This window comes from Dermacentor andersoni, chromosome 5 (genome assembly GCF_023375885.2).
Source record: "Dermacentor andersoni chromosome 5, qqDerAnde1_hic_scaffold, whole genome shotgun sequence".
Classification (NCBI taxonomy): Eukaryota; Metazoa; Arthropoda; class Arachnida; order Ixodida; family Ixodidae; genus Dermacentor; species Dermacentor andersoni.
The window spans coordinates 190,995,336-191,283,062 of NC_092818.1; the positions used below are offsets into that span (position 1 = coordinate 190,995,336).

The window sequence follows — 287,727 nt, forward strand, 5'->3', positions numbered from 1 at the left end:
ACTAGCGCACAAACTAGCGCAGTTTGTGAAAATTTGTCCATAACCATTTCGTCATGTTTACCAGCAACATGTGTAGTGCAACTTACTCACATGTGAAAGACCATCTACAAGCCTTATTTAGCTATCAGAGGAAAATGCGTAGAAACCTAATCACCAATAGGTGGGTGACATCATCTGGTGGCAGAGGAAGTAGTTTTACTTAATCTTTATTTCTGGTAACTGAATATGAAAAGGAAGTAACACTGCAGCTGATGCTACCATATGGCGTTTTTTGCATCGTGGAAATGTTTCTTTTACATAGCAAGGTGCGGGCACTAGAACCCATCTGGGGTTGTTGAAAACTATAATTTTGAAAGCCCTCTGAAAGATTTTTGTGACGCTGTTTTCCATTTCCAGGAAGATGCAGCTTTTTTGGCGCTTAAGCTAATGCGAATGACAGTTGTGAAAAGAAACTACATACATTTATGGCTGTGCATCAATAACTTATGGATTTTCTTGCAAATATTCCTGCCAGAACAACCTCGGGTTGATGTATTTGTAAGCGATAGCTTGCCCATTACAAGAAACGTCCTGCAGATTTCAGTGACGAACACGTCCCTCAGCCATCATGGTGGACCTTGCAGAGAAAGCGTTACCTTTATTCAACATTAAATCATGTTGAATCACAAGACGTGCTTGACCTTGTAGAAACACTCCACATGGCCACGGTATGATGAGAGATGCGTAGCGAAATTCAAGAACGAACACGTCCCGCAACATTTAGAGCACGGTTTACACCCGTTCCTGCGGCAAGCATCGGCGTAACCGAGCGAACGAGCATAGCAAAAGATGAGAGCAAATGTGGAGCAGGGGATTAAAGACACGAGGAGGGTGCAGCGGAACCACGAGGTGGAAAGAGAAGAGTTTGGTGAAAGTGCGAGAAGAAATCCCTAGTGCGACAACTAATGGCTACAAGATGGTGCCAGAGCACATCGTCAGGGAGGCCTGGTGGCGGCGGCGGCTTCTGTGAATCATGCTCATGTGTCCCCCACATGCTGGCTCTTGCGATTTCCAGATTAGCGAGGGCGTCAAGCCATACTTCACTCCATTTGCAATGTGCCGCACGAGACAGATTGTCTGCGGCAGCCAATATATCGTGAAATAAAATTCGTCAGCAAATTTTTTCCTCCATTCTCAGCTAGAAGCAGCTTGCACTCACTTTTTGTAAGCAAATTTTTCCTATGCAACGTGCGTAACAGACAAAGCATCTCAAGTGCTGGCTTGAACGAGGGAACATCTTAAGGGCGTTTCATTCTCTTTCAGGTATGCATCCATGATCTGATGGTTAGCGTATCAGGCTTCTGTGCTAGGAGACCCAGGTTTCAAACTGACCATTGGACATATATATATATATAATACACACTCACATCAGGTGCACACCTAGTGTATGAAGTTGGCTACAAACAGCCAGAAACATATGAACTGCAATGTGGGGATATAGAGCCAAAGAAAACTATTGCTTTAAAAAGCAAAAGCCTTCGGCATCATTTATTTTCTTTCTTTCTTTTTGTTTGTATATACTGCCTGGTACACGGTTGCAGGTTATGTCAAATAAGCTGCGGGGAGGCACTGCATGAGAGGTTGCAAGATAGTTGCAAGACATGATGCTAAACAGTGATAGCACTGTTAGCGCTCACCAATTAAACAAGTTTTCTATGTAAGGCTTTACTGCAGATCCATCTGTTTTCATTGGCTTATATGCCTGGCGACATGTTCAATGCTATGCTACCACTGCACTGAGCACCACGTGACTTGTGGCATGGTACAGTGGGAAACCATTACAATGCTTAGCATGTGATACGAAACTTCAACAATCTGCTCTCTGGTACATCTTGAGAGTCAATGTCACACTGTGGAGGCGAAAAGCAGAGGCTCGAAGATGCAATCAATCCCACAAAAGATCAAACACTCAAGGGGAAAAACAAGGTGCTCAACAGTGCAAAAGTCACTTTATTTTGTGGAAGCATAAAAGGTTTAAGCAATTCGTGACTGTAAGCAAATCAGTTTTGTTCAGTTTTGCAGAAATTTCATCAGTGAGTCACCCATAAGTAGAACTAGAGTATACTAGAATACGACTAATAGTACAGAGCCACAAAGCTGACCATATAGATGTCGACACGTGACAGCGGTAGAAAAACGGCTTCTTTTTCATACGTAGCTCATGTCACTAAGTTTGCTTTTGTAACAATGTAATGGTGCTCTTTCAATTGTATTGCAGGTCCACATTGTGGACGGTGCAAATTTATCAGTTTTATTTATTTACAGATACTGCCAGCCCGTACACAGGGCTATAGCAGGAGGGGAATACGAACATTTACAAATCAAATATTTTGTACATGGAAAATGTCCAGTCATAGTCACGCTTCTGGTGTTTGGTGTGATTACCCTGACCTTCAGGTTGCACGAACCTGAAGGACGCTATGTGCCTGGCTTGGAAGTCGTTGAACATGACAGCGCTAGTCCTGGCAACAAGACTGCCATTGCCTCTGCAAGAAGCCACCGCAAGGCCCAGCAGCCTGCAGAGACTGGCCATAGCGATGCTTTGAGCAAGACTGAAAATGCCAGCCGCATGAGAGAGGAGATAAGCGGCCCCACCGCAGATGCACAGTTGTAGATCAAAGCCAATGGAGAGCAGGGCTTTGGAAGTCCATGACAAGGATGACAAGAAAACAAGATGACAAGAAAACAGGAACTGTGAAGCAGTTTGCTTCGACCTGACGGCAAGATGCCACAAGCTGCAACAAAGAGTGTAAAAGTCCAGAAGTTCTCAAGGCCTGAAAGCAATGGCAGGGGGACAGAAACTGTCAAGAATTCGAGGAGCCTCGTCTGGTTGAAGAGGACAGCTTGGATCAAGACCCAAGATCTGCAGTTGCTCCTGAATGGTTGACACGATGTGACAACATCCATTGCACTGTCAAAAATGACCAGTGTGCAGATGTATGAGCTTAGTGCCATTGCTGCACCACAAAAACAATAATTATATTTTTACAATGCAATATATTTTGGTTTAGCATGTTTTTCTTTAATACTGCTGAACCTAAGTGTACATAGAGATGCGCTTGTAACTCAATTTCATATTTTTTATCACTTCAACCAGGTGTGCATGTACGAACGCAAAATTCTCAGCAATCGTTTTTTGCATTTGTATGCACCATAGTGACACCATTGTTGAACCTTTGAATGCATGAATTTTTCTCACTCCTAAACCTAACTGCTTTCTCATTATCATGGACTCCCTGCCTGGTAACCAACCATTTGGAAGTATCAGAAGTACTTAGTATACCCACTGCTACAGTCTGGCCAAAATATCCTTGCAGGAGCAGGCAGGAGTGACAAGCATGTTTTAAATAAGGATTACATATAATGTGGGCACAAAATATTTTTTGTACATCTACACAATCTGTGTACCTACAGCAAGAACAGCTTAAGCTACTCCAAAAGAGTGAAAACTTGGGCTGGTTGGCCCATGCTATACAACTGTAGTATAGGGTAACAGCATATGGGTCATGACAAAGAGAAGGAATGTAACAGCAAAGATTCCTTTCACTCATCCTATACGATGCACTGTTACTCTGTTTAGCTGTAAGCTGCTTACAGCTCTGCTTATATAACACATCAACCCACATTAAGCAAGCAATGCATTATAAAACACATCATATGCAGATCAATATTGCACTACATTTACCCAGCTGTCACACACCTTAGTGGGCTCTCTTCCTCAAGCTTGCAAGTCTCAGTAACCAGCTTCTTAGTGCCAGTGCAACAGGGTTCGTATAGCACGTATGACTTAAAATTCAAGAACAATCCAGGATTTCGAGGATGCTAAAGGCCAAAATTAAAGAAGGGGGAAACACACGCCATTCGTACACATACACTGAAACATAGTAAATCGCATTCTTAGTTGCAATTTCTTGCAGCCAAACAGCTGCCGAGTTCGACACACACTACGAGCTGTTCAGGTCACTTTCCTAAGTTGACTTTCCTATTGTAATGTTGTCACAACCACCTTGTGGCTTGATGGTAAATAGTGTCCGACTTCAGCCAAATTAAGGCACTTATCTTGCTAAAGCTAAAAGGCTGTAATTTATTTTTCACCAGGCATTTCTAGAGCCTAGGGCTCGAAAATCAAGCCACGATGGTGCGGTGTGAACCAACTAGCAAAACAACAATATGGGGGGGGGGGGGGGGGCATGGCTTGGACGCTTGATCTGGCTTGGTCTAACTCTACAATGGCAGCGGTGATTTAAACAAGCCTGTTGTTGGTGTTAGGGAAATTTCACACTGCAATAATTTAATGACACTCTCAAAAGAAGATATCTATGGTTGTTTTCCAAGAGAGAGTGTCCATGGCATAGCCCCTATGCAGAGCTTGCTACTTTGAATGTTTACAAATCACTCCAATCCCAGTTTTCAAGGAATTCAAGAAGCCTACTTATTTTCAAAATGTTTTAAGAGCCCTTGAATCTGTCTATGCAAATTCCAGGGTTTTCAAGGATTTCAAGGCGTACGAACCCTGGTTGCAGTAACACGCAATAACACGCAAGAAGTAATGTGCCCTGAATGAGGAGCTCTCTGATGTCAATGGATATTTAAATGCAACCAGCATTAGAGGAGTTGAAAGAGGCAAGCTCGCTTTCCGAGCCATTTGTTTGGGGTACCCAATGTCTCCTTGGAGGTGAAGATGTGATGGACTATGCGGCTGCCAGGTGGCGCTAAAGGCCCTCCATCCATGCGCCACTGCCGCTTTCTTAAGTAGCGACAACCTTTGTTGTGCTCTGCCTTTTCCCCTCACACCAAATCCGGTTCCGACATTTCCGTTTCAAAATTTTCGGTTCCAGCACTTCCGCTTCCTGGAGTTGAGCTGCGGGAATTTCCGCTTTGACTGCCAATGGTGAGACGCCCACGCGTGCTTAGCAGAGCTGTGGCAGTCACCATGAGAAGAATGCAAAGAGGACAAGCTGTTGTATTCCGTTGTAGTAGTAGTTCGCGGTTGCTGTTTTCCAAATGCACGAAAAACGGCAGTGGTCTCCAAACGGCCAGGCACTACATTCCACTGTACGTTGCCTCTCGTGGCACAACCCGTCGCAGGTTGACGCGAAGCAGCGAACACGATCAGATCACTGATTACAATAGGCGGCGGTGGTTCTTGGATGGAATTGCATTCACAGCTCAAACCGCAGCTGGTGCAATTAAAGCCTCTCCATCGAGGCGAAAGTAAACAACGCCAAAAAAACATAGCATCACTTCCACTCGGAACAGGAAGCTGCAGCTACAGAAGTTCCGCTTGACGCCAAAAGCTAAGGGGGTGAGTAGGAGAGGAGCGTGGAGGAGGAGGGTAGGTTGGCAGTACTTAACCGGGTCGGCGGAAACGTGTATGGAGGGCTTTAGGAGGCGCAACACATGCGCAGTGTGAAGCCATCTCCTCCGGCGCCCTCTCTCCCATCTCATCGTGGCTCTCCATGTTGCAGCCTGCTCGCCCTTTCCACCAGCGGCCAACGACCTGCATGTGCAAGCCAGCTTCCCCCCTCTACCTTCCACTGCTGCAGGCAAAGTAGTGTGAGCCATCGCTCCTAGATGGCGCCGCCATCCCGCAGCCGAGTGTTAACTATTTGGCAAGAACACACGATCAGCAGCAGCTGTGGTCAGCAAGAGAAGCGCAGGGAGATATGCAAAGAAATCTTCGATTTAAAGGAAGGGTTTGTCTGAAGAAGGGGCTCTATTGATCAACTGATATACTCTTCTAAATTATCAGCATTGTTTCTGTAAGGTTGTTATTTATTTTTATTTATCTTCAAATTTTGATTAATTCTGATGTCATGCAGAAAAGTATTTCTTTTTAGTGTTAGTTCCTAGACTGCTAGTATTGTATTTTACATGTATAGTTGTGCCATTTCGTGTTGCCCTTGTCAAAGTGCAATAATAGGGTACAGACCTTGACAAGCCTCTTGCAGCTTTTAGTCTATGCCCCCTAGTACTTTGTGCTGCAGATGTACCAGAATGCCGAAATAAATATGAATGAATGAATGAACTGTGTATCAGTATTTGGACATTTGTGATTATATCATGATATCAGCTAATAAAGCCAAGTGAACTCTAATCCTTGCAAAGAAGCATGCAATAGTTGATTAAACAAAGATGTAAAAGCTGTTCAGCATTATACACTTTATTGTCTTCTACTTAACCCAGTGCTATCTACATGATTAACCCTTGAGAGATGGCAACCGACTAAACCCGCTGGTGTAGAATGCAAGAAAGTGTTGGAAGACGGCTGGATTGTGTCCCACCACGCCTTCCCTGTGGTTGCAGCTCTCAAAGAGCTTGTGTGGCTCCCCTTCCACCCACACCTGATTTTTGATGCCTTCATCAGTGGAGAGGTCGAGTGTATTCAGCTGGTATGCCAGAAAGCCAAATGTTTCAGCATCGCTGTACGTGCATTGCAGAGCCACAGGCTCTGGTAGGGTCAGCGTGTCTGCCTGCAAAAAGAGGAGGGCACAGTTTTCAAAACTGTCACGGCACATCTCCACAGGTGCAGTCGCGCAGTTCTCATCAAGAGAACTACAGGTGAGCATCAAATTAGCCTGTCATAAACACGAAAGTGATACAAGTATTCATTACTGCAACAGCAACAGATGCTTAAGGCGTGTTTGCGCCACTGACAGTGGTGCTGCTACTGTGCTGTCCTAGTGCCAACAGCAAATGTGCAGCTTGATGTGGAGCGTTTGAAGACCTCTAGAGAGGTGTGCATTTGGCTGCAAAAACGACAAAGCCAAGTAAATGCACCATCATGCTCTACTAAATAGGCTCAGCTAAAGACAAGGTAGTGTTCTGGCTTGTGCTGCTGGCGTGACCATTGCAGCTGTGTGCATAAGACACCATGGTGCATACACTGGTCTGAGCATAATACAGAGTAAATGCCAAGCTAAACTACCCATGGCAGAGCTGGAACACACAGTGCTTGCTTTGCAGTGCGGTTGCATTCTATGCAATCCTTCATTGGGAGGTGACCAATACCAATGGTCTTCCGTTGCTCTAACTGTTCCTGCTGCACAGCAGCAGTTGTCTCATTGGCAGCATCATGCCATTTCACAATTGCTTTAAATGCTTTACATGTGGGCAAAACTGGTAAATTTTAATCATTATTATTCCCTGAGCTTTAAATCACAGCCTATGCTTCTAAAAACACAAAAAGAATTGGGGAATACTTAAAAAGAACATCACAGTTCTTACTATTGGACACCTTGACGATAATGACACAGTTTATGACTCAACCAACCTTGCTGAGAAGTAGCTAGTCTCAAATACCGTATTTATTCGAGTACAGGTTGACCCTCTTCATTTTCTTCTTTTCTTTCTTTTCCTAAATGTTACCCAAAGTGAGCTATCGACCTATTGGAACATGGCTATAACGGCGGGTTTTGAGGACAGGACACAGAAAGAATGCATGGAGGACAATTGCTGCACTTCAACTGAGCTTTAGGCTATGTTTGCACTTGGTTTCAGAGCAGGTGGATGCGGAAAAAACTTGACAAAATCCGCTCGCCTAGGTAGCGAAACGGGCAGAAAACCAGGAGGTGAGCCTGATCGGTCTCGAACCGATTTTTTCGCCAGGGTGAAGCGGAAAATCGTTCCACATTACCAGAAGCTACACTAGCATGTAAACATCCGTTTGTAAAATTTAACATCTTCCCTTGTTCATTGTCCATTTTTAGGTAGAACAACTAGCTTAAAGTTTCAAAACTATGCCTTCTTCCTCATCCATGGCAGACGAAAGTTAAAGGCGACATGTGAAATGATAGCTTTTGACAACCGATGGGTCAATGAATGAATATACCACTTGAAATGGTGTGATGAACAGCGCCACCATGTGGACAAACGCACACAGATTAGATGGATGTGGACAAAAGTGGCAGTGGTTTCCGCTGCAGTGGCGAAACAAATGTGAACTTCTTGGACTTGTGCGGAAAAGATTTTCCGCCTGCTTTGGCCTTTCCGTCCACCTGCCACTTCCCAAGTGTGATCGTAGCCTTACTGCGGAAAAATTACAGGAGCAGCAATTGCTGCGCAGGAACATTAGAAGCAACATTGCCAGAGCGCACTTTGACAGCACAAAAGCAGATTATCATGTCTCACTTCACTACTGAAAGTCCTGATCTGCGCAAGAGTTGTGGAGATTGAGGTGCCTCCCCGTGCCTCATCCCCCAGCTCATGCATTGTGCCTAGCGCAATCTCTGGGAACCGCCGCCGTAACGGCAATGTGGCGGACACAGCTAGCGCACCGGAGCAAATTTTCCGCGTAAACCATGCTTTTCTCTCCCTGGCTCGAATCACCGCGTGAGCGAGTGTCACCAGGACACGGCCTAACTGGCCTCCCGAGTAGCGGCCACAGGCGCCCTCACCACCAGAGCTCTCTTTCGCTGAGCTCTTCATTGCCAGGGTTGCCAGATTGGGCTATTAATAGCCAATCTGGCCTACTTTTTATGCAAGTTGGTGGTGAAAATCTTGAGTTGGCTACATGGCTATATTTGAGCTGTTTTTGTCTTTAGGGCTTCCAAGTGTTGAGGACCACATCAAGACTGCCTAAATTCGGGAATGCTTGTTTATGAAAACTCAAAGTTCATTGCTGCTACAACAAAGATATGTAGGCAATACCAAAGGCTGCATTTTCAGGCAGTGTCGGCTCTGGGAGGATGGCGTTAAGTCATGGCTGCCATGTTTATACATCCTTCCAGCACCAAGCTCTCATCTTTTTGGCATATTTTCCAACTGCGGTGAGAGAAAAAAAATAATAAAACTGTGTTCTATATACATAATAGGTGCTTGTGGTACTGTTACGTCCATATTTTATTATTTTTTCACATATTGCACTGGTAGTTGCGAAAGACTTCGTGCCATTCTGTAAAGGTATATACGAGGGACGTTCCAAAAATAAGTTTCGTCATTTTTTTTAAAGGTGGTATACCAGGTGAAACAATCGCCATAAGAATATAAGCTTGTTGCTGGTTTAATGACGGAAGGAGCGTCAGCGGAGGATGAATGACGCATGCGCAGAGCACCGAAGAAAAGAGAGTAGCAGCAGACCTCCGTGCCCGAGGCTATTTGAGTACAAATCACAATGGCAGACCGACGTGTGCTGACAGCGTGGTCTCCAGTGAAAGTGTGTGCTGTTATCCGGTATGAAAGAGCACCTGTTCCCTGCATTGAAAGTCTCACTCTCTGGATGTCACTTCCAAAACAATGCTGAGGTGGAGCAGGCTGTGCGATAATCCCTTGCATCGCAGGGCGCTGGGTTTTACCAGAGTGGTGTCTTCAAACTGATTGCATGCTACGACAAATGTCTGAATGTTGATGGCGATTATGTGGAAAAATAGTGTATAATTTATGATGCCATGGTTTTTTTTTTTTTGCAATAAAGTTTTCATGTGAAAATAAATGACAAAGCTTACTTTCAGAACGTCCCTCATATAGTGTTCTACTGACTTCCTATTCTCATGCGTAATCCTTGATTTTGTTACACACAAGGGTTTACTTTGTAGTTCACTTCCCCACAGCCATGTGTGGCCCATAAAGTCGATTTTGTGTGTTCCCTAGTGGAATAGAATTTTTTTTCATGTTGTACTGAAAGTAAAGGTGCACAGCCCCCCTCGGAAATTTGGCAACACACACATTTGTACCTGCATTCACACAGCATGAATCTTGCCAGCAAATTGCTCTTTAGAAAATTTGGAGGAAGCCCACGCTTGGCCTTTAACAGTGGAACGCCATAGCATACCATGATCCCCGAGTGCTTCTCCCGCTTCCCTATAAGCGCTATGTTTACCAGGAAACGCTGGTAGTGAATGCTATGCACGAAGGCGACCTTTGTGGTTCTTTCTTTTTTTGATAGTGTACAAGGAACCAAGGGGTTCGCGCCGTTCCTACTAAGACAGACCTCAAACAGCAGCTGGAAAACAATATGGCATTAAAAGGGGTTTGTGTTTGAGTTTCCGCGTAACTGAATTATGTTTTCTCATATATTCAAATTACAATCCAACGCTATCATGTCTGTAGGTTGCGTGTAAGTGGTAGTTTACTATCTTTCTATGTATTTTACCTTGAGAAATTCAATTAGTTCAGTAACTGCCTTGGGCCACATGGAGGGCCTGCGTGGTTGGGTATGCGTGGTTCGAAATTATTTTTCCCGAAGCGACGTCCGATGAAGACCTGGGACACCCGGCGCTGGACGCAGGACGCAGGACGGCAGACGTCGGTGCCGGATTTTCTGCAACACTGTGGCGATTAAAACTGTATACTTTTATTCACCTATTCTATTATGGGCCAGCAGGTCGTCCTGTTTGTTCCCATTCAAAGGCGAATTGCAGTCACAACTGCCGCTTGTTCGCATGAAGAAAATGAGAGAAAGTTTCAAGCTTTCTCCAGAGTCCAAGCGGTAGCATTTGCTAACTCAGCATTGAGCTGTTTTCCAGTAACACATAGAAAAATTTGAGAGAAAGTGAGAGAGCAGGAGACCAATAACATGTTTATTTTATGAATCAAGCTTAGGAAAGGCATCCCTATCCCAAAATGCCTTGAGCTCGGGCTGCTTCTGGGGCACTCGATCGTGACCAGCCGAAGCTGATCCTCGATGTAAGAGCTGGCAGTATTTCCCCGACTGATATTGAAAAATGCCTCGGGTAAAGCGAGGCATGAGCTAAAGTTAGCTCAGAACGTAGCTCAGCAAATAGCAACAACGTCATGAGTAAATTGGAAACAAAGTCCTTCGGTTCATTCTCACAATGAGTGGTGTATAAATCCACGTCTGAGTGGCACGTCTCACTGTAATTGTTTACGCAGATCTTGAGGCCAGTTGGTGGCATACAGTGGAATTTTGGAGCCAGAAATACATCATCTACACCACCTATAAGACACATGCAGAACATCATCACACGTTTTGGCTATGTTTTTGGCTACTTTTCGCTCACGAAAAATCTCAGGCTGGCTATTTTTGGGCCACATTTTGAGATCATTTGGCTATCTTTTGTTGGGGCCATCTCGCAACCCTGTTCATCGCCATGGCAGATGCTCAAAGGCCTAAAACGAGTTGGTTGCATTGGACCTTTGCTACCGCAACTTCTCGTTCTCGCGCTTGGTGGACTGCTTACCGGTTAGCCGTAGCGCAGTGATCGAGCTTACTCGATCGGTCTTGAGGTGAGCCTTTGCCCATAAGCACCGTGACTGTTGCACTGCGCTGTATCTTAAGTGAATAAACCCTGGTTTGTTGGCAATCTGACTCTGGAACTTTCTCTGTGCCGTGTCGGACAGTCGACGAACCCTGTCGTGGCGTCTTTGTGCGTTGTGGAGTGGAGGGGCGTTGTGCCCTCTCCTGACTGTCGCTCGTAGGGTAAGCCTTGTGCAAACCCATCTCCACATAACTGGCGTCTGACTCGGTTTCAGCATGACATCAGAGCAGGCCCCTTCATGGTCCTCGTTCCTGCTTGATCTCCTTGGCTATGGACTTAATGTCCTTCGATGCAGACGACATCGACAGCATGAGGTACGTTTGCCCTAGCGACCCTCTGCTCTCGGCCACCGGGAGCGATCCCTTCTTTGAACAGCCCTTTGGTGATGTTAACCACTCAGACCTGTACCCTAGTCCTAGCCTTGCCAGTTTTCGATTTCCTCAACTGTTTGAGATGCATGCAGAGCAGGTGCATACTAGCCCCTCCGATGTGCTGTTCCCACTCGCTGGCCCCTTTTCGTCCCGAGCACAGTTGAGTACCCCACGTGCTGTATCGGAGCCACCCTGCTTAGGTGCTGGCACCAACTCGCTGGCTGGCCTCTCTTTCTGCCAAGTGCCTTTCTCAGACGAATTCGCTGCGGAGCAAACTACCTGCTCTGCCGTAGGTGCGAGCTCACTCGCTGGCCTCTCTTTGTCCTAAGAGTGCAGTTCGATGTCCGGCGCACTGCGGTGGAGCCTCCCTGCCTCGCTGTTGGTGCGAAACCGCTCGCTGGCCTCTCCTTGTCCCGAGCGCAGCTGGTAGGAAAGGTTGAGTGCGAGTCGGCGCACTTTCCGACAGCTGCTTGCCTCATGCGCAGCTGAGTGACATTTTCGACGCACGTGAGCCACCCCGCTCCGCCGTCAACCCGTTCGCCGGTCGTGTGAGGCCTTGTGTACCTGTCGGAGCGGCAACCCAGCTCTCATCTATGCCGTTTACTGGCCCCTCAGGGCCGGACGTGCATTTGGGAGAACAGGCGCAGGTTGGCCCTTCTCAGACTGCCCCGCCTGGCCCGGAGTGAATGCCGCTGCACACCACAGCCACACAGCTTCTTCAAGTGCTGATGGAAGCACCGCGCTCGCAGCCTAGTGTTCTAAACGGAGACTTCCAGTCTCCTCAGCCAGGCATGGCAAGCGGCCTACAAATACTTCTCCTGGAGTACACCGGTTATTCGGACTGCATGAGTGCTACGGAGTACCTTGAGGCACTGCACTGCGATCAACAGGCAATGTGGTTGGACGACAGCACGATGCTAGGCACTGTATTGCCCGTCTCGTGAACAGCCCATGAGGGATGATGGTGTCGACTTGTCGGCCACCAAGCTTGTTCGATGGAGGAGTTTAGGATGCTCCTCCGCAGCGAATTCCTCCCTCCTGACTACGAGCGCCGCATGCTTTGCGAGCTAGAGCTTCGCACCTAACAGCCCGACAAATCTCTGTTCGAATATGTCAGGGCTACACAGGAGCTCTAGCTTCTTGCCGACCCTTTTGCATCTGACGCCGAGAAGGAAGAGCGGGCCATTTGTCAAGCCCATCCAACCTTTGCCGCTTACCTTCGGAGCACCCGTTATCGTGATCTAAATGAGTTGGCCTCTGATGCGAAGCGGATTCAGGGCGACATACTGGTAGCGAGAGCCTATCACCCGAACCGCCTCTCTCGAACCTTGCTGTGCGTGGGCTGGTGGTGACAAGTCACCTCGTAACTCCCCCTTGATATGAGGCGGCCTCAGCAAAGAGAGAACACTGAGATGCATGTGACCTTTCTCACCACGCTTTCGACCCATACTCGTATGCCCGGGTGCGCTGTTCCATCCCGCACGGTCAGCGAGAACGTGAAAATGTGAACCCTATGCCCTGGCGCAGGGAAGGAAATCCGATCGCAGTGCCCTTTTGGCTAGCGAATGGAAGCTACCTAGCTCCCGAGACGCACCCACGCCCCCTCAATCAGACAAGGTGTTTTCTGCTACCATTGTCCTGAACATGGCCATATTGCTTGAACATGCAAAGTGCATCGCCAAACGCAAGAGCCTCCTTGCCTGTCAGGAAACAGCATGAGCTGCCAGTGAATTCCTCCTTGCCGGCGGTGACAGCAGGAGCCCATGGTGGTGAAACACAACCTCTGGCTCCAATGGCGTGTCGTGCTGAGACTGACTCTTCCCCAATGCTGGCGCCTTTCATCGCCCTTACAATTGCTGGTCGGTAGTTCGTGGTGCTGCTGGATAGTGGGGCTTCGGTATCACTTTTCGGCGAAGAGGTTATGGCTCATTTGCGCTGGCGTTCTGTCTGCATTAGAGCCTGCAACACCGGCTTTCACCTCGCGAGCGGCACGGCTACCTCGTGCGGCTCTGTGCGGTTCGAGAATCTTGGAGAACTTGGAGAATTGCGTGCACCCTCAGCACTTTGTGCATCTCCCAGACCTTTCCGTGCCCGTGATTCTTGGATGCGACTTCCTCGCGCGAACAGGTATCGTGATTGACGTCGCAAGCGGAGCCTGCAGGGCAAGCCCTTCTGACCCCCTTCAACCCTTTGCTACACTCCCGTTGACCATGGCAGCCCCTTACATGCCAGACGCCACGCGAGAGCAGGAGGAGAGGAGACATAGCGCTGCCCCCTTGGCTCGTGTCCCTCACTTCACCACCAATACGGGCCCATTGGCCGGCACGACGGAAAACGGTTGGTGCAAACCGCTTTCTCACGAGCACTGCACTTCTATGGCAGTGCTCGTGTACCCAAGGCGACCACCCCGTTAAGCAGCAGCTCAGTCTGCTCGCTGCCACCGTTGTCTGACAGCTTGTCGGTGCACGAGAAGGCACGCCTGTCGTTTCGGCACGATGTTCACTGAACAACTGGGTTGCACCTCCCTTGTGCAACATAGGATTGACACAGGCAACGCATTGCCGTGGAAATGCAATCCTCGCCCCGTTAGTGTATTGTCCAATGGTCAAACAGTTCCCGAGGTTTACCGGTGGTAATGGTCCCCAAAAGAGACGGCTCTTATTGACTCTGTGTGGATTACCGCCCGATGAACAAGGTAATGAGGAAGGATGCTTATCCTATGCCTAACGTGGACTCAATCGTGGCTAATCTAAGCGATGCATGCTACTTCACCATCCTGGATGCTAGCCATGACTGCCTGCAGCTTCAGATGGAGCCTGCTGATGTGGAGAAAACTGCATTTACCTCTCACCAAGGCCTTTACCAGTTCACCTATGTGCCATTTGGCTGCTCTGGCGCTGCAGCTACATTCCAGAGATTCATTGACCGCATTCTGGGGGATGCTAAGCGGCACTATGCGCTGGCGTACCTCGATAACATTGCCATGTTCTCTCGAACCCTCGAGGAGTGCTCCGCCACCTGGAGGACGTCCTTAAAAGGTTGCGTGCCGCCGGGTTGACTCTAAACCCGAAGAAAGCCCAAATAGCTGAGACTCGTATTTGCCTATTGGGCTTTACCACCGACAGGGGCCGTGTTCTGCCGTGCAATGAGAAGCTGCGAGCCATCCTCGAATACCCAACGCCGGTGAACATTCAGGGCCTTAGGCGCTTTTTGGGAATGGTGAACTACTACACACAGTTCATCCCGAATTTTGCCGCTCTCCAAGTGCCCTTGGCTGCACGGTTGAAAAAGTCGGCATGATAGAGCAGGGGTCCTGAGCAGGAGGTTGCCTTTCATGCACTATCGCGAGCTCTGGTGGCCACAGCCGAACTGAAGCTGCCCGACCTCAACAGGGAGTACGTTGTCCAAGCTGACGCGAGCTACGTGGTACTTGGGGCTGTGCTGCTTCAGGAGCATGACGGCGTGCTCCGACCAGTCACCTTTTCCAGCCGGTCACTTAACGCTGCCGAGCGCAACTACAGCGTGACCGAAAGGGAGTGTTCGCACCAAGTAGAGACCAGAGCCTGTGTCTCCAATGGCTCGAACGGCGCGACCCCCAATGGCAAAGCAATCCCCAGATTGCCAGCCTCGGGAGAGGACGTTTACTTGGTGTACCCATTACTTTCTTTGGTATCGTCTTCAGCAGGCAAGAACTACTAAAGGCACAGCAGAGCAATCCATTTTGTCGACAAATTGTTGACGCGCTCACAGAGCCGAGCTCCCAAGAGGAGCGAGGCGGCAAGGCCGTTGGGCATGCACAGACAGCTGGTATTGCTGTTGGTGCCGAGTGCGATGCAGCTGGTACTGTTGCGGGCACATTGTATACGTATCTGCTTGACCCCCCCCCAATGGAGTTCTCCTGCACTATATCCCGTCTGAGGAGGCTCCCCAAGAGTCTTTTAAGGTGGTGATACCCCGCAGTCTAAGGAAAGCCACCTTGAGCTATTTCCACGACTCACGGTTGACCAGACATGCGAGTGGCCTTAAGACTTTCCAAAAGTTGTGCAGCTCCACTACCTGGCCAGGCATGAAGCGTGATGCTCTTCACTATGCCCGCTCATGCTATGTGTGCCAATGCGTGAAGCCTCAAGTGGGCGAACACCCCTGGGCTCATGCAGCCAATTGACAGCCAGCTATCCTGGCAAGTCGCGGTCTGTGACATTATGGGGCCCTTTCCCAGAAGCCAGCGAGGCTACGTTTTGCTCCTGGCTGTCACAGATCACTTCACGAAATGGGTTGTACTTTTTCCCTTTCGGAAGTTAACGGCACGCACAATCTGGGACAAGTTGACCGAGGTCTTTAACCGCTTCGGCTTTCTGGCGGAGCTGATATTGGACAATACGTCCTACTTCACGGCCGAGGTGTTCATGGATGAGTGTGCTGCCTTTGCCCAGCAACACAGGGATATGGATGTCTGTCTTAACGAGATAGGCTTCTTGCTGCGGTCCATGGTAAACCATTCGACTGGGTACACGCCCGCTTTTCTCAACTTCGGGACAGAGCTGCCAAACCCCATGGACCACGTTTTGCAGACCGGCAGCAGGGCATGCGCCACGAAAGCCGGCCTTTCCGGCTATGTGGCGGAACTATGCTCACGGATGGACGCGGCTCTTGACCTGCCCATTCCAGCCTGGCAAAAGCGCGAGCTGGACAAGAAGGCCCAATACAACCGGTCACATAGGGATGTGCACTATGGTGTAGGCGATCTTGTCCTCAGAGGCAACTAAAGGCATCTCTGCCTCCCTGTCGGCCAAATGGTCGGGCCCGTTCCGAGCAGAGACCAAAATGTCCCTTCTAGTATACAAGCTGGCTGACTCCCAAGGGAGACCAGTTGGTGGTCCAGTTCATGTCTTGGACCTCAAACCTTTCGTTGCCAGAAGCAGCAACTGGGGAGAGGGGGAAGCAGTCAAAGAAGCACAGGCAAACCATGACACAGGTGGCTCCAAGCCATGCCACAGGTACAACCTGTGGAAACGCACCTAGACAGCTTTTCTTCGACCATCTCGTAGCTGGACTTTGATTCACATAGCACGTCGCTATGATGAGCCTTTCCTGGTTAGCCACTAGGGGGAAGTCATTGATTTTTTTGTGAAACAGGACGCCATGCTGACCATGCCTGTGTACGCTTTTTCAATACATGCAGAAAATTTGCTTTATTCTATTCCCCAATCAGATCTGCTCCTCGGTGTACATTCCTTTATCCAAGACAAAGGTCCTGTGGCTTTGAATAATTCGGCTTGTTTGTCTATCGACACTTATTTAGAGATTTTAACGTTTAACCTATCGTCTATACTGATTAAATTTGGTGACAAATCCTTCACCCAAGGAGAACGGATCTGCATTGAGTCATGCATTGTGCCTTTCTTAAGTAATTTATACCTTGCGTATTGTGACTATCAAATTGATGCAAGCATTGACAAAGCCTCAGTGATAAAAGTGTATAGATATGTCGATGATTATCTTGTTATCAAGAGGGCATGGAAAGCCTTAAGATTAGACACATGCTTGATAAGTTTGAAGGGCCTCTCACCAGGTCTGGCTATTCTGAACTGATAAGTACAGAGCATACAATGCGTGCTAACGATCATGTTTGCAAAGAAGTACATCGCTACATGCAATGAAAAGGTATGAAATTTCAATCCGAATGCTGTTTTCCCTTTCCCTCGCGGTGAGCGCACTCCAAGCGGGACGGTGACGTACACGTGTTCCTGCGCCTACGTACTCCAGTTCATAGTGTGACGTCAATCATCGAGGCACGTGACTTCGAGAATTATTCAAGACAACATCTGTTATTTGTGGGATCTGTTGCTTGGATTGACGAATTGAAGTTTAGAGAAATAATAAAACACACAAATGGGATGTCTGCATTTCTTGTTTTACTTCGCACTAAAGCAAGAGAGATGTACTTCCGCTTTGTCTGCTTGTTTCCACGGTCGTGCAATCACATGCGCATGATCATGCTCCGAGATCCAGTTGTGTCTGCCTTAGTATTTGTGCAGTACTGAATTATACCCGCTAGTCATGTGACCTCGTGCACAGCGCACAAAATCGTGCGCTGCGCGAAATGAGACCATCTTAACAGCTCACGCACGATGCCGTCAGCGGAAGTTCGCAGCGCCGAAAAAAGAAAAATGATAAATAAATAAATATTTAAAAAAATTATAAAAAAGAAGTGAGGAGAGAAAAAAAAATGAAGGTGGGGCCTGAGACGTATGCATCATGTGATCTTCGAGGTCCGGTATGGGAGAACGCAGGGAAGGAATTTCGCTTGCAGAGGCTAGACGGGGTTAGTAGAGAGAGTGCCTTGCTTGGCAGTGAAGCTTGCCTGCTGAAATCATCGGTTTGCGGCACTGAAATATATATATCTCGGCTTTTAATGAGCAGATTTGAAAAATGTTTGCGGCAGAACACTCCCTAGAGGACACGTAACAACTTTGAGCCTATAACCAAAATTTACTATGGGGCCTGGTGAGGGGCCCTTTAAGACTAGTTGCGGCGGGCTGAAGCTAATGCATGGACTTCCATTGAACGGGAAGTTGCAGTTTCTGGACTTGCGCTTGCTTGATCCTTGGAAATGATGGTGTATGCTGGAGATATCAGCCAAGATGAAAAAATGGTTTGTTGAATAATGATAGAGCCCATTCAAAACTTGTTAAAAGAGGTATAGCGTTGAGTTGTATCAGATTCACCCTCAAACAGTCATGCGAGCACCAAAAAGCTCCGAGCGTGAACAGCCAAGTTGTGAGGCTCCAGCAGGCGGGCTTTCCTGGTGAAACCATCGCTTCTGTTACTGAAATTGGTGCACGGAGCAGAGGAGCTGATAAAGAATGGCCAAGAGGCAGGGGTGGTGCCTTATTTACGCAACCTCTCCCACTGCTTGAAGAAAGTAGCCGGAAAGTGCGGCGTTCCCACAGTCTTCTCCGTCCCTGAGAAACTGGCGCATGTGTGCCATGCAGTGAATTATGCACACACTTCACAAAAGTGCGCAAAAAAGCATGTTGCACCCCTCGTAAGCTGCCAGAAGGAGGTGGTTTACCACATTCCACTTTCTTGTGGCAAATGTTACGTCGGCCAGATTGGTCTATGTGTTAATGACTGTTGGCGGGAGCATCGAGTAAATGTGCGTCGAGGGGGCATCACTTGGCTGACCATTGCAAATGGTGGCTGTGTACTCCAGCGTACAGAGGCACTTGTATACTTGGAAGTTTCAAGGCTCAAAAAGAGGGGACGGTTGCATTAGCGTCGCATCAATTAATTTATCAAGAAATGAAGATATATATTTGCACAATAACTTTCGAAGTTCGCAGATATGAAGAGCATAAAATGTGTTATAACATGGTTAGAAATGTGCCTTTAATCTTGCGCAGATCAGGACTTTCAGTAGTGAAGTGAGAGTTGATAACCTGCTTTTGTGCTGACAAAGTACGCTGTGGCAACATTGTTTTTACCGTTTCTGTACAGCAACTGCTGCTCGTGTAATTTTTCTGCAGTAAAGCTCAGCTGAAGTTCGGCAACAGTCCTCCATACATTCTTTCTGTGTCTTGTCCTCAAAATGTGCCGTTATAACGATGTTCCATCAAGCCAGCAACCAACTAGCACATCTAATGGCATCTTCGGCTGGCCTTTTCGGAGCGCTTTAGGCCACTCTCATGAGCAGTGTTGTCTTTGGCTGGCCTAAAGTGGGTGCACGCCTTGCGTTCAGCTGGTTCTTTTCGATCGCTCTCCTCCATCTTTGTGCTCTCTGAGGCAGTCTGAGCCCTGTCGTCAAAGCAGTCGTCGAGATTGAGAGCGTTTCCAGCAATGTCATCATAACACAGCATCGCTGCTGTTGCTGACAGTCCGCCGTAACCTAGGCAACCCAGGCCTGTGCATGCTAGGAATGCTCGTTCCACTGGTGTGTCTGTGGGTTTTCCCGGCAGCGCCGGGAGCTTTGGACAGGTGAAACGGCGGCTGTTGGCAGTAGTCGCATAGTTTCACATCTGCCACTTCCTCCTCCAAGAGCGAGTCACACGTTCAGCTTGCACGTTTGTCTACCTCTGAGCTTGGGGAAAGCCAGATCTGTCCGACTCTGCTTTGGGGGATGGAGGCAACCAGTCATGGATACCATAAGTCTCTCTATCGACCTACATTCGTGAACAAGGCTGACAAAAGTGCCATGCTAACAGAGTTCCCCCTTTGAGCCCGTCATAAAGCCAGCCTGGAGATTATCCAGCCTGGATTTAAGAAATGCTGCATATCCAATGCACTCAATGGCACAGAGGTCATTTGGGGCACCAAGGACGCGTGCGAGGCATCCAACAAGGACATCTAAGGCAGTCACAATGAGGATGCAGCTTGTGGCATCAAGTAGCTAGATTTAATAGCCGAGCTTACTGTAAATAAAAGTGTGTCATGTTCAATGTTTCTCATTCTTCTAAAAGATATGGGTTGACCTTTATACAAATTATAATTTTTTATTCCTTTGCAAGTTCAATATAGTGGGTCGACCAATACTCCCGTTCAACCTATCTTCATGTAAATAAGCTAAATGGATGGAGAATAAGTGACCAGAGATAAACACTAGCGCCAATACCACTGAGTTATGCGTTGACTTCTGGCTTACAAATATTTCACGCCTGTGGTAGAAAGACTCCATTCAGGCACTTCTTTAACTTTTTACCTCCTGTTGAAGAGTATAGTCCTCATGAAATTTTGTACTAATATAACCAATGATGACTACAGTCATAAACAAAAATTTGTCACACAGTGAACCTATGACGACTATACTCATCCTATTGCATCTAGTTGCAATTCCTGACACTAGACGGTGTGGGGATGCGCGACTCATACGCGTCCCCTGATATGTTGTTTTTCCGCATAGCTCCCGTATCCTGTAATCCGGCTTTGCCGCGTGGCCTGGGGCCCGCGGCAGTCGGTGTGGTTGAAGCGCAGTACGAGAGATGGCGTGTGTGTTGCTCTGCTAACGCCGCCTTATAGCTGGGTTGCTTGGGCGTGGAAAGGAGAACGCTCTTTTTGGTTCGAGCTCGGCAAGTTGTACGGACGTTCTGCGAGTGCGCTGATCCATGCTTCTGCGAGACCGTCTCGTGAGGCCTCGTTCGAACGCGCCACCGTTCGCGTGACCATACGCGCGAACGACCAGGCGTTGGGATCCAGCATGGGGCGAACATATTCGCTCGTTATCCGGTCGCAGTGAGTCGGACTTCTTAGATTTGTCGCGCACCCATCGGCATGTTTTGTGGATAGCAACTCAGCAAGCAGGCATTGATCTATGAAAGGTGCAATAAGTGCCCTTGTGATTGTTTGAACGACTTTGTCGTTCCTCTGTCCCAAGAGCACGGATGAGAATCCCACAACGGTCACACTTCTCCATGTTGTGCCATTTCTGTCTTGGCATTATACTGCTGCCTCTAATACCCCCGCATAACCTGGTAGATAGCCTGGTAAAAAAAAACCTGGTAGATATAATTGAAAAACTTAAAAGAAGAGTGGCAAGGTTCATCTTGTCAAAATATTGTTCAACCGACTCCGTAACTAAAATGCTCAGGAAGCTCAACCTACTTCCACTTTCAGAATGCAGAAGGATAGCTAGACTAAAATTTCTTTATCTGATTTGCCATAACTGGTTTAACCTTAATACACAGCAGTACATAAAACGGCGTCTGTCTCGAACAGTACGAAGCAGGAATCTAGAGCAAATTCAACCCATTTCAGCACGAATAGATGCACGTAAGTACTCATTTCCCCCAAAACAATAGATGAATGGAACGCGCTGCCACATGAATTACTAACAGTAGACAGTCTAAATAAATTTGAAATCACACTAAGAATTTCTTTTACCTCAGCTAGAAGTACATAGCTACTACTTTAATAATGGTAATTTGTCTAACTTATATTCCTGGTTATAACACAGATGATTAATCCAGCGGCTGTGGTACATTTAATACCACCCTATTGTAATTTGTCTTCTGCTTCTTCTTGTTTTGCGTTGTGCCTTTTCCTGTAACTTGCCTTCGGCCAACGGTATTGATAAATAAATAAAATAAAAGCAAAGCATGGCTGCCTTCTTGAAGCGAGGCAATGAAAGCATGCGTAAAGGAAAGTATTTTTATGACTCCTCATTAGATCACAGCTCTGTATAGTTTTGCTCGGAAACGGAAAGTGATGTGTTCTCATCTGAGGAGTCTGATGACGACTATTCTATGGATGGCCCCGGAGGACCTTGCGGTTGCCTGTTAGTCTACCATACGAAGACGGCCTACTAATTGCTTTAGGAGCTACGTAAAAGTAGCCACTATTCATGTGCATGTTTTTGCAATGGTTAGGTTATTTTTTCTTCATATTCTCTTTTTTCATAGTGTATCAAGCCCTGAAAAGCGCTTTTTTGCAAGACACCATGGCCATGCTGTGAAACCTCCAACCCATCTTTTTACACAATTTGTGAAATAATGGAACCCCACTGAATCTAAATAATAGTGCCATTTTATCCAGAAAAAAAAAAAGGAAAAAGAGCTCTACAGAATGAGTGAAAAAATATTTCCGGTAAATTTGTTACAATTTTCTTTTTTCACAGTAGGGAAAGGGTTAAAGGGATACTGTTGTGCCTGGCAGTCCCTCAGAGTGGGGGATGCCCCACCAGCGACATGCAGCTGTCACGGGTGCTGTTTTGCTTGGTGATTCCCCAGAACAAAGGATGCCCCACCAGCGACACGCAGCTGTGACGGGTGCTGTTTCGCTTGGCGATTCCCCAGAACAAAGGATGCTCCACCAGTGACATGCAGCTGTCATGGTTGATGTTCACGCCTCATCATTCACTTCAAGGCAGCTATGACAGGGCCACTGTCCAGAACTCCCGGGGAAAGTGTCAACGGCAGCTTCAGTTGCCACGTGCCATGTTGGAGACAGGTGCACCAAGTTGGAGATACGAGCAGCGCATTGGAGACCAGTGAGGGGCGATAGAGGTGGTGAAGGATTCAGCATTTGTGATTGGCCAGTGAATTCCCCGAACGAGGGAAAGAGGGAAGAAAAGGACATAAAAAGCGGATCCGGACGGCTGTGAAAGGAGGGGGAGACGCTCAGGCATGTAAACACGCTAGCATGTAGTACACAACGATAGTTGGAGCTGTGTTGTAAAACTGAACCAAGCACCTTTCTTGAATATAATCGCTCTTTTTTCATTCTTTTCAACCTCGCTCAGAACTTTACTTTCCCTGGCACCTAACACAGCACCATCCATGGAACCTTCATGGGCCGCATGGACCCCCCAACTTTCACAATACTAAAGGCAAATACTAAGTCAAAGTGGACTGTTTAAATACCATTCCAGAAATGTTGCAATGCTTGTTTCATGCCAAGAAAATACTTAGTTTACGAAAAAATTGTATCTGAAGGGTCTGAATACCTTATTAAAATTTAATTCTCCCCCCACCCGACCGGGCAGTGCTGACGTTGCATGCTCCATCACCGCCCTTTGCTGCCATCAGTGAGTGAAATTGCGCCCAACAGATGGTGGTGTGGTTTCTTGCACCAAACGCAAATGCGCGACTATGGAGAAACCGAGCCAAGACAGAGCGGCAGATTAGCCGCCACATCTGCTTTTGGTCAAGTGGCGTTGACTGTTCGAGCATTCCGCAACACCACATGGAAGTGGAATTCTCTGCTACTTGCAGTTTCTGCTAGTTTTATGAGCCAGCAAAACCAGTGCAGCACTACACGATAATGAAATTAGTGGAACGTGAGAGTGTGGGCAGTGCAAATTCGAGCGAAAACGAAACCTTTTGACCACCCGCATCGTTGTCAAGGGTAATAATGCCTGTTTTAGGCTTGTAGCGCAGCTCAGGAAGAGCAAAAAAGGAAGGAGGTAGGGGTAATCAAAGGGAACGGAAAACAGAGTGAGCGCTAATAATGCCAATTACTTCTTTTTTCTAAATATGAAATAGAACTGGACAATTAGCATTTTCTTTCATCTTATAATGCAACACAATGATGTTCTTATATTGAGTGGTTGAGTACCAGTGACATAATTTAAATGAGGAGTGCCTTCGTCATTGAACAAGTACTTGAATGTCCCTGGGGAGTCTCTAATTGTGTCCTGCATTTACCTCAATTTCTCGATTACTAAGGCTCTGTTCGCAACAATACTGACGCCTTAGAGATTCTGAAACACCAATCTATAACTTTAGCTTGACTTAATATTTGCCTTTAGTGTCCCTTTAACACACCCATGACATATTTTACACCTCAGTCATTATTGTCAGTTACCATTAATAAAGCAAATACTAGTGACTCAGAGATACAACTAGTTGCAAGACACAGTTACTTCCATTTGCAAAGAGCCCTCTGTTATTTTTCATAGAATAGGCATTTATAGCTGGCACACGCCGTGAGCAGGAAACTCCTGCATCAAGAAGGCCCTTTCCAGAAGAAAAAGATAAGCACCTTGGGGCTCAGTGGCTATGGCATTTTGCTGCTGAACAAATATTCATGGTGGCTCAATGGCTGCATTCAAATGGGGATGGAATGCAATCATCTCTGCCATGCTGCCCAGCTGGCAGCCAGCTGAATGCTTCAGCAGAAATATTGCTTGAACTCTCTCTCTCTCTCTCTCTCTCTCTTTTTTTTTTTCGACAGGAAAAACTTGCCACTGTGCAGGAAAACTGACATTTGGCAGCAGCAAGCATCCAGAAAACCGTGGACAGCAAGGTGCTGTGCCAGTGTGTTTGTAGTATGATTGTTGTGTAAACCAATATATGTTATTTTAAATTTTTTTCAGTGTTTTTATGATCATTCTTGAGTTCCAATAATCAAACACTAGATGGTGCTACATATATGCACAGCTTTGACATTTCACAACACACCACAATCACAATTTTGGTTAGAATATACTTTAGATATAAAACATTTTTCTCGCTGGATGATTACATGTTGTAACGAGCATCAACTTGATAGATATAACTTAACACAAGTGCCGCAGCTCCCCATTCAACTTCGCTGTCGGGAAAATTTATTTTAACAACTTTTTTACAAACTGGTCCTCGTTTTCCAAGAGGTGCATGGGTCGTGACACAGAAAGTGGTCTCATGGGAGCAAGAGCACTGTAGCTATTTGTAAACTGTGCTGGCTCGCTCGGTCGTCTCCTATGCTGCTACACCTGGCTGCACAAGTACTAGCATAGCAGACAACTGAGTGAGCCAAAGCATCATGATGAACACACCCCCTTGGAAACTAAACCAAAACTGATTTGCAGAGAAGCTATAACAGTAAACTATTCAGCGCGCTCTGAGGTTTGCCAGTATTTCTGCTAGGGCTTCGAGGTCAAAGACCTTTACTAAATGCAAAACATGAAAAGTAGAAAACATGTCAGTACTTCTTAAGATACATCAATCAAGATAGGAAGGCATACATACCCCATACAGTTGCCTGGCTCTGGCTGCTGCGAAAGTGAAGCATGCAAGAATGGCACGGGCCAGCTTTTCTTTGGGAAACCAGAAATAGTGGTGGGGGTGTGTCACGTGAAGAGTGTGTGGATGCTGGTTGAGTGCCACCCTTGGAACGGCTGCAAGTGAGACAGAACACAATATGGCGCACACACTTCCGATGTTGACCTGTAACACAAAGACAAACAGATCTGCCTATAAATGTTCTCTTGCAGGCTTTTAACCTACTGAATGTGCTAATTCCGAAGCCACCTTCTCTTGTTGATAGCATATTTAGCGCCAGCAAACAAGGGCGGAACGGAGGCAACACCACAATGCGCTAACTTCAACAAATTGATTTTCAGGAAATACACCTATATAACCCATGCACAGTAGCGCCACCTCATCCAAATCTTAACCATTTAAAAAAGCCGTCTCCTTATCTAACAAGTCGACCGAAGGGGCACTAACACACGTATCACTATTCCGCCTGATAGCCTGAGCCTCAATAATCTCTCGCACGTCTTTATCTTTGTGCTTCGCAAGAACACGGCAGGATCCATACACCGGTGCACAGCCGCATTCCTGACAGTGGGTTGACAGATGACCGTATTGCTTATTTTTCACATTTAGGCTATGTTCCCGTAATCGGTCATTAAGACATCTCCCTGTCTGTCTGATGTATTTTTTCCCACAGGACAGCGGAAGCTACTATACAAATGCTTCTACGCAACCCACTGGTGCTTTTCGATGATTCGTAGAGCATCCGGCAGCTGGCTTACGGTACGGGTCCGTTAATCGACATATTTTTGCCAGCTTTTCTGATGCTGAAAAGATCACTTTTGTGTCCACCCGACTAGCCATTTTCTTAAGATTATGTGCCGTTCTATGCAGGTAGGTCACTACCGATACCTTCCTTCTGCGTTCCGTCCGTTGATTTGCCGCGTCGCGAATTGTGCTATCTGACCTGCACCTTTTTAGCAGCCCTTCTACGACCGAAACTTGCACTGATTCCGGAAACCCTGCTGCTGATAACCTTCCAGACTGATCCATAAGACTCGTATAGATCTTATGGTGGCAAGACTTCTTTAAAGCATTTCCAAAGCAGAAGTTGGCAATGCTCCTCTTGACGAGCTTCGAGTGGGCTGACCGATACGATAACAGGGGCTTATTAGCTCTAGGTTTATATTCCCAACACGTGTGCCGTTCCATGAACTCGAGCTGAATATCTAGGAAATGCAGCACGTTATCGGTGGGCTCTTCAATCGTGAGAGTAAGTGGGCTAAGGCCTGCAGAAAAAACTTCGTAAAGCTTGCCTACTGTAAAACGTGCGTCTGGTTCAAAAAGGACGAGATAGTCATCAATGTATCTGACAACTTTACCCACCCTGTGCTCCGACAACGTACGGGACAGGTTTTTGTTATGGTGAGCTAGAATAATGTCAATTAGTATGGGCGCCAAACATGAACCGATGCAAACCCCTTGCTTTTGAATGAATATGTTGTCATTCCATGCTGCATATGTAGAGGGAAGGTAGCAACTAAGCATATCTAAAAAGCCCTGAACAGACAACCTGGCTGAATTTTGGAACGAAACCACGCCATACTCGTCTGTGCACTCTTCTACGCAAGTTATTAGTTTCTTTTGAGGCAAGGAGTTCCGCAATGAGCTTCCGCTGTCCTGTGGGAAAAAATATATCGGACAGACAGGGAGATGTCTTAATGACCGATTACGGGAACATAGCCTAAATGTGAAAAATAAGCAATATGGTCATCTGTCAACCCACTGTCAGGAATGCGGCTGTGCACCGGGTGTATGGATCCTGCCGCGTTCTTGCGAAGCACAAAGATAAAGATGTGCGAGATATTATTGAGGCTCAGGCTACCAGGCGGAATAGTGATACGTGTGTTAGTGCCCCTTCGGTCGACTTGTTAGATAAGGAGACTGCTTTTTTTGGATGGTTAAGATTTGAATGAGGTGGCGCTACTGTGCATGGGTTATATAGGTGTATTTCCTGAAAATTAATTTGTTGAAGTTAGCGCATTGTGGTGTCGTCTCCATTCCATCCTTGTTTGCTGGCGCTAAATATGCTTTCAGTTTACTAACACGCCCAACAAATGGCAATGCTCTTGTTGATATTTGCTAAATGGGCATGCTTTTCATAGAAAAACAGCCCCATGCATTTAGCACAGAGCATCAAGACAAAGGACAAAGTTACATACCATATTTGTGCAGAGACACATGGCCATAAATACACGGGGCCAGGATTTTCAACCAGAAGAAATAAATATCCATACCCTTTAGGTAGGAGCGTGCGAATAGCGAGTTTTGAGCATGAAACGAATATGACTCAAATAGTGCCAGAAGCAAAATGAATCGAATATTGAATACTTTTGGAATAGTTTTCGATTATCGAACAGCCGTTATTGCAATATAAGACTATTCACATCACAGCATTCTTAAAGTTAGCACGTTTCTGTCTTACATAGCATGTTACGAAGCGTTGTTAAAAGCACAATTGGAGCATTAGAAGCAAACAAGTAGTTTCTTCACTTGCACAGGGCTCTTCAAAGCGTGCGAATGATCACTGCACAGCCTTTAAAGTATGGCTACTTAAGTGACGTAGTCTGCTCCACTACAACAAATTCTCATGTGTTATGTCTACACTTTGCTCAAGGGGGGGGGGGGGGGGGGGGAGGGATGATGTATGATACTTTTGCTCCAATTTTATGTTCATTTGGGCGCAGTTCATGTTTGGGAATATTTTAGAAGTATTTGAAAGATATCCGTATTTACGAAAAGTGACCGAATCAAACAGGATACTACTCAATTCGTTATTCAATAGCTTTGAATATTCGCATAGTCCTACTTTTAAGGCGTGACTTGTGAAGAAATGCCAGTGATATTTGTATCATTATTGCAGAAAGGAAGTGCAATGTTTTCATGTTAACGTTCGCTATATGAAACTAAGGTGTTCCAAGTTGAAGTGCGCAACGAACTGATTTTTCCTTCAGGTTGTAGTGTAATTTTGTTTTTTCTAGAAGTGGTGTTCAAATCACTGTTCCAGCAGTCTATTCTTCCCTTTACATTTAGAAACAGTGTTCATCCAGACCAATGTGCCAATGGTTTTAACAAGCCAAAGAGTTGGCTGTAATTTCTAGCAGTAACAAGTAGCATTACAATATTGACAAGGCACTGCCACTAGCTTTATTGTTTGGCATACAAAGACCTAGTGTTTGCAGCATCAGCAATGGTTAAAATGCTAGCATTCTTACATGCAGGACTTGAGCTCAAGCCCAATGGTTGCTGTGAAATTTATTTTATTTTTAATGGCGGCCACGTGCTATACACTACTCTTTACGACTACACCAAGAACACTACAAAGCATACATTTGTCAAGGTGCTTTCCGCTTTCTTGTGCATTACTTCTGTATTGCTGTTTTTATTGACCATCCACCTTCTCTCAATGTCAAGAGACAATTTGGTTTTCACCTTTTGTGCTTTGTTTGCCTTTTCTTATGACCAGCGGCCTTGAGCTACAGTTGACTTCCATTAATTCGACAGTGATGGGACTAATGAAAACGATCATATTATCTGGTGGGTCAAATTAAACAACATGAAGAAAAAAAAACATCAGAACAACTGCTGATTCATTTGGCAGTATTTGCTTGATTTAAGAGGAAGCTTTAGCTCGGGCCCAACTCCAATGCGGCCTATTCAAATACATGTAAAACGCAAAAATGCTTTTCTGAGATAACCCCTGTACCAATTTTAATGAACTTTGTTGCATTTAAACGAGAAAGCTAAATTCTAGTGACTGTTAGAATCACAATTTTGATTTAAGCCCTGCATTTCGTTACAAGAATTTTAAAAAATATGAAAGTTTGAAAAAAATAGAAGCACGAAGTTTACAAATTTATAGCTCTGCATCAAGAAAAGATATCGCGGTTCTCTAACGGCATCCACTAGATCATTGAAAGCGGACAAATTCGATATGTCATTTTATATCTTACGTGGTTTTTTTACGTTGTTTACAAGGCTTCTGCAAAAGCTGTATTTCCATATTACTAAATTTTTCGAGATTCATGTGTAATATATCAATTTTGTCCGCTTTAGATGTACTATTATATGCAATACACATATTTTTATTATCGTTTTTCGTTGCCGAGTTACCCCCTGATTTGTACACTTGATAGTTTCGTTTTCTGAAAATGTTATATTTTTGCCAATTTTTAATAAAAATTGACTACCTAAATCAAAAATTCGAAACCAAAAGTCACTAAATTTTAAGTTTTTCTTTTAAATGCAACAAACTTCGCCAAATTTGGTGCAGTGGTGCCAAGAAAAATGAATTCTCCTTTTACATGCATTTAGATAGAAGCACCCGAGCTAAAGCTTCCTCTTAAACAAAGTCTCTAAACAAATTCACTCATGCTTTTTATGCATCGAACGTAGAATAACTGATGTAGAGATAACATTAAAGCTCCTAAACAAAGTAGAAACTGAACAGGAATTTATGCTCTTGGAGCAGATAATTTTGCTGTTTGGAGCAAGGAAATAATGCTTTGGAGCCATAACTTACTGCTCTGGTGCAAAGAGTAAGCTCTGCATGCAGTTAACAAAAAAACACGCTGCCTGATTTGGTACTTTCACAAATATTGCATTCATTATGTATTATACTAAGATGCAAGTCTTTTGCTTCAACTTGCGTCATTTTTTAATTGTATATAAGATGATGACGATAAACGAAGATTTAACCCAACTTCAAAGTTAATTCTTTATTTTCATAAATAGTTCATTCCCCCAAGCAGTCCTTGGCTTCGTCAGCCATTTCAACTGCTAAACTCATGTACACAAGTTGAATACGTACAGCTGCCGGATTCTTTTAATAAAATGGTGCGAGCGGGATTATCCTTGTGCATCACTTGAGCCTTGCCTGAGACATGCTCGCATACTTCAGTGCCAAAATAGTTGAATGTACAGCTGCTCGTCTACAGCACACGGATGGCACACACTGCTGTGGACATGTCAGCCAAATTTTGCAGTCGTGCGTGTTGTGTGGAGCTTGCAAGTGATGTGCAAAGTCACCTTTTTCTCAAACACTCTCTCTTCAACAAAAGCCTTCTCCTCAGTCTTTTCCGGCTGCTATAATTCGCTATATAGCAGATTCCCATATGGCTGCTAGTGGCCAATATCCAACCTCAACCAAGAAGAGTGTTAGGATAGGTGCGCCTTCCTACTGCTACTGAATATATTTATTGATACAGTTTAATAAACAAGCTGAATTAAGTGAAAATCTGTGTTTTGAATGTCACTTGGAATTATGTACTTCCGGACGCACAATTATCGTACTTATTGCCGACCATAGTCTGCTAACACTCAACCGCGCCGACCCGCGTAGGTGTGAAATTTTGGCCACACTGCTTTAAGTGTTGTAACTGTTGGGTCTCGCTAACTTCTATTAGTTTTGAAAGCTCAACTAGCCTCAAACCACACAAAATTTAAGGTTTGACCACATGTATGCTTGTCGGCGCATGTTCACTCCTGGTCGCTGCTGGCAAACTTGGCAGGCTTTGCTTCGCATTGAGCTCTTGCACAAAATACGCAATTCGAATGTCACTACTATCTATCCATTGGTCAAGCTGGTGCAGGACATAGCTGGTCTGCCCCACATAGCATGGCCAGTGGTGTACATGAGCGTGAATGCGCACTCCAGCCCCGTCGTGCACACAGATATTACAGTCGCATCTAGCTGCGTCTTCGGCATAGCATACATACTGCAGCTGCCACAGAGTGCCCCGACGAGCACGCTCGCTGAGCTCACTGCAGCTTGCTGATGACAACAGCATGCTCTAATTGGTATCTGTGGGAGACTTCACTCAAGGCCCAAGTGCCAACGTCTGACAAACAGAGAACAGGTTGTCTGCTTCCCAAGTTGCACACCCTCAAAGTGTGTTGCCATCATGGTTGACATTCTTTATGTTGGGAATCCTTTCAATGAGAGTCCGGAATGCTGCATCTGTAGCCATAGCCTTTCCAGTGCAAGGCATTGAAGGACCGGGAGCACCGCAAAGGGGATCACAGATGATCTTTGATTGCCAATAACTCCACTTCTGCTGAACGCACTGAAGTACTTTTTGTGGCAAAGTATTTCTGAAATAGTCTGTTTTAACGTCAAATGCATTTCTCAACTTCAATAAAAAGTGGCTGAGGAGTCAGGTTCGCCGCAATACAAACATGCTATGCGGCAAAGTATATGAATGAGTGTTTACGCTTAATTTTCTCAGGGTAAAAAAGAAGACATGTTAGAGGCCGACAAATACCATAATGAGACATTGTGTAGTTTAGTTACTGTGCGCTATAGTTAGGTGCAAAATATGCGTTTTCGAGGGGAGATGAAGTGTCACTATGTGTTCACCACATGCATTCACCGTCTCCAGCTCTGCCGAGACAGATGCTGTCGCTAAAGGGGTCGCTATTGGGATCACCATGGTCAAGTGGGACAAGTTCAAGTGTCCCAACAAAGACCAATTGAAGGATAGAAATAATGAAAGTTTATACCCATAGAAATGCATGAGCGCCAGCCCGGCCTTCCGGTCGGGATCGAATTAACCAAAGTTGAATTAATGAACGTCTGCTGTACTGCATACTGACCCCCCCCCCCCTCCTGATGTAGTACACTGACAGGGGCCCTTAAGAGTAAAATAAGTTATGAAGGTGAACACATCATGTATGCCAAAGAAACATAACAACATTAATGTGGTTTGGCACATTATTAAATTATTATTATGGCACACAAGCTTGGTCACTGGCGTACTGTCTGCTCTATTCATCGTCCCTGCTTAGCTCCTTTTTACTACTTCTGAGCAAGGCAACATTAAAAGGAAGTTCAACATTCATAAACCTTGCCTTGCTGCCACCTGACCTAACACAGTGCATTGTTTTACGTCCTAAAACTGCTGTCCCATCTTCATGCTTTTTAATGTGTTAGCATTCTTAGGATGCCTCACGCACTTTCTGGCATCCATCCATCCAGCCATCCATCCAGTGGTGGTGAAACGGGTAGGCATCGGGCTGCTGTGCAGAGGTAATAGGGTTCAATACCAATTGTTGGACCAACTCGGGTCATGACAAAGAAAGAAGTACACCGACCAAATAAAACTTTAAAAGCGAGGCGTTTCGTTTTCCATATGATCACCGAGTATGTGGCAATGTGTACATAGGTGTCGCTCTTCAACAAACTTCTTGCATGCCGACTTGGGTCACCGTAGATGCGGGACTGGGTAAGCACAGCTGTTCAAGGAAACTCTTTGACCCCGACTTGGAGTACTGGGTATGTGCTACCCGGTCTGTGCTAGTCTCCAATTAACCTCTTTCATGACAACTTGGGTTACTAGGCATATGCCAGTATGTGTGCCACTCTTCGACATTTCTGATGCCAACTTATGTAACCAAGTATGTGCCACTGGGAATGTGCTGCTCTGCAATGACGAAACGTTCCTTTAAATTTCTCCGATGCTGAACAGAATCTAACTCACCTCAGAAGGGATCCTCAAAGGTAGCAACCTGACGCATTAGCGAGCTGTGCCATGAATGCACTAGGTATGGGCTGCTCTTCAATGAACGTCTTGCCAACTTGGGTTACTGAGTATGTGCCACTGAGTGTGCAGCAAGTGTGGGGAACAATTCTCAGTGTTTACAGGCACCGATCTCAGAGGCCATGCACAGACTTGACAGCAGTGCTAGATGGTGTCAAGATCTTTTTATGGAAGTGCGAAAGAGGAGTCCCGCTGCAATACACGCCTCATACATACCTCGTTTCGACGATGGCAATACGTTGCATTACCATCAACAGTCATCATGAGATGGGTTCTGCTTAAGTTTTTTCTTTGCTATGATCAGTCGTTAGCTAGCTCACATGTGCACTTTATTTTGCCGTCATGGCACTGTCTGTACTAGTTTGTTTGCAAGGTCCATGGGGAAGTTCCCTAATATGATAACTTGTGCAGTCTGGGCTTGCCTTTATTCCGCTTTGCAGATGCTTATCAGCAAAGACTTGTGTATCGCCATAACATACCGAGTCATAAGCCATCACTAAAAAATTGCCTACTTCCATTTCCAAGTGCACATGTTCCAGTGACACTAGCTATCAAAATGCAGACATCTTCCAGTGTATGCTTGCCTATGAGGATGTGTAGAGGGAAAGAGAGAAGCCTAAAAAGAAACGAGAGCAGAAACTTTTTAAAAAAAGAATATGGTGCTGGAATAACATGCATGTCATCTTGCGCATAGTCATTTCTTTGGCACATTAACTTACGATAAACGTCGTCCATGAGGTAAATGTGGCCCTTGTCCAAGTCAAGCGTATACTTGGCAGGGTACAGGTCAGGCAGGACCACATCAGCCGTAGCCTTGACCTCCTCAGGAGTGTTAAAAGCACCCAGTGGCACCTTGCTTGTGGTCAGGGTGTCAACCTCGGTTTTGAACACCAATGTGTTCCCATCTGCCAAGCATGAATAAAGAGAGGCAGCTGAGGGTTATAGTGAAGGGTCACAAAAGCTTAAAGGAATACTGACACAAAATTTTGAAGTTGAGGTAATTAGTGAGATTGATTTCTCTATGGACACACGCACACAGCATCTACAAAATATCAACAGCGAATGTAGCTTAAAACATATTTAAAATCAGGTTTAAAGTATTCGCGCACAGAAAACCCCAAAGTGCAGCACTTCAAGAGATTGACATCAACAAGATAGGTTTGTAAACATCCCAGGGCATAACAACAGCGCTATGTCACGAGTTTGCATTGGCTATCGTGCTCCCTGTATGTGCTCTTGCCTGTCCCATGGCCTAGTCCTTCAATGCGACCCTCCCAGCCTTGCTTGCTTGTCAGTTGTAGCCAGTTGCTTGTCAGTTTTGTCGTGCCCATCGAGATTTGCCACACTATCTGCATTGACTATGCTGCACTGACCATGCAAATAGTAAAACTGAATATTGTGTGCATACTGCGTCATTGACTTCTGCCCAACACATTCAGTGCTCGGTATAGTCATGCATAGGGTTTTCCGCTATGGCCCTCAGCGGCAGGAGTGCACTGTGCTGAGGTGCAGCTGCATTTGCTCACCTCATTTCGATCATACAAAAAAAAAAATGTATTTTACGCTTACTTCTGCTTTGCCTTACTGAAAATTTGCACAAATATTGTACGGTAAACCCTCGTTATAAAAAAGGCGAATATCGTTTTTGACTTGAACTGTCATTTCATTTGAAAATGTTCGCAGTCCTGACCCAAATGCATGCATTTTCAACCAGATTACTAGAAGTGTACCGATAAGCTGCTCCAGTTGGAGCCGACTGTCAAAGGACGTGTACGCAATCACTGTAGCGCTTTGGGCCTTTCGCGCTGGGCAAGCGAGCAACCCCCTAAGTTGCCAGCTATGCCATCGTGCCACCTGTGCAATTTTTTTCCCTCCATGCAGCACCTGTGTGTTATCAGAGAGTGCACCAACAGATTGGCTGAGGCAAAATCCAGTAGCAGCCATTGCGCGGCGCTACTGCCACCTTTTTCTAGGTACTGGCACGCATTCGGTCGGGCTTTCCAGATGTGAAGTTCACACCTGTTGCGAGTGTTGGTAGCTTTCCCAGATGCCGAGTGAATTTTGACTAACATTGTTTCGGTCCAAGTTGTCAAGCAGCTATCCGGGAACTCACAAGATGTCTTTGTTTGTGCACCAACCGATGCCAACTTCGCAAGAAATGGGAGCGAAATCCGCGGCAAATGGATAGTTTCTGTCCAAATTATCTTCCAGTGTCCTGGTGTGCTACCTATCTTGTATTTTAAAGGGGCCCTAAACCACATTACAAACTTGTATTTCGTCAAATACAAGAATGCCATGCTGTTGGTACAGATATCTTGTAGCTATTTCTTTCTTGAATGCTGCAAGGAACCTTTTGTCCAATTTACAAATTTTGTCAAATTTTCAGTCCAGTTTTAATATGCTCATCTATTTCCTAGCTACTGACATGCTTTGGAGGGGAAGAATGTCTCTAATGAATTCATAGGTAGATGTACGACATATATGAAAGGAGAAGGAATAAGAAAAGTCATGATTATGTGTAGTGTTCGTTCGTTTTTGCAGTTGCTTTGATAGTAGCTGACAAGCTTTCCTGGATTAGTATACGCTGAGCTGGAGGCAACTCTAGCGTGCCCAATCTTTCTGCAATACTAGTTGCCTCGGAGAGGGCTTTGACCTTCTCTTGTTCTTGCTTCAGCTTTTCGTGCAGAGGCTTCATGCGCTGGATCAAATGGTTCCTCGACTATTTAAGCGCATAGTTTGGTTCATGGCAGTCATCTGGCTAGGACTTGAAGGAACAGGGAATCGCTTATAAGATGTGTGCTGTTTTTTTCTTTGAAACAGCCTTCTCTAGTGTATGCAAAGTGTGTCCTCCAAAGTAGCGCAGTGACTGAGAGTTTTCTCGCCATCCTTAAATCCTTAAAGGCCACACAGCAAATTTCGGTTACATGCTGGAAGTTGTTATGTGCCCTCTGGGGAGCATTCTCCCGTAAAGAATTTTTCAAATTCGTTCTTTAATAGCTGAGACAGAAGTATTTCAGTGTCGTGAACCGATGATTTCAGGACCAATGATTTCTCTGCTCAGCGTTGATGCTTGAAAACTTTAATCAACCAGTTGCTTTCTCGCAGGGGGTTCTGATAATCCTCTGTCTTCAGGTCGTATGTTGCGTTGGCCACACTGCAGTCCTCAGTCATTCGCAGACGTAGCATTCTGGTCTACTTTTGACGCCATTTTGCTGCTTATTTCGACTGATTCCTCCTGGCACTTGATCCTTGCGACGGAGCTCCCATTTCCTCATTTTGCACTCTTTCTCCTTTTCGTTTTTGTACTCTGCCCCTTGCTTTTCTTTTGCCATGCTTGGAAGGGAGTGCAATGCTTGGAGGTCTGGCTCTGGCTTGAGTGGACGCAGATGACTGGCACGGCAATGTGAGGAGCCAAGAAATAAACTTGGCACTGCATCCTTGCATACCACCCCTTGTCAAGTGGTGCTGGTCAGCACAATGCCTTCGTGCACAGCTGTGCAGTTCTTGCTCATGAAAGCAGGATCAAGATGCCTTTTACAGATGTAGTCGGCTGTGGGGTGTGATCGCTTCACGTTATGGCATTCTGCAAGGCTTGAACTCGGGCACTCTCTTTTCGCACACTAAACATTGCATACTCAACTTTGCAGGTAGCATAGCCCCTGTTGCATTCTGGTACAAAATTAGAACTAGAACTAGTTCTAGAAATCGGACTGCTGCTTCACCACCTCGTCGAGCAAGGACACGACATCACGTAAGAGTGGATTCCAAGCCACTGTGGCATAACGGGCAATAAATATGCCGATGCAGCAGCACGATCTGCACATGAGGAGGGCTTGCAAGACTCCATTCCATTGTCAAGAACAGACTCTGCAATGAAAATTTGTGTGCTTGCAAATGAAGCCATCAGGACTTTATGGAACACACCAAGCTTGAAGCACACACGTCTACACCGACTGGACCTGTTCCTTCGACTTCAACCCCCATCTGGACTCTCTCGACTCGAGACAGCAGTACTTTGCCGAGTGTGGCTTGGTGTCGCTTACACAAGATCTTTCGCTTTCTGAGCCGGTATGGAAGAGAGCGCGGCTTGCAGTCACTGCGGCGGTGAGGAGACTATAGAACATGTACTTTGCCACTGTCCTTGATACAGCGCGCACCGGCTGTCACTAGTAACCACGTTGGCAGACCTTGACGACAGGCCATTTTCATAACAGTCAGTCTTGGAATGCCGACATGAACTGTTGTCGCATCGAAAGTCGGTCAAGGCTTTGTTGACCTTTTTATGTGGCAGTGGCCTATTAGAAAGACTATAACCCTTTCGCTGTCACGGACGTACCGGTACGTCATCGCGCTTCCCCCCCACGGTGTCACTGACGTACCGGTACGTTCTCTATCGTGCGTTCAAAATTTCGCGCCTGAGCGCAAAGCTGGCGCTCCTGAATTGGCCACGCCATCTGTTGACTCTTTCTACAAGTTCGTATATTCTCCCCGACCTGTGTTAACCCATGTATTGAAGAGTACGGTGCGACTGCCACTCTCCACTTTCTCTTTGCTGAGTGGCGCGGTGGCTCCGCGTTCGCTGGATCACGCGTCGCGCGCGTGTGGTTATGGGTTCAAGGGTTGTTCTGCCATCTCCGCTGGTTTGAAGGTTTTTATTTTTCTTCTGTTGGTGTGTCTGCTACGCCGCGTTAAGTTCAGGCGCACGTGCCATTGCCTCTCCGAAAAGAGTGACTCGATTGCTGCTTTCGCTCTCTCGCCGAACCCTCGCTTCCGACTTGCAGCAGTAAACGTAAAGCCCTTCGAACTTTGTTTAGCGTTTTTCCATCTCCCTCTGTCTTCTTGATCACGCAACGTCCCATTTCTCTCCGTTGTGCAGGCGACTCAAAGCGCATCCTCCCAGCGCGCGGTTACTTTCGGATGGCTGAGAGCGCGGGACCTTCGTCTGCTCATTGGTGCGGTGGCTCAATTCCGATTTAGAATACGAGCCGAGCTCGGATTCGGACTCGGACAGAGTCGCATGCGAGGAAGAGGGTTCCGCATCGTCAGATTCGGATGTTGAACGGATTTTATAGTCAGGCTGATGATGATGATGATGTTTACTAACAGCAGCTGCAGAACACTGAAATGTGCATATAGCATTGACTACGTTATTTGTCTACCAATCATAATCAAAAATAAATTACTATGTTCATTCCCTGTTATGCTCGTTCCCTGAAACCAAGCCGACACTGGGGGTGCGTCACGGCCAGAAAGGTCCGACAGCAAAAGGGATAATGATCCCATTTCATCCCTTTTCATTCTTTTTTCCCGCTTTTATTTTTGTCACCACTCTTCTTTCCGTCTTTACTTCCCATTTTCCTTCTCCTAGTGCAGGGTAGCAAACCGGAGGTTTTAACTTTGGTTAACCTCCCTGCCTTTCTCTCATTTGCATCTCTCTCTCCCTCTGGTACAAAACACTTCTTGCCCATATCTGTGAGGTGTTGTCACTGTTGTTTGCTACAAGGCACAACAGCTAATTTAGTGCTGCCTTTTCACCATCAAGTGTGCCGCATGCAACGTGTTGAGCAAATGCAGTTGTCTGCTGCTCATGCTACACGCGACGCATCTTCTTGCATGTGGCACAATACGCATGAAGAAACATTAAACAAAGCATTTTTTTTTACCGAGAACAAAAGAATCTGGCTACAATATGTTGAAAAACAAGAGAGAAACAAGTAGCAGATGTCATCTTTTTGCTTGCTGTCAGCCGCTTAGCACAGAGACAGATGACCTGCCATGGTTTTAGAATGTGCTGAGGACCAAAACAGCATGCTATTCATAGGTAAATTCATTAAGTGCCTTCACATAGCAGTAAACACAAGCCATGACTCGTTTTTATTTTGTATGATGCTTAAACGGTCTCCCAGATGTCTCTATGCCATTGAAATTTCCCGGCTTTCAGCCTCACTTCCATATGCTGCTGCGCAGCTACTCCAACAAGCAACTTGATCAATTGCAGGACGCACCATCTCCACTGTCATGATGCACCGTCGAAGCACCTATTCTTCTTACACCGTGGCAAGGACATCGAACAGCATGTATGTATGTAGATTGAGAAATAACTACTAGCAACAATGAATCTTGTGCGCCAGCGTTTGCATCACAGTTTTGTGTGACCAGCTGTGTTTACAAACATACCGTGCCGTCTTGTTGCTCTCTGAAATCGAAACTTGGACTGGTCGCAATAGACAAGACTTAAAATAATTAATTAACTGTTGCGTTCTTATTACATTAGAAAAGACAAGATCCACATTTTTTGTGTCAGTGCTCCATTAAGCATACCAAAATAATACCTGCACTAAGGCTGCAAATGCTAGTTAGTAAAGAACAAACTGAGTATGCAAATCAACAATAGAGAAGTGCAATCACGCACCTTCCTTTTGGAAGCAAGCATTGCTGATCACATCAGAAAGGCGGGTACGATCCATAGCCTCTGGAACTTGGCTGGTCAACTTCTCACACAAATGATGGAAGCTGGCAAGCATATGAGAACTGCAGGCCACACAAGAATGAGCAGTCAGCTCTGTACAGGTAAGAAGCCATGGCTGACTGAACTAAAACAGGGAAATAAGTTATTTTAAAAAAGCACAACACAGAACAAAAGCTTGCAAATGAATTTTCCATGGTACTGGCACTGTAAAAAAAAAAGGTGAATTGACCTTCATGCTGTCCCTCGCTTCAACGCGAACTAAACGTCGAAAGCACAGCACATATGAAGTTACCAGCACTGGGCACACATTTTCCACATCGCAGATCGCTTTCGAGATACGGCCTATGCGAGCGTGCACTTTGTCCACATCGCAGATCGCTTTTAAGGTACGGCGCCCGCACGGGCGAGGACTTCGTCCACATCGCAGATCGCTTTCAAGATACAGCGGCCGCGTCCTGAAGCAGCAGCCGTCAGAGTAGAACCCCCTCTCTCACCTCCCCCCAGCCCCATGCCTCATGCACGAAAGCAGACGGTGCGTTTCCACCCTGCTTTCCTCCCTCGCGTGAGCACAATATTGAACCACGATTGTCGGCTGACCCTCACCAGTCAGCTGTCAGCCTGTGTCAACACGGCAAACCTATGTTTTATGTGCCCGATTTCGAAAAAGATTGAGGATAATATTGTCCGCTGTAGCGCAGTCCATTAAAAGCGAACTTCTTTGCATTAATAAAATGTGTAGAACAAACCAATGCTGAAATACAGTCCATTATATTCGAAAGCCTGCTGTATGCGGGTCCGTTGTAATGAGTGTAGACTGTATCAAAATTCCATCTTTTATGCAAATGAGTACAGTTGCTGATGGGCTTTCCTCACATGAAAGGGCTTGAAAATGAATTATCGCGCAATTGGAAAAAGCAAATTTGAATGAGATAAAAGAAATTGATGGATTTGAGAGTCAGCAATGAAAAATACAATTTAATGCCATGTCGTCAATATTTTTACACTGGCGGTACAAGGCAAAGCCAGCCACACTTTCGCATCCACTCTGCCCCTGTGGCTAACACTGTTGTCCGCAGTGGGACGATGCTGTCATGAAAAGCGCCGGCAGTGGGGTGCGAATGCTTCGCCTGCCTCTCACTTCAATGTGTCTCCGAAACCCAAGATTACGCAACCTCCAGCCCAAAAGGTATGGGAAGACAGTGCACCTTGCCACACCATCTCCACTCGCCCAGTCTTTGCACATGCGGCAGACTATCTCTAAAATAAGGCGTGTGACCTGCGTATGCGCTCAGCCACGTTGACAAGCCAGCCATGCATAGTCATGGATACGTTAGAAAAAGAGACGCCCCCCCCCATCTTAGAACAATAGAACACACAAAAAAGTCCATAGTGCCAGAGATGGTCATTGTTAGATCCGAGTATTGCTAAATCTGGTAATGCTATAAGCGGATTTGACTGTACTTCTTTCTGTCTAAAGAAACTGTTTCTCTGTTTGTCCCCTCCGCTTTCTTCATGCAGCCCAGCTATAACAATTGTCAGTTAAAACAATGGGATTTTTCTGGCACTTGAATGTTGTTACGAGTGGGTTCGACTACTGATGCAAAAACCAGCACAGAGTGACTGCATACGAGTACGGGTACAGCCCATCACAAAAAGGCTGAGTGCTGTTAACTCCGCTCATACGAGACATACTCACAGAATACTTGATGCAACAGGTTTGCATCGTGATGATCCCTAATAGCAGACAGATTGCAACATTGCACATCTTTCTCCAAAGTGATGTAATGCCCGTGCAAAGGGCTAAGATGGAGGCTGAGACAGAAACTTACACCTTGCGCTTGATGGGCACTCCATACTCTCGAGGAAATGTCCAGTGGGGCTTGTTCAGGTCGATCTTTTTGGGAAGTTTCACCTGGGTGCTGTCATACAGGTGCACTTGCGCAAGGGCTTCCTTGGCAGCCTTTTGGTGTGCTTCCCCAAGGGCGTGCCGCCTGACATGCTCTGAAAGTGCCACGGGAAGGCTGTCATATCGGACTGTCTTGGTCAGCAGGCACATGTGCTTGTCCCCTGGTGGTGCAAGAGGGCAAAAGGATCGATCAGTGCACTGCATGCTTGCTGGCCATGAACCTTGCTATAGTCAGACCACATACACAAAACATGGTTAGTAGGCAAACATGAACTTGGAAGCAACCTTTTCTAAGTGAGGCTTTCTTTGCCTATCCCACCAGAGTTTGACATGCGTGTGTGTGTGCGTGCATGTGTGTGCATGCATAAGCATGTGCATGTGTGTGTGTGTAGATGTTGGATGCAATGGCCAGCAAGCCAGCTTATATTATCTCTGAATGATGGCTGACAATGTAATGCAAGTGAGCATAACTGTGCTCTGTGCAGCCAAACACTAAATCATCACATAAAACCTATACATATGTAATGTCGGCTCACAGGTACCTCACAGCCAAGCATCCTTATGGCTTTTCAAGACATTAAAGAGGGGAGTCGGTTACGGGGCATATCAGAGGTTACAAAACGAAACAAAGACCCGAACAAAATCTGGAGTACAAGTTAAAAAAAATAATACTGTGGCAGGAACACACTGAATACAAAAAGTATTAGTAAAATATAATGACATTATCATAATCTACTTAGTATGTCCACTGGAGGACGAAGGCCTATTCAAACAATCTTTCATTACTCCCGTCTTGTGCCAGCAGACCCCATCCTAGGCCTGAAAATTCCCAAATTTCTTAAAACATCTATATTCTTTTATAAATTTCCTACCTGAAACAATTCTCATGTCGGGATGTCAACCTCTAAAAATTATTTTGAAGCAAATTGCCATATGAATGTTATTGTTTTAGTTCAATCAATAGCCCACATTGTGAACATATATTTGAGAGGGCTTTCAATGCTCTATAACTGCATCAGTTATCTTTTAAATGTTCCTTTACCAGAGTACAAAGACATAAAATCTTACAATTAAAACAATTCTCAATATGTTAAAATTAAACCTGGAATGAATAATGTGGAATGTCTTCACTACACATGTGCATACTTCAAGAAGTTTTCATGCAAAGAAAATTGAGAAAATATAAAAAATCTCCGACATCACATATGTGCCTACTACCCCGAAAATTAGATAATGGTCAAAATGAAAATAGTGTGTTTTATATTGATGAAATCGAACAGTGTGTTAGCGATTGAAAGAGCCAGTATAATCTTAGATTGGCAAAGAAAATTATGTAAAACTGCATGCTCTGACATTACTGTGAAACGTTGGTGCTAAAGTTGAAGCTGCCCCACATGATCACAAACTGGTGCACATAAGTTAGCTGTCATCAAGGGGGGAGGCTCCACTTGAAGACAGAAAATTCATATGTTCTGGTTGGTCATTTTCGCTTTTTGAGACCCTACATTTTCCATAAGATTTTATAACCTTTGTCCTAATAAAGATGCTTTCAAATGTTTTTCCTTGATTTCTCAATAACTACAATTTTGAAACACTTGCAATTTTGGACAGAAAATAGCTTGTGTTATATTTTAGCTGCCATAATAATTTTGTTTTTAGCATGGAGTGTGCACTATGGTTTAATTTTAGTGCAATATTTTTTCAGATTTTTTTTTACAAGTGACATGTTTGACATGTCAAGATGGCACATTTTTAGGCAACTTCAATGGGCTCTAGTTCAAATGAATGTGGAATGAATGTCTATTTATTTTTACCATTAATACAATTTCATGAAAGGTGCAGGAGCAAAAAGCACGCAGTGCTCAACAGGGGCCCCTGTTCTCGCAACATATATTGTACATCATTTAATGGCAGTTCATTGGCAGTGAAAGAACACACATGATGTTATATATTTTCAAACACTGTACATCAGTTACACAGAAACTTACAATATGATTTGACAAATTATTGTGTTACAGGTTGTTCTTAAAATAGATGGTGAGATAATAAAGGTTGATAGGTTGCAAACAAAAAAAAAATTGCAAAGAAAAAAATCTGTCCACAAATAGTAGAATACAGGTTGTACATGTAAACTACAATAGTACACTTAAATGCAGCATGTGAGCATGAACATATATGAATTCATGTAAGAAAGAAAAAAAAATACAATTGTGATATGCAAATTTATGTTACAACAATCACTCTCTCAAGCACTGTGTTAGTAACAATTTCTTCACATGATTTTTGAATGCATTTCTAGTAAACCAATATGTATTATGTTCTAGCTTATTTAGGATTGTCAGTACTTGGTAGCTGGTTGCTTGTTTACCCTAACTGGTCCTTATTTTTAGTGTCCATTTTCTGTTAAGTCTTATATCCTAAGGAACTTCATTAATATTTTCGTGTATATATACTGTGTTATGTATTTACTGCAGTAGTTTAAAATCATAAACATTGTTTGCTTGCAGCTTTCTGTATTCAAAAAATAATGGTAAGGTGCTTAGTTCATGACGTGGTTCCCGAGAGTTTCATAAATGCGCAATATCCTCTTTTGTAGAATAATTAGCCTGTTGCAGTTAGTTTTTGTTGTGGTGCCCCATAGCAGTATTCCGTACGATAATCTGGAATAGAACAGTGAATTATATATGTTTTGCTTCAGCCAAATGGGTATTAAGTGTGCAATTTTATACAAGCATCCAACAGATCTGGAGAGTTCGGTGGCTAAATTAACATCTACATTCCATGAGAGGTGCTCTTAGAACCATACACCAAGAAACTCTTGCTCTTTAACCCTGGTTATCCATTGCTCTCCAAAAGTTAAAACTATTTCCCTACTTAGTGGTTTGTTAAGTGCATGAAATACTATTACATACTTTGTTTTCACTATGTTAAGCTGCAGCCTATTTTGCCTGAGCCAGGTTGAGAGGGAAACAAAGTAGGTATTGGCTCTTGTTTTCATATCTGTTAAATCTGTACACTTAAAGAAGATGTTAGTATCACTGGCATAGATAATAAGTACAAGAGTGTGCGAGCGTGAGCCAACAATGGCGGCTCAATCTCGCACCATGCAAGGGAAGAAGCGCACTGTCTTCCGTCGCGTGCAACACATCAGGGAGACGAGCGGGTGGGCGTTTTGCTCTGGTGGCTGCTGCGTGTGATGCAGCTAGCGCAGCCACACGGGCCCCATCTTGAAATCAATCTGCTATGAGGACAGAGTGCAAGTGCCAAGTGCTGATAGCTTCGTGTATGCTGTGTTTTTGCCACTTAGTTCGCGTTGAGGCGAGAGGCAGCACGTAAGTCAATTTTCCCACTGCTGCTACCGTGCTTCACCACCCAGCGTTTTGACAGCGAGTGCGCACATGACACCGTGCTTGTTAATTTAGTTAGTAAGCTAATGATTACTAGTTTATACAACTGAGAAAACTACTATCCTAACTTCATATAGGTGTCTACTAATTTGCTATCGCAATCAATGCTTCACCTTTTGGGCAAAAGTACTTTTTTTGAAAGGCATTTTTACATAATAGAACAAGGCAATTTCAAAGCACCTAATGCTTAACTTTCGGGTACAAGATAAAATTATTCCATCCTGAAAAGATTTTGTGCCAAAAACAACACACACAAAACAGAGGACGCCGCCACTTGTGTGTGTTGTTTTTGGCGCAAAATCCTTTCTGTATGCAAGATCACCAACTAGCCCAGCAGTTAACTCTTATAAAATTATTCCAATGTGTTCTTATTCTAAATTTGCCATTAGCCCTTTGTGATAAGTCAAAATGGCTCAGCACTCGCCCATATGGGCATAAACAAAAACTGGAACAGCTTCACGTCATACTGGCCCTGAAGGCAGAGACGTCCGCCTGTTGGACCTGCTGCAGCGTGCGCCTTCATAATATCTAGTTTGTTCGTAGCATCCTCCGCCTACTTTTCGTTGTTTTGCATCTCAGCTATAGGGAGCACTGCGCCACTCGGCCCACTCAACCGTATTCTAATGCACTATAAGTACAGCCGCCCTGGCCATTCCAACAGCAGTGTAACAACAGCCGGGAGTGGTTGCGTGCGCGCCGGTCACTCCCTGGAAGCGCCAAAATGTGTTAAAAGCGCAAAAATTATGAGAAACTGTGCAGAAGGCAGCGTCATGCGGTGTGTGGAATGTGAACGACTGCACTATTTTTCGGAGAACGAATCCGCTCGCTGTTCGCACGCAGCCGCTTCAGGAGCATACATGTTGAAGCCATCCTGGCGCAGCATGGTGCAATTTCAGTCTATTTTCTGTGTTTGGCACAGTTTGGCGGAGGAATCCCACACCTGCATAAATGTAAACAAAAAATAAAAACAGTCCCAGTATTGACCCCTGTGGAACTCCTTGTGTTAACTTCAGTTTTGATGAGGTGATGTTTTTTATTTGCACAATTTGATAGCGGTGACTCAAGTAGTTTTAATGAGCTCTTCTAGTGCAACTCCCCACACCCGACACCAAGACAGTTTTTCCAGTAGGATATCATACTTTATTGAGTCAAAAGCTTTCTTCAAGTCTAGAAATAAACCAAGAGTGAACTATCTATGTTTGTAAGTGTGCCATATTTAATGCAGCATAATGCTTTTTCAGTTGATCTGTTGTTTTTTTTTTAACTGTACTGGCTGCTAGACAAGGTTTCGTTTGTAAAAAAAAAAAAAATGAGCCTTTGGTTAATCACAACTCGACCTGGCACATTGGTTTATACCTTAGGCATACCTGACACTCTAGATTATTTCTATGTCCTCACCACTGTGCGTGCCTCTTTTTCTGTCTGGATGCCAATTTTTCTCCAAGCAAAATAACCCAGTTTCTATGGTATATCAGGTACTACTTGTGCCAGGACATAAAAATACACAAGATGTGCAAATTTGGTTAAGATCTATTGATAAATAAGAAAGCTGGCTTTCAAGTGTGGCATCCCCCCTTGCATAAACAATTTTATTGTCGACTCTCGTTACAATGAACCATGATAATACAACAAAAAATGTCCGTTTTATCCGAAGTCCGTAATATCCGAAACACATCGCAGATTGCTTTGAAGATGAGGCCCATGCGGGCATGCACTTTGTTCACATAGCAAATAACTTTCAAGATACGGCGCTCGCGTGGGCGAGCACTTCGCCCACACCGCAGATCGCTTTCAAGATACGGCGGCCGCGCCGTAAGCAGCAGCCGCCGGAGTAGAACCCTCCCTCTCTATCCCCCCCCCCCCCCCCCGGTATCACGCGCGAAAGACGGCGCATTTCCGACCCACCTTCCTCCCTCGCACGCGGTATATTGAGCCGTGATTGCCGGCTGGCGCTCGCAAGTCAGTCGTCAGCCCATGCTGACACAGCAAAATTATGTTTTATACGTCCAATTTTGAAAAACCTTGCCGCTAATTTCGTCCGTTGTAGCCGATAGTCCATTTTAGCGCTGTCCATTAAAGGCGAACTTTGTTGCATTAATAAAATAGGTAGAACAAACTAAGGCTGAAATATGGTCCGTTATATCAGGAAGTATGTTGTAGATAGAAGTACTTAGTAGATTTGTTTAAAGTTTCTGTTATACGGGTGTCACACGGCGCACTTTTTATCGCGATCAAGCCCAATCCGGATTGAATTTTTTGGTCGTGTTGGCTTCTTTGCCCAATATGCGCGAGAGCCAATCACAGTCAAGAATTTCGATCCCTATTGGTGCCGATCACGATCAGAAGTGTATGCGTGACACCGGTATTACACTTCTTATGTGCTTGGCGACTTTTCATAATGCATTATAATGCAAAGAAAGTTTGTTTAGAAATGGCAATGTCGTGACAGCAACGAATGGAACAGTAGAACAGCAGCATTCTGCGGCATGCATAAGTGGTTTTGTAATCGTGCAAATTTGCAAGTCCATTTGTTTTCTATAACATTCTACCGTCTACCCATGAGGCCCATCGCACGGCTTGTGCCTTAAAGGTTACATGTGCAAAGTGGTGTCAGCACCACCAGATGAAAACATGTGGTAGGTAGGACTTGGCTTGGAAATTACAGGAGCATAAAAGAGAGTTCATGAGGCAATAGAAAAAAAATGCATGTAACTAGCATAAAATTATTCAACAGTATTGAAAACATTAACAGAATGACCATTGTCATGGTAAACAAAATTCCTTACAGCGAGATAACACTTGTTGGATCTTCTTTCATGCTGGCATACAATCCCTTTCACACTCAGTTATCACTGTTTCCAGCATTCGGGATGTTTTCTTTTTGAACTATACAGAATTTTTTAAAAATCACCTGTGACAGACGGCACAATTCCAGTCTTTGCACTGGACTACCAAGATGAGGGGGACATTAGTTGCACAAGAAATCGAAATGTGTAATTCACTAATGGACAAAAATTCATTTGCGAGAGCAAGACACTGCAACAACCGCTGCGGTAGCCCAGTAGCCATGGTGCTGCGCTTCTGGGCTTGAGGTTGTGGGTTCCATCCCAGCGGTAGTGGCCATGTGAGGGCAGAATGAGAAAATGCTCCTTAATTTTAGGTTTTAACTAATAACTTTATGATAGATATTGAATTTACGAATTGAAGACGCTGAATTGACAAGGCATATGCACTTGGAACAAATTCTGGGAATGGTACCAGTCGAGACATGCACCATCAGACTTGAGGTAAAATAGCACTGCTGTTACACTTATTTTTCAAACAAAATACCGTTTTATGCATCAAAACACAAAAGTAACGGACACGCCCATGTATTTGTCGTACACTTTACAAATGAATATATATTGAAACTGGTATGATCGTGAAAGATCATTCCAAGTGGATACGTCTCGTGAACTCGCTGGCTACAATGTGTAAATTGTAATAGGTGCCATGAAGTAATCAGCTGGAAAATTAATTAGTGAATTTTTGCTAATTCGTCAATCCTGCTTTTTGATTTCTCATGCAAGTAATGTCTGCTCCTTTGAGTAATCCTGCTGCAGGACTAAAATTATGCTATCTGCTACAGGCAATTTTTAAAATTTTCATATAAGCTGAAAAAAATGAGAAAGAAAAGAAAGCTGTAGAACTAAATAAACACGTTCATCACTGCACATCAACAATTTATTTTTAAAACATATTCCTAGGTGTTTTTCATGTAACAGCTTCTGGGGGAGATTTGGCACCAAGTATGATATGCTTTCCAGTTCAATGAAAAGTTAAGCAGGCTTGGGCTAGTTGGTGTGTTCCATTTTGTTGTTTGTGTTGTTGAAAGTGTGGTTGTCAAATGTGCCTTTCTGCTATCCCTGTCGTTCAAGCTTGCGCTACAACAAAATGAGAGGATGCCATACCAACAAACCCATATAGCCAAACTCATCTAGTTGGTGTGATATTATTAAAGGTAGAACTTGTGCAACAGAAAGGCAAGAAAGCACAATACTGTGTATTTGTTGCTTACTTTGTTTTGTCCAAGTTCAACCTTTGTGTTAAGCGGAGAAAAATAAAATAGGTAGCCTAAAATCAGTCGTCTCTAAGTATCACTATGGCAAATAGTTTTGAGAGTAACTTGACATGTTGATCTCGGAATGACATAACACGAATATAAATATTTTCTGCCAGAAACTTCATGTTTGCTGTGTTACTTGTAAGTCATGTCTTTCTTCAAGTAGCAACCTGAGAATAAATAAAGCCCCTTTGCTAGGTTGCAAAATGTTATTTGGTGCCAGTATCAGCAGCAATGCTCAAGAAAACCATAAGCAAGCTCTCGCACACAAATTTAGAAAAAGGGCACTTTGGTTAGGAGCAAATAAGATGCTAATATTGTAACTTCTTTATATATATACTATATAGACAAAATAGTAGCCTAAAAATGCATTGAACTTTCTTTTTTTTTGGGGGGGGGGGGGGGGGGGAGTACTACGAACTTTCTCTCGAATTTTTCTCCAAACCTTTGGAGGCAAGGAAATGAAAAAAATTCTTCTGTGGAGCCCTCAGAGCAGTGAGAACATGGAAATGATAACAGGGCAAAGGAGGTTAAAAAATGAAGACCCTCTACAGAGCTTCTTAACTATCCATCCTGATCGGCTATCGCAGCAGTAGCAAAGCTGATATGCATTATCAATTCATTGCAGTTCTAATCTGCCAATGACTGCCTAATTTGTCAATGTCAAAGCAGAGGCAGACATCACTTGCAAGAAAATTACAAATACGTAACTAATTACTTCAGGGCACATGTTGCAATTTACAAAGCGTAGCCAGCAAGCTCACGAGAAATCCACTAGTTCACAAATATCATACTAGTCTTGAGATATGCATTCCCAAAGTGTGTGACGAAATGCGTTGGTGTTCCAGTTCTTTTTGTCTTCCAGTGCATAAAAGGGCACTTTGTTAAAAGAAAAGTGGAACCATTAATTTTACTGCAAATTTTGTGTCGGATATCTCAATACTATTGTCATCCTCAGAATTTGTTCCAAGTGAAATAGTCTTGCAAACTCACTGATCACAATTCGTAAATTGCAATATGTGCCCAAAAGTAAATAGTTAAAAAGTTGACCAGTGAAAATTTGTTAATTAGTCAATAATTTATTTATATTTTTTGCATTTATTTTTCTGCCTCTGAAAATGTTAGCTCAATTGTAGTATGTGCCAAAGGCAATTTTAAAAATTCTGTACACCTAGAAGATATCGAGCCTTTTCCTTTCATGGTTTCTTCCCAATTTTCACACACAAGGAAGTATTACAGCAATCACGTGAAGCCAGCTTTCTCCCTAAATGTCCACTTTCCCAGAAATGCTTCCACACTGTTTCATATCTACCTCATTTGCGATCAAGATATATGCTACATTTACTTTATTAGATCGGTCACAGGATGGCCTAAGAATGTAAGAAAACTGCAAACATTGAAGACCTGTAAGTGGTTATTTTGTGAACTCTGTATCCTCTGCTGAGCCTACTTAAATGCTCTGACAGTAAAGACAGGTCTAAATGCATAATACTTCTTTTTTTTTTTAATATTTTTTCAGGTGCTGCAGATGTGAATCAACGTTCCTGGTAACTCGATCGTAACCCAATTAAATGACAATTAATTCAACCACAATTTCCCAGCACCCGCCTGTCCTAGTTTCCACTGATGTGGCAAGTGAAGTTATAGTTACTGGTCACAACATCAGCTCAATGTTACTTAGCAATGCTGCAAGTTTAACAGGAATATACATATTGCACATTCTATACCACACCTATGCACATCATATGAATTCCCCCTCTCACACACCCAGAAGCAAGCGTAAAGCTTTACACCACTGACACTGGAGTGCCTTTCACAGTTACATAACAGTACTGACCTTCAAGGAGTCGAGACTTCTTGTGCACAATATAGGCCACCTGGTCATGCCAGTTGGGGTTTCTGCTATCGTTGCACTTTTCATATGGAGTGCCATAGGGCTCAGGAAGCTCAAACCTGCAACAGCACAAGGTCAGCATTGTCATTATTACCCTGTCAGCGCAGCGCTCCGAAACTGACAAACCCCTCCCATATTGTTTCTCCTTTCTGGAGTGGCTGCTGATGATTGCAGTGTTTGTCACAGACACTATATCAATGTACCTTTATTTTATGTTGTCGAAAAATCAAGGCACTGATGCTAAGTACACTACCATTAACAAGCCATTTTCGCAAGCACTGTAAAGGAAGTAATGTCAAGCACTGCACTGTAGAATGGTCATGAAGCAGGCAAGTTGGAAGTGATCCATTGTAAGCAGTGTGCAAGCAGAGAAGGACAACTAAGAAATAACCCAAGACAAACAATCTCTCTCTCTCGCTCCCTCACTCTCGCTCGCTCAATATTTTATTTCTAACCATTTCTTGCTGAAACTGATATAATTTTGTGAAAGAGATATGAGGAAGTAATAATGCACTCTGCATTGAATGACCCCTAAAAATCTAATCTGTAGCACTGGGCACAGCATCACAGTGTTTGTTTGCCCCGTAATCTCAAAAGATATTTTAAATACGTGCCCACATGGGCATGCTTGCATAATGTGCACCACTAGTTGTCCATTTTGTTAAAGTGACATTCAACGGGATAACAAAGAGCAACATTTAACCAGCTTAGACTGTTAGTAAAGTGATTGTTCAAGACCTTTTGTGCCTACTCAGTGAGAAAATGTTGATGAATAATGAGAAAAATGCAGTAAAGAGTTTGACAAAAGTTCGCCTGGTCAGGTAACGTGATGAAGTTGTGGTTACTGACCAAATCAAAGTGAAAAAACACATTGAGAGGTTTCAGAACCCCCCCCCCCCCCCCACACACACACACTAAAGCATCCTTTTCAATTTTTATGCCCACGCTGTAGTGCAGTCATACCACGTTATATCACAAATTTCGAAGTATATTTGTGCTAATTTCAAGGACTTTTTTGTGTTATCAAATGTCCTCTAAACCCTCTAAACTTTCTACATTGTCTTCAGTTCCTTTAGAATGACGTGTAAGCCTTGCTTAACAATAAAAAAATTAAAACGCCACTAAAACCTGACTTTGCCAAAAGGTTGGGTGGAAACTTCAAGTTGCCACAGTCATGTGTCTTCTATTTTTGCTTTTTTGTCTCTTCCCTGGCTCACCAAGTCTTCACTAACAGCAGGACTAAGCGTGTATTTCAATCCAGCCCTTAGTCACCTCACCACCCCTTAGTCACATCTAATATGTCAAGCACAAATCAAAAACTTAACTTTCCCTGCAGAGAAATGCAAGAGTTCGCACAGGAATTTTTTCAGGAACAGGAGTTTTTTCTATAAGAAAGCTTAGTATTATTAATAATGATAAGGAGCAAGAAAAACTAAGAAAGCATTGCTGCAAAAGAAAAAGCCAAATAAGACATTTTGATAAAAATTTACAAGATATGAGATGGTGAACACATTTTACCATCATAACCATCATTCTGAATGGTTACGTGAACAGCCCGTGAAGCTTTGCTAGATGGTTATGTTCCCTCAAACAGAGAGCAACACTGTAACTTATGTACACTAATGCTGCATTTGATAACCATTCTTTCTCACCCACCATGATAGCTGAACTGCTATGGTAATCTTAATTTAATTTTAACTATTCTTTCTGTCCAACTCCCCCACCACCCAGCCACACACACACGTACACTTCTTACACACCAACAGGACATTCAGATACACGAGAGATTTGCAGGTTTTTGTTGAGCGAGCAAAAATTCTAACCACATGCAACAGGTCAGAGCTACAAAGTCACTGCTATCTGGAATTAAGGGCACTAAGCCAATAAAATAGTGAAGACTTATTTAGGACAAGTAACAAAAGGCACTGTAGAGCAGAGAAAATTTCATGACATAATGGCTACCAGTTGCTGACAATCATGCTTAAAATAATTAATGCATGATGCCTTTTCTCTCTTAAATGACTGTACTTCAGTCTGTTAACAAAATAACTTGTCACCAATACAGAAAATTAACAAGTCTGGAGGTTTACATTTAGGCCGAGCAACAAGACCCTGTAATGACTACGTAACACTGAGCTACTCAGTGTTACCAGAACATCGAACCAAAACTTCTTTCACTCCCGTTCATTGAAAGCAGTTCATTTCAGGTTCAACTTCAGATAAAAAGAATAATGGTTCAAACTGGTCAATGTTTATTTGTACAACCTAAGAATAATTACAGAAAAAGTGCATACATTTATTTTGTACAAAAACTCGATGGTGGTCCTAAACTGCAAGGAAAGACTGGGGAAAGAAAAAAAGGTATGTGTGCGGTTCATTCCACCCCTAAGCAGATAAAAAAAAAAAAGACTAAATCACATTGTATACGTATACCTCAAAAGCAGTACATAGTTTCTATCGCACCTGCTTCTGTTTATATACCAGTGCAATCAAAAGTGACTGCCTAGCTAAGAAGTGCCTTCTTGATTTCAGCACTTATATATAGGTCTCCTACCAGCTGAGAGCTGTTTGACAGTGTTACAGTTCACTTTGTGTGGTAGTGAACGGAACAGCTGCCAAACGCCCAAGGCAAGACGTGCCTAATCATCACGCTCGTCAATATGAAAAGACTTGTCCACTGGGTATGTGTGACGGGATTATGCAGCAGTGCAAATCTTACTCTCCTCTGTCCTCCACTCATCTCCACTACACCAGAGAGTGGTTTTTCTCCGTATTCCTCTGTGTGGGCTGACCAGTGTGCTGACAAGGCCTTCTACCAGGAAACAAAAGAGAATGAAGTTGCCTGGATGATGGAGGGTATAAGGCCAGCAAGATGCCACGTAAAAAGGAGATCTCTGCCCTTACGTGCAGGAGCATGCATGCCGAACGTTTCTCTACTTTTTGTCTTGAAGTGCGCCACTCACCCGTAATAGTGCAATACCAGGCTAAACCACGGTGGAGGCGAAGCAGGCTTTAAGCATTCCCCATACGAGGGCGGATCCCAAAGGTAGTGCAATAACGGGCCGACCCGTGGGGGAGGTGCAGTTTGCCATTAAGGGGCCCACATACACAGCTTCGCTGGTCATCCTTCTTCACAGAGTGGAAGGGCACTGAGTTTTTTCTTCTTGGTTTCATACCAGAGCTTAGCCTTAACATTCGGGTTCACTTCTGGTTTGTTCAAAAATACAGTTTTCCTCTGGTTTTTGGCTCAGTTCCAGTTCTATACTTTGGGCATTGCATACTTGCAAAAATGTTTCAGCACTCATGAGAGAGACATAGCCACAGACAACGCTGCATGCGGCCACTTCTCTGTCCATGTTCAACGGTGCGACATTTGACCATATATACAATATTATGTTGAGTTATGCAAATATCTGTTCCACTACTACACAGGATGATTGCGCAAAAGTGAAAGAATGTTCGTCCCTGCACTAACCAGCACCTGCATATGAAAATTATGTGCAAGTGCTTTTCATACTCTTCTTTCGTACAGGAAAGGCAAGCCTTACTCAAGTGGTGTACCTACTTTGGCCTCCTGTCATTTGTTTGTAACCAATGAACTGGAATAAACTTGATTTAAGTGCTTGCTGATATAATAGGTCTCTTTGATCTGGGTGCCTTTTCTGCACTGATTCACGAAGTGTACCACTGTTGTCCCAGATTTGACAGTGCAGCGTGCACCAACTGCTCCATGTTTTCAATTTGATGTTGTTCAAAGATGCAGTGTGAACGCATTCAGAGCACTCTTGTACTCAAATAGCAAAAGGCGCAAAAATGGGCACACCTTTAAAAATGAATTCATTCAGGGTTGCCCAGCTTTAGTCTTCCTACTTTTGCATTCAATGGGGCTCTTCGATTTGTCGTCCCGGACTGCCCAGAACTAACACAGGCGGTGCTTTCCGCCAATGAGCATTGCATATTCAGCGTCCTGGGCAGCCCGGGACGACAAATCGAAGAGAACCACTGATTTGCAAGTGTAGAAATACCTTTTCTTGTGGGACAAGGAGTCTTGTGTTCGCCCTGACGAGGACAATTCCCCTTGTCGAAAGGCTGGCTTCAGTGACATTCTTGCTCTATCACTGTTAATCACTCCAAAACCTCCATCTTTCTGTGAACTCTCTCTCGTTTTGCGAGCTATTTGCAGCGGATGACACGGTGCTGCGCTTGTTGATTAGTGGTGCGAGGTCAGCAGCGTTTGCAGCATGTTAACGTGCACATAGGAGAGAACTTACGGTTCCGGCACAAATTCGTTCGCGGCGATGTCAAGAGCGTCGTGAATTTGGACCCCCTTGTCCAGCAGAGGCTGCGGCGTGAGGTACTTCCGCACCTTACGTAACGTTCTTCTGTCCTTCCACAGCCTTTTGCGGAAGTAGACTTCGTTTTGCAACCGCCAAAACCTCATGGCGTAGGACCTGCGGTGGAAACTGTTCCCTCTCCTTCAGAGCGAGTAGCTCAACTCGATAGTCCTTTGAAAAAAAAAAAAATGTTTCAGTCACGTTACGGTCTTGAAGGTGCAGGGCGACGAGTTAAATGCAACGCGCACAGAAGAGGATTACAGTGCCAAGAGAAGCAAGAAAATCCAGCTCGGGCACAAAATGAAACTACTGAATCAAGAAACCAATATCGTGGTTTTTGCAGCAACAACGTTACCTACTAAAAATCCATTTCCCCTAACGCTCAGCAAGGAAAGTTTAAAGAATCGCTGCAAAAAGTGATCGGTAAAAAGCTGCTCACATTTCAGCACGCTGCCCATTTAAACGCTCATGTGCGCTGCCATGTTGGTTCTGGGCAGCGCTGTTTCACGCTTCCGTGTCCCTGCACGACATCAACCGTTGATTTGATAGCTACGCAATATTTATTTTTAAAAATGTACCATGTCATAGTGTTGTTATTGTGTGGCTAAAGAAGTATACTGCGTGAAAAGAAATTATAAATTTACGTCTACTCAGTAGCTGGTCTTGGTCTGCAAAAATTGCAGGTGGCGCAAGTGGCGATTTTTCCCAGCATACACTGTGCGCCTACACACGTTTCGTTCCTTTCCCTTCGCAAGCGCCGACAAGGTATGGCTAGGCCTAGTATAGATTGCCGTCTTTTAGCATTTTGACGCGAGGAAAAGGCTGCAGTAGCGTAAACGCCATAATTTTGCGTGATTTTTGATTATTATTTTTCGCTAGCGAGCGGATGTAGCGAGTTATGACAGCGTCGTTGACGTTAGCGCGGGTGCAACTACCATGTGACGTGCGATACTGTTGTGTATGGGTAATGTCTGTAAATGTTGACCGCATGTTCTCGATTCTGCTTTTTAGATGCCGTCTGTCGGAGTCAAAGACGTTGATCAGCAAGCGTTTGTGCGGGCTTTGTCCGCCTTCCTCAAAAAGTAAGCGTTTACGCCGTTCTGGCATGTTCGTCAGTTGTCTAGGAAGGCCTAGCAATTTACTATCTTCATTGCTGTGCAGGTCCGGCAAGCTTAAGGTTCCAGACTGGGTCGATGTCGTAAAGACCGCCATCTACAAGGAGCTGGCCCCATATGACGAGGACTGGTTCTACACACGATGCGGTAAGTTCCGTTGACGAGTGTATTGCAGCAGGCCCCTCGTCGCACCTAAAATAGCTGAACATTCACCACGCTTGCGCATATTGTCATCTATTCGTTTTTCAATCGCAAACATTTACACTGCAGACCACGCCAAAGTTGTGTAGGCAACGTGTGGTGGCAGGCGTGACGTCACGCCCTCATTCCTGGTTCTGTCGATTCCTTACAGAACTGTTCACGCTATCGCTAATCCTAGTTTCAGTATCGGTCAAAGATTTCACGTCACGTAAAACACAACTTTGGTTTAATTCTATGCTCAGTGAGAGCAGCTGTAGTGATTGAATGTAGCGTTGATCTGCATTGGCTCCAATTTTCGCCCTCACAACTGTTGATAATCAAAGTAATCTTGAATGATACAAGTCCATCTAATTTGTCAAGTACTGAATGTTGGGCGTGTTGGTATTATATACTCAAAAGGGAGTGCGAAAGAACAGGGACGAGATAAAAACACGGACGAGCTTCTCCGTGTTTAAATTCTCCCATTTTTAATAATGCTATGCACACTACGGACTGTGCCCCTGCCAGTAATGGCTGGGTGCACGACGATGCAGTGCCATAAGCTCCCGGATTAGGTGCGCGGATTATAAAGGTCTAAACCAGACTTGGAATTCCCAGCGAGTGTACGTTTAGCTTGGCGAACTACTGTATGGCTGAAATGACAAACCTTACTTAAGATGTGGCAGCAGCACCTGTGCATCGTGCACCCAGCCATTACCGGCAGGGGCGCACTCTGTCCCTGTTCTTTTGTGCCATCCTTTCATTTGTCATGAAGAGTGACTGGTGTAGAAAAGCTGATCTCAGTTGCACCCCAAATCCTGTGGCATAGTGTTGCAGATTACACAGTCTTTACTCATTGTTGTCCTTTTATTGCATAGAATTGACAAGAGTTTCAAAGCTTGAAAATAAGCATATTACTTTCCAATTAATTTCAGCTGGTTGCTTGTGGAATTTGTTTAGATACTGTGTGGCCGCCATTCGGGCAGGATTACCAGAAACCAGAAGCTTTATAGCGGCATCTGAAGCAGTCTGTTGAGAAGCGATGACAAATAATGAATGCCGAATGCCACAGTCACAATTTTAAGAAATTTAGTCATATCAACTTCTATGTGTGATGCCAAATTCGGAAAAATAATTTCTGAGAGAGGAGTAACAGTACGGATTATTACCCTTATGCTAATTTTTATTTATATCAATGTTAACAAATATGGGTATTGTGCCAGCGAATTTAGCTCTCCATATATATTTGTGGCAGTCATGTCTAATGAACCAAAACTAATGAAATCTGAGGGATCCTGCAAGCGTAATGAAGTAACGTAATGTTCTGCTCGTAGGTATGCCTTGCTATAAATTGAGGCATATCAAAAGTTGTGGGCAGCACCATGGAAGACTGATTGTTTCGTGACATCAAAATTTCTCCTCTGCACTGTCATCGTCGCATGCCACAGATGAAATTCCTGCCACTGGTAGCACCTTGGCCATTGTATGCTTGCAAAAGGGTCGTAGTGCCACTTGACCATATGTGCCTAATAGTTTCGTTCACTACTGCAGCATCTGTAGCGCGGCACCTGTACATGCGGTCTCCATCTGGTGTCAAGTCTATGCGCAAGATCTATGGTGGCCGGTACCGCCGGGGCGTGCGCCCATCCCACTTCTGCCCTGCCTCTGCCAGTGTGGCACGCAAGGCCCTTCAAGCCCTGGAACAGCTGAAGCTGGTTGAGCAGGACCCTAGCGGGTGAGCATTTTCAGTTGCGCCAAACTGTCACCGATCTCGGGCATGTGCGTTCCCGAGATGGGAATGAGGGGCACATAACTGTACCTAGATATGATATAACCACATGGAAAACTCCCCAGAAGAAAAATCTTAACACTCGATAACCATGAAAACAAACCTAATGATTAATTGTACAGTTTTTCTTGCCAACAACATTAATTCCAGTCCTCGCTTGTCACTGCAATGTGACCACCTTAGCCTCTCTGGCTGCACCGCTACACGAATAAAATGTTCTTACTTTCTGTCACAGGCTTGTGTTGCGTCAAAGTCCGAGCTTGGTAGCATCCCGCCCATGGTCAGTACTCCCGACGATCCTGTAGGTGTGGTTCAGCCAGCCAGTTTGTAATGCCTATTTCCCAGTTGTTGATGAGGTGGCAGCAAGGCCTGCCAATTAGGCCTAGCGGCAGCCCCTAGTAACAGGTTCGGCCGCCACTTCCATCCAGTGCCTTGTTCAAGTGACGATGAGGCACTCTGGGGACTGTCTTACATTGCATTGCTGACCTGCCTTTGAAGGGAGATCGCTGTTCGAGTGCCCAAAACTACCATGGGAGGCTGCACTAAGTCCAAGGACTCGTCATGTCGAGGTCGACAGCCATGCCTCGGAATGCTAGCATCACGGCCTCCAAAACCGAACACCCGCTGTTCCTGTTGCCAGTACGGTGCTGGCGAGACGACCTTCTTCAGCCAGAGCCATGCAGACTATGCTAGCTCAGCGCTGTCAATGCGATGTTGTTAAGGAATCCGTGTTGCAAAAAATTTGGCGGCGTCCCGTGTCTGGTGTCAAACGTTGCATTGTCAAAAAGATTTTTCAACCACTCATACCCAGGCCGTTCATGTGACGGAAGGAATTCACTGAAGTAATTGAATTTCTCAAGCTAAACTATGTGGGAAAATCTTAAACTACGACTTACACACAACCTACAGACATGATAGCTCTCAGATTGTAATTTCAATATTCAGGAAAACATAATTCTGTTACGCAAAAACTCAAGCAAACCCCTCTAGCGTTTTTACAAAGCAGACTGGAGACTGTGCACGCCAGTACGTAAGTATCTCGAAGTCACGGAGCAGCGCACCCGCTTCCTTGAAAGACTTCCAGATGGCGCTCGCCTCCGTTGCATCGCGGCTACTACAAGAGGCCACATTTTGACCAGAAAGCCAGCCTTCGTGTATAGTGCTCGCCATGAGCGTTTCCCGGTAAACATTACGGTTACACATTCTGCAGTTGCCGGGAGGCGTGAGGAGCAGTCGGGGATCTTTGAATGCCATCGCGTTCCAACTCTGGTAACATGCCTCGGGCCTCCGGATCTTTCCCCTCAGACATTTGCGTCGTTTCGAACACTTTCCTCTCGTCGTTTCGCACTGCATGTCTCATACACATGGCACGAACCCCTTTTCTTTAGTGCGCGAGTGCTGAAAACTTGTGCATGGTATTGGACCACATAAACACGATGAAAATCGTGGCAGCACCCCTTGCCTACTCCGAAACATTCCACTGTGGCCTTGACATGTTGCACATTGAAGTTACTGTGCTTTGCATTCTTGAGTCCACCAAGTTCTGCAATGTGTATGCACTTGTATTTCTTATTTTCCCCCTCCCCCCTTGATAAGCAGTCTTTGCAACATCGTTTGCTCCAGGTGCCTGATCTTGATTTGTTTTATAGTGGCCGCAAGCTGACCAGCCAAGGCAGGAAAGATTTGGATCGGATTGCTGCCCAAATCAAGATGAAGACTTCTGCGTCTGCATCTACTAAGTAGATGCACCCTTTCAGTAAATGTTTTGACCACATTTCCAGCCTGCTGTTTGTCTTTGAGACATCTCTTGTTAGTGCTGCAAGTGGGTGTGATGGGGCAGTAGAACGCCAGCAGTGTTGTGTGTTGTGCTTACAAAAGCACTTCACAGAAACACGTTTTCCTGGCCAGTTCGAATGTTGCCACCACTGTAGTCACTACTGTGAAATCTGTAGTCAAAGTAGCATATGCTATACTTGCATAAAACCTTTCTTGGCTATGAAGTGAAAGCTATGGGGGCAGAGCTTCTGCACATGACTATTCGTATGGCATGTAGTCCGGGCACACTCAGCACCACTTTCGGTTTCGCCAGCCTCACACAACCTCTTCACTTTAGCTAAGGCAGATAAAATTATCTTGGCGTCAATCAATGTTTATTTGCATCCGATATGTACCAAGTTCTGAACAACGAGCATCACAGCCTAAGACTTGGACATGCAACCGATGCCGGCACAGCAGTCAGCTCGCTCACTTGTTTGTACATGTTGGTTGCGGCTTCCAGATGGATTCATTTGGAGTGGTTGGGTATATACAACAACTATAAAGAACATGCCGCTGCAGTTCTGATATCGCAAAGAGAAAGGCTGAGCTCTACGACCCAGGGCCGCTCTATTCTCCGAAGACTTCGATACAACGCTTGATCCCTGTTCTGCGGACACAAAACAGACTTGTCACGAGATTTGAGGAAGCACGTCCATGTCTCGCCCATACCAAGAAATATGAGTGCCAGGTACCATACAGGCCGCAGACAGGACTAGGACTCTGCAGATACGATTTGGCAAAGATCCAGCCGCCTACCTATACGGACACGAGTGCAACCACTCGCAGGGACTTTACATGATGGCCGCAACCAACAGTCGCTACGGTAACTGCTACAGTTATCCTCGGTATGCACAGCAGAGGCAGCGGCAATAGTGCTGGCGATACGAGACGCCGACTTCAAGGGTTAGTCGGCTCATGTGCTTACAGACTCGCAGGCAGCGTGTCTACTCTTCATGCGGGGAATGCTACTGCGCAGCGCCCAAAAAATACTCTGCTCACGACTGGACCTGGACCGCGACATTACGTGGTGCCCCGCGCACAACGGACTCGACGGGAATGAAAGGGCAGACCGCATAGCTCGAGGACGCAACGACCGAGCAGCAGCCAGAACCCTAGAGGAACCACCGTCCGCAGTGCACGACATATTAGAGAATCAGACCTACGGCCCTCCGCACTCCAAACTAAATAGAAGACAAGCCCAAGACTGGCATCGCATACAAACCAATTCATACCCACACCTAAACCACTTGCACAAGAAGCACCCGACATATTACACGGACACTTGCCCGTGGTGTGGCACAAAACCCACGCTGGCCCACATAACATGGGAATGTATGGCTCGGCCAAGCAACGTCAACTCTCCTTTTCTAAGTGTCACGGACTTCGTACGGCAGTGGGAGGCACTGCTCGCAAGTGAGGATCAGGGGAGTCAATTGGCCCTCCTGGACCAAGCTCAGCGAGCTGCAAGAGCCAGTGGAGCCCTGGACTGAGGGCCCCACCCAGACCTGCCGTAGCTCCGATTACCGTAAAAACCGGAATATAGGTCGAACTTTTTTTCAAAAACCCATCGCGAAAAGTCGACCCTCGACTTATATACCGGACATTGGCGGAAAAACTACGGAAGTCTTGCAACAATGGGCGGATAAAGTAAACAGCCGCCTTCGCCATCGCCATCAGCAGCATGGCGGCGTGGCGACGCTGTGGCACACCGGCATTTTGCGTTTCCATTGTCGCAAAGTTATATTAATTAAAGGCTGCACTTTCATTTTGTTTCAAAATGAGCGGAAGCCGACGTCAATTCACCGTCGCCTTCAAGAAAAAGGCGATTGAGTACGCGGAAGCCCACGGCAACCTGGCGGCACAGCGCGAACTTGAAGTATCCGAAAAGAGCATTCGGTAGTGGCGGAGGCAAAAGCAACGTATTACAACTTGCAGCAACCAAAAGAAAACGTCATTTCGTGCCGGATCGCAGTGGACTGCAGAACTGGAAGGCAAGGTTGCGGAGTCCGTCCGCGAGCTGCCTGTAAGATCGCTGCCTGTGACTGCCGAATGCATCCGTTTGAAAGCGGTAGAGATCGCACGCGCCTATGGACTGGGCAGCGAGAAGCACTCGTCATCCGACTCTGATCAAAGGCGTTGCTCTGATTCGGAGTAGCGCTTGCGCACTTCGTGCCCTTCTGTGTACTGTACACCCGACGAACTTTTAACAGTATCGCGCGACCATCGACCCGCGTGTTTGTCAGCACCTTATCATCACGGCACGGAGCGGCGAAATAGCGAAAGTAAGGGCATGTGTACACATGCGCGTATCTCGTTTGTTTCGCTGCTCAGCGCCATTAATAAGGTGTTGACAAGCACGCGTGTCGATGATCGCGCGAAACCGCTAAAAACTTGGCCGGGTGCACATGCGAGCAGCATTTAAATAAATACTGTCACCATTGTGCAACCCCCCGAGTCCGCATTTGTTTCAAGGTAAGGGTGTCATGTCTTTCGGTACTTTTGCCATTGAAAAGGATTTTTTTTTTTTTTCATTTTGAGGATTCGTTAGTTGGGGGATCGACCTATATTCCGGTCCGACCTATAGTCCGGTTTTTACGGTAACTGATCAATAACGTTTTTTTTTTTCTTTATAGCTAAAGTTGGTCAACAGCCTCTCGGGTGAGTTGATTGGCGGGACAGCAAGCAACGAACACTCGCCAGAATACACTGGTGTCAATATGAAACTCTGACGGGCATCATTTTGCGCTTGATGAATGTGCAAAGCGTGTGACGATCTCGGGTGTGCGAAACCTATGAACAGCAAACTAAATATACAACAAAATACTAATAGCTGACTGGTGAATGTTGCGTATTGTTTCAAATTAGGTGCTGTAAAAAACACAAAAGTATCGTTTTCTATTTTCCACGTAAGAAAACGTGAGCAGAAACTGCGGGACTACTTCCAGTAGTGGTGGAAGAGTACAATTTTTAGTTTACGTAGCCTTTGCTTCATAGCCAAGAAAAGTCCGCGAGTATAGCCTTAGTGCTGCTAGATGGTGTGCACATATACAAAGTTGTCCATTTGGCTTATTTTCTGGCTGTTGGAGTTCAGCCAAATTGCAACCAACCTGGAACGCATACTGTGCATTGCTGGATACTTCGAACTTGTAGTGGTCAAGGAAGGAGATGCAGCTTTCCCTTTGTCAAAGTCCCATCAAGAAGAAAATGTCCTGCTACACCTTGATAGAAGACTTGTTCACCTATAAAGACGGGAAGCCAGCTGCGGACAGTTTTTCTTTTAAAATAGCAGTCATGCTGCTTGTGAAAATGAGAACCTTGGGGCACAGCAACCTTACTTCAGGCAAAATAAACTTGCACCAGGTTGTTTTGCTGCTGTTGTGAAAAATATGCAGGAAGAGCCACCTAAAGTACGAGGATGCAAGTACATGAACCTTGCCATTATCCATTATGTTCACTCAGCCACTTGAAGACTGCTGAGGCAGTTCCATATACACCCACTGCCTCCAAACATAAAAGGATACCGGGAATGTACGGAATGGCCCAAATATATGCAAGCCTTCTCTCACCTAGTTGTGAGTGCTATTCCCCATGACTCCTTTGTTCTGGCTGTCAATTATTTAGTGAATGAGCGCGTGATACTACACCTTTCAAGTGCAACATTTTGTAAAACTTTTATCAAGGGATCTTTCATCAATCGAACTTCCCGCCAGAAGACTGCGAGCGTCGGTTACCACTAGGTTGTAGGAACGAAGTGTTTTCGTTCAGGGTTTTAGTTTCGTTCCACTGAAAAAAGTTGCGGCTCTGCTCCAGAACGGGGAAAAATAATCTCATCGGTTTTAGTTCGAATGCAAAAATTTTCGAGGCTAAGCAACGATAAATACAGTATTTATTTTTATAAATACGTGAATAATGAATTCTGAGATCATCCCCAGTGCCATGAATAAAGGCACTGAGCATGATTGGCATGATCTCGGAAGCAGCGAGTCGTCAGTGTGCTCGCCGAAATGCGAGACCACTGTTCAGATAAAACGAACAATAGAACCTGAGTAACAAAGCGCTATGCCCGTAGAAAGCGAAATGACAAGCTTTCGAGCGCGGAGGCCCCGAGTTTTGCTACGATGACAACCTGCTAGTGCACCGCGCGGAGACCAAGCACTCGGCCGGCTGTCGCTCGCACCATAGAGACCGAAATTTCAACAAGAGCGGACACTCCCATAGAGCCCAGCGGCCGAATTGACTGTAGCACACCAAGCGGATGGTATTAACTCCTTCCGGTTTCGGGCGCGCGCGTTTTAAACACCAGTTGGTACACGCCGCGCCGGCTCCGCTGTTCGGCGCAGCATTTATTTTTTCGCTTCTGCTGAACCCCGCGTGGCCTTGTCGAGGAATCGTTTCATTATTTAGTGAAAATGATTGCGAACGACCTTTAAAAGACTCCGCCGAATCCGTCAGGTGCAATTTCATAAAGAAAACGCAAGACGTCTTCTGAAATGATGAAATGTTTATTTTGCTCTATATAAATACTCGTTCCGGGCTTCTACATTCATCCAAAGTTGGCGCACCTGGCAAGCAGCAGTCGTTGCCGTACGAAGCTCCACCGGATGCCATCAGCTGAAAGAAAGTAAATTACAAGCATGCATCATTTTGGTATATTGACCTAACAGGAGTATTGCGTGTAGAGGCGAAACGTGCATAAGTGGTGAATGAGCGGCATTACAGGTAAATTCACTTTTACGTACATTTCGCAGCAAAGACTCCTCCCAAACAATGCCATAAAATCTGAACAAAACATCCGATTTTCAAGCACCCCTCCCTTCCCGGGCATTATTTCCTGCACTTTAAGTGCACAAATACACTGGTGACTGCGCGTTTCCAAAACAACTTGGTCTCAGTCGACGCGATGGTACGCAAAGTACTGAGGTTGCTACAACACAGGCTCAGCCAGACCATGTTACACGCTCGCAGAATGCCTTCTAATCGCACTCAAGTCAGACTCGTGGGTGCAAAGCCCGTTTTCAGTCGCTCAGAATACATAAATGTCAAGTTCTTGAGCTCCTCCGTGTTATATTTTACGCGTCCTGCCGGGGCAAGCAGGACTCGTGTTATCATTCTCGGCAATCGCTCGTCACGTTTTCGACAAGCGTGAGTACCGAAATAAGGTATATGTTGTTGCAGGGCTATAAAATGCGTCACAAACTTGTCCCACTAAAATTCAGTACACGCAAAACTAACTCACTATGGCCGGCTTGCTTTTTTGCTAACAGCTTCACAACCCCAGGCGCGCCGAGCATGCCTCAAGATATCCAAAAAAGTTACCAAATAAATTACAATACTTTTTCGGGTCAGAGAATGCGTCACGAACTTCAACCAGTAAGATTCCATACACGCGAAACTAACTGCGGCACACAGCCGAGCTGCTTTTCGCTAACTGCGCCTCTACGCCGAGCGCGGCCACTGTGCTTGAAAAGTACCCCAAAAAGTAGTGAAATTAGTTACAATAAAGTCTGGGGTCAGAGAAAGCGCCAAAACTTGTCCCGGTAAGATTCAGTACACGCGAAACTGCGTCACACGGCCAAGGTGCTTTTCGTCAGAAAGCCAGGTGCGGCGAGATAATTATGCTTGGGCTCATAGAAAGCGTCGCAAACATCTCCCAGTACGAGTAATTAACTCATATTAACTAGGCTTGGACTGCGGAGCTGTTTTTCGATAACTGCGTGACTATATAGGTTAAGTTTTGTGCAGTAAGCCTAAATGTGCTTGAAGTGCGTCGCAGACTGTCATACAGAATTCCTCACCTTGCTGTAGTCCAGTAGTGCAGCGGTGCCGTGTCGAAATGCAGACGGATCACAAGAGGACGCCGGGAGCCCAAAAAAACGGGCTACATCCAAAAGAGACGGGTCGCCGAGCACGCGAACTCCACATGCGCAGCCGGCCTCGCTCACTACTGCGGCTTGTCTGGCGCATGACGTATGCACGCGCGTCTGGCGTTCCGCTAGCTTGTTGCTCGGCAACGCAACAAAGATAAGTTGCAAAGTATAAGTTCATTTACACGCAAAACTTTTTCACCTTTAGTGGCAAAGATTAAAAAAAAGAATAAAACGTTGTCTGGAAGTTTATTTCACATTCTTTTTTTCTGATGCTCGCGTCAATTAACGGATGGAGTTCAAACTAGGCGTGACGTGTTTTCTGTTGCCAGTTTTTGAAGAGTGTCCCCATGTGTCCCCTCAGCCTCTTGTTGAATTTCTTTCTCTATGCTCGCACTATCCCGCTATCCCGGCCCGAGGTACGCGTTAATTTTGACTTTGTCTGACGTCGGTTATTTCGGATTGCCGGCTTTAACCTTGAAGCGAAAACCGATCACAAATATTGCAGTTTCACTCCGAAACAAATAAAAAAAAACGTTTCGGCGATAGTTTTGTTTCGTTTTCGTTCCGACACACTGGTTACCACGGCAACAATGTTTGTCGACCATAAGCATGGCTGGTCCACGCGTGTTCGACGTTGGCATCGGCGTTTTTATTCTCGCTGTGCTGTGGGCAACATGTTGTTTGCTGTGCATCTTCCTGTCCAAAACACAAGGAATTTCCCGGTGAGCCGATCAAATAGTATTTGTGTGGGGGTAGCCCACTCCTAGTGTCCCTACGCCGCCCTACGCCAAACGCTGCGATTGCACTGTGGAAATGCAGCCAAAGCTACGGAGCCGAAGCAAATTTTTTTACTGCGCAACAGCATGTAGCCAGCGAATGCAAGCAACGGGAAACTACGCAGCGTAAAGAAATCGTATCAATTATTTTAGCTTTTTGTTTAAGATTTATTTCATAAGAAATAAAAAGCTTCCTTCGGAAATGAATTTCCGCTACTTGGTCTGGTTTCTTCTGGTCCTGTAAGCCATAAAGCTTCATACAATAACTACTAGAAGGTACTCTACGCCGGTGACATGCGCCGGGACGACGGCGCGTCGCCGCCGATGTTGCCGGCGAGATCGGCACGCCTTTTAAATGGGAATAAAGATCTCTTTTTTTAAGTCAATCCAGTTTCGTTTGAGATTTTCGTTTGATCGTGTTTCTTTTGCCTGTCTCAAGCATAGAGTCATGTCAAGCAGGGGAGCTATAAAGCAACATAATACAAACAAAAGAAACCCATGGTCTCCACGCGTCGGCGCATGCGTGTCGTCACAAGTAAGCGCAACGTGAGATTCCGAAACTTCTTAAAAAGCGCAATATGGCGCAACGAGAATAAACAGCGGCCTCGGAACGTCGGAATCACGCCTTGAGGGTCCTGGGCACTGTAGTTGAGGGTAAAATCAGCGATATGTCTGAAAGCGGCATCAACGCGAGAGATGCAACTCGTAGCAAGACAAATTTCTGGCCCCGATGTGTTCAAGAAGCTGGTTGGAAGCTTTCGCGTTATTCCGGCCGTTGCATTCGAAGTAATTTTTCTAATCGCTACATGTAAAAACAAATATTTTTACACGTCTACATCATGGTGCTGTTTCTTTGTAGCATTCATATAAAAAATTAGGTGCAGCTGACACCGATAGCTGCACTGAACTATAAAACAGTTTTGACGTTCAGGTTAAATTTTTTTTTTCCTGAGAAATAATTAAGCATTAGACTACGCCTGCATTTCTACTAATCCGCATTTCATTCAATCAACCTGGTGACGATGAGTTAAAAAATTGAGCAAATTTGGTTTCTACCGCACCATATCTCAGCTGAAAAAAAAAAAAATTCACTTGCTGCAGAAAAAAAAAGAGTATTTTGGTTCTGTTTTCTTCAGGAAGAAACGTTATAAGAGAAGTTACATAAGCAAGGGGTGATTAATATTCAGAACAAGTGATTTCACTTCCAGTCGGGAACGTGCGTTATAACATCTGCTGATTGGTTGACAGCTTAAGGGCTGAACCCAGCAAAAGTTGGTCACACGTGTTTTCTTTTTCTTTTTTACGTAAAGCATATTGTATAAATACAATCTCTTTCAGAACAAGTGGAAACAAGGTCAACGTATCTAGAGAGTGTCACGTGCGTCGGTGCTGGCTGAGCAATTCTAGACGAATTCACTGACTCTTTGCTCAATGGAAAAATCTCGTATAAACCGAGGCATAGCAAAATAACAAGCAATAGCAATTCGTGGAGGAAGGAATATATAAACACACTCAACATAGGCGCTTTTAGATATGTGCCCAATTTTTTTGTTTTTAATATGTCGGCCGAAAAGCAAGAATTGCCAAACGTTTTATATTTCTCACTTTCAACACCTCTGTATTCGGTCCTCTCAGCCGTTAGTATGAAAAGGCCAGAATTTCAACTAGTTTAGCAAATAAAGATGTAGCGAAACATCTTTTTTAGATTTCTGGTTTCGGTTTTTCACGCTGGCGGCTGCACTGGACGAAACCGACCTATGCGCACGCCTCTAGCTACGATCGGGGAGGTTTCGTAAAACAAGGCAGTTCAGCCAACGTGGGAATTACGGGAAATACATGGATTTGCCTAAAGTTTGCCATTCTGGCTTCAGACGCTTCGTGACTTTGTAAACACGTCATTTTCAACAAAGTACTGTGTAATAAATAATTAAGCCTTAATAAAACTGTCTGACGGTGGGATTCGAACACAAGACCTGTAAATACCGAGGCCTGCCATTGAAACCATTACGCCACGGTCCCTTGCATTGACAAGCGGCATAGAATATGCCCTTATGAATTTCTCACGGGCTAGTCAGCGTGTTGAGACACTTGGCGCCTTTCGATTTGGCTACCTCGACAGCCTGAACCACTGCAATTAGTAGCAATCGTGTGTGTTCCCAGAGTATTCTGCACTTGGAAATGTATACATTGCTCTAAAATTTAGGACAGTGAAGGCAGATAAAGCATATAATAAAGCCACAGGAGCGTCTGAATCCATAAGCACGAAGATCAGAAATGCATGTACTTCCCTTCATTCCCATGGTGGCTGATTGCGGCACCACTGTTCCCTGTGGTAATTATTGTACAAAACTATGCTGTAAGGCACTGTAAACTGCCAGCAAAACGCACTACACACGTGCGACTTTAGGTGCCACTGGCGCGCACCGAGTGCAGTACCAAAAATTACCATCTAGTTTTTATTTTTGTTTCACCTGAGCGCTGTCGAAGCGCTCTCGTAGAATAAAATGAAGAGACAACTGTTGAAACAAAAAAAAAAAATGCACATCCAGCTCTTAATGGCCCCATGGCCCGTTCTTACGGCGAGTTCCGGTGACGGCATAACCGAGCAAACGACACAAGAGCGAAAGATGAAAGAAAGAACGTGGAGGCGGAAGATGACAGACTAGTGCCGCGAACGGCAGAGGCCAACGAGAGCGGCCCCTTCAGTGACGTGCGCGAGGGAAACATGCGGACCCTCCCGACCGCTCGATGCGTACTTGTATCTGGTCTCAGCCGGACCGCTCATTTCGCCATCTGCTCGCGACAGCTTTCGCTCGCGCTTGTTTTGATTGCCATGCTTTGAGATTGTTTTGTAATGTGATTTTTAAAAAATTAAATTATGGAGTTTTACGTGCCAAAACCACTTTCTGGTTATGAGGCACGCCGTAGTGGAGGGCTCCGGAAATTTTGACCACCTGGTGTTCTTTAACGTGCGCCTAAATCTAGTACACGGGTGTTTTCGCATTTTGCCCCCATCGAAATGCGGCCGCCGTGGCCGGGATTCGATCCCGCGACCTCGTGTTCAGCAGCCCAACACCATAGCCACTGAGCAACCACGGCGGGTTTGTAATTTGATTGTATGCACGACGCTAGTTGTGTAGTACTTTCTGGAAGCCAAGCGGCACCAGCGATTACACTGGAACTTTCAACGAGTCGTGCGTAAAAGCCAACACCCTTGACCCGCAGATCAAATCTTCGACAATTGCCGACTCTGCTACATGTCTCTCAAATTCATTGCCTCAATATATCGCAAAATGAAAGCACGTATAGAGCTGCGCTCAAATTTCACATTAGGGAGTATTGTAATTGTCGGTGAACCTTTTGTCCACACGTACGCAAATACATATTAATACGCACTGTAAATAATAAGAAAATTTTTGCAAGTTATCTGGTCCCTCTAGTGGCTGTGGCTGCCCGAGCCGTGCCTGCGGCCGCCGCGACCATTCTAAACAAATGAGCAAACGCTGAACGGAAGGCTGGCGGTCACTGTCATGTGACAAATTTATGGTGATGTAAAAGGTCTACAATCGACTAGTTTTAAAATCACTAATGACCTGTTTAATTACTTTATAGCACATATTGAAATTCACGAATTGCAGCAGTAAGTTCGCAAGGCTTGGAACGGCTTGGAAGTTTCGAGATATTCATCCCCAAAGTATGCGATTAAATACATGGACCAAATTCACCAGATATTAAGCTCGACTATCTCAGATTTCTTTTTAAAAAATTGTGCCTGATCTCCCCCGCTGCATACTTTCGACCGAAGAAAAACTTTGTCGGGCTTCTGGCCACCATTTCGTTTTCGCGGATGCAGTGAAATTGCCACTTTGGAAAGCAAATGTAAGAACATCTACGTTTTTATATATTGTTCTCAAACTTTTTTGGAATGGTTTAAGAAGCATTCTTTTGAGAGGACAATTGTTGTGCAAGTCTTGTGTAGTTTTCTGTAAAAGTTTGCATCGGCAAGGAAAATTAAGAAATCAACAAAGTTGAGAATTTTAAATACATGTTTTATTGTCTACAAAATCAATTTTGTTACATTTTTCTATTACGTCAAATCCAAACAAGCGACCAAAAATATTTTGTTGCTTGAGAACAAAGAGAGGTGCTACAATAATCTTTAACATCTCAAAAAATAGCGCAGTACCTCATGTTCTGCCGTAAATTTCATAGAGAGATGGTCTCAGTAAAAATATAAGATTTAGCGCATTTGTCAGCCACATTAATCAACAATTATTACAGCAAGTTAAAAGGTCCCTGAAAAGATATTGTTGATTTTGTACAAATGTACAGAGTCGTTAGGGTAGGTCCTTCTGATCATTAAGTGACGCATTTAAGCGCTCTGTGTAAAGCGTGTAACTTTTTAGTACAAGGTTTTAAGAATGTGCATTGCTACCAATCTCAGCAGCACCTCCTCATTGGCATAGTTCGCCCAATTGACGTGGACAAGCTATCCGGTTGGCTACCCAGGTCGCATAATGGATAATTTTTCCAACAAATGTTGTTTGTAATTGTTGGAATGTTGGCTAATTTGTTTCTAAAAAGATGTAACAGAAAGAAGATACACAACAATTTGTCACTACACTCAAGCATATGGACGAGGTTTTCGTAGGCTCCATTTGCTGCACTTGATCCTTGCAACTCGCACAATTCTTTTTGGTTCTCTCAGAAAATGGAACAACTGTCAAATATTCCCGGAGTGGTTTGAACACAGTAGCACACAGCAGCCAGGCATTTTGCACGACAACGCTCAGCGAACTGACACCCGCAACAAATTCCTGCCAAAGTGCCAGCATGTCCCGAAACGCGAGCTGGGCGTGGCAATGGTGGACAGTGCTATGAAAACTGGTTGTGACGGCGAGAGCCCCATCAAAGAATTTTCTTACTCTGTACAGAGCGGCGGGTGAGGAGGTCACTAGAATGCTTCTATGTACTCCTCGCCCGGAGGTGCGCATTGAGGCAACCCAGAGGGCACACTGCGCATGTCCCCCCTCCCCCTCGAAATTTTTCTGTACCAGGATGCTGCCTGTCCAGCCTTCTCTTCTGTCCATGGTCAGGTGGGGACAGGTAAGGGGAGGGAGGCTTAAATAACAATAGTCTATGGTTTCTGCGCTATCTATATACACCGTGATTTTGATGCGAACATCCCTAATGGCATGTTTAGCATAGTGTTCCTGCATAGAGTCGCCTATCAATAATTCAGACTCGACAGGGACCACCAAACAGTTGGCAATTGTAAATTTGCCTTTTGCGTGCTATGACCAGCCCAGCTGTGGCAGTGCTTCAGCAGCTGACCAAAATTTGTTAAAATCAACTACATCTTTCAGTGACAGTTCTTTGCAACTGACATGAAAGATAAATGTATTGGGGAAAAAAAAATACACAAGTTCTGTGGAGAGAGCCCTTATAACCAGTCGGTTGACTTGTGCAGCCAAAAAGTGAAGCTGTAATTAGTGCCAGAATGCCTTATACTGGTGGCTCTCAATGATTAAGACATCGGGAAAATCTCAAACGCTAGTTATACAGGAGATGATGTTGCAGCATTGCAGCAGTACAATGAAAGGTGCTGCAAATGTTAACTCACTTGAACAGTACTTGCTTTGCAGAAAATATAATCCCCCTCAACTTGCACCATTTTTCTTTTGTAGTTCACTGTTGCACAATATACTAGAAAAACATTTATCGCAAATCAACCCTAGTTGCTATTCAAGAATGTGTTTAGCATGCTTTGGGAGGTGGTTGTGTTATGTTGCACTACGTGTTATGGGTGGTGTTTGCCTTGCCACCGTGCCGTACGCCGAACCCAAAGTACTTCGAGAACCTTACGTAGTTTGGAAGAATCACTACTTCAGCAAAGAATTCAGGGTTGCCGTAAAAAAGAATGTGACGTTGCGACAAACTGAGAGGTACGTGAAACCACGTGTCTACACTCACTATGGAAAAAGAACCTGGAACTACTATGTCCCTTCAGTATTTAATCAATTGAGTGATGAATTATGTACAATAAACACGAAACGAAAAATGAATAATGCGATCAGAAAATGGTGTGCAAGCTTAATAAACATTTAGTAGGTAAAGCCAGTTGACTCATACGGAATTGTTTACTGGCTTTGTTTTGAACTTTTGTTTATGTTCTTGCTTCGATACCTGTGTATAATTTTGAATTCAGCAGTTTAAAGAATTGAGTTGTAGTCCTGTAAGTGACTGGTGTATTTATGTATCGCTTTGATGTTTTGACTTTGTTTTGACTTTGATGTTTTTCTTGACAACATTGTGTAATGAAAAAAAAAAAAAAAAACAGGAACTCAAAATGCTTGTTGTTATTATTATTTTTTGTTTACTGCATTGGACGGTGTTCAGTGTATATATGCGAGAGAATGTATTAATTGTGGTAATATGAATTTAATATGTTGTTTCACCAACTGCCTGGTCATTTTACAAGCACTGCGTGCTTAGATCGACCAGCAAATTCACCTTGTACAAAGAAATTTGGATAAATAAATGAATGAATGAATGAATGAATGAATGAATGAATGAATGAATGAATGAATGAATGAATGAATGAATGAATGAATGAACGACTTCCTCAGAGACCAGTACTGTGCGTACAACCATAATTTCATAAAACAATTGCTAGAGGAAACTCTGGCACTATGATCATTCAGCCATCATGGGAATGATGGGAAATACATAGATTTGTACTTAGCAAGTACATAGATCTTCATACTTGTGGGTTCAGACGTTCTTGTGGCTTTGTTTATTACACTTGATTGACCTAAATTTCAAAGCGATCTATACTTTTCTAAGTGCACGATGATCTGGAAACATGAACAATCGCTACTAATTGCAGTGGCTCAACCTGTCCAGGTGGCCAAATTCAAATGCGCCAAGCTTCTCACCATGCTGGCTTGCCCACAAGAAATTCACAACGGTGTTCTGTGTCGCTTGTTGATGCATGCGTCCGTGGTGTAATAGTTTCAAAGTGTGTGCTAGAGGTCCTGCATTCAAATCCCGCTGTTGGACAATTTTACTAATGCTTATTTAATTGTTTAATACACAGTATTTTCTTGAAAATAACGAGTTCACAAGGTCGAGAAGCCATTTAAAACCAGAAGGAGGAAGTTTAGGCAAATCCATCTTCCCATAATTCCTATGCTGGCAGAACCGCGCCTGTTGCAGCTACCCTAGACACTAGCACCACAGTTCCCTCTAGTAATAATTTATGAAACTATGTATACAAACACCTCTGGTATCAGCGTCTGCGACCAGAGGTGCAGCTTCTCAACAACAGTGTCGCAAAACGCTAGCTGTCACGAGAAAAGAAGGTGAGAATGCTCGCCTTACTACCGTGCCACTCTGTCGTACCGCACAGTACCACCATGTGGTCTTTATTGCTGTTAGACTGCGCTATCCTTGGGGCCGGCCCACGTAAACAGTTATGCAGTCACAAAAAATCATGGCTAGTTCCCAAAGAATGCTAAACGCATTAAAAGGAACATCCATTATGAAAGAAGTGGGCCTTATTACAGGTAGTTTTCTTATACTAAAGAAGCAACTGAGAACAGTTTTGAACACCGTCTGCAAGCGTGCCCTCATGCACACAGTTTCCATCATTCCGCATCATTTGCAGGGCTGCTGGCGTCTTTGCTGGAGCAGTTCTGGCAACTGTGCTGCTGCTCATCTTGCCACAGGGCGAAGGTCGGAAACCCAAGGACAGCAACGTCACCGACCCACTCTTCATCTGGCGGAGTGCACTTACTGTCCTTCTGGGCATATGCGCGTTAGCATCACCCATGATCATGATAAAGGTACACTGGAGTGTACCTGTGCAAGCAAGAAGCCTCAACAGACTGAACAACATTATTAGGCACCGTACTGTCAGCACTGAAGCCCCTGGAGAACAGTTATAGCACTTTGGCAATGATGTCAGGTTAGTTATAATCCATAGGCCCCAAATGGTGCCAGTTCCATTGAAGCGGTAATGGCTTGTGCAACCCTACATCTGAGGCTACAAATGAACCAGTTCAGTTTCACCTTTTCGGTGTTGCAACCTTGAACAGGAGCACTTCAGGTGATGCCCATGTGTCATGAGCCAATAAAAGAAGAAAGATGAAGAAAAAGCAGAAGATAAGAAGAAAACAAGAAGACAGAAAATAAGAGCGTACGTATAAAAAGAATACAATATGAAAGCAGAAGAAGAAGCGCTAAAGTGTGCACGCAGCTACATGGTCAATGGGAGAGGGGACGCGTAGCCGAAGGGAGCAGCCCAGCTGCGCTCTGGGACGAAGGCGAGGAGAAGGGGCTGGAGGCCGAACAGGACGGGTGGATAGCGGAGACATCGGCAACCCAGTGGAAGCAGTTCTTCAGCTGCCGCGGCCACGACCCGCAAGCTGAGTGGACCTCCCACCGGAAGCCACAGTCTCCGCGATTCACCCGTCCTGTTCGGCCTCCAGCCCCTTCTCCCCGCCTTCATCGCAGAGCATAGCTGGGCCGCTCCCTTCGGCTACGTGTCCCTTCTCCCATTGGCCACGTAGCTGCGTGTGCGCTTCTTCTGCTTTCATATTGCATTTTATTTATTCGTACGCTCTTATTTTCTATCTTATTTTTCTTTATTTCTGCCATAGACTTCTTGTGTCTTCTTGTTTTCTTCTTTATTTCTTCCTTTATTGGCTCATGACACCATGGACAGCTTGCTTGAACTAGTTTCACCACAAAGAACAGCAGTGAGTAGTTTGCGATAGAGACCAGTACATTTTGTGTTTTTGTCACAATAACAACTTCCTGTCGTGACCTGGTGTCAGAAGGATGCTACAAGGTGCACCATTCTACAGTGACTGCACACACTCTGACAGTCAAACAAACTTTAACTATTGTTTTGGTGACCCTGCGGCTGACGTGATCAAGCGCACGCTAGAGGGGCAGTTGAGCTTGCTTCTTCTCCTCTAGCCGGCTATAGCTGCGCATAGCTTTCCGTGTGGCTGAGTGCATAGGCGGCCCATGCAACGCATTCTGGAGGTACGTTACGGTGAGTGCAAAAACAATTGGTGAGCAGAGATGGCTGGTGACTTCACACATACCGTGTTCCCACGCGCCTAGTGTTGGAGGTTGTGCAACATCAAGTTTCCGTAATACAGTCTACGCTCGTTACAACGGACCCACGTACAACAGGCTTTCGGATATCACGGACCACATTTTAACCGTAGTTTGGTCTGCCTATTTTATTAATGCAACGAAGTTCGCTTTTAACGGACCGCACTAAAACAGACTATCGGCTACAGCAGACGAAATTAGCGGCAATTTTTGTCAAGATCGGGCATATAAAACTTACTTTTGCTGTGTTGACACAGGCTGGCAACTGACTTGTGAGGGTCAGCCAACGATTGCGGCTCAATATCTTGCACACGAGGAAAGGAGGAAAGAGGGGCAGAAGTGCGCCATCTTTCGCGCGCAAGGCATAGGGGGAGGCAAGGGAAAGAGGGGGGTTCTACTCCAGTAACTGCTGTTAACGGCGCAGCCGCGACGGCACCGTTTTTTGAAAGCGATCTACAATGTGAACAAAGTGTGCACCTACGTGGGCCTCATCTTCCAAAGCAATCTGCGATGGGGACACAGTGCGCCTAGTGCCGGTAGCTTCGTATGTGCTATGCTTTTGACGTTTAGTTCACGCTGAACTGAGAGACAGCACAAAGGTCAATTTGCTCGCTGCTGCTGCCACGCTTATCTTGCTTAATTTACTATTGCAATTGATGCTTCACCTTTCGGGCGAAACTGCAACTTTTTTTGTTTGTTTACTTTGGACGTCTGTCCTCACTCTTTGCAATAAAGTTGTTAGACATCACAATGAAAGTTTCGGAAGTGAGGCGTCTCGGATATTACAGACTTCGGATAAGACAGACATTTTTTCTTGGATTATCAGGGTCCGCTGTAACGAGAATCAACTGTATCATTGCTGCCGGTCTTTATCGCACCAGCATTGTGACAGTGAGTGCCCACGGCCATCCAGTGAGATGCTTATGTTTGCTGTGTGTGCATGGCAGCATGCTAGTTAATTTAATTACTTGGCTAAAACATGTTGGCATGCTAGTTAGTTTGGATTCATGATACAGTGTGCAAGCTCCACCGCATGAGGACAGAGATAGAAACAGACACACACACAGTGCTACTTTCAACTACAGATTTTTGCACGTAAAAAACATACACACACACACACACATATCGACGAATGGAAACAAAAGTAACAAAATCAACATCCCGGCATTGGGCATTCCGTGAATTGCGGAGCAGCCCCTGCAGAATGATGCGGAGACGTTGAACCCAAGTCAAGACATGCAAGGGGTGAAGACGCCAGTTTGTTCCTTGGAGGAAAACCCTAGAATGCAAGCTAACATGCCAGGACGAATTTTTCTTCAATTGCGACGCTTTTCTTTCGAGGAACCCGTATGGTTTTCCTTTGTAACAATTGCTATGATTGGGTGGATGTCTCATTTTCCCTTACTTTAGTATGCAAATGTTTACTGCAATTTATATGGCCAATAAAAATTAAATCTTATATTGTTTATATGTCTAATACTTTGCTATTGCTATCAATTCTTCACCTGTCGGCAGAAACTGCAACCTTCTTTTCTTTTTTTTTTCAGATTTGTTTCACAGAACAGGAAATATCACAGAAAGCATATGTACTGCAATTTGAAGATCTATGAAGTCAAGGAAGAGTGCACCACAGTGCGTCAGTGTGAATGTTACAGCAAATATGTACATCTTGATCAACACTATGTTATGATGCACGAGAGGAGCCTGATAGAAAACTGTCAGCAACCAATCCAAGTATTGCTAGTTTGGTTGCGCAAAGCAGCCATGGCATAGACTGTAGTTACAATGCTCAGCTTGCGAACATACCATTGTTGGTTTGATCATAGGTCGATATCTCCTTTCTCGCCACATTGTGCCATGTCTCATTCAAAGGATAACAAACACGACCAATCCATTCTCTAGGTCACAACTGCTTTTCACAGTAAAAGTCAGAGCCCCATCCAGGTGCCAATTAATTCTGTCTGCCGAAAATTTAGTTTTGCCGTATTTCTTGCATCTGCAGAATTGTTAAAAGCATACAGCTGCAGAACAGATTAAGAATTTTCGTTTCTTCAGTGAGTGCTTGTCCAGCTTACAGAATATAGATTCCATGCGAGAACTCTCCACAGGGAAAATCAGATATGAAACGTGAATTATTTCATGATTAGCATACTTGGAAAGCACCAATCCAGCCTCTTGAAAATCCTGCCTGGCATAAAGCTCAGTGAAAAACAACGAAAGAAGGGAAACGTCATTTTACTAAAACATGTTATACATATTACTCCTTTTGTGCTACAGTTGGGTGGGTGAAAGTTCTTCCCTTTCATTATAAGAGCTTGCAGCACAGGTCGAATCAGAAGTGCTTAAAGATGTATGTGACAGGTTTTAACTATGATTAAATTCTTCAGTGCCTTTGCCTTTGATGCACTATCTCGACTACAATTCTGCACGCAATACCTGAAGGGGATATATATCAGACCAGCAAAGTAGAATCTTGGGGTCACCATTGACAGCAGTGGTTGCCCTCCTCTGAGCTTTTGAAACTTCTTTTCATGGCTCGCTGCCATGACTTGTTCTTATGATTATGTTGTTGCTATGGTAACATTTGTAGCTCAAAGCAAGGCCGAGGAACAGCTTCTGCTGTTTATGCATGCACATTTTTCAATGTTTGTCATCACTTTTTGCTGCACACATTTAATGCTTCAAGGGGTTTAGAAAAGTGTGCATGGACAGCATGAGACATAACTTCGGCGAGTAAAGATAGAGTAAGCTTCACTTAGATGCACAGCTGTCGCAGATTTTTTATTAACAATCACAGATACCCTGACCCAGCATACCAAGAGAGTGTTGTACCTTTTTTTCCTGTCTATGCAAACCCCTAAAGAAAGGACTCTGCATGACAGTGGGCAGGCTTGCCACCTTGACCTGAGGCACTGCAGGCAAGGTGTAGGGTGGTCTACTTGAAGGCCAACACTGCTGCCGTCACAAGACTGAGACCAAGCACAAAAAAGCCTGTCGTGTAGAGTTCCTTGAGGCCATAGCCAAGGCCCAAATCCCAGGCCTGAAAGCACAAGTTTCATGTTCTGCAACCTGGCCTGTTATACATGGCTATATACACTTACTAGTAGGTATTGCATTAGAGTAAGTAGTGCACAGAGTCTTGATTTTAATTGCATAGCAGTGTAGCTCTGCTTTTCTTTTCCTGCTCGAGTCAACAATAATGCCAGTGGTAGCACTAACTTTAACTAGACAACCAACGAAGACAACCAACTATAGCGTGCACAAAACTGCCAGTGAATTTTTCTGTCTTTTCTTGGCACTACAGCTTATAGTACAGTGCAGTCCACTTATAAAGATACCACATGTAACAATATATCGCTTATAAAAATGAGTTGAGTTCAGAGTATCAATTTATGCATTAGGTCTATGAGAAAAAAACAAACATATATAATGATATGTTATTCACCGCATATCGGATATAATGATCGAAATTCTGCCTTTTTGGCGACGTTTTCCATGCAGAATAAACGTGAAATTTGCTTTGCTAAGTTCAGCTTAACCCGAAACGGGGCAAAAAGTTTGCCTACGTGAGTTCTTATCTGCCGCCATTACCGCACAGCGCGTCCTGGCAGCGTGCCGATTCAGAGCATCGCAAGTAGGCGCTGCATGCCACAAGATGGTGCCAGCTGCTTCACGTCCGCAAACACAAAGAACACGCTATGTGCGGTGTGGTGTCCACGCTGTCAGCGCGATGGTTTTGTGCAACTACTTCGGTGTAATTGGCAGTCACGTCATGGAGAGTCAGTGAGTCAGCGCAATTTCTGCGCCCATCGATACGCCGTCAACGAGTGGTACAGTGGAACGGGTGTGACTGCTAGGCCTCATGCGGCTCACACGCCTGTCCATGCTTGATGGTGGTTGAGGTGGTGAGCACGAGGTGGCATTGGTGTTGTGCCGTGAAGTTCAAACTGCTCCAAACGCTATGGCGAAGGATAACAGATGGGGGCAGCGAGCAGATGAGTCACTGGTGCACTGCGACAGGTACGATAGGTGGCTCTACCTCGATGAAACAAGTTTCGAGGATGAGGAAGCTACAAACACAGCGGACGGTTTCGGGTGCAAGCTGTGCATTTGGGTGGACAGCTTACACGAGAGCATACAGGCTGCGAAATTAGAAGTGGTCATGCTTAGAGTAAGGGTGGAAAGCCTACAGGTGAAACTGCACGGCACAGAAACAGAAGTGGTGGCACTCTGCGATACACTGCAGCTGGTGCGAGCCAAAGTTCCATGAATTGCAGAGCAGCCCCTGCAGAATGATGCGGAGACGTTGAACCCAAGTCAAGACATGCAAGGGGTGAAGATGCCAGTTTGTTCCTTGGAGGAAACCCCTAGAACGCAAGCTAGCATGCCAGGATCAACCAAAGGCACAACGTCTAGTTCGCCAAAACAAACAGAGGATGGTCCTCATGGGCATACCAAAGACATCCAAGTGCAACTGCCACCAAAAGAGACACCTAGGGATGTCGAGATAATGAAGCGAACGAGTTTTTCTTCGTGTGTAAGTCAGCAAGTGAGCCTGTATTCGCAGAAAGACCTCACTGAATTGACATGTGGTAAACAGGCCAGGAACAACATCTCCACCTCTGGGGCCTATGTAACAACTGATGACAGCAGTGATGTATGGAAGGAAGGCAATAGCAAGCAACGCAAGGACACCATCCAGTTGGACTTACCGCATGAGGTATTGCTGCTGGGCGACGGCAATGTTCCCCGAGTGGCGGAGGCACTTCAATGTATACTGGTCGTGAAGGTGAGCGTGAAGACCTGCTCGGCAAGACACGCTACAGGCAAGTATGCGCACTGGTTGCTGCTTCGCCACCACGGCCAATCAAGTCAGAAACCCCCTTTATTGGTCCTGCACCTAGGCACGGTTGATGTGCTTAAGAGAGCCCAACCTCATGTTGTTGCTGCAGCCATAAAGAAATGGTGACCGCGTACGCACCAGCACTGATTGTTTGCTCGGTGCTGGAGGTGGTCGCGTCGGATGAGGCAAAAGCGCGAGCAGTCATGCTGAACGCGGAAATGAGGAAGCTGTGTGCCTCTGTTAGTGCAAAGTTCCTGGACAACACACAAGTGGAGGAAGGAGAGGGACATCTTGCACGGGACGGAGTTCACTACCTTGCCAACACAGCACATCAAGTGGCCGGTCACATTGGGAAAGCAGCATGCCATATTTTAGGACTTGTGGAAGAAGAAAGTGCAGCTCTCAACCTCACCGTCCCACGAAAAGAAAATGTTCAACTGGGAAAGTACCTGTCACAGTGCCTCGATCCCCAGGCTCCCAGATTGGTTCCCTCAAGCCTGCAGCAGAGTTCTCTCTGCGTGGGGAACACGCGACTTGCTCCTCCAACAACAGAACAACGGGACAAATCAGGCCACAGTTTCCAGTGCTTCCCAGTGCCAACCACCGGCACCGATACAATGGGCTCAGCTACTGAGCTGGGACAAACCAGTGCATGCTGCTTCCTTGAACCAACCCTCCCGGAGCTCATCGATGGTGTGCCCGGCAGATCAGGCCATGCTGCCTCAGCCAGTACCCCACAGCTACCTTTGACAACGCCACAGTCACTTCCCCCATCTCGTGCAGTGCCGCCGCCCAACATGGGATTCGACCTAGCCCGCATGGTTGGTCGCCTTGTGCGCCAACACATGACCCAGCAGTGGTACCAGGCAACGCAATAAGACCCAGATGGCAAGCCTCAGAGCACATGCTTTATAACTATTGCACAGCTCCCAACGTAAATGTCACGGAAATACAGGGCGATACAGCATACCAACAATGAGCCCGGTGTTCAGCCAAGCACACAGGGCCGGTCAGGCAACACATCCACAAAAGGAAACGCCAGTCAAAGTGGCAATGCTTCAGATTGGGGTTCTTAAACCTCAACGTGGCTTGCCAGCAGCAAAAGTGGGTGCAATTATACCATACTCTCAGTGTAGAGAAGTTTTCTCTACGCAGTGGCAGAAACTCACCTGCGGGACCTTGAAGAGTCCCCAATACATTCAGAGTGGTGCTGGGTGGGCCAGAACAGATCTGCCCAAAGTCACAAAGGGGGAGGGGTCGGTTTGTTGTGGCGTCGTGGGCTTCAGTGGCAACGTCTTGATGGGGACTGCTGAGACCACCTTTGGGTAGCTTGGGATGTGCTTGGCGTGACCACTGCAGTGTGTGTTGTGTACATGTCAGTGCAAGGTCTCAATAAAGAAAATGTGCAGCTTATGGAGTGTGTCCGCAATGACGCACAAATGCTGCGGGGCGGCAAGGAGCTCATCATTTTTGGCTACTTTAACGCCCATCTCAGTGAACTAGACGGCCATACTGATGCAAACGACAAGCTCCTTCTGCAGTTGACAGATGATTTGGACCTTGTGATTGTGAATCTTGAACCACACTGTGAAGGACAGTTCACATGGTGTGCTCGTGGCAGTAGCACAACCATCGACTATGCCCTTCTCTCACACCGCCTTGGAATCTGTCTTCATAGATGCATGATAGACGAGGAAGGCGCAAATAGCCTCAGTAGTGACCACAATTGCCTAAGGATCAACTTTAGTAATTCAGGCCGACCTGGCCCTAACAGCAAAAGACGGCAGAAATCCAGCATATACTTGCCAAGCCGGGCCATAGAGGTGGCCGCCACGAACTTTGAGGCCAGTGAAAAAAAGCTGCACGGCCACTACCTATAAGGAATACTTGTCTGCCCTGTCATCTGTTATGCAAGGCCATATGGTTCGTGACATACGGTCAACACGTGCAACGACAAATCCATGGTGGGACGGTGAGTTTGAGGAGGCACGGCAGGCAAAACGGCAGCCCCTCCACTCGCTAGCAGTTGTGGGTTCACAGAGTGACGCTGGCAGGTCAGCAAGCGCATGGTGGATCATAGTCTGGTGCATCTTAGCACATGCACAGCTGCTGGACCAGACTGTATGCCAGCATGTTTAATGAAGAGCCTGGGACCTGATGCACGGGAACAACTGGCCACTCGGCTGACTAGCATCCTTAGAGGCGTACAGATCCCAATGGACTGGCGGCAGGGTTGCATAACGTTTATTCTCAAGCAAGGAGGCAAGACAGAGTTTCTCCAGAGCTACCGACCGATCACAGTCACAAGCGTTCCTTACTGGTTGTTCGCCCGAGTACTAAAGGAGTGGATCAGTGCCTGGGCAGAGGCTAAGCACATGCTGACAGAAATACAAAACGGCTTTCGTTCGGGTCGCCAACTGGAGGATAATATCTTAATCCTCACTCGGTGCACGAAAATAGCTAGGTGCGAGGAACGGTCTCTGCTATGCTGCTTCCTTGATGTCGAGAAGGCATACAACAATGTACCACATGCACCTCCGTTTGACTGCCTTGCCGCTTTGGGTAGGCTGGAAGCGTTGTTGTCAATAGTCTGACCTTTGTGTACAGGGAACAGTGTCACGGCGCACTTTGGAGCTGTTGAGTCCGAGCCTGTCACAGTGGTCAGGGGTCTTTGTCAGGGTTACCCGCTGTCGCCACTGCTGTACATCATTTATGTCTCCAGCACTGAGCGAAAGCTTTTGAACTCTGGCCTCGGCATCCGCCTCAGGTACACTACCACGGGGATAGACGAGAACAACAAACTGCCGGCCTTGGCTTTTGTGGATGACACAGTGGTGATGGCAGAGTGTGCACGGGACCTTGCCAGATATCTGCCAGTTGGAGATCTCTGATCTAGGGTTTCACTTCAGCGCCAAAAAGGCTGCGGTGGTCCAACTTGTGGGTGACTCGACAGGTGACATCTCGGTGGCCTTGGATGGAGAGCAGCTGATCCGCCAATCTGTGTACAAATATCTTGGTGTGCAGCTGTCCACGGCAGCAGGTGTGTACGACATCCATGATGAAAAACTTCCTCACTGGACTCGGGACACAGTGCATATTGCGTTTCCGTTGTTTGTGGAGATGTAATCAATACGTCATGGTACGAGAGTTAGGGAAACTCGTGCACGTACCAAGCCTGTCGTTTGCCAACGCTGTTGTTTGTCTGCCAGCACCCGTGGATGGCTTAAGCAGCGGCAAGGGGGGGTGGGACGTGTTGCGCTCGGCTGTCATGAGAAAGTGGCTAATGAAGCAGTGCAAGGGGACATGGGGTAGTCAGCTTTGAAGCGCGGGAGGTGGCCAGTGAGCTGACATTTTGCGGCCGCCTGCTCTTCATGCAGCGAGATCGATGGGCACGATGTATTCGGATATTACATGGTCACATGCCTTCGTACGGTGTGGGAGAGGAGTGTCAATCGATTGGAGAAGCTGTTTGGTTTTTTAAAGGAACCGCTGAATGCAGAGGGCGGACAGGCTTACGCAGACGAGGTACGCCAAAGGGATGAGGAGAGACGCAGGTGCAAGAATGACAAGAGGACAAGTCAACACTCACCCTACATCGTCAACACAAACGCAACATTGCCACTGTGCACTTGCACGACACCACCTTCGGAAGCATGCTGCTGTTCGAGGCGAGGGTGGGAGCCCTTCGGACACTTGTGCGCGTGAAAATGTATAACAGTGCTGTGACTAATGTGTTGTGCCACGCATGCAGAAGTGCAGATGAAACGATCGAAACAAGTGGTGTTGAACTGCAACCAACTAGGCGGCCCCATAATGGGAAACACAAGCCTCGACGTTGCACTGGGTTTTAAACATGAATGGGAGTAGTTGACAACTGTGCTGTAATGCTGACCAAGCAGCACCTTGAGTGTTGGAGAGGAGCAACGCTCAAGTGTTGATAGTTGTGTGCACTACTGCGCCCCTTGCTTTTCCTCCGCCCTGCACTTGTGTGTTGTGTAGTTGCGTGCACCACTGTGGCCCTTCATTTCTCTCCCCCATTACTTGCAGGTCATTTGTTTACAGTTCTGTTTATTTATTTATGTTGTTTTTTGTTTTGTTTTTTTCCTTCTTTTTTTAGTAGCTAGGGCGTGCAATTGACATGCCTGCCCGTTGCAAACGGTGAAGCCGCATTGCATCATCATCATCACAGCGTCGCCGGGAAGCGTGCAGAGAAAGAAAAAAAACATCGAGAAGCGAATTGCGCCTGTGCTCCCTTACTACAATCTCCCTCCTCTTGCTCAGGGAGCGCGGAAATGCACCACGGAAGCAGCGGTCGGTGCACCGACAAAGTGCAAAGCTGTATCACTTGCAACGAAGCTGCAAATTTTGCAAGACTCGCACAGTCAATGATATCGACGATTCTGAAAACCACAAGTGCCATGATCATGAAGGCTGTAATTAGTGACCGTGCCGAAGAACGAAAACAGCGGGCTTGGTGCGCTAGGGCGAAACCCCCATGTGTGAAAACAACACGGTGGCAGCCGCTGACATTGCCGAACTGTGGGAGCACTTCGCTAATGGCGATAAAATAGGTGGTGCTTCGACGGAGGAGTTTCTGAGTGCAGGTAGCACTGCCTCGTTTTGCGTCGGGGTGATCGTTGTCGCAACAGATGGTGGCGTTGTGAGGCGGAGGCGACGAGGTTGACAGTGGCCCATCTTCAAAACCGACCCCAATGTTCACGCAAAGTGCACTGTCGTCGATAGAGTTGCACATTTATTTCATGCACTCTAAATTATAGCTGCCACTGTTTGCGCCGCTGCTGGATGCGATGCACACCGCGGTTGTGAACCTGAAACTTCCGCGAAAGCAAGTACAGATTTCGGACTATTTCAGCGCGCCTAACGCTTGACATGCTGTTTAGAGGTATACATAAACATCTTATTTTTCACAGCCTTCTTTCTACAATGTCAATTCTTTATCGTATGTGGCAAATTTGGTTTTGGAGCTACGAAGGTATGTTCAGCAGCTTTTTCTTTCTTTTTGTACGGCAGTCCAGATCTAGCGATGATCGGTTATAATGATCGGACCTTTCGTTCTTCTTGATATCGTTATAAATGGACTGCACTGTAGTTTACATTTTGCTCTCAACACTCCCTTTTCTGTCAAGGATGTTACATTAAGGTTTTAAATGTGCAAATGATACTAGACATTCAGTGCAAGTTCTATTTCTGTTCCGACTAACAGCTGACGTATGAGCCACTAAACTCAACCGCAAGTATGGCAGTGCTGAATGCAAAATGCTGAATATATAGAAAGTCTCATCCCACAACAAGATATTAAAGGAAGTGTGCCAGCAGTCTCTCAAGAAATAGCATAGGGTTAGGCACCAAATTGCGACAAGAAGATTCCTGCATATTATGGTCTTCCTTTAAGCTGGATGGTCTCAGAGGAAACCCTGACGTTCACACACAACTCACCAGGTGGCGCATGCCATTGAAAGTGTGGTAGCAGAGAGCAAAGGCCAGGCCAAGCTTCACTGGGAAAGTGAGGATGGGTGAGATGTGCATGGCCTGCAGGGCCTCCACATAGTGCGGGAACTGGTGCGAGCAGACAAATGGCATCACACCCATTCCATACAGGCCTGGGCACGAGAAACAAATATGTCGTGGTCATAAAGTGAAGCTATTCACACTTATAGCAAGTTCATACGTTAAAGGGGCCCCGACATACTTTTTGAGCATGATAAACGAACTTGGTTATACTGTACTGTCATGAAAATCTGAGCCAAATGTTAATTCTATACATGCAGCTGGGATTTTATAATTTCGCTCTTAAAGGCTGCTGATCTTCCACAACTTTTCAAAACCTTCGCTACTATGTTTTGTTACTTCTATGCAGAATTCTGATAGACAACAAGGCTATACTGCACCAACGAAAGAAAGAAAGCAGAAATCTGATCCTTTTTAGGGTAGTTGAACCACCCTGCAAGTGATATGTATGATGCTACAGCCTATGACATTAGTCGCACAAGGAAGAGTCGTGTCACATAACCTCCACGTCATACCAATAAAGCTCAGTGTGATAATGAGCGGATAAGGTGGGTGTTTCCACGTTAGATCGCAGTGACGTACAGGCACTGGGGTTTTATAGTGAAATTCAAGAAATGGAAGTTTGGCTCTTATGTTACTTTCCAATAATCACAAGATTAATTAAAATAGAGCTTTTAAGGAATACTTTATCTGTCTAAAGAGTTTTGGTGTTCTCTTTAGTGTCCTTACAATTTAATGTGGCTCTTTTCTTTAGATGAGAACAGTTGTGAAACCCAAATGTGCTTGTAATGCATAAGATGTCAGTAACAGTTGTTGCCGCTGATTTATATTCCTCTAGCATTTCATAAACAGCAAGACACATACAGACAGACTGGAATTCACTAATCTCTTCGGACTCTGTGTCTTCCCTCGTGGAAAACGGTTTCATCATTTGCAAAGCTTAAAGGGACACTAAAGGCAAATTATAAGTCAATGTGGACTGTTTGAATACCATTCCAGAAACATTGCGACACTTGTTTCGTGACAAGAAAGGGCTTAGTTTATGAGAAAATTGCATCTGAAAGGTCTGAATACCTTTCTTGAAATTCAAGTCTCCCACCACCCAACCGGGGGTGTGGTGACATTGCATACGCCATTACCATCCTTTGCTGTTGTGAGTGAGTAAAACGGCACCTGACAGATGGCAGCAGCGAGCCAAGACAGAGCAGTGGATTCGCCGCTGCAGCTGGTTTTTGGTCAAGTGATGTAGACCGTTTGGGCATCCTACAACATAAAACTGAAGTTGAATTTCCTGCTACTTGCAGTTTGTGAGAGTTTCGCGAGCCAGCAAACCCAGTGCAGCACTACGTGATAACGAAACTGCTGAAAAGCAAAAGCGTGGGCGGCGCAGAGTCGAGCGAAAACAAAACCTTTCGACCACCTGCGTCGTCATCAAGGGTAATGTCAATGACTTCTTTTTTCTAAAAATGAAATAGAACTGGATAAGTTGCATTTTACTTCGTTTTATAATACAATACAATGATGGTTTTTTGCAACGAGTGGTTGGGTAATAGTGACAGAATTTAACTGAGGAGTGCTTTCGTCATCGGGCAAGTGCTTGAATGCCCCGGGGGAGTCTCTAATCATTTCCCGCATTTACCTCAGTTTCTCGAATATTATGGCTCTGTTTGCGATCATATTGATGCCTTAGAGATTCTTGAGCACTAATCTGATAGAACATCTATCACTTTAGCTTAATTTAACATTTGCCATTAGTGTCCCTTTAATAAGGAATGATAAGCTAAAATAATCTGGTGCAACATAAAGCTAAATGCAGGTGACACCATACAGGTCAAAAGCGTGGCAGTTTGGGCGAGTTGGTATGTCATGACTTTTTTAGGCTTGTAGCGCAGCTCAGAAAGATCAAAAAAGGAAGGAGGTAGGGATAATGAAAGGGAACAGAAAACAGAGTGAGTGCTCACTCTGTTTTCCGTTCCCTTTCATTACCCCTACCTCCTTCCTTTTTTGCTCTTTCTGAGCTGCGCTACAAGCCTAAAAAAGTCGTAATAGCGCTCACTCTGTTTTCCGTTCCCTTTCATTACCCTTACCTCCTTCCTTTTTTGCTCTTTCTGAGCTGCGCTACAAGCCTAAAAAAGTCGTAATAGTGCTCACTCTGTTTTCCGTTCCCTTTCATTACCCTTACCTCCTTCCTTTTTTGCTCTTTCTGAGCTGCGCTACAAGCCTAAAAAAAAAACCATACAGGATTTGTGGGTAAAGTAATGAGACCACCCGCCGTGCGGTGCAGCAGTTGCCAGTAGCGTGCTATACGGAGGTGGGATTCATGGTGGAGCTTCTAAGCCAAGTAACACACTAGGCAGCAGTTACATCCAAGCTCTGATGTAGTGAGGATCTGAAGTGGAGCAAAAGCTGTTTTTGAGTTTTTGTCACGACAGAAAATGTCAAAAATGGAGCGTTCGCTGTAGCAGCGGTGTGTGATTAAATTTTGCTTTCACCTGGGCAAAACTGCTTCCGAAACGCTTGGCTTGGTTAAGGAGGCTTACAAAGATGATGCCTTGTCAAGGGCCCAGAATTTCCGGTGGTTCAGCGAGTTCAATAACGGACGGGAGACCATTGAAGAAATGGAGCGATCTGGATGCCCTTCAACGAACGTTTCGATGAAAATGTGGCCAAAGTAAAAAATGTCCTGGACTCCGACTGTTGTTTAAGTATCAGATTAATCACTGAAGACCTCAATGTGTGCAAAATAATGATTAACAAAATTTCTGAAAATTTGAACACGTGGAAGGTTTGTTCGAAATTGGTGGCAAAAGTGTTGAGCAATGAACAAAAACAGCGACGAGTTGACGTTTCCCGCGAAATGTTGGTGCATTTAGAAGTTGAACGGGACTTTTTAGAAGGTGTAATAACAGATGACGAATCATGGGTGTTCCGGTACGACCCCGAAACCAAGCACCAAAGTTCGGAGTGGCACACCGTGAACTCCACGCGCCCCAAGAAAGCGAGAATGTCGAAGTCCAACGTAAAAACAATGTTCATTGTCTTTTTTGAGAAGTGTGGGGTGGTCCACAAGGAATTTGTTTCTCTGGGACGAACTGTTGATGCCTTGTTCTACAAAGAAGTCCTTCAGCACCTTCACAGACACGTCAAACAGGAACGACTGGATATTGCCTATCTCTGGAAGCTCCACCATGACAATGCTCCAGCCCACACAGCTTTCGTTGTGACCGGCTAAGTGGTCCAGATAGGAGTCGCAACCTTGCTGCAGCCACCGTACAGTCCTGGTTGTTGTGACCGGCTACATGGCCCAGACAGGTGTTGCAACCTTGCCGCAGCCACCGCACAGTCCTAGTGTCAGCCCGGAAGACTTATCCTGTTCCCAAACCTCAAGAGAAGCCTGACAGGCCACTGCTTTGACGATGTTCCTGCCATCCAACAGGCTGTCACAGAGTCTCTGAAAAAGGTTGCGGCAGCTGACTTCGAGGGAGCCTTTGCAGCAAGGGAATTGTATTAGCAATGGTGAAATCGATGCCCAAGGAGACTACTTTGAAGAATTTTATTAACATGTACCGATTGGATCAACAAATTCCTTTTACCAGATCCAGTCTCGTTATTTCACAGACGAATCGTATATGTTAAGTCTGTAACAATTCTGCGGCACCTGGTTTTCGAAAAAATTTATACCTTGGGTTAGACATACTGCTGCACTGTCACTGACAACAAAAAATGAACGTGTTGTACATTTCAAAATAAAAACAGATGATGCGTCAATCCAGAATGAAAAGTGAAGGCGATGAAACACCATGTGATGTTAAACCTGTATCTATGTGTTTAGAAAAGCCAAGGAAGCTTTTATCCGAACAAACAGCAGAAATAGATTCTATGTGTCCATGTGCTATCTGATCAAACAAATACTTTTTTCAGAATTTTTTAGAGAACAGGTGACAATAAGAATTGACTTTAAGGGCATTGGATTGCTAGAGTTTTGTTGGGTATGAGGAGGCTAATAATAAAGGTATTTATGTTGCATTTCTACTTGAAAAAGCAAAAATGAGTTTGTTCAATATTAACGCATACTTTCCCAAAGAAATAACTTACTCATGCTGCCCATTCAAGCCACTCCATTGGCACTTTGTGGTGCCCTCTATGCGCAGGCCCCAATGTAACCAATAGAGCCTAGCAGGGTTCGACACTTGAGATTGTTCATACAGTTACACAAAAATGCCTATACATCAGTGTTTGTCTGAATTGGCAAAAAATCGTACAATGCCTTCAGCTGTCACCTTTTGGCATGCAACAGATGTTGTGATGTTTTAAGAATGGTAATCTCAAATCTAGGATTCATTGTTTCTATCTTGCATCCCTTTAACAAGATTAGAAAGCAATTCTCTAGAAAATATGAATGCTTTGAAAAACAGCACTCACACACTGCCATGCCACAGCCAGTTGCCCTGTGTGTCAGTGAAAGCATTGATGTCATTTGCGGTCTGCAAAAATAACAAAGCCAAAAAAGATTGCATGTCAGATTTGCTAGCATTGCATATTAAATTTAAAATTGAAGTATACATTCGCCACACATCAGTTTGGTATAAGCACCTTAAGCCATCTCAATTAACCCTTTATTGATGAGTGCCGCCTACAGGCAACATACCCGCCAAAAAATTTTTTCGTGCCGGGTTTCAGTATCGAATAAGAAGTTTCTGGCTAAATGTCTTTGGCCAACACTAAATGACAGGCAGCAAGCGTCATTTGTTTGTTTAAAGCAGGAACACTGGAAGAGGAAGAAGTTTGGCATGCGACTCACTGTCTTTCAAAAGCAAGGTCAGAGGAGGAAAACGGGCCGGTGCAAGATATCCAGCTACAGTGGTGTCACACGAGATGTAAAACAAATGAAATGTACACTTATGGTTCACATATGATGAGAGCTGTCTTTACAAATTAAATAAGAAGCCTTAGGTGGCTTGGAGTGAAGCCCACTTCCAGTTTCCTGCTAGGGGTTATCCCCCTATTACTAAAAATTTAAAAAAAATCTTTTCTTTTTTGTTTATTATGCTTATTCTTGATGTGTTTTGCACATTTAGATAAAAAACATTTTTTGGGGGGGAATTTATGTCTCGTCCTTAAAGGGTTAAGAGTATCATACATCAGTATGATTATGCAGGAATGCAGAGGGCCATATAGATCTCAGAGTCATCAGGAAACTCTTTATAACTGTTGCATTTCAAAGAAATGAACACTCTTTGTCATTCAGCATTTACCCCTAGCGCCACACCAATTCTGTATTATGAACTTTTTAAGCCGTTAAGTAGACTTTTGTTCATATCTAGGTGCCCAAGACATGGTGAAATTTGTGAGGAGGGTCTATTAGTTTGGAAGCCACACGTAAAAAGAACACAGTGCTGTTTGCTTTGAGACTTGTACAAACAGCATACACAACGTTAAGTCTGCTTATGTTCAAATTATTCTAACACAGATGCACCACGTAGGGAGAGCTCTGTTAAAGGGACACTGAAGGCAGATATTAAGTCAACATCGACTGTTAAAATACCATTCCAGAAACCTTGCAGCACTTGTTTCGTGCCAAGAAAAGACTTCGTTTAAGAGAAAATCGCATCTGAAAAGTACGCATAACTTTAGCGCAGTTCAAATCGCCCACCTTCGAGCAGGAGAGTGGTGTCGTTGCACACACCATCATCACCTTTACTGGCGTCGGTGAGTAACATGGCGCCCCTACAGACGGCAGCTATGGTAGCGAGGCCATGGAGAAACTGAGCCAGGACAGAGTGTTGGATTCACCGCTGCGGTTGCTTTCGGTCAAGTCACATGGACTGTTTGGGCATCCCGCAACACAACATGTATGTGGAATTCTATGCTACTTGTAGTTTGAGCCAGTTTAGCAAGCCAGCAAAACCAGCGCAGCGCATGATAATGAAACTACTGAAACATGAAAGCATGAGCAGCGCAAAGCTGAGCAAAAACGAAACCTTTCAACTGCTCGCGTCGTTGTCAAGCGTAATGTCAATGCGTTCCTTTTCTATACATCGAATGGAACTGGACAAGTAGCATTGTTTCCCATCTTATAATGCAATGATCTTTTTAATGCGAGAAATTGAGTATCAGTGACATAATTAAAGAGGAGTACCTATGCGCTAGTACCTGAATGTTCTGGGTGAGTCACAAATTGTGTCCTGCATTTATCTCAATTACTAAAGGTCTGTTAGCGATATTGACGCCTTAGATGCTCTCGAGCTTTAACATATCACTTGAGCTCAACTTAACATTTGCCTTTAATGTCCCTTTAAAGGTTCTGAATGTGTTCCAGAAACCAAGTTGATACTATACTATTTCACCATTTCGTTCATGGCCCTGGGTCCATATTAGCTATACAAGTAATAGAACAGTTCTAGCTAACCTAGAAGAACCTGTCGCATGACATTTCACCTATATCCAGCTTTCTTATCTGAAATAATACTTGGCTCAAGTATTTCTTGGGGTATTACATCAGTACGTCATACTCTAATAACAATGCACACCAAATAAGTTGCTACACAAGGCTGTCAACTTGCGGAACTACTTTAGAATTGTGAAAATGAGTATGCCAGTGACTTTCTTCTGCTTATACACATTACAGTCAATGCAATAAGTTTACACACATCCAAGGCGTCACCACACGTTGATTAACGTTACTGAAATAAGACATGGCTGGAGAAAGAATCTGAACATTTCCTCACGCATAAATGCTCAGGTGAGGTGACAAAGGCCTCTTGAGCGACTTGTTCTTTTTGAAGAAGTGTTCTGTCACTTGTGCCTGCTTGGGGCTCATTGCTGACATTGGTGCAAAGCTGGCAAAGAAAAAGGAGGTATGTACAACACAACCAGTCAATTTCTCTCAGTAGGCTGTAAATACAGGATCAGTGGCATGACCTATCAAGTGACACTGCTGGCACATGAAAGGCACAAGCTACAAGTATTCCTAATCCTAAGTGCTCCATTGCACCTGTTTTTGTTCATCCCCTTTTGGGGCTAGGGACAGAATGCACGAGTGGTACAGTGCTAGTTATAACCCATTTGCCGTTATCTGCCTCCACGCCCTGCTTCAGCACCCACACTGCTATTTCAGCAGGCACAAAGTGCTTTTAGTATGTGTGTGAACGCACACACTCATGAAAATAAGCAATAAAAGGAAATTTGCCAATATTTTGCACTTAGATAGGGAGCTGAAGTAGGAGCAGTGCAAGAAAAGAAAATGAGTAGAGCTGGAAGACGGTAATGTTCCTCTCCTTGCCTCTGCAGAAGAAGAGAAAAACTTGATCATAAAAAGATTCATAGGCTAAAATATAGTACAATGGAACAATAATGAGATATACTAATAAAAAAACTGGTATATTTACTATGAATGAGAAAAAAAGAATCATGCAGACGATATGAATACACATACATACTGCAAGAATCTGAAGTTGGCAGGCAGCTTTAGCCTGGGCATCATGCAACTTCTTTGAGTCCATTACAGATAGCCTAATATCAGAGATATCATTGTGGTATACGGCTGTACACTGTTATGCAAGTCTGAGCAAGGCAAAGGATGCTGCATAACTTTTCACAAGTTTCCTGAGACTGACGTGTGCAAGAAATAGATTCAGGCTGTTTCAAGGAATGGTGAATGGAGTAGAAGGTTTGCAACAGGTATCCCAGTAAAATTATGCACCGCCTTGTGTCACATAAATGGTCACTATAGGTGATGGAAGCGTTTCCAAAATGCTAAGGTTGCTTATTCGCATGGCATGGCAGTAGCATAATGCTGGTGCAAAAGAAACAAACACAGTGATGACTTATGCCCAATTCATTTCTTGAGCTGGTGGGTAACTTATAGGTCTTAAAATAAAAGTGGTCATCGTTCTTTCCCTTGAACCCATTGTGGTGGTTTCAAGGCTTAAACGAGGAGAAGTGAACTTTACAAGTTGGCAAAGGAAACGGTGGTGATTTTTACTAAGATTGTAAACACTGCAACTTAATATGACAAAACTGCACGGTTTATTAATGCATTAAAGAACGCAAAACGAGCAGTTATAAAGCTATTTTAAAAAGCAGCAAAGTTATGTGCATACATTTTTCAGGCTGGGGAAGTCAACTTGTGGAACCAAGTGATCGATAACAGCCCTGTGACATTACGGCAATTGTGTTTGCAAAAAATAATCAAATACGCAAGGAATTCGTTACAGCAGAACAGCTGGCATTCTCATGCAAATATAGCCCGAGCCGCCCGCAGGGTAGCAAACGAATAGGTCATAAATGCGACACCAATGGCCAACAGTTGAACGAGAATTGGCGCAGGTGGCTTCCATGGAAGCCAGTTATCTGTGCAGGTCTGGAGCTACAGTAGGTCGTAGTTAATACAACCATGGTAGGACCCACAAAATTGGTTTGAATAATTGATGTTTGAATTAAAAGGAGCACTATCTGAATGACTGTCCCTACAGAAACTCTCATTAACCGGTACAGTGAGGACACGTAACCTATCCACCGAGTGCTTTTAATGCCTCTGCTTTCCAATGAAAGACTCCTCACACGTGAAACATATCAACTGCACATACCACTCACGTTCAAAGCACATTTGATATAGCATTGACAGGAATACACAAATAATAATAATGCGTAATTCGCTCGGGTAATTAACCATATGATGAAAAATTGGGCATACCATGCAGCGGGCGAGGCTGTCACTGGTCTTAGAAGCGACAGAGCACTTGCCCTGTTGGCAAACCTGAAATAAAAAAAACAAAAAACACCACACAGTTGATGTGCGCACTTGTAGGCCAGCTGTTTGCACCACAAACCACGACTGCTCTTCAATGCAGCTGTGCTGACTTAAGTGCTTACGCATAAATAGAGAGAAAATAGAAGTCTGGAGTGTCCTCACTACAATGTCAGGTGCTTAACAAGCTCCCCGGCACGCTGTACGTTTCTTCCAATCCAATCTCTAAAAACAGTTTGGTAACTTCCGTATACACATTGAAGCATTGCAGAGAAGCGCGGAGCGGGGCTGGACTGGCTTAGACAGACCAAAGCACGGGCGCCCTAACCCGGCACGAGCAGCCTTCGAGTCCAACGCATCGCCACCACAGGATCATCGCCTTCATTGCAAAACAATAGTACAAAGGCAATTTCTGTGACATTCATCAATGACTACTTACCTCATTGCGTACGCCATAATAAAACGGCACAGATCAGAAATAAATGAGGTACCCTTGAAGACACGCGAGGACGAGAGAAACCAAACGCCCGGCGCCCGTAGACTACATGTAACGAGTTACGAGTAGATGTCAGATCATTGGATCGGATTGGCCCATAGATTGGCCGAACTGGATGGATGGATGGATGGATGTTATGAGCGTCCCCTTTGGAACGGGGCGGTGGGTTGCGCCACCAAGCTCTTGCTACTATGCTGCCTAATATCCTACCTAGGTTAACCAATGAAAAAAAAAAAAAAAAGAAGGCACTATGAACTACCACGTCCAAACTTTCTGATCCCCTATTGCGAATTGTGCTTTTGTACGTCTCCGTCTTTTGTCGTTTACCTACTTTTCTTCCACCAATCCTCCAATCGACCCTTACTAATGTCTATTGCGGACCTGTTTGCTTTACCACTGCTCCCGCTGAACCCAAGGGCTTCAAGGAGGCCAGTGGTGCCTAAATCGACCGCTGGGTAGACGTTTTCACATTCTAATAAAATATGCTCCGTCGTTTCCCTAGCTTTACCGCAGCAAGCACATGCTTCTTCTTCCTTCTTATATCTCGCTTTATAGGTGCGTGTAAGGCATCCCGATCTCGCTTCGAAAAGTAATGAGCTTCCCTTTGAGTTATCATAAATAGTTTCTTTCCTGATTTCGTTTTTTCCTCTTAAGTAGTTACTCATGGCAGGTTTCTTTTCCACTGCCGCCACCCATGAGATTAATTCAGCCTCTCTGACTTTCCGCTTGACCTTCCTTGTTGCTGTGTTGCCCACCCCACAGGCCGCATACTTGCTGGTAAGCTTCCTAGTTCTTTTCCTCCACTGTGAATCAATGTTTTGCCTGTACAGATACCTGAACACTTTCCCAGCCCATTTACTTTCTTCCATATTCCTCAGCCGTTCTTCATACTCAATTTTACTGCGAGCTTCCCTCACTTCAAAACTAGTTCAGCCCATATCCCCCTGCACAGCTTCATTTGTAGTCTTCCCGTGAGCGCCCAATGCGAGGCGACCCACTGACCTTTGGTTCCCGTCGAGTCCTGATTGTACCCCTGATTTAAAGCAAACAACCGCATTTCCAAAAGTAAGTCCTGGAACCATTACCCCTTTCCACATACCTCGGAGGACCCCGTACCTATTGTATCCCCATAGCGCTCTGTGCTTCATTATGGCTGCATTTCTCTTCCCCTTGACTGTTATGGTTTTTTCCTGTGTTTCCATATATCCATTGCCTTCGTTTATCCATATACCAAGGTATTTATGTTCTCTTACCCATATAGTTGTAGGAAACTCTATGCTCTTACCCATATGCTCTTACCCGAGGTATTTCTTGGCCCTGTATCTCCACTGTCTGTTCACTGTTTTCATTGAATACCATAACACCTGATTTTCTAACACTAAATTTCAAACCTAAATTGTTGCCTTCCTGTCCACAGATGAACTCAATGCTTGAACCAGAACTCAATGCTTGAACCAACGCCTCCTTTACTATAGATGCCTGCCGCGTCCGGAGGTCCCTGTGGTTCAGGGTAGTCGCGGACAGACGGCGCTCGCTGCCTTTCTGTTGCGGACACAGAGTTTTATATTAGTATATTTAGAAACTCTATGGTTGCGGAACACAGAGTTTCATATTAGTATATTTATTTAGAAAATCTATGTTGCGGAGGAAGCGACGATTACTAGACCAATGGCTTGACGAGAAACCGCGGGTCCTGCCTCCGGGATTACAGTGTACTAGAATCTCGAAGGCATGGGAACGTAATTTAAATTTGAAGCGGCCGCCGCAAATAGCGCTCGCAGCCGGCCCTGGTTAAAACCCCTTAAACTTCGTAAAGTACTGCCACGCTTTGAAGAACGCCGCCTCTCCCTCGCTCGCTCTGGCCTAGGCCGACGCCGCGTCGCTATTGGCCTAATAGCCATGCCTAATAGCATCACGTGGGCCCTCGCGCCGTGCATCAGCGCCATTTTTGCTCGAGAAGCGTCTACGGAGGAGGCAAGGAGCGCATGTTGGAGTCGTTGCTACGCTCGAGCGGCGCCAAGGTCGAGGAGGGAGCGTGAAAGAGAGGAGAAACGAGGATAAAAGGCGGAGGAGAGTGTCGCTACTTTAAAAGTAGCGACACTCTCCTCCTCACGGCGCGCTTTTCCTCCTGGGCTCCCGCGGACGGGCCGCAGGATTCTATGGAGGCGTGTTATTTTGGGCCAGTTGCGCGCCCCAGTGGCGTTGAAAATTTTAAGAAATGCTAATAACAGCACCGATAATGCTGGAGGCAACGTTTATGAGGAGGTTGGTTTTTTCTTAAAGCCGTATGAACGGGGTATACTGATGTAAAGGGAGCTTTGAGGCGAGTTCTATACTCCAGACAATTTTTCTGCCACATGATCAGATGCTTTACTTCGTGCGTCTGATCTAGTATTGCTTGACACATCCCTTTGTGTGTGGCTTATTAAGCGAAAGCCTTACCCCCGTATTCAGAAATGTAATTTAAGTTGAAACTCATGCTTGACTTGATTTAAATGACGCCTGGCGTTAACGGGTCCAAAGACGCTCACTGTTTCCTTCGGCGCGTTCACGGGGGTTGAAATACGGGGGTTAGACCTGTTTCAAGGTCCCGTTGTAAGCTGCAGAAAATATCACGTGACCGAAGGAAGGCGGGAAGCTAACCAAAGCATGTGCAGCCGCATATAAGAGATCATTAATGATTAGCAAAGTAATGATTGATTAGTGATTGGATTAAGATGAATTCGGGTGTACTAAGGAGGATTAAGGTGTATTAAGGTGTATGTGGACGTGCTCAGCAAGGTGCGCTGCAGTGACCATAGGATGGTAAGAACTCGAATTAGCCTAGACCTGAGGAGGGAACGGAAGAAACTGGTACATAAGAAGCCGATCAATGAGTTAGCGGTAAGAGGGAAAATAGAGGAATTCCAGATCAAGCTACAGAACAGGTATTCGGCTTTAACTCAGGAAGGACATTAGTGTTGAAGCAATGAACGACAATCTTGTGGGCATCATTAAGGAGTGTGCAATAGAAGTCGGTGGTAACTCGGTTAGACAGGATACCAGTAAGCTATCGCTCGAGACGAAAGATCTGATCAAGAAACGCCAATGTATGAAAGCCTCTAACCCTACAGCTAGAATAGAACTGGCAGAACTTTCGAAGTTAATCAACAAGCGTAAGACAGCTGACATAAGGAAGTATAATATGGATAGAATTGAACATGCTCTCAGGAACGGAGGAAGCCTAAAAGCAGTGAAGAAGAAACTAGGAATTGGCAAGAATCAGATGTATGCGTTAAGAGACAAAGCCGGTAATATCATTACTAATATGGATGAGATAGTTCAAGTGGCCGAGGAGTTCTATAGAGATTTATACAGTACTAGTGGCACCCACGGCGATAATGGAAGAGAGAATAGTCTAGAGGAATTAGAAATCCCACAGGTAACGCCAAAAGAAGTAAAGAAAGCCTTGGGAGCTATGCAAAGGGGGGAAAGGAGCTGGTGAGGATCAGGTAACAGCAGATTTGTTGAAGGATGGTGGGCAGATTGTTCTAGAGAAGCTGGCCACCCTGTATACGCAATGCCTCATGACCTCGAGCGTACCGGAATCTTGGAAGAACGCTAACATAATCCTAATCCATAAGAAAGGGGACGCCAAAGACTTGAAAAATTATAGACCGATCAGCTTACTGTCAGTTGCCTACAAAGTATTTACTAAGGTGATCGCAAATAGAATCAGGAACACCTTAGACTTCTGTCAAGCAAAGGACCAGGCAGGATTCCGTAAAGGCTACTCAACAATTGACCATATTCACACTATCAATCAGGTGATAGAGAAATGTGCGGAATATAACCAACCCTTATATATAGCTTTCATTGATTACGAGAAAGGGTTTGATTCTGTCGAAACCTCAGCAGTCATGGAGGCATTACGGAATCACGGTGTAGACGAGCCGTATGTAAAAATACTGAAAGATATCTATAGTGGCTCCACACCCACCGTAGTCCTCCATAAAGCAAGCAACAAAATCCCAATAAAGAAAGGCGTTAGGCAGGGAGATACGATCTCTTCAATGCTATTCACAGCGTGTTTACAGGGGGTATTCAGAGACCTGGATTGGGAAGAATTGGGGATAAAAGTTAATGGAGAATACCTTAGTAACTTGCGATTCGCTGATGATATTGCCTTGCTTAGTAACTCAGGGGAACAATTGCAATGCATGCTCACTGACCTGGAGAGGCAAAGCAGAAGGGTGGGTCTGAAAATAATCTGCACAAAACTAAAGTAATGTTTAACAGTCTCGGAAGAGAACAGCAATTTACAATAGGCAGCGAGGCACTGGAAGTAGTAAGGGAGTACATATACTTAGGGCAGGTATTGACGGCGGATCCGTATCATGAGACGGAAATAATCAGAAGAATAAGAATGGGCTGGGGTGCGTTTGGTAGGCATTCTCAGATCATGAACAGCAGGTTGCCATTATCCCTCAAGAGAAAAGTGTATAATAGCTGTGTCTTATTAGCACTCACCTACGGGGCAGAAACCTGGAGGCTTACGAAAAGGGTTCTACTTAAATTGAGGACGACGCAACGAGCTATGGAAAGAAGAATGATGGGTGTAACGTTGAGGGATAAGAAAAGAGCAGATTGGGTGAGAGGGAACAAACGCGAGTTAATGACATCTTAGTTGAAATCAAGACAAAGAAATAGGCATGGGCAGGACATGTAATGAGGAGGGAAGATAACCGATGGTCATTAAGGGTTACGGACTGGATTCCAAGGAAAGGGAAGCGTAGCAGGGGGCGGCAGAAAGTTAGGTGGGCGGATGAGATTAAGAAGTTTGCAGGGACAACATGGCCACAATTAGTATATGACCGGTGTTGTTGGAGAAGTATGGGAGAGGCCATTGCCCTGCAGTGGGCGTAACCAGGCTGATGATGATGAAGGTGTATTAAAGTCGATGAAGGTGCATTAGGGTGAATGAAGGTGATTAAGGTGCATCAAGGAGGACTAGGTTGGATTAAGGTCGATGAAGGTGGATTAGGGTGGATGAAGGTGCGTTGAGGTGCATTAAGCACGATTATAGTGGATTAAAGTGCATGAAGAAGGATAAGGGTGGATTAAGAAGGATTGAGGTGCATTAAGGAGGATTATGGTGGCCTAGGGTGAATTAAATTGAATGGAGGAGGATTAGGGTGGACTAAGGTAGATGAATGTGGATTCGGGTGGATTAAGGACGATTATAGTGGATTAGGGTGGATTGAAGTGAATGAGGAAGCATTAGGGTTGTTTAAGGAGAATTAAAGTGCATTAAGGAGGGTTAGACTAGATTAAGGTCGATGAAGGTGGATTAGGGTGCATTAAGGACATCCGTGGATTATGGTGGATTAAAGTGAATGAAGGAGGATTTTAAGGTCGATGAATGTGGATTCGGTGGATTAATGTGCATTAGGAGGATTATGGTAGACTAATCGGTCTTAATACTCAATGCCCTAATTCCCCTTAGTCCACCCTAATCCACCTTAATGCTCCTTCATCCACTTTAATACTCCCAATCCACCTTAATACAACCTAATCAACCTACATCGCCCCTAATGCACCTTAGCCTTCCTTATACGGTCTTAATCCCCCTTTACCAACCCTAATCCATCATAATCCTCCTTAATAGTCACAGTCTACCCTAATCCACCTCTATCAAACCTAATCTACCTGCATGGTCCCTCATCCACCGTAACCTGTCTTAATCCTCCTGTATTAACCCTAATTCACATTAATCTTCCATTATCCACCTTAATCCTTGTTCATGCACCCTAATCGGTCTTAATACCGTTTCATCAACCTTTCACCTTAATCCGCCTTGATCGTCCTCCACCCACCTTAATCTTTATTCATGCATCTTAATCCTTCTTAATGCACTCTAATCCACCTTAATATTGTTTAATACACCCTAATGAACCTTAATCCTCCCTAATCCACCTTATGTCAATCACTAATGATTCATTAATTAACTTGGGTAATCATTCTCTTATACAGGGGTGGACATGCTTTGGGTCACCTCTGGCCTTCCTTAATACTTCCAGTTTACAACGCGACCTTGAAACATAGAGATCTAAGGGCTTTCGCCTTAAAAGTAAAAAAAAAAAAGCTCAATGTTGACTAGCTAACGCTCATCACCTGCAATACCACGGGTATACTTGGCACTAATTTTTTCAGGGCGCAAAACAGAATCTATAATGCTGCACTTCCGACTGAATAACAACAGTTAGCGACGTGCGAGGTGATGGAGACGCCCCAGAATATTAAGCATACTGAAGGCAACCGCAACAAAAACGCTGGTGAGCAGGCCGGAAGAACGAAAAAAAAAATGCAGCATTACGGGATGCTATGCTACGAGCTATAAGAAAGACACATCAGCTCGCAAACAACGCTGTTCTTTGTCGGAACTAAGTTCTTTTGGCCAATGTCATGCAGCCACTGCTTCCTGCGCAAGCCGTCACGCTTTACTTGTATCATAAGAACGGCATAACCATCTTCAGGCTTCTTGCTGCAGTTATATGCAGAACAGCCCGGCATAGCGCTAGCACATAGAGCAGGAAACACAGCGTATAACTTTCGCTACGCCGAGCCAGCTGTGGCTGAGCTCAGGAGGAAAATGGTGCGAACGAAAAAGAAAAACACAAGCAAAACTCAAGATCCGCGCGTTTCCAAGGACAATGGCAGGGAGACCAATCGTCGTGCAGAAAAACGGGAGCAAAACTGGTTGCCACGGGGGAACGCGCAAGGGGCGAGGAGGTCGCGCGGCGGCGGCAGAGTTCAGAGTGTCGCTACTCTCAAATTATCAAGGGATTTTAGCCCTGGTGGGCATGGTGGCAACTGCCATCACCCCGTTTCGAAGGGGACGCTCCTACCTTCCATCCATCCACCTGGTGGAGAGGAGGAAAGATGAGATGGGCCAGAACGTAAAGCCCGTCAGTCTCCCAAAGTAGCGCCATTCACTTCCCTCCTCCTCCGCTCGGCGCGGCCTCGACGGTGGCGCCGTCGGTGGTGGGCCTGCCGTAGCAGACGACGGCTAACACGCTACGGGAGGAAATCCGCAGAAAAGTTCGTTCGAGCCCTGCGGAGCAGTTTTTTCAATCGAGATCTTTCTTTGTCAGTCGGTAACTGGCCTTTAGAATTGCGGAAGAAATAGAGAAAAGGACCATTATTCAAGGCGTATTTAAGGCGTAAAACGCGCGACGTTGAGAGTTCGTGTTGCTGAAACACGACGCAAGCACGCGGTGTACTCAAACACGCGCGTAATTACCAAAAGTTTCAGGTGTTGGCAGCGTGAAAGTATGTGTACGTGGTTTCGTAGGTTCATTTACGTACCTGCAGGATACTTTTGTTCGGCCGGCGCGTGAGAAATTGCTGACCGCACACAACTGGAATGGCTGTGTGCGGTCAGCAACGCCTGGCAACAGGGCCGTTTTTTTCATTGCGCGGTGCTTTGGTAATCGTGACGATATATTTTTTTTTGTCACAAGTACTGCTCCAGGAGGGCACATGTAATGGCTAACGGAGGCCTCTGAAGAGCACGTGACATTACAATAATGCAGGCGTCGCAGGGAGTGTTCGCATACAAAATTGGCTGTCCACGATCTTATACCCCCTTCGGCGAGCCCCATCCAGCCCTGGTTCTAGCTTTGGTGTTCCCGTTTCCGCTTAGGTGCCCTGGAGGCGCCGTCAGTAATACGAAATAATGACAAGGTGTTACAACTAGTAAATAAAATTTATTGAAGAAATACAATCGCGCCGAGGCGCCAACTTCTAAAGCAGCGCTAGCGCGCCCGCGCGAGTATTATGAAACGCCAACGAGGAATTTACCGGCCCACGTACGACTCTACGATTAAAGTTCACGTTAAACATCCCCAGGCGAGCTGATAAAGTTATCCGGAACCATCCACTACGACCTGCATCCTAGCTTTAGTCGCTTCGGAATGTTAAAAACGTTAATCACCACAAATCAAATCAATACATGCGGGCGTACATTCGAAGCTAAAAGACTGCATCGTAAGTCATATTGAGCCTTGCAAAAGCGTCGAGAATGTGCTAACTTCTGGTGGAGCTCAAAACACACCCTGAATAAAGTCGCTTTTATGTCACAGGCCAGCTGCAGATGCGTGCATTTCACCGCAAGACGAAACTACATGAAATAAAGAGAGCACATTCGAAAAAAAAAAAGAAGTCAAACAACGCGCTAAAGACCACGCAGAGCATGAACAAACACTTTTTCGAAGCGGAAGGCGTGAACTAGGCTCGAAATAAGAGGTTGTGAGTAGCCGTGGCCCTTACTTCACTAAGCCGTGCGTTCTTTAACTTCCTTGAAGTCTGCCCGCCCGATCCTGCGAATCCACACTTCTTTTTGCGTTGCGCCCGCCGGACGGCAAAGCAAAAAGCTTTTTGCCCTCGCTGTGTCTGTTGCGGCAACCGAAGGTGCAGCAGCATGGCGTCGCAATTAAGTTCTCGGCCCTACACATTCTAACGCTAACGCACTCCATCAGTCCGCCTGCCGTACTTTCGTCGCGCAGGCCCAGCAATGGAAGTAGGCGCGCGCTAGAAAGAAAAAAATATACAAAGGCGCGGCGCCTGCTCCGCGCTGGAAAGAAAAAATATACAAAAGCGCGGCGCCTGCTTCCACGTGACACAAGTTGGCCAATGGGGAAGCGGAGGAGGCTGAGGCGACAGGAGGCGTGGAGAAGGACGCGCCAGGGTGAGCGGGGTGGCGGAAAGATCTAAGAATGGCGCTACTTTTGAAAAATTGAGGGGCTTTACCAGAACGAGCTTCTCAGCTCACGCCACCGCAGGCATCTTCTGCGAGTCACGTCACTCTATCGTCCAGATCGTTCGATTTAACACTTGGCAATGTTACTGGCCTGGTTTGTTTCAAGAAAAAGAAGCGCAAATCTACGGGTAATGTTCACGCAGCATCCATTCCTTCGTCGTGCCGAAAGCTATGGCCGAAAGCTATGGCCGAAAGCGACTAAGTGATGTCTATGCTGATGTCTTGGCGGGGAATTCAGAAGCGGACCGCGGACACGGAGGTACCACGTTGAACACGAACACCCGTGTCCAAAGGCAATGTCATATGTTGACGGCACATGGGGGGGGGGGGGGGGGGGGGCGGGGCTTTATTTACGCGAAGCTGGCCGGGCACATTTACCGCGCCCCACGTCCCGATGCACCTTCATTTACGCTTGCTTGTCATAATGAACATACTTTGCCCAAAGTTAAGGTCATGTACTAGGCAAGTACAACCTGCGGCGCAACTCGGAGTGCTAGGCGCGCGTTTTTTTAAAGATGTTCTATTCTCAGGGATTTGGTGAACTACCACTGGGTTCGTAACCCGCCTCCCCCGCGGTCGTGTGCGTGAACACGCGCATGCGGCAAGATTATCGTGCCTTGTTCCGGTGGCTAATCGGTCCCGTCTTCGCACATGATATCGCGCTTTCCACACGCGCTGCTTTCGTTGCCGTAGCATAGTGTTTCGATCAGTGTTGCCGACCCTGACGAGCCTTGCACGGACACATACCGAGTGCTGACGAAGGGCAGTGTGTAAGTCACCGACCTCGGCTGGGTGTTTCACTGAATATTCGAAAAGCTTAATAGTATAGACGATCAATTCGCGAATAATTTGAACGTTTAATAAATTCGATCTGTATTCGTACATTTTCAGTATTTGCGCATCCGCATTGAAAGCGTTCCAGTGCTGTGCAAACAGGAGAAAATAGCTCACGTTGGCACAGTTAGCACTTGAGAAGGCGCAGACATGTAGAAATGTAGCAGAATGGCGCAGTTGGACCACCACTTCCAGAAACAGCATGGCGGGCATACACTGCCTCACCACACAACGCAAATTCAGTCAGCCTGGTCCATTGGTTGGCGACTTGACTACCGAGCTGTCTTACCTTGGCCATAAAGATTGCAGCGTCTTCGTCAAGACCAACTATTTAAAAGACAGGTTCCCATAAACAGTCTTCTGAAGTGCCCTGGCAAAACCTTGATTCTCGCCCTCAGCAAGTGGCGGGTCATTCACCTTGCAGTGCAACCAGAACATCAGTAATTAAGCTGCTCTACCTGCTGGCATGAAAGCAGTAACATTGGTGCAAAAGTGTGCATAAAAGGCAGCCAGGTGTATGGCCCACAGCCACATGAAAAATGTTGGCAAACCCACATGCAGCCTACCTAGCTGCCTCTAAACCTGGGGCACCATCAAGCTAGACTGCATGGTGGGGCACTGTACCATTGCTGTATTTCCTTGCGAGTTAGTACCACTGGGTGGGGCCTCAGTGCAAAGTGCTACAAGAGCGGACAGTCCCAGAGCTATGGGGCATGGATAAAAACTAGAAACTCCACCTGTGGTTGGGGCCATCTGGCTGAGACTTCAGGACCTTCCCTTCCCCACAGTATGCATGTAAGCTTCCATCAGCCAAGAAATCGACAGCACAGCCAGCGGTCATTTGTACAGAATGCCACTTATCCGACTGCTTCAGAACTGTAAAGTACCCTGCGCAGGTGCCTATGAACCGCTTGGCCACGGCAGTGAGCTTTCCCTAGTTATCCACCCGCTATTACATTGGCTGCTTCAGTGGAGGCTACAGAAGTGCCTGTGCAATGCAAGGCTTTAAAGCTGCAGTGTTAATTTCACTAAAAGCTTAGAAATCTGTCTTTCACAAAAACATTTAAGGGATCAAAAATTCATTTATCAATAAGTTTGTTAAATCGAAGCAAATGGAGGTGCAACACTTCCATCTAGTATTCCTGAGGTGTTCTCTTTTCAAAAGTGTGACAATTCATAAAGTGATCTAGCACTGGCAGGAAAATGCTAAAAAACAAACAAATGCAGAATTTTTACTGCTCTAAAGTTTCAAACGGCAGTATTGTCACGAACAGTAGTGAAGACAAAGACGTTGTAGTGGGGTTGGGTCAGAGTCTCTCCTGTCGGACTGAAAGGGCTGCTAAAGCTTCTGCGCCCTGTACAGCCTTGATTAGCCAAATCGTACCCGCAGCTCCGGCAACCGTGGTCCTTTTGCATCCCCTTGATCCCGGCACATTTTGCGGTATGGACAACAATGACGTTGACGATTGGCTCCTATTGTATGAGCGCATCAGCAAGCACCACAGGTGGGATGAGATACTAATGCTCGCCAACATCATTTTCTACCTACGGGGCACAGCTCGTGTGTGGTTTAACAAGCACGAAGAGGAACTGACGAGTTGGGACATATGCAAGGAGAAGATGCACAAAATGCTTGGCTGATCGGTCGTATGACAAATGACAGCCTGGCACGAACTCACAGCCAGCGCTCAGACGTCGACAAAATCGTACGTCGCATATATCGAAGACGTGCTCGCCTTGTGCCGCACCATTGACAAAGATATACCAGAGGCGGACAAGATTGGCCACGTGTTGAAAAGCATTGCTGACGATGCCTTCAACATACTCGTGTGTAAGCACTGCAGCACGATTGCCTCCATCATAACAGAATGCCTTTGGTTCGAACAAGTGAAAAGCAGGCACATTACTCACCGCTTTACCAGACTCACTGAACGCCTCAACCGTACACTGACCGACATGCTTTCCATGTACATTTCTGATGCACCACGATTGGGACGTTGCCCTTATGGTCGTCACATTTGCATACAACTCATCATGTCGTGACACTGCCCGCTACTCACCCTTCTATCTTCTCTTTGGCCGCCATTCCTTATTACCCTTTGACACCTTGCTCCCTTTTGATCCAGTGTCCACAACCACGACTTCCAATGTGCAAGGTGCCATCACGCATGCGCTTGTCGCGCGCACAGTAGCCGCACAAAAGTCCATTTATGATTGTCGACACCGGGATACTGCTTTTCCAATGTGCTCTCTCATCATTCTCTGGCTCCCATCTCGTCGTGTCGGCCTCTGTGAAAAGTTAATGTCATGGTACATCTGGCCCTGCCGCGTGATGCGCCAGGTGACTCCTGTCACCTATGAGATAATTCCCATGGCATCCAGTTCATCGACAGCCACACCATGACGCGACATAGTACATGTTTCCTGCCTCAAGCGTTACAACTGTGACAACCCATTTTAAACACAACTAGCACCGGGACGGTGCTTCACCGGCCGGGGATAATGTCATGAACAGTGGCGAAGACAAAGATGTTGTAGTGGGGCTGGGTCAGAGTCTCTCCTGTTGGAATGAAAGGGCTGCTAAAACCTGTGTGTCCTGTACAGTCTTGACTAGCCAAGTGCTAGCCGTTTACTGTCGAGTGAATACTCTCCGTAACAATATTCATAAAAATAGTCAAAATTGCAAGTATTCATGCAGCGCTTGTACCAACAAATCACGGTTAATCAATGCTATGGCAACGGCTGCAAACCAACAGCCAGGAGCTGCTGGGGTTCACCTTTGATAATCATCCTGAGGGCCTTTCATTAAGAGCTAAACCAGCAAACACTTAGACTGAGTGCAGCAGTTAATAGACAGTTTTAGTTTAGCGTTTGCTACACCATTGTGTGCGCTATAATATAGCGGGTTGTTACTGTGCATGCGCAGAATGCTAAACGACTCACAGCGTATAGCCTACGCATGCTATTTATCAGATTTAGCGTCTTTGCGTGGTTTGCATAGTTTGCGGGAAACATGGTGGTGGTTCCGGCTACCTGCTTCGAATAGAATTTGGTGTTGCTTTTGTAAAATTCACTTCGTTCGTAGCAAATGACTGTGTAGACGGCCTTCGCTTAGTCTCAGGCTGCTTCGGCGACAGAGTATTATATATAACCTTGTGGAGTTTTCGAGATCGCTTCTCGTTTCGAACGAGTCGAAGCCTAACGAAAGAAACATTCGAGATGTCAGCGCCACCTATCGCTCAAGTCGGGAGATAGCCCCACCCCAACGACATATGGCATATGGCCTCTGAGATCGGAAGATATCGCAGGGTGACTAAAACTAACAAACACGTGCTGCTTAGCGTACGCTGTACTATACCGTATGCTATAGTTGCATACGCTATACTATAACTGTCTAATAGGACCCAAGAATGCAGAAGTGGCGAGCCAACATGTCATAGCTGGCAGAAACCGATGTGTGAAATCCCCCTTAATTAGAAGTGCACTTGAACATGGTACTGCCGAGCGGATGGCAGCGGTGTTCCTCGGATGAACTATAGTCCCTACACTTTATTAACGATGCTCAGCTATTCCTGCAATGAGGAGTTGCTTAAAGAACACCCCTTGGCTACAGCAACTTGAAGGTAGATGCCGAGTGTCTGATAAAGGAATGAAATCTCAGGAAGCATTCCAGAGAAAAGTGACTAATACATACTCATACTCAGCAGGCTATGCTGCAGAGGCTACTCAAGTAGTGTGGTCGTAAAAGTCTCACTCTAAGCATTTAGCAGTGCAGTTGTTTTCAATCCGCAACACTTTCCACAGAATAACTGCACTTCACTTATTACAACTAAAACTTGTAGACATAAAACTAACTACATCAAATCACATATTACTTATGCACATTTGTGCTGCGAGTATTCGACAGTGTATTTTGACAACAAGTGTAAGCGGTGCGCCATGGCAGCTGGTTACAGAAATGCATCATTAAGTTCACTCAGTGGTAAATAGTTTCAAATCTGCCATGCCTTCCGTGTCATAATTGTCATATTTTGCAAACTAAAGGCTTCAGACATCACCTTACACCAAATTGCATGGCATATACCTGTAAATCTTATATGTGACACACTATTTTTGGGCTGTGAATGCAAGCAGTGAGAGAAGTCTCCCTAGCCTTTGTAGCATTGCCTGCTATGTAGAAAATGGAGTATATTTCAGTCATAGGGAATTGCTGACCTCCATAAAGGGGGCCACTGAGTTGAGGATCGTCGGCGAATATATGGGAGTAACTTGTGTAGTTCAAATTGCAACACCATTTGCCCAGCCGTAAATTTGCACATCATTATATCTTTATTTATAAGTGCTACACAATTCGCGCTTTAATACAAGCCACCAAAATGAGCAACACCTCCCATACGTATGCACACAAAACAGGTTTACAACAAGGAATGGGATAGACACTAGGACCTTAATGCTGCCGCATGTTGTTTTAATTAACTCTCTCTATAAAAATGTTGCTGACTTTGCATATGTCTACACACGTAGGCTCTGTCGCTTCTTCCCACATTTCGTTCAGCTGCACTAGCAACAAATAACAACGGTAACATAACTTTGTGTTAACTTCGTCCACAACATCCACAGACTTCTCAAACTACAGCATTGCATGCAATAGCATACATGAGCTACACAGCAGTGTGGTTGGTGGTTGCTGGAGGTGTCCTTGCACGAGCGAAACTCAATCAGGCAGAAGGGGAAAGTGGTGAGGATGACAGGATGACAACACAGCCACTGTTTGATGGAATTGACAGCAGCAACAGTAATGGAAGCGATGGTAACACTGGCCCTTAGCGGTTCAGAGCTTGACGGTGCCTATTTGTTTGAACTGGTAATGGCTTTGAGCACAGAGTAAGAATGACAAAAGCAACAACTCCATACCTGCCGGCCCACCCAGAGTTTTCATAATGTTTACAAATCTGCGTGCATTTCACGATTTTACAGAGGCTGCATGAAGTTTTATAAAAAATAAATTCTGTTGAAAATATTTTGCTCATTGCTCTTTGAACTTTCCATTGAAAGTCTTATAGTGAAAGGACACCAAGGAGTACTTGCTTCGTGAATGATTATACAGACAAGTTCCTAAAGCAACAGCAAAAACATCAGATTCACTGAAAAAGTTACCATGATCTAAAAGCAATGTTTTCCTAGTTAGTATCTGCTGTTGCAAGTTTGCTGCTGCTTGTTATCTGTGTCTATAGGTAAATGATTGTTAATAAAGTGTGTATGTGTACCTCGGACAGCATGAGTTTAGAGTAAGCTTTCTACAAAAAACAAAAATCATGCTTCAACAACAATGAAAAAACAGATTCTGTGAAAAGGCACCTTTCAGCTCTATATAGTTGTAGTTAAATTTATATGAGCCACAGATATGCAGAAATATCCATGATATTTATTGATAAGGTAATCATGTAACGTTGACAGACTGACTGCACTATTCTCATTCCTATGAAGTGAGTGGCTATGGTGCCGGCAGGTATGAACAATAAGGGTCAGAAAAATCTGTGGGCAACCGCATTTCATTCTTTCGAAGTTAGTTTTGCCCTAAACTGTATGCAAATCAAAATTAGTAAAATTATTGGTGTCGTTACAACTGATAACAGCCTAAAAATTGGGCATCTTACAATAAACTGATAACAGTTGGGAGATGTGCAAGATATTTTAAAAATTTTTCAATGAAGGCTTGTCTCTAAAGCATATTGTCTGATAGGTGTTATACGTTCTCTGTAAGACCTGTGTTGTTCATGAAGTCCATGAATTTAAGGAAGTGTTTTGTGGTATCTGCTTTTGTACATCCAGACATCGTAGCTAGACATAGCGCTGCAGCAGAGGCCAACGTGCAGGAGATGGGAGCATTCCGGTTGTAAAGGTGGACAATTTCATACTAAGTGGCAGGCGTCTGCTTTCATCACTGGAAAGGGACAGTTTGTGCATGCTGCATCTTGTGGAAGGTGTGGCCAATTCCCAATAGATATGGTAGCCGGTGTAGAGGCCACCTTGGCATGCAGCCTCATGAACACAATTTCCTCCACCTTAGTAAATTGACAAAAGATGGTACAGACACACTAGGAGAAAACATAGATGCACATCAAGGCACTTCCTTTTACTGTGCATGGCTAAAGTAAACAACAAAGCTTGGGTCAGTAAAGGCATGATACAGTTCAATAATACCCCTGCCACACAAGAAAATGTAATGCATTTGCACCAAATGACAACTGTATATGTCACTAGTTTGTTGCTACGTGGGAATATTTAATGTCGATAGATGAAAGTGACATATGTGATCGCTTGCAATCATTTGCAATGAGTTCAGGAAACTCATTCAAATATGTTGCAGAACATGTGAATGCTCACCACCAAAAAGCGCCAAGAAACGTACAGGATCAGCAAAAACAGCACAACAGAATTAATATTTACGAATTTAATAGCAATGGTCTATATTTTGTAAGATACAAAATTGTGATGCATTTGATCTCATAAGCAAGAGACAGTGTACCTGTGCATTCATTGTGCTACCAGATGTGCCCCATGGTTTCAGTGATAAATTAACTAATTTGATTCATACCTGGCTCTAGTCTTGACCTGATTATGAGGCATGCCGTACATGAGCATTTTTGCATTCCACTCCCATCAAAATGCGGCCGCTGCGGCCAAAATCAAACTTGTGACCTTGCGCTAAGCAGCACAACACCACAGCCACTGAGGTACTACAGCGAGTAACATAAATACCTAAATTAATTTTAATAAAGAGGAACCTTTTGCACACACATGGGGGCATTTTTCCAGCATTTTATTCTTTCATGCATTGCTCTCACCATATTAAGCAACTGGTATTAAATCTTGCCACGTGACGTTCCAGGAGCTCAATGTTATTTGATTGCCAAACAAGACAGAGGATCACATGGAGACTATTATTTATCTATAATGGTCGAAGAACGATGTTGCTGGAGCCAACACTTTGACAGGGGAACATTTTGACATCCCTTGCTTGTCTACAATTGATTACTAAAGTTACTATTTCTATAGCAAATATGGACACTCTAGGGGAACTTTTGCCATTGCCACAATGTTCTATAGAAAGTCCAAGAGCGATAAAATCCTACCGCGCCCTGTGTGCCGTATGCTGTGAGTGCAAGGAAAAGCATGCGAGGGTGAGCCAAGAAACATGGTGGCTTAATGCACGCTGTCTTCCCACACTCCCAATGATGGAGGCCACGCGATCATGCATGCATTAGAAGAGGAGGGCGTGCATCTCCTCTTTTAGGCAGGCTGTGCATGGCTCTTTGCACAGTTGAGTGCATATGCAGCCCATGCACCTTATCTTGAAAGTAGCGTATTTACTCGAATCTAACGCAAGCAGGAGAAGCTTTATACTCCGACGGCTCCTACGTCCCTATCTTGAAAGCGATCTGTGATGGAGACAGAGTCTACTCATCTAGGCGCACTGTGCTGTGTTCTCATCGGTTAGTTCGCGTTGAAGGGAGAGACCGCACAAAGGTCAATTCGCTAGCTCCCGCTACCACACTTCCCCACTCTAGCGCTTTGATAGAGTTCCCGCAATCATTGCGTGAGACGTGTTCATGTTTGCTTGTGTGCACGTGACACCATGCTTGGCAATTTAGTTCGTAAGCAAATGTTTAAAAGTTTATATGGCAGATAAAACTACTATCCTTACTTTTTGTATAACTGTCTACTAATTTGCTATCGTAATCGATGCTTTGCATTTTGGCCGAAACTGCGACTTTCTTTAATTATCGCAACTTTAGTGTACTGGGAGTAAATCTTTGTTTTTTCAAATGAGAGGAAGTTGTTTTCCTGTATGAAAGAATTAGGTGCACAATACTGTAAAGGACTTTTCTTCTTTTTTATTTTTTTAGGTCATGGCAAGCGGCAGGTGCCATTTACAATCGAGGGCATTGAGTAAGAGAATTGAGTAAATACGGTAATCTGCGGCAGCTGCAAAAACTAAATATGAGCCGAGATGCTGGTGGCTTCATGCGCACTGTCTTTCCATGTGCCTAATGTTGGAGGTCCCGTAATCTCAAGGTTTAGAGGTGCAGTGAAGCAAGTGTTTTCATTACTGTAGCATTGCGATAGCGACTGCTCATGGTCATTGAGTGAGATCTGTTCATGTTTGCCTGTGCATGCATGACACCATGCTTGTTAATTTAATTAGTTGAGTGAATGTTTACTGCAATTTATATGGCCAATAAAAATATGAACCTTACTTTGTGTAGCTGTCTAATCACTTTACCAATCACTAATAATGCTACACCTTTTGAGCAAAATTGCAACGTTTTTATGTATTGAATGCCATTAAATTTTCCAATCTGACAGGGGTATTAGAAACACATATGTCATAGATATTGTACTAACACTCCCAGAGATCCTGACCAAGCACATTAAGAGTGTTAAAGTGTGCATGTCACTGGGCAAATTCATCACCTTGACCCTAGGTGCTCCAGTCCAGGCATAAGGCAGGTCTACTTGAGGGCCAAAACCACTGCTGCCACCAAACTGACGCCTATGATAAGATAGCCTGTTGCGTAGAGCTCCTTGAGGCTGAAGCCAAGACCCAAATCCCAGGCCTGAAAGCATGTATCAGCAGAAGTTTCAAGTTCTGCATGTGGATGGTTATACACAACTGTACATAGTAATTTCATATGTGAGAGCATAGCACACACAGTCCCTTTCTTTGCAGTATAGCTTATACTGGTTTACATTCTGCTCTTAACATTCCCTTTTCTGTTAAGGATGTTAAAGCTTTAAATGTGCAAATCATACTAGACATTCAGTGTAACTTCTGTTTCTGGTCCGACTAAGAGCACACATATGAGCCACTAAACTAGACGGGCCTAGCTGCAAGTATGGCAGTTGTGAATACAAAATTCTGAACATATAAAAAGTCCCATCTTACGGCAAGATTTTAAAGGAAGTGTGCCATCAGTCTTTCAAAGAAACAGCATAGGGTTATGCACCAAATCGCGACACAAGAAGGTTTCTGCATTTTAAGGTCTTCCTTTAAGCTGGATGGTCTCAGAGAAAATCCCGACATTACACCATGACACACAACTCACCAGGTGGCGTATGCCATTGAAAGTGTGGTAGCAGAGGGCAAAGGCCAGGCCAAGCTTCACTGGGAAAGTGAGGATGGGTGAGATGTGCATGGCCTGCAGGGCCTCCACATAGTGTGGGAACTGGTGTGAGCATACAAATGGCATCGCACCTATTCCATACAGGCCTGGGCAAGAGAAACAAAGACGTCGTAGTCATAAAGTGAAGCTATTCACACTTATAAGCCCCATAAGCCCCCCCCACCCCCACAGAGAGGGTGTGGCACCCTCTCTGTGTAGGTCTCCAACTCAAAGCTGGCACTGGTGCTAAGGACAGTATAACATTAGAGATAGTCCCCACAGCTATGCAACAACTCCCATTAATTGTGGGCAGTTTGAAATACAGAAGGATTGTGCAACATCTTAAGCCTTCAATTTTCTCAGTGATTAAAACATTGCGAAACAATAAAGAATTCACCATCTCCTTTAGAGCTGCTCAACAGAGATCAGATAGCCCTGCTCTGGCTTTGAAAAAGTACTCACACATTGTCATGCCAATGCCAGTTGTCCTGTGTATCAGTGAAGGCACCCATGACATTTGCGGCCTGCAAATCAAATAAAGTTGTATTTCATATTTGCTGGATCACCCCGCCTATAATTAAAAAAAAAGAAGCATACAAATACTCCTCCAAATATCAAGGGCAGAATCCCAAAGCCTTTCATTCCTAAACCCTGTTTGTCATTGGCCGGTCACCTTCGCTAATAATATGTCCATCATCAGGATTGACCATAAATTTTTGTTGCAAAGAATTCTAGCATAAGAAACTTTTGTGAATATGGCCTCAGTTCTGCAAAAGTGCTTTAAGCCATCCAAATTTGGCTCTACAAGCACATTTCAGGAATAGCATGCAGGTGAGCAACCACATAAATCTGAAAGCCTTAAAAAGACCTTAAAGAATTTCACTTTTATACAGGGTACCTAATTATAAACATCCAAGAGTCATTTTCATAAGCAATTTATCGTAATCTCACAATGTTCAGATGATTATTAATAAAGCACTAAAAGAAAATGTCAGATATGTAAGACTAACAATTCCAACTGCTCCAAAAATACTAAGCTGTATAAGAAAAATTGCTAATTCAATCCATACTAGAATATGCATCAGCGCATTGCCTTCTTACTGACAGTACAGCATCAACTTTTTTTACAGGGTTGCATAGATGACAAGGACATCAGAAATGTCCTTGTCATCTATGCAGCACTATGAAAAAAATGTTGATGCTGTACTGTCAGTAAGAAGGCAATGCGCTTTATATGCCTTGTGTACAACATACTTTTGACTTTCCCTTGCTGTTCTATCCTTCAACTTAGCACCTCTCTCAGCCTGTCATGAAATTGGTTCTTTGAAGTTTATGCAAGATATCACTACCTCTTGATGTTGGCTTTTACGTAACAAATAGTTATCTTTTGCTAAGCAGTCTTCGACCTGCATCTATCATGAACTTTACCTGAAAACGATTTTATGCGCAAAGTATTAAAATGTTTAATACAGTTTCTTCTAGCACACTACTATTGACCTTTAGAATTAGCTGGCAATATCCGTTCAATTCCATGAAATTAGTTTCTCACCACACTTGATGCCAATGTAGCTTTGCAACCTTTTTTCTACTTTATACAAGTCCCAATTTTGAAAGCTTGAAAGATGCCTACAATTTTCTAAACATACCTTTGTAATCCTGCACTTTGTGCCCACTTCTGCAATAGTCCCTTCTGGGTTGAACTTATTATGTGTGTATATGTTAAAGCTATTGTAACAGATATGTGCCACCTTGGGAGAACTGTTTAGCTTTCTAAACCACCAAAACAATTCCAGAAAAAACGTACCAAGCTTTCTCATCTTTTTTTGATGTAGCCATAGAATTTCCTGTCATTCTGTAAATATATTACTAGATTACTGATACTTCATAACGTGCTTTTTCCAGACTTCTACCGCCTTCTAGTGTTGAAAATTGAACCAAAAGGCAATTACCGACCGTAACTTGTCTTTGGCGGTGGCAGCAGCAAAACATCAGGCTGAACGAGTGACTTGTGATTGGCTACATTGGTACAACCTTCCATGATGAGCACAGATCAGGACTGGGGGTTGAGTTAAGGGTATGAACATACTACAGAAGCCAAGTCTACACTACAATCTTTCACCATTTCGTTTGTGGCTCTCGGTAGATATCAGCTATAAAAGTAAGAACAGTTCTAGCTAACCTAGAAGTACCTGTCACATGGTCATTGCATTCACATCCAGCTATCCTGTTTGAAATACTACTTGGTTCAATATTTCTTTTGATATTGCATAAGCAAATATACTCTAATACCAATGCATGTCAAATATTAAGTTGCTATGCAATGCTGTCAACATGTGGGACAACTTTAGAGTACTTGAATATGAGTGTGTCAGTAATTTTCTTCTGCTTAGATACATTACAGACAATGCAAGAAGTTGACATACGTTCAAGATGTTGCTATTACATGACTAATGCTGTTGAAATGAGACATGGCTGAAGAAAGAATCTGAACATTTCCTTACGCATAAATGCTCAGGTGAGGAGACAAAGGCCTCTCGAGTGACTTGTTCTTTTTGAAAAAGTGTTCTGTTGCTTCTGCCTGCTTGGGACTCATTGCTGACATGGGCGCAAGACTGGGAAAGAAAAAGATAAGAAAACATACAACACAACCAGCAACTTTCTGTCAATAGGATGCAACAGTGAACGCATTGAGTTAACACAAGCTGCAGGTACCCCTCACTGGCTCACATCTTGACGGGACAGGCAAAATTGGGTCAAATTATTGACGTCAGAATTTAATGTCCGCCGAATGACTGCCCCTACTGGAACTCCAATGCATGTGACCGCTGTCATCCACTGCCTATCCGTGCACCACGGTCCACCAAGCTACTGACCTAATGCTTATGACACCTTCGTTTTCCTCTAGTCTTCCAACACATGAGGCAAGACCAGACTTGTAGACAACAAATTGCATGCAATTGATTACTTGTGATTACTCATGAGCAATTTCATTTTTTGGTAGCTTTGTAACTGATTGATTACTTTTTTGCTTGGTAATGCTCACTGTAATTCAATTACTTTTTGGAGTAACAAATTACATGTAACCAGTTACTTTAGTGATAAGCAGCCAGAACTGGCCCTTATGCAATAAAAGCCAATAATCGTCATGATGAGACAAGCTGTAACAAGTGACACAGCTTTCAGCCCTTGAATTTGGCAGAAATTACAGAACAACGCCTGCAGTCTGCAATGCAGCATCCCAGCAAATGCGCATGTTCGGACAGACAGACCCGAGTGCTCAGTATTTGTTTCCTCATTTTAACGTTCCACCAGATGTTGGCAGACGATTTGAACTGATATCAGACAATACTGCCTAGAAAGCATCTAAAAGTGATTTTTCCAGCTCTTCATTGGCCCTATAGTGAGAACGCCTTTTCGGAGCCCCAGCAAGAATGGAGCACTGTGCTTCATAGTGAGCCAGGTACAATTATTGCAGCATTGAGTAAAGTTCGAATCCCGGTTCTGGGTTCGTGGTTTGGATTCGGGCGTAACACAGAGGGTTGCTTCCCTATGCTGCCGGAGTGCCTAAAACGTGGTAGCGGGCCTGGTTACAAGTCGGCTCATGTCATTGTCCATCTCTTTTGCCAAAAGTTGCTTGTTAGTGAGGAGATGAGTTCAGGAAGTTGAAGGAAACGAATGGATTTACATAGAGTTGTAGATTTTACATATCTACAACTGGCTCTATGGTTATGATAACCAGCTATATCTCAGCAGTCTACATGACTGAATCAAGGCAGACTACATGTAGGAACACTTTACATGTCTGAGCTGACAGGGCACCCAAGAGATCCGCTTTTAAGCAATCGTTCTCTCCAGGTCGCCAGCAAGGGAACTTGATGACCTTGTCTTGACCGATTGGAATGGTCGAACTGTTATGTTTCCAGCATCGCGCTCATGATTTTGCACCATCCCGCCAGACTCTCCCTCTGATGTTGTGCCTTTGCTCCTACATATGATGCAATGATAAGGTAATATGGAGGCACAGGTCTACATTGTTCCCACAGAAGTTGTTGGACGTCGGCTCTTTTGTAGCAATTAGAGGAGCCAGGCCCTGATGGTCATTAGCCCTTTCACAGAATGGGGCACTTGCAGACACCTAGAACAGACATTGACCTTGCATGTTGACCTGCCTTCGTCTAGGCATAACAGCTGGAATGTTGGTCTCATCTGTCCTATGACCCTAGCATCTATTTGTAACAGTATAAACCCAGTTTTATGCGTAATTTGTTCGGATATTAGGTACAATACTGCTTTTCCCTTCAGCATGCACACAGAGCAAGTTTTCAATGGCACTGCCAGTGTATTTACAACAAGATCAGTGAAGAGATATGAAAACTTCGAAAGGCGGTTGTTTGCAAAAATAAACAATGTGTGAAGGGCTGCTGAGAACGCACTGAAATAGCAAGCCGAGCTTGTTTTACTTACTATATTTGTGCAATGTTAATAAAAGTTCGGAGGAAAGTAAAAAAGTAATCTATTTTTAAGTTAAGTAATTGTAATTGGTTCCTAATTGTAATCGGTTCCTTCTTTTTTCTGTAATCTGCACAAGTATGAATGCAACTACGAATAACACTGGCACCTAGAGTAACTATAGTAAGAACAATATCAATGCGAAAATCGGGCATACCATGCAGTGGGCAAAGCTGTCACTGGTCTCAGAAGTGACACAGCACTTGTTTTGTTGGCGAACCTGAAATAAACGTAACCGAAGGATAGAGCTCTTAGATAGGCCAATTGTTTGTACTACAACTTTTCTTACTTGCAGTTGTGCAGTCGTAAGTGTTCACACACACGTAGATATAAAAATAATTGGGAGAAGTCGGGATAGTGCCCCACTTCTCAGGGGAGGAGTCGGGATTAACCTTGCCGTTCCATAGCCAAAGCACTTAGTAAGCTGAACGGCGTGATTTATGCTTCTGCCATTCAAACTACGTAACTTCTAACGGCGAGGTTCTAACTGTTGCTGCATAAGTTACGGGTCGCTTTTTTTCGCCACGATGATAGATTGGATTTTGTATAAGTACTACTCCAGGAGGGCACATGTAACCGGCAAACGGAGGCCTCAGGAGAGCACCTGGGATTATAATAAAGGAGGCGGCGCAGGATCTCCAGGGCACCAAAGGGGTAGCCGGGGGATCAAAGCTGGAAGCAGGGCGGACCGTGGGTTAATTGGGGCCTCAGCGAGCGCCAACCCACGGACCAGTCCGGGTTCCTTTGGTGCCCCGTTGCCGCTTTGGTGTCGGAGGCGCCGACAATAATGCGAAATAATGACATGTTGTTACAACTAGTAAAAACACACGAATGAATCAATACAATTACGTACAGCCGCCAACATGTGACGCTATGTTCATCACTACCGCGCACCGTGCATTCAGCAACACCAGTCAGAACTTTGCCCCCAAGGGCAGCTTGCACGTTCGAAACGCAGGAGCGCTTTCGTAACTACGAAACAACAGCACGGAAAATCTTACCATACATTACTTAAGCGCTTACCTCACTGCGTACGCCATGATAAGATGATAGTCACAGCTAAATGAAGTATTAAAAGCTGGATGAGAAGTTCGCAGAAACCAAAGTTGCAGAAACTAGCAGAAACAGACGGCCGCCCGAAGGAGATTGTTGGATTGGATCGGCTCGACATGAATTGCAGTTAACTTTAAACGGCTATGCCTCCATGCGCGCTGCTCTACGCTCTTAGGCAAAGTTACACCCTTTGACTTGCCCCTTCTGCCACAAAACAATAATCGTTATCTGCCTTGATGCGTTTCCTTTCTTTAACGCTGCGAGCCCGGTACTTTCCAGTAACGAACGGCAGGCGCGTTATCAGCATAGAACGGTTTACACCCTTTGGAGTGCCCCTTCTGATAACGCGCGTGCCGTTCGTTACTGGAAAGTTCCGGGCTCGCAGCGTTAAAGAAAGGAAACGCATCAAGGCAGATAACGATTATTGTTGTGTGGCAGAAGGGACAAGCCAAAGGGTGTAACTTTGCCTAAGAGTGTACGCATGCACTTATAAAAAGGTTTACGCCTTTGGGGGTGTATATCTGCCACACTCTACACTCTTCACTCTTAAAACGGTTGCACCCTTTGGGGTGTATATTTGTCCCACAACAATAATCGTCATCTGCCTAGCTTGCGTTTCCTTTCTTGAAAACTCGGCGCTCGCTACTTTCCTGTCGAGAATGCTGCGTCACACTGATAACGCGCGTGCCGTTCGTGACTGGGAAGTACCGGGCTCACAGCGTTAAAGAAAGGAAACGCGGGCAAGACAGATGACTATTATTGTTGTGGGACAAGATACGCCCCAAAGGGTGTAAATTTTTCTAAGAGTGTTAAGCAAAATTACACCCCTTTGCCACAACGATAATCGTCATCTGCATGTCCGCATTTCCTTTCTTTAACGCGGCGAGCCCGGTATTTCCCAGTAACGAACGGCATGCGCGTTATCAGCATGGCATAGCATTCCCGACAGGAAAGTAGCGGGCGCGGCGTTTTCAAGAAAGGAAACGCAAGCAAGGCAGTTAACGATTATTGTTGTGTGGCAGAGATACACCCCAAAGGGTGTAACTTTGCCCAACACTCTTAGAAAATTTTACACCCTTTGGGGCTTATCTTGTCCCACAACGATAATCGTCATCTGTCTTGCCTGCGCTTCCTTTTTGTTTTTTGTAACGCTGCGAGCCCGGTACTTCCCAGTCACGAACGGCATGCGCGTTATCAGTGTGACGCAGCATTTTCGACAGGAAAGTAGCGAGCGCCGAGTTTTCAAGAAAGGAAACGCAAGCAAGGCAGATGATTATTGTTGTGGGACAAATATACACCCCTATAGGTGCAACCGTTTTAAGAGTGTAAGAAAAGAGAAAAGTAAATGACGCTCTGTTAACGGTCACTGACATAACTGCAGGCACGTTAGTTCGCTTGGCGACGATGATTAATCGGCTGGTATCGGCAGCCAAAATGCGCTCACATAATTGTCCACCTTACGTGTGTGAAGTTTTCTTTAAACATCCTTTAAAACATTTCTTGCCTTCCGGCCTCGGCGAGAAAACTTCATTGGCATGCTTAAAAACATTGCACCGCTTTTTGTTGCAAAGTACAGCGCGTTTGCACGCGAACTATCGAGCTGTTAGAGCCACGGGCATAGTCTAGTCATTCGGAGGATCGAGGGGGGTCCTACCCCCTATATGCACGTTCGTGCGTGTGTTTGTACATGTGCCTGTACATAAAACTAAAAATTTCGAGGGGTTGGAACCCTACCCCCCTTCGTCTACGCCAATGGTTCGAGCATAGCCTGTTCAAACGTGCGATCAAACGTGCCATCTTGCTCAGCACTTGTGTGTAGCTCGTGACCAGCAGACAAAAAAGCAAATGGAACAGCGCGCGGCACTTGTCTCCTGCGCGTGCGAGGAGTGGCTTCACTGCATAGCTGGAACATAATGCCGGACCTATGCGCAACTCTGCTCCCTGCGGGAGCACATACAGGGACGCCACCCGATAACAGCAGATAACGAAACATGAAACTTCATGCAGCGGGCTAAACTGGCGCCGGGCCGGCGGACGCGAAGAGTCGAAAGTGAGGGGTTACGTGGGAGGGCAAGGGAAGAGTTGAGAGGTGGGCGAAAGGGCACATCCTCCTGGGTCGGCGCGCGCCGATCCAAGAGGCCGTGCAAGAGAAGCGGAGTTGCTTTCCCGCCCTCCCGATGAATGGCGTCAATTACCTGTGCCACGGAAGCGACGGAGTTTCCAAGGCCGGACTTGGTTGTCTGATAGATGTTACATTGCACACTGCAACGATTAGGAGACTGCAGCGTGTGTGAATGGGCAGTTTAGACATTTGGTGGTCATATCCATTTGATATTCTACCGAGTTTAACGTGAGCGCTATCCGTTATGCGGCGCGTGCACGTGCAACAACACGCTTTTCGAAGAAGGACGCTTCCCAAGATCGCACCACGTGGTTCTCAGGTGGAGAATGACGACCGTGGATCGGATGGTAAATCTAAAATCTCTTGCCACCCTGTCATCGGAGGTCGGCAAGTGATGTGTGCTGCAACTGAAACTGTAATCATGCTGCAATTTGCTGAGCCTTTGGCTGCAGACGGCCAGGGCTCGTCTGCTGAGCAGCTGCACCTTCGTCACCACTCTCGGCGTGTGGTGGCCCGGAACTCTGGTTAAACAGCTGCCTTTACTTGCCGGCATGGGGATAGAAACAATACTCCAGTCTTCGACTTCCATTGATGAACTGAGCGACTTGACCTTGATGAGAACATCTCAATGGCCCTCATGACGAAGCTGCAGGGAGCCCCTCTGAAGAAGCTGTCAGTGAGAAACAATGTATTGAGCTCAGACAGCATACATGCCTTGGCCTGTGTAGTCTTTTTGCCACAGTATGCTTTGTCTTCCCTTGTGCTCTGGAACTGTGGTCTTTCCAGTGCCATGTCACCTCTCTGAAAAGCCTTGGCTGCCAGCTCGAGGATCGCTGTCCTCGACTTGTCTTGCAACAACCAAATTGGTGGCCGTGTCGCATTCTGAGCTGCGGCAGCAGAGCTATCCAGCAGCTGTTTCTAGCTAGCGTGGGTCTCCACTTCAATGAAGCGTACCAAGTGGCGACGGAGATGCTTGCAATGTGCGGTAGCCTAAAGCATGACCTCTCTGAGAACAAGATTGATAAGAGAAGTATGGCGGCACCAGCCGCAGGTGTTGCGCAGAACTCTTCACTAGGCATCATGCTTTTGGAAGGTGTCGAGGGCTTTGGTGCCACAGATGTCACTGCTTTTGCCAACTGTGCATACTGTTGTGTGGATTCCATCAGAATCAAGCTGGGTTGGATCAAAGTGAATGATCAAGCCTGCAGAGAACTCGGGAAGATATTTATCAAGGATCTTTCGGCCTGGCTGCGTATAGATGTCCTTTGGCATGTCCACAATGTCGCAGACTTTGCCAGAGTGCTGAAGCAGCGTGGAAGGCTTGAGGAGTTTACTGTTCCAGCACTCGGGTGTTCTCAGAAATTGGAAGAGTCTGCAAACTTCTTGCCACGACTTGAAGCTGCTGTGGAACACCTGATAGACATACTCACACCGACAGACAATGTTAGGTTTCAAAGAGTGATAAATGCTGGATGTGTCGGGAATGCCGAGATGTTGTCCAACTACCTGGTCAGGACAAGGACACTGTGCAAACTTAAGTTCATGCACGGATCCCTCCATGGTTGGGAAATTCCAGTCTTCATGGAAGCGTTATCGACAACAAGAGCCTCGTTAAACTTGACTTTGCCAATGCTGGAGTGGAAAGTTCGTCCAAGCTGGCCACTGCCTTGCTTCAGAATCGTACACTATAGTCATTTGTGCGCTATATAATTTCAAGGCGGAGGAGCCTGGATTCTCTCAGATCACTGCATCGCCACTGATTGTTTGCTTTATACATGTGCTTGAGGACAAACCGCTGCCATCTGCTTGATGCAATCACTTTTGTGCTGGGTGATGTGACTGGTGACAAGCGGTGCGCCGAGGCAATTGAGATGGTCAGCTGCAGCATAAACTGTGATCTTGGATCGCATTGAGAGCCTTGCTGGATGAAGCATAGACTGAGAGGCGGATTAGAGCTGCTGAGTGTCGCCGCAGAAATTCCTTTAGGCTGACAGCAGTCGTGAGCAGTCAACCAGTCTGAAGGACTGCAGATCACAGATATACAAGCTAGGTGAGCTCTCTTTCCTGGATTTGTGCACACCCGAGTGTCACGGATGTTCAAGCATAGCATTATAGTAAACAGAAGTGCGAGGGTGAGTTGGTAAACCTTGATTTCATATTTCAGGGACAAGAGGCTTGAGACATCCTGTGGGTGAGTCACATCCTTTGTGATGTGAATGGCAGCTTTCCGAGCATGCTGCCTACAGTTGACCTGACACGAGCACCCAGAGCTGCTGATGCTACAGGAATTCCGTGGTTCAATCTGCGCTATGTCTGTGTATGTTTCTATCTCTTTTCGTCCTCGTTTTTTTTGTTCACTACATATGTGAATTCATAGTAATAGCTGTTTCCCAAGCATGCAGAGTCACGTGACAAGAGGCAGCAACTATGGTTGATAACACCTATCCCATTCACGTGGTCCATGGTAATATAACAGCTACCATATATTTTATTATAGGATTGGTCTTACTGTAGTCCACCAAGTTGTTTGTCAAATCATTAAGCATGTAGCCTGGCAGTAGCTCTTGCAACTGAAAACTTCAGCAGATGAAGAATTACTGCGCATTAACCCTTTGCAGTCCTAACTTACACCCACTTTACCACCAGTATGGTCAGGAACTATTTCGCTTGTTTTAAGCACTGCAAGAAAAGTAGTCCCACAGGCAAACACATTGTACAATATTTTTTCTGTTAGTCTGTTGTTGCAGTCCTTTAGTGGTACTTACAGTATGCTCCTATTTAATGCATTCCCCAAGGGTTTTTCGTGCATGTTTTGGGGAGAAAGAACACAACACCACGATCTCTTTCCTGCCTTGTTTTGCTTTCCATGGATACAAAAAGCGAAATCTTTGCCGTTTCTCTTGGGGTCCTTGCATATGCAGTGAGGCTGACCATCCATCCTTTGCTCACACTTTACACTTGCGAATGGACCTCCCTTTTTTTTTTTTTTTAATGGGTGGTGCCCTTACATTGCCAAGGTTCCATCGGCATGTCAAGTGTCACTGTGCCTTGAGTCTCTCTCTCTTCAGCTGCATTTAAATAAGCAGAAACTTCAATAAGCCAGAAAAAAAAAAAAAAGCTCTCGCCACCATTTCCCAGATTTTCACAGAAACGCTTAGCTTGCAACTCTGTTGACGGCACCCATGTTGTCCGTGTTCTCTTCCTGATCACTGTCATCAATGAACTCATCAATGCACTCAGTGAGGGTTCTTCATTGGATGGAGGAACATACCAATTTTCCTCTTCGCTAAAATGGTTGCTTTAAATAAAACCAAGCGAATCATTCCTGTAAAATATGCTTGTAGAGAACGCCACCAAGCTCCAACACTGGAAAAGCAGCAGAAGCTTGATGCTTCTTGCCTTTTGTTTGCTTTGTATAATGCTGACACCTCTAGGAAACATGGTAAAATAAAGTTGTGTGCATTTGTGCGACTGTCTAAAATATGCCACCACATATTTCCGAGAAAAAGAATGCACTCAGTTTAAAACGCCTTGGCGGGCACATCCCGACAGTGGATCGGAACAGCCATTCCTTTATGGGGGGGTGGCTCCAACAACGGACCGCAAAGGGTTAATAGTGGAAATATTTTATTCCTATAAATGACCCTTTCAACAGTATGTTGTGAATAAGTGTCCTTGCAAAAAAAAACTTTAATCAAAATTTGAGTCACAATTGCAAGACTGTTCGACAGTAAGGAGTGCTCATTTATTGGTGCATGAGAATGTGCCATGCACATCCCTGTGTGCAGGTATGATGCATCTCATTGAGCACATGAAAACATGGCGACCCTACAGCAGCTGGGTTGACTAAAAGCGGCATCTCTAGGCGAACAAAGTTAGACATAAAACAAACTTAAGTTGCATAAAATGTAATTACAAGGCCTCCAATGTAGATGCTGAATCTGCCTGATAAAGTAATTATGTTTCAGGAACCACTGAGGAGAGCAGCGGCTACTTCAGTGCTTGTCTCCATTAGAGGGCAGTCGAGGAGGGATGTCAAGTTCAGGCTTGTCAATGAACAGTATAGGCGGATAACTCCCACAATGCAAGGAAGAAGACCACTTGTCCAGCAACAAAATTGCACATCATAGCTTTATTTATAAATGCTACACAATTACCCCTTTAATACAGGCCACCGGAACAAGCGATAGCGCCACCCATACTTATGCACATGAAAGGGGTTGTGCAACACAAGGAAAGGGATAAAAACAGGGACTGCAACCAAGGTTGCTGCACGTTGAGTTTTAATTTACTCTCTCTCTATAGAAATGTTGCCTACTCTGTACATGTGTACACACGCGGGTTCTGTAACTTGAGCAGAACCTTCACCTCTTTCCACATTCTTTCAGCCGCATGAGCAACAAAGAAGAAGAATGGTAACAAAAATGTGTGTTCCTTCTGCACCCCCCCTCCAACAGGCTTCTTAAATAACAGCGTTGCATGCGATAGCATAAATTAGCTGCACAGCAGTGTGGTTGGTGGTCGCTGCAAAATGGCACCTCCAGGTGTTCCCGCACAAAGAGAACATCAATCAGGCGTAAGAGGAAAGCGGTGCGGATGAAGACAGAGTCACTGTTGTAGGCGCCAGGTTGAAGCTGTCGAGCTCCTGGTCAGCCTGGTTGTTCTTCAGCTCCTGAAGAGACTGCACAAACCTGGACCACTCGTCGCTCTTTGGCACAGCCAGTTGCTGCATGTACAAGGCAAGGAGATCATGAGTGATCATCCTGCAAATATCGCGCTTTGAAGTATACTGGACTCTCATCTAATGGAAACTCGAGGGACCAAGAAAGTAAGTTTCGTTTACTAAGAGAATGAGCTCGTGGGTACACAAACTGCTATTTTGAAAGGGGCAGATACTTTATTGTCAACAGTATATAATAAGTGTGGCGCATCTGATTAGAAAGCTTCTTTTTACAAAGCTTCTACTTGCAAGCAGTCGCTGATTAGAGCTAGCAGCACAAAACATCTTTACAAAAAAGAGTAATTTAATTAAAAGATTGCTGTTTAAGTGAAGCAACCACTTTCAAAGTCATTGATAACATTGATCTTCAGCTCCAGCATGAGTGCATTGGGCAGGTGTTTATGTGCTACCAGCAGAAATGATGAGCAAACTCGCAGTTCACCTGGCATTACTAACACAGAAACCACAGCAGGCCATGACTGCAACAAAGCCACACTAACCATGGCACCAACAAAAGCCGCCTTGGCGAAAACGTAAAGAAACTGCAAAGAAAACCCGAAATGGAAAGGCGCTAACAGTGATGCCTGTTGTGATGTTGCTCAGATTGGCCACTCGGTATTATTATGGGTAATATCTTTACTTGCGTTTACCTGGAGTTTGAGAAAATGTGGTTCACTTCCACTTTCATTTCCGTTTTCCTTAATAATGCAAGGTATCATTAAAAATGAAAAGAGAAAAAAGAAAAGAAGCTTCATTTGCCCTAAGCATTATATGTTGCTCACGGCAGTCAAATGATCTGGCATTATTGCCTGTGCATAATTTTCTCATTAGATACAATGATTAAACTCTAACTTTCAGGGAGCTGGTACGATACATTCAGTGCTGGACATGACTGAAATAAAATGGTGAATCTAGGCTAAGTAACGATTGCTGAAATTGGTCCTCTGTACAATAGCAAACTACAAATTTGCATAAAGCTTTCTGCAATGCCCTTAATGACAAAACGATAGTCAAGGAAGTCTCATGGCAGAAAACCAGCATGAGTGATGGCAGCAATGACAGCGGTAACAGTGACAAGTACAACAATAGCAGTTGCCAAACAGCAACTCTGATATATTTAAAAAATGTGTTGCTATAAATTAAATTTACACAGTCGAAGGACTGTCATCTGCTTATGTGCAGCAACTGCATGCCTCATGCACAAGTAATTTCAGGTTCATGAGTGTAAGTCATGACCAATCAGTGGGCCATATGTCATATATACTGCATATATTCAAATATAAGGCAAGGTTTTTTTTTTCCAGTATCCTTAGCCTTGAAGTCACCCCACTTTATATTTGAAGTTGATAGATTAATTTACCAGTTGCTGACAGACTTTTTGGACTACAAAAATTCAGACTTGATTGATATTCCGGACTTAGTAAATGCACTGTCAGGATTCCCATAGACCTAATGCATTCGCGCAACCGATTTTTTCAGACAAACATAGGCCTCAAAGTTTGATTTTCCGGACTAATTCGCTCATTCCGAGCCATACCACCCGACCCTGGAGGCTGCCATGTTCGATATTCCGCTAGCATGCTTCCAGTGGCACGCTTCCAGTGGCCTTAAAGGCTGGGAGGAGCATGCTATCCTCCAGTCTCGGAAGCCATGCCCGCTCTTCCTTGGGTGATAAAATACCCCAGAAAATGCCTTTTTTTCTTTTCTTTTCTTTAGGTCAGCACAATCACTTGGTGTGTCCACAGAGCAACAGTGTCTTGGAGACATCGCACCTTTGTGTGTGTTAGTGCGGCTTCGTATTTGTGTGGTCGGCATGACTTTCTGCGCCTTTGTGAAAGCCAAGTGCGAAAAAAACGTGGCTCGTTTCTTCGATCTCCATGGCGATCTCGCTGACATGGTGACGCTCTTGGCAACTGTATACGGAGAAGACGTCACTCTTGTGCAAATCCAAGCAAATTTGATCACCTCCAAGCATAGTAAATAAATAAACAAATAAATAAATAAATAAATAGTATGAGCCAGGGCATTATTACACATTTTTTGAAGGCCACTCTAAGCCTAATAAACATTATTTTTTTTGGCCAAATGAATTTTTCGAACTGTTCTATTTTTTAGGATATTTTTTTGTCCCTGCAAGGTGTGGAAAAGCGGTTGGTGAATGCATTTCAATATGGCAGCAGCAGCACCACATTTCGGGCGATCCAATTTTAGACACTGGCGCAAATTGTAGCAACTGATAAAGATCTTGGCAGTTGAGGCAGTACCATATTTTTGCACATATAACCCACACCGAGAATTTAAGAAATTTAACAGTAAAGGCGGGGGTACGGGTGGGGTTATATTGCCACGTAGTAGTGACGGTGAAGAAAGCAGCAATACTGGGAATGACACATGGACTTCTGCCTGATACGACCAGGAAGACCGTGCCAAGCTCAACAACCACAATGGTAGCCCTAGCGTCACCCATCGTGCTTCAACAACCCAGAGAGCCCCCTACCTTCCGTGGAGCTACGTTGCAGGATCCAGAAACCTGGCTCGAAACCTTTGAAAGGATCTCGACCTTCAACAACTGGACCTCTGAGGATAAGCTACGACATGTGTACTTCTCGTTGGAAGATGCCGCGAGGACTTGGTTCGAGAACCAGGAGTCCACCCTTGCAATGTGGGACCTGTTCCGCAGTCACTTCCTGAGGACATTCACGAACGTTGTCCAAAAAGAAAGGGCCGAAGTTCTGCTGGAAACCCGAGGGCAACTACCCAATGAGACCGTCGCCATCTTCAAGGAAGAGATGAATTGTCTTTTCCGGCACGCTTACCCGGAAATGTCTGATGAGAAAAAAGTGCGCTTCTTGATGCGAGGCGTAAAGCAAGAACTTTTCGCTGGAGTGATCCGCAACCCATCGAAGACCGTAGCTGAGTTCTTGGCAGAGGCAAAGTCGATTGAGAAAACTCTAGAAATGTGCACTAGGCAATATAACCGCCACGTCCTGACGCCGCAGTGCGCTATCCAAGCACTGGGCTCCGGTGACCTCCAAGAGACCATCAGGGCCATTGTGTGTGAGGAACTGTGCAAGATGTTTCCTTCATTGCAACCTCGGGTGTCCTCAGCCACTGACATCGTCAAGGAAGAACTTCGATGATCACTGGGCGCTTCTGAAGTGCAGCCCAAATCGCTGCTTCCCGTGCCAGAAGTGATAACCTGCGCCACCGTCGCCCACTGTCAAGGTCCCCCTCTGCGCCTGCGCCAAGGCCCTGTACCGCCGCAATTCCGTTGTCCACCGCCGCCACTACCCCAACACCTCCACCAGATGTCATGTAGTAGTGATGGTGAAGAAAGACGCAATACTGGGAATGACGCAACTAGTGTTTTATTGGGCGAACTTGTGCCCTCAAAAACAGGCTACACTCGAAGAAGAGTAACAGCAGCGAACACAGTCAGCGATCGTCGAAAATCTGATCAGCGGGTCCAGCGCGTCAGCTTTTATACAGGAGCCATCAAACATTCCAGAGTAATCGCTGGTGTCTGCGTGTCTTCCAGAAAGTTCTACACCATTCGCCTCGTGCATACATGCAATCAGATTACACAAGGTTTGGCGACAACAGACAGCAGATAGAACCATCGATGACATTCCAGAAACTTCCGATACATGCAGGTGCGTCCTGTGCTGAGCGATAACATTTGTTAGACGGTGAAAAGCGCTCACCCGTAATAGATAAACAAGCTCACATGTCAAAATGAGAGTTTTGACTTCAGGTGCGACTTCATGGCAGCGAGAATTTCACTTTATGGTGTGATGAGGCGAAATTCGCACATAGCCCACACTGATTATTCTGGGGGCTACCGATTATTTGGCATTTTGGACAATCTCTGCTGAGTTTGAATAATCTGTCGGCTACTCTATATCGCCTTGCATTAGTGTGCACACTTAAGTTCTCTTTATAATGTTCTGCAACTGCACCCTTGACTTATAATTGTGACCGCCTTATAAGTGAACAAATATTGTACATTGGGTCCTTAATTTCTGGGTTTTGTACTTTGTTAAAATATGGGGGGGGGGGGGGGGGGGCTAAAAATCGAGCATAACGCATTATATATAAAGGGGAAAACCAGGTAGAAATCAGAGGTTTTCACTGTCTGGCAACCCTAAGTGAGGCATTTTTCTGGTAACTTTCGCAAATTATTAAAGCAGGCAACGCTCTCTTTTCGGACACAAATGTATCTATACATGCGAAAGCACTCATGCAAACTTGTAATGACAAAGACAGCTGTTTGCGAGTCATGTGACGAACTCATTCATGCAAATCCTTGTTGGCAAGCATATTTTATATACAGTCAAACCTCGATATGTAGAACACGGATATATCGAACATGTTCTATATCACCTGGAAAATCGCACGCATTTTTAATTCTTTATTTCGAACGGGGTCGAATATAAGATGGATATATCGAACTCCATCTCCCCAGACCATGTGCGCTCTGTTGACTGGTGGTGAGCTTTCCCGCAACACCCTCAAAGATCGCAGTGGCGCGATGGCCGTTCCAGACTGCTGTGCACTATAGCTGCGCACTATAGCTGCACACATCGATCACGCCGAGGGTGTCATTTGAACGTAGCGGCGTACGCATGCGGCGGCTTGGCTAGTTCGACAACGTCAACAACGCACTGCATTTGTCGCACTGACTCCTCCTCGGTGCCGCGCTCTGCGCCTGCCACACCTCGCGAGGCCTGGCGGTTTGAATCCACAAAGACGCATTGGCAGATGCCATTTTGTTACTGACAGTGTTTCAAAATACTTCGATTGACGGTCGTGGAGATTGCAGAAGAAGCAGCGGCCAAATGAAGACGCTGCCGAGGTTGATCCCGAAAGCACTGATATTGCCCCGCTCCCGACTTCAACTGAGGCTGTAGCTGCTTTGGCCCTTCTACGGCGCTACGGTGGCATGCCCTATCGCTGGATCGTTTAGACTACGTTGAGGACTCTGTGTTTAAGAGGAAGCTTTAGCGCGGGCCCAACTCCGACGCTGCCTATTCAAATACATGTAAAAAGCAAAAACGCTTTTTTGAGGCAACCCCTGGACCGATTTTTATGAAATTTGTTGCATTTGAGAGATTAAGGTAAATTCTAGTGACTGTTTGAAATAGAATTTCGGTTTAGGGCCTGAATATTGTGAAAACAGTTTTCAAGAAGTTTAATGTTAGAAAAAAACAAACATGGAAGCACAAAGTTTACAAATGAATACCTCTGCATCAAAAACAGATATCGCAGTTCTGCAAACGACTTCCATTAGATCATTCAAAGCGAACAAATTTGATATGTCAATTTATATCCTGTGTGTTTGTTACGTTGTGTACAAGGGTTCTGCAAAAGCCGTATTTCTATATTACTAAGTTTTTTAGGATTTATGTGTAACATATCAATTTTGTCAGCTTTAGATGTACTATTAGATGAAATTCACAGAATTGTGATACCATTTCTCATTGCTGAGTTAGAGTTGTAAACTTGATAGATTTGTTTATTTAAATTTTTGATATTTGCCAATTTTTAATAAAAAAGTCGACAACCTAAATTAAAAATCCAAAATGAACAGTCACTAGATTTTAAGTTTTTCTTTTAAATGCAACAAACCTTGTCAAATTTGATGCAGTGGTTGCTGAGAAAATGAATTCTTCTTTTACATGTATTTAGATAGGAGCACCCGAGCTAAAGCTTCCTCTTAAACACGCGACTGCCAATAAGAAGCAGGCTACACTGCTGCAGTACTTTCAGCCAAATAAATACATAAATACTTTGTGCGAAGCTTCAAGTGAGTATTTACTGCACCATGATTGGGGCGCGATCGGGGATCGTTGTTCGGAGCACGCATTCAGTTGCGCAGTGCGCGACTGGCCTAGGTCGCACAGACTTCCCGCGGGTGACGAAGTCAGCACGGCCTAGGCTAATTGCATGCGGCGCAATCGATCGCGTGCTCCCGGCTAATGAAGTTGGTGCAGCCTAGGCCCATTGTGCGCTCCAAATAACGATCCATGATCACGCCCTCGGCTCATTGAGTAATTTGCAGAAGATTTTGACACGTCTTTTACATGATTTTATATATAGAATTCTGGCTACAGTCGAACCCACTAATAACGACACCGATTTGAACAATATATCAGTTATAACAATGAAAAGCAGCTGCACGGTCTATTTAGGTATGTTTTCCATGGTGAAATAACCCGCTGACTACAATGCCCTGATGCCAAATAATCGGTTATAACCATAAAGTCTGGCTGCTGGGTGTCCATGTCGAAAGGTAGTGAAATGCGAAATCCTTAAAAAGAAAAGAAAACGAGAAATTCGAGCAGCTGCACAATGCTCCCCGCCTATATAGTTTTCTCACATTAGCTCCGCCATCCCCCTATTTGATGTTTTCACGCGACCCGGTTATAACAATTATCAGTTATAACAATGGAATTTTCGTGGCATTTGAATATTGTTAAAAGTGAGTTTGACTATATATTGAACTATTTCACGATCACTGCGCTGTTCGATATATCGAGGTTCGACTGTACTTTTAAAAGAAACAACACAAACAGAAACAGATAGAGACGAGTTTGGCAATCTCCTCTTTACTTTGTTCTCTACACTTTATTTAACAAGGTAAAAAAAAGCATACTAGTGCACACCGGCATACTTTGCAAAAGGAGAGATGCCTTCCTATGTCATACGAACTCTTGTTGAGTTACAATGTCATATGCACTTTGAGCCTTTCCGTGTCCATCCTTGACTTCTTGGGCCTTTCGTGCTTGTCTGTTGCCCTATTTTACTGCTTCGCACTTTACACTCTTGCCAGAAAATTAATTGAATAGTACTAACTAGGCTAATTTGCCACCCCTCTTTGAATGCAACATAGTTAACATCCTTTCAATGGGACAGCTATTGTTTAGAATGCAGCAACATCAGTGCTGCGTTCACTTCCTAGTGCATTATTGCTACTTGCATGTATGCAAAGTGTGGGATATGTGATGCACCGTGCCACTGTCATATTCATGTAAACATGGCTACTAAAAATGCAAAGAGCATTCATTCAACGAAAGCCGGCAGGTGCTGAATATCTTATGTATGCCAGTTTTCGCTATATATCATATATAGCATATATCACTATAGCATATATCATATTCATATGTGAATAATATTACTAATATGACACATTTTGACCACTTCACTAGTTGTCCCGTGTACCGAGAAATTGGGCTTAATTGGTGCCATTCTTCAAGTCATGAATTGAAATTGGTGCCATTCTTCAAGACTGGGGATCGTTCTTCAACGCTTAACTACCTACCAATTTCTTTAACAAGTAACATTTGTAAATTAGTCGTACATATTATACACTCCCAGGTCATTAACTACCTTGAAGAACATGACCTCATATTTAAGCAACAGCACCGTTTTCGCAGAGGCTATTCATGTGACACTCAGCTCGCTGGCTTTATTCACGACATAGTACATTCATCAATAGACTCTGGAATTCAAGTAGATGCCATATTCCTAGATTATTTCAAAGCATTCGACCGTGTCCCTCATCGTCGACTTATTCAGAAGCTTACACAGCTGAACATCGACTCTACTGTTGTCACATAGATAAAAGACTGTTTTTCTAACAGGATGCAATTTACATCGGTTAACAATCACAACTCATCTCTTGTCCCCATACATCTGGTGTACCACAGGGAAGCGTGCTTGGGCCACTACTTTTTCTAATTTATATTAATGATCTACCAGACGGCATCAAATCCAATATCAGACTATTTGCTGATGACTGCGTCATATATCATAATATTCTCTCTAGCTGTGATCATGACATTCTTCAATCTGACCTAAACACAATAAAATTATGGTGTTCAACCTGGCTAATGCCTCTAAATCTTGCTAAAACTAAATTCATGTCTTTTACTAATCAGGCACCTCGAACTTCAACATCTTACATCTTAAACGACAGCCTTATTGAACAAGTTTCCAGCTACAAATATCTTGGCGTGCACTTAACCCCTAACTTGACGTGGAATAATCACATTAACCATATCCTCGCATCTGCAAACCGTTCGCTTGGTTCCCTTAAACATAACCTCAAACATGCTCCCGTACACTTTAGCAAATTAGCATACACAACACTAATATGCCCTAAAATAGAGTATGCGTCAGCCATATGGAATCCGCATCAGACATACCTAATAACTGACTTAGAAGCCCTGCAGAACCGTGCTGTACGCTTCATCTTTTCAGATTATTCACGAGAAACCAGTGTAACAGCATTAAAAAATCACGCCAAGCTTGAAGCCTTGTCCCTTTGTCGTAATATATCTTGTTTAACACTAGTCCATAAGCTTTACTATCATGTATCTCTTCATAACGAGTTCATGAGTGAACCCTCAGCCATTTTTCCACGTCGGGATCATTCTTGCAAAGTCGAATGCATCATGTGTCGTTCCTTCACATTTGGTCAGTCATTTATACCTTGCACCGTGATAGAGTGGAATAATCTGCCATCGCACATTGTCACTGAAACAAATGCCTCGAAAATTACAGACGCTCTACGCAGTACCATGTATGCCTAACATATAATGTTTCACTTTCTGATTTGTAAACTGATTTTTTTTCTTCATGCGCCGATAACCAAAGCCTCCGCGACGTTGTCAGAGTTTGTGCAAATAATTTAAAGTTGCTGTACTGATAACTATTCTTATTTTTTATTTTTTGTTTTTTTTTTCTGTTTATAAATTGATGCACTGTAATTAATTTTGTCCCAGTTTTGTTTTTGTACTGTATTTACATTTACGCACTGTTCTTTGCCTCATCGTGTAACCTTTACCCTATCAAATACTCTCCCTAGAGGGCTTTTAGGGTTATTGTGAAATAAATAAATAAATAAATAAAAATAAATAAATAATACCTCATTTTGATAAAACTTGTTTGTGGTGCAAATAACGGGAATGATATAGGTTTACCTGAGAATGAAGGACCCTAGATATACATCTGAGGTGCATTGTGATCTACCAAGCTATGCACCTATGCATCTGTCTAGAACTTCAGAGAAGTGGCACTACAGTACTTTCAATCAGTGGAACTACCACCTGAATTGATTTTTTGCAATGATATCGCTTTGGCATTACCGGAAATATCTGCATTCTCACAGCTGCACAGCTGCTAAGTCCCACTAATGACCCACACTCCAGTGAACAAGATCCTTCAGAGCTCTATGCTAATGTGGATTTCACCTCATGGCACAGCTTCACAGCAGTGTACATTGCAACACTGCAAGGCAACAAGTTTCAGTACTGAGAGCAATGATCACTGAACACACAAAATAAAATTATTTTTGGACCTTTCCTTTAAATAGACAATTGTGCAGGGATATGTATAGCAGAAGGGCTGGAGCGTTGTGTGTGAATATTCATGCAGGTTATAGACCAGATGTACTTAATTAGTATGTGCTAATTAGACAAGCTTACATCTCAAGTAGGTTATACACATGAAGATGTGGTAATGTTAGTGCGCTTTCCCCGTAATTTCCAGCCTATATGAGCACCTTGTGCCACACTTAAGGTTACACTATGAATATAATTTAAGACTCATTTCAGGTCACTGGACTATGAAAGAAAATGAACCAAAGAGCTGGCGTGATATTTCGCAACAGTTTGTTCCCCAGGCACTTATAATGCAGATTGTTGCAGCATGAATGGGTGCAAAGTGGAATACTATTACACTAAATTAGTTAACAGTATATGGCCACCAAGCATTTAAATTATATGATAGATGGAACCAGAAAATGTAATGCTGTTGTAAAATATTAACCCTTTGAGGGTTGATTTTTTTTTTTATTGCAGATTCCAATTCTTCTTCGAGACTTATTTCGAACAATATTTACCGTAATTTTTCTAGGGTGACCGTAAAGAGAGAAAAAAATATTTTGAGTTGGTATATATGTACTCTTCATTCATGAATAACAACAATAAAGAAGGAAATAAACTTATAAGAATTAAGAACTTGTTGAATTGTTATACACATAGTTCAAGGCTTTGAAAATGCGCACACAAGATTATTTCGCAATACTCAAATGTTCCTGCTTACACTAATATGTAAAACCATAGTGTAATACAATTGCGTAGGTGCGCGCACTCAAGAAAACTGTGTGGTTGTGTGCCTGTCAAAAAAGCAAAACGTGTGACAAACTTCGGCTAATTTTCGTCTTATCGCCAACCAGAGGCAATCAGATCTCACATGTAAAGGAAAAAAAAAAGAGAGGAGCAGCGGAAATGCATGCGCAGCGGCATCCTTCCTATGCACACCCCTGTGAGCACTGAACAAGAGAGAAAGGCAGTCGCCCTTTGAGCGATTAGTAACAAGATAGCCATCAGTTTTGCAAGCGCAAGAGGACGAAACCACCCGCGGAACAAAACCCAAACCGCCGCACGCGCCAATGTGCGAGGGGTAGTATAGGGACATGTGGGAGCAAACTAGCTCTAAAACAAACCATGCAATGAAAACTGAGCGAGGGAAGCGCATGAAAAAAATTCCCTGTATTCCCACATAGTGGCAGCACATCACAGAAAAGAAAAAGTTAGGAAATCGGCATGCTTTTTAAATGTACAGACGGCGCCATAATATACGGCATCGCCTATTTTTGGACTTGTTTGCGGCGCCATATATTTACGTCCTTGACTCTTAAAGAGTTAATGGTGTTAACATCATAACGCCAGTGCCATCTTAAGTAACAGTGAGGTCAAGAACCTCAACAGAAATGTTCACCGAATATCGAATTGTCTTAGTGCTTTAACTGCCACCCACAAAAGAAACTTACAACATTGAGAGAATGTAAGTAAGGAAGAACCACTTTAGACAGAAATGTGCCTCCATCACACATGCATTGGGACACATGTCAAACCAACATGAATGTGAGCAGTCAACGTGCCTAATGCACCATTAACTTTTATGGTTAGAACCAACAGTGCTCAAAATTCATAGTACTAGAAGAAAAATAAATGGTTCAAGAGATAGACCTATACATTACTCAGTACAGTAAAAGCTTGTTAATTTGGATTTCATGGGATACGAAAAAATATCGAAATTAACCAAATGTTGAATTTTTGAATGGACAAAGAGACCAAACAAATGCTCATTGCATCAACATGCCTTTACTAAAGCAATCTGCAACTCTCACTTCTGCTTTGCAATCAGCATGGAAGGTGCAATTCTCATCTTCTTGTGACAGATATGCACTCACAGTGATGAGGGCCTTGCAACTTCCTTCACGGTGTGGCAGCAATATAAGGCACATATCTTCATGCAGGTAGACATTCTTTTTGACTACCATGTGCACATCCCAGCAATTTTTTCAGCAGTTAGCTGGCATAAGCTGCAGTATAATCTAGAAGTGGTACAACTGTGCCAATAGCGCCAAAGTGCTACATTTGTGATTTGCTGTGCCAAACTGCACCAAAACACTGAGTGCGATGGCAAAGGGCTTTAGAGGTTTAGAGTAAAATGGCAGCTGGATGAATAGCCTGAGTTTTGTTGGCTTCATCATTATGATATTGGGGCGTCACCACAGTAATTTTGCATCATTCCAGCCAGCATTCTACTGTATTCATGTGCAAGAATGTGTGACCGTATTAGTGCCCTGAGAACCCGTGTTCGTGTTTTGTCAATGTCTCGTGAGTTGCACTTTTTCATACTTATCCTGTGAGATGACAATGCGTGCATAAGAGTAGGTGCATGATCATTCCTGCCAGTAGACCAAATGATTTCTGCTGGCTCTCCCACTTGGCATCTGGAGACATCTTGGTTCTTAACGTCTTTACATGCGGCAACTGTTGATACTTATTCAAATTATTCAATTTGTTTATTTTATTGTGTGTGGTTGTTTTGCTTACGGTGATGCAAGTGCGTACTTTTATATCTAAATGTGGGACCTTCGAATAAATTGTGCGTTGCTCATGAGCGACACCATAGCAGTCTACGCATTGTATTTGAGTATAAAGACATTTGATTCAAAGTCGTTTAAAGGACCCATGGGCCATCATGCAAGACTGTTACTTTTGTTCAATACTGAAAAAGGAACATAAAGTGGTTGAAGTGAAGTGAAGTTATAGCTAAAGGAGTTGCTTTGATGCAAAGCTGCACTGCAAAACTGAGTTACTGCATTGCAAGTACATTAAACGCACTTTAAAGGTGCTAGTAGAAGCCGCACCACAAATGTTGCAGCCACGCTGTGGCCGTGACTTCTCTGTCATGAAGCCATAAAAAATTATGTGTTCAACATGGAAACGCAAATGGAAACGTACATGGACATGACCATAACGATCAGGAATTTACAGGCAGGAAGGAAGTAGCACTGAAAGCCTGCTTTGGTTGATAATGTACCACATACTGTTGGCTGCAGTTACCAATGTATGCATCAATGATGCCAACAGGAGCATTCGCCACAGCAGCAGGCGCACAGTCTTTCATGACGTGAATGGTGAAACGCTCCATATCAGCCATGTCCATGGGGGAACAACACACTTGTTAATTTGCAAAATTAGGAATAATGGTTGAAAACATGCTGCCACAAAGTGCTTTGAAACAAACTATGGTTCGAATTATTAGGGCTTCTAGCCTGCAAGGCAACAACGTAGCCAAATGTCAACAGAGCTACCGGAATCAAATAGACCCCGCCCATACTAGGTATGGAAGAGTATCTGCACCAAAATAGCCTGAGCAAGGCATGAAAAAATGAAGACGAAAATAAAACCGTAACTGCCTACAGGAAGGCGTTTGATCTTCGGGTTGAGTGGTAGGAAGGAACAGAAATTCACTGCAAATATAGCTGTCTTGGGCCTTCATACATTCTCATACTCTGAGTGTTTCTCCATTTAAATGACTGCCGCTGTGACGAGACCCAAAATTCAGTTCAGGTTATGTGCCAGTTCGAATCACTGGGACTTCACTAGCTATACAGTAAATGCCTATATTAATTAAATGTAGTACTTTCAAGGGTATCAAAAGAACAATAAACAAATATTTATTGCTAAATCAACACACTTTTATTTTACTGAATGAATCAGCAAATCTATTTCTATTTTGCAGAAAAGCAGTGCATAAGCTGCAATTCTTGTCACCTCTTGACTGATTAGCGTTTGAAGTGGCAAAGGCCTCACAATTGCCTTGGCAGTGCGGCCATGGTGCAAGACTTGTGTCTTCATCTTAGACAATTTTCACTACCACGCAGACATCCTGATTATTTCTTCTTGCCAGTGAGCTAGGTGGCAACCATTCGTCCATCCACTGCAATGTAGCCACCGGGTTTAATGCCAGCGTGCGGACCTCGACAGCTTCTGCTGTGTTTGTGACATTTCGTGCACATTGCACCGAGTGAAAAAAACTACTGCTCGCCACAACAGCTGCGGACAATAGCATGGTGGCGGCTATCGACGTGATCATGGATGGCAACTACACAGTTCTAAAGGCACGTGGCCAACGAGGTGTCATGCATGTTGGTAAACGCAAGAATAAAGGCTAGCAAGGCACAAATAGGCACGAAGCATTCCAGCGTCCTGTTCCCATACGGTCTGCTGAATGACTGGCGATGATGCCGTTGCTTCATTTTGGTTGGCCGCTAGCAAGCTTTTGTATTTTTCCTTCAAACATTTGCAGTGCTTTGCAATCAATAAGCTCTGGAGATTGTTCAAATGAATGAATGTGCAGTCAAATAACTCGTAATTAACAAGGTTGATGCCATTAAATAATGTACACTTGCCGAGACTGTAGGGCAAGTTCAAATTATTCAATTTTCCAAATTAAGAATGGCTGTATTAACGAGGTTCTACTGTATGTAATAGATGTTTAACACATGTAAAGACTCAAAAAGGTGCAGGCAGTGATGACAAGCTGGCAGAACATGAAGCAATGAAAAAACTTGTGGGGGAAGCTCACCTCCCCAACGTCGTAGACCCACACTTTCCCAGCGTCGTCACCCACTGCCACCTGGTGTCCTGAAGGTGTCCAGATGACCCTGTTCAGTGCAGGGCTTCCATCCACCACTTCACTCACTGTGGGGAGCTGTTGGGCAAGAACAAGAATAGTAGAGGACCCAAAGCTTGCAAATGCTACCAGCCCAGTGCACAAAAGGTTTCCTCATTCGCACAAGCGAAGTGCCACCGCCAACTATTTCTCAGCCACATTAAAGTGCCTGTAGTGTATCTATACTGCTTTTGTCTGCCATTTTTCAAATTCCGCAGTATGGATGTAAATCACACTGACTGCTGCAAGGACACTTGCTCCATAGGTCCTGGCTGCTCAATCCATTTATAAGCACAAACTGTAGCATTCACTTCATAAACCACTTCCCTTATCAATTGGCACAGCACTGCCCGGAAAACAAAACCTATCACAGCAGCTGCTGCCATGATAACAATGGTATATAGTAGAACCTCGGTCATACATTTTGGAAAGAAATGTACTAACTGGAAAAACGTATGTTCCTTAGTCACAAAAAAAATTGGCTGAAGGCTTAGCTTGGTTAAGCCTGGAAGATTGCGAAAGCAATACCCTTGGCTGCGCCTTGGTTCGGCTGATGATGTGGACATGGTTGCCCTTTGTTAAACTTATGGCTATACATCATCCGACATAGCACAAGGCAGCACGCCGACCACTGCGAGGAGCCGAGCTGTAGCCCCATTTATTCTCCTAGCGTGACGTCACACCAGTGAGCCCCCTCTCTCGGTAGCGCCGCAGCAGCGGCGCGCAAGGCTTCGCCTCCACCATCGATGCCGCGAGCTAGGACCCCGTCTCTCGGTCTGGCGTGACGTCACACGGTCACGTGACGCGCAGCTGTGTAAGGAGGCGCCACGACCACCGATGGGCCGAAAGTGCGAGCAGTATTGATTTCGCAATAAAAAATTTGGCAGACTCAACTGTAGTTGACATCTACGTAACACTAAGTGTTGCACAAATTCTTGCAACACGAGATGCCGGCTTGTGCCGAGCTCATGGGGCTCGGGTAGCCTGAGATGTGCGTTGTCATGTTGGCTGCTTCGACAAGCTTATAGTTGCGCTCCTCTAATTAAATTTGGGTTAGAAGCTTCCTTGAGTGGAACATTTTGGCAGAAATTTCTTATGCACACACTCGGCGCGAATAGTTGCGGCATGAGACATGCATTGTCATTGTCCTATTGCACATCGCATTGCATATTGAAATGAAATCAAGCTGGTGGGCGACACTGAAACACAATGCTGCAGAGCAAAACGGCCAATGATGGTAACTTCACCCCCCCTGCGGCAGGGAACGGTAGTGCATTCCCTGCCGCCTACTAAAAGTCTGCAGTACACTTACAATGCCACTACGCCAAGTGCACTGTGAAACAGATAGGTGAAGATGCTTATCACAATAGGATTGGTAGCAATAGCTGTGATTGCAGAGTGTGGTGACCCACAAGGAGATCTCTTGGTACCGGAATAGGAAAAAGTGTGCACGGGTTTTCAAGTGACACAGGCAGGCGAGTACTGCAGTGAAGCTGCTGTAGCAGGTGGCTACTGTTTTCGATTGTACACATGTGCTTTTTCTTGTTTACATAGGATCTAGCAGCCAGAAAATGTACCATATGATTGCAGTTGGGCAACACACTAAATGTTGGTGTCGAAAGATCGTATTTTCCAGGAACGAATCAACCACTTAGAAAAGCTGCAAACCCAATGAGATATACATACAGCGAAGCTTTATGCGAGTGCATAGAGTTGAAATACAAGTTGGTGTTATTGAAAGGCCACACAAAGTGACATGAATGGATTTATTCAGACATTGTAAAGCGGCTAATGCAATGCCTTGTAACAAAACACACACATGCAATAGATCACGGGGTGTCCCGACATTTCTTTCTTTCCCCCCACATGGCCTCTGCAGCCACTGCCGCAGATGCACAGGGGCGAGCACTATCTAGTGGTTGAGCAAGGAACCCAGCAGCGGTGACACCGCATTCATCCTCCACCGTGATTGGCTGGCCTATTTGGAAAGAACAGCCGTGCAGCACCAACGGTCATGAAAACCCAGAGAGGTTCGCAAAGGAAAGCTTCGCTTTTAAAAGAAGCATAACTGTATTGGTTAATTTTGTTATGTTCTTAATCACAAATGTTGGCGCCTGGATATTGTACGAAATGGGATCGTACCAACGAATGCCTACAGTATAACCTTCACTGCTCTGGCACATAGTGAGTATACTTGTTTCAGCTTAAATTGGCTACAGGCAGCATGTGGAATGAGTCAAACTAGCTGGAAAAATTGCTGCTGCTGAAAAATTCAAGTTTGCCCTTTTCCACAGAAGTTCCTCTGCCAAGCCATGAGAACCTTAACTGAAAATACATTGAATTATTATATATAACAAAGTAGGGCTTAAATGTTTCTCACCAGTATTAGTGCGCAAGGAATACAGTCGATGTAAGTTAATTCGACCCTTAGGGGACCAATGAAGCTGATTGAATTATCCAGCAGGTCGAATTAAATAAGATGCAGAAAAATATTCAAAACACACCGCTGATACATTTGGCAGTATTTGCCCGATTCTAACACATACCTGAATCAAATGTGCGGCCACTTTCTATGGTTCCAAAGCAAAAACCTAATGCACACCTGATTTTCTGGCAAGAAAAATGAGCAAGGGTCTAATGTGCGTTATACAGTGCTGGCTTGTTTTTCTTAAATCAGCTTTGCCGCACAGTTTTAAAGTCAGCTTCCACGCAGTGCAGCCGTTTGAAGTAGGAGACCAGCGCCTCCTGTATTGTTTTTGTGCCTGTTGCTCCAACTGACCGTGTGGTGGCACTATGCTATTACCTTCTCCCCATGGCAGCGGCTGCAGTGTGCTGCAGCCGTGCCATGGGGAGAAGAACCTGTGCATTCTTTTTTATTGTATCACATCTTTTAAAATATTCTTTCGTGTTTGCGAGTCCTTCATATTACTGTATGAGAGCACGTCGCGGAAAGAAGCGTTCAAAAATCTACCTGTCTTGTTATCTCGGAGAATCTAAAGTGCTGCTCTGCTCATGGTGAGTGCCCGAGTTAAGAATGAATTGAAATCACAGAAGTGAGAAAGCAAAACAGCAAACTTCACTCTGGAGCGAAACAAAACAACATGGAACAAACATGCAGGATGTTAGGATTTTTGTTTGTAGCGGTGTGTCGCCGCGAGATCTTGTTTTCAGGCAGAGCATAGCACAGCGTCAGCGATGCTCGCTGCAATATTTCTTCGCCGGATCCCGGCTCAGAATAAACGCACGTGGCACAAATGGTGCATCGTAAGCTCGCAGTAATATTTCCGCCATCATAGACCATCACAAACAGTTCGGGAATTCACTCTGACGAGCGGCTGACCCACACAGCTGACGCCACTTGGCCCAGTTCGAAGCGCGGGCGGCCATCTTCTCCGTCGTCGGTGTGGCCGGCTGTCCAGCTCATGACGTCAGTCAAGAGTGCGCACCCATTGGTGGATGCTCGTGTGCATCTGCCTCGGAGGAATAAATGCCCCCTTTTTTCTAAAGTTGTATCAGACTATAGTGCCTGCGAATTTCTCAATTTCATCACCCCAACTAGTCTTCTGATGTCCTTGACTGCACTTCCCTTCTCTTGGCACCCATTCTGTAACCATAATGGTCCACCGGTTATCTAACCTATGCATTACATGACCTGCCCTGCTCCATTTCTTTCTTTTAATATCAATTGGAATATCGGCTATCGCTGCTTGCTCTCTGATCCACACCGCTGTCTTCCCGTCTCTCAACGCTATGCCTAACATTCTTAGTTCCATCGCTCTCTGCGCAGTCCTTAGTTTGTTTTCAAGCTTCTTTGTCAGTCTCCAAGTTTCTGCCCCATATGTCAGCACTGGTAATAGTAAGCTTCCAGTCAGGATCTGACAATGTCTGCCGAATGTGCTCCAACCCACTTTTGTTCTGTAAATTTCCTTCTCATGATCAGGGTCCCCTGTGAGTAACTGACCTAGGTGAATGTACTCCTTCACAGACGCTAGGGGCTGACTGGCAATCCTGAACTTTTGTTCCCTTACCCGGCTACTGATGATTATCTTTGTCTTTCTGCATATTAATTTTCAACCCCACTGTTATACTCTCTCTGTTAAGGTCCTCAATCATTTGTTGTAACCCGTTCCCAGTGTTGCTGAACAGAACAATGTCACCTGCAAATTGAAGGTATTTTTTTTTTATTTATTCAAGATACACACAGGCTCCAAATAGGAGTATTGTATGAGGGGGGCATGTACAGAAAATGAAGGACACAAAATAAGCAGCTCATGCATCATTATACAATGGGTAACAGTTTCGCAGGACGCAAATAAGTAATGACAAGTATAAAGCTACAAATATGAGGCCACAAAAATATTGCACAGTATATGCAATCTCTGAAGGAACATTGAAATGGCGGCTAAAAGAGTGACTAACAAAGTACAAGGCAGTGAATAAAACAGCTAAGAAAACCAGTGCAGTACTTGGTCTTTGAAGACTGCAGAGTCATGAATGGCAACGATGCGAAAAGGAAGATCATTCCAGTAGCTTATGGCACGCGGAAGCACTGATGAATTAAAAGCCGTGGTTCGGCCAATTATGCGCCTAAAGCTGTGGCTATTACAAAGGCGACGGGATGTACGATGTGGTTCGGTAAGGGGAAGGGTAGTAGGATGCTGACTATGAATTATTTTGTGGAAAAGACAGAGCAAAGCGACCTTCCTTCGCAGCTCTAGTGTTGGGAGTGATAGCGAGAACTTCAGGTTAGTAACGCTAGTCTGTCGGTCGTATTTCCTGGTTATAAAACGTACCGCATGGACCTGAGACATTTGCCATTGATCCTTACTCCTAAACCTTCCCAGTTTAATGGCTTGAATACTTCAAAGCACGCAGTGAATAGCCCTGGAGAGATTGTGTCTCCTTGCCCGACTTCTTTCTTTATAGGTATCTTCCTACTTTTATTGTGGAAAATTGTAGCTGTGGAATCTCTGTAGATACTTTCCAAGATATTTATGTAAGCGTCCTGTACTCCTTGATTACGTAATGCCTCTACGAATGCTGGTATCTCTACTGAATCAAATGCCTCTTTGTAATCTATTAAAGCCATATAGAGAGGCTGATTGTACTCTGCAGATTTCTCGATTACCTGATTGATGACATGGATGTGATCCATTGTAGAGTATCCCTTCCTGAAACCTGCCTGTTCCCTTGGTTGACTAAAGTCCAGTGTTCCCCTTATTTTATTGGATGTTATCTTGGTGAATATTTTATATAATACTGGAAGTAAGCTAATGGGCCTATAATTTTTCAATTCTTTAACATCTCCCTTTTTGTGGATTAGTATAATGTTGGCATTCTTCCACTTCTCTGGGACCCTCGAAGTCGATAGACAGTTCGTATAAAGGGCCACGAGTTTTTGAAGCATTATGTCTCCTCCATTTTTGATTAAATCGAGTGGTAGTCCATCTTCTCCTGCCGCTTTTCCCCGTTTCATGTCTTGCAGGGGCAAAAGGATAAGAGTTTGCCAGTTCCTTCCTTTCAGAGACTGACCAGACGTACGTCTGGTCAGCTCCCATGTGAACATCTCCCAGGAAAACATCTTTTTGCCTGTTATAATCGAGCCTCTGCTTAATCCGCATTTCATCCATGACAAGGCTGCAGATTCTGGCTTATTACGTCCCGAGGCATTCCATCTCGGTGCTCAGCCTTCTTTTCACAAGATCACCTGAGACCTACTTCACCTGCAGTACTTGGGTACTATTGAAGTGTCGTTCTGCATGGAAGTGCGAGGAGCTGTGTCATGAGCTATTCATATGACTTCGTGGAAAGGTTGTGCAAAATTATGCACTGCCGTGTAGTTGTTTCGGACAAGCCTGTTCTTTTTTTTTTTTTTTGCCTTGTAGTTCAGCACCTGATCCATAATTGATCTGGCTTTCGTACTGTCATGGTTTGAGCCTGTGGTGACTTGAAAAAATTGGTTGACATTGCGCTCTTCCTTTAGGCATTGTAGCTCCTTTTTGTAAGCGCTGACGGTTGCCTGCAGCCTCTCAATTCGTGTCTTCCAGGTCTTTTCTTTTTCACACCACTTCTTTCATTTTAGGAAGGCTGACGCAGAGCTTTTCCATTCAGCTTGAGCGCCAACAGATCTCAAGGCACGAGCGCCTGCCCCGTCTACAGACTGCACATCGGTTGGAAAAATGAAGTTCCTGCATCTCCCGCTTGTTCAAGCCAAAGGAGCAGTATCAGGCATGTCATCTCTGTGGATTGCAGATATACAATAGAACCTCAATATGTTCCCGGCGCCAATGTTTGTGATCAAGAACACAAAAAATCACACCCTAGATTTACACTTATTTTTTTTATCGGTTCATACATTCCTGCGCCAATGTTCGCGATCAAGAAGACAAAAAATCACACACTAGATTTACACTTATTTTTTTTATCGGTTCATACGCTCCTAGAAAACACGATTTTTCGGCACCAGTACATCGCCAAACTGCGATTGTATGATATGTTTTCTGGCCGCTAGATCCCATGTAAACAAGAAAATGTGCGAGGCATGCGCGATGGAGAACAGTGTATAGCTGCCCGCCATGGCAGCTTCACCACAATACTCACCCACCCGTCTCACATGAAAATGCTGGCGCGCACTCAGTTTCTCATTTCGGTACCAGCAAATCTCCCGGATCTTCACACGTGGCATTCACAGCCATCACCGCCAATCCTATTGCGATAAGCACCTTCGCCTATCTGTTTCACAGTGCGTAGTGCCGTCAGAAGCGTAGTGCACACTATTAATAGGCGATAACCGAAACGCGCCGCCATTCCCTGCTGCAGACTGCGATTGTATATGTTTTCCGGCCACTAGATCCCATGTGAACAAGAAAAGGCGTGAGGCGCACGTGATCGATAACAGTATATAGCCACCCTTCTCATGTGAGAATGACGGCACGCAAAGTTTAGTCCGGTGCTAGAAAATCTCCGCCCAGGTTGTCGTACGCCGCATTCAGAGCTATCGCCATGAAACCTATTGCTATAAGCATCCTCATCTATCTGTTTTACAGCGCGTGGTGCATAGTGCCATTGGTAACATACTGCACGCTTTTAGTAGGTGATAATCCAAACGCGCCGCCATTCCCTGCTGCTGGCGGCACGATGTGGGCATCACGTTTCGCCTCAACAGCATCCAGCGTCACCCACCAGCTCGATTTCGTCTTGGTTCCCCGTCGCCCTCTTAAAAGACCACACAACAGGAAAACAACAAAACGTGTCTCGGATTGCCGGAGCACCACCAGCTCGACCCGCGTCGGTGTCTTGTGCTGCAGCGATCCGCGCGACGCTTAGCATTACATAAGATGTCAATAGCTGAGCTTGTAAAAATTTTTTATTTCTTCGGATCGTACGTTTTCCCAGCTAGTACATTTTCTCTCGATTTAAAAAAAAAAATTATGAACGAGGTTTACTGTACTTTCTGATGTGACCTGACGACTGGGCCAGCTGGGCTGAGGAACTCGAGCGGGCATGTTCAGGCCAACTTCCAGTATGTCTGACGACGATGCAGCGCATGAATACAATTCTTCAGTAGGTGCAGGCAGGTTAGCTGGTGTGGCCATAGAGGAATTCCGCTTTCTTTTCTGTGTAACGCTAGAACTCTTTACCTTACGCTGCTCCTTCTTCATGTAGGATCGATAGTGAGAAAAAATACTGAGCACACCTCGCTTGAGCATGTGCCTCTTCGTGTCCTGGCGAAAGTCGCTTTCCAAAAACTGAAGGCTGCATACCACCAAATAATTTTAATCTTAACTCGGCTCCCAGTTCTTTCTTGTGATAACTTGCAGCCATCGTTCCCGTAGCTCTTTGTCCACAGGTATATCGTGAAAGGACACTCGAGGGTCTTTTTTTCGCTGGCTCAACATACAAAATGGCACACAAAAGCAGTGCATACTGACGTATAAAGCATCACAGGAACATCACCGTTGCAGCAAACAGACGAGCCTTTGTCTACTGCTGCCAGAAACCTGTGGGTTAAAAGTGTCGTCTGCAAGCTGATAGAGCCGGGAATTATGGCCCCCGGTAAGAGGCACAACAAAAATTAATTTCACCCTTATTTTTTAATGCATGTAGAGATTGCAGCAGAACTGATAGTTGGGCGAGTTGGTACGAATTCATAGTAAAATATTTAGCGCGCACAATTGACAAGGACACAGTGAAGGGGGACACACGAACGCTTACTCACAACCATTTTATTTTCGTAAAGATACAGAACGTATATACCCCAGCTATCAGTGCTGAGCATGTGCAACAAGAGTGGTCAGTAAAACAGAAACAGATTAAAAACAGATTAAGAAGGTTCATCCAGTATTTAAAAAAGCAAATTCATTTTCAGTGATTACAACCGATGCCTGGCTTAAGCATTTTCTCGCGCACATTTTGATATGAATGCGGCCTGGGCCTTAAGTTTACCCATGAGATTGCTGAAGAAAACGAACGACAGTTTCTAGATCTTTCTCTGCGATTGCTACCCGATCACACATGCTGGATGTACAGCCATAGATCAAAAAAGCCCATGTTACAGTACAAATCAGGACATTCGAAGATTGTAAAAAGCGGAATTGTGGTGTCTTGCCTTCAAGCTGCTTTAGTAAAATCTTGCCACCGAATAAAAGAAAGCTTTGCCAATCAGGTAACAAGACTAGCTTCGGTGGGATTCCCGGAACACATAATAGTCAGAGCGGCCGAAAAGGTAATAAAAATAGTAAAGCGTGTACAACCCACAGATTCAAGGAACAGGCTTAGCCAGACAAACAGCGCTTTGCAGTTGTACCTTATGTCCATTATTTTTCCCATAGGCTAAAGAATGTTGCCAGCCGGTATGGCATTGAAGTGGTTTTCAGCGCTCCTAACAAGGTGCAAAAACTGTGCCAAGCTATTTCCAATAAGTTAGACAATAAGGTAAAAAAACGCAGCTGCGGCCTAAAAGACGATAAAAAATTCACAAAATGCAGAACAGGTGTTGTGTACCGGCTTCCGTTGACCTGTGGCAACATGTACATAGGACAAACCAGTCGGTGCATAAACACCCGTCTAAAAGAACACGAACGCTCTCTTTGTAAAGAAAACCGTTCGCACTTGTCGAACCACTGTAATCTATGTCATTGTGATCCGGTATTTTTTAACACTGACATTTTGTTTTCAGATAAAAATAAACTAACACGTGAAATCACAGAAGCATTTCATATCAAAAAGTGCGCGAGAAAAATGCATAAGCCAGGCATCGGGGTATATATGTTCTGTATCTTTCCGAAATTAAAATAGTTGTGAGTAAGCGCTCGTGTGTCCCCCTTCACTGTGCCCTTGTCAATTGTGCGCGCTAAATATTTTACTATGAATGCAGAGATTACTCATTTTATTGTCATTGCAACCCCTAATAACTTTTGTAGTTCTGGCTTGCAGACGACAGAACAAGCACAGCGCAAAATGTCTGCAAACCGCCTGAGCGTGGGCGGGGGAGAATGTCATTTGCAAGCGGGTAACAAGGTTGGAGCTGCCAAGCAGCATTTTGGAGCAAAACTGAGAGAGTAACAGGTGAGGGCATGGCAAACCGCGGTGCTCACGCGGCAGGCACAGGAAAAAATAAAGGAGGCACTGCAGGAGACGCATGGTACGATTCGGCGTCCAATTCGACGTGTGGTGCTGCATGCTCCAGCATTCTAGAGTTGCTGTATATGCTCCCCTTGGGGAGCAGAGTTGTGTGTCTGATTGAACGCGCCACTCGCACCCCTATTCGCCAAATCCAACTTCATGGCTGCGCCTGCACTGCCACCTGCTGCGCTACCGCCTTCGCGAGCCTCTGCCTCTGCAGTCTCTGCCACGCCAGTGTTGGATGTATCGTGTTGGTGTGTTGTTTACTGCTGTTTGGATGGACATTCTTTTTGTTGCCCTATGGTGCAGCGTCAAGATTACTATCAGGTGCTTCTCATTTCCATATGATACTTCTCAGAATTTTGTAATTTGGCATTTTGTCGAATTACACTGCCAGTTTTACTAGTGAAAGTGAAGAACAAGGCAGTGCCATATCTGTGACTGATGAATCTGAGTATTTGAGAATTTCGTTAACCACCTTTTCCTCGCACCCCTTATGTCATGTATTTTTAAAGCACAACATAAACCAAGGTGTCTACCAAGTTGACATTTCCAAATTCCCTGAGTTTTCCAGGTTTTCCCCGAGTCCCTTTGCGATATTTCCTGAGTGACACAGAACTATGTTTTATGTCAAGACGAGCTCCCTACATCATGTCACCCAATGGTGTCACTTTCTAGTAAGCATGTTAAAAAATAAAAAAAAAGCAATTTAATCCAGTTTGAATAGTAAGAGGTAGTATTTTATTCAAAAAGAAAACATAAGGGAGGAGTTATGTAAAATGCACAGCGAATAAAATATCTTTGAAGGGAAATAGTAGAATCCATTGCAAACTGAGTCGAACATTCTCAAATACGAATAAAAAAAAAAGATGCATACAGAATATTTTTGAATATGAGCTATTTCTATCAATTGATAGCAAGCCAACTGGTATGAGGCCCAAACTTTATCAGAAGTGAGATTCTCTCGCAACAGCTGGTAAGTCAACCTCAACTGTCCTGACATACTCAGCCCGCGCACAAGGCCTCAGTGTTGCGTTTCACTGCTTTAAAGAGTTTTTTTTTTTTTTACTTGAATGACGGACACCTGCATCTCCGTGTCAGCCAACACTTTGCTTTTAGAGTGCAAGCTCTCTCAAAAAAGTGGCAGCGTGCTTCCTTCCCTGTTCATTTCTCAATGTGTAGGTCCTTTGTCTTCTTGTTCTCCTTAGGCTGCGCATTCTCCACACGGACTATTTGAAGCATCCTCTTGGACAATTGTGCAGTCAGCGTCAGATTTTTCGGACTCCCTAGGGGCTGACAAAACGTCTAAAAAAATGAATGCATGTCTTTTACAGCCCTGGGTTGAAATCGCCACAGGCACGCCCAAAAAAGTTCTGAAGGCCTGCCAGTACACTTATTAGGCATATCGGTGCTCGCACTGTGACGGAAGATGGCGGGTGTACGCGTGTATAATTAAGGAATACATACTGTGTCCCGTGACAGTTGCCCCTTCACACACTTGTTATGCTTCACAGCGTAACACTTCTCTAATGCGGTGAAGCTGACTTTCGGAAACCGGCATTCTGCAACGTGCCATGCTTTTCTAACTTCGAAGCCTGTCGCGATGACCACAAAGGCGGTGTCGGTGCCATTGCTGACAGCGGCGAATTCTTTAAATGAAAAACATGGTACAGAACGGCAAGAAGCTGAAGCTAGGCGTAGCATTGCTGCGGTGGTGGCTACGGCTGCCAGCGGATCTACGTGCGAGTGTGCTGGTTCGAGGCGGCGAGGTTATCAAACTGGCGGCGGTTGTGGCTTTTATTAATGCCGTTTCGGACCTGCGGTCCCGGCAAAAAGTCCGGTAAATCGGACGGCGAAGGGTTCTTGCGTCCGAAATTTCAGCGTTCTTATACATTGACCCTATGGGGTACGTACTGGTGTTGTGAAGCCGTCCGAATTATCTGGCCTTCGGAAAACCACTCGTTGACTGTACTCTAACAACTCCTCCAGCCGATGACGCGGTGTCAAAAAGACCATTCGTTATGATTACTCTCTGTTACTCGGGCCAGCATTACCGTGACTTTGGGTTCCCTTTTAATAAATTTAAAGCCAATTTTCCCTGATAGAAACCCAAATTCTCTGAGTTTTCCCTGAGTTTTTCCAGACTACTCAAAATCCCTGAGAATTCCTGGTTTTGCCGGTTAGTAGACACTCTGATAAACTGTCTCTCTTGTCAAACACGAGCCCAGAAAACAAGTGACACTCGAAGCAAAATGATTGTCGCACATAAAAATCGGTACTACAAGTGGAGTGCGTCGGATATTCAATGTGACTCGTTATTTATTCCAGCGTAACAGTCCGTTCCATAACGCACAAACCTATTCGTGTCACGCATGAAATGTGATGATATAGAGTAAGTATAAATCTCAGTGGCAATATTTTTTTTATGAGAATAGGCGATAACATTCAAAACATGTATGGCTCCTCTCGTGCTACGTAACAGCTGGTTAGCTGGTTAGCCGGACAAAAAACTGTCCATAATAGGGAAGCATAATACAGTCTATACAGTCTGTCATAGTCCACTGAACTGTGAAGTGTAAAATTTGAAGCCGTATCTAGCTTCTATTACCCAAGACCTACCTTGATCTGCGCAAAATTCTAGTTAGCTTGCATTATTTACAAAGCACAAAGCACAGATAACTTGTAGCACTTTATCCGCAGTTGTTGTTTGCTCAAGTTACCTATTTTATCCTTCAAAGCAATGTGTCAAAGACGACGTGCAATGAGCAATTTTTAGAACTTACTGTATCTAGAATAAGGTCTGTTCGAGTTTTCGTATATAAAAAAAAAAGTTTTTGCTGATAGCGACTCGCAATGAACAACTTATAGCATCAATTTTATCTAAATTGGTTCTCTGAGTTTCCCTTCTTTCTTTGATGTGAAAGCCTTTTTACCGCCTATGATGCGAAATGTACAAGCAAGCACACTCGGCTGCTAAGCCGTGCTATTTCCTGCATTCAAGAGGAGAGGCTTTCATGCTTAACATGGATGCGTCGGCGGGCAAGATGGCGGACCTACGTGCAGTGCAACTCTGCTTCCGTAGGGAGCATATACAGCAACTCTATGACACGCGACATACGGCGATTCGGGGTACACGGTACGTGCATCCAATCGAGCGAGTGCCGCATAAGCTCCAAACAGATTCAGCGCCCCAGCTTGTATACTCAGAAGACTTCATATATCCACACTGAGAAATACAATATCAACAACTTTGCATAACACTGCTTTGCTTTATGCAAACACTGTCAATAAAATTATGCCTCTGTTAGTGACAAAACACTTCACAATGGCGCACTGTCCAATGACGGCTCCGCTGACAGCCAGTGATAGGGCCAGTAGGCCTAGCTCGGCTGACGGCACTTTCGATCTAGCCTGAGCTTGTCAAAGAGCACTTATTTTTGCCAGCACGATTAACACTCTACACTTAGGTTGCCCGTAATTAAATACAATTGGTTTACTCGATGCAGTTGATGTAAAGGGCAAATGTGTAAGCCAAGCAAGCAGCCTCGTTCAGATGGTAGGTGCGTGCTGTCTGCCTGCGAAATGCCCTCGCATCGAGGGCTTCCCATCTCGCCAGGAGCTTAGTAGTACTGTCTGCTTTGTAGAGCAGGCACACGTTTGAGATAATTTTACTTGGCTGGTAATTATATCGTGTCGGAAACGAATTGTAGCCGGCAAGAAGACGAAGAAGGAAAAAATAAATAAATCGGCGGTAAACCGGCCTGCCGGCTCCGCCTCTGTGGCGGCGACGTCAGAGAACATCACATGCAAACCGTGCTGTCATTAGAGAGTTTTAGCAGTGCCGTATTACCATACAATAAGTGCGATGTACGGTATTACCTTTCCGCACTAACCTACTGCAATGACCGCAGACATTTTAGCTGCGTCTGCCGCTCGATGTGTACGGTAATGTGATAATGATGATAGCGGCTAATATTGAGGCTGTGCAGAATGCAATAACTATGTGCTGAGCAGTAAATATTTATTTTGGCGAATACTATAAAGCTTTAGCTTGTCCATGCACACATTCTTTACAGAAATGCCCGGTTACAGCAAACGTAGGCGCCAGTCACAAGGCCAGTAATGACATCTTGTGACACTTCGTCCTACAACACGTGAAACCTTTCTTTGTTACATAGCTGTTCTTGTCTAAGCAATATATGAAAAACGGATTGTGTGTCATAAATTGCATTGCTGCCGACATTTTACACCAGCAGATAAGTAGAATATAGTTATTTACTGCAATAAGAACTCTGCGTCCCCTCTAAGTAAAATCTGCATCACTAGATGGTGCCACCAACCCAAAGTTCTTTTTTTGCCACTTTTAATTTTTTTTCTCCTGATAACCTTTGCTCTTTTTTTTAATATTCTTTTTTTTTATTCGGCCTGAGCATATTCCTCATCTGTTGCGAAGGGTACGGGCACAAGTTCAGTTTAGCCGAAGTTTACATTCCGATTAGAAGGGCTGTCATACTTGCTGCCACTTTGTCGCGCCACAGAAGGTGAATTAGAATTAACTCGTGCCTTAGTTCCATCATGGTGGAAAACGCACACGAGACGTGGACATGCCCGAAGTGGACTCTGGCCGATGCCAGTCTTTCACTATTTTGGCTTGGTGCGGCTTGGCTGGTAAAACACAGTGCGAGCCGAGCCTTACCGGCTCCTTACTATTAGTATGCCATACAGAAAGTCTTTCCGTACGGTAAAGTGCACGCATGCGCAGCTGTAATACCGCTGGCACGGTATTACAGCACTTACTGTACGGTAACTTGGCACTGCTAAAACTCTCTATTAGCTGCGCCCAAACTATGGTGCGGTTGTTGGACACGTTGGACGATGAAAACCTGCCCGGTTTGTTGCATGCCGGGCATCCGATCCGGTGCTTTGGCACGGCAAGACACCTCGAATCCGGCTGCCGTTACGGCGCGTCGGACGCTGTATCAGACACCGAATCGGACCGTGTGTCTCCTGCTTTATGCGGTAAAGCATAGGAATGCTGTGACCATGGTTTTCGACCCGATTTTCTTAGGGGGGGGGGGGGGGGGGGAGCCATTATTGCTACTGTTATTGCTTGCAAAGCTTTATAAGATAGGTAAAAAATATGTGTTTTCGACAGGAGATTATGTGTGTTCATTGCATTCACTATCCCCTAAGTTCGGCCGAGACAGACACTGCCAGAAATGGGTCACTATTGGCATCACCATAGGGTTCAGGCACATGCATGCTGACAGTTTAAGTTTGACTTATTTGGCTAAGGCCAATTTTAGGATTTAGATAACAGAAGTTCGGGCTTAAATAAATGCATGGCCACTGGCTGGGACTTTAGGTCGAGATCGAATTAAGAGGAGCTGAGTTAATGGGAGTCTACTGTAGTATATGCTTATAATGAACATCTGATTTAACAAAGGTACTTCCATGAGAGGTACAACTTTGCTATAATGAGGTTAAACTGTATGTAATAAGGTTTTCTAGTCTATTCCTTCAGAGCAGTTCTATCTCATCGAAGAACCGATTGATTGTGCATACTCACCTCTGTGTCGTTGTTGAGATTCCACAGGTCGAGTCGCCCTGTGCCATCAACGCATGCGAACAGTGCTGGGTGCACAGGAGACCATCTGACATCATAAACATAGTCCCCATTGTCTTCAAATGAGTAGATGGGCTTGGACTCCTGCAATTAAGCACAAGGAAAAAGCCCCAATGCTGCAATATAACTGCCTGTACACCATCTGCAGAACTACCAGGTATACATTCTGCATGCAGCCTTTCGAAGTATGAATGTCAGTCTCATTGAACATCCGAAAGAATGTTGCCTTCACCACATCATTAAAATATTACACGTTCTGCCTACTAATTCTAGAATTGCAATAAAACTCCAAAGGAATGCAAAGTTAATTATGCATAGACCATGCAACCGATTTCTGAAGAGGAAGCTGCCAGCAGTTCTGCACATTTGAATTTACTCTATTGAACTTCCAGCAACACACAAGCCATTCATATACAAGCTATTTACATACTGCACTTGTATTTTTAAGCTGCTGCACGCAAGCAATACTTCTCATAATTTATTGGAATCAGGAGCTCACATGAGTAAATTTGTGGAGGAGTTTGTGTTTAAATATGAACAATGATTGAAAGTACACCGACACAAAAATTAACCTTTCATCTGAATAAGCATGACATGAAGTGGAAAACAGAGCTAATTTTCCCCCTTAAGCAATAATCTGATGTTAATCCAAATGAAGCTGAGACTCCTGTATTTGTCTCTACAGATAAAAGGAGCCAAATCACGCAGCAGTACTTTTGCAATTTTAACGCGACAGCGTTAAGGAGCTTGTGTCGAGAAAAGCCGGTGTCATCGGCGTCGGTGGCGTGACCGTGAACGAAAAATACCGGAAGGCAATTCATAAATAAAAAAAAAAACTTGCAAAATGGGCTGGGTGGGAATCGAACCAGGGTTCGATTCCCACCACCAAGTTATACTGCAGTGTATATAGGTAATTATGAGCATGTAAATTACGGAAGTCGCAGCTACACGAGTAGCGAAGTACGTTTCCACTACATTTCTTCTGCGCTCTGCGCACACGCAGAGCCATCTTGCGGCAAACACAGAAGACTCCCTCCTCGCAATGTACGGCGCTGCCACGACACGTGGCGCGCCACTCGCCCCATGATGGCGTCCGCCTTCATGGCGCGGCGCGGCCCGGCTGTCCATGCTGATCCCCACGTTTGGCTCGCGTAGATCGTTTTGAGTGGGCAGTGCGAACGGGGTGCGATAACGATATCGCGTTCTACTCTTGAAGCCGAAGCTTAAGCGTCCTCCAATTTTTTTTTTTGTGTGCAATTTGGTAATCATAAACAAAATTTTGCTCTGCTACAGGCAACATAGTACCAGAAGCTGTGCCTTAGTTTTTGTCCCACAAGGAGAGCTCCTGATTAAATAAATTATGACCAACAAAACTTTACATTTTCTTTGTTTTATGACAATTGACTGTGCAGGGTAACAGACCTTCAGGCTCCAGAGCTTGACAGTCCAGTCGAAAGAAGATGTCAGAAAGAGGTGTGACAAATCCACTTGGCTCTGGCAGCCGTGTGAATGCACTGCTGTCACGGGACCTTGATGGCCTTCAAATGCCTCCAGGATGCCTGCTTTGGTGCCGTGCCGACATGCTGCATTTTTTTACATGTACAGTGAAATATAACAGCTACAAACATCAAATAAGACATATACACACAAACAACAAGCACAGTTTACCAATATTAGATAATTTTCAAATCTTACGGGCAATGTGTGTAGTCTGCAAAACCTTTTTCTTTCTTGTTTTATATTTGCAGGTTATGGGGAAAAGAAAGAAGCTGCCATAACCATGTTCTAACTCTCTCACTCTGTTTTATTTTATTTTTTTGTACGGTACACAGCAAGTGACAGCTGTTTGGCGCTCAAGTATTCCTCAATATACTGTCTCCCTACTTCCTGTAAGAATGACCTCGCATACTCTTCCATATGTAAATACACTTGAACCTCGTTATAATGACATGGGATACAACGAAGTACAGTACAACCTCGTTCATACGTTTTGGAAAACACAAGAAAAAAACGTCCTAACCGGGAAAATGTACGAACCGAACTCAAAAAGTTTGACAGACTCAACTATTGTTGACATCTGCGTAATGCGAAGCATTGTGCGGATCGTTGCGGCATGAGATGCTGACGCACGTCGAGCTGGTGGTGCTCCAGCGGCCCCAGGCGTGTTTTGTTTTTTCCAATTGCATGGTGTTTTAAGAGAGTGACAGGAAACCTAAACGAAATCTAGCTAGTGGGTGAAGCTGGATGCCGCCGAAGCAAAACGCAATGCCCACATCCTACCACCTGCAGCACAGAATGGTGGCGCGTTTGGATTATCGCCTACTAAATGTGCGAGTACGCTACCAATGGCACTACGCACCACGCGCTGTAAAATAGATACGTCAAGATGCTTATCGCAATAGGTTCGGCGGTGATAGCTCTGAATGCGGCGTGCGATGAACCGGGGGGAAATTTGCTGGTACCAGAATAAACCGTGTGCGCCGTCATTTTCACGTGAGACAGGCAGCTATATACTGTTCTTGACCGCGCACACCTCGGACCTTTTCTTGTTCACATGCGGTCTAGCGGCCGGAAAATGTATACAATCGCAGTCTGCAGCAAGGAACGGCGGCGCGTTTCGGTTATCGCCTATTAATAGTGTGCGCTACGCTTCTGACGGCACTACGCACTGTGAAACAGATAGGCGAAGATGCTTATCGCAATAGGATTGGCGGTAATGGCTGTGAATGCCACGTGTGACGATCCGGGAGATTTGCTGGTACCGAAATGAGAAACTGAGTGCGCGCCACCGTTTTCATGTGAGAGGGGTGGGCGAGTATTGTGGTGAAGCTGCCATGGCGGGCAGCTATACACTGTTCTCCATCGCGCATGCCTCACACATTTGCTTGTTTACATGGGCACGGCCGGGCTAGAGGGGAACAGACAGACAGGGTTGCCATGCAAAGTTGCAAGGAGTTGGTGCTTATAGTTCGTCAATGCTTCGTTTTAAGTTTAGGCTGATAATGGCTTGCGATGGCGTTCTACCTTTTGAACTTCGCATCTTTTTGGAGCAACGTTAAAGAACATAGCTTCACAGCTCTTGGTGCGCATGTGGTCGATGCTGCAGCTGTAATGGCAAGTACTTTGCAAAGTGCCAGCCTGCTGCAGTAGTTTCCGCTTCCACCCAACTAGAACGCTTTGCTATCACATGCAGAATCCACTCACCCCACTGACAGTAACATATATCACTCTTGAAGGAGAAATGGTGGTGGGTGCCGTTTTGAAGGGGTTATGATGCCGCATTTTGCTCTTTAGATGACATGCCTTCATATCGGTGTAGTTGTCATCCATGATTGCGTCAATAGCGACCGTGGTTTCTTCTGTGGTGTTTTGACTCGGTGTGCGCATCGGCCACATGCCTTTAAAGCTGCATAGTCGCCATGCATGACTGCATCGATAGCTACTGCAGTTTCAGTCACAGTTGTTGAAGCAAACAATAGTTTCGCTCCGACTAAGTGCCTGAGCCGGCCGCATGCCTTTAGAACGACAAGGTCGCGTCCATGATCACGTATATTGCAGCTGTAGTTTCGTCCGCAGCATTTGCGGCAGGCAGGTGTTTCGTTTGGCTCGCTGTAAAGCTGTTGAGGATGAATAACGGCTACATCATCATGGACAGACTGTCTTGTTGGCAACCAGCTCACTGGCGAAAATATAATTGGCACGTGCACATGGTAGTGAAAAGCGTCTCTCAATGAAGGTGTGTGCCACAGCCACGCGAAGGAAGTAGCGAGAACTTCGTCGCTGCAAGAGCCAATCAGTCACGAGATGAGAATTGGAGCTTCCGTACTGCTTTTGTGCAAAATAGGAACAAGTGTGTTGATGTAGTAAGCATTTGTTTGTTTTCTTGATACCCTTGATAATTCGACATTTGGTTAATTTAAACATTTTTTCTGGTCCCGTGAAATCCGAATTAACAAGGTTTTACTACAGTACAAATTGCGTGGATATATATTTCAGCTAAATATACAGCTGGAGTTGTCCTTTAGGTGTTAAAGCACATAGCGATTCAAGACAGAAAACAGCAGGTGTTATTATTACCTGTATAGACGGCACCTTCCTCACTGCCTACGATGAAGTTGTTGCAGTCACCTATGGGGAATGAGAGGGAGGTGACCGCAATGGCACGTGACTGCTTCTGCTGTGTCAGATCCAGCACGTCCTGCGAAAAAAGAAAAGCCAGATTCCCAGCAGCTGTGCAGTTAAACCCCATGGTAGTAAGGCAAAGGCTTCGCAGGTTTCACATGATAAGTGTGCCAAGATCTAGTCACCTAGTAAAATAGGTTGAGCATACTTGCTCATGAATGCACTAGCATAGCAAAACGTTGGCTCGGGCTAGTTGGCAATTTATTACACTTCAACATTTACTGCACAATAGGATGAAATGGCAATCCAGTTCTGTGGCAGTCCACAAGGTGGAGAAAAAACATGGAAAAGAAAAGTTGTCATACATCCTAAATGTAGCATGTAGCTACAAAGGAAACCCATACGGGAAACCCATAGGCTATTGTTGACGCTGCAAATGCGGTTTTGGTTTCGTATGGAATTGTAATGTGCAGGCAATTTCAGCACCATTTTCTCGGAAAGGAGAGGAAGTAACCTGAATTGAATGAGCCAGTGCTACAGAGTGCCAGTGAGTGCAAGTGTGAACATAAGTGTGTGATTTGCAGGGCTCCTGAACAATGCGTGACGTATATGCATGGCATCCTCGTGTGCTACAAGCAGTGAGTCCTATAATGTACTTGTGATGCATTTACCTTTCAAATACTGATGGGTGAAAACCAAACAATAATCTGTCTTTAACGGGGTAACGGATGTTCAGATGAAGCAATTTACTGAAGAACCTAATGCCATTGCCAACACAGATGAGAATTTTGTATATGCAATATTAAAAGATAGTGCCTACAGTGAATTTGGAGCATGGGAGGAAATGTTTAGAAGAAAGAGGATGGAGGTATATTACTGTGGACTTTCATTAATTCAATCTCGACAGTACTGAAGAATGATTTATCCGGCAAGACGAATGAAAGAACAGGCAAAAAAACGCACCCTAACATCCAGCTGCTTCATTTGGCAGTATTTACACAATTATAACATGAATGCACACCCATTTTCTGTGTTCCTAGTAGAAAATTTAGGTAGGGATGACATTAGAGCTTCTACGCAAAGTAGAAATCTAACACAAACCCGATTTAAAAGAAAAAAAAAAATCTCTAGCATGCCTTTGATTCTGGCAATCAGAAAATATGAAACTACACATGTACTGATAATTACTTTCAAAAATTGGGAACCTATTTAATATTGATGTCCGTGATGTCATGTCCAGGAACGTTCTGTGGCACCGACCACCTCGACGTGGAAGACTGGATCGCCACGTATGAGCGTGTAAGTGCCCACATCAAATGGGATCCGACGGTTATGTTGACTAACTTGGCCTTCTACATACAAGGCATGGCGAAGGTGTGGAATGACAACAACGAGGAAGAGCTTAATGACTGGCACACGTGTAAACAGACTCTGAGGGACTTGTTCAGCAATCCCACCAGGCAGAAGAGCACCGCTAAAATAGAACTAGCGACCCACCACCAGATGTCCACATAATCATCCGTCTCTTACAACCAGGACGTGCTGGCTCTGTGCCGTAAGGCTGACAGCGATATGGCTGAGTCAGACAAGCTTGGGCATGTACTGAAGGGGATCGCTGACGATGCTTTCAACCTGCTCATGTGGAAAAACTGCGAAACAGTACAGGACATCCTAAAAGAGTGTCAACGCTTTCAGCAGGCCAACAGCCGCTGCATTGCAATGCTGTTTGCATGTCTGCCGAACACAGCTGCAACATCCTCTTGTGACGACAGGCTAGGAGTGCAGTGACCATCATCATCAGATGCGGGCGAGAACTTGAAGCCAGGGCTCCTGAGCCTTTTTTTCAAATCCTGGGGAGCCGAACAACTTTCCTACAGCACCATTTGTGCAGGCAATAGTCCGCGAAGAACTCGCTAATCTTGGAGTTTATTCTGTATGTGCCACCGCCAGTTCAAAGCTGTTTCATTCTCTAAGACCATCGACTGGTCCACGATATCCTGCACGCTACTGAAATACAGCCGAGTAGCCAACCGCAGATGATCGGCCAATCTGTTTTGCCTGCCTGCGTATTGGTCATGTCGCTCACCATTGTAACAACCACACTGTCTTCTCCCCTCTGTAACCACCATTCACCAGTTATTATTGCCCCAAACAGAATGAGTGTTGTTGCCAGCCTCCATTGGCACTGCAACAGCCAAACAATGACGCTCGTGCTTCTTGGAAGAGTCCCTCGTCGTCACTCTGACGTCACCAGTCCCGTTTGCCACCTGCTCGTCGACCATCATCCCTATCACCGCAGGCTCGTAGCCAACCATCCCCGATGCAGCCGTGATACTCGTCTCCAGAAAACTAAGCGATGAAGCTCCCGCAGGTGACGCTGCATTGACCACTTGACAGCAAAACTCTCTGATCACTTTGCCGACCAAACAGAACTTGATGGATGTTTTAGTCGATGGCGTCAGTGTCCCAGCACTTACTGACACTGGCGAACACGTATTTTGGAATAATGCCCTTATGACATTATACTCGGCTTAGACTTTTTATCGTCCCATTCAGCCCTCTTTGATTGTGCGTCTAGTGTCATTAAGCTTGAACTGCCCCACGGCTGCTAGAGTACACCAGTCACACAACCACGGTTATGCTCTCCCGAAGACATCCGCCTATTGCCTCAAGCCACTATGTATGTCACTATTACTGTCGTTCCCATCTGTTTCTGACGGCGTCTGTGTACTATGTTCCATTGCTGACATATGCTTGAAAGAAATTTGGCCGTTCCCCATACCGTGCTCATTGTTACAGCTGTAGCAAGCATGTGACGCCCCCCAGGCATAATGTTCGTTCGCCGCCAGGCTTGTTGACCTGCTAAAGCTCGGCAGGGCAACATTGGTCACCGCACTGCAATAAACACCGGCGAGCAGCCGTGCTCGTCAGTCATCGTTCAGCACCACCATGCTGCGGAGCGTCCGTCTATCGGAGGGTGCCCGAGCCCTCCCTTGTTCACGAGCCGGGGTGGATCGTGACACTGGCGACGAGTACCCACTGATCGTCCCACGTCGCCGCGAGCGGTGAAACACCGCCCCCTGTTGCGTCCGCCATGCTGCTGTATGGAAGGCTCGAGCCATTCGAGGGAGATGGGTCCGCCTGGCAAATTTATGAGGAGCAAGTCCACATGTTCTTCCGGGCAAACGACACACCCGAGGCCAAACAGCGGGACATTTTCCTGGCCAGCTGCGGGACCCGCGTCTTCAGCCTCCTGCTCGTCCTTCTCAAGCCAGCCACGCCGCACGTTAAGACGCTCGGTGAGCTGCTTGCCATACTGCGCTCGCATTTCAACCCAGCACCGTCCACGCTAATGGGGCGTTTCCGCTTCAAAAACCGGAGCCGCCGGGAAGGAGAGACCCTCGGGCAGTTCGTTGCTGCGCTACGAGGGTAAGCGAGCGCCTGTGTTTTCTGGGACCAGCTGGACTCGCTGCTCCGGGACCGTTTCGTCTGCGGAATCAACAACCCCACCATGCAGACGCGACTCCTGGAGCTTCCCGATCCCTCGCTGGACGACGCCGTGAAGGAAGCGCTGGCAATCGAAGCGGCCGCCAAGGACGCCGGTGAGACTGCCCGTGCGACTGGCTCACCGTCGGCGGAAGCGGCGGTCAACAAGCGACGAAGGGCAGTACCTGCGGTCGCTGTGGTGGTGCCCACTCCCCCTCACAGTGCCAGTTCTCTCAAGCACAATGCTTTACGTGCGGGAAAACTGGGCACCTGGCACGTGTATGCCGAAGGGGGAGGACAAATGGCAAACAGCAACAGCAGTATGGTTCAAGCCCAGGTACCACACAAGCCCGCGGCCAGGGTAACCGTCGCAAGGGTACGCGGCGGAGGCTTGCGGCAACAGGCTCAAGTTCTTCCGCGGCCAGGCTCCACGTCGTGGCCGAGGACCCGCTGATATTCTACATGTGGCACACAGGCTTTGTACCGTCGTCTGTGCCGCCGTACATGCTGACCGCCGAAATCTGCAGGCACCCCATTTCCATGGAGCTGGACACAGGGGCCAGCGTGTCAGTAATGGCCGGGAAACTCTTCAAGCGTACTTTCCTCGGCGTGTCCGTCGAGGCTTCGGGCGGGATGGTGCGCAGCTACTCTGGGCAACTCTCCCAGGGTCAGGCACAGGTCAGCGTTCGCTTTGGCGACAGGGAGGCAACCCTTCCCCTTTACTTAACGAAGGGGTCGTCGCCGACGCTGCTAGGCCGAAACTGGATTCATGCACTGGGCGTTCATCTGCCAGAGTACCAGGAAGCCAGCCTGCATGTGGTGCAAGACGTCCCCAGCCTCCTGACAGAGTTCAAGTCCCTGTTCCAGCCAGGGATGGGTACATTTGCCGGCACGACGGCTGGCATCTATACCTGAGGGAACCCGGCCACGTTTTTTCAAGCCTCACCCACTGCCGTTTGCCCTGAAGGACGGGGTCACCCAGGAGCTGCAACGGTTACAGCGAGAGGGCATCCTGGTGCCCGTAACGACATCTGAATGAGCCGCTCCCATCGTGCCAGTCCTCAAGCGAGATGGCAGTGTCAGGATCTGCAGGGATTTCAATGTTACCATCAACCCCGTCGCTACCGTCGAGAAGTACCCGCTGCCCCGGATTGAAGATCTCTGGTCAGCATTGTCCGGTGGACAGAAGTTTACCAAGCTCGACCTCAGAGATGCTTACCAGAAGCTGGTGCTCCAGGATGCCTCCCGGAAGTATGTCACTATATCGACAACTTTGGGACTCTTTCAGTTCACGCGCTTACTGTTTGGCATGGCCTCGGCCCCAGCCATATTCCAGAGGGAGATGGACAACCTCTTCAGGGGCATGAGGCACGTGGCGGTGTACTTGGACGACATCTTTGTTACTGGCAGCAACGACGGGGACCACCTACAGAACCTGCACAATGTCCTGGCACGACTGCAGGACGCTGGCCTCAAGCTCAAGCTGGAAAAGTGCGTTTTCCTAGCCCGCAGCGTTGAGTACTTGGGATATGTCATTTCCCAGGCAGGCCTAGCCCCGGCTGCCCGCAAAGTTGATGCTGTGCTCAAGGCACCTAAGCCCCAGAACAAGAAGGAGCTTCAGAGCTACCTCGGCCTCATCAACTTCTACAGGAGTTTTCTGCCGAACCTGTCGCAGCATCTACAGCCACTCCATCTTCTGCTTCGAGATGATCAGCAATGGGTCTGGAAGAAGGAGCAGGACCGGGCCTTCCAGTGCAGTAAGGAGCTAATCACCAAGGCTCCAGTGCTGGTGCACTTCGATCCTGCTAAGCCTGTCGTCCTTACTGTAGATGCGTCGCCGTACGGTGTGGGAGCCGTCCTGGCACACCGGGACAAAGATGGCCAGGAACGCCCCGCGTCGTTTGCTTCTCGACGGCTTCATGCTGCAGAGCAACGTTACAGCCAGCTGGACAAGGAAGGTTTGGCCCTCATGTTTGGTGTTGAACGCTTCCACCAGTATCTGTGGGGCCAGAAGTTCGAGGCGGTCACGGACCACAAGCCGCTGTTGTGGCTGCTGGGGCACGACAAGGCAGTGCCTGTGCAGGCATCACCTCGAGTGGTACGCTGGGCCTTGAGGCTGGCAGCTTACAGTTACCAGCTGGTTTACCGTCTGGGAAAGGACCTGGGACCTGCTGATGTCCTGAGCCGCCTGCCCCTGCCAGAGGTGCCTGACGCTGTGCCAGAACCTGCTGAAGTGTTCATGCTGGAACACGTGTACCCGGAGGTGCTCTCCATATCTGCGGTATCTCAAGCGACCAGCCGGGACCCAGTCCTGTCTCAGGTGGTCAAGGCGGTGTCCCGTGGAGAGGAATTGGCGCAGCAGGCCTATAGCCACAATGCCGCTGAGCTGAGCTTGCAGCAGGGCTGCCTACTGTGGGGTTCTAGGGTGGTGATCCCACAAAGTCTCCGGTCTAGGGTCCTGCAGCTGCTGCATGCGGGTCATCCTGGCGTAGAAAAGACCAAGATGGTGGCCCGGTCCCATGTTTGGTGGCCTGGCCTGGAATAGGACATTACTCACTTGGTGCAGAGCTGCCAAATCTGCCAGGAGCATCAGCGAGCCTTGCATCATGTGGAGATCACCCCCTGGCTGTTCCCACAGAGACCCTGGTCCCACCTACATGTGGATTTTGGGGGACCCTTTAAAGGCCATTACTTCCTGGTGGTGCTGGACGCCTTTTCAAAGTGGGTGGAGGTTCTACCTGTCACCACTCCATCAGCAGGCGCGACCATTGCAGCGCTAAGACAGGTCTTCGCCGCCCAGGGGTTGCCGGATGTCATCGTGTCCGACAATGGTCCTGCTTTCACCAGCACAGAGTACCTGGCCTGGCTGACGAAGAACAGAATCCGCCGGATGATGGTTCCGCCGTACCACCCTGCTTCAAATGGTGCAGCCGAGCGGGTGGTGCAAACCATCAAAGACAAGCTCAAGAACAGCCAGACTGGGGATTTCCGGATGCAGATTGCCCGGATACTATTTCAGTACCGGACCATGCCCCACGATGTCACTGGCCGTGCCCCCTGTGAGCTCCTGCTGGGTCGGATGGTCAAGACACCCTTGGACGTCTTGCATCCGGACCTTCGATCCACAGTGCTTTTGAAGCAGCTGAAGCAGAAGCTAGCTGCTGACCAAGGGTGCCGACCCGGGCCTTTTCCAGAGTCGGCAGCTCCAGTTTTCACCAGGAAGTTCCGTCCTGGCCCACCCTGGTCTGCCGGACAGGTGGTGTTTCATGTCAGCACTTCATCGCTGCTCGTGCGCATGCCAGATGGGGCCATGTGGCACAGACACGCTGACCATGTAAGGCCTTGCCTCGGGACCTGGCCAGCACCCTCGACTGCCACTGAGTTCCAGCCTGCAGGAGGACTAGCGGCAGCACCAGTCGCTTCCAGCGGAGCACCACCCACCTCGGAGGCGGCAACCGTTGCCAGTGGTGCGGCACTCGTTCGACCAGTGTCGAGCCCAGGACCACTCACAAGGCCAACCACTACGGACCCTCCGGTTGGAGCGAGGCTGGCCCAGGCGGAGTACTCAACGGCGGAGGCCACCGGACCGTTACTCGCCTGGATAGCAGGCACCGTCGACAAAGCTAGGGTGGAGGCAGAGCCTTGTATTTAAAACATGGACGTCTTTTTTTTTCTTTAACAAACAAACTGGGGGTAAGGGGGTGTAGCAAGCATGTGATGCCCCCCAGGCATACTGTTCGTTCGCCGCCAGGCTCGGTGGCCTGCTAAAGCTCGGCAGGCAACATTGGTCACCACACCGCAATAAACACCGACGAGCACGGCTGCTCGCCGGTCAGCCATCGTTCAGCACCACCACGCTGCGGAGCGTCCGTCTATCGGAGGGTGCCCGAGCCCTCCCTTGTTCACGAGCCCGGGTGGATCGTGACAACAGCCAATCAGACTTTGCTCCCTCTCCTTAATTTTAACTGCTCGACTCAAAATTCTTCCCAGAGGCATGTCTCTGGGCGACATCTTGCCTGTGAACGATTGTGAGATATCGGCTCTTGATGTTGAAATTCCGTTGGCCTCTACAGGAACCTCCGATTTACCGACTCTCACAGATGAACTTAGCAAGATGATTGCATCTGATCTTCTGGCATAAGCTACTGACCTCCGCCATCTCTTGGAAACTTACCGCGACATTTTTTACCTTGACGGTCGCCCTTTAGCCCAGACATCAGTGGTCACCTATCGTATTTGCACCGGAGACGCCAATCTGCTACTCCACCTGCCGTACTGTGTTTCACATGCTGAATGACAAATGATACAACGAGAAATCGATAAGATGTTGACTAAAAACGTTATCGAGCCATCTTGCAGTTCGTGGGCGTCCCCTGATGTCCTTGTCAAGAAGAAGGACGGCAGTTGGCACTTTTGTGTGAATTACCGACACCTAAACAAAATCACACAGAAGGATGTCTACCCCTTGCCGCGTATTGCTGATGCCTTGGACTGCTTGCACAGAGCCAAGTACTTTTCATCGATATACCTCCGATCAGGCTATTGGCAAATGTCGGTAGATGACATGGACCGTGACAAAACTGCCCTTGTAACACCTGGTGGCCTCTACCAATTCAAGGTTATGCCGTTCGGCTTTTGTAATGCCCTGCCAACCTTCGAAAGAATGATGGACTCCTTACTTCGTGGCTATAAATGGCCCACATGTCTGTGTTATCCAGATATGTGGGCCTGTTATCTAGACATGTGGAAAAGACATGTCATAGTCTTTTTACCAACTTTCACGAGTCATCTAACGCGTCTATCAGCTATTCTTGCTGTTTTCCGACGCGCCGGCCTGCAATTAAACTCATCCAAGTGCTACTTTGGACGATGTCAAATTACTGTTGTTTGCCATCTCGTCAGTGCTGCTGGCGTTCAACCTGACCCCGACAAAATTCGTGCTGTCCAGAACTTTCCTGTTCCGTCTTCCGCCGCAGACGTAAGAAGCTTTGTTGGGCTATGCTTGTATGTCCGTCATTTTATCAGGAATTTTGCTGACACCGCTTGCCCACTCACCGACTTGCTTAAGAAGGACGTTGTTTTCACATGGGGTTTTGCTCAAACCAAAGCCTTTTCCGTCCTCGTACGCTTGCTCACAGCTCCCCTTTTCTGGCTCATTATGATCCATCTGCCACCACTGAAATTCACACGGATGCCAGTACTGGGGCTGTACTTGTTCAATGGCAGAATAACGCAGAATGCCTAATTGTATACACCAGCTGCCTCCTGTCACCTGCCAAGAGGAATTTTTCAATTACTGAACGGGAGTGCCTGGCATTAGTTTGGGCAGTTGCCAAATTCCACTTCTACTTGTATGGCTGCACATTTTCCGTGGTTACCGATGACCACACTTTGTGCTGGCTCTCCTCACTGGACGATTGGGTAGATGCGCTACGGTTCCAAGAATGTTCATTAGCTGTTTTATACAAGTCAGGCTGTTTGCACAAGGTCGCTGACTGCTTCTCCCGTCATCCTGTCCCTTGAATATGGCCCTGAATATGATGCGCATGACACCGACTCTCGCATCCTGGCCATTTCTGATCTGCACGATGTCTGCACTGAACGGCATGATGACTCCTTACGTGTTCTCATCGATCGTCTCAATTCTAGACATTCAGAGCCCACACTGCACCTGTTCGTGCTCAGGGACAACATTCTCTACCGTCGCAGCTTACGCCCTGAAGGACCAGAATTTTTACTTGTTGTACCACACCAACTACGGATACCAGTCCTTGAGCAGTTACATGACGCCCCTACTGCAGGCCACCTCAGTGTTTCGTGTACTTACGACTGCGTACAGTGCCACTTCTACTGGCCAGGCCTGTACCGCTCTGTCAGCGCCGCAAAAAACCTACTGTGCTACCCACTGAATGCCTTCACCCCATTGGTGTGTCCTCAGAACCATTCAGTCATGTCTGTATCAATCTGCTTGGCCCTTTTCCGACGTCGAAATCTGGCAATAAGTGGGTCGTAGTCGTGACCGATCACACGACCCATTGTGCGATCACGTGAGCTTGGCGCACAAGCTGTGCAATTGAGGTGGCAGATTTCCTTTTACATGATGTCATTCTGCATCACGACACACCCCGGCACCTCCTCACTGATGCGGCCACACCTTCTTGTCTCGAGTAGTTGAACACCTACTTCGTTCCTGTTCTGCCGAGCACAAGCTTTCCACCACCTACCACCCGCAGACAAACGGATTGACGGAGCGGCTCCATCGCATGTTGACAGAAATACTGTCTATGTAGGTTTCCAATGACCACAGTGATTGGGACAATATGTTACCCTTCATAACCTTCGCCTATAATTCGTCCCGTCACAACACCGCTGGGTTTTCAACCTTTTACCTTTGCTTGGCTGCCACCCTTTTTTGCCCTTTGACACACTGCTTCCTTCCACAACGAACACTCCTACTGAATATGCTCAAGACGTCTTTGCCTGGGTGAAGCAGGGCACGGCAGACTGCCGGTTCCCGGCTCACTTCAGGCCACGTTCAGCCGACATTGGAACGTTCGATTTCCTCCTGGCTCCGTTGTCCTTCCTATGGACACCATGTCGCCGCGCCGGCTTGTCTGAAAAGCTGCTGCCGCGCTACACAGGACCCTACATGATATTTCATCAGCTGGGTGATGTCAACTACAAGGTCACTCTGCCTGACTCACGGACGTTGTGCATGTGTCCAGGCTGAAGGCTTACTTTGCTGCGGGTTCAGCTCCCTTATAGTTAGCGCTGAGACGGCGCATTTACAGGCGGGGGTTATGTTATGGCACAACCAAGAGTGGCGCCACGCAGAAGAAGACGATTTGACGTATAAGGGTGGAATCGATCTCGACAGCCATCTTGTTTATGCATCATTGTCCCTCTTGTAAATATTGTAAATACATATTTATATGTGACTTCTGTAACATAAAAATACTATACCTTTTTAATTAACTTTTTTAATGAAGGACTGACAGAGGTGTGCGTTGCCACCATCCTACGTCAGAACTTCTGGCCATGTTGCTAAGACAATGGTAGTTATGCCTGTGTGATATCATATATATTCAGGATTGTTGTTGTGGGCTGTGAATGAGTGAGGGCTTCTGTGGGCATGAGAATCGCTGTACAAAGTCCACTGACCTGCGGTGCTGACAGCATGTCAAGGCTCCAGGTACAGAACTTGCCATCTGTGGATACGCTGACGAGGTTGTGCGCGTTCTGTGTACCGACTACTTGGACGCAATAGACAGGGTGCTGCAAGCAGAGTTACAGGCAATGATCATTAGGCCACTGCCATAACATTATGTTTAGGCCAGCAAGCAAAAAGAAGAAAACAAGCAACAGTGGCAAAGTTTTGATGTGCATTTCCTTAAATTTACATCATCAAGTGCAGCCACCTGTACCGAGCACAGCCTAAAAGGAGCACCAAGTGTACACAACTTTTGCAACTAAACTACTGGCTCATTTGTGTTAAATTTTTCTCATAGGTAGCATTTTGCAGTGCGTCCAGTTTGATACCACATTAGCAGGCATTACTTCCCATTTTCGTCCTTAACTATCGGAAGTAGGTGATGTACCTAAAAAATCTTGATTATGATGCAACAAAATGATGGAGCCATCTATGAGGTCTTGTAGCAAACACATGGTGTCCACTGTAGCTGTGACAGATGGCGTCACTGTTCCACTGCAGCAGAAGACATGTTTTGAGTGGTGTCGCACCAAACAACACTGACTTCAGATTTATTGTGGATGAAACAGATAAGTAATGATGCCCAGCTCATAAAGAAATAGTTGTCAACTGAACCCACTGAACAATGCTACCTCTGCATGAAATTTGAGTGCCAAAAGCCAGTGGATTTGCTGCAAGTGTTGTGTACAGCTGGCACCACACCTGGCACTGCTATTTATGCGACACTCAGTATAATGACAAACTGCTTTTACCTCCAATGCTGAGAAAGAAAAGCACTGAGCTGTACAGGACTGAAACAGATAACACAAAACCTTTAAGGCATTTACCTTCATAGATTAGTTGCAAATAACAATTACAGTAGAATCCCATTGTATGAATCTCTTGGGTCAGCGAAAAAATTTGTACCATCGAAAAATGTAAAAAAATTGGTAAATTAAGGGGGGAGCTGCAATGAAATGGCTGACTTGTTCAAAATTTAGGATTCTTTATTTTTTTCCCCCTGCAATCCTAAGGCTTTCCTTCATCTCGTGGTGAAATATTTGCAAGAAACACACAGCATAATTTGGGCAAATTTCACTTTCTTGGTGTGTTGTCTTCAATTTGGGTAGATAATCGGGCTTTCCTTTGACGTAGCCAAACAAGGCAACAGGCTGGCTTCAGGCAGAGACACTCTACAATTGATCACATCCATGTGATTAATCAGGTTATCGAGAAATCCGTAGAGTACATTAAGCCTCTCTATGTGGCTTTCATAGATTACGAAAAGGCATTTGATTCAGTAGAGATACCAGCTGTCATAGAGGCATTTTGTAATCAAGGAGTACAGACTGCTTACGTAAATACCTTGGGGAAAAAAAAAATCTATGGGCACTTTGCTGAGCTAAACTGTGATAGGCGAAAGCCTATCTATGACTGCCTCTGTTGCTGTTGTCTGAATTGTTCTGCCAATGGACGCCACCGTGGCCGCGAGCATGGATGCAATCACAGCCATATGGCTGCAAGGTTTGTCGCCGATGTGCACGCACCCCCACGCGCATGTCTGCGCTCTCCGAAGCGCCCACTGGTGCAGCGCTACTGGCGTGGCGCCTCCTCTCCTTGCTCCCCTCGCCAGTTATCACCGCTTTCCTGCGTCCACCACAGACTGCGCCTGGACACTCATGAGCCACTAAAGGCTTACACCTTAATATCTACAGAGGTTCCACATCTACCTTAATTCTACACAAGAAAAGCAGAAAGATACCTATAAAGAAAGGGGTCAGACAGGGGGAGACAATCTCTCCAATGCTACTCACTTCATGCTTGTAACTATTATTCAAGCTATTAAACTGGGAAGGCTCAGGAGTAAGGATCGACAGCAAATATCTCGGCAACCTTCGGTTTGCCAATGACATTGTCTTATTCAGCAACAATGCAGATGAGTTACAACAAATGATTGAGGACCTTAACAGAGAGTGTAAGAGTGGGGTCGAAGATTAACATGCAGAAGACAAAGATAATGATCAATAGCCGGGCAAGGGAACAAGAGTTCAAGGTCGCCAGTCAGCCTCTAGAGTCTGTGAAGGAGTATGTTTACCTAGGTCAATTAATCACAGGGAACCCTGATCATGAGAAGGAAATTCATAGAAGAATAAAAATGGGTTGGATCGCATATGGCAGACATTGTCAGCTCCCGAATGGAAGCTTACCATTATCATTGAAAAGGAAGGTACATTTTACCAGTGCTGACATATGGGGCAGAGACTTGGAGAGTCGCAAAGGAGCTTGAGAACAAATTAAAGACCGTGCAAAGAGCGATGGAACGAAGATTGCTAGGCAAAATGTTAAGAGACGGAAAGAGAGCGGCTTAGATCAGAGAGCGAACAGGCATAGCCGATATTCTAGTTGACATTAAGAGAAAAAAATGGAGCTGGGCAGGTCATGTAATGTGCCAGTTAGATAACCATTAGACCGTTGGGGTGACAGAATAGGTACTAAGAGAAGGGAAACGCAGTAGAGGACGGCAGAAGACAAGGGGGAGCGATGAAATTAGGAAATTTACCAGCGCTAGTTGGAATCGGTTGGCGCAGGACAGGGATAATTGGAGATTGCAAGGAGAGGTCTTCGTCCTGCAGTGGACATAAAACAGGCTGATGATGATGACTGCTGCATCTTGGTATCGCCTAAACACGAGAGATCGGCGATCCAGATATACCGTATTTACACGACTGTAAGTCGACCACTTTCTTAAAATTTGAAAATCTGAAGTGGGGGGTCGACTTACAATCGAAACCAAAACATGGCACCGCTAAAAAAGCGAGACCAACAGGAGCTAAACATTACAATTTTACGTTTGCTCTATGGCCCCACCCGTAGCTTTTTGCTATCCCACGTGTTTGCTCGCTTTTCGGAAGAGTTTTTCAACCTTTTAGAGAGTTTTACAGTGCACACAACACTCATGAGAGGGTGTCGATAGTAGATGGAAGCGCCGATGTTCCATTCGCGGCGGCACCCTCAGAACGGCGGTGCTTGCGGGGAGCATCGGTAGTTCATGAAAGAGCAGACACCGCTCGCAGGTTTCTCTTTGCCTGTTGCGCTTAGCTTTCTTGACGAAAGGCATTGGTTTGACGCGTTCCACTTGAATGCCAGCTACGTGCTACTTCTATGCTTTCTCAGTCATCATGAGTGCTCCCAGCCCACTAATCATTCGGCATTCGTTCACAGCAGCGTTCAAGAGGACTGCCATCCTTTACGCTGAAGAAACAAATCACTGCGCAGTGGGCCGCAAGTTCGATGTTTCTGAACAGGTGGTGCGAGAGTGGCGACTGCAGCGAGGCGAAATTTTCCCCTGCAACGGCAAGTGAGGAATTTCCCACGTGCCGAAGTCTGGACACTTTCCGGAGCTGTAGGCTAAGCTTGCGGCGTACGTCGCTGAAATGCGCAATCGATCCCTGCCAGTGAAGTGCGACATGGTCATGAAAGAAGCCCGTATCTTCGCCTTTTAAGGACCTGCTCCGCTGTGAGTACGAGGGGCTGGTGGCAGAATACCGCAAAATTACGCCAACTGGACCTGTCAAATGAGCCTCCCTGACGGCTGCGTGTGGTTGGGTGCATTTGGCATGGGCTGCTGTTCCACAAGATGTCGTGGTGCGGTCGTCTGCCAAATGTGAAATTTCGCGGGACGACGACGCGCTGTGGGACTGTAGCAACGATGACGATGGCAGCACTAGTGAAGATGAGTAGTACAGTGACCATGTCAGCTGCTAATCAATTTTCGTTATCAAACACGCCCTCGGGTATGCTCTCCTTTTCTTTTTTTTTCCCTGTCGCACAATATGGGGAGGTCGACTTACATTCGAGTAGACTTACAATCGTGTAAATACGGTACACAGCACCGCACTTTGTCATGCAGAAATAAAAGCAACAAAAGCCAGTGCGTAAAGAAAAACTAGCGTCGAGATTTGTTACTGGAGTCACGTGACGCACAGGGAGTGCTCCTATTGACTGACTAGAATTCGGATCACTGGCATGCTTGCTTCACGCACATTTTGGCAGCAGCGAGCTGTAAATTTCGCGTATCCTGAGGCTGAAATTTAAAGATCTGCCAGGTTATCTCAAGTTTCAAGCATGAAATGCTTTTAGCTCCAATTGTCAGTGAGCTTCAAGTGACCTTGAGCTGAAAGCCAGAGCTGTTATCCAGGCACTCATACATAAACATCCAGGCAAGCTGCGAGAACAAAACAAGACCATCCGGGCAATCAGTCGAAACTTCAAAAAATTTGGTCGCTGGCTCCCAATCCTTTGCACACGACTGCATTACATACAATAGTTACTGCCCAAACAAGTCACACAAATACAGTCGATGACCAATAATTTGGACTCCACAGGGAACGTAAATAAGTCTGAACAGTCGAATGTCCGAAAAAGATCACTTTATTTACGTTTTAAGTCCCCTGTTCATGAACAAGTGATCTATGCGTTGTTGCATGCACTTCTGCTTGGGTGCACCGCTTGGGTGCACCTAAGTCTGGCCGTATTTCTGCCAGTTTTGAGTTTCATTGTACGCCGACGCAAGGATTGCAAAGGCTTGAGTCAGATCCACATGTGGAAGGCTCCGGAGCACACGGCACATTGTCATCTGAGTCAGAGTCACTGTTCGACGGTGGGAGAACTTGCTCAGTTATTTCGTCATCGTTCAGTTTGGCACATAAGAAACCGTGCTGTCTACGTCTGCAAAGTCTTCAAATCTAACATTGACAGGAATCGGCACACCGCAGCCTAGCAGGTCATCAATGATGCTCGCATTTGAGCTCATTGTGGTAGGCGGCAGTTCAGCCTCTTGTGTTGCAGAGTCGGGTTCATTTGGACTGTGAGGGCACCATTGGTGCCATATGATGCGGCCTATGTACAACTTCACAAGAAAGGCTTCTTGGAGCCAGCAGAGATCTGTCTGGAACGCAAACTAAAGAAACGAGCACAGCATGGCAGAACACTGTCCGCAAGGAAAACTCGACAAACAGAATGGCGATAGCAGGCCATGCGCGAGGGTGCCGAAAAAGGATGTGATGATTGCAATCTTGATGTGACCTTCCAATTCAGGCACAGCTGCCAAAATTGGCAGTTGCAGTTAAATCTCACAGGCGTATAGCGGGAGACCAGGGCAAGGTCTCAGAGATTACTGTCTAGCACGTAATCTCTGAGGCCATACTTGATGTATCGTCGAGGTTGCCAGAGGAGATAATGGCAGCAGAGTTGGTATACGTTACAGCCACGAACGGAGTATGGATAATCGAATGTAGAACTGGCGGCTGTTTGAAATATTGGTCGTCTTTACACATTAAGTCCATGGCGCCATTGGCGGTGCCGTGAAACTGTCCGAATTACCGAGCATGTCAGGATTGTCGGCGCCCGATTTATTGGTCGGCGACTGTACTGCTTCCGAGTGCTTTCTAATGTTTGTTCACAATATCACTCAAGCTGTAACTTCTAGTACGCTGAAGTTTTATCTGTCATTTCCAATAGTGACGTTCAAAAGGCAGATGCAAAGCACCATACACTTCATTGTCATATTTTGGCGCTGAGTGCTGAACGCCAGCGGCCCGCGAGTTTCGCGGCATGGGTTTTGCGTCGCCTCAAGAGACAGTGCCACACTGCGTGGCACCTCCTTCAGGCACTTCTACTTGCTGCGGTGGCTTAGCCATTATGGTGTTGCACTGCCAAGCACGAGGTTGCAGGATCCAATCCCGGCGGCGGCGGTCACATTTCGATGGAGGCAAAATGCAAGAACGCCCATGTCCTGTGCATTGGGAGCATGTTAAAAATCCCCTAGTGGTCAAAATTATTCCAGAGTCCTCCACTAGGGCGTGCCCCATAATCAAATCTTGGTTTTGGCAAGTAACACTCTAGAATTCAATTCATTCTTGTTCTAGCTAAGCAGTGCGCTCTGTCTCCCTGGCATCTTTTGCTGCCTGTTATGCGGCCGCTTTTCTTCTTCTAGCTGGGTGACGTCCCTATGAACCAGGGCACAGTATGGTGTGGTGCGGTGGGGTGTGCCGTTGCAAACATGCACTACACACATTTTAAGATTGTGGCTAGTATCATTTCTAACAAATCTGCTTTGCCAGGTGCCATTTCATGCTTATGTCTACTCTTGATTACAGAAGAGTAAGCAATTTTTTTCGCTGCTATGTCCTAGCTGCTGCCTGATTGTGATAAGGACAGGATTTGCGCAAGATAAGGGCGTCTGTTTCATTTTCTTTGAGGTGGCGAAGCTCATTTGTGTCATGCGATCTGATGGTTGCAAAGGTAGAAAAGGTTCTAATTGTCGTTGGGTGCTGAAGACGACAGAAGGCGTGGAATACTGAGATAAGACCGCCCATGGAAGCAAAGACCGCTGTCTGACCTTGCTGATGAGGCAAGACTAGGTCACGTGTGATTGCAGACTCCTGATAAAGTTACAAGGGGTTTGAAAATGGCTGACAGGTTGTGTAGAGGGGATGGAGTAAAGACGGAGTGAAGCAGGTAGCCCTGGCCACAGGAATGCGACCCGGGCATTAGCGCGGCCAATGTGCCGGTCCAACAACAGCCAGTGTCTTGGCTCGACTGTTCGTATCATCCACTGTGGCTTGAAAAGCAGTTCGCAAGATTAGAAATTCAGCACGTTGTAAGCTAATGGACTTGGGCTGGTACTTTGGAAAAATTTGTATCATCTCGAAATTCATATCGGGTATGATTGCATCACCGAGATTGTTATAGTCATGATTATGGATCTAAAAAAGAGTGCTATAATTCATTTCACAACAAAACAGTTCGGCAGCATATTTTCAACACTTTTGTGACCACATCTATTCTCATCGATAGCATGTTATCGATGGTTACAAATGTGAATTCTGGCACTCTCGAAGCACTTCTGGACAGCTAGCGCCATCTAATGGGTTAAAGAGCAACTATTTTATCAGTTTCGCTGTTGCGTTTCTCTTTTCCCCTGCGCAGGAATTTTTAAAGTGCCTTCGTAGTTGGGGTGACGAGAGCTCGTAGTTTTGATGATGCCATTGACATTGTGTGTGGCTGCTCCACGAAAACAGTGAATTTGGACGCATCTGGTCTTGAGTTCACGGATGGTGGTAGCAGCACCAACTCACAAGTAGACTTCGATTTGTGAGACTTAGTACGCACAGCGAAAGTACGTCAAACCGCCCTAATACACCAACAGGCATTTACCGGTGAGTTCCACTTTCTTCTTGGACCGTTTCATCCCTGCCACACATCAACCTAAGGGTATCTGTCGTGTTCTAAAGGTCACAGTTCTTATCCGCAGGGTGTCGACATCATTCGGGCAGGACCACTTGCCAGCGGCCATGCAGACAGTGGAGTTTTGTACATGAAGACGGCTGGGAGTGGACCTTGGATCGCACTCAGGAGTGTTGTGCGGCGGTTCGTAAGAGCCATTGATTTCTTCCTGTTTTTCACCGCCGAAATTATCAGGGAGATATACAGCGACACAAATAAATACGCATGGATGCATATTTTTGAGAAGCCTATGTACGGTGAGAGAGATGGATCATGGAGAGAAATCACTCAGGAGGAGCTGCACAAGTTGACCAGACTTTTTGTATACAGTCAAACCCACTTATAACGATACCAGTCTTAACAATATATCGATTGTAAAAATGAGAAGCTGCTGCACCGTCAACTTTTGTATGTTTTCCATGGTGAAATAATCCGCTTAGTGCAATGCCCCGATGCTGCATTATCAGTCATAACGATGACGTCTGGCTGCTAGTGAAATGCGAAATCCATGAAAAGGGAGAAAACAACAACAAAAAAAAAGGGAAATTCGAGCCGCTGCACTATGGGCTGCTGCTCCAACAGACGCCGCGCACGAACATGTTTGGAAAATGAGCGCTCATTTCCAGCCATCTCCGCGTGCCTCTCTCCCATCCCCCTTCCACCCCTCTGAGCACGAATGGGCCGTGCCAACTGCGCTGCTTGCGATTGCTCACATGTAGGTAGCTCGCTGGCTCCTCAATCAGCGCGGTTCATGCAGTTCTGCAAAGAGCTTAATGGCTCGTGTTTATCTTTGTTGGTTGCATCGAAATTGTTTCTGGCCACATGATTGCTCAGCTTTGTTTGACTCGCCGCCGAAAGGGAAGATGACTGATCTGCTCGCTGGTCGTCGGCAATGCACGACGTTGCTGGTGAAAAGAAAGTACAGGGCTATAGATTTGGAAACAAAGTGTATATAACTGATGAGGTGATTGTCGCGAATGTGCTTGCATCAGATAGCGACAACGGCAGCAATGACGCGGTAGGGTAGGCTGCCTCAACATTGTACTCACAGGAGGCCCAGCAGCAGATTCAGTCCCTCTCGGGCTTCGTTTTCACGAGGAATCGGAGGGACTGAACCAGAGGGACTTCCACTGCACTACGTGGAGCACCTGGATGCCTTGGAGAAGGATGTCGGCAAGCTTCACGTAAAGCATGCAAGGTTGATGAACATAGGGTTTCTCGTGCAAACCAGTGAGAAGTACGTGGCGAGATGCTTGTGATGACCTCGCCTCAGCATTTCTTCTGGATTTCGCAAGCTGACAGGCTGCTGAGCAGCCTTCTTGCAATTTTTAAAAGGCCCCTTTTGAGGCCATCAAAGCGATGCCTCGACAGAGCTTGCATATCCCTTGCCACCCATGACCCTTCTATGCAGTTGTTATAGCGGTGCCATTCTTTAACGCCGATAGCCGCGGCTTGTTACATGCGATCGGAGCGCACAGGAAGCAGTTAAACAAGTGAACACGATCAGCACCTGGATAGAGGAACGTGGTGGGGAGGGACACTGGCCCTCCTGCCACAGTTTTCTCACATCAGCTCTGCCATCCCCGTATTTCAATTTCTTCATGCAACCCGGTTATAACAATGGAATTTTCGTGGCACTTTGATGCCAAGAAAATGGTTTTAGGCGTTACTTGTCTTCCCGATTGTGTCTGATCCACAGAGAACAACCGCCGCGTTCCATGGCAAACTTCACTGCTTATCTTCTCTGCTTGAGCACACCAACGATACATCTGCGCTATTTTTTCAACCGCGTCGGAACCTCTCAGTCAATGAGAGAATAGTGAAGTCAGAAGGTCGGCCCGGAATTCGCCAGTACATATGGGACAAAGTGATCAAATGAGGTTACAAATTATGGGTTTGGGCAGATTCGGAAATGGCGCACACTGTTCAATTCAGCGTATATACGGGAAGGCTTGAAGCACCAGTGTGTTTGCAGGGTGTCTACCAAGTTGACATTTCCAAATTCCCTGAGTTTTCCAGGTTTTCCCTGAGTGCCATTGCAAAATTCCCTGAGTGACGCAGAGCTATATTTTATGTCAAGACGGGCTGAAACCACGTCGCCCGATGCCGTCACTCTCTAAGCATACGAAAAAATTTAAAAAACAACAACTTAATTCAGTTTGAATACTAAGGAGTAGTGTTTATTTTATTCAATAAGAGGATAGAAAGGAGGGGTTAGTAAAATGCACACCAAATAAAATGTCTTCGAAAAAAGTTGCAAATCGAGTCGGATCCGACATCCTCAAATACGAATAAAAAGGAGATGCATACAGAATCAAATACTTTCGAATATGAGCGATTTCTATCAACTGATAGCAAGCTCAGTGATGTGAGGCCCGAACTTTGTCACAATTGAGATTCTTTCCCAACAGCTTGTAAGTCAACCTCAACTGTACTGACATACTGTCAGCCCGCATACAACGCCTCAGTGTTGTGTTTCATTGCTTTAAAAAGTTTATTTTGGTTTGGATGAGGGACACCTGCATCTCGGCATCAGCCAACACTTTTTTCTTTAGCTCAAGCTCCTTCAAAACGGCGGCAGCACGCTTCCTTTCCTGTTCATTCCTCAATATGTAGGTTCTTTCTGTTCTTGTCCTCTTTCCACCACTCGTTCACCCCACGGACCACTTGAAGCATCTTAATTCTTGGTCAGTTGCACAGTCCAAATTCGATTTTTCGAACCCCTTAGGGACCGCGAAAACGTCTGAAAAATCAGCCAGCTGGAAAAAATTAATGCATGTCATTTACTGCCCTTAAGGGTCTCAAACCGCCACAGGCACATTCGAAAACGCTCTGAAGGCCTGTCGGTACACGTATTAGGCATAGCGGTGCTCGTACTGTAACAGAAGATACCGGATGCACGCGTGCATAATTAAGGAATACATACTGTGTCCTGTGGCAATAGCCCCTTCCCACTCTTGTTATGCTTCACTGTAATACATTTTTGTATGCTTCACCAAGTAACATTTCTGTATAGAGGCGAAGCTGACTTTCAAGAACCGGCTTTATGCAATGCACCGTGCTTTCCAAGCTTCTAAGCCAATCGCGAGAACCACAAAGGTGCAGTCAGTACCATTGCTAACAGCAGCGAATTCTTTCAATGAAAAACACGGCACCTAACGGCAAGGAGCTAACAGCGAAAGTCGAAGCAGCTAGGTCTAGCGTTGCCGCAGTGGTGGCTACGGCTGCCAGTGGATCTGCGTGCGAGAGCGCCGGTTCGAGGCGGCGAAGTAATCAAAACGGCAGTGGTGATGGCTTTGATTAATGCCGTTTCGGACCTGTGGTCACGGCAAAAAGTCCGGTAAATCGGACGGCAAAGGGTTCTCGCGTCCGAAATTTCAAACGTTCTGATAGATTGACTCTATGGGGTACATGGTGGTGCCGCGAAGCTGTCCAAATTATCGGGCATCGCGAAAGTCGGTCGTTGACTGTACACTGGAAACTCCTCCAGCCTTCGACAGGGCGTCAAATAGGATTCATTACGATTCCTGTCTATTACTTGAGCCAGCATTACCGCGACTTTCGACCCTTTCAACAAAATTACCAATTTTCCCTGATAGAGGTACAAATTCCCTGAGTTTTCCCTGAGTTTTTCTAGACTACTCAAAATCCCTGAGAATTCCCGGTTTTCCCGGTCGGTAGACACCCTGGTTTGGCCTTCGATGTTGTGGTGTGGCTGTGTGAAAGCTATGTTGGTCAGGGCTACATCACTTTTTTGGACAATTTCTACACATTCACATACTTGTTTGTACGTTTATTGGAGGGCAAGACACTTGCGTGTGGGACAACGCGAAAAGGTCAGCATGGCTTTCCGAGTGAACTCAAAGACACTCAGTGGGAAAAGAAGGCAAAAAGAGAGGATATTCACTGGCTGTGGGAGCATGATGTTTTATACCTGCATAGGAAAGATAGGCGGGTTGTGAACATGATGTCAACAGCGTACACAGCTAACAAAAAAGAAAAAAAAATAGACAGTAAGTGGACAGAAGTTTCCGTGAGGAAGCCGGTGCTAATAAATACAATATGGGCATGCTTGGAGTGGATAAACCTGATCAGCTTGGATCCTACAACGTTCATATGAAGTTTGTGTGTTGGTGGAGGACCCTGTTTTTCCACAGTATCGGTGTAGCTGTACCCTCTTTAAAGAGTATCGTCAGCAGCATCCCGAAGTATTAGAATTGTGGAGAAGTTTGCACTTCGACCAGTTCACATTCAGGCCGGAACTAATTGAACAGCTGCTGGGATATGATCAGTCACATCTTGCAGACCCCACAGTTGCTCCTGGTGTTCTCTTTAGGAATGCACCACAGGGTAAACAGCACAAACCACTTTAAAAAAAAGAAAAAAAAAAAACACACACCCTGTAAACTGTGCTACAAGAAAAATACCGAGGGTCCCGTTGCAGTCTTTGACTTTGGGACCCTCATTTGTATAGTGTATATTACCAATTCATTGTACTTAAATAACAATAAACTGAAACTGAAAAAAAATAAAAAAGTTGAGAAGGCAAATGTTTTTTAGTGATATGTGCATGCTAACCTATGCTTCACCACATGAAGGAACTGCTTCGCATGATGGCATGACAGGCACTAGGGCTGATGTTTTCCTTTGAATTTAAAAGCTTTGTACATACAGAGCTTATATTTGCATGAGTATTGGATATGGCCCTTGTGTTCAAAATACAGTTAAACGTCAATATAAGGAAGTCGGTAAAATCAGCAATTTGCTTCGTTATATCTAAATTTCGTTGTATTAAAATTTCACCTGTTATGTAATTCGGTGCATTACTGATATATTCTTACGATTGATTTTACAATTGAGTACATCGCTGATCGTCCCCGTGGCTGACAGCGTCGCCCGCACTGGGATGACGCAATGATGAAAAGCGCCGGCAGCGTGGAGCAAATGCTTCGTCTGCCTCTCGCTCCAACGGGTTATTGAAACTCGAGATTACGCAATCTCCAGTACTAAACTCGCAGGAAAACAGTTTACATGATGCCACGCTGTCTTGGCATGCCTACTCTTTGCACATGTGGCATGTTACCTATAAAGCAGGGTGCGTGGCTGTGCGCGCGCGAGCACCAGAAATCGAGATGCATGCTAACTTATCCGCCTGCACCTCCTCACGTGCGCTTGACTGCTTTACTGCGGGCTCCCTCCCTCTTTCCCTTTGCTCGCGGGTAGGTGAACAATGCTCGTGAAACCACCTTCTTTCTTGCCTCACCCTCGCACACTTTCACTCGCACCTAAAGCCACCTAAAGCGCACAGTGCGCGATAGGATCCTATCGCACTTGGACTTTGTATGTACGGAACATGATGCAGCTCCACTTCGGTGGCGGTAGCGTGACGTGTGATCTGAGAGGTGCGATTGCAAGCAGCCCCTTATAATTCAATCATTTGACCATGTGCCTCCATGGAAGTTTCCATTTATTGTCACAGCATTCCTTTGCAGCTGCAGTGAAATTTTGTTATATTGAAATCACATACAAACAAACTTCGTTATATTGAGGTTCTAAATACACAGTGTCTACGGTCAAGGGGTAACGAAAAGTAAGATAGCTCGTTATATCGAGAATTTCGTTATACTGAAGTTCATTATATCGAGGTTTAAGGGGGGGCGCGGGTTTTACATCACGAAACATGGCCAAAAAATCGATTTTTTGAAAATCACATTTTCAGTTTCTATAACTCTTTTTCTATCTGATACCCAAATACCATCACTGTAAACCACTTAGAAGTGCTCTAAAAAATTCGTTTCATCAGCCAAGGTGGCGAAAAATCTCGCGGAAATCAAGAAAGAACAGCGTTTTTCACGCCACAATATCTCCGGAACGGCGCGACCGAGCGCCGCCATCTTGGTTTCGTTGGAAAGAGCATTTCTCCTTCTTCAAATTTGCCGCTTCAGCGATATCCTCCATACAGAAACAAGCGCACAAAAAGCAAATGATAGAAGGTCGTGCCGGAGTCTGCGATTGGCCGCGCCTGCCACGTGACTCCAGCGCGGTTCGCCATTGGTCCGGCGCTCGCGTCGTCTGCTCGGCTCTTTGCACCTCGCGAGTTTGATGTCTCCACTCGCCGTAATCTCGACGTGTCAAAACGGGCGCTACGCGGACATCGCAGTAGCGTGGCTGATCCCTACGCTTGTGGACGTTTCAGACTCGCGGCTAAGCATTCCGGGCATCGGCAACGCGGACTTCGCGACCAAGATTCACGCGCGGAATCCTCGGACATGCGGCTAAGCCTTTCAGCACTCGGTGTTTCGAATTCGTGACAAATTCGTATCGCGCACGCAATCCTCGGAAACGCGGCTAAACATTTCGCGCATAGGGAGTCTCCGACTCGGCGATCATGCACATCGCGCGCGGACTTCTCGGACCGTCACGTAATCATTTTGTGCATCGGCGCCTCCGACTGCGCGAATAAGCGCATCGAGTGTCGACTCCTCGAGCCCGCGGCTAGGAATTTTGCGCGTCGGCACGTAGGACTGCGCAAATGAGCGCGTCGAGTGTCCACTCTTCGAGCCCGCGACTAGGCATTTCGCGCGTCGGCACCTCGGACTGGCCGAATAAGCGCATCGAGGGTCGACTCCTCGAGCCCGCGACTAGGCATTTCGCGCGTCGGCACCTTGAACTGCGCGACTAAGCACATCGCGCGTCGGCTCCTTGTATCTGCAGCTATGCATTTCGCAGATCGGCACTTCGGACTCGCAACCAAGCACATTGCGCGTTTACTCTATTATCATACTGTCATGATAGCTCCTAACAATATCTATCATACCACCCCTTCATAAAGAGAACCTCATCATGAGCTCTGTTCACTAGGCCCTTTGGGCTGGCACACACCTGGCTGCAGAAGTGATCGAGACATCATACAAAAGTAAAATTCTGGAAAGCACCTAGCAGCTGCATATCTATCACTGGCTCTCTGATCCTAAGTTCCACAGCCACTGTCAGGTGAAGATGACTTGGAAGGCTACTTACACTCAGAACCTTCATTCAGTAACATGGTCAAATATACCAAATGAAAAAATGCCTCACTGATTGTAATGGAGACTGCTATCAATCAGGCAGCCTGCATGTACAACACTGGAACTATATTCATGCCCACACAGAGTTCTACCCTTCGGTTTGAAACCCAGGCACCATGCTCTTTGTAGAGCATGGTGCCTAATAAAGTTTCTTGTGCTAGTTCAGTGGCCAGTGTGCTATTATTTTGAGTGTGCAGTCACAAATTTAGTATGGCCATTCTTACAAAACATAGAGCTTCAAAACGGTGCCATTTGTATTGCTGTAGATTCACTTCAGCAAAAGCTACATTTGTTTGCAACTTCAAATGCGTTTATTTCAGTTCGATGTTTTTGCACACTGTACTCCGCCTTACGGGTGTTTTTTCTGGGTTGTTTTTGGCCAAAAATGACAAGGGTGGTATCATTTTATTCGTACTGAAATTATCTGGGGGGTGATGCTACTTTTATTACTCTTGCACCGTCATGAAAATTATATTCAGGTATAGTAATTGCTGCTAATTAGAAAAAAATGTTCATAATAAATGCAAGATTGTTTTCTTGTCCGCAAAATGCTTCCAAATGAATAAAAATAGCATCACCCCCTACAGTAGGTCTTTAGCAATGGTGTCATGCATTTAGTTTTTGGTTTAGCAAGACGGAATCATCACAAAGCCCCGTAACGAGTTTGAAATTAATTTGACTTCAGACCTCAATATTTTTTGAACTGCTACAGCTATCAAAAATCTAATTACAGATCTGAAATCAGCCCAAAAAATTACTCCAGACAGTGGAGTTTATTAAAGATTCACCCAAAAATAGGAAAAAAAATTTTAGGACCCACTTTCCCCCTTAATTGCATGTATTTCTGATCTTTATGTTTATTTTGTGCAAAGCTGCAGTGATGATTTTATCAATTGTCGTTTTTCTCAATTTTTTTTTTTTGGTAATTTTTTCATATTTTTAATAAATATGCTGTTTAAAATTAATACCGTTGGGAAGATAATTTCTTCCTCTACAATTTAACATTATACATTTTAACAGCAAGCATTTACTGTAGAAGAAAAAAAAAAGATATCCTAGACTACCGAAAAACTACCAATTTTCCCACGGTCACGCAAGTGTCTAATGTTGAGACAGATTGTTAAATTAAGTAAATTTGATAACTGTGTCACACATAGAAGTATTTATCATATATTTTGAACATTAGCTATGCACATTTACTTTTCCTAGACAGTGTATTCCTATTCAGTTGAATATTAATTGCCTTTTATCAACCTGCTTTAATTCCTCCTTCCCCTATAATGCTGTATTCCCCGAGATTATTATAAATAAACAATGTAAATTACGCAAGTGACTGCACTGATATGAACAGGATAAACGAAATATGAGTGCTATAGTGAGCAGAAGGAAAGGTAGAGCTAGGTTTGTGTCTTTTGGCACCAGACTTGCCACCATTTTCATAAATGCAGTGTTCTAATATTACTGATGCACTTTGATTCGGTTTTTCAATTCATTCCTCCAGCTAGGAAGCTTCTTGCACAGCATGCTGGCACTGGCTTGCTGATTAGGTGGATTGTTGCCTCTCAGAGGATCGTGCTCCACTAGGCTGCAGGCAATCCTTACTGTGTGTGCGGCGGCCGAAAGAGGACTCCGCTGAACGGGCGTTCGCCGGTTATTCCGGTTGTCCCAAAGTGCAATCTGGCCAGAATAGGTGCCTCCAATGATGAGGTTCGGGTGGAACTTGGCAAAGCATGCTGACACCACTGCAGACTGCAAAGTGGAAAGATGCGAAGTACAGTCGCCATCAGACTTAACCTGGGCAATGGAGATGCATATCTATCAGCTTAACATTAAAACACATGAGCTTCCGAATGCTTTGAAGGCGCATTAAGCTAGCACGTTCAAGCTGCCAAACCAAATATCTCCAGCACCATCTGCAAAAAAGCATAAAGGCACTGAGGTGTGTTTTGTTTAAGTATGACGAAGCATGTACATTACTTAAACCAGGCGCTAAAGCATTGATCATCCATGGCCTAAAGGGTATCTTTCAGAATAAAAATGCTACTTCAACGATCAAGTCTACAAGAGTACATGAATTTGTGAGATATGGCAAATGTTTAAAAAGGCACAATGACTGGTTGATGGACTTTAATATCTCAAAGAAACACAGTGGCTATGAGAGAAATTATAGTGGGAGGCTCTGGGTTAATTACTCTGCCTCCCATGTATAACCGACACCCCCCAACTACAACAGCCCAGGGAAAAAAAAAACTATAGAAAAAAAAACAAACACACAAATAGCTGTATACAGGGTATGACAGGGCTGTATACTGACAACAATTTGTGAATGCGACACATACACACCTGACAGTGAAAGATATACTCAGGTGTGGTTTTCTTGAATTTCATGTTCCATACAAGGCAGACGCCATCAGGGTCATTCGGAGAGTCGTAGTTGTTCCCATATGATGCCACGAGAAGCTCCGGAAACTGCAGAGTATTAAATCTCTATTACCACTCCGTGGATGTTCCTGCATGCTTCGGGTGAACTTGTGCCCATGCAGCATAACATTAATGGCCAAATTCAAACAAGAGTGTTTATTGAAGTAATGTAACTTATTTAGAATCTCCGAAGGATGCCATGACGTAGAGGAGTCACAGTTATCGTATGAAACCAGTTTTGAAATTGTGTTCTTTCTCTAAGTTAATATTCTGATATTTCATCCATTTACAAATACACATTGGAAATGAATTCTAAAAAAATAATATAAAAAAACTGAAACATTCTTCAGAGCTAAAAAAAACTCCCACCCCCATTCTTTATAGCTCTACTATTCTAATCTTGGTACACCTACATTCATAATGTAGGTGAAACAGAACACAGCAAGTTTTATGGACCATTACATATATTGAAATACTATATGAAGAGTAGTCTTGCACCTTAATTCCTTGGTTAAAGTTCCAAGTAATCCCATACCTCACACAAAAAAATGCTGTCTAAACAAAAAAGTGCCACCTGCAGGCTTAGGATACAGTAAACCTCGTTCATACGTTTTGGAAAAAAATGCTAGAAAAGACATAATAACCAGAATACACACAATTCAAAGTAACTAAAAGATTTCCACAGACTTTACTATTGCTGACACCTATGTAATGCAAAGTGTCGCTCAGATCGTTGCTGCACCAGACGCTGAGGCGTGTTGAGCTGGTGGTTCTCTGGGGGGTCCGAGACGCGTTTTGTTGTTTTTATACTGCATGATGTTTAAGAGGGCGACGGGAAATCTAAATGAAATCGAGCTGGTGGACCACGCGGGATGCCAGAGGTGAAACGTAATGTCCATATCGCGCTGCCTGCAACAAGGAACGGAGGCGCATTTGGATTATCGCCTACTAAAGGCGTGCAGTACACTACCAATGGCACCACACACCACGCGCTGTAAAACAGATAGGTGAAGATTCTTATTGCAATAGGTTTGGCAGCGATAGCACTGGAATAAACTGTGCACGCCATTGTTTTCCCGTGATACGGACGACTATATGCTGTTCTCGATGGCGCGTGCCTTGCGCCTTTTCTCGTTCACATGGGATCCGGCGGCCGGAAAACGTATACGATCGCAGTCTGCAGCAGGAAACGGCGGCGCCTTTATCACCTATTAAAAGCATGCTCTATGCTTCCGAAGACACCACGCGCTGTGAAACAGATAGACAAAGATGCTTATCCCAAGAGGATAGGCAGTGATATCTGTGAATGCCGCATGGTGAAGATTTGCTGGTACCGAAATGAGAAACTGAGTGAGCACCGGCATTTTCACGTGAGACAGGTGGGTGAGTATTGCGGTGAAGCTGTCGCACCGGGCAAGTATAGCGCGCGCATAGCGCATTTTCTTGTTTGCATGAGATTGAGGGGCCAGAAAACGTATCATACGATCGCATTTTGACGAAGCAGTGAACATTGGTGCTGAAAAATCGTATTTTCCGGGAACGCATGAACCAGTAAAAAATGAGCGTAACTCTAGTGGGTCATTTTATGTGTTCTTGGTTGCAAACACTAGGTGCCGGGAAAATGTGCGTGATGGGAACGCGTCAACAATGTTTTACTGTATTGATGGAAATAGTTAAACCTTGATATAACGAACGCCATTATAACGAAATATAATGAAATGATGCGCCTCATTTTCTAGCACAGTGGTGCAACACTTCTGAGCTCATATACAGCCTGTGTGCCATTTTAATGATAATGTGCTGCATAGGCAAGGAGTGGACGTGCCAAGATGGTGTGGCATCATGTGCACTGTCTCCCCATGCACTTAGTACAAGAGGTTACGTAATCTCGAGTTTCGGAGACACGTTGAAGCAAGAGGCAGAAGAAGCACTTGCTCCTCGCTGACAGCACTTTTTGTGTACTACTGCGGGTGACACTATCTGTTGTGGGGGCAAAGTGGACGCAAAAGCGTGGCTGGCTTCGCTGCGTACCGCCGATGTGAAGACATTGTTGCCACGGCATGGAACATACTCTTTCATCACCAACTATTAAAAATTCAGCAAATTAATTTTTTCTCACTCGAACTCGAGTTTTTCTGATTTCCTGATAATTTAGAAAATATTTCAGCCCCTTCCAAATAATAAAAACCAATCTGCGACAGTACTTATTTTGCATAGAAGGTCAAATTTCAATCCGACTGAATTCCGACATAATGAAGCAAATTGCCAATTTTACCAACTTTGTTAATCGAGGTTTAACAGTATTTTAATTGTACAGTGAATGTTTACTTGGGAACACCTAAGAAACACTATATGTTGTGCAGCAGTCTGAAATGTAGCAGCCAAAATCTTAAACATTTTAAACTTACTGCAATAAGATAAGAAAAAGCAAACACATGACAAATGCATAAGGTTTGCTTTAGGCACTGACGAAACAAACAATGTTTCTTCTAAGCAACTCACTTGGCACCAAGGCATAAAAGAGAGCCATGACAAAGAGCACCTGTGAAGACCAGTCGAAGCTGGTGACAATCCTGTTCTTGGACCACCGATCGTCTGCGAACACCCTGTTCAGGGACAACTTGATGCCACTTTTGTCATCACTGGGGAAAAAGAGAGATGAGGAGCACTGATATTGATCTCTGAAGTGCAGCACACAGCTTACAAGCTCTAGCCATAACTGTCAAAAATGATGCCCTGTGTGCTAATTTGTGTCTATGCCATTCAATCCCAGTGGTACAAGGCAAATTGCAACATGATGGAAGTAGCAGCAAAATATTGCCCGACCCCCACTCAGTAAAAGACAGTCACGGTTGACAGATCTTAAGATCTTAAGCTAAGTTCTAGATTTTTCTGTTGACATTATTTACTGGTTATAAAGGGAAAGTTAAATGAACAGGCCATTTCTCTATAAGGACACCACATGATTGTGTGAATGCTCAAAAGCTAGTCCCAAGGTTTTTAGGAAATCCATTCAGGTGGTCCACCTAATGCACCCTAAATACAAATTCCCATGAACATGTTGATCAGCATGCAGTAATCATCCCACTATCACTTTTTGAGAATAGCTGTATCATAGGCATTAGATAGCAGAGAAGCACATGTACTGAAATCACACAGAAGATGGCTCTGTGAATTGTTAGTAAATAATGACATAGGTCAGAATTATGCCGACACGATTCTTTTCCGTGTACACATTTAAGTCTTGAGAATCCCATTTAGAATGTTCCTATAATTATGCGTATAGGTGCAGGAAAAACGGAAAAATACCCATTTAATGTTGTGGTGCGTGTTCTAGTATGTAAACAGCTACTTGGAAAACTATCACCAAACTGCCAGTACCACGCAGTGCGAGCACATGATACAAGCATATGATACAAGCACATGATACAAGCACATGATACAAGCACATGATACGAGCACATGATACGAGCATGTGAATGCAGCAGATGCATATTAAAACATTATGATAAAACTGGATCAATGTTATCGGTAAGCTTCCCAGATTGATGAAGTGCTGTCAACCTCAGGAAGACCATATGCCTCAGAGAACTGCAATACATTCCCAATGTTGAGCTGCAGACAGATTTATCTATCCTTATGAAAGCATGTAGGTTAAACATTTTCTCATAATGAACACTTAGGGTGTATTGTTACAGCAGTCAGTTGTGACTATAATGTGCCAAAACATTGATACAAAATTTGACAGGAAGGTTTTCAGAAGTACACGAGTGTGTAGAGGCTATTAACATTTGGCGTAAATTGCTGCACTGATGTACTATACTTGATTTACCTTTGAGACATGGCACATACAAACACCATTTCTGTGAGCACCTTAATTCCAAAATTACCTGTATCACAATGGGGCAATGTGGCCTGGCCAGCTTTTGAAGTATTTTGAGTGCCACTATAACAGATTTTACAAAGAATGCGCCTGTTTAACAAAATAATCTACATGCCCTGGCCATACTTTGGGCTTTTAGGATGAAGTTATTTCAAAGTGCTTGTGTACTCTGTTACAAATCTGCATTGGCAACATGCGTGTCTATTCGAAAGGTACATTTCTTCTAAGACTAGTTCCTAAATATGCAAAGGTGATGCAACCCCCTAAGTGTAAGACACTTCTAATGTAAGATTCCCTTTGTGGTGGACAACTGGCCGTAATTCTGTAGCCATGTCTTCTCTAATGCTATTACCTTTCGTGCTTTGTCAGTTTTCAGAGTGAAGCTCTGCCTGTGTCATCAATGGAATAAGCTGGCCGTGAATGGTCAATGATAAGAGTAACACAGAATTGAGCGGAACACGTCGCTACAAAGTCACAACCCTGCTCTACCAAAGAATATAATCCTGGTGCTGAAAAACGTCAAAGTGATCTTCCTCTCGCTGATTTATGCCCCAACACTACCGCCATGGAATGAAGGCATAATAGCATTCTGTTAAGGTTTAACAGTTTGAGAATAATGCATTGGTTTACAACTATCTCAGCATAGTAAGAAGAAAGATTGATTTGTTTCAGTACATTATTTTAGCTTATTTAGTGCTCTACAGGTTGCAATGTTTATAAGGAACTGACCTGTATAATGAAAGGTATTCTGGGTACCACTCACTTTGTTCTGAAGCCGCTTGATTGTATGCGGGCTAATTAAAATGACATGTGGTCTCTAGCATAGTGCTTCTGCAGGGACTACCAGCCTTTCAAAACATCAGCAAACTCAACACACGAGATGGCACACAAATGACAAAATAATACCAAACAAGTTCAGTGCCATTGTGGTGAGGATAGAGAACCCACCTGTCCTGCTCTTCTGTCGTACCACTGTAGTCGATGCATATGTCCACATTCTCGCATAGCGCTCGCTCAATGACACGTGAAGAGCGAGCTAGGAAGCTACGGAAGTCATCACTCAGAAGAATCTGCTGCCTTTCCTCCTCGCTCAGTTCACGAGGCACTGCGAGCAAAGGCAACACACCTCTCAACACATGTCACTTGATGAATGTACACGCCAAAACAGCACATAAAAATGAAATGCTATGCTGAAACTAAATATGCTTAAAATGTTAGATTGATCTTGACACACTTTAGATTGGACCTTTGCTGCAAATTTGAATATGTACAGAATGTTTTAGTGAGGAAAGGAGGAAGGTAGACGTCTGGGTGCTTGCCGTCAGTGTCAGTATGCCTTCACGCAGATGGGTTCACTTATTTCGTTGTTTCTGACATTTTATATCATACATATTTTTAAGTGCCTGGACGGGTACTTTCTAAATATGTTCTCATATCTGATGCTCCTCTAGACAATTGATGCATGAAGTTCACATTTTGTAAATTTGAGAAAACTTACTGATGAATTGAAAATTCTTAAAGGGGTCCTGAAACACTTTTGTAACTAGTCGTAGAATGATTTCACTATTAAATGACGTTGCCTCATGAATCTTCTGCCGTAGAATCTTTTTCAATCCTTCAAGCGCAAGTGTATAGTTAGACACAGGTATCGGAATGAGTGGCTTTCTTTCTCCCTTCATTTCCACTGGTGGGCTAGAAGCTACACAAGGAGAGGACAAGGAGGTGCAAGGGGGCAATGTCCCGCAGGCCCCACCAAAAGACGGCTCATGGTGGTACAATGTGGCGGCTGCGTTATCTATGCTGTGCTTGTCAGCTCGGAGGCCACGCCCAGCATCGCAAAGATGAAATGGTTTTTCTGCCTTTTTAAGATGATAGACATACATACTTTTAATTTATTTAACTCAAATGAGCACTTAGTTACTGTATTACAGAGAGTTTTCTCACGACCATGAAATCAGCCAATAGCTGTTGTGGGCCCAGCTGCTTGTGATGACGCTGCATGGCGACAATGCGGAAGTGAGAGCAAGCGATTTTTTTATGCTTTTGACACACAATTGTGAATTACTTGCTGCATGAAGTACAATCATATTTGGGTCCCATGTTCACAGGAGCCTTGTTACAGATCAGCAACATTCATTTTTTTTTACTATGTTCAAAAAGTGTTTCAAGGTGCCGTTAACTTGTTCCGCTGCAGTATGTATTAGATGATTTTAAGCACGCAGGAAATCAGGTGGGAATAAATTTTTAATGGATGAAATTCATTGGCATCTGAAGGGGATATACAGTAGAACCTCGGTCATACAATCCCCTTCTGTACGATTTACAGGTGGCAATGTTCACAATCGAGAACACAAAAAGTAAGCCAATACAGTCATGGTTTTCTTTTACAGGTTAATGCATTTCCGGAAAACACAATCTTTCGGCACCAAAGTTCAGTACGTCACCAAACTGTGATCGTATGATACATTTCCTGGTCGTTAGATCCCATGTGAACAACAAAAGGCACAAGGCATGCACGATCGAAAGCAGTAGGTGATCACCATACCATGGCAGCTTCCCCCGCAGTACACGTTCACTTGTGTCTTGTGAACATGCCGACATACATTCAGTTTCTTCTTCCAGTGCCAGCAAATCTCCTCGTTAGTCGTTGCACGTCACATTAACAGCTATTGCCACCAACCCTATTACAACAAACGTCATCATCTATCTGTTTCACAGTGTGTGTAGCATAGTGCCATTGCAAGTCTATTGTGCACTTTTGATAGGCGATAAACCAAATACACCAATGTTCTTTGCTGCAAACAGTGCCACGTGAGCGTCATGTTTCACCCTGGTGGCATCATACTCTGGCGTCGCCCACCAGCTCGATTTTGTCTCCGATTCTCGTTGTAGACTTAAAACACTACACAATGAGAAAACCAAAAGGCGCATGTTGCCTCTCTGGTCGCTCATGCCCCACCAAATACCTACCATGGAGCCAGAAAGCCCAGTTCAGATATCACCTGCCGGGGTTTGTAAATCCCAATACCAGACGCGAACGTTCACAACTGCCAGCTCACCCACCTTTAGGCTTGTCCTGCTCCACAGATGGTCGGTGCCCATCAGCAGCTCCCTCAGCAGGCGTCTGGGCAGGCCGCACAGGCTCGATGTGGGGCAGACCTGTCACCTTGTGCTGGTGTGGCTCATGCAGGGGTAGCGCTCCCTCCACCACTGCTCCCAGTGAGGAGCCGTCTTCCTCCGCTAGGACGTCCCCAAAAGCCAACACTGCCCGTGAACAAGCACAGCCCAAGTTCAGTCTCCCAAATGCTGCACCTATGAGCTGCACTACCAGGCACTGCCCTTCCTGTCTGAGCTTTCTGGAGGCGTATTCTCGATTGACTACCTTAAGCAATGCTTTAAGAGCGATGCGACATCCAATGTCACGCACCACTGTAGCAGTCACCATTTCTTGACATTGTGAAGTTCCTGCCACCACTTTCATTGCATACTGTACATGTAGGCACCAGGGAAAGGATGGTGACAAAATTTTGTTTCCACCCACAAGTCTCTTTCGATACACCTACACCAAAGTGGCTTGACCCATCAAGTTTCTTACGGTTAATAAAGTGATGCTGCAGTGCTGTTGCATGCATGGGAATGCCAGGGAATGGCACATTTCTTGGAAGAGCCAGGGGACCTCCAAAATGCATCTGGTGACTAGTGTTCCGTCACAATGGTTTAGTCCACTAAAATAGCACCTAAAATGCTTTTTTTCACTATTACTATGTTAAAGGTGCTTTCTTTAATTGAAGCTCAAAAATTAAACAAAAGCATTTATGCTGTAATGTGCATTTATCTAACATGTATAGTGGTACCAGGATGCTTAATTTCGAGGAAAGACAACAAGTCTGTACGCACTATGTGTTGGTTTAGAATGTACGACCCTTGAGTAAATGCTACTGCAAAACGTAATACGAGAGAATGAAGACTTTCATTCATGAAGGCTTCAAGAAAGCTTTTTTTGCGTAGTCATGGCCATATTTTAGGCTAAGCCAAATTTAAGACAATCTGAACCTATTATATCCTAGCATTCCCATGGTACAGTGGCCTTTATAGGCCAACAGCAACAATACTTCACTTTGGTTAAAGTTGTTTTAAATGAGCATTATACACTGCTGAAGCAATTTTGACAGAGCTGTAGGACTGGTAAATATTTTTTTGCTGCCAGCCTTTAATTAGAATGGTATGTCAGCAGATGACACAGGCACCTAGTGCTTAGTGGATATGAGGCAGACCATGACCTCCAAATTTTCAATGTGCAGCCAAAACATGGAGGTCTCCCACACTTAGTCACTGTGCTGATTTTGGACTTTCTGGGTTCTGCATCATTTCTGTGGAGCAGCAGTGGCGGAGTTTTTTAGTTTTGGCATCAAAAACATTTATTTTTGCTGGCATTTTGCGACATATCCCCCTATATATTAAAAATAAAATTTTGCATGGAGGCTGCATATTATGTGGTCCAAAATTTCATTGCAGTTAGTCTTTTAAGAGGCTTGCATGGTGGCACCATGTTCCCTTCCAAGTATTACTGTAAGAAACTGCATGGTTTCCCTAAACTGCATGAACTGTGAGTGGTATGTCAAAAGTTATTGTTTGAAAGTGTTAGACCTAAAGAGATTGAATTGAATTAATTCTGGGGTCTAAAGTGCCAAACCACAATTTCATTATAAGGCATGGGGGACTCCGGATTAACTTTGACCTGATTAATTTTAATCTTTAACATGCCTCAAATGCAAAGGACCATGGGTGTTCTTGCATTTCACCCCCATTGCAATGCGGCTGCCACAGCCGAAATTTGATCCTGCGACCTCGTGCTTAGCAGTGCAACCCCATAGCCGGTAAACCACCACGGCAGGTCCTCAAGACATTTACGTTCAAGAGATGGTAAGGCAGGCCTCCGACATTTAGTATTAACTAAATTATCAGCTTTAGTATTCGGTATTGTAAGGCATATTCAAGAGGCTTTCTATGGCACCAAAATCGAGCAGTTACCAGCCTGCATTCTCGGTAGCATTCATCTCATGCTGGGCATGCATCAACATGAATAGAGAAAAGTGCTGAGTGGCATTTCAAACCCAAAAACAGGTGGTGGTCTGTGATAATCATCTAATGCGACATGAATGCCAACCACTGTGCATTGCAGCAACACATAATACAAAGCTTCATCTATGCCTAGTTCAAGAAGTACTGTTTTCTGAACTTTGATTTCACTCTCACGTGGTGCCACAATAAAATTCGTTTTGTGCAGGCCTGCAAACCTGGCACACATGGTAGAAAGTTGAAGCTGCAATGATGCAAGTTCTTCACATTCAAGTACAGCTTATTAAATGCGAGTGCAATATCACAAGGTTATTGACAAAAGCACATCACTAGCCTTTCAGGTCCAATATATGGTAAGCAATTTTGCATCCCTGAACCAATAAAAGCTGCCATGAGCTCGCACGTAAATTGGCATCGTTAGTAAACTGGCACGAAGTCAGTAATCATGCTGGCCTTGGCTGCTCCATGTCTTGAATGCCCAGTAGACTTCAGAAATGCACTTATTGAACAAGGTGATGATAATTCCAATAGCATTGCAGCACATGGCTTGTTTCCCTATTTAAACTTTTCACAGAGATGTAGGTTTGAGCGGAAATTTAAGCCTAATCATTGTAAAATGTAGCTAAATCCAGCAATTACTGGAGCCATTAAAGAGAAAGGAATAATTCACGTATGGACAAGGAATTCTACTGAGACACTATTCAAGAGGGGCTACAAGAACCACTATGCACAGACAACCCATATCTAATGCCCTTGTATATGGACCTTTGTACAATAAGCCACAAATTATGCAAACACATAACTATGCATTAATTAAGGATACTGAGCCTGAAGCACGCACAGGGATACATAAGCCATAGTACTACAGACTGGGCTGAATATGCTACTGAAAGTCAGAAAATGCTTTTATGTGCTACTTATGGTAAGAATGAACAAATATATTGCTTCAAACTCCATGCTCTTAAAAATATTTTGGCAATGATCTCTTACCATCATCAACTGCAGATATCCATGGGGCACATTTTTGGAAAGAAGAAAAGGTGCTTTAGAGACCCAGCCAATGGCCATATTGTCACAAAGATACAAAAAATAAAGGCATGCTTCTAACTGGACATGCTGTATCAAAATTTGCTGAGTCAGATGAGGTGGTGTTGATTCAGTTAATATGGCGACAGTGCGACTAAGACAAGGACATCACAAATGAACACAAGACATAATCTAAATAATAGAGGGCTTTAGGCAAGAGGATGCAAATGCCCTGCACTTCATTTGCATATGCAAACCGCTTGTGTTCTTTAGTCTAGAATGCTTTGGATGAATTCTGCGATTTTACATGCCAAAACAACGATTTGATTATGAGGTACGCCAGTCTAGAAAGCTTAAATAACAATGAAGAGACCACTGAATAAGTGTAAACTGCATTCCATACCATATTGAAAGTAGCATTGTTTGATAAACGTCGTTATGCGATTGAATCATGAGCCCAACAAAAGCTTTTTATTGCTGTTTTTGTGGTTTTCGATGTGAATGACTATCGAACATTAATGTGTTCCTGAAGATCGCCACATAAGCTAGAAAGACACAGGTTCATTGTGTTTCTTGCAGTATGGCACAACGATCAAATGGTGCCAAGCTTGTATTGCTGAACGTGTTTTGAATACAATGCTTTTTTAAGTGTTTGCTCACTGGTTTATCTACATGCACATTGCATCATTTGTGGTTTCTTGCAGATAAGATTTAGTGGAGAATAAGTGCCATCTACTGTCCTTTTGCCATGTTCGTGTCTCAGCCGCTTGTAATAACCATGCTGGAGCAACCAAGACAGCATTGACACCCTTATCCCTATTTCTGCTGAGAATGCAAGCACTGTGAATAAAATAATCATAGCAAGAAATTATAAACAAGCAAGTAAAAAATATAATAAGCAACCCTAAGGGCGCTACACAAAATGACAAGCATAGCAAATGGAAAGTGCATTACAGAGGAAGAAAGTGTGCAACTACATCGGTAACAGAAGGTTCCTGATGGCAGAAAAGCTTCTGTGGGACTTCTTTCACAAACAATCTACACTGCATTTGAGCACATGAAGCCACACCGCTTACTGCTGCTGGTGTTGTCTACATCAGCAATGACAAGGTTTCAGAAACATGCTGTTGTGCCAGTAGAAAGTACAAAAACAAAGAATGAAAAAAAAAAGAACTAAGAAGAAAGAATATGGGCAGTCTAGGAGTTATCTTTGACCAGTTTGCACCTCTGTTGGATGACTGATAGGACTTCCCATCTCAAAGCTACACTTATACTCTGGGCGTGTATGACATAAGCTATAGTGACAAGCCTTCGATTTTTTCAGCAATTGAAGTTTTCATTTTACTGAAATCTTAATATAAAAGCAATTTTCATTTTGCTCTGTAATCATGTAGCCATTGTGGAGAAGACTTACACTTGTGTCTTCCACACTTTGAAACAGAATGCCATGGCTGTCAAATTTCTAGCAGATGTCCACACTATTAAGGGCAGCTAAGATATGGTAAAGGCTCACACTCCAGGGGGTGGCAACTGCCTTGTTGAAGTTTACAGAATGCTATAAAATAATTTTACTAAGCCTTCCACTAGCCTGTGTTCATATAAACAGGTAATGTTACTTGCTTCTGAAATGTTTCTCTGTGTCATAGGTGATAATTTACCGGCAGGTGCCACCCGACATGGTTACCATATGATCAGTAATAATGATAACAGATTTTGCCTTTTAATGATTCCCTAGGATTATGGCAATGCTTTAGTATATAGCTACTTTTTTGCAGATTTTGCTTAATGGAATGTTTATATAGCAGTTCAACATGTGGAACCAGGCAAAATATATGAAAACTTAGGAAAGCAAAAGTAAAATATTGTAAATATTGATGCAGAATGCAATTATGAACAGCTGCAATCTATGCAATGCATAAATGCTGAACGAGACCAATGTGCACACAGTTTCTTCCATATGCGAAAGCTGCAAATGTAAAACCCTGGGAAGTACTGGAAAATGCCGGTAATTGACCAGCATCAAAAATTCGCATAAGAATGACTAAAGTTCAATTACAAGGGCAGTCCACTATACGGGAACATGCACTACCATGTTGCTTGTGCTACAGGTATTGCCACCTGCGGGTGTGGGTACAAACATTGTTGAGGCTCTGCAAGCAGAGAAGAACCTAGTTTAAGTGACATTGCGCTGTTCTAGGACAACACGTTGTTGGGCTAATTGGTGCAGTGCATCAAGAAAAAAACCAGCCAGTTGATTTTTTCTTAATGGTTTGCTGTTCATTGCAGAGTTCACCGGCAAATACTTCAGAGAAATTCTGTTCTTGTCATGCACTTATAAAGTTTCTTCTACATGTGGAATGCACAAATCAGTGAAACTGGTAACCATGCCTATATTACTAGAGTGGTTTGCTGGGCGAGTTGGTGCATGGTAAGGGTAAGATGATTCCAGCAGGTGAAAACACGTGCTCACATTAATGTGTTTTCATATTAAAAACTTAGTTATGTTAGATGATTGCCTAATTTACTCCCACATAACATCCAAAGAAGACCAAGTTACGTTAAACATGGCGTTAAGTAGTGTTCATGCCTGGTGCACAACATGGAAAATGAAAATCAATCATAGCAAAACGTCACTTATAGGAATAACAAACAAAATTAAAAGTATTCTTCCGTTTGGCTGCAAAATTGAAGGACAAACTAAAGAAAGTAGGCCACTTCAAGTATCTAGGCGTAACGATAAGTGAAAACCTAAATTGGGATAGGCCGAAAACTAAAGCAGGCAACCACAACAGCGAAACTAACAGCCAATTTAACCCTTGTAAGACCAACCTTGCAATATGGCTGTATCGTGTGGGACCTCTTCACAAAAAACCAGATAGTAAGGGTTGAAAAAGTACAAAGAAAGGTGGCTAGATTCATTCTGTCTAGATATAAGTCCACAGATTCAGTCTCGGGGTTGTTATCAGAACTTCAGTTACCTCAAATGCTAGAGAGGAGAAGAGCTGCCAGACTTCAGTTCCTCTATCATGTTTAACTGAATACTGGTAAGTGCAGTTCCAAGACCGGACAAAAGAAAGACACAGAAGCACAGTACAAGTGCTATACTGTGCTTCTGTGCCTTTCTTTTGTCCCGTCTTGGAACTGCACTTACCAGTATTCAGTAGTTAAGCAGCAACCAGCTAGTCGAGCAACACATTTTTTTAAAGTTCCTCTATCTTTTTTAACTTGAACACTAGACTGTACATAAAGCAGCACTCGGCCCGAACATTGAGGAACAGTCACAATTAACAACTTACACCTTTCCAAGCTTGGATCAACACATTCAAATACTCATTCTTCCCACGAACAATTGAAGAACGGAATTTGCTGCCACAGCACATAACACACTCTATCAGATAATTCAAAAAGTCTATACATTCTTACCTTGACCTACCAAACTAACCATGACAGTTCTTTTGTAGTGAAGTTCTACTACTCAGAAATATTGATATTGCTGTGTGTGCTCCTACTGCCGCATTTGTATTTTGTTTTGAGCAGCAGGTTGTGCACATTCCCATTTTCTTTTGTATGTATATGCCTAAGGCTGTGGTTGGCAGTGTATATTATGCACAATAGCAAATATTTGCTACCCTGCATTAAACCAAAAATGGGCTAACAGAATTAATAAATGAAATGAAACTTTGTCCCATCTTCTTTCTTTTATTAGTGCTCGCATTGTTTGCACAGCTAGAACCATCTTACCCTTAGAATGCAATGCGTCAAAAGATATATTTCAGGCTCTGCTGAAAATATGTACTAGACTATGCAGAACATCCTAAAGAGAATCCTCGCAGGCACTACGCAGTCCAATATTTGTGCATGGCGCTTAGTGTTGCACTAAGCTAAGATCATATAGTTCTTTATTACACTGCCTAAAGGGAAATCTGGTGCCATCATCAGTGTGAGTTTCTCAAAGGACACTGTGACACTATGGGAATACTGGAATATAGAAGATTTGGCTTGTCTTGAATGTGGCTAAGGCATACAGGAATATGATCTTGGGCATCATCAATTACTGAGTAAATATAACTTTCTTGGAACTAAGCAATCAACAAGTCTTGGTTCTGCTGCCAGTCAGCTTGCATTTATGTTTACTCGCTTATTATATAAAAACTAAATGAAGAAAACAAAGGCATATGATTGAAAGCAGCACACCATGACTGCACACCCTCTCTTCCTTTCTCATGAATTAGCGAGCAGCTTTTCGTGCTGTTCCCATACCTAGCACAAGCGTGAATGTTTTAATAACAAAGCCTTATGTGATAACATAGCAAGAACGCCATCTTAAACACTATTATAGTACAGACTAAACCATTGCGTGCATCAAGCTATCCTGGCTCTCCATGCAAGATGGCACTCCAAAGTCACCAGTTTCCAGCACTCCCATGCATACAACTGCGCTGCAGTGTCACTTTTGCCCTTAGGTAATTGCAAGGAACTTTATGGCTTAGACAGTGACCACTACCTTCAATCTAGCTTCAAGAAGTTGAAGCAATGAGTATGTCCTGTCATTTGTTCTTGAAACTTAAGCATTTAGTGGTCAACTCATGTTCTGGTGACAAAAGAGGAGAAAACACAACAGCATTTCTTAGTGGGCATGAGGCAGCAGCAGTAGCAGCAGGCAATGGTGTCAGTGCACTTGACTCCCAAGAGCTTCTAAGTGCTGGACCCCAGTATACACAAGCTCTGCACAATGCGAGGACTGCACAAACGGACATCAGAGCGAAAGTGGCAGCAGTGTCAACACAAGTTCAAACACACTATTGACCCTAACCACATTCACCACAATACTGTGTCACATACGTTCAAGCAAAGAACAAATGATGCCTTAGCAGCATAACTTAACGCAGCCTTCCTATGAAAGGACCAGCTCTCAGAGCTAGTAAGACCACAACTGAAGTGCAAAATAACAGCAGCTACACTGAGGTCTTCATGGAAGGGCACCTCTAAATGCGGAAATCATAGGGCGAGGTCAAGCACGACACAAGGGAGCTTGGAACACAAGTGGAACAATAATACTGAACACGCACATCACACACAAGGAAATCAGTGCAAGCCAAGAAATGAAAGGCCAGTTAACCTGCAAGAATGTGCCAGTAGAAAGATGACAACAAGTCTAGCAAGCAGGCAAATATGAGCAAAGCCGGAGAGGCACAAGGCATAAGCACATAAGCACATAAGCACAAGGGTGGGAAAAGGTTGCTTTCATGGCGCAGGCTAAAGTTCTGGACCAGAATGTGTGGTAGCGTACAATGCAACGATTCAGTTAAAGGTTCATGCAGATGCCGCATGAAGACAGCAAAATGGGGAAGCCAGTCAAGGTTAGACAGAAACAAGCCAGAAATGACAATCCAATCTCAAGGAAGAAAACAAAAGGCTGAGCGAAGCAGGGCATGAGCTCACAAGTAATTTAACTGAAAGGGAGAGAAAGAGAGAGAAAAAAAAAAGAATATAGGCACAAGAATGGCGTGCTGGCCAGTGGAACCTACCTTGAAACTCGTCATCCCACTCTATTGCGGTAGGAAAAACAAAGTGACCGTCGTCTTTGTGAGTTTTTTGTTGGGTATGGATAAAAAGGAATGGAAAGAAAAGAAAAAAAAGAAAGATGCAAGAAGACACGTGTCAAGGTGTTGGAATGGCCCCAGACAATACAACCACACACTTAGATTAAAAAAATATAATAAATAAAGACACTTGCGGAACGGTCACTACTGCCTTCTCGCTCTAATGGAGAGAAGTCAGGGGCCACCGAACCAGTTAAGAAGCATCAAGAAAGCTGGAAATTGACCTTCTGGGCACAGTCAGCATGCAAAAATTATTATTAACAGTGCATGTTCCTACTGGATTTCACTGGAATGTCAAAGGCCTCATAACAAGGTTAATTCTCAGCCAGCAGCGCCATGAGACAGTAGGTGCTGGTTGCCAGAAGTTGCAGAGAAGCACTCATCAAACTGCAGAAATGATAAGGGGGCATATAAAGTCCTGCACACAGATGTCACCTAAGGGAGGCGAGATCAGTTCTCGCCATCTGTGAATGGCAAGCCATATCTTAGCCCATAATGCAAGGCTGGACGAGCTAAAAGCAATTTTGAACAAATGTTTCCGTTTGGGAAGCCTAGGTCTTTGGGAAAATGTGCTAGTAGGTAAGAGTAGTGTGGACAGACATTAGCAAAACAAGAAGGAAAAGAATAATCAAATTGTCAGCTTCTCTAGCATTATTTGGCAGCATCAACTGGGACAAGCCACTGATGAACATTTTTTGTTGACAAGTAACACATCAGAAGTGAAAAGTCTGGCCTGTTTCAAAGGCATAACATTAACTGTTGATTGGTACCAAATGTCACTGGCAGTGCTACCATGGAAAGGAGGAAACACAGACCAACATACGTTATCTGTGTGCAGGACACTTCCTGAGTTTTCGACAAAGCTCCACAGGTCTGCCAGAACTAAAAAGTCAAGCTGGGTGCCGATGCAACATGACTGAATGTGCAGGAAAAAAAAAAGAAGAGCAAAACGAAAGAGCAAAGCAGCAGCAGAGCAACATAAAATGGAAATGGATGAAGTGAGAGTAGTCAATGTGTAAGCCAGTGAGCTGAGCAGCGTTGGCATGAGCTTGGTGTAAGGGAAGCCTGCACAAATTCTGGCAGATGAATAAGCAAAGTACATGTGAATGCTGACAATGCAGGCTGAGCTGAGGTTCTCACAACAAGGAAGAAGTGACTGATGATGAAACGATGGTGATGCCTCAAACAGCAAGTTGAATGTAGTTTGTGATCTTCCCCGCCCAACCAAAATGTGCAAAGAAACGAGAGTGCAGAGAAGAGGATTGAGAACGTACCTTCATCCCAATGTATCACTTTAGAAGGGACAGGAGGAAAACAAAAAGAGAGTAGGCGACAGTTTTACACACCAGCCTCAAAACAGAATGGTATGTAAACAGAATATTAATTTTACAAGAGATATTCAGGTTCGAAGCTATAATGCCTTGAGGAGACAGTAAATCCTTGAGTGTCACCATTATACTTGCTACATTCTCGGTAATATCACATTTCGTGCTTTGAGGAAAATACCTGAAACTCCTTTTGGTGTTCTGGCCAGCTGCAACAGATATTGCAGAAGTGGGCTCCTTTCTTATTGTTCTTTACATGTACGCATGCATGTAAAACTAACATTTAGGCTGCACTAATCAGACAATTTGCCAGGCACTCCATGAAAGAGGATCTTCTATGCAGTTTAAATAAACAAGGTAATTTAGTGCTGACAACATGAAAAATGCAGGAGCCTGGTTTACCTTGATGATAGAATAGTTGGCGCTAATTTGTTGCTGAAGATTGATTGTACAACTAGACGAAGTGACAAGAAATGTGAAGGTTAATTGGCCAATTGATGGGGCTTAACTCTTTTCCTACCGTGCCCATTGGGCATCTTTAGCCCGCTAGCTTAGTTTAATATGCCGTTTTCGAGACCTTCTGCGCTGCTCATGGACACACTGAGCTATTGGATATGAAGGAGGAGAGCTATATTTTTGTTTTCTAAACAGCTCGCTTTTTTCCGGCCAGGCAGTGATTTTTGAACGCACTCCGAAGTTTCGCGATCGTCCAAGTAGAAAGCAAAAATGGCTGCCTTCGGGAGTGACGTGCGTGCTTCGAAGGATCGCAGATCTCATGATTCCACTGCGTCTGTGACCGATTTTATTGATGGATCGAGCAGCAGCGAGTCTGAGGATGTTGCCTTTTTGTCAGACTTTAACTCTGGGAGCGACAATGACGCAAACCTGCCTGGAACATCGGTGGCTGCAGCCTGGCACGCCTCAATGTAGTGCTTGCAGTTAAAATTGTTGCAGTAGAATACCTGTACAATGAAAAATTTCGATTTTTTTGGAGATAGTGACTATTAGATGCCAGTACATTCTGTATATCTCATAATTCTTTAGATATTTTTTCTTACTAGATACAAACATTTCTTTATGAAATTTGTTCGATTTCATCCCACAATCTTGATTCTGGCAATTTATAACTTTTTATGACATAAATCTCGTTAATAAAACTTTGCGTGAAAAGAGCATTCATTTTGCTTTTTGTTTATGTATTACGTAAAATATTGAGTGCAGTAGTTCCTTCAGAAAAAAAATTTGGCTTAACCTACAAAAAACGCCTATTTTCCCCATGGTAGGGAAAGAGTTAACATCTCAAAGCAAAACAGGGCGTATGGGACATCATAGTGGAGGGCTCCAGATTCATTTTGACCAGCTGGGGCTCCTTAGCGCACATCGCATGGAAAGTACACAACCGCAGTGGAATGTAACTGTGGCCGCTGGGAATCGAACCTGTGACCTTATACTCGGCAGCAGAATTTCATAGCCACTTGGATAATGTGGTGGGTGGGATAAGGTGATGCACCTCAGTGTTGAGTGCGCACATTTTCCTTTTGTTTCTTCTGCACTTGTGCAGTTGCGCTGTCAGGTCTTTCATTGTATCAAAGCTTAAACACTTTGCGGAGATCGTAATGGGCAGGCACACATTGTTATACATAAGTTATGTTTATACTGATGTGGTTCCCGTTATATCTTCGGTGACATCAGCATTAATTTCTTATTTTGCATGGGCTGCTGTCTTCCCATACAAATGGCCACAAGAACTGCATGTCAAGATGTTCTGATGTCAGCTAAACTGATGTTTCCTTAATGCGGTCACAGTTCAACTGGACACATGTAGTAGATCCGCGACTGGCCAGCTAGAACTGTACAGTACACTCAAGAGTACAAAGAAGGGGCAAAGGATGTCCCAGAAGGAAAGTTAACAAGGAAGAAGACAGGCTTTGCTAAGATACAACACCATGCATTAACACCGTGCCGGCTTATTAGCAGAAAAAGGAGGGGGGCATATGACACAGTGACAATTACTGGAGTAAGACTGTAATAGCTGTCATTGGTGACAAGCAACAGACGAAACAAGAGTGGGGAAGGGAAACACAATGAAACATTTTATGTATGGCCTCAAAAAAAAAAGTTTGTAATGCACTTTGACGGAGCGCATCAAGGTTGGCGACAAGTATGCAATATTGATGGCTTCTTTACCAACACAGCTCAGCTATACTGTTTTCCAGTATGCACTTCTTTTGAACACTGGTCAGCTTCTGGAAGGATGCGCTAAATTATCCACAAAAATGGCAGGCAAAATAAAAAGGAAAATAATTATTTTTTTCTTAAAGGAAAGACAATAAAAAAGTGTACAGTAGAGGTAAAGGAAATACTGGCGTTTGAGTATATTAGTGTGCATCACAGAAGACAAAAAAGGATATTCAAGCCAGGTGCCAAGTTATGTGAAATGTGGGCTGTTTGACATAACACTGACAAATACCAAGACAGTATGCCTATAATATAGTGGCTCTGGGCTATTTCCCTCACCAAAGAAAGCTTTTAACCCTTTAAGTGCCAAGCATGAGCCTCACTTGTCTTTGCACTGTAGTGTTTGTTTTGAATGCTAAGTATGAGGCTGCACTTGCCACTTTGACCCTCTAGACACCGTTGATGAGACAGTCTTGTCAATGACTATTTTTGCAGAAACTACTCATGAGGGGTTTTCTGCAAAAATTGCAAGAGGGAACTCTGGGGCTGCAATTGCTTGGCTGCAATGGGAATTATGGGTAGTACACGGATTTGTCTAATCTTCATGGCTGAGAGCTTGAGACATTCTTGTGGCACTATTAGCATACTTTATGTTCTTAAATTACAAAGGAATCATATTTCTACATGCTTGAAGGCAATAGGTTTCTGTGCCAATGCATAACCATTGTGAATTGTTGAAAATATTTCATTAAAGATGGTCAACCAGGGTAAGTTACAAAGTGATGTATAAAGCCAGATCAAGAATGTAGCACTACTTATCAGCCCCATGCTGGCCGAAACAGCGTACTTACTGCTCTCATACACACTAGCACAAGTTTTCTTAGTAATCTTCGTAGCAAACTCTATAGTCTCATCCCACACATTCTCATCTCTCAAATTAATGTGAGAAGCAGGAAGACCCCACATTAAGTGTAATTTAAACGACTTCAGCAGTTCCTTGTTCAGCCACCATGGGGTCAACAGCACTGAAAACCACACACATCATGCTCCCTACGCCAGTCTGGCACCAAGGTCGTGTTGTTCAGTAAGACAGTATTGTGTGTAATGCAAAACTATGCTTTCTTTTTACATGTCAACATTAAATTAGAATTTCGATTCTGATGAAAGCAAAGTGATCAAGAGAACTTGGCCTTGAAGAGCTTCAGTGCGTCAGGTTCAAATAGGAACATAACATTTGTTAGATTGTTTTGTGTTGCCTTTTTCAACATGCAGTTATATTTGTTACCTTCTTTCTATAATTTCTCCATGGAAGATGTCTTGTTACCTACATTACACAAATATTTACAGCCTTAGGAAGAAAATAAAAGACAATTCCTTGACAAACTTGTAGCAAAAATAAAAACTAACACTGGTACTTAGGTCTTTAATGGAGCAGCCAATTCATTATACAATTGCTGTGTTGGCTGCAGCTCGAAAATCCTCGCAAAAGTATTGGAGAACAATGGTTTATTGCATACATCCAGCAACAAGGGTTTTAGAGATGATATTCTATATAGGAGGTCAAATCCCTGCTTTTAAGTAATAGTACTGTGAAGTTCTTACAAGGATATGGTGCTGGATGAGAGCATCAAAAGCAATGTTTTTTTTTTAAATTACGAGCAGTAAACAGCGCTGACTAACAACCAAGCATCTTTATTCTTTCAGTCAGCATATATATACTCTGCTGCTACCTCAAAGCATAGAATCAACAGAATTCTGCATGCGCAGGGGCGAAAATTGCAATTAATGCGATAGGAAGGCAATCTCCTTCAGAAGGAGCGAAATAGAAGGAAGGCTTACACATGCTTCGCCACTATTATGAATGTGGAAAGCTTCAGAAAAAGAGACATGCACAGTCATCGTGGTATTTTGATGGATAGGTCACGTCTTTAAAAGACGGCTTGCAGCCGAATTCATTGCAATGCAGTGATAATTGACTATCTCTAGCTCGTTTTTGAACCTTGTTTGAGTGTTCGTGCATGCGGTCATTGATGCGCCGCCCCGTTTGACCGATATAAAAATGCTTGCATGAAAGAGGAATATAATAAACCACACAGTCACAACAGTCACAACAGTCAGCAACAAACCGCTGTCTGTGCTGCTCTTTACAACTTTTTTTTTGTTGCTCTCGGTCACTCGACAGACAACAAGCTGCGTTTCTTAAGACTTCAAGCTATCGTTCTCAAGCAGGCATGTATGTTGGGGTTATGCTCCTCGCTCTCATAAGAGCCTGCTTCCCTTTTCCTCCGCACACTCAAAGAGAGTCAAGTGCGGTATGGCAAGATCTTGCATGAAGGCGGCCCTCATCAGGTCTTGTAACCACCAAGTAGATGCAAGCTTCGAATGCAAGTAGCCAGGCTGAAGCTCCCGGGTTTCCCGTTATAGCTTTTAACTAGCATTGCTGAAAGCCTCGCAACAAGCCTTAAGAGAAAGCAATCGGCAGCTACTCAATCTGAGAATTGCTCACGGCAAATGGTTGTGGTTATCCCATATGAGCACCAGGTTGCGCATAATCTCAAAAAGGTTGTCAGCAGGGCAGGCGTTAGGTTGCTGTTAACTGTCAGAAATAAGTTAGGTAGCCTGTGCCATCAAGTCAATTGGGTAACCGAGAGCAACAAAAAAAAGTTGTAAAAAGCAGCACAGACAGAGGTTTGTTGCTGACTGTTGTGACTGTGTGGTTTATAATATTCCTCTTTCATGCAAGCGTTCTTATATCGATCAAACGGGGCGGCGCATCAATGACCGCATGCACGAACACTCAAACAAGGTTAAAAAACGAGCTAGAGATAGTCAATTATCACTGCATTGCAATGGATTCGGCTGCAAGCCATCTTTTAAAGACGTGACCTGTCTGTCAAAATACTGCGATGACCGTGCCCGTCTTATTTCTGAAGCTTTCCACATTCATAATAGCGGCGAAGCATGTGTAAGCCTTCCCTCCATTTCTCTCCTTCTGAAGGAGATTGCCTTCCTTACACATTAATTGCAATTTTCGCCCCTGCGCATGCTGAATTCTGTTGATTCTGTGCTTTGAGATAGCAGCAGAGTATATATATGCTGACCGAAAGAATAAAGACACTTGGTTGTTAGACAGTACTGTTGTCTGTGTCCCTCTCCTTGTCCTGTTGTTTAGTGCTGTTTACTGCTTGTAATCATGAACCAACCAGCCCAAATGCGTACTCTTTCTTAAAATGTTTTTGCTATCTGTACATTGCTTTACACGTACATTATCAGTGAAAGTTAGTCACTGGATTACCACCATAATTAAGTTATTACTTGGCAAAAAACCTGCCTACTGTATTCGAAGCTTTGTTATTGTTGTTGCTGATTCTATAGTGAAGGAGTCTTGTCTAATTGAATTGCATGAGCAATGCAAACAATGAAGTACATTCTGTAGTGTATATGTGAGCACCAGCGATTACTTGGAATGTTCGGTGATACATGTATGAAATATAGGAGTGCACGAATAGAATTTTTTGAAACCGAATCAAATAAAAATCAAATAGTGAAAGAATTAAGCAAACTGAATTGGGTTGAATATAGAATACTTGTTGAATAGTTTTCAAATAATGAGGAGCCATTTTCCCAATTGATGTAAAGCAATGTTCCCATTGTAATATTTGTAACATTTGCAAGTTTATGTCACTACATTGCACCTTATGAAGTGTTGCTTATTAAATAAGTCGCAGTTCTGCTTGAAAGCTGAAGTACTGATTGCGATAGCAAATTATTTGGTAGCTGTACGAAGCAAGGATAGTAGTTTTATTGGCCATATACACTTGTAAACATGACTGAACGAGGACGTAGAAAGAAACAGACACACAGAGACAGCACGGTCTTTGTGTGTCTGCTTCTTTCTATGTCCTTGTTCAGTCGCACTTATACATTCTATCGAGGGATTCAAACCAACTAGCTTGCCAATGTGTTTTAACTAAATTAACAAGCATGGTGTCACACGTGCACAGGTAAACATGAACACATCTCGTTTGACGAGCGCGGGAACTCGCTGTCAAAATGCTGAAGTGAAGAATTGCGGCAGCAGCAAACGCATTGACCTTCGTGCATCTCTCGCTTCAATGTGAACGAAACATCGAAAGCACAGCGCATACGAAGCTACTGGCACTACACGCACTCTGCAAATGTCGCAGATCGCTTTGAAGATGAGGCCTGCTCGGGCGTGGATCTTGGCCACGTCGCAGATTGCTTTGAAAACACACGAGTGCCAGCAATGCATCCCTATGGCGTCTGCCAAAAGTGTCTACTACAGTAGAAGACGCCGCGTATGTCTCCAGTCTGTATGGAGTGGCGGGCGAGGAGGACATCGAGGCACCCTAGCAGCCGCCGGAAAACGCCCCCGTGAATGAGTGCCACAGGAGAGGGCAGGAGAGATTGAACCGCGTTCGCCGGCTCATCCTCACACACTTTCACTCGCACATACAGCACACAGGCGTGGTGAAGGTTTTATCGCCCTTGAACTTTATACATAACCTCACGATGACGCCAACAGCAGAAATGCACCTGGAGTGTCCACATAATTGCTATCGCAATAAAAGCACAAATGGGCAATTAGGAACATTTAAGCAATTTGTTCATATATCTAGGACTCCTTGGAGAGTGCAAATGATCGCTATAAAGCCAGTCAAGTATGGCTCACTGAGTTACGTAGCCTGCTCCACTAAGTAAGATCTCAAGTTCCATGCCTATTACTATGCCTGTGGGGATGAAAATTATAGTAATTTTGCTCCAATATATGTTTGATTACGCACAAATGACGCTTTCAAATATTTGAAAACTATTCGAAAATATTCGCATTCACGAATAGTGACTACTTGATTCAAAGATACAATTGAATAGGACACTATTCAATTCCTTATTTGAAAGTTTGGAATATTCTCACATCCCTAATAAGATAGATGATGACTTGACAATTATTGATCATGACAATTGTTTTGCCTTTTGTTCTACTGAGCACGAGCTTGCAAAAAAAAAGAAAGCTTTTTAACTCGCACTTCTGGCAGCGCTTGGTGCTTTCTAGTCACTACAGCGTAACAACATGGTAGTACTAATGACAGAATGGTACACAGTATGTGGTAGTTTTGTTATTTTCACAGACAACTTGCATGTCTTATGTGTACTTGCAATTTGCGACAAATTTTCTGTTCAAGAGTTCAGCACAATATAATGACCCAATTACCCCCCCCCCCCCCCCAAATATCAGACCCCAATTCAATTTCTTTATCTCTGATCGGCACTTAGGGGTTAATGGAATGGAATGTTAATGGAATGGTTAATGGCATTCCAGGGTTGTTTTCCACGAATGAATTTAATTTGACTGATGGGATTTGGCTGGCCTGTAGATTTTGGCCATAAGAAGGAACTTGCATGAATAATTGCCTATAAAAAAATATCAAGTACTTCGAAGTGAGTTTGAATTTAGCACAAATCAGCTATCGTTTTTCTGTCGGTTCTTTAGCCAATCTCTATAAAAATTGGGTACGATACCCTCGTAGTGAATGAACAATATTTGTTGCCCAGTAGAAATTGCAGCCTGAACGGAGAGCTTATGCAATAGATAAATATGATGAGATGTGAACGGTTTCAATGAGAAAGAACTGGAGCATAACCTTTTTGAAGCGCATTATAGCATATTATTAAGTTGAAACAATAAAAGGTATGGACATTAAGGCTTAAACCGCGACACATTCTTAGTTCCAGGCTTGCTGGCAATTAATTGGCTAGGAGCCAAAATGAACATACAACAAAGTTTAAAAACAATGTGAAGGAATAAAGACGCAGATAGTAAACGGACAAGATAAGAAATGAAAGAAGTACTCTTGAAGTGGAAGAAATCTGTGCTGAAGATACGCATGAATTCAGAAACTTGGGTTGGACCAAAAAGGAGTTGTATTTAACGCCTACCTCTCAGGAGTAACAAGGAGCACTAATTGCCATCTCTGTGCTACACAACAAAAATTTCTGCAGCTCGCACTAAATCCTGAACTCAAAAGATCGGCCTTTGTAAGGTATAACACTTTTGCATTACAAGGGTACACAGAGCCACTCTCAAAAATTAATTTGTTTTGACTTGCGCAATAAGGGGTAAAAGCAGGCAGCTGAACAAGCTTCAGCCAGCTTGGGAGATAGTAGTGGGCAGGCAAGGTATGCAGCAGCAGGCATGCAAAACTGGTGTGCTTCCTGCCAAGGTTGTTTGCATCGTGAGAACAGCATATGTGATTGAACTTGTTTGATGTAGTATTAACATTTGAGAAGCAGCCTCCCTATGTGACAAAAGTTGTGAAGAGATAGTCAAATGCTGCCTTTAATGTGGCATTGGCTTGATTGTGTAAATAGTGTCAACTGTGGCTTTGCAGCTCAAGCCAGAATGCCAGTAATGGCAAGAGCAAAATACATATCACAGCTAGATTGTGGTACATGCTTCTTTCACACTGCACGAGAAGAGGGTCACTGACATGGAAACATCCAGTCCATTTCCTCATTATTGTGCAATGTGAAAAAGATGAAAGCAGCTGCCAAAAATTCATGCTTGTGCAAAGGATGCAGAAAATGCACACAAAAAGGGGACACAGCAAGGTCAGTTTTTCCTCCACATGTTATACATTAAATGAGGACAAAATGATAAAAGAAGGAACATACTGAAATAGTCACTAAAAGGAGACCACAAGTACCAACATCGGTTCCTACCCATTACAGTGAAATATGCAAACAGTTCACATGAGAACTGCGACTGGAAACAGTGCCATGGCATAATCTGGGATGACCAAACAAACAAAATGTTTGACAACTCTCTGTACACGGGCACAAGCACCACTGCCGTATTTACCAGAATCTAACATGCACCTTCTTTTTTTCAGAGAAAATGAGTAAAAAAATTGTCTTTACATTACAATCAGATACGAAACCAAAACCACATTAACGCTATTGGCAACAGCCTACTGTCAGAGCCGTGCTCAGAGACACAGCGTCATCGCCATCGCCATCACAAAATGCCGACAAAGGAGGTTATATACTTAATATAACCTCCTTGATGCCAACAGAGCACGTCTTCTAAAAGCTGCTGCTGGTTCATATTATCCTCAACTACAATCTAGAGCAGTATTATTGGTCAATAACTTTCGGAGATACTGTCACTCTTGTGAGATTTCGAGCGACTTGGCATGACATGCATTGGCGTTATCGGCCGCCAGCGTTTATGGTACTGTGCCATGCTTGCAATCTGCGCACAGTGCCAGGAAAGCTGTCAGACACATACTTCGAGTCCGATAAGAGAAAACTGTAATGTGATTGCTCGAAAGTACCGCATCATTGTGCTTGGCATCTATGGCCAATGAAATGCAAATTACGCTGTCGCCGCACCACTTTCATTACAAAAGCTCATAAGAAAAAAATCCTGTTTCTGAAGGTAAATTCTGCATGTCTCGTTTTTTCGGATCGTGAATGTGGCGGCATGCTATGCAGTCGACTCTTTTGTTGCAACGGACCCTGATAATCAGACAAAAAATGTCAGTTTTATCTGAAGTCCTTAATATCTGAAAAGCCTCACTTACAAAACTTTGGTCACAATGTGTAACAATATTTTTGCAATGAGCGAGTGACGAACGTCCAAAGTAAAGAAAAAAAAAAGAAGTAAAAGTTGCAGTTTCACCCGAGAAGCGTAGCATTGATTGCGATAGCAAATTAGTAGACAGCTATGCGAAGTAAGGATAGTAGCTTTATCGGCCGTATGAAGTTGTAAACATTTGCCTACTAACTAAATTAACAAGCAGAATGTCACGCATGCACAGGTAAACAGGAGCCCATCTCGCTCGATGATTGTGGAAAGTTGCTGTCAAAATGTTGAAGTAAGGAAGCGCGGTAGCAGCAGCAAGCGAATTGACCTTCGTGCTGTCTCTCAATTCAATGCAAATTAAACGTCGAAATCATAGCGCATACGAAGCTACCGGCACTAGGTGCACTTTGTCCGCATCGCAGATCACTTTCAAGATACGGCGCCCGTGCGGGCGCGACCTTTGTTCACATTGCAGATTGTTTTCAAGATACGGCGGCCACGCCGTAAGCAGCTGCCGCTGAAGTAGAACCCGTCCCTTATTCCCCCCTCTTGTGCCCCATGCGCGAAAGAAGACGGCCATATTCCGCCCCGCCGTCCTCCCTCGTGCATGCGACATTAAGCTGCGATTGTCGACTGACTCTCGCAAGTCAGTTAGAAAACAAGTAAATTGAAAACAATATATATTGTACCAGAGCACAAGCCGATTGTAGAGGACAAATACGAGCACAAGCCGATGAAGCTACGGAGCTCCTTTAGAGTGCAGGGCTTGGGGTAGTCGGTAACCGCATGAAGCTTCCCAGGGTCTGGTAAGATGCGTTTTTTCGAGACTACATGGCCTAAGATCGTAAGTTTAAGGGGGCCAGAATGACATATTTTTAAGTTTAGCTGTAGTGCTGCGGCAGTGAGACACTCGAGAACTTGTTCAAGGCGAGTGATGTGAGAGGAAAAATCTGCAGAAAATACTATTATATCGTCTAAGTTGCACAGACAGGTCTGCCGTTTGAATCCTCTGAGAATAGAGTCCATCATCCTCCCGAAAGCTGCAAGCACATTGCAAAGGCCGAAAGGCATCACATTAAATTTATATAAACTGTCAAGGGTGACAAAAGTCGTTTTTGGGTGGTCAGATTCAGCTATGGGCCGGAACGAGGCCAGTAGCCATGGAGCGAGGCCAGTAGCCAGAGCGCAGATCCAGCGATGAGAAATATTCAGCTTCTTGAAGGCAATCCAGAGGCCAACATCAATCCACGGTAGTGGATAGACATCCTCGCGTGTAATATTGTTTAGCCGGTGGTAATCGATGCAAAACCTGATCAAACCATCCTTTTTATGCACCAACACGACCATAGACTCCCAGGGATTGTAGGATTCTTAAATCACGCCACGTTTCAGCATATCATCGACGTGGTCGGTAATAATGTGGCATTTGATCGGGGGATGCTGGCACAGTGGAGCGTGGTCACCAGTGTCAATACGGTGAACTGCAGACGTGCGCCCCAAGGAAGGTTGGTTGAGGTCAAAAGACGCACAAAAACGTTAAAGTAGTTGAACAACTTGGCTGCGCTGGGCTTGAGTGGGCGTGCTATTTGGCGGGTGCGGTGGCAGAAGTGACTGCATCAAAAGGCAGCAGTGCCATATCAGATGATGCCTGGGATGGGAAAATGGCATGAAAAGTGTCCAGATGGCCGAGACATTTGCCGTGTAATAAAGTTGGAGGGCAGAGAAAGGGATTGCATGTGTAAACTGCACCGCAACCATCAACAAGTTAGACTACAGCAAACGGGGCGATGGGCACAATCTTCAGACCACGTGAAAAAGGCACTTGAATCGGCGATAGAGCCACAGTGGATGGACACTAAGGCAGCTGAGAACTGAGAAATGACGCCGTCAGCAGCGACAACAACCTTAGGTGACTGGAACGTAGGGCCTGCGATTATCATACTGAATGGATACAGGACCAGTTGTGCACGAGCACAGTTGACTACAGCATGATGTTCGGAAAGGAAGTCCCAGCCTAGGTTAACATCATGCGACGCACGCGAGAGGACGACTAATTCGACAGCATACGGCACGTCTTCAATCAAAACACGAGCAGTGCATGTGGCCTAAGGCTTAATGTGCTGCAAGCTCGCCGTCTGTAATGACAGGTCAGGAACCGGTATCGTCACTTTCTTCAGTTTGCAGCACAGTAGTTCACTGATCACAGAAACAGCAGCTCCTGTGTCAACAAAAGCTTTGGTCGCGACACCATCTATAAACACTGCGATTTCATTAGGGGGCAAAGCATGAGGCCTTGAAAATTTCGACGTCAGCGCAGTTCTTGCCTCAGGAACTGTGGCTGTTAGTTTTCCCTCGGCGGAGAACTGGACCGCCGAAGCATGGGGGAAACGGAGCAGCGGCGAGGTGAAGGCGACCGACGTGAGCTGTAGGTGGCACGACTTGAATAAAAGTCCGAAGCGTCAGCGTCAGCGTCAACATGGCGTTCTGGTTGTTGAGGTGTGTATTCAACGTGGGACACGATGTCACGAAAATACCCTACACGGCGGCGACAGTGGCACGCAACATGCCCTAGCGATACCGCAGGCGTAGCAGACGGCGTAGACATACGGTGCAGGCGTAGCAGACTGTGCTCGCTGCTATTGCAGCGATTTGAATATTGGTTGTGCTTTCAAACACAAGTCTGCCAAATAAAGAGTTACATTCTTCAACTCACCCTTCTGGCAGTATTTGGTTCTTCACCTTCAATACAAGGCAAAAGTAGCACCTCTTCAATGGTGCTTGGCATCTGGAGCTGCCATTCAGAAGACAGGCTTTTTTTCTGCCTCTTGTTCCTTGAGCTATACTTTTTTTAAGCTATTTCTTGCAATTCTGTCAAATCTTTAAGCTTATATTTCAGCCACTGCTAATGATGAGTGCATAAAGTTCTCAAATATCAACTGCAAGTGTTCAGTTTCTTTCCTAGGCTTTGACATAAAGACTTCCCGAAAGTAAAAGCAGTCAGGCATAATAAGGGTCACCTTCTCTTCTGCCAGCAATACAGGACTGATGTGTACAATATTCCGCACAAACTACAGTGCCCATACATCAGTATGATGCCATAGATTTCAAGCTGTTTTCTTGTGATAAGTGTGTTTACTATGTTGTCACTTTCAAATTCCGAGATTTTTTGCAGGTTTTCCTTGACAACTTTTATGAAAATTGGCATACAGTCAATGACACTGGATTTTAGGCACAAATAAAGAACTGGTCGTTAGTAGCTCGCCAAGTTTATCTGCCTGCCAATAATTTTCAGCCGCTGCCACCAGTAAGTTGTAAATCAGGTGGCATGCACTATCAGTATTGAGTTAATAATTTGTTTCACAATACTCCAAACACTGAGCCAAGCTCACACTAACAAAACCAACAAAAAAACACCATTATTTGACAATTGCCCAGACCAACTTGATCACATCATGTTCTTCCGGCATATCACTGGTTTTGCCATAATCACTATGGGTAACAATTTCCCTGATTTGAAGCAACCGAGGTGAGATGTTTCTCTCCAGAATTTTTTAGAATTGACAAACTCCCTGGAAATTAGATTTTCCTTGATTGTAAACATTCTGGTATAGTGGGGATGTTATTGTGCACAGAAAGTTACCAAAACCTGCTACACTCAGCCGTTGATGTCTTTGTAATGCAATGTAATCCTTCTCATGCCATATCAACTGGCTAATTCAAGCCCTTGAAAAAAAGAAAAAGAGAACAATAGAAAGAATGCCTTAGGGAGGGCAGTACAGAAGGCTGCACTGTAGTAATGGCTTATAAGCTGCCCAAATTAAACAAATCAGCTTTCCAAAAACAGTTCAGTTTTCAGTATACATTATGGACTGAGATAATCAGCCCATGCCTGCCTGTGCATACTGAGTGGAAATGAAATGTGGCAACCCCCATCATTTGCCATGGCACTGTTTGCAGGCAGGAGGGACCGAGTTTTCTGCAAGCGGGATTTCTTTCTCTAACCTCTTAGCATGACAATCACAGGACGCAGCAAACCCAAGAAAAGACAAGGATTGGTTTAGGCTGATGCAAGACTTACCGTAGTAATCCAGTGGGTGGGCTTTGGATAGAAAGGTAGGGAAAGAAAGAAAATATCACACTGTTATTCCAATGACTACACATCAAATGCCAAAATCTGGTGAGCAGATAAGAGTTTAACTGACCTGTTAACTGCAACAAAGCTGATATACCACACAAACCAGTGCCGATTCAGAAAATTTCTGAACAGGGGTCGCATTGTAGCTCGACTGTCTTTGGGAATATCCCTTACAGTGAACACTGATTGGCTAAGCCTCCAGCCTGAATGCTCATTGATCGAATGAGGCATTGTGCCATATGCGACGTCACATAGAAGTGAAAGTATCCTTGAAATCAATCAATCCAGGATTCAGTCCCAGGTATCAGCACTATAGTTCTTGCTCCAACGTGGCACACAGTCAGGCTAACCTTCTTTTATACCAACAATATTTGCAGAAGATATTGGGAACCACACCGTGCTACAGAGAATGCACTCTTAAGCACTGTGCACAAAAGGGAAGAAAGCTCCAATCAAGTATACCTGCGGGCTCAGAACTCTGCATTACCGGTGCCTCCCAGAAACATGCTACTATATTATAGAAACTAATACAATGAATTTTGTGCCACACTTTACAACAAAATGCGCAAGTTTGAAAGCATGCACACTCGCCTCCAACCATCATGACGTGAAAGCCATTCCCTCTAAAAATTTGGATAGCATGTACTTAGAAACTTGTCTCCTGCGCTATCCCAAATGCATTAACCACAGAGTGCAATTATAAGGTTGGCGTAAAAGACTGTAAATGAAGAGGAAGTACAGCAGGTGTTTCAACATGCAATGTGAGATTGAGTGATGAAAATACACTAAAATCCAGTATAACACTCAAGACAAGAAACAAAAAGGCAGTTGAACAAAACATTTTTCACCCCCTTCGTGCTCAAATGTTACTACATGCAAGGGGCCCAGATGCCAGACATAGCATGCAAACACGATTCCTTTTAAAGGAATATTTTTTGCAAATGCATTGGAAAGACATAGCAAAAATTGTAAAAAGTAAAAAAAAAGAAACGTTCAGCCAGAAAAAGCTTTTCTTTCTTTTTCGTTCTATAACTGTATGCCAGGCAAGTGTACCAACTTGGTTTGTAATATGATGCCACTAAACTTATATTCATTTGTTTCTGACGTAAGAAATAAAGTGCAGATTACATCTGAAAAATATAATTTGCTTGTTTTTCCAACACATGGTCAAAACAGCCACAAATGACCTCCACCTCCGCAGAAACGAAATGATGCTGGTCAGCAATTAGACAGAAAAAAAAAAAAAAGAAAGTTGCACTCATACCGGATTTTCCAGCTGGTTCTGATGCTGCGAACAAAAAAAGAAAGAAAGAAAAAAATCCCAACGAGTGCAAATTAAGCAAAAAGTGATAGCGAATGCCAAATAAAAGTCAAAGCAACCTAAAATATATGCCATGCCCCTATGCTTACTCATATTTCTCTCTTTAACCTCACGAATAGGCGTGTGTTAATAGTGATTTTTGAGACTTAATCGAATATGAAATCAAATAGCGTCAGAAGCCAATTGAATATCGAATATATTCTTAATAGCTTTAGAATAATGAAGACCCGCCATCACAATTAATATAAAACAATGTTCACATCCCAATATTCTTAAAGTTAGCAAATTTCTGTCATTACATAGTATGTTATGAATTATTGTTTATGGTAAGCACAAATGGAGCATCAGAAACAAACAAGTAGTCTTTTGCATGCACAGGGCTCTTCAAAGGGTGTGGATGATCATTGTACAGTCTGTAAACTATCGCTACCTAGGTGACGCAGTCTTCTCCACTATGCAAGTTTTCATGTATTATGCCTGTACAATGCCTGCGGGGGTGAAAAATTACTGTGCTTTTGCTCCTATCTTAAGTTTATTTGGGCGTGCTTGATGTTTTGAAAGATTAGGAAAGTATTCGAAAAATATTCGCATTTACAAATAGTGACTACTCGATTTGTTATTCGAAAGTTTCGAATATTAACACACCCTAATTACGAAACATTTTGCTTGAGCACTGACAAGGACATTAATCCATTAGACAATGATAAATTGTTAAAAGTGTGTGTTTTCAAGTTTGCTTTTCCTAACCTCACACAGCTGTGTGAATGACATCTACAGCATAAAAGGATTTTCATTTTTATCAGAAAAATTTGTCGCCTCCATTTCAAAAGCTGTCATTAGCTGTTTTACAGCAATTTCCTGTAGGATAAGCTCTTTTACCACTAGGCGAGCAGTCCTTCGACGTTCGCAACTGCCATTACATCTCATATACAAGACTTGTGATCATCCTTTATATTGCCACTTGCAGTAGTGGGGACAGTGCAAAAGAAGAGACAGGAAGGCCAAGAAGGAAGAAGTGCGCGTGCCCTCGGCCTGCTCGATAGCCTGGTCCCATCGCTATTGTTTTTCAGAAGCCAGCTGTCCCCATTAAAGCCAGTCCTTACTGGAGACACGTGACAAACTGGTGGAGGTGCTGGGTATTTCTCACTCATGCCACAAACCCCTCCTGGGAGCAAAACTACCAGCCCAGTGCCAATAGACTACCGTCCATCGGGCCAGCCACAGGATCAGGGAACTGCCTCCGGAAGACAACACAGCGATTCCAACCAACTCAACTGGTATGCATAGCACAATGACGACCCGGTACACACTTCAGAATCCACGGGTTCCAAAGTTGTTCCATGGAAACGTGCTCAAAGACGTCTAAGATTGGATGGCCGACATTGAGCGCATGGCCGAATACAATGAATGGGACGATGCCACTAAGCTTAGAAATGTCTATCTTTGCCTGGAGGACGGCGCGCGTACGTGGTTCCAAAACCGTGAGGAGCAACTGACATTGTGGCCCTAGTTCCGCCGTCAGCTACTAGACACCTACGCCAGCGCAGATTGCCACGAACAGGCAGAACGAGCGACCCAGACCCACATCCAGCTTCACAATGAAAGTGTCACCACGTTCATCGAAGACATGTCACACGTCTTCAGACGAGCAGACCCTGGAATGACTGCAGACAAGAAGTTGCGTCACCTGATGCGAGGAGTGAAGGAGCAGCTCTTCGCTGGTCTCGTGCCGAGCCCTCCGAAGACTGCCGCTGAATTTTTATCTGAGACTGTTAAGTATGGAGAAGATGCTTCAGCAGCGGTCAAACTTCTATGAGTGGCAAGTGAATGCAACAACCACTTCCGATATTTTCACAGCGACCGGAAGCAACAGTGACAACCTCTGAGAACTCATTCACACCATTGTGCGGGAAGAAAAGCAGAAGATTTACGGTGCGTTACAAGCTATGGTGAGCTCCATTGCCAATGTGGTAAAAGATTAAGTACACCAAGCACTCTGGTCCAGCTTTCCTTTTGCTAACACTGCGCCTGCACCGACAACACCGCCGTGTGACCTACGCAGAAGCCCTGAGACTCCCTGCTTCATCATCCCCGCTGTTTGTTCATGCCACTCATCCGGTTGCGCTTTCACTAGCCCAATCGGTACAATACATAGCAGAATGATGCACACCTCCAATGTTTCCGCCTGCCACTCCTCATGTAGTACTTCAGACGGAGCAGCCAGTGCATTACGCCGACGATCGAAGCATGACACCTCGGAAGTCGGATGTTTAGCGCACACTGGACCGCCGTCCTCTGGTCTTCCACTGCAGTGAAGCAGATTATTTGTACCACCAGTGCCCATACCGACGTCTCAGGTTGCAGGGATTTTCTGCCTACTTGCCGCCACCTTGACCTTTGCAACGACCCCAGGATATTGAGCATTATCTGGCTCAACAGCACACGCCAGTGCCTACCGGACGACAGTCATGCTCGCCGTCGCCAAGGAGATTTTCACCACTGCCCCAGCGATATTTGAGCGCACGATCGCCAAGTCTCCGCCGGGAAAACTAACTACAGCAACCTCTGGGGGCGAGGCCGCTGACAGTCGGCATGCTGAAGACTTCCGATCGATGCCAACAAAGACGAGCACCAATCCGACGTCAACTGCAGCAGAAAAGAATGACCAGCTTTCGCTCGACATACCGGTGGTGATCGACGGTTATGCAGTTAGTGCCGAAAGTGTTACGCTTCCTCCACGAGCCAATTCTGTTTTCGAGGAAGGGGGGAAATGGCACCTGCAGTAGTGGGGACAGTGCAAAAGAAGAGACAGGAAGGCCAACAAGGAAGAAGTGCGCGTGCTACCCCCGGCCCGCTCGATAGCCTGGTCCCATCGCCGTTGTTTTTCAGAAGCCAGCTGTTCCCATTAAACGTAGCCAGTCCTTTTTAGAGACACGTGACAATACGTTACCCTACCCCTTATGTCTAACCCTACCCCAAAAGGGGTCTTTAAGGATAGGAAAGGAAACACTATTCAAAAGCGTGCAATACGCTTCCAATGGCATTATGCCATGCACGCTGTGAGACCGATAGGTGAACTTGCTTACTGCAACAGGGTTGGTGTTGATAGCTGTGAATATAGTATGCGAGGACTGGTAAAAAAGATTTACTGGTACTGGAATAGGAAATTGAGTGCGCGCCGGCGTTTTCGCGTGACATGAGCAGGCAAGTATTGTGGGGAAGCTGCTGAGTGAATGGCTACTTTTCGCGATCATGTGCGCCTTCTTTTGTTTACAGGCGATCTAGTGGCCGAAAAACAAATTACACGATAGCAGTTTATCAATTTACTCAACCTTAGTGCTGAAAGATTGTGTTTTCCATGCACATATCAACCAGCAAAAAAAAAAGCATAACTGTATTCGGGCATTTTTTGTGTTCTTGATCATGAACATTGGCGCCGGGAAATAATGTGAAACGGGATCGTAACAATCATAGAGTTTATAGGGGTATTACTCAAGCTCGCGCGTGCGCACCTGACCCTTCTCTGGATCGCACAGCGCCGGCGGAGCGGCAGTCGCTCGCTAGCACTTTCGCAGCAGCCCTAACAGTCAGAGCTGTGACCCCTAACCCGCGGTTCGCAGTGAGTTGCGACCACGGCGGGTTCAGGCCAGGGGGGACAGGGTGAGTCTCGACCTAAGGTGTTTATTCACCTTAGAGTACAAGTACACCAACTGGACAACAACAGCAAACCACACATACAAATACAACACAAAACAAAACCACAGCGGCGGAGCGTCCCGCACGTATGGGGCGAAATAAACCGCACAATATGGGAACCACAAAAGAGGCTGATAAGAGTTCAGCTCACCCAGAGTGGATCCGCGCTCGGGCCCTAGGATGGTCAGTCGCTCACAAAGGCCGAGCGCAACAGGGGGACGGCGTGCGGCGGTCTCAGCGGCTGAATTGAGATGCGGCCTGTCGCAAGCTCCTCAACAATGGTGCATCAGGGGAATAGCGCTTCTCCCCGAGCGGCGGAGAGGGAGTCTCCCCGGTTCCAAGAAAGGGAAAAGAGGGAATGGGGTGCCTTGGGCTGCGGCGTCGCGGCCAGGCGCGAAGAGCAGCAGGAGCGGCGAACGTGCCCTCTCTCAGCCACTCTCCATGAGCGAGCACGTGATTATTGCGTGATAACCGCGTGGCCGCTCCGGAGATATCGGGATGCGCGTGCGATCCCACAAGTTTCATACAATTATGAGAGCTAACTGTGACGCTAGTGTCTATGGAAGCTGCAAGCAGGGGGATTCAGCCGGTATGGGAATGATGGTTCGTACATGGAATAAATTAATGTGTGTTGTTTAGTGGTGCAAGGGCCAGGTATTGCTAAAGAGCGCCACGCCAGTGTTAGTGTGTTCGCAATGGTGCAATGAATTCTGAGGAGTAGATAAGACGTGGCTGTAAAGGGGCCTAAAGTTAGTCACTGCAAAGTGCGTAAAATCTAGATGCAATAAGATTATGGCAATAAGTACTGTGGTGTACTATGAACATGGAGAATGCATCGTGAAAGAATGATAGGATATACAAGATATGTCAGACGCAAGAATTGGCAAGAAGCACTACTAACTAAATGGTGCCCTTGACACACAAGGGCCTGGAGGCATGTGCTATACAAAACTATCACAGCGGCATCCTCTGTAGAGAGGATGTGCTACGGATTTATTGGGCTTATAGCATGTAGGACAACACCATTCAAGAAAGAAAGGACTGTTTTGGTGTAAAAAAGTGGTTAATTACTAAGAAACATAGACAGATGAAGAGGGACGTAATAGTGGTATGCGAGAGGAAAATGTTTCTTCCTTTCTCTTTCGGCTTCCCCACAATCCAGGAAGACGTGGAGGACAGTCAACCTCTCAACGCATCTACCACAGGTTGGAGGTCCTTTACCAGAAAGTAGTGCATGCCATATGTGTGTCCTATTCTGAGATGACACAATAGGACATCTGTTCGTGTTTTCATAGTTGAGGGCCAGAAACCTAATTTTGGCTTAATAACGTGAAGTTTATTGCTTGTTTCAGCATCCCTCAAGCGTTGCCAGTGGCTTCGCAGTTTGTTTCATAGGAAAGGTATCAGATCTGAAGCAAAGGCAGCCGCGGAACGATTAAAGGGCCCCTGAAACGGTTCGGACAAATTTTGTAGACGCGTAGGGTACAGCTTAAGTAGAACATTCACACCACAATTTAGGTGAAGCGTTACGTATTAATGGAGCTACAAGCGATTAGAAGTTACCCTCCTCCCTAGTCATGCTTTTCCTCCTCAACTCGTTCGCCGAGCGATCGGGGCTAAGCTCCGCCTTCACTGGTTTCGCGTCACGATGCGACGTCACATCGTCCACTTCCGATTGTTTTGGAGCCCGCCCCCGCCCGCGTGAAACCTCTCCGCTAGCTAGCCGCTTGGCCGTCGACCCCAAGCGAGAGCTATTGAAGCAGCGTGCGTTGCGAGCATTCTGTCGTAGCGCCGAACGTGTCTGGTATTCCGGTAACCACAGGCAAGCTGGTCATTTCGGCAAATGACTGGAGGCATAAACTCAAGCTGATGAAGGAAATTTAGCGTAGACGTACGTGCGGCCTGACCGGTCTGCACGGTCCAGCCACTTGTTGGCGCAGCGCTTAACCAGCCAAACAAAGCGCTAATATTGCTCTAACCAAGTGTAAAACATTTTAAACATTTATAAAAACAAAGTGTTGATGATTACACTCCTGCGAAAAATACACACCAGCAGCCAAAGAAGAATACACTTCGTTACTGCTACTGTGTATGGTTGAGCTCTGTGCCACCAGGTGGCTGCACCGTGCAGACCATGCGCATTTGCGATTCTGCTCATCCCATGGCTCATCCCGTTACGGCACAGTCAAGCGGCCAGACCCTGTACCCTTGCGCTTGCATTTGCCCTAATACCGGACTCGCGAAACGCTATTGCGTTAGTAATCTGCCGGTGTAAAGTGACGGCCACAAACGCGCAAACCCTGGCGCCGATCGGATAGCGGCAGTCCGATGCGCAGCAGCCAGCTCGCTCTATGCTGCCTTGCAGAGGGACACGATGTCGCAGCTTGACATATTGCCAGTCGCTACGTTTGCAGTCCACAAAGCAAAAAATTCGAATCATAGTGCTCGCGAAAAGACTGAGACCAACTCTGACCGCGGAGCTCTCGTCAAAATGGAGTACGTAGTAACACAAGCAGACGACACTTGCTGTGTGCCGGAAGTGCTTAATTGTATTGAAAAATCGTTCTTGTGCATTCTCTTTATGTTACTTTCTGTTTATAAAAACAAATGAACTATCATTCCAACTATTACGAAGATCATTTGTTTACCATAAAGTTGGAAAAATTATTGATCACGCGCCCTGGTCAGCCAATCGGATAGCTCGCCCCACTGACGTCATATGGGTGATTTTCATAACATGGGTAGGGGCGGCTTAAAATTCCGCCGAGCAGCGTGCTCCGATCGGCAGCGATGTGCATTTTTAAAACCTTATAATAAATTACACGCTTTACGCGGAGCACTTAGATGTGTCAATTAATGATCACAAGGACCTACTCTAACGACTCAGTACGTTTGTAGAAAATCGTCAAAATCGTTTCAGGGTCCCTTTAATACCTTGTGATGCTGTTGATTTGGCGATTTTGTTAGTAAGTACTTTACCCTCGATTCCTCTGTGGCCAGGAACCTAGCATATCACTACATATCTATAAGATAAATAAATGTTGTACAAGAGCGAGTAAAGCTCAATAAAAAGAGGAATAAAATGAGTATTTTTACGCTTTTGTAAAGACATTAACGCTTTTACAAGACTTAATGAGCCCGTGAATATCACTGCTTTTTCAAGTTTTAATTTCTTTATATGTTTTACTGCAGACAGTACAGCATAGGCTTCTGCAGTGAAGATACTTGTTAGGGGGTTCAATACATCAGATTTGGAAAAAGAGGGACCAACAGCCACGTAAGATACACCAGTATGTGACTGACACGTCAGTGCAGAGTTCAGAGCAAAAATACTTCGATTGAAGTTCATGGAAATGCATTGCGATTTCGAGCTCGGGAGCGTGCTTTGTAACCTCTACAAAGAATACATCACATTCTATTACCTGCCACGCCAAGGATGGTAACAGCTTAGCTGGAGTCATTAGGCGATGTTCGAGAAGTTGAACATCCATTTCTTCGCTAAGCTTTCTCACACACAATAATAAAGGTAGTCTAAGGGTCGATCACGAAAAAGCGCTGCACACGTCAAGTCCTTAACTGTTATAGAACATGGATTTTCCTGATAGAGTGCACTTTGAGAAAATAGGTGAAGCTGATATATGTTCTTTGCAGATGGAGAGACCACTCATTTGATTTTACATATAAACTTTCGATAGGGCTTGTTCTGAATGCGCCAGTGGCCAGGTGGATACTTAGATGGTGGACGGGATCTAGCATCTTCAGCGCGCACGGGGCAGCAGAGTGATATACCACGGCACCACAGTCCAATCGTGATCGAATTAGGCTCTTGTGAAGATTCATTAAACACTTCCTGTCACTGCCCCAGGATGTGTGAGATAGAATTTTCAGTAAGTTCATTGTTTTTAGGCATTTCACTTTGAAATATCTTATGTATGAAATGAAAGTAAGTTTAGAGTCAAGTGTGATGCCTAAAAATTTGTGCTCTTTGTTCACAGGTATGTTACCCATACATTTCGATAGTGGGATCTACAAGACCTTTCTTCTTGGTGAAAAGAACACAAGAACTTTTGTGGAGGTTTACTTTGAACCCGTTTTCATATGCCCACTTAGACACTTTGTTCAAGAACTGTTGTACTTGTCTCTCACACACTGTAAGGTTGCAGGATTTGAAGCCTATTTGTATGTTGTCTACATAGACAGAATAAAAAACAGCTGGTAGTAATGATGCACGAAGCATGTTCATATTCATGAGAAAGAGCGCGCAGCTGAGCGTGCCTCCCTGAAGTACCCCAGTTTCATGTCTGAATGCATGCGACCGTGCATTACCTATTTTCACCCGGAAGGTGCACTTGAGTAGGTGGCTTTCTATAACGTTTAACACATTGCCACGGATGTTCAACACCGACAGGTCGCACAGGATTCTGTAACGCCAAGTTGTAACGTACGCCTTTTCCATATCGAGAAACATGGATAAGAAGGATTGTTTGTGTATGAAGGCATCACGAATGTTTGCGAATGCGCACGAGATGGTCGGTTGTAGACTGTCCTTCCCTAAAGCGGCACTGATATGGATAAAAAATTTTGTTTCACTCAAGGAAGCATGAAAAGCGACAGTTTATCATTTTTTCAAAAAGTTTCCGAATACAACCTGTGAGGGCGATCGGGTGGTAACTTGCTACTAATGTGGGGTCTTAGCCTTGTTTCAGAATCGGAACAAGGGATTCTTTCGATACAGTAGGAAGGTACCCGGCAGCCCATGTAGCATTGAAAAGTGCCAGTAGCATTATTTCAGTATCACTGTGGAGGCATCTAATCATGTTGTACATGATCCTGTCAGGTCCAGGTGCAGAGCTCTGACATGGAATCAAGGAGGCTCTCAACTCGGCAATGCTACAGGCAGGTCCTGTCTGCATTTGCGGTCGATGGCCTTGCGTTCTATTTGTTTGTCCTTTAGGAATGCCTTGGAATAATGATTAGAACTGGAAATGCGCTCAAAGTGTTCGCCAAGAGCACCAGCTTGGTCATCCAAATTGTTCGCTCCATTTTTACTAGAGGCAACAGATGAATTTCTTGTCCCTTTAGTCTTCTTAGCCCGTCCCACACTTTAGCCTCTTGAGTATTGGCGGCGAGGAGTTACGGAGTCGCCATCTTATCGGAAGCACCTCGCTGGCGTAGTATGAGGGATCACGCGGCGCGCTCCTCATAGGTTTTGCTCTCAGCGCTCACTGAAAACACCCCGCGCGAGCTCTCCCGGACATTTCTGTAAGTACTTCAGAAACAAGAGAAGTTTTTTACTGTCTAAATAATAATCTTGGGCAAACTGAAAGCACAGAATCGCTTACAGACGCTATCTCTTTATCGAATACATACAGTGAACGCCACGGCGCGCGGTCGCCGCGATGGAGTCTCCCGAACCGGCTTCTTGCATGAAAGGTAGGTAACCGCTGAGAGCAAACTATGTGAAATATGTTCTTATAGTGTTTGTATAACTAAATGGAGCATAATAGAATAAAGCCTCAATGCAGCGATCGCACAGATTCGCAGCGACCGACTGCGCGTGAGCATGGTTGTCCGCTATTAGAGTTGTCGGACGATCTGGCCGCTGCCACCATTTGAAGGAGTTGAAGGTAGTAGAGAGGAACTCAGTGAACAGGATTTATTTACATTATTTACATCTTAGACAAGACATATATCGACAGTCTAGCGTGACTCCCATATGGAGCCCGCAAGACTAACGTACTGCAAACAGCTTACGAGCACACAGCTCACGAGTACAGTTTGAGCATAACAACGAGCACTCAGCTCACTACAACGAGCACACACTAGCAGCCGGCAAACGCTGCTTATAAGCACTTGGTCCCCCCCTTGATTCCAAGTGGACAGAAACGTTCATCCAGTCATCGCTTGACGTCACCGTTCGACGTCACCGTAGACCAGCCCTTTTGGAGGAGGATGAGGGCTTACCTACACGTGCCGCACACACACACAGGTGTAATGGTCCAGAGCCGACGTCAGAGGGGCTTCGTAGAACTCCTTCACTCGCAACGGCGACGAGGCTAGAGGTTGGCGGTTTCAGCACAAAGCCTGCTTCGTCAAACTCCTTCACTCACAACGGCGACGAGGCTAGAGGTTGGCGGCGGCGTTCCAAGATGAGGTTACCACCGCTGGTGTAACTGGCTGGCCGTTCTTAACACCGCGCACTGTTTCGTTTTCGCCGAGTGCACGTTTTCTCACCGTGCCATGAGCTTTAGCCCGCAGAATATGAGCATTTAACAGTATACAAGCAACCATTGTTGCGTGGGCGCTATCAGAGCTGTTCAAAAATAATTTCATTGTAGAGACTTCGACGCCTACGGGGACTGTGATGTGCCGTCGTGACGATTCAATCTTTTTTTTCTTCTAAATTCTTGGACGTTTCAATATTATTTTTCGAGTTGCAACGCACTGTATGTTTATCAGTGTTCTCAGCATGCGATTTCCTGCTGCTTCTTTTTTGTAATCCAGTGCATTAATTCATAACACAAACATGACCATATGCCATGCTTTTCTTAACGTGCTTCTTACCGCTCCTTTTCCACTACAGCGAACTTGCCAGTATCTATATCATCGACAAGTTCATAGACCAAACCGTCATGACATTAGTCGGGCAGCGGACTCGGGCGAGCGTCTCAGTGCGCATTTTCCGAACATCGCAGACCCGGCGCCGTAGCAGAAATCTTCCTCGCGTTTGTGCTTGCTGCATGGCCGAGTTGTAGCCAATGACTGTTTGCCGGTATGATGTTTCCAGAGCCAAGCTTCAAGCAGCTTCTTGTCGTGCGGCTACATGTGAATAAGGCTGACACCGGGCTCCGTTGCGTACGTCCGGCACTACAGCACCGAGCAGTAGTCTACCATGTTGCGCGCCTTCAAAGGCAGCCACTACCTATAGTAGCGCTTTCAAGCATCGTAAAGGAGACACTCGAAGCGGGAAAATCTCACCACTAAATGAGGACCGCAGCGTACGAGGGAATTTAAACTCTCGTTTTCAGCTAGCTTCGGCGTTCCCGAAGCAGCCGACACGGCTGCTATGTCCACGTGATCCCTAATAGCACGCCACGCCGACGGTAGCGGCAGCTTTTCCAGTGGTGGAGATCGAGGCCAATATGAATTTATACCCGACAGAAACCTCTGCCAGCTTTCCCTCTTCGCTTGTTGTCGTGTCCTTCTTCCCTGGGATTTAACATGTTTAAATTCTATTAGATATTCAGCCATGGGAGATTCATGTAGTTTGCCCAAAGCTTCATTTTGTCTCCCTCGTGCCTGTCTGCAATCGTCATCCCACTAGGGGACCTCTCTTTTGAATAAAGTGCCACTTGTTTGAGGAATAAACAAGAAAGGGGGTTAACTGAGGGGCCTGATCTTTATTAGTCATATCATAAGAAGCCAACAAACACTGACACCAAGGACAACATAGGGGAAATTACTTGCGCTTAATAAATGAAATAAAGAAACTATCAATTATTGGAAATTTAAGTGGATGAAAAAACAACTTGCCGCAGGTGGGAACTGAACCCACATCCTTCGCATTTAGCATGCGATGCTCTACCAATTGAGCTACAGCGGCGCCTCGGGTCACCGAAACGGCGCCGCTGTAGCTCAATTGGTCTGAAAAGTCGCTCGTTGACTGTATGTACTCTGGCACCTCCTCCAGCCAACGACGCGGCATCAAAGACCATTCGTTACGATTCCTCTCTGTTACTTGAGCTAGCATTACCGCGACTTTCGTTCCCTTTCAATAAAATTACCACTAGTTTTCCCTGTTAGAAGCACAAATTCCCTGAGTTTGTGGGGATGCGCGACTCTCACGCGTCCCCTGATATGTTGGTTTTCCCGCACGGCTCGTGTGGCCAGGCGCCCACGGCGGTCGCAGTGGTTGAGGTGCAGTACGAGAGATGGCGCGAGTGTTGCGCTGCTAACGCCGCCGACAGGCGGGGTGACTGGGGCGCCGAAAGACAAGGCGCTTCCTCTTTGGTTCGGGACAGCAAGCAGTACGGACGTGCCGTGCCGCGCGTGCGCTGATCCATGCTTCTGTGAGACCGTCTCGCGTGGCCGCCTTCGAGCGCGCCACCGTTCGCGTGACCATACGCGCGAACGACTAGGCGTTGGGATCCAGCATGGGGCGAACATATTCGCTCGCTATCCGGTCGCGGTGAGTCGGAATTCTAGATTTGTCACGCGCCCATCAGCATGTTTTGGGGATAGCAACTCGGCTAGCAGGCATTGATCTATGAAAGGAGCAATAAATGCCCTTGTGATTGTTTGCGCTACTGTGTTGTCGTTCCTTTGTCCCAAGAGCACGGAGGAGAATCCCACAAGCTTTCCCTTAGTTTTTCCAGACTACTCAAATTCCCTGAGAATTCCCTGTTTTCCCGGTTGGTAGACACCCTGAGATTAGCTTACAAGCTCTTTTCAGGTGCAGTGATGCGAGGTTTGTTTGTCTTCTTTGGAGCGATCGCGAGAATCTCGCTGCTCCTTAAAGGGCCCCTCACCAGGTCTGGCCACTTTGAGGTGACAAGTGCAGAGCATACATTGCGCGATAATGATCGTGTCTGCAAAGTATTATGTCGCTGCACGCCACGGAAAGATCTGAAATTTCAAACCGAACATGGGTATCCCTTCTTCTTGTGGCCGCCGCGCTCCAAGCCAGAGGATAACGTACTCGTGTGCCTGCATCTACATACTGGTGTCCGCAGTGTGACGTCGCTTGTGGCGACACGCGACTTCAAGAATTATTCAAGACAACATCTGTTATCTGTGCGGTCTGTTGCTTGAATTGACGAATTGAAGTTTAGAGAAATAATAAAAGACACAAATGGAATGTCTGTGTGTTTTTTGTTTTACTTCGCACTGAAGCAAGAGAGGGGTACTTCCGCTTCAACTGCTTGTTTCCACAGTCGTGCAGTCACGTGCGCAGCTACCAAAACTATGCCATTTTCTACAGTGCTTCAGCACGTGATCATGCTCTGCGATCCGCTTGTTCTGCCTCAGTATTCGTGTAGCACTGAATTATACCGCTTGTCATGGTTTCTTGTGCACAGTGTGCAAAATCGTGCGCTGCACGAACGAGACAACAGCTCGCGCGTGACACCATCAGCAAAAGCACGTAGCACAAAAAAAAAAGGAAGAAAATGTGAGGAGAAAAAAAAATGACGTATGCATCATGCGATCCTCGAGGTCCGGTATGGGAGAACACAGGGAAGGAATTTCGCTTGCGGAGGCTAGACGGGGTGATTGGAGAGAGCGTCTTGCTTGGCCATGGGGCCCGCCTGCTGAAATCATGGGTTCACGCCACTGAAATATTTCTATCTTGGCTATTAATGAGCCAATTTGAAACAATTTTATGGCAGAACGCTCCCTAGAGGACACGTAGCAATGCTTGAGCAATGCGATGCTTGAGCCAAAAGTATTAGATGCTTTGTTTTTATCTCCTTGCCATCACGCCTTAGCATATTTCGCTTAACATTGATCATATCTTGCTCGTTCCAGCCTTCCAACAGTTCAGCTTCTGTCAGCTCCATTAAGTCATCATTAAAGACAACATCACGGCTGGTGTTCATAGTTCGGTGTGGGGATATTGTCACTGAGATTTCCCCAAATGACACTAGGTTAGGAAGCTATTCGTGTTGTTTTGCATTGCGGAGTTTTGAAAGGAGATCTCCACTATCTATCTTCAATGCCTTGTAGCCTGTGCGAAGGACTTCAGCGAGACACTTTGACACGAAGAAAGGTGAAATCATTCTCATGGTCTTTTCAGTTCACCAGAATGAATGACATGGAATTGGGGACGTATTGTAATCTGTTGCCAAAAAATTTAACATACTCAGTGTGCCCTCATTTCTGAGGGCAATGAGGGAGTGGGAGAAAAGAGCTTGCCATTAGTAATATGGAGTTTTCGGCAGCGGTGACAGCCACCCACTATGGAGACCAACAAGGGTACATGACAGGATTTGTGTTCAAACAAGGTCTGCCAGCGCCAGCTGTACACAGCCACTATAATCAAACCTGTTATGACAAGGTTGGCTATCCCACACAAGGTTAACTCTTGCTGCCTAAAAAAAGCTGGAGGTAAGGGGAAGCCAGGAGAAGACAGGAGTGATGGAAAGTGAGAGAAAGAAGAAGGTTGGAGGGAGAGAGAGACAGGAAAAGGCAACTACACCAGTCCAGGGGTGCCGCCTACATGAAGTCGAGGCCAAAGGGGCATGCTGCCTCCGCAGAGGGGTTGGGCTCAACCCCCGGGATCCCCTTTTCCCTGGACACGGCTATGCTGCGCACGGTTATACGTGGGAGGGGCCAACACCCATGTGCTTGGGTGCATGGTGTCGCAAGCACCTGCTGGCGCAGGTGCCCCTGCGGGGGGTTGTATATGGATTTGCCTAAACATTGTTCTTTTGGTTTTAAGCGGCTTCGTGACTTTGCAAAGTCATAATTTTCAAGAAAGTACAGCGTTAGCAATAATAAAAAAAACATTATCAACACTGTCTGTCGACACGATTCGAACACGAAACTTTTAACACAGAAGCCTAATATAAAAGCCATTATGCCACAGATGCACGGACAAGTAGAACCGCAACAATTAGCAGTAATTATGCGTGTTAGCAGAATCCTATTGCCTTCTGCATTTAAAAAAAGTATAAATTGCTTTGAAATTTAGGCAACGAACTAGATTAATGGTAATAAACAAGCCCATAAGAACATCTGAAGCCACAAGCACGAAGATCAGACAAATATACATGTACTAACCATCATTCCTATGGCGGCTGAACAATCGTACTGCCAGAGTTCCCTCTAGTAATTATTGTATGAAACTCTCTGGTATCAATGATGTTCTACTGTACTTTTCCCGTTCGCCCTCAATGTTTTCCATTCCGAAAGAGCGGGAGATAACCAGTGGTGATAGCCTGCCTATGGTGTTATGACAAGTGGCACCCAATGGCACCTCGCAGCGGCCGCGTAACTACATTACACAGCAGACGCAGCTACGTGTGGCTATGTGCAACTGCATATGCACAGCAAGCCTCGAGTGCGTGCTTGTGTGCTCCAGCCTCGCAATGTGCATGGTGCAATAAATGCCCTTGTGATTGTTTGCACTACTGTGTTGTCGTTCCTTTGTCCCAAGAGTACGGGGGTGAACCCTATATCTCCCACATATTCCACTGAAGTGTATTTCTGAAGGTCCGCCACATGTCCAAATGTGGTCCTGGCTTTTGCAACCAGTGGATAGTAGCCAAATCCAGTATGCGTACTTTGTAGCACTCAATATGAGGCAAGTCAACTTAGGATCGGCAGGAGAGAGCATGCACTGGCACGTACTCCTTGTAGTTGCTAATCGCTATTCATTGCGAGGCATGGGCAAGCATAGCCAGGTATGTGCAGGCGGTAGTCTGCTCGTGCTTGTTGATTGACATCAGTTATTATCCAATAGCAGCCATGTATGGAAATGTGCTTTTATATGAAGAAATATGGCAGCCCCAAAAATGGTGAAGAGAAGGCTTCTGTTGAAAAGAACGCTTGAGAAAAAGGTGACTTCACACTCTACTTGTGAACGCTGTGCATGAGTGCAAAATTTGGCTGAGATGTTCACAGCAGTGTATGCTGTCCGCAGAGCGTGGTTTTTCCCCTAGCTTGAGGGGTGGCTCAGGACTCCTTTAACATATTGGTTGATGTATGTATATGGCTTCTATGGGATCTACTCTTTCTACACTCTTTTCGATCTACTCTCTTTTGTAGACAATGGCGTGTATGACATGGCTGTGAGTACTCGGGAGGCTACTGCTATCTAAGGCTAGTTGTCTGGGCTATTGCAATGCCAGCCTTCTGAAGAGTTTAGTTCAGAAGACCGAAAATGCAAAACATGTCTTGTCTACTATACTGTAGCTTCACGCAATCTTCTGACTGCATATGTAACCATTTTGGAATGCTTGAAACCTTCCCTGCTGCCCTGGCTACTTAGTCTGTAATATGCTTGGCCTTGTCGTCACTGCACACAGTTACTTATCTGATGTGTTTAATTATTATGGTCTTTTGATGGAAAGCTCAGAAGAGCCCTTTGGATGTCCAGGCATTAGAAGTGACAGTGCAACTGCCTCACATGTGTAAAGATCATTAGCACCTGACATTTTACACTGCAGGTGCCCTGTGGTAAGCCTCACACCTAACCTAACCATAAATGGCGACACGATTGTTGGACCAAATGACAGCCAACGAGAGGACCTTCTTGACAAGAGCAGTTCCTTAAAAGTAAATTCACTGAGATTAAGTGCAATAAATGATCAGGAAAATCTGAGATCAGATTCCAGAGCAACATAAATAAAATACAAGGTTTGTGTAAACAAGCTGCAACAGCTTTGAACTTACTGGGAATAATTCAAAGTAGCACCAGCACTCCAGGTCGAGGGAGAAATATAGCATAAGTACACAAGACATGCCTTACATTACTGTGAAACATACGGTGAATGTTGCAGGGAAATCCAAGTTCTCAGTTTTCACACGGCCTACAGTTTAATAACAGCCCCAAAAGCTGTAAGAGGCACTGCTATTGAAACCCTCAACGCACACTAATTTCCACTTCCATTGAATAAATAGGAAATACTGTACTAATGTGGTGGTTTGCAGACAGTAGAACAGGTTTCATTGAACTGTCACTAAAGCAGGTGTGTGGCTAGAGCACACATCTAACAGTGTTCTTACTGTGTGAAATGTCCTTAAACTACAGTGAAGCCACCACAATACCCCAATGATTTTGTTCCTGTCATGTCTTTCTAGTTCTAGTCTACATTTTTTGTGCTATTTACCCCACCTTCTGAAATTTTCTTTATGCTTCATTGTAAAATAAAGAGTGGCTGTGGCTGCCTTCAGCTGTTCCTAACTCAGCAGACCTGCTATTGCTACTGACCCAATACGGTACTACATATCCAACTTTTGTTCAGCTGCTAAATATTATATTACTATGTGTGAGCATAGTAATGATGTGAAAAGATTCTCTTGGTGTGAAAAGATGCTCTTGGTGAGAAAAGATTCACCTGTTGGAAATCTGCTGTAACATTCCAACCATAATCCCATGGTAAACTATGCTAATTCAGGGCTTCAGCTACATGCACAAAAACAGCAAAAAGTGCAACAAGAAAGGTAGAAGCTGGTAGCATGCAGTCCAACCTCGTTATAATGAAGTTCCATCTGACACAAAGATAACCTTCATTATATCCGATATTTGCCATTAGCATATACAGTAGAACCTTGTTGACACGTTCCCATTACATACATTTTCACTGCGCCAACGTTTGCACTCGAGAACACAAAAATGACCCAATAGAGCTATGCAATTTTTTTACTGGTTTATACATTCCCGCAAAACACGATTTTCGGCACCATCGTTCAGTACGTTGCCACACTGCGGTCGTATGATACACGTTTTTCGGCCGCTAGATCCCATGTAAACAAGAAAATGCCAGAGGCGTGCGCGATCGAGAAGTGTCTGTAGGTGCCCGCCGCGGCAGCTTGACCACAATACTCGCCCACCCATCTCACGTGGAAATGCCGGCGCGTACTCAGTTTCTAATTTCGGTCCCAGCAAATCTTCTTCGGGGCCGTCACACAGGGCATTCACAGCTGTCGTTGCCAATCATTTTCACAAGGAAGCGTAGCGCATGCTTTTAATAGGCGATAAACGCGCCACCGTTTTCTGCTGCAGGCGGCACTATGTGGGTATCACCTTTGTTTTGCTTCGGCGGCAGCGTTGCCCACCAGCTCAATTTCGTTTCGGTTTCCGGTTGCCCTCTTAAACACCACGCGATAGAAAGAAACAAAACGCGCCTCTGGCCACCGGAGAACCACCAGTTCCAAGCGCCTCGGTGTCTTGTGCAGCAATGATCTGTGCGACGCTTCGCATTACGTAGATGTCAACAATAGTTGAGTCTGTCAAAGTTTTTTAGTTACTCCGGATCATATGTTTTCCCGATTAGTAAGCTTATTCTTGCATTTTTTCCCAAAACGTATGAACGAGGTTCTACTGTATTCATTACATGCCGACATTGTCAAGAAGCATGTCAGATTTACGTCGTTATATCGAGGTTCAACAGCACTGCCATGCAGACGTGACAGCATGTGGTCAGATGGCAGTAGAGAAAGCACAAGGTGTTAACAAGAGGCTTTAAACCATTGCTAAGTGCACCTGGCAGATTAGAGTGAAAATAAAGGCTACAGCAGGAACAAACCTTTCCGGGTCTTGAAAAAATTCCCATGCTCTCTAGGGGAAGATGTTAAAGAGCCTTCAGGCAGCAGTTAAGAAAAAGGGAGGAAGAAAGAAAGAAAAGAGCAGAGAAAAGTTTGGGTGTGTTTACAATGGCACATACAATGGACAAAGTGCAGAAGCAAAGCTAGGCACACTTGAAGGTTGCTATTTTGTTGCATCTCTCAAACTTTATTCAGCTGGCACACTAAATGGCCAAGCTTCATGCTTCTTCAGATGACAAAGTGCAGCTGTTTTGTGCATTTTACATGTTTTCTGTAGCAGAAGTTGTTTTCTATGCCTACTGTGGGGCACAAGAGCAAATCAAATTTATTTGGAGCTCCTTTACATTTTCTCTTGCAATAAACACAGTAAGTTAATGTTAAAAGCAAACATGTACAAATGAGAATAATCTTAAACAAATTTTAGTTGACAGGATCAGACACAATGCAAACATCATTGTTTCCCTTATTTTTACGAATGGGTTTACCTTTTGCCAAGTAATTGAGAAAAAAATTACACCTGTACTTTTGTGGGAACAATGCCTGAAAGAAAAAGCAACTAGGTTCACACGGTGCTTTTCAGTGGCCCAAGACACGTGTAAGGACACCTTAGTGCTCCTTTCTATACATAGTTAGTTAAATGTGGTTTAATGGTGCAAAAGCGGCTGAGGCTATGCTGCGCCAAACACGAGGTGTTTTAAAATCCAGTTTAGGAAGGAAAAGGCTTTGTTAATAATCTATATTTTATGTAAAAATACAGTGTCGTCAAAAAATTTAGAAAATCACCTAAAATTAGAGCAGGGTGTAAAGGTATGTGTAGTTGATATAATTTGTGCAAAAGTGTTTGTCTGTGTATTGCAATATGTGTACACGTCACTAATATGTGCATAACTGTTAGTGGCTGTCGACATTTCTTGCATGTTGGTGTGTCTTCTTTCATAAGTAAATAATTGTGTGTGAGGTGTGTGCCCAATGCGTAGTCGGCATAAAACTACTTCAATGAACCGCTCCTGATGATAACATGACTTCCACTCGCCAACTATGGGTTTAGTGAGATGCAGCTTGTTGTTGGCACAACGGTCCCATTCGTGTTGCCATTTTGCCGTTAAGGCTTTTCTAATCGCACGGATGCTATCTTTATATGGATATATGGAAGCGTTGTGTTTGTTATCTCTTTGTACGCTGCCATCGATTCAAATCTATCAGCTGCTTCCACTAGCCCAACATGGCTTGGAACCCAGCAGAAACGAATTGACCTCCCGTATTTGTTAAGCGCCACCATGTAGAGCCTTCAGCGTGCTTAAAGAATCAGTGTATATGACTGCATTTTTGTGTTTATCAGTGATAATCTTTTTAGCAACAACCCATATAGCGTAAACTTCGGCTGTGAAAACAAGAGGCGTGTTGTGGCAATCGAATACGTTTCCCAATTTTCCGTTATGGTCCCCACACCCACGTGTTCTTTTGTTTTAGAGCCATCAGTGTAATATTTCATGTTATTTTGATATTTGTCCTGAAGAGCACGGAATTCTTGTATAATTTGGTTGTGTGGGGTGTTTCTTTTCTTTAGATGTATTAACGTCCAGTCACATAACTGTGTGAAATCGTATCACGGGGGCAACTGCTGTGGTTTTTTGGCAATCTGGAGGACTTTATGAGGAATGTCATTATCCCAACAGTATTGCTCATACCACAGGACAAGTGGCCTAATCATGTTCGGTTTATTTGTATAGTGTAAGCATGAGTTGCACTGTGTGACGATGTTGTAGCATAAGTGTTGCGGTGATGACTGAATTCTGAGTATGTAAGAAAAAGTGAGTAATGCTCCGCGCTGCTGTAAGGAGGGTTCATTACACTCAACACATAAACTTTGAATAGATGAAGTTCTGTAGGCACCACTTCCCAGTCGCAGTCCAAGGTTATGTACTGGATCAAGTCGTTTGATGTAGGACTGTCTCGCTGAGCCGTAAACCATGGAGCCGTAGTCTAAAAGGCTACGCACAAGAGACCGGTAAATATGTAAAAGACAAGTTCGGTCAGAATCCCAGTGCTTATGAGACAAAACCTTAAGGATATTTAGAGCTTTATTTGCTTTAATCTTTAATGCTTTTATGTGAGTTAGGAAGTTAAGTTTGGTGTCAAAGGTTACTCCTAAAAACGTATGGTTTTGTTTCACCGGCAGTAAGGCGTCATTCAATTTTAGGACTGGATCGCTGTGTAGCCCTTTCTATAGAGTGCAAACTACTTCTGGAACTCACTACAATGTCAATGAAACCTCAAGATGCACAGAGAGAATACTGGACACAAAGCAGGAACTGCACTAGAGCAACTTATAGAGGTGGACAGATAAATATTTTGAAGACCGATGCCTTAAATTTCAAAGACCGTTAACTAGCTTGACATCTAAACCCACAGCTTGACATGACATGCTGATAATCTAAGCATCCTTGGGTCTGACAACCTTTATGGTGAAATTGAATACAACAGCATGAGAAGTATGCTTATAAAGACTTGGCAAGCTGAAATGGCCATGCATGAGACTGGCACAGAAGAGTAACGGTGCAGTAAACTTCTGTTATTTAGACAGCCGTTAATTAGGTTTCTCACTTATTGTGCTGGAAGGTCCTGACTGGTGGCAGTGTACATTTCAGTCGGCTGTGCCTTTCATTATATTGAAAGAGAGAGAGAAAGGAAAAAAAAAAGAATGCATTGGATAGTTTCGCCTCATTCATGTGTGCCATTTACAGTCCAATAAGTGACACTGTAGTGGCTAGTGATGTGTGAAATGTCATGTTTGCAAACAAGAGTGAATTGGAGAGGGGAAACATGAATGCATAACGAGAGCATACTCGTTCACTTAATTCCAAGAAGTTGACATGGAAAAAGAAGGCAAGGAGTCATTCATTGATGGGCAGGAAGTGATTCAAGTGGCATTATTAATATTACTACTTCCTGAAGACCAAGTCAAACGGGGACAGAGAAGGTTCTTGGACTAAGAGAAAAAAGAAAATCATGGGAGGGAAAGGGGCAAAGGAAAGCAATGAGCTTAAATTGACAAACATAGCCATGAGATGGAAACTGGACAGATGCTATTTTTAGCCCCCTGCACTCATTTTTGACCTACCGTGGACAGTACCTTGTTGGGTGTGGTGAATATCAACAATGAAGTCTATGCTCAGACTTGGCAAGCATCCACACGCATCTGAGTGACTGCATGATTGGTGCTGATAACGAAAGACACAAGGCTTTTGTATCTGATGAGCACAGCTGACTAGCTGCACTCGGTACTGCACGGGTGTTCTTGCATGAGGCAGATGTACTTATGTTGGCATGCTTTTCCTGTTAGGCACTGACAGCCACTGCTAATCATGGGCAAGCAATGTGAACAAATATCAGGCCTCCTTATAATTCAATCCACTGGACAATTAGACAAATACTTATTGAAATCAAATTGATGGAAGTGAACTGTAACAGACCATCAAATCTCAAAAGGGTACCAAATCAAGTTCTTCAGCTTAAAATTTAAACCACAAGTGAGTAAACACCTTTACGTACCAGTCTAGGCTCGATTAAGTAAAAGGGTAAAAGAAGAGAAAAATATGCCCCTCCAATTTTCAAACTGACTTTGCCAAGCTATGGGAGGCATGCAAAAAACTGCACAGGTGTTTGCTGTATTGTGACTGAGAACAGCATACTTTCAGGTGCCAACATAGTGCAGCTGGACGTACCAAAGGTATGATGGAGCACTAGAAGAATGGCTGGATCGGTTTTGCATGAAGAAAGGATGTGCAAAAGTGGTGCCAAAACAAATAAAGGAATGGAGACAATTTTCTGTGGCAGAGATTGAGATGGCTCCTCGGTTAAAGTAACAAAAGCATGTATTTGTGGCACCATTTTCTAGCATTTTCTGATAAACAAGCGGACAAAGTTTGGAGCTTAAGTAAGCCAGGGCTGATTAGTAGTTCAGCGCTGTAGCAATAGACTTGACAGAAGAACATAACTAGCAGCTGCATAGAACCAAATTGAGCAAAGCAAGGAAAAGTTGAGAGAGAGATGAGGAATCTAAAAATGCAAGTAAATGAAACATGAGTAAACAAGCATCAAAAGGAATTACAATATTCAAATACTCACCATCTCTTTCTCCTGACGGGGCCGTCTGCGTCTGCTTGTTGTATGTGACATTCTCCCGGGGTGGTATGTTGGTCTGGTGCACCGTGCAGATGCTCAGCTTAGGTTTCCTGTCAAAGAGCAAATATTTACATGCACCCATGAAGGGATTGTTGTAAGACCTCTCTTGTGGAACAACTTTCATGCATTAAAATTATGCATCTGATTGCATTTTAAGTTGGAGAACATCAAAGCTCAGTTCTAGAGGTCACAGATGGACAATAAGAAAAAAAAAAAAGAACAAGTAGCTAAGAACAACCAAGCCCACACTAAGAAAAAGAGATGCAGTTCTGTGATTGCCCTGAAATTTACGAACTCATCAGCCCACCGGAACCTTCCATGTAGCTTTGAAAAGATAGGACACATTATAATGTTACAAAAATATGTCGAATAGTATACATAATATGTATATCAAGCAACGTGCCCAAGAGCACAAAACTTCTGGCACTGATGCCACTAAGAGAACTCCTATGCTTAGTGTAAAAGATGAGGAAAAGAAAAGGATTTTAAGTACGAAGAAAAAAAAAAAAAAAGTGGACGGTACAACTGTTAAAATGGAGAGATTTACAAGCAGTTTCTGACCTTGAGCTACTAAACATGCGTTAGCGCTCTGCAGTGATGAAAGTACCTTTACAAGTTATTCGAAGTACTGACACTGACCCCAAATTAAAAAAGAAAGGAAGGAGACTCACTTTTGAGCCTTGGTCGGCGCCGGCTGCTGCTGAGGCTCTTGTAGCGCCGGTAGGGACTGGTGGTCGAGGCTGGAGGCAGTGCTGCTCGCGTTCGGCGAGCCCGTCGGAGGCGTTGACACGCTGCTTACGCTCAAATCTGGAAAGCGGAACAAGCCACCACACCGACTCGCAACGAGCGCGCAGCACAGTAGCGACGGCCCCGAGCGAACACAGGCGCCGATTGAAATAATTCTGGGCGCTAGAAGTAGCTCACCTCGCGTCAACGTTATCCCCAACGATGACAACAACTCATCAGGGTCGATGGCATGGTCCGACCTCGATTTTGACCCGTCGTCAACCTGCGAAACAAGATCGTCCCTGGCGTGAAACAACAACCGAGCGGCAACGGAGAGAAGCGAAGGCGCGGCGGCGGTAGCTGCAGATGTCAATCATGCCGATGCCCAGCACACCCGTCGTTTTGCTATAACAGCGCGATCACGCGTTGCAAGGTGTTGCGGCGGGTTTAGAGACCAGTAGTGTTTTGCTGCTTGCGAGACACACCTTCGCTGAGGCATCTTAGGGAGCCCCAGCAGATGAGCCGAGACGGGAGAAAACCCACGGCTTACGTCATTCAACCTGCTGTCTTTCTTCTCCTTTTCCTCCTTTTTCTTCAGCCGTTCCATACGTAGCTGCTCTAACTTCTGGCGTTTCCGTTCTAACTCCGCTCTTCTGGCCTCCATCGTGAGTAGCTTGCGGTGAAATCGGTGTTGTAGAGTTTCGGCCGCAGCCCTAACACCGAAAACACCCAAAAGCTGCGAGCTGTCCTACCGCCAGGCCACGCCAACTGCGGGCTAGAATGAATATTTATGTTTAGTGTGAGGGCGCTACCAATTCTTTTCTGGCGCAAATTACCTTTGCTTTTTTGTGCGAGCAACTGATTTAACAACTGCTGTATCTACTCTAATTAAGATTTGTGAGTGAATATTTTTTTTACAAATGGCGAGTTTGTTCAAGTGGGTTGAAGGAGAGACGCTGCGAGCAACAAAAATGATTAACGCGCGACATTTGAACAGGTTAACTGGTACACTGTGTAAGAATCTGGAAATGAAATCAAAGGAAAAAAAAACGAAAAGTAACACGAAGCTGTAAAGGAATCTTAAAAGCGTTTTTCAGACAGAAAGATTTATATAAAAAGCATTTTTCTTTCTGGATAATTTTTATTTAGCTGCAAAGCATTCTTTCTGAAAAAAGCCTGTCCCCTTGCGTTACCCTGGCCATATGTAGCATCGTCTGAATCGGGTGTCTACCCATTCAAATCACCCTAGCGTGAATATGAATTTTGATGTTTGCTTTTCATAAAGCTTCCTTAAAATAGCCGATTTCCGCTTGAAGCTGTTCCTATCCTATTGCTCAGATGCAGGCACGTACCCAAGCTTTTTCTTTTTTTTTCTTTATGGGGGGGGGGGGGGGGGGGGGGGGCATCCCAAGGTAACTTTCCTGTGCAAAGGAGGGCGGCGGGGGGAAGGGGTACCTTTACTATAAGGCGGTAACTACAAAAATAAAATTATTAGCGCGTAATTTTATACCTTTTCCCCCGTCTATTATAGTGGAATGGCGAATGCCTAATTCTTTATGGAACTGAAATAAAGTGCTTGCTTCGCTGCAACTATGCACTATATTGTCAAATTTCACTTCAGTTGGCAGTGAAGTTTCATGAGTAAAACAGGTGCAGCAGTGAAATGAACTGCACAGCAGACTTTTGAAGATTGAAATGCTCAGGCTCGATACATTTTGTCCATGTCTGTTGCACACCTCATTGTTTCTGCCCATGAAAAGACTTTTGTGAGCTGGGGAGCGGGCCCTCTCGAATCGCTAGCCCCGCACTCGGGGCAAAACACCCACAAACAAAACAACAACGTGCAGGCAAACTACGATAGAATCATAGAGGAAAACAAGGCGCTAAAGCGAGAGCTAGAGCTCAGCCGTGAGGAGACGCGCCAGCTTATGAAAAGCATTGGCGACCTAATAAGGGAGATGCAAAGGCAGGCAGGGTGTTCGCCCGTCAGGTCGCCGCCGGCTGAGCAGCCCGCACAACAGCAACAATCAGAAGAGCAGAGCTTCAAAGATGAAATGCGCAATTTCATAGCAGCTATGCGGAACCAAGTTCAACAAATACAGCAGAAGGTAGCACTGCAAGTTGAGAGCTTCCGTAATTACGTGAAGAGTCAAAACACCCAGAAAACCATTAAGGATGCCAGAGATAGGCTATATAACGAAAGGAGATTTGGATCAGAAGCCCAAGGGACAAATGCCAGTAACTCCGCAACATGGCAGGACAAAACCAATTAGAGATATGGCAATGGAACTGCAGGGGTTTCAGGCGCAAGCAGGGACTCCTGCAGCAATACGTTTATACCAAAGGCACACCACCAGATATAATTATGCTTAAGAAACTAATTGCACACCCATGATGCGAGGGTACAAGTGCCAAGAGAGCGGACGAACCGCAACCCTCGTTAGCAACAAAATTATAGCCATAGCCCATGACGAGATTGAGGATACACAGATTGAACATGTAATAACAGAGGTTATACATAAGAAGAAAAGGAAAGCCAGGAGCACCTTCATAGTGAACCTATACAGCCCCCCAAGGCAGAAGAAAGCAGATTTCATTAAGCTCTTCGCCGGGGCGAGCAAGCTGGCCGGGCAGAACACCCTAAATATAGCGGGAGATTTTAACGCTAAGAGTCCGAGCTGGGGCTACCCCAAAGATGAAAGGAAGGGGAGAAATATCTGTGTAGCTGCAGAGAGCATCAGATGCGAGCTAGTTACGGATGAGAATCAACCAACTAGACAGGGCAACAGCGTTAGCCCAGACACGTGTCCCGACCTAACCTTCGTCAAAGGAGCAAAGCAAGTGGAATGGGAGAACCTGCTGGAAAACCTTGGCAGTGATCATCACATTATAAGAATAAGCACCGTAGCAGAAAATGTCAAAAGGAAGATCGGCACAGCTCGCCTCACGGATTGGGACGCCTTTAGACACCACTGCCGGCAGCTGGAGGGCAACATCACCTCGATAGGGGAGTGGTGCCAATAACTAAAACAAATACAGGAAATGTATACCAAGGAGGTAGATCGAACCGAAGAAACACCAGAGGTAGACAAGCGGCTACTCCAGCTATGGGAGGCAAGACGCGGTCTCACCAGAAGGTGGAAAAGGCAGAAATTTAATAAGAAGTTACACAAGAAAATAGCAGCGGTAACACTCCAAGCAGAAGAGTACGCAACACACCTAGCCAGGCGAGGGTGGCAACAGTTCAGCACCTCGCTGAATGGGACACTTAGCACGGCTAAAACATGGCGCATTCTTAAGGCTCTAGGACCTTACCAAGACTAAAGCAGAAAGCGGCAAAGCAATTCAAAGGCTAGTGCACCAATATCAGGGAACGGACGAGCAGCTCCTCGATGAAATCAGAACCAAATGCTACGGCACTGACGAGCCCAAGGGATATGAAGGAGATTATCTCGGAGAAGAAAACTCAGATATGGACAAGCCTATCACCAGAGAGGAAGTCACCGCGGCAATGAGAGCCATCACGAAAAACACAGCGGCAGGAGCAGATCGAATCAGAAACTCTCTCATAAGGCACCTAAGCGATGAAGCAGACGGCCTACCTCAACAAGCTTTGGGAAGAAGGAAAGATACCAGCCGAGTGGAAGCATGCTGTGGTAGTCATGATTCCCAAACCAGGCAAGAAGCTGCAGATCGAGAATCTCAGACCAATCTCCCTCACTTCTTGCCTGGGAAAACTATACGAGAGGATCGTCACGAAACGCATCCGGCAACACCTAGAAAACAAGAGGCTCTACCCAGACACCATGTTCGGCTTCAGGGCGAACCTCTCGACGCAGGACGTGCTTCTGCAAATTAAAGAAGAGGTCCTGGAGACAATGCCTAAGAATGGGGAAAACGTACTCATGGCACTTGATATAAAAGGTGCTTTTGACAACGTCAGCCACGCCGCTATAATGGAGGGGCTAAATAACACCAACTGCGGGAGAAGAATCCATGACTATGCCAAAGACTTCCTGACCAACAGAACGGCCACAGTGGGACTAGAAGAGTTGAGGAGTGATGTCTTCACCACCCCAAGCAAAGGCACACCCCAAGGCTCGGTCATCTCAACCATACTCTTTAATGTGGCGATGATCGGCCTAGCAGAAAGACTCAGCAGAATCCAGGGCATCCAGCACGCGATGTACGCAGTCGACATCACGGTCTGGGTGAACCATGGATCCCTGGGAGAGAAACAGGAGAAGCTACAACAAGTAGCAAGCTGTATAGAAAGATACGTGAAGGAAAGAGGACTAGCCTGCTCTACAGAGAAGTCTCTACTGAGGGTAGGAAGGCACCCCACTGATGCACCACTCGAGGTGAAATTGGAGGGGCAAAACATCCCGGAGAGGAACATGATAAGAGTCCTGGGAATGTGGCTACAAGCAAGCAGGAAATGCAGCCACACAGTCAGCCTGCTCAGCAAGTCGGCTGAACAGGTAGGCAGAATCATAACCAGAGTCTCCCACCGAAGGCATGGGATGAAAGAAGACGACACGCTAAAGCTCGTCAGAAGCCTCATAGTCAGCAGGGTAATCTACTCGCTGCCATACCACACCATGATCAAGAGCGAAACGAAACAAGCAGAGACAATCCTGCAGAAGGCCTACAAGAGGGCACTCCACCTACCAAGAAACACACCGAACGACAAACTGCTACAGCTAGGGATTAGCAAGAGAGAGTGAGAGAGGGCTCTTTATTAGAAAAACAGAGAATTTTGCCGGCGCGTATATAACCGCTGGCATGCTACTCTGTATAGGGATGGGGAATGGGTTTAAAAGATTCCAGAAGAGAGTGGGAGAAAAAGAGGATAAAAATAAATATGAAATGTCCGAGTGGACCCGATACTAATATTTACAGGTCACTTGGCGGGTAAATTCAGACTTTTGTATATGAAGCGTGCAATTTTTAAAGCTTTCCTATTAGACCAATTTCTGATAGATATTTGAACAATAAATCCAAAACCCGTCGCTGTTTTGAAGGGCCGGGCATTGGACCTAAGATGCTCGGTAACGTTAACGGTTCGTGGCAAATCATGTCCATTTGCTGCACAAAAAATTTTCTCGTCGCGATACGCGGGGCATTCTGGTAATATGTGCTCACTAACCCATACTGTGATAACTGTCGCAACTTAGAGGGATTAGCAACACCTTCGCCGAACTGGCAGAAGCACAGCTTGGAGCACAGTTTCACCGACTCAGAGACACGGCTACGGGAAGAGCGCTCCTGACAAGGTTAGGTCGCGACCCAAGGAGGCATCTCGATCGATCCGCCGATATACCCGACGAGATCCGTAAGACCCTGCAGCTCAATCCCGTTCCGAAAAACATGGATCCAAATCTCCACACGGCCAGAAGGCAGGCGCGGGCAGATTATGTGGAAATGCATTTAGCCAAACTAGAAAACACGGTTTTCACAGATGCAACACTGTATCCATGGAATAGCCATACAAATTACATTAAGGCAGCTTCGGTAGTGCGCATGGTTGACAACGCAGGCGAGCTAATCACCTGCGCAACTACACGTAGCGCCAGGATAGTGGAAGCGGAGGAGGTCGCTGTTGCGCTGGCGGCGGCTAAGGGCTATCGAAAAGACAAATCAATGGTCAATTTAACAGATTCAAAAGAGACATGTAGGAACTACACAAAGGGTAGAATCTGCAGGGCTGTCTTAGCTATCCTCCGCAAGGCAGAACACCTCAGACACACCGCAACCCACAAACTAATCTGGATTCCGGCACACACGGGGATAGAAGGAAATGAAAGGGCAGACAGCTTGGCTCGCGAGATGACGTACCGAGTCGAGCGGCCACGCGCCCTGGGACAGCACTTCACCGTGGAGATCGGCTATTCAGAGTTACTGAACTACCACAGAGGCAAGAGAATTAGATACTCCCCGCCACACAAAGCCTTAACACAGCAAGAAGCAGCTAGTTGGCGGAGGCTGCAAACGGGAACCTTCTCTAACTTACACATACTAAGCAAGATGTATCCTACACAATTTAGGAACACATGCCCGTGGTGTGGGGCAACCCCCACGCTTTACCGTATAACCTGGGAGTGTAAACGTAACTACACATTCCACCAACACAAAACCCCGAGTGCGGAGCAGTGGGAGAGCCGGCTCACCAGCTGCGAGCTCGCCGCCCAAAGGGCAATGGTGCAGCACGCAAGCGAAGCAGCGCGGCTCAGTGGAGCCCTGGACTAGGGACCCAACCCTGTTAAGAAGGTCAGCGTCTGCAGCGATGAAGACGAAGACCGAACGCTAAACCCTCAATGGACCAAATAAAGGTTTCTCTCTCTCTCTTGAAGAACAGCAGACGCTCCGGAGGTATCAAGTACGACGCCATTTTGAAAAGGCCGCATGACGACGATTTTGTTTGCTTCTGTCATTGGCTGGCGGAGTAACAGAACTCCGCGCGGTCCGTGTGCCTTTGTTGCCAACTACCGTTCTTAAAGTTCTATTCTACTAAAGTAATTTATTTTACACTTTCGCTTCTTGTTCTTGGCAGTGTTCTGCCTGCGCTTCTTTCCTACGCGAGTCCATTTGGCGTGGCTCTTTGTTTGCCAAGTAAAGGAGAGGTGTATCGCATAGGCGTGCCTGTAAAATACACCTTATAATTCATTTCTCTTTTGTGGGTTTACGCGTCATTATGTCAAATTGTGGGTGTTATTCACATTTGTACTAGCAAAGGTACCCCCCCCCCCTCATTTGCATAGAAAGTTACCTTGGGTTGCCCCCCCCCCCCCCCCCGAAAAAAATTTCCTGGGTATGTGCCTGGCTAGGGGGCACTATCGCGATTCCTGCTCGTCGCAAGGGACTTAGCTACGAGTCGCCACCATCAATGACGGTCGTGAGAAGACAAGGAAGATCACGAGAAAAGAGCGCCTCGTGATCGTCGACTGCCCATGCACCAGAAGAAGAACGAACACGGAATGAGCAGCATCGCCTTCCCACCGCAGTTCGCGCGAATCCGAGTTCGCTACATCTGGACCGTGGTCTCGACCATCGCACAAGCTCCGTTCGTGTGATGATACAGACGCAGTAATGCCTAAAGGTTCTAAGATACGGCACCAAGGCTCCAAGAGAGAGCGGAAGGCTGCGGACTACCGCACGCCGCCATCGGTCTTGCCGCAGCAGCCACCGCCTTCTCAGCCATCTCAAGAGTCGCAGATCAGCAGCGCGGTAAGCAGGAGTAGGTTGTCACACCACAGGTCACAGGTATCACCATCACACGCAGCCTCGCTGACGGTGCAGTCTGCATCGCTGCCATCACAGGTACCTGCACCCACTGCATCGCCGGTCATGCCCCCTCCGCTGCCGCCGCTTACTTCTGCTTCGACGTCAATGGGCACCACCGGACCATCGCGTCTGCCGCCGCCATCGACTGCCGTTGCCCCCGCATCTGCGCCGTCTGCAACACCACAAGTGCTGACTTCGCTGTCGGCGTCTCGGATGCCGCGGACCTTGGTGTACCCGAAGCCGTCGATTCCTCTGCCGTCTCAAGCGTCGTCACTTTCGCGTCAGCAGGTGCTACCCACGAACTCATACGTCACAGAGCGGACCTTGCAATTGGGGGCCTCCTACCCGTCGGCGGTGACGCGGAGTGCATCCCTGCGGGAGCTGATGGAGCTGCGGTCACTGCGATCACGGACCCTTTCTAGTGACTGGGCGAACAGGGGTCAACAGCTCCTATCGCCCTTGCTGTCTCGTCTACGCTCCCCCTCTAGCACATCCCCGCAAAGGAATAAACGACCAATGCAGGAGCAGCTCCAAGTCGTCGGCGCAGATGCGAACCTTGCACCGCTCAGTTTAGGGTCCGAGGAAACCAACAGACTCCCCCCCAAGCATGGTCAGTCGTTCAAGTCCGGTTGCCGCGAAGAGCAGCGTGACTTGCAGGAGAGCCAGTTGTCCCTGGCCCACAGCCGGCGTTCCATGTCGCGCACTTCGCTGAGTCTACCGCAGGATCCTTCGCAGTGGCCACCAGCTACGGCTACCGGCTTGGCAGCCATCTGCTTGCGGCGTGAGGAGGCTTCGCAGCTTGTGGGCAAGCACGGTCCCTTCCAGACAAGCACGTTCTACTTCGCCCTCTTGGTTGCTTTCGTGCTGCCCTTTCACACGTTGCCACTGCAGATTGCACAGCACAATGTTGACCACTGGTGCGCCAGGCCTAATAACTTGCGCAACTTGTCGGTGGAGCAATGGAAGCACCTGATGCTTCCACGAACCGAGGACGGCCGTTACAGTCAGTGTCGCATGTACGCAGAAGTGAACAGCTCACGCGTTGCCACGGTGCCTTGCACGAACTGGGAGTACGCGCCCTCAGCCTACGGACCCTCCATCGTCCAGGACTTCGACCTGGTGTGCGAACGCGCCTGGTTCCTTCCGCTCAGCTGCTCCGCCTCCGCGATGGGCGCCATCTGCATGCTGGTCGTCTCGGGACCCCTGGCTGACAGGTTGGGCCGGAAGCCAGTGATGCAGTTTTCGACTGTTATGCTGCTGGCGTCCGGCTTGGTGATTTTGTTCTCCACTATTCTGAACAGCTTCCTCGCCATGCGCTTCCTGCTCGGAGCCGCCACCAGTACCCTCTTCAACACCAGCTTCGTGCTCCTGGTGGAAGTACTGGCGCCGGAGACCCGCACGCTTTATTCCATGGCGTCAATGCTGGGAAAAGTGTTCGGCGCCATCATAGCCGGCGCTCTGATGTGGGCAAAGTTCAGCTGGTACATGCTGCAGCTGGCCAGCATGCTGCCATACGTCATGTTGCTGCGCAAGTGCACGCGCCTAGTGGAATCTCCCCGCTGGCTCCTAGCGCGGGGCAACGTGGAAGAGGCGGAAATGGTCATCATGCACGCGGCCACGCTCAATGGCGAGAACTTGTTCGAAGTGCGTCAGAAGTTGGCGCGCGCGCGGCGTGATGTCGAGCGGGCTGAGCTTGCCTCTGAGGGCGCCTGCTGCGACACGTTACGCGTTCGGGGCCGCTGGAGGAACAGCGTCATACTCTGCTACCTCTGGACGGTGACGGCGTTCGCGGCCCAAGCGGCCTCGCTGAAAATCCACTACCTGGACTTCTACCCGGCGGCCTTGCTCGCGCTCTCCTCGGCGCTCTCGTTCCCGACCGAATTGATCGCAATCGTGTCCGCGGCGCACTTAGGCCGCAGGGCGTCCCAGTCTTCGGCACTGGTGCTTGCCGCTGTCTGCTGCTTCGTAGCCGCCAATCTCGATGACGACAGCGTGGGTCGCAGCGCGGCGCTGCTGTTAGTGACAAGTGTCAGCGTGGACGCGTCACAGACAATCGGCACCCTGTACACAGCCGAAGTGTACCCCACGGTAGCGCGCTGCTCGGGCATGGCACTGTGCACGTGCTTCTCGGCGGCCGCCAGCGTTGCCACGCCCGTGGCCGTCTACCTGGGTCTCCTGCCGGCGTCTTCGGTGCCGCTGGGCTTCGTGTCTTTACTGTGCGTCACCGCAGCTTGCCTTGCGATGCGTTTGCCGGACACCAAGGAGTCGAGCGCGCTGCCGGACCAGTTCTCGGACGCGCACTTGGACACGTCGCCGCCGGAAAGCGCACCCGCGCTGGCCGACACTAGCAGCAACATTCCGTCGCAGGCACGACGCCTCCGCGATGAGCTCCGACCGCAGAAGCGCTGAACACTTTTTCCGGACCGCAGATATGCTCGCCGTCGTCACCGTTCGTAAACTGTTTGTGACCAATCTCGCCAATGGTCTTGACGTTTGCTTTTGGCACCGTGACAATGAGCGTATATATACTTCACTGCTGCTTGCAACTCATTCAAGGGAGAAAATGCGCGACACGTCACTCGAAGCTGCGCGCAAGATCTTGTGACGCTTAGCAATGCTCCGAGAAATTTACGGGGAATAGCGCAAATAATGGTGCATATGGAGGTGCATATATGGTGCAAATAATAATACATGTGGCTGCGACTTTGGCCAGACAAGTCACAAGTTAGGGCTTTTCAGAAGGGTTGCATCGCCAAGCAAGCTGCTCGTCTTCTTAGCAGCTCGAGTCGAGATGCTCTCACGCATCATTCAATCCACTGGTTTCCAGCTCACGTAGGGTCGGACGAGGGTGCTCCCCCGAACCTCAATGAGTCTGCTCACGAGGCTGCACGTGACCTCACCGACCGCGCTTCCTCTACAAGAAGCACCGACTCCCCTCCTCCCTACGGCCACAGGGACGCTCCCGCTACTCACAACGAGATTATTAAATTCTTCTACATGTCTAGAAGGGTCTTTCCACCCCCTCACCCCAAGTGAAGTAGGGCGCAAGCCGTTTCGCTTAGGCTTCTGCAGACCAGTACGTATCCGTGTCTGTCCGTTCTCCACGAGGCTTACCCGGACGTGTATCGCGACGACGCCTGCCCTCCTGCGGGCAGGCCTCCACTCTAGCGCACATGCTGTGGGAGTGTGGGAGGAGGAGTGGGACTCGCTTTTGCGTAGCCCCGCTCTAGAAAAGCAAATCCTGGCCGTCCAGCGTGCCCGCGACCGGGCCGGTGGGCTAGACCTGCCGGTCCCGACGTGGGACTAGCCGCGGGTGCGCGACGAGTTCGCGTCCTCGCCGGACCTACAATAAAGTTTATTCACTCACTCACTCACTCACTCACTCACAAGTCACAAGGCCAGGCTCAAGCATGGACGAAATTCAATCCCCGTGCGATGGAATATATATATATATATATACAAAGTGGTTGCTCTACCCACTGTTGCCTTGAAGCAGACTGGTAGGCAGTGACAAAAACTGCATTAATCGGGGTTAATTCGCTTTAATGATGACATGAGTGTTTCTTTAGACTTTGTGCAATCACAATTGGCCATTGTGCGTCTATGTGCTTGCATGCGTCCACCTGTTCTGGTTTATTGTTCTCTGAGCACAGACGAGCAGTGCATTTTTTGTGCTCTTTTATACTGATAAAAAATGTTGCTCCCAAATTCAGAACTTCCATAAAGTAAGCTTACCTCGATATTGCAGAAGAATAAGTGCGTGAGCTTGGAATTAATAATTCACTGCATTACGAGCAGTAAAACAGCGCTAAACAACAGCACGAGGAAAGGGACACAGACAACAGCGCTGACTAGCGACCAAGTTGGTTGCTAATCAGTACTGTTGTCTGTGTCCCTCTCCTCGTACTGTTTAACGCCGTTTTACTGCTCGTAATGGTGAACCAACCAGCCCAAATGCGTACTCTTCTGCAATTCACTGCACTTGGTATTTGCCTGGGTCCTATATGCAATGTTGTATATGCGTACTTTGTATTCCCATAGCTGTATATTGACACGTGTACTTATATTTATCGGGCGACCACGTTTCGCCGCCACACAAATGTTATCGCATAGCGCAGGACGCGCCTGCATGTAAAAGAAGTTTCTGGAATGTTATTGATGTTTCCGTCCACTGTCTTTCACCGCAACTTGTGTAATCTGATTGCATGTATGCTCGACGCGAATAGTGCGGAACTTTGTGGAAGACACGCGGGTCCCAGCGATTGCTCTGGAACATTCGGCGACTGATGTATGAAAGCCGACGCGCTTGACCAGCTGATCAGATTTTCGACGATCGCCGATCGTGTTCGCCGCTATCGTTGTGCTATAAGTGTAGCCTGTTTTTGTGGGCACAGGTTCGCGCAATAAAAGTTAGTTTTGTCTTTCACAGTATTGCTACTGTGTTCTTCAACGTCACCACCACGTGACAATATATTGACTGCTGACGAATTACGGCTCGGCTGGGTAAAATTACACAAAGTACGTGTGTGGGTTGTAAATGGCGTTGTCTGTACACATCGAGTGCTTTCAGAGCCAAAGGGATTTCTGAGGATAAGAAAAAAAAAGTTAGGAGACAACGTTCTATCTGTATTACACTATTATAAAGCAAGTTTATTGTACTACAAAAACAAAAAAAAGGGGGGGGGGGCAAGTACTCGGGATAAACTTTTGAGTTGCATTTTGTTAACAACAACCGCCGTGATGTGACTGCGGCGATGCTCTTCCGGTGCTGTAGCATGCTTCAGATTATCATTGGACGACAGAAGCAAATGTGGAAGAAAGAGAGTTCACTTCATCGCAATAAGTTCCGCGCGAAAAGCAACCAGTCTGCTACAATGTTACGGCGAACATAACAGTCGTCAGATTTTAATATGCAGCGTGCGACGAAGACGGTTTAATCATCTCGTCCAGGCTGACAAACATGTTCGGAAGAATGAGACATAACGGCAGCTATTGTGCCACCACGAGGATATATTGCCATAACGTATTATGTCGTACACTCCTTTCGGACCAAAGCTATAAATCAAAATTAAATCTTCTCAGCTTCGCTACTCTTCGCCATGTTGCGCAGCAAGGGTACACGGGAAACACTTGCGTCGAGATGCATTGTGCGGCGTGCGAAGACCACGAGTTGCACTAACAAAAGCGAAGCTCTAGGTTTCAGTTCACTTCTCCACTTTACTTTGAAATTGCAAACGTTCATTTCAAACCACAAATGTCAACAACATGGTGGTGAGAGTCCGGAAATCACAGCCTTAGCATTTTCAAGTATATTTTTGTTACATTAATTCTGGCAACCACAGCTACCCGTCAATGCACAAACGCAACCGTCTTTCGCGTTTGGATTATACCGCTATAGCAAGCACATCAGTATCGCCCTCAGCCCAACTGGTCTATCGCTTGGCATCCTCCTATCGTAGAACTTGACACGGCTCTCCCGCCACCATGGGCGAACCTGGCGGGCAGCGGAAGGCCTGTGCGAACCGCGTCGACTGACGCACCGCCATGTTGACGCGCACCGCGGAGGGCAGGCGGCGGTAGGCCTCGAACTGGTGCGACTCGAACACGGCGTCGCTGAGCTCGCAGTGATCCAGCGCGTAGTAGAGGAAGAACAGCTGGTCCGAGGAGACCTCCGGCAGCGTCGACAGGCGGAAGTCTAAGCCCCAGATGCGCCGCACGGCCAGCAGGCGGCGGAAGGCCATAAAGCCCAGCTGTAGGGCCAACACCTTAAGCAGAAAGAAAAGCAAAAAATGTGGGCTTTAAAAACGTTCCGAAACTGCACGGCGAGTTACGAGGGATTCGGAGTAATTTTGACGATCCGGGGTTCTTTAACGTGCACACAACGAGAGTTCCTGCATTGTGTGCAACCCTAGAAAAAATCTGATATGACATCATACTCAATGATCTTGCATACGATCATGAGAACACGCATGGTTCAGATGCGTTCTTAAGCGATCATACGAGGTGATTGGATATGCGTCGTACGATGTTATTCGCCCCATCGGAACGACGCCGCGGCTGGGAATCGAATCGACGACCTCAAGCGCCATGGCACTGAGCCAGTGCGTCGGGGGGAGGACAGAAGGTAGCCCCGACATGGTCAGTGCCAAAGAAAGGAAAACGCGGTACATCGCGTCAAGTATTCCTTTATATTTTTTTAGGATTGACACTAGAACCGCTCAAAGACGATATGTGCCTGTCTTCATGGTTTTCTGAAAAAGACACGCAGCTTATATTTTGAGAAAATGTGGAAAATGTTATGGGTTAGGTGCAGGTCAACAATAAAGGGCGTGAGCGGGGGGAAATGAAAATTGCTCAACCCTCATCTTCGGCCTGCTCAGTGATTTTATTAAACGCTTACAATGTTTATCGCTACGCTAGGAGGACCAAAAATGGCAGAACATTCATATATAAGGAAAATGGGGGCCATGCTTGGGCGACGTCTACCGAAAGTTTGAAGTGTGTATGTAAATCACGTGCTTCGAATATAATTCAATTCTTTATTTGCAGACGTAGAACATACAGAAATACCAAAGCTGGTTGGACTGAGTACTTGTCTCACAATTTAGATGCGTTACACGAGGCGTTTGAAGTTTGAAGTTTATTATAATTTTGACAATACAAGATTGTCATGACGCCGGAGCAAAAGGCGAGACTATACACGCCTGACTGGGCCCCTGGCGCCACGAGCACAGCAGACAACAGTGCAAAAAAAAAAATGTATACATATATACACATAATACACACATATACATACTTATATATACGAATGATACAATTATACATACAATAAATCAATGCAACACAATAAGTATATATAATGAAAATGAAGAAATAAAGTACGTACAGAAAGATACAGGAAGGCCAAAAGCCAAATGGGAACAAAAAAAAAAAAAAAATTTTGCAACGCATGAAATTGCATATCAGTGGAAAAACAGAAAATACATTACAAAAAACAGGTGTCAATTGTTGGAAAAATACAGTTTTGATTTCTTTCTGAATATTGAAATGGTTGAGGAATCTTGCATGATATCAAATAAAGCATGCTCATCATTAAGTAAATTAGGAATCTGCCACTGTAAAAGCTGATTGCCGTAGTTTGTTCTAGTTTTTACCTTAATAAAGTTCCTAGCTCTTAAGGTGTAGTTAGTTGTGGTATTAATATATATAGAAAAAAAGTTCTCACGATTACTTATGAATTCTAAAAAAGCTTTTTCGGATAACTTTCGTTTATATAGACTAGCGACACTCAAAATACTGTCCTGGTGAAAGTACTCAGAGGTATGTTCGTACATCGATAGGTTATGAATAATACGAACACACTTTTTCTGCATTCGGAATAGAGTTTCCAAGTTAGCCTTAGAAGTGACGCCCCAGATAAGTAGACAATAGTGGAATCTAGAATGAATAGTAGAAAAGTATAACTGACGTTTAAGTTTTAAAGGTAACAGCGTGCGATGCTTATTGAGCATACCAATTAATTGTGCTATGCTACGTTTAATATAACTTACGTGATGCGTCCACCGTAGATTTTCATGGAAGAGTACACCCAAGAACTTGTACTGGGAAACCCTTTCAAGTGGTTGCGATTGAAATATTAAAGAAGATGCGAACTTAACTGGTTTGTTAATCTGAGTAAAAACAATATACTTTGTTTTTTTAACATTTAGGCTCAACTGATTAGCCGATAGCCACACTGAAAGGGAATTTAACCAGTTGTTAATAAGAGGAATCAGAGTAGAGATGTTACCAGAGGAGAAAAAAACGTTTGTATCGTCGGCATATAATACAATATCGGGTGTTTCTGGTATTGCCACGATATCATTGATATAAAGAAGGAAAATCGTAGGACCTATAATAGAACCCTGCGGGACGCCGTACCTAATGTCTGCTAAATCTGATTTTATGCTGTTGATTTCCACAAATTGGGAGCGGTGCGATAGATAGCTACGCAGTAAGTCTAAAGCAATGCCTCTAATTCCATAAAAGGGTAATTTAGAAAAAAGTATGTCATGTTTAATTGAATCAAATGCTTTATTAAAGTCTAAAAATAAGCCTATTGTGTATTGTTGGTTTTCTATATTAGCAACAATTTTATCACGTATTTCAAGTAACGTGTAGTTGGTTTCCCCGGTCTCCCCGGTAAACTATGGGAGGCATGTTGTGAAAAAGGAAGCATGTTGTGAGTGACGCACGATAAATATTTAATCTGTAGGTTAATTGCAGCCTTTGTAGAAAATTGCTTATCTGTTCCAGAGTGTCGTACTGCCATTTTCCGCAATGTTTCCCGAAGTCCTACAACAACTGTTGCATGGCTTCCGCGGCTCTCAATTAACCGCGCTTCGTGCGAAAGAGCCGTGCGCGCGGACCGTGGCAAATTGAGCGGCCGCGGCTCTAGGCATCGGCTTCACAGTGCGTCAGCATGTTTAGCGGTGGCACATGCAAAGGAAGCGCCGTTGTCCCTGATAAGCGATAGGCTCGACGCACGGTTGAGAGCGCTGGAATACGATAGCGCACGAGCGCGGTCGCGTGGCTTGATTTCATACTTCGCGGGCTTTCTTTAAACGCCGAAAAAGATCGCCACGCCACGTGTAACTGGCAACAAAAAATTGGATCGGTCGTTTCTGAACCACCTCTACAACGCAACGAAACGCACTTGGCCCTAGATTGAATATGAAAAATTTGCATAATGGATCTTAGTTAACTAACTAAGCTAAGTACAAAAAAAAATACTCTTAGGAGCGCCACATGACGGCAAACCATATGCCGTTGGTTTCATTCAGCTGCGGCTAAGCGCTTCTTTTTAAAGTCCTTGGTTCAAGTTACGTGAGACACGCTATAAAGTTTGGGACTCCAACGTGGCTCTGCTTTGCCGCAAGGCACGGCGCGTGCGTACCTGTTCCAGCAGAGCGTTGCGCACCCGCTCTGCACGGAGGCCGTGCGGGAATGCGTGCCGCGCGTTGCCCAACAAACAGTCGAACAGGTCCTCGAGCGTGCGCTCCGCCTCCTCCGTGAAATAAAGCGGGATCTCGCGTTCGTACACGGTGCCTTCGTAGAGCAGCTGCGCCAGCGCTGCATACAACCGCACCGCCACGCGCGACAGGTGCAGCGCGAAGAAGGTGCCATTGGCCGGCACCGAGTCGTTGACCAGCCCTACGGGGATCTGAAATAACCGCAGGCACAGCCGGTACCGAGGCCACACGGACAACGGGGAGCCAGTGCTCGGCTGCAGCGGAGACTGTCCGAGCTGCGGGAGCAGAGAAAGAACGCAAAACAAATTTGTGCGCCACTAGTGCACGCTACTGCATCGGTTGCATAATGAAGGCGAGGTCCCGAGCATGATTACCAGCGTCATCTTGATGAAGGTCGAATACTAAAAATAAATCGTGTTCTGTTAATTTGATAAAATTTAATGAAGCACTGCGCATCCGACAGCCCGGCTGTAACATGAATATGTCACTCCTGGTAATTTAGCTCCATTGCTTGCGTGCTGTCGTACGCAGATGCTTTTAGGGATGAAGCCAGTGCATGCCTTTATCGAAATGGTTTATGAATAGCTAGCACGGATTGAACACCTAGCAAGTTTTATTCAGATTTTATAATAACAGCATTCGGTGAACGGTGAAGCAAGACTAAGTCTTTGTAAAGGTCACCAAGAACTGTCAGCATCTCGTATAGAGAAAGCGAAATATTGAAAACTCGTCATTCGAATTTTCGTCTCACCACTTCTTAGCGTCGACTATAGTGTTACGACGTCCAGGACCTCTAAAATAAGCCCTGGATCAAGTAAACAAAACACATGTACCTGTTGAAGCTCCTGTGTTTGACGGAGACTGACGGCGTCCACAAAAGCGCCGATGGTCTTGGAAGAAGCTGCTCCAGTCGTGGCATTGCAGTCACCCAAAGGCCAGACGGGGAAAAAACGCGCCAAGCGATGGTGCTGCATCTTATAGCGCACGAACAGGGACGTCAGATTGTCCATCCATACGACGTTGCGCACGTATCCCACGAACAGGGACTCGAGCTGCGACAGCCACAGCGACCGGTGTGTGTTCTTGTACAGCGTATGCGACGCCGCTGCCAAGCATGCTGGATAAGCCTGGCTCACCGCGCGCAGGCACAGGAGCTCGCTGCTCCCGTTCTCGGCACGTCCAAGCGTGTGAACCGAGTGGAGTACGCGGAGAGAACTCAACCGCTCAGGCAGAAATGGGGACAGCGCCACGAGAGCCAGTAGGCCCAGGTAGTTGAGCATGGCGCGAGGAGGCAATCTGTTCACGGTTTCGTCCAGCTCTCGACGGAACAGCGGACTTCGGTGCACCAGAAGCCGGGTGCGAGAATCGAGCGTTGCGACGTTGTCGACGACGGTGCGCAGAAAGTACTGCACGCCTTTCCCCAGGGAACCTAACTTATCCACCTGGAAGTCCAAGGGCGACGTTCCCAGGTCGTCGAGTTGGCGAAGCGAGATACTGGCTAAGGCGATGCTGACGTCCTTGGCTGCCGCGTCGGCGGCGTCTGCGTCGTTCGGGTTCAGCGCCTTTGCAGCGGCGCGCGTCGCGTCGCCGAAGAGCGTCATGACTCGCGGCTCCGAGACGTCCTTGGAGAAGAACACTGTTCTCGGTGGGCCCACCTCAATGATGTTCTCTTCGAGGTTCCACGGGTCGAGGCCGATCTCGATGCCCACCAGTGACGGCACACCCAGCACCCGCATCAGCTTGGCAGCGAAGCGCCATACTTCCTTGGTAGAGCTGTTAGCGCTCTCCTTTTGTGGCCAGTCCGAACCCCACTGGTGAAGCAGCTGCTTCGTGTCCAAGAGCGCAGCGTTCGCAGAGCCCCTGTTCATGCACATATCGTACAGTGCTCGGGCAGGAGTGACATCTGCGCGCGTCCTGTCCTTTATGTAGGCCAACAACTGAGCTTCCATTGACGCTTGCAGCAGAGTGTCGGTGGAGACTGCTGCTCCTGGAAACTTTTGAATCATCCGGGAGGCCGACTTCTTCCAGGTACCACAAACGTGCTCGTAAAAGTTTTCGCATGGTTCCTTCGTGGACCGAGTGGTCAAAGCGCGCAAGTAGTTGCCTTCTTTTCGGCAGTAATCGCTCGAGCATATGAAGTTCCCTCGCAGCGGTTCTTGCGTGGTTGCGGTGGAATTGGTCAGTGGTTGCTTTGGCTTTTGCGTGCTGTACGTTATAGGAGGCCACACAGGAGGCCACTGATCTCGCGTTGTTGGAGCAACAGTGTGTATCGTGGACTCGTCGCACGTTGGAGGACGCAGGCCGTGCTTGACCGCTGCGGTAAGCAACAGGAATATGATCCAGATTAGGCAGAGTATCGCCAGCAGAATGACCAACCTGCTCTCAGGATAGAGTTGCACGCTGGTCAACTCCAGGTCACGTAAGTCCTTGTCCATCTCTTCGCTAGCTTTATCGGCTGCTTCTTCCTGCTCTTTAGTGAGCTCGGCGAGGGGCGCCAACGAAACAGCTGAGGCAGCCGCCATGGTCTCGGGTTCCAGCTTTGATGGCGAAGGCTCCTTTTTCGGTGATGAAACTCTCGTCTCTGGGTTTCGCTCCTGCTCAGCGTGTTCTACAGAAGCCTCGCTGCCGGTATTGTCGACACTTTCATTTTCTTCTCCAGGTTTTCTTCCTGAAGATTTGGGGACCTGAAAAAAAGAAGTGAATGCAGGTTCAAATCACATTGCGAATCTATGTGAAGCGAAGCTCTAGCAAATTGGCTATAATGCTACAGTGAAATTAAATGCGCAGAGTACAATTGTGTCAATTTCATCGAAACGTCTGATTTCATGTAATATTTAGGTTCGTGCACCACACAAGTCATAACTTCAATCTGATGCAATGACCAAAATGAGTGAATGTTTGAACATAGAAACACTTTCTACGTCGTCTATGAGTCTATAACGTCGTTTCACGCACGGCTACCAAAGTGCTTCGGATAACACAGGTCTATGGCTCCGCACGGAAGGACGGCAGCGATATCATGGAAGGATGAGCCCGCGGCAGTTTTCGCTATAGTGCCTGAACTACGTAGTACGTACGACACTGAAACATTTCGGCAGAACATTAGGGACGTGTGGTAAGAGCTGGCAATCAAACCAGCGACGGTGGGTCTCACATCCCGGCAGAGGGGCAGAAGCCTAACCGCAGCGCCGCGAAGTTGAAGAGAATACAATTTCGTTGTTTCGTTCAAACTTGGAGACAAGGGGTAAACATTTTGGCTGAGCCAAATAATGAGTAAAGTAAAACGAAACCAGAAGATGTCTGCAAAGAAGATAACATCATAGTGCTGCCATTAGTGAACATGATTGAAAAGCAGCTGCAGATTCGAAGAAGTTTGCAAGCTGTCGCTAGTTTACTGAATTCTTTGTAGAAGGAACATCAATGAAGAAGGGATTAATGATAACACAGCTACAGCAGCAGTAAAAGGAACGAAAATGATAGGTCGCGGTTCTCGTTAGACGTGCATGTTCGTCATATTATTCTATGCTACCCCTAGTATAGGGGGACACGTAAGACTTTAGAAACAGGCGCGAGTTAGCTGCGAAGAACCACTGTTTCCGCCAAATGGGCTCACGATAACATTTGTTGTCCGTATTTTTTGTCGTCGGAGTAATATCGCTCACGCAGATTTGGTCGTAAGCTCTTAATAGTGTGAATGACTTCATGATCCAATATATACACTGGTATTTTCAGGATAATTAAGAAAGCAGCCTTTATCTGCGAAATTCGCGCTTAATTTCGATTCGCTTCACGGCTAGTTCTTTGTGAGAAACGAAAGAAGTCAGTTTTTTCTTCTTGATCTTAAACTTTAGAGTAGTGTTCATATCAAGGGTAGAGTCGCCGGCTGAAAATGGGTGCGGTAGACACTATTAACTTTCTGCGTTACCACGGCGCCACTAGCCGGTGTAGGGGTCGAGGTTTAAGCACGGGGATTTTAAATATACCTATTGAATGTATCGCATTCCATTAAATGCACATTTTCGCCGTATTCGCCCCGCGCCAGCCTGTGCGTCGATAGTACAAGCGAACTAGAATACTATGATACTAGAATGTTGACGCCTGTAGCGTCAACAACAGTGGGACAAGAGATGTAGGTACAACTGGATGAGATATGCTTCAGCTTGAGAAAAGCAACAACATCACTAGTGTTCCAAGAGACCCGCTGAAGCAGCAAACCTACTATTTCTGCAATAATTTTATATGTGAGAGCAGTGTCTCATCTTCATCTGCAGGCCACTGTACAAAGTGAGCATCTTACTGTTATATGCAAGATCTTAAGTAAAGTATTGAGTTTCTGACAGAGATGAATTACCGATTCAAAGTGATTCAAAAAGAATACAAATGTTCAGAGGAAGATACAGACTGGAAGAACAAAGAACAAAGAAAGTCCAGGCTCCAGGACATATTCTTTTTTTTACCTCTGCTCATTGGCTTCAAATGAGCTTCGTCTAGTTACAATTTTTCAAGTGCTAAACGTACGTTGTACCAACGTATATAGGTGAAAGAAACTGCATGGCGTTGGAGCTAAGGGCGTCGTAGCTACTTAAGAGTGTAGCCTACAACGACCGGCCCGAACCGACCGACCGACCGACTGAATGAATGAAACCGACCGACCGAATGAATGAATGAATGTGAACTTCTAGTTTTTACGGCGGGCCAAAAATAGATATTTGCACTGCACCCAAAGTAATAACTGGAGGCCACAGTGTTCAGACACTATGCATTTTGATGACAGCTCTGGGCGTGCGCTGTGGCGCTACATTATTATCGGGTAGCGGTGGCGTAGAGGTAGAACACCCGCCTCGCGTGCAAGAGGTCCGTGGTTTGAATCCCGGTGCCACGCAATTTTCCACCGGATTAAAAAAAAATCCGCGTGTTGATAAAATTGCATAAACAGGCCTGGAGTGTCGCCTGATCCCGGTGACCAGAACCGGTAACGCACTCCCTCACCAGAGCAGGATTGGCCACCCTGGTGCAGTACTTGGCCACAACCTCCTATATGAACACAACAATCAAACCCCGGCCCCTCAGTCCCCAGCAGCTGCGAAGCAACTGACCACGGCGGCGGTCAGACCTGCGACGCTGCAGCGGGTGCTAAGAATCCCTGGCTCCGGACAGGCCGCCATTGGAATGTGAACCTGGCAACGTTTAACGCTAAAACGTTATCTAGTGAGCCGAGTCTAGCAGTGCTATTGGAGGAATTAGAGGGCAGTAAATGGGATATAATAGGGCTCAGTGAAGTTAGGAGGCCAAAAGAAGCATATACAGTGCTAAATAGCGGGCACGTCCTGTGCTACCGGGGCTTAGCGGAGAGACGAGAACTAGGAGTCGGATTCCTGATTAATAAGAACATAGCTGGTAACATACAGGAATTCTATAGCATTAAGGAGAGGGTGGCAGGTCTTGTTGTGAAACTTAATAAGAGGTACAAAATGAAGGTTGTACAGGTCTACACCCCTACATCCAGTCATGATGACCAGGAAGTCGAAAGCTTCTATGAAGACGTGGAATCGGCGATGGGTAAAGTCAAAACAAAATACAGTATACTGATGGGCGACTTCAATGCCAAGGTAGGCAAGAAGCAGGCTGGAGACAAGGCAGTGGGGGAATATGGCATAGGCACTAGGAATAGCAGGGGAGATTTATTAGTAGAGTTTGCGGAACAGAATAATATTCGGATAATGAATACCTTCTTCCGCAAGCGAGATAGCCGAAAGTGGACGTGGAGGAGCCCGAACGGCGAGACTACAAATGAAATAGACTTCATACACTGCGCTAACCCTGGCATCATACAAGATGTGGACGTGCTCAGCAAGGTGCGCGATTGTAAGAACTCGAATTAGCCTAGACCTGAGGAGGGAACGGAAGCAACTGGTACAACTGGTACAGGTAAGAGGGAAAATAGAGGAATTCCAGATCAAGCTACAGAACAGGTATTCGGCTTTAACTCAGGAAGAGGACCTTAGTGTTGATGCAATGAACGGCAATCTTGTGGGCATCATTAAGGAGTGTGCAATAGAAGTCGGTGGTAACTCCGTTAGACAGGATACCAGTAAGCTATCGCAGGAGACGAAAGATCTGATCAAGAAACACCAATGTAGGAAAGCCTCTAACCCTACAGCTAGAATAGAACTGGCAGAACTTTCGAAGTTGTGGGAGATACTGGAGTTCTCCTCCGTACTCTTGGGACAAAGGAACGACAACACATTAGTGCAAACAATCACAAGGGCATTTATTGCACCTTTCATAGATCAATGCCTGCTAGCCGAGTTGCTATCCCCAAAACATGCCGATGGGCGCGCGACAAATCTAGAAGTCCGACTCACCGCGACCGCAAAACGAGCAAATAAGTTCGCCCATGCTGGATCCCAACGCCTGGTCATTCGCGTGTACGGTCACGCGGACGGTGGCGCGTTCCAAGGCGGCCACGCGAGGCGGTCTCGCAGAAGCATGGATTGGCGCGCGCGCGCGGGACGTCCAGCGCGGTTCGCCGACCCGCCGGGAAAAGACCAAGCGCCTTGTCTTCCGGCGCCCAAGTAACCTCGCCGCAGCGCAACACTAGCGCCATCTCTCGCACGGCGCTTCAACCACTCCGACCGCCGCGGGCGCTAGGCCACGTGGCGGGCGAAGCCGCCCTGCAGGAGGCGAGCTATGCGGGAAAACTAGATTCAGGGGAGGCGTGAGAGTCACGCATCCCCACATCGTTAATCAACAAGCGTAAGACAGCTGACATAAGGAAGTATAATATGGATAGAATTAAACATGCTCTCAGGAACGGCGGAAGCCTAAAAGCAGTGAAGAAGAAACTAGGAATTGGCAAGAATCAGATGTATGCGTTAAGAGACAAAGACGGCAATATCATTACTAATATGGATGAGATAGTTCAAGTGGATGAGCAGTTCTATAGAGATTTATACAGTACCAGTGGCACCCACGACGATAATGGAAGAGAGAATAGTCTATAGGAATTCGAAATCCCACAGGTAACACCGGAAGAAGTAAAGAAAGCCTTGGGAGCTATGCAAAGGGGGAAGGCAGCTGGGGAGGATCAGGTAACAGCAGATTTGTTGAACGATGGTGGGCAGATTGTTCTAGAGAAACTGGCCAGCCTGTATACGCAATGCCTCATGACTTCGAACGTACCCGAATCTTGGAAAAATGCTAACATATTCCTAATCCATAAGAAAAGAGACGCCAAAGACTTGAAAAATTACAGACCGATCAGTTTACTGTCCGTTGCCTACAAAGTATTTACTAAGGTAATTGCAAATAGAATCAGGAACGCCTTAGACTTCCGTCAACCAAAGGACCAGGCAGGATTCCGTAAAGGCTACTCAACAATAGACCATATTCACACTATCAATCAGGTGATAGAGAAATGTGCGGAATATAACCAACCATTATATATAGCTTTCATTGATTATGAGAAAGCGTTTGATTCAGTCGAAACCTCAGCAGTCATGGAGGCATTGCGGAATCAGGGTATAGACGAGCCGTATGTAAAAATACTGAAAGATATCTATAGCGGCTCTACAGCCACCGTAGTCCTCCATAAAGAAAGCAACAAAATCCCATTAAAGAAAGGCGTCAGGCAGGGAGATACGATCTCTCCAATGCTATTCCCAGCGTGTTTACAGGAGGTATTCAGAGACCTGGATTGGGAAGAATTGGGGATAAGAGTTAATGGAGAATACCTTAGTAACTTGCGATTCGCTGATGATATTGCCTTGCTTAGTAACTCAGGGGACCAACTGCAATGCATGCTCACTGACCTGGAGAAGCAAAGCCGAAGGGTGGGACTAAAAATTAATCTGCAGAAAACTGAAGTAATGTTTAACAGTCTCGGAAGGGAGCAGCAGTTTACAATAGGTAGTGAGGCACTGGAAGTGGTAAGGGAATACATCTGCTTAGGACAGGTAGTGACTGCGGATCCGGATCATGAGAGTGAAATAATCAGAAGAATAAGAATGGGCTGGGGTGCGTTGGCAGGCATTCTCAGATCATGAACAGCAGGTTGCCATTATCCCTCAAGAGAAAAGTGTATAACAGCTGTGTCTTGTTACGTTTCGCCTACGACGCGCGGTATAGCCGGCGCGGATGCAACGGACGCCGGGCCTTCGTTCAAAGCGGCGGACATTTTGGCCCGTTCAGCGCTCCCGCAACGCCTCCCCGCCAAGCGCGTCCAGGTATGTTTCAATGCCACGTGTATTCGTGTGTGCGTGTGTGCGTGTGTGCATGTTGGTGCCCACGCTTGTCAAGGCGCGGCAGCCGGGGAGAGGAGCTCCCCAAGTGTGAAGCGAGGAGGTCTGACCGGCGCCGGCCCGGCGGATGCGTCACCTTCTAGTCTCAACGTGCCCGAACGCCGCCGTCACGTGGCATCATCCAGAGACGTTCCTTCTTGCCCTCGACTCCGAGAGTATAAAAGCAGCTGCCCCCGGACGCCAGGAGAGAGGCTCCGATTTCTTCCGTTGAGTAACGTGCTCTCCCGTCTCTCCACTTCGGTCGATCTGACCGGCCGCTCTTTTGCGATGCTAGAATAAACAAGCTGTTCTGTTAGCAGTCGACTCATCCTTTGCCAGCACCTTCGGATGCTTCCAGTTGTGCCCCAGGCCGCCAGGCCAACGCTACCCTTGGGGCTTGCGACCCAGATGCAACAGTCTTACCAGTACTCACCTACGGGGCAGAAACCTGGAGGCTTACGAAAGGGGTTGTACTTAAATTGAGGACGACGCAACGAGCTATGGAAAGAAGAATGATAGGTGTAACGTTAAGGGATAAGAAAAGAGCAGATTGGGTGAGGGAACAAACGCGAGTTAATGATATCTTAGTTGAAATCAAGAAAAAGAAATTGGCATGGGCAGGACACGTAATGAGGAGGGAAGATAACCGATGGTCATTAAGGGTTAAGGACTGCATTCCAAGAGAAGGAAAGCGTAGCAGAGGGCGGCAGAAAGTTAGGTGGGCGGATGAGATTAAGAAGTTCGCAGGGACAGCATGGCCACAATTAGTACATGACCGGGGTAGTTGGAGAAGTATGGGAGAGGCCTTTGCCCTGCAGTGGGCATAACCAGGCTGCTGATGATGAAGCAGTGGGACAATAGCTCCACGTGCGGCGCACGAGGTAGGGGGTCGCCAACGTGTCTGGACGTGCGACGCCTCGGGTTGGGGTCGCTCACTTGTCTGACAGGTCCGGCAACGTGTTAGACGCGCTTCTGCGCACCTTAATTTGGTGCGATGGCGATTCGATGTGGTCTGGTGAACTCGAAGGATGCCAGGAAGAGCGTCCGTATCTAACAGTACGTGGCGACAGTGCGTGGTTAGAGCTCGGGCGGCATCGCGCGCTTGGTGTGGCTTCACGGCAACGCGAATTTTGCGTCGAGATGTGCTTTCACAGCAGTGTGAGACACTCTGCCATGAAACCACCTTTAGGAAAAAGTTCTCCGCCATTAGTGTCGCCGAAGAGGTGGGGAACAGAGCCGATGGTCGAAGATACGACGTGGACGACTCATGCATACACGAATGAAGGCTATATCTACAATGATTTGCGCGTTGTGTGCAATTATTTCCCCGGGTGTTGTAATTGATGGCACGGCTTATACGCGGAAATGCGAATATATTCGTTTGTTTTGAAGACTTCGAAACCTCCGAATACTGAAAATTGAGCTGAAGTGGATATCGAATAGCATAGTATTCGATCGAATATTCGAAAATATTGAACAAATGCAGAAGCCTAGTACACTATCCAGAGATTTAAATTCTCCAACACCTTGTACAAACAATCTTTCTTCAAACTGAAAAGGCGTCGGTGTCCGGAATGGAACTTCTAACTCTAACAAAGACTTCACAGAACAGGCCCCCAAAAAAAGTTTCTAAGCACATACTATCGTCGCTTTCCCAACACCGGCACTGGATCTTGTTATAGCACTGTTGAATTATCGTCACTGGCATCACTTCGTTGCGGAAGTAATCGTACTGACCTTCTGTTTCTTTTCGAATTTCTTCATAGAGTCCTTGCCTGCATTGAACACCTCAATTCAACATACCTGCCAACTCTCCCGAATTTTTCGTAATGCTTATGAATTTGAACACCTTCTACAATTTTATGAATTCTGTATAAATTTTTGCGAGAAATAAAATTTTCTTCTCAAACATGCGTTAAGAGCCTTGGAAGATGGGGTGGCGAGAGATTGCGAAACATGCGCGCTGAAAAAATGTTACGGTTTAGTTGCACCGCCCTCCTGTGGAAGCGCGGGGAGGCCAGATTGTTCTTGGGCTGAGGAGGCTTATTCAGAGGCATTCCTTAAGTATATGCGGGATCGGCGACAGCAAAATCACTGAAAACTAAAGCGACCTAAATACATTGTGTTGCTTGTCACTTTCTGATGCAAGCTTGTTGCTGCTCGCGTGCTGCGCATAAAGGCGAATTATCGTTAACTAAGGTGCGTGTAGCCCAGAAAACATGTGTGCTCGGGGCAAAGTGCACTCGTATTCTCGAGTTAGCGGGATATTATTATTATTATTATTATTATTATTATTATTATTATTTACCAATTCTAACGATCAAAGGTAGGCAGGCAGGTATCCAGAGACCTTTCCATGTTCTTGCCCTGGCGTAGACCAACATTGAACTGTTCACAGAATACGAACCCTTTATAACGGTTATTTTTTTATCTCAATATATTTCATAAGTCACTGTCATTGTTTTTTCCCGAGCTTTCCATTTTTGTTTTGTAGTTTGTTTCCCAAATTGTTCAAGAGCTCTTCTCTTCCTTTTCTATTGAACTTACCTTGCGTTTTGTTGCTCGTGAACTGTTATTTTGGTACTCGTCATTTCATATTTAATGTGCTTGTTCTCTCGTATTATGCCCAGTTATTGACACATTTAGAGCGGTACCTCTACTACTCCAGGTACAAACCAAGAAAACGCCTGCATCCGTAAATCTGACCTTCAGGCTGAGCCAAGGTCAAACTGGAATTCGCAGAGCGCCGAGCAGCGTCTGTGTTGTTTCCGTTAATCTCGCGTCAATACCGCCTCGTGCGCCATCGAGGGGCGACACTTGCAACGCTGCTGGCGCGCTCCTCCAGCCAGCCTCCCGAGACGCGCCTTCTGAGCAACCATGCTGTCGCTTTCAATGCTTCGCCTTCGGGTAAAACTGACAATTTTGTTTGGCTCTTGTGTCTTTTCTTGTCTGCTTGCATTCTCTTGCGAAATTGTTTTCTTTTCTACTGTACTCGTATGTCAGCCCTCAGTCTTCAGTACTGTTCCTGGGCAAGTTCAATAACTTATTTATTTATTTATTTATTTGTATTTTTTCGTCATGTATCTCGCTGAGCCTGCTTGAGGGCGCTGCTTTCTGGTGCAGGTTGTGCGTGTGGTTGCTTAATCACGTCGTATTTTTAGTTTCGCTGGCGTCCTTTTTCACTTGGAAAAATAAAGCACTCGAATTGTAGCTTGCTGAAAACATTACAGGTTAATGTTTTCTATGACTGCCTACAACTTCACAATTGACACCTTGTCAATTAGAACAGAAATTAACGAGTTAGATAAATCATTAATGTATTTGAATGCAATCAAAATCATTGGGGGATTTTCTGCTGAACTGTAAAAAATATCCGCATGACTTTGTTCGCATAAAACGATCCATCTTTTTGTCAATGATCGGTCTATGTTAGCTGAGGCACTCTGTATGCTGCTCAGTCATAACCAATTTAGCCGAATTGTATCTTTTTTGCAGTCGGCATTTAAGGGCCCTGTAACTGTACATGCAGACTCTTACCAACCGTGAACGACTTGACGTGTGAAACACTTTTTCGTAATAGACCCTCTATGGGATTACCTTTCTCACTGCATGTAAGAGAGCTTGGCGACGAAATGGACGTCCCATTTCTCGAACATCGCCTAATGCCTGCTGTTAAGCCATTACCACCCTGGCAGTGGCAGGTGATAGAATGTGACGTATAGTTTGTAAAGGTCACAAAGCACGCTCCTGAGCTTGAAATTATCATGCATTTCCGGGAGCTTCAATTGAAGTACTCCTGATCCGAGTTTTACACAGACGCATCAAAATCACATGCTGGCGTATCCTACGCTGCTGTTGGTCCCTCTTTCACTGAATCTGACGTGTTGAACCGCATAACAAGTATCTTCACTGCAGAAGTCCACGCAGTACTGTGTGCAGTAAAACATATAAAGAAACTGAAACTGGACAAAGCCATCATATTCACAGACTCCTTAAGTCTTGTAAAAGCACTCATTTCTTCTCAAAAGCATACAAATCCTGTCTTTAATGAACTCTACTCACTCTTATGTAACATCTACTTATCAGATAGGAATGTTGTAATATGCTGGGTTCCTGGCCATACAGGAATCGAGGGAAATGTGCTTGCCGACGAGATCGCCAAATCAGTAGCATCGCAAGGTATTCGTTCTGCTGCTGTCCCTGCCACAGACATGAAGCCTTTTCTAAGACACAAACTCCGAAGCCACTGGCAACGCTTGTGGGACACAGAAACAAGTAATAAGCTTCACCTAATTAAGCCAAAGCTAGGTCCCTGGCACCCAACTACGAAAATACGAAAAACAGATGTCCTATTCACTAGACCGAGAATAGGACACACATTTGGCACTCACAACTTTCTCTTGTCCGGTAACGAGCCTCCAACCTGTGGCAGATGTGGCGACCGGCTGACCGTCCTCCATGTCTTCCTGGAGTGCCGGGAAGCCGAAAGAGACAGGAGGAAACATTTCCCGTTTGCATACCGCCATTGTATTCCCCTGCATCCGGCTATGTTTCTTGGTGAAGAACCGCTTTTTAAGACCAAAGCAGTCCCCGCTTTCTTAAAAGATGTTGTACTACATGTTACAAGCCCATTCATTTCGTAGCGCATCCTCTTTCCAGAGGATATCGCTAGGATAGATTCTCTGTATAGCACATGCCTCTAGGCCCTTGGGTTTCAAGGGCCCCGGGGAGGCAGTAGTGCTCTAGACTATTTTATACATCTAGATAATCACATATTTTATATATTGCATCATTCTTTCTCAATGCCTTCTAATGTTCATAGTACACGTCAATAGTCATTCCCATAATTTTATTACTCCTACATTTTATGGAATTTGGATCAACTCTTTTAGGCCCCTTTACAGCCAAGGCACATTAAGATCACAGAACCCATCTGTCCACTGCGAACTCATTAACATTAGCATGGCGCTCTTTGGCCACACCTGGCTCTTGCGCCATTAAATACCAAACATCATCATCATCATCATCAGACTCTTACCTCCTCGTCACCGTGGGATCCTCCGCCTTCCTGCTCCACCGCCTCTTTTTCCTCTTCCTTGTCCTCGTGCTTTACCTCCTCTGTTTCCTCTTCCTTGTCCTCGTGCTTTACCTCCTCTGTTTCCTCTTCCTCCTCAGCACCGAAGTTGGCACTCCCAAATTTGTCTTCGTCGGCAAGCTCTCTCTGCGTGATTGTTGCAAGGCTACTAATTTACCCCGTTCATTCCTTATCGAAAATGTAGACGAGACAGGAAAAAATACAAAAGAACACAGCAATCAACGACATGCCCCCCCCCCCCCCCAAGGAAAAGATACGAACTCCATTCCCACAATAGATGCTTGTTTTTGATTTATTTTTCTACCGGGAAAAAAATTCTGATGATTAATAAGAATGGTGAATCGCTAAACGAGCACACAAGAACGTACACCATTTAATGTGCATCGCAAATGACGTCTGGGAATTTCTATGAAGGATTACGATGTTTCGAAGTTTTCAAATTTCAAGCCATACAACGTAATAACAATTTGAATGCATATTGTAACCGCGCGAATTACAGCGGACGAAGAAGGAAACACACTGGACAACGAACGAACTTCTTCGTCCGTTGTCGTTTGCGTGGTTACAGTATGCATTAAAATATCGACCACTAACTAGCCCGCCTTTCTCTGTTACATAATAAGAATTGTTCATTAAATTTCTTGTAGACCTGTATTTCTCGTGTGCGTGCGTGTGTGCACAGGAATAATGGATATAAAATAATTAAAAACATAGCTTATGCAACGCACAAACATTTTTGTTGTGCTCTTATGTTATGGCACGAGTTATAGACGTGCACATTTTGCGCAATAAAATATTTTACGATGCCCTTAGCAACTGCGGGCTCCAACGCAGCAGAATGCAGCCCGCGCTGCATCCTTATACCGCGTAGATTTAACGGAGCTAGAGGAAATTTTATTTCTGAGACTTATTATAATAGAGCGATTTTTGATTTCATGTTACGCTCGGGTCATTAAATTACCTTATATACCGCTGAAGAGTTTAAATACTGGAACCATGCACTCCTCCAAACCACTTAATTTGCTCGTACGCATGTTAAGTATACATCCCCGCTCCGTTTTATTTTTGTAGCAGTGGCTTAAAGTGCCGAAGGAAGAGGCTGACTTTGTTATTTGTGCGACTGCGGCAAACATTTTACATATTTCATCGATTCGGAAGACAAGCTTTATCTGCAGCATAAAACATTGTCATAAGTCACCAAGTGATCTAAAAAAAAAAAAGAGAGAGCTCACTAACATCACATGGAAAACATTCGCAAAGAATGTAAAAAAAATGCATTGAAATTAGTGGCACCTGCCTTAAATGCTTAATTCCTCGCTAAGACATCTAATGCCAGTTTTTACGATGCAACTTTAGCTGCGAGGACATGAAGGACAAACCTTCATTGGCCACTTTTGTTTAGGCAGCCGCTTCATAGTAGCCTACTGGTTACGCACTCCTGAACACAATGACAAACGAGTATTTTTTAAATTGAGTATTACATTCACTATTTTAGATCTCTTCAAGAATGCGCCATCATAGCGACGTTTCCACTGGTTGTTCGCATAAAAGGTAGCGACACAATTGAGGCCTGTGGATGCCATATCAGAGAACAACACGTGTATTCTCGATACCTTCTTCCTGTTCCTAAGCGACGATGCTTATACGCGTAAATCTCAACTTTGTTCCTTCCTAAACGCACTCACCGACAACATCTTTTTGTCGGCTTACATTCGTTTAACCAACACAAATGAGGAATACGGTGGCCGTATCCCTTCTGCATTTAAGCACCAAGTCGAGAGTTCAATGATCGGGTGCGGCAGCCGCAAATAATTTTGTAGACGCACAAAACGCAGATGCTTCTTATCAAATGACTTGCGCAGCAACATAGAATCAGTGGCGAAGCTTCACCCGTTTGATGCCATCTATCTGCTAGGAGACCAATTTTCCTCTGATCGACTGGGCTAACTTATCTTCATCCTGTAATATTTCGACAGAATTTATCAAACTAACCTTATATTTTAACTTGTTTCAGGTTGTTACGCAGCCTACAAGGGGTAATAATATTTTAGATTTAATCCTCACAACAGCTCCTGGGACAGTTGATCAAATTGTGTCTATTACTAGTTTTAGCTATCATTGCTTAGTGCAAGTAACTCTCAACGTACCCTAATCTTTTACAGGTTTCGCTACTAAAAAAAGTACGCGATTACAATAAAGTCAATTTCAACGTTATGAATTCGGAATTAGATATATTATTTTCCCGCATTCTGTTACCTTAGTGGAGAAGAATTGGATACTTTTCAGGAATAAGATGTCTGCCTTGGTTAACCAGTACGTCCCCCTCATTAAGACGACCAATGATAAATCTAACCCATTGTTCACCAGATCCCTACGCTTACTGAGAAACAGGAAGAAGCGCCACTACGAAAGTGCTAAGCGCTTGCGCGCGCAAGCAGCTTGAGACACGTACAAGGAAAGCTTAAAAATTTGCTGTTCTGCTCTGTCTTCAGCTAAAGATAAATACTGCGCTCACGACCTACCATCTGTTCCAAAATCTAATCCCAGAAAGTTCTGGCACGTTATAAGTCCACATCAGGACCACACTGACATTTCTTTACACAACAATAACAACACTCCCATTCCAGATAACCACTGTGCTTCTACTTTCAATACTTATTTTTCTTCTATATTCACCACAGAAGATCAGCCTGATCTGCCAGATGCATCGGAGCTGAACTACGAATACATGTCGCCAATTGAAATAACAGTTGAAGGTGTCGCATGCGTGATAAATAACCTCAAGCTAACCACATCCTGTGGCGTTGACGTCATTAATACTAAAATTCTGAAAAACACCATCATAGCATCTAGCAAAATTCTGTCTCACACGTGCAGGCAATTTTTAGAGACTGGCGTGTTGCCCTCAGACTGGAAGATAGCAAAGGTAATACCCATATTTAGGTCAGGTAACAAACGCGCACCGGAAAGATACCGTCCAATATCATTAACATCTATGCTGCAAAATTCTAGAACATGTGATTCCATCAAATCTCTACAGTCACCTGGAAGCCAACAAATTTTTCTTTTCTAATCAATACGAATTTCTGAGAAAGTTCTCTTGTGAGACGCAATTATCATAATTAACAACTGATTTGCATACTAACATGGAAGAGTATCTACAAACTGATTGTACTTTTCTAGACTTTTCAAAAGCGTTTGACCTCGTAGCCCATTGCCATTTGATTTTGAAATTATCTGCTCTTAAATTAGATTCTCTACACTAACATGGATTCGCATTTTCCTTTCTAATCGTCAGGAATTCACAGCAGTTAATAATTTTTCCTCTCCTCTTTCGCACGTGTACCGCAAGGCAGCGTTCTTGGGCCATTACTATTTCTAATATACATTAATGACTTACCAAATAACGTTTCCTCACACGTGTGCATTTTCGCAAACGACTCCACTTTTTATCGTTCCACCAAGCGTGCCGATGGTCATACAATCCCCCCAAAAGATCCAGAACTTATTTCTCTTTGATGTAACACTTGGCTAATGAAGCTTAACGTTTTTAAATGTAAAATTATCTCTTTTAGCCGCAAGCATACTAAATCTAAGTTTCGTTATCACATAAATAACATCACTATTTTGCATGATACTGAATATAACTATCTTGGTGTTAACCTAACTTCGACTCTTTCGTGGTCAACGCACATTGCATACATATATGCGCTAATGCTTCGAAATCATTAGGGTACATAAGACGCAAGTTGCATAATTCTACTAAAGAGATTCCTAAACTAGCTTATCTAACATTTGTTCGACCTCAGCTTGAATACGCCGCATCTGTCTGGTCTCCCCATCAGAAATTCTTGATCGAAAAACTCGAATCTATTCAGAATAGGGCTGTGCGTTTTATTTCTCGTTGTTATGGCTATAACAAAGGTATAACGCAAATTAAACTCGATCTCTCACTACAGCCCTTGCATGATCGTCGTGAAATAGCCCTGCTGCCATTATTTCATAAATATGTCCATAATACAGCGCCCCCAGTTCTGCCTCTTGAAACTCCTCATTACAGGTCACACCGGTTGTACAATCAGTTCAATTCCATGCGCAACTACGGAAAGACTAATTCATTTAACTACTCCGCTCTTCCAAGAGCCATTCGCCTTTGGAATGATCTTCCTACGCCATCGCTTATGAGAGTGACGAGGAAAATTTCCGGCATCTTCTAACAACGCAATTTTCAAACTCTACATAACCTAACGTGTTATTTTTTCTTGCCTTTCTCGTTATTAATGTGCTACTATCCCTTAAATACTGTTTTGTTATAGCCAGATATGTCGCACTCTGAAATTCTATTGATTATATTTCACTTTGTGAAAGTCTCTTGTTCAGTGACCTCTCGCGTTCAGAAGCATTCGGTTTGTCCATTGCACAATTTTAACACCACATTACTGTATGTTAGCGCATTTCTTACTGTATTTTTTGTATATGTATTCTAATTATTGTATATTATAATCTTTTAGTGTACTCTTCCCCCTTATACAATGTCTCAAGGGGCCTGTAAGGTACATTTAAATAAATAAATAAATAAATAAATAAATAAATAAATAAATAAATAATTTGGTACGGAGGCGATTTGACGAACCACAGTTAACACACTTAATGGGCAACCTCTCGTTGCAGTGCTCCCTGTGCCCAAAAGGCGTAACGTAATGGAACGTATTAGCAAAGCAAGCTACTCGAGGAGACGCTGCTTCGTGGGCATCGGGCCCGGTGGACAAGACCTCCTTGCGAGCCAGTTCGTCGTCTGGCGTCGCTGAGCGAAGCAGGTTGGTGCTCAACGCGGCCGGGCTGTCCGGCTTGGAGAACGACACGACTTCGTCCGACTCGGCCTCTTTCGGAGACTCCCACTGTGGCGTCGACACGTCACTGTGCCTGGAGAGAGAGTCACAAAGGGCCACGCAATTACAACACAGTTTGGGAACGCTACAGAGGCGTACCACCGTGCGACCAATTGGTACATTACAAGGCGCATTGCCTTCAGCACTTTTCACAAATTACCTGAATCAACTAATCAACCAAGTATACTTATTCACCGTATTTCATATTACGGAGAAACTTGTAGGTGCATCTGGATCCCTAGCCGTGGGTTAGTTGGCATCCAATAGGAAAATATCAGCTTATTAGAGCAAGCAAGTGTTATGTACAGCAATACATAGTGTAGAAAAGGGTGCAGAATTTATGCAAGGTAAACAAAAGACCAACGACGTAAATTTTTTCGTGGTAATATTCGTCCCGTATAAAAAGTCGGGTGCGCGCTGTATACTGTATGGAAGTGGTTTAATCACGCACGACTTAATTTCACTTGGGCAAATTAGCTTATAGCTAATTGGGGAAAATGCAGCGCAATAATAACAGGGACAACAAACAAGCAGCATACACGACGGGTGCTGGGTGTCAGGTGTTCCTGTCACAGTACACACGCACGGTCAACGCTCGTCCTACATACACTGTGCGTGTGTTCTTTATTTCTGCCACTTATGCGCTGCGTTCGTAACAGTTGGTTTAATGATATCGTCGTGATGCAGGGACCGTACTATGAGTTTTCGAGAAAACTGACGCCGATTTCATCCAGAGGGTTGGGTATAGTAAGAAACGATGAAAAACACCTGCTATGTCTGTCTTCAACAACACCTGTCTTCAACCAGACATTGCTGCTGTATCTAACTGGTGCAAAATTCGACTAATAACGAAATGTTAACTGCAAGGTTATGCGTGTCGTCTGAAACACTAACATTCCAGAAGTTTATCTTTTGAAAATCATTACTTTAGAACCCGTCACTCATTATAAGCACTTAGGTGCTCATATATCATGTGGTTCAAATTGGACGACGTACACTGTAAACAATATTAAATATGCTAATCGTATGCTGGGTTACTCCCGTCGCAACTTTCCTGCCACTCCATCCTCATTAAAACTACTATTTTACGAAACCTTAATACAGCAGAATCTTGAATATGCATCTTCAGTGCGGGATACTGTGTATGAAAAAATATTCACTACCCAGAAACTTGTGCAGAGTAAATCGACTCGTTTGATCCTCTCTAACTGCAATCGCGAGTCACAACAGCTACGAAAGCCAGCGTTCCACTCGCGCCTAATCAGCAGCTCATGGAAATTTCTGCCACCTGAATTTATTTCATAAAAATATACCACCGTACCGTTCTTCATGACAAATTTATCCTATCGTCGCAGGGCACGTCGCATCGCACTGATCACCGTCATGAGGCAGGCATTATATTCTATAAAACAAAAACACTTTCTGGTTCTTTTCTACCACGCATAGCAGTTGAGTGGAACCACCTTCCCGCTGACATAGCATCTGCAGTGATAACCAACGTTTTATTTTTGCAGTATAGCAAGCATTGTTATTAGCATGTTAGGAAATGTTTTTCACTGTTTTTAGGGTTTCCTGTATTTGGTTCTGTTTGCTATTGTTTGTATTTTTACCCACTCCCCGCTGAAATGCTTCTGACCTCGAGAGTCAAAAAATAAATAAATAAATCAATAAATAAACAAATAAATAAATAAATAAATAAATAAATAAATAAATAAATAAATAAATAAACAAATAAATAAATAAATAAATAAATAAAATAAAGCACATTTCCTCCGTGAAGTAGACGAAATATTAAGTTATACCTGCTCGAATACAAATTATGCGTTTCCTCAGAAGTGGACGACCCTGTACATGAAGGTGCTGGAATTGGCATTTACACGGAATGTTTACAAAAATAGCTTTTTTCCGTTGGGAACATAACACTCAGTAACAGGAACAGACTTGAAAAGTGATTAGTCCTGAGCTTTTTTTTTTTGTTCTTACGATTGTTGTTTTTCTGTTCTAAAATTACTCGCTCTGTTAAGTGAATTTTTGGAACGTAGTGAAGAGAAGGAGACTGAAGCAAGTAGCACTAGGGAATTCTCATGGATATGAGGCGCGAGCGCAGATCACGAGCTGTTGGCGCCGAGACCGGTGTTCTGTTGATGCTGGGCTGGTTTTTAGCCTATACCGCTTCCCGTCAATAAATCCACTGTCAAAGTGGTGGAGGTGCGAAGTGCCCTTCAAGCCTATAGAACTCGGAAGCCGGACATTGTCCACTGCCCCGACAATGCCTGAAGAAGCCACCCAGCGAGGTACGGCCAAACCTCCGTCGGTCATCGTGCCCAGCGTGCTGTGCCAGCGCCATCCCGCTTTTTTAAGCGGCACCGATGATCAAGACGTAGAAGATTGGCTGTCGGCGTTTGAAAAGGTGAGCGCTCACAACAAGTGGGACAACACTACGAAACTGCACAATGTCCTCTTCTACCTTACAGACGTCGCAAACCCTTGGCTTCGAGCTTGACTTTATCACTTGGACAGATTTCAAGCTTTGCAGAAGTACGTGTTCGGTCACCCCACAGTGCGCAAGCTCCGCGCCGAACGTGGGCGTGCGCAGCTGCAGGGCGAGAGTGTTACTGATTGCATAGAAGTCGTCATTGACTTGCAAAAGCGCGTTACTCTTGCCAGGCTGAACAAGACAAAGCCAAGCACATAATGAAAGACATAGACGACGACGTCTATAAGGACCCGCGAACCGTACCTGAGCTCGTTAACCTGTGTCACAGCTTCCACAAACTACGCAAACAACGCCTCTTAGCTCGGCGGCAGACAACAATAGACAACAATACAGGCCTTCCTCCTCACAGTGCCGTCATTGTCCGGGGCCTTCACAATGCCTCAAGTGAACGCACCGACTTGCATCCGACCTCGCGCCCTCAGGTTTCTTTGAACGTTCCATGGGTCTCGATCCGGCTAACGTGCGCGGCTTCTTGTTTTTCTGCCCAAGTGTCGCACTTCGTTCGACTTCACGAAAGCGTCATTAGGCCGAACTAGCGCAGTTGCTCACACAGTTTACACTGAAACTCACGCCTCTTAGCAACAGCGGCCCTGTAATGTGTCACCTGCGGAGCGCCGTGTAATTACGGAGCAAGTTGATGACATGCGTTAGCGCGGAGTCATAAAGCCTTCTTGCAGCCCTTGGCCCTCACCTGTTGGATTAGTTGAGAAGAAATACGGCTCGATTAGATTCTGCGCGGACTACCTTAGCATAAACAAAATTACTTGAAATACATATATCCTCTTCCCCAAATAGACGACGCCCTCGATTGCCTCCACGGGACCGAATTCCTTTTCTTCCTTAGACTTGCGCTCGGGCCAAAGGCGTATTGTGATCTTCCAAATACAGCATTCGTCACTGGATGGCCTGTCATGCAGTTCTGACTTTGCAATGCGCTCGCAACATTCGAGCGAATGACAGACGAATCTGGACGATATCGTGGTGCTCTTCCCCGATTTCAGTACACATCTCGCCCATTTACGCAAGATTCTCCCCTGGCTTACAAACGTACGCCTTCAACATAACCTGAAGTCACTTCGGAGCTCACTGGCTCCCCATATTTGGTCCCATCGTCTCAAAAGATTACAAACTGAGAAACTTCGTACTGTTCTCGAGTTCTAGAATCCATCTACCGTCAAAGAACTTCGGAGCTTTGTGCGCTTGTGCTCATATTTTCGTCGCTTTGTCCGAAATTTCGCTTCCATCATGGCACAGCTGACAAAGCTACTGGCTGGCCCTATCGACCTCTCTCACTGGACACAAGTCCGCGACGAAGCCTTTGCGACATTGCGCCGTCTACTGACTTCGCCGCCCGTGCTAGGCTATTACGACCCGACTGCGCCAACCGAAATACATGCGGACGCCAGCGGTGTCGGTCTTTGTGCAGTTCTCAAGCAACAAGAGCCCGGCTTCCCTGAGCATGTTGTTATGCGAGCCGCACCCTGACCAAGGCTGAAGCGAATTACTGGGCCACCGAAAAGAGTGTCTCGAAATTGTGTGGGCGTTATGCAAATTTCGTCCATATTTGCACGGCCGGTCTTTCAACGTAGTGACAGACCATCACGCACGCTATTGGTTGGCTTCGCTTAAGGATCCCTCTGGTCGTCTCCATCGATGGGCTCCTCGTTTACATGAATTCCACGTTCGCGTTGTTTGCCAATCCGGGCTCAAGCACTCTGACGCGCATGCGCTCTCTCCAACAACAAATCGCCCTCCACGTCCGACTTACCCCTGGCTATACTCTCACCGTCACAGACATGCCTTCAGAACAGCAAAGATACCACTGGATCGCATCCCTCCCCAAAGCTCTCTGACTCTTCAGCCGCTGCACAACAGCGTGCCTTTCTCCGCCACGCCATGTATTTCGCAATACAAGATGCACTCTTATACCACCTCAACTATCAGGCTGATGGACGAAAGTGGCTGTTGGTCACACCCATCCACTTGCGATTTGATGTGGTGAGCGTAGTGTGCGCGCACCATGCTTATGGCTGACTTTGTGTCCTAAAATCACGGAGCCCACTATGCCGGTTTGCTGAAATGTCGACGCAAGATTATGTTTAACGTCGTTGGTATTGTCTTTGTCCTTGTAACAAAATATGTAAGCACAATGCAACGCAGTGTACCACTGCGGTGTGTAATGCCGATAACATATAGATACAATGATAAAATTTTCAATATTTCGTGAGGGTTGCTGCCGTCGTGAACTCTAACATACTAAATGCAGGTATTTCTGACGTTTTTTCTTCGGGTTCAGCTTCGGTGCTGCTGTAGAAAGCAAGAAATCAAGAGAAAGAAATATTTTCGCGAAATGTTTCGCGCTGATAAAAAGCGAATACGCAAAAATCATCAAGGAACGGACATAATGAAGGAAATCAAACGCGGAAAAAACTGGGCAATCTAGTAAGTGGCCTTAACAACTGTTACGTGTGGAAAAATATAATAAAATGTTCATATTCTGTTGGCGACAGGTCAGTGTAATAATCTTGCCTGCATTCGTCTTACAAATCGGCAAATCCTGGAGCATAGTATTTGTACCATAGCGAAAGCAGCCCTTTCCGCGGAAGAGGTGACAAGGCAAAGTAAGACTTCCAGGGTGGGCTGACTGCTATTCCATGACTTACAAGCTTTCTGCCCTGTCGCCACTGTCGTATTACGCATCCCTTACGCATCAAGTTTATTAGGCAAAGTACTTGTGGCGGTTACGGCTTCAACGGGCCATCCACAGCAGTTCAAATGTGTTCCCGACACGGTGATGGAATAATAAGATATCAGTGTTCATCGTTAACAGCCAGCGTATTAAAACGTGATAAGCAACATTATCTGCGCGGGTATGTACGAGCCATAGTGTGGTGCCATTGCACAAGCCCTGACTGCGACGCTGACTGCGCTGACACAAGCACGCTGACTGCGACGTCATACAGCACACGCGCGAGCATGCGTTCATTTGCTCAAAGTGCAGACGTCGTCGGTTTGGCAACGTGTGCTCTTTCGCCTTATATTTGGGCGAACCAAATATGGATGATGATTGCGCAAGGAGCCACGGAAGCGGAAGAACACCGAGAGAGTTTTGAATGACTTATGCAATCTGCTTACATTGAGTATACTTCATTTGCGATGGCTTACTGAAACCATGACTCGAACAAGGAACGCGGATATCGTGAAATTGTCACGGAGCTGTAGCTATGCAGTTTCATCACAGCCTCCAACGCTCCAAGAGAAATGCGCGCCCATTTTCGTTAATCCTGCGTGCCTATCCCTTCTGTAAAGCTGCGCGCCCAGCACATTCAGGGCGCGAATGGCGCACGCGTATTAACGTAACACATTTTTTTTTTTTTGATACAACGGTAGGTAGCCAGCACAGTGTGTTCAAGAAAGAGCAGGCAAGACAGGTGACGATAACTGTTTCGGGGCGACACACTGTAAACGAAAATAAACCCACTTGGGAGTTTTTAACAGGTGCACAAGACCCAAAGAGTGCGAATGTATTTCTAAGCGTGTACTCGAAGCCTCCTCAACCTAAACACGTGCAGTTTCTTTGTGAGAAGCAGCCGTGAATTTGCTTTGTAATTTTCCGCTTACACTAAGGCGCATGACAGCTTTTCTTTTGATGAGATGCTAGGACTTACGTCTCGTCTTCCATCCCGATCTCAAGGGCCGGCTTGAACTGTTGGGTTGTGGTCGGCTCGTGATTTATAAGCAGTTCTTTCGAAGACCACGAGAAAGGGTTCACTTCGAGTCTATCATCCTCGTCGGCGGTAGCACGTATCGTACGGGCTGCGCAGGTGCTCCGCGCTGGTCCCCGCCGAGGGGCGCCCCACGCGAAGTTGAAAAACTTCCGTGCGGCGTCCTCGGTGCCGTACGAGTCCTGCGCCACAGCGGGTTTCCTTTGACGAAGAACTTTCGACGCTCTACGAATGGCAGAGCACGTGCTGCCTGGCGTTTCGCTTTTGATTGTCGAAAATATAAAATAATAAATTATAAGTTATCGGTTGCCCACGATGTGTAAGTCAGTCATGATGGGGTGGTAAGGAGCCCATAACAGGGCTTTGCAGCAAATGTTAAAGCTGGAAAACAAGCTACTCTCACAACAGGAAAATAAATTGTCGATTAGCTGTTTATTAGCTAGGAAGTGAAAATCTGTTGCCGGAACTATTTCACTGATACAACGGATAAACAAAATTTCTGTGCTTTTGTTGCAGTACTTAAAAAGTATACACTAAAAGTATGCTCATAAAGGGAAACATTAGTGGCGCCAAGTGTCCGAAGCATCACTTCGAGATAAAAAGTCGCAAAATAACGTAAATATAGGACCGGAAGGACGTCACTAATGAAGGTACGGTGCAAGCATTCATGATTCAACATGCACTTATTGGTAAGTTGTAGCCAACCAACGGTGACTGAAAAGAGGGTAATTACGTCCCGCATCAACATATAGAACAAGCTGCATTTCTGAGAATGCTTATTATTTTTTTAAACAACAGGTCGCAGATGCTGCGTTTGCATGCCATTCTGTCGGCGCTATACGTGGGGGAGTATATATATATATATATATATATATATATAAGAGTAGGCTGGAAGATTGGCGGGAGCAAGGGTGATAGGCCTGTCAGGCTGTGAAGGAACTTGCGAGTCTCGTATTTTTTTTTTTTTTAATGTTGGTACTAAACTGAAAAGTTCGTTACAGCTTTGCGTCGCTACGAGGTCACCTATTCCCGCGACTTCCACCCTCCCTTCCGCACCGAGCTTGCAAGACGCGCATAGGGATCTAAAATCCCTGAGAACCATGGAAGCTATATGGTATTCCCCTTTTGTTGTGAAAGATAAACTGCAGGGTGGTCTGTGTACGACAGTGGCTATAGCGGGAATAGAGTTTTGCTGAGCATGCGACTTCCATATTTTTGCACATCGTCCACTGGTGGCTATGTATACCACTTGTTGCAGTGATAACGTTGCGAATCGTTGTCCTGCATGCACATTTGCACTCACCTTCGACACAATATGAAGGGGTTGGTACCAGCCGTGCTCCGAGGATGACTGGTCGCCGAGCGGCGCCCCGTCCCTCACCTCGAGGGCTGATTCAGGCCCGCTTAGTTCGTTCTGTTCCTGAGAGCGAAAAAGAAACCGAGGGCAAATATTATGTGTAGCAAAGGACCATTACCCAAAAATGAATATTTGATTAACAGCGCATTGTCTTTGGCATACCATCACATCGCAATACTCGTTTATTTATGCACGTGAGCGTACTATCCCGGCAGTGGTACCTTGGGAGTGTCCGATGCATGAACACACAGTTAACACGTTTCAATGCTTACTTGGCAATGGCCTTTATCTGATGTGTGTGAGTCCAGCCTCACATCAATATCCTCAAGCGCAGTGATACTACGAGTAAATATTCACCTGGCTTTGCGTGGTCTCTGTTACGGTAGGTCTTAGTGGCACTGTTCCCGCTGACATATCAAAAACGGACCCTCATGTGAAATGCGAGCTAGGGGTTCCTTAGCGGCATCGATCCAGGCTCTCACATGGTCGGTGGAAGGCGCTGTCTCGTAGTGGGTGCCCCCAGTTCTCCTGTCGTCCTCGCAAGGCACGGAGCTCGTCATCACGCCCACGCTCCGCCTGTCTGACCTGCACAAAGATTAAAAAGGGCACAGAAAGCACAGGACTCCACTTACGTTAAGGGCACTGCCTTTCGGACACACCGTCAGCCGTCCAACATGTAACCCAGTCCATAAAGCATTCTCGTGTTACGTATAGCAGTTGTATAAAAGCATCCTACACTGACCAGATGGCACTGCGATTCTTTCATTTATCATCCTAGTGTTGCCGACACCAGCCGCTGTACAAGGCTGAGAAGGAAATGAAATGGCAGCCCAAATGCCAAGAGACACGCCCCTGCATCATCGCACGTGTACGAGCACTGCGTACGCACCGAGCTTTGCTCTGTTCAAAACATAAATTTTTGCGCTGCCGCCTAATATATAGTGGCGCGACCATGCGCTGGTGTCGCATCACGCACGGAGTAGCCAGGGTATAATGTAGTATGACTGTTAGGCATCATTAGTCCAAGGTTATCATCGTCACTGCTAAACCAATATCCTACCCCATCGTTCAAGCATAGTATAGTAGTTCTCATAAGATGACACACGTTTGGAGCGCGCGCTTTTCAATATTACTGCTATAGTAGTGCTTCCACGCATGTTCCTTGATTCAACGTGGACCTCGTTATAGCAGAACACACGTCACGAATCGAGTATCGCATTAGCATATACATTTTTTTTTCTGAATAGCACAAACTGGTGTCAACACTGTTTTTTCTAGGCGCTCTTTTCGTTCCATGCCCGGCCTTTGTCCTCATCGATTCAGCAGCTCTACAATGTGTAGAGCTGTTTTCTCTTGTCAACCATGCTGTTATAATGCAGATTGTGCCCCAAAATTGAGCACGTTACTGGTGTAAAATGTACGAAATCGAAGTTTTGTTTAAATTAACTATTAGTGGAGTCTAATCAACGTTGCCTTTTCTGCACAAAATTTTCGACAGGATCCTGAGTATTCGGAAGCAAATTATTGTCAAGTAATGTAACCGAAATACTATAACCAAATATAACAAGTAACAATTAAGCAAATAACGGCCTTTAGGTGCTTCCTCCTCTTGTAAGGCTTATTTTGATGCCGGAAGAGACGGTGAAATAATTGGCTTCGTTGTAAGAATATAAGAAATGTAATAAGAGCCTTATTTAATTGTTTCTTCGTGTTAGGGGTTTCCACTGAGCTAGTCTGCGCATAACTGGTCAATGTGTGCTTCAAGAAAAGTGCCCTTGTAGCCTGATTAAGCTTGCCCAATCCTACGTTAATGCAAGCTCAACGGAGTAACGATTGCAGTTCCTTTCGACAATACATATCGTTCTTTCGCGGACGTTATCGTTGACGCGTGTTTCACAGTATTTTCAGTTCAATAGTTTTAATTCAATTGAATTATAGACACGTTAGTGGGCCCCATGCGCAGAACATAACTCCTCTTACCTGGGTTGCGCAAAGCGGAACTCGACTTCCGTTGCCACAGTTCTTGTGGTTGTTGCTGTAACCTGAACATCATGAGAAAACGAAAAAGCAAAAAACGAAAAACATTTTTATGGACAAGCTCCACTTTTGTAACGCTTCAACGTCATTAATGAAAAGTAATAGCAAGTACTCTTGGAATGAAGTTACGCCTACAACTACAGGAACATAACTGCTCGCGTCGAAGTCGCGCTATGTGCTACAGCACTCGTGAAACGTCGTGAACAGAAACAAAGCTTGCATATCTGTTCCTTAAAGAACTTCTAAGGCTTTATGTGCTGAAATCACGATTTTATTATGGGGCATGCCGTAGTGAGGGACTCCGGATTAATTTTGACCACGTGACGTTCATTAACCTGCACCCAATGTATGGTACCCGGGCGTTCTTACTTCTCGCCCCCGTCGGAATGAGGCAGCCAATGGCGAGGTCGAACGTGCGACCTCTTCTTTAGCAGCACAATTAACGCTATGCCCACTGAGCTACCGTGGCAGGTCACTGTGCTTTTAGCATCGTTGCATGCTGCATGGCGAACAACGTGCCAGACATACAGTTATACGGCCAAATCAGGGCACCAGTGCGCTGACAATAGTTCGTGGTGCACAAATCGTGGTTCGTGGTCGTTAAGAGGTGTTGGCGTCCGCTGTGTATAAAGCACAAGCAATATCCGTTGACCTATTGCGAAGCATATCGTGGGCCAATAAAGAGAGCTTCGAAAAAAGGTCACGCCGAGATTTCCGTACGGCAAGGACGATGCCGGAACACTCGCGCGGCGCACTCCGCCATGAATATCCTTTTGTCGGCTCAAAATATCAAAAATGAAACCGATTGCGGTCGTCGAGACACAGCAATAAACTTGAATGGAAAATATCGGCACGGACCGGTTGCTGTGCTGTGCCTCGGCTCTTGTCGTCCTGGTACGACGACATCCGACACAGCATGTCAAGCGAGGACGACGACGGCTGCAGTGGCGGCTGCTTGTCCTGCATGCTGCTGAAGGACACAGTGCTCTGCACGTTCATATTGCTTGGAGGCGGCGGCGGCGGCGGAGGCTCGTAGCAAGTCGGCAGGCTGTAGCTGACCCAGCTCCCCGCGGGAGATGAGTAGGTGACATTTAACGCAGAAGGCACCGGGACGACACGCCGGCAGACGGGCGCCCTGCGGGTATTGGAAAGGGCAAACGTGCGTTTACAAGAAACTTTGAATCGAACAGTGATCGTCAACATAACTTCGGCTGCATAGACCGCTTCACACAAGTTGTCGCTGCCGTGACCAGCGATGCTACAGCCAGAAACCCGCAGTTTTGTACATGGTTGATACGAATCTTGTTAATGAAGGCGAGTGAGTTTAATTACAGGCGAGTTTAGAAAGTATGGTCAAAGACACGCCGGTTGCATGAGGTG

General features: G+C 45.3%; 7 protein-coding genes and 1 long non-coding RNA gene across 43 annotated transcripts; 2 read left to right on the forward strand and 6 right to left on the reverse strand.

Annotated features, from left to right (window-relative positions):
* Positions 1-6,186: 6,186 nt before the first annotated feature.
* mRpL37 (mitochondrial ribosomal protein L37) lies at positions 6,187-55,327 on the reverse strand. Its single transcript, XM_050180041.3, has 8 exons — positions 55,227-55,327; positions 54,725-54,958; positions 50,397-50,512; positions 40,974-41,211; positions 39,088-39,206; positions 33,395-33,580; positions 25,069-25,217; positions 6,187-6,512 (listed from the first exon to the last, which is right to left on the reverse strand). Exons 2-8 carry the CDS (start codon positions 54,892-54,894, stop codon positions 6,240-6,242), a joined length of 1,251 nt encoding a protein of 416 aa, XP_050035998.1. The 5' UTR covers positions 54,895-54,958; positions 55,227-55,327; the 3' UTR covers positions 6,187-6,239.
* Positions 55,328-55,517: 190 nt separating this feature from the next.
* LOC126532338 (small ribosomal subunit protein eS19-like) lies at positions 55,518-59,645 on the forward strand. 2 transcript variants are annotated; one of them, XM_050180049.3, is made up of 5 exons: positions 55,518-55,552; positions 55,799-55,869; positions 55,949-56,049; positions 57,634-57,817; positions 59,521-59,645. In XM_050180049.3, the coding sequence occupies exons 2-5, from the start codon at positions 55,799-55,801 to the stop codon at positions 59,612-59,614; spliced, it is 450 nt and encodes a 149-aa protein (XP_050036006.1). In that variant the 5' UTR covers positions 55,518-55,552; the 3' UTR covers positions 59,615-59,645. The 2 variants fall into 2 exon arrangements, with proteins under 2 accessions (XP_050036006.1, XP_050036005.1); XM_050180048.2 differs by lacking the exon at positions 55,518-55,552 and adding an exon at positions 55,663-55,730.
* A 4,527-nt stretch (positions 59,646-64,172) lies between these two features.
* LOC126532341 (uncharacterized) lies at positions 64,173-66,151 on the reverse strand. Its single transcript, XR_007599755.2, has 2 exons — positions 65,485-66,151; positions 64,173-64,300 (listed from the first exon to the last, which is right to left on the reverse strand). It is a non-coding gene; the product is annotated as an uncharacterized lncRNA (long non-coding RNA).
* A 12,065-nt stretch (positions 66,152-78,216) lies between these two features.
* On the reverse strand, positions 78,217-95,432 carry LOC126532336 (succinate dehydrogenase cytochrome b560 subunit, mitochondrial-like). Of its 2 annotated transcripts, none has more exons than XM_050180045.3 (6): positions 95,022-95,432; positions 94,529-94,591; positions 92,562-92,672; positions 90,256-90,317; positions 85,762-85,925; positions 78,217-78,501 (listed from the first exon to the last, which is right to left on the reverse strand). In XM_050180045.3, the coding sequence occupies exons 1-6, from the start codon at positions 95,036-95,038 to the stop codon at positions 78,397-78,399; spliced, it is 522 nt and encodes a 173-aa protein (XP_050036002.1). In that variant the 5' UTR covers positions 95,039-95,432; the 3' UTR covers positions 78,217-78,396. The 2 variants fall into 2 exon arrangements, with proteins under 2 accessions (XP_050036002.1, XP_072144581.1); XM_072288480.1 differs by lacking the exon at positions 95,022-95,432 and adding an exon at positions 94,708-94,806.
* Positions 95,433-109,018: 13,586 nt separating this feature from the next.
* Positions 109,019-119,562, reverse strand: LOC126532337 (succinate dehydrogenase cytochrome b560 subunit, mitochondrial-like). Its single transcript, XM_050180046.3, has 6 exons — positions 119,412-119,562; positions 118,546-118,608; positions 116,381-116,491; positions 114,342-114,403; positions 113,823-113,986; positions 109,019-113,333 (listed from the first exon to the last, which is right to left on the reverse strand). Exons 1-6 carry the CDS (start codon positions 119,426-119,428, stop codon positions 113,229-113,231), a joined length of 522 nt encoding a protein of 173 aa, XP_050036003.1. The 5' UTR covers positions 119,429-119,562; the 3' UTR covers positions 109,019-113,228.
* Positions 119,563-122,158: 2,596 nt separating this feature from the next.
* LOC126532234 (uncharacterized) lies at positions 122,159-123,603 on the forward strand (the record flags this gene model as incomplete). Its single annotated transcript, XM_055070582.2, has 2 exons — positions 122,159-122,323; positions 122,386-123,603. Coding segments are annotated over 2 exons (1,053 nt in total), but the record flags the coding sequence as incomplete, so codon positions are not given.
* A 2,077-nt stretch (positions 123,604-125,680) lies between these two features.
* Positions 125,681-242,944, reverse strand: LOC126532323 (cytoplasmic dynein 1 intermediate chain 1-like). 33 transcript variants are annotated; one of them, XM_055071446.1, is made up of 20 exons: positions 242,724-242,944; positions 242,372-242,456; positions 242,119-242,254; positions 241,391-241,497; positions 237,244-237,297; positions 219,242-219,265; positions 217,921-217,941; positions 204,008-204,025; positions 202,659-202,679; positions 194,089-194,265; positions 191,974-192,130; positions 189,685-189,784; positions 187,065-187,190; positions 186,324-186,470; positions 170,340-170,453; positions 159,648-159,768; positions 156,993-157,153; positions 155,514-155,654; positions 140,234-140,359; positions 125,681-126,289 (listed from the first exon to the last, which is right to left on the reverse strand). In XM_055071446.1, exons 1-20 carry the CDS (start codon positions 242,835-242,837, stop codon positions 126,134-126,136), a joined length of 2,106 nt encoding a protein of 701 aa, XP_054927421.1. In that variant the 5' UTR covers positions 242,838-242,944; the 3' UTR covers positions 125,681-126,133. The 33 variants fall into 33 exon arrangements, with proteins under 33 accessions (XP_054927421.1, XP_054927416.1, XP_054927415.1 ...); XM_055071441.1 differs by having other exon boundaries at positions 194,089-194,289; XM_055071440.1 differs by having other exon boundaries at positions 202,659-202,712.
* An 11,142-nt stretch (positions 242,945-254,086) lies between these two features.
* On the reverse strand, positions 254,087-287,525 carry LOC126532235 (neprilysin-1-like). 2 transcript variants are annotated; one of them, XM_055071455.1, is made up of 11 exons: positions 287,206-287,525; positions 286,291-286,352; positions 284,793-284,895; positions 284,257-284,373; positions 282,897-283,135; positions 276,570-276,765; positions 271,786-271,968; positions 271,139-271,213; positions 259,302-261,152; positions 258,393-258,743; positions 254,087-255,222 (listed from the first exon to the last, which is right to left on the reverse strand). In XM_055071455.1, the coding sequence occupies exons 1-11, from the start codon at positions 287,344-287,346 to the stop codon at positions 254,908-254,910; spliced, it is 3,633 nt and encodes a 1,210-aa protein (XP_054927430.1). In that variant the 5' UTR covers positions 287,347-287,525; the 3' UTR covers positions 254,087-254,907. The 2 variants fall into 2 exon arrangements, with proteins under 2 accessions (XP_054927430.1, XP_054927431.1); XM_055071456.1 differs by lacking the exon at positions 258,393-258,743.
* Positions 287,526-287,727: the final 202 nt, after the last annotated feature.

Coding starts and splice junctions, on each gene's coding strand:
- mRpL37 (XM_050180041.3), bottom strand. CDS start 54,894: ATGAGGTTTTGGCGGTTGCAAAACGAAGTCTACTTCCGCAAAAGGCTG. Junction 33,581..39,087: donor TGCTTGCTTCCAAAAGGAAG/GTGCGTGATTGC, acceptor CATGCTTGGCAG/ATGGGAACACATTGGTGTTC. Junction 6,513..25,068: donor GAGCCAGGCAACTGTATGGG/GTATGTATGCCT, acceptor CTCTTTTTGCAG/GCAGACACGCTGACCCTACC.
- LOC126532338 (XM_050180048.2), top strand. CDS start 55,686: ATGACAGCGTCGTTGACGTTAGCGCGGGTGCAACTACCATGTGAC. Junction 55,731..55,798: donor GGGTGCAACTACCATGTGAC/GTGCGATACTGT, acceptor TCTGCTTTTTAG/ATGCCGTCTGTCGGAGTCAA. Junction 56,050..57,633: donor CTGGTTCTACACACGATGCG/GTAAGTTCCGTT, acceptor TCACTACTGCAG/CATCTGTAGCGCGGCACCTG.
- LOC126532336 (XM_050180045.3), bottom strand. Junction 92,673..94,528: donor ACAGCCTCGCCCGCTGCATG/GTATGCCCAATT, acceptor TTTCTTTGCCAG/CTTTGCACCAATGTCAGCAA. Junction 85,926..90,255: donor TGGCTGTGGCATGGCAGTGT/GTGAGTGCTGTT, acceptor TCTCGTGCCCAG/GCCTGTATGGAATGGGTGTG.
- LOC126532337 (XM_050180046.3), bottom strand. Junction 116,492..118,545: donor ACAGCTTTGCCCACTGCATG/GTATGCCCGATT, acceptor TTTCTTTCCCAG/TCTTGCGCCCATGTCAGCAA. Junction 113,334..113,822: donor TCAATGGCATACGCCACCTG/GTGAGTTGTGTG, acceptor ACATGCTTTCAG/GCCTGGGATTTGGGTCTTGG.
- LOC126532323 (XM_055071437.1), bottom strand. CDS start 242,837: ATGGAGGCCAGAAGAGCGGAGTTAGAACGGAAACGCCAGAAGTTAGAG. Junction 217,942..219,241: donor AGAACCAGCTGGAAAATCCG/GTATGAGTGCAA, acceptor TTCTATCCAAAG/CCCACCCACTGGATTACTAC. Junction 187,191..189,684: donor GCTTCGACTGGTCTTCACAG/GTGCTCTTTGTC, acceptor AATACTCTGCAG/TTTCCGGAGCTTCTCGTGGC.
- LOC126532235 (XM_055071455.1), bottom strand. CDS start 287,346: ATGAACGTGCAGAGCACTGTGTCCTTCAGCAGCATGCAGGACAAGCAG. Junction 284,896..286,290: donor TTCCGCTTTGCGCAACCCAG/GTAAGAGGAGTT, acceptor ATCTTTGTGCAG/GTCAGACAGGCGGAGCGTGG. Junction 284,374..284,792: donor CAGCGCCTTCCACCGACCAT/GTGAGAGCCTGG, acceptor TTTCGCTCTCAG/GAACAGAACGAACTAAGCGG.